The sequence below is a fragment of the Zootoca vivipara genome, chromosome 16 (genome assembly GCF_963506605.1).
Source record: "Zootoca vivipara chromosome 16, rZooViv1.1, whole genome shotgun sequence".
Lineage (NCBI taxonomy): Eukaryota > Metazoa > Chordata > Lepidosauria > Squamata > Lacertidae > Zootoca > Zootoca vivipara.
The window spans coordinates 21,508,654-21,767,302 of record NC_083291.1 but is presented as its reverse complement, the minus strand read 5'-3'; the positions used below and the strand labels follow the sequence as shown (position 1 = coordinate 21,767,302).

At 45.1% G+C, this 258,649-nt stretch overlaps 4 protein-coding genes and 3 long non-coding RNA genes across 12 annotated transcripts; 5 read left to right on the top strand and 2 right to left on the bottom strand.

Moving 5' to 3' along the window:
- The first annotated feature begins 14,492 nt into the window (after positions 1-14,492).
- Positions 14,493-39,103, top strand: CLDN23 (claudin 23). Of its 3 annotated transcripts, none has more exons than XR_009556847.1 (2): positions 14,493-14,770; positions 14,897-16,428. XR_009556847.1 is itself a non-coding variant. In XM_060268806.1 (2 exons), exons 1-2 carry the CDS (start codon positions 14,736-14,738, stop codon positions 38,418-38,420), a joined length of 807 nt encoding a protein of 268 aa, XP_060124789.1. In that variant the 5' UTR covers positions 14,493-14,735; the 3' UTR covers positions 38,421-39,103. The 3 variants fall into 3 exon arrangements, 2 of the variants coding, with proteins under 2 accessions (XP_060124789.1, XP_034996929.2); XM_060268806.1 differs by lacking the exon at positions 14,897-16,428 and adding an exon at positions 37,649-39,103; XM_035141038.2 differs by lacking the exons at positions 14,493-14,770; positions 14,897-16,428 and adding exons at positions 35,586-36,179; positions 37,649-39,103.
- Positions 39,104-41,546: 2,443 nt separating this feature from the next.
- Positions 41,547-135,659, bottom strand: LOC118075273 (low-density lipoprotein receptor-related protein 2-like). The gene is made up of 33 exons (XM_060269097.1): positions 135,360-135,659; positions 92,924-93,065; positions 90,184-90,408; positions 88,809-88,922; positions 88,592-88,711; positions 87,108-87,233; positions 86,483-86,689; positions 84,562-84,730; positions 83,146-83,311; positions 81,605-81,827; positions 78,919-79,044; positions 77,984-78,211; positions 75,101-75,412; positions 73,844-74,053; positions 73,662-73,705; positions 70,985-71,328; positions 69,535-69,731; positions 66,993-67,234; positions 66,434-66,560; positions 65,187-65,362; positions 62,518-62,704; positions 61,107-61,325; positions 60,273-60,453; positions 58,769-58,967; positions 56,411-56,575; positions 55,384-55,584; positions 52,722-53,268; positions 51,562-51,690; positions 48,866-48,973; positions 47,467-47,700; positions 44,632-45,151; positions 42,935-43,049; positions 41,547-41,552 (listed from the first exon to the last, which is right to left on the bottom strand). Exons 1-33 carry the CDS (start codon positions 135,657-135,659, stop codon positions 41,547-41,549), a joined length of 6,609 nt encoding a protein of 2,202 aa, XP_060125080.1.
- Positions 135,371-185,237, top strand: MFHAS1 (multifunctional ROCO family signaling regulator 1). 2 transcript variants are annotated; one of them, XM_060269124.1, is made up of 4 exons: positions 135,371-139,054; positions 174,602-174,661; positions 177,074-177,468; positions 182,211-185,237. In XM_060269124.1, the coding sequence occupies exons 1-3, from the start codon at positions 135,706-135,708 to the stop codon at positions 177,076-177,078; spliced, it is 3,414 nt and encodes a 1,137-aa protein (XP_060125107.1). In that variant the 5' UTR covers positions 135,371-135,705; the 3' UTR covers positions 177,079-177,468; positions 182,211-185,237. The 2 variants fall into 2 exon arrangements, with proteins under 2 accessions (XP_060125107.1, XP_034996422.1); XM_035140531.2 differs by having other exon boundaries at positions 135,391-139,054; positions 174,602-174,884.
- Positions 185,238-189,171: 3,934 nt separating this feature from the next.
- LOC132591252 (uncharacterized) lies at positions 189,172-193,545 on the top strand. The gene is made up of 3 exons (XR_009556867.1): positions 189,172-189,857; positions 190,541-190,595; positions 192,977-193,545. It is a non-coding gene; the product is annotated as an uncharacterized LOC132591252 (long non-coding RNA).
- An 855-nt stretch (positions 193,546-194,400) lies between these two features.
- On the top strand, positions 194,401-210,507 carry ERI1 (exoribonuclease 1). Its single transcript, XM_035140533.2, has 7 exons — positions 194,401-194,913; positions 196,795-196,969; positions 201,759-201,969; positions 203,137-203,220; positions 204,247-204,356; positions 205,311-205,425; positions 206,986-210,507. The coding sequence occupies exons 2-7, from the start codon at positions 196,845-196,847 to the stop codon at positions 207,223-207,225; spliced, it is 885 nt and encodes a 294-aa protein (XP_034996424.1). The 5' UTR covers positions 194,401-194,913; positions 196,795-196,844; the 3' UTR covers positions 207,226-210,507.
- LOC118097561 (uncharacterized) lies at positions 203,215-217,877 on the bottom strand. Of its 2 annotated transcripts, none has more exons than XR_009556826.1 (3): positions 214,924-215,046; positions 211,385-212,038; positions 203,215-204,049 (listed from the first exon to the last, which is right to left on the bottom strand). It is a non-coding gene; the product is annotated as an uncharacterized LOC118097561 (long non-coding RNA). The 2 variants fall into 2 exon arrangements; XR_004694067.2 differs by lacking the exon at positions 203,215-204,049 and adding an exon at positions 217,588-217,877 and having other exon boundaries at positions 211,905-212,038; positions 214,924-215,052.
- Positions 217,878-243,518: 25,641 nt separating this feature from the next.
- LOC118097730 (uncharacterized) lies at positions 243,519-248,326 on the top strand. Of its 2 annotated transcripts, XR_009556854.1 has the most exons (4): positions 243,519-243,817; positions 245,300-245,758; positions 245,978-246,082; positions 247,913-248,326. It is a non-coding gene; the product is annotated as an uncharacterized LOC118097730 (long non-coding RNA). The 2 variants fall into 2 exon arrangements; XR_009556853.1 differs by having other exon boundaries at positions 245,300-246,082.
- Positions 248,327-258,649: the final 10,323 nt, after the last annotated feature.

Here is a 258,649-nt window from a genome sequence, read left to right as displayed (position 1 = left end):
GAGACCAACAGTAGGTGGCGCTAGAGCCCAAAACAGGCAAAGCCAAACAAGGACTGTCTTGCACCTTCCTGATGATTTGTGCTCCTGATGCTATTGGGGAAGTCAATTGGATTCAATACCATTCGCACCTGCAAACATTTTTGGGTGGTCCCACGGATTCACTTCCATGTCCTCCAGAAAAGTGCAGGGAGTCCATGGATTTGGTCCTAAGGTCCTAAGAGAGATAGGATGCTAGGGACATGCAGTTACATAGATTATGCTCCCAATTAGCATGTGGAATTGGGCTTTTGTCATTGAGGTGAAAGCAGCCGCCTCCTGAATTAGCAGAAGAATTTATCCCTTTGCCACCTCTGTAGCTTCTTCTCTAGTTATTCCCTTGGTGCACGAATCAGAGGCAAATTTAGGGCAGCACAACCAGTCGAGGGGGGCACCCCAGAGCACCGCAACTGTGACATAGAGCACATACCAAACAGAAGACAAGAGGTGTGGGAAGCACTGAATTTTGGCCTCGCAGGGGGTGCCGCTGAAATTTCCACCCTGCATGAAATGATGAAGCTGGCAACCAGAAAATTGCAATTGTACGAGCCTGATCCTCTCTCTGACTCCCTCGAGGACATCTTGTGAACCAGACGATGCCATCGTGACTAATTCCTGCCTGAAGTGAAGCATACCTTTTCGAATCCCAGCTGGTGACAGCTATGCTTGCAAAACTGAATACCATCCAGTCAGTAACTAATCGCTTTGTAAATCACTGAGGATAACGATAAAATATTTTTCAAAGCTGGATTTGTCTAGCAAAGGTCTTGTTTTGTTCTAGCCTTATCTAATTCTCCAGGGCAGTCTGCTACAAGTATGTGCTTTGCTCTTTGTTTCATCAAAAGGCACGATTCTTTCAGAATTTGCCTCAGCTGCTATTTTTGTTGATTGCATGTTGCAGCTTGGTGGGACTTTCTTGTAATGCCACTGAGGTAAACCGGCAAGTCCTGACCAGCTTAGTATCAGTGATATTAACATGCCTCAGACGCCACTCTCTCACAATGGGCAAGATCCAGCCGGCATTAAGCAATTATAAGATTGCTGCCCAATGATATTTCAGGACAGCACACCATGGTGTAGTGGTTAAAGTGTTGGACTAGAAGCAACGAGATCTGGGTTCAAATCCCACTCAGCTGTGAAGCCCACTGGGTGATCTTGGTCCAATCTCTCAATATAATTTTCCTCACAGGCTTGTTGTGAGGAAAAATTTCGTGGTGGAAGAATTACGTATGCCACCCTGAGTTATTTGGAGGAAAGGCAGTGTAATTAATAACTAAATAAGTGTACGTAATAATTGGGAATAAGCCCTACTGAATTACGTACAGTATACAAATGAATTGTGCAAAGTAAGATAACACATAAAATGTTCATAATTGGTACAAGCGGCAGAATGTAGCTTTTCTTGTAGCAAAGTGATGGCTCTACGACTACAACTCCCATCCTCCATAACCATTGGCTGTGCTGTCTGGGGTTGATGGGAACTGGAGTCCAACAGCCACTGGAGGCCCACACATTGACCACCCCTGTTGTAGCAGAGTATGGGATACATTGGGGCAGGATTTAGCACACCCAGAACTGCTTTGGAGTTTTAACTTGGCTGGATCATGCCTTGGGTACATTCACATTCATGCCTGTGCATGGAATCTGTGGAAATATTCACATCCATTTCAACTAAGTGTCTGTAAGGAGTGGCAGGCCTCTGTAATGTACTGAGTGATCTTCTTCTTGTATAGTCCCTTCTGCAAAAGTCTGTTGCCCTGTATTCTCTGTGTTATCAAGGAGGCGCTTGATTCTGGCCAAACATATTGCTACAAAAGTTGGGTGCCTCCCCCCACCTCCTGAGCAGTAGCAAGAGTCCATGGGGTTCCAAGCACTCACCCAGGGTCTGTGGTCCTTTGGATTATTGAGACACAGTGGAGACTGTTGTAGCTTTAAGAAGTACGGTTTATTCACCTACTGTATTTACACCTTCAGTCTGTATGGAGGGAGTCTAGCATGGTCATTTCAATAGCGGCTTGTCCCCCATAGCAGTGCAGCCAGCCTTCAGCCAGCCTGCCCAAGATGGATCCTAGTCTTCTTCCACCTTATTCCCAGCAATTCTTGCTCAAGACTCCCTTTTCCTGTCACCTCAAACACACACACACACCACCTTGGCAACATCTGTCTCCCCAGGCCAAAGGATTCCCCATCAACCTCTTTTGTTGTGTTTAACAGATTTTCTCTTTGCTAGGCCAGCCAGACTGGTAGCCAACCCAGGGATTGTACTGCAGGTTGTACTTTCAGCCATATCCCAATTGATCAAAATCCTACCATTTATTAAATTCTAGGGTTTTGGGGGGGCGGTCCCCCCACAAATCTATAATACCATGTAACTGGATTAGAATGTAAAGTTTTTGAAAGGATTTCTTTAAGAACAGCAAGGACTCTGTATGATGGAGACAGGTAACCTTTCTTGTTTGTATGGCCTGCAGGCTAATTCTCTTCCTGGCGACATATCAGTAGAAGGTGGAGCCCAAAATGGGTGTATGAAAGACACTATATATACTAGGCAAGAAGCCAGAATACATAGTCATAGGAGGTAAAGCTGTGCTTTCAGAAAAGAACATCATTAAAAACCTGAGCACAAAGGAATGTATTTGAATAGCCTGACCTACATTTGATGGAGGTGATGTCAGTTGGCACTGTTGCCCTTCTGCGCAGGTCTCTCGCACATTAAGGTAGAGCCTGGTATACACCCTTTGTGCAATAAGCGTGCACCTTCAGAACCACTGCAAAGAAAGCTGGTACATTAGCATAAACAGCTAAATAGTAGGCTACTCTTGCACAATACATCAGCTCCCCCCCCCCAATGGAAAACTACAGGGGAAAGTGCAGGAGAACTACCACTTAGCAACATCATATAACCACACCAATTTTACAAAAACTAGTCAGGGTGACCACTCATTTGAAAGCAATCAATGTCTTTTTTAATTCACTGGATTTTCAGAAATGACTCTATTTCCTGGGCATGAATCCAGGGTCAGCCTTACATCTCGGTAGTTAGAGATGTTACTAACAAAATTGTCATTATGGTGGTTGGGGGCAGAGACAGGGCCAGGATACGGTTAAAACCTTTCATGGGAGCAGTCAAGCTCTGTATATAGACATCACATGTCATACCCTCCAACATTCCTCATATGAAAATAGGGACATTTATCACTCCCCCCAACTGGCCCTCCTCGACACCCCATTTTTGTGGGGCCCTCCGGCTGCAGAGCATTTCCTATCAGAAGAAGAGCAAGTGCCAGCACCATTTCACTAACATAGCTGCAAAGTACCCTGTTTTGCCCGGGAAACCCCCCGTATTTTCTTTCCGTTTTCCGCTGGTCTCCCGAATGGATTCATCTCCCGTAAATCCCCCGGAAAGCAGCTCCTGCCGACGGCCATGTTTCTGGTGCTGCTCTGCCCATTTCCAAAATGGCCACGGTGCCAGAAGTCGCTTCTATGAATGTCTGGAAGTGCGTAGAAGCGACTTCTAGCGCTGTGGTCATTTTGGAAATGGGCAGAGCGGCACCAGAAGTTGCTTCTACCCCTGTCCGGAAGTTGCGTAGAAGCGACTTCCGGCGCCGCGCCGCTGCTGTTCTCAGATTTTTCAATCTGGAACTTGGCAGCTATGTTCACTAACGGGACAAAGCACACATACCCACCACCATCTGAGAAAACCCATTGATCCCGATTTCATTTCATTTTATTATTTGGTAAACTTACAAAAAGAAAAACACACTACAATAAATAACTTTTAGAAAGGAGCAAGATTAGATGCAGACACACAAAGCATTTTCTTTTAAATTAAAAAAAAAACTAGACTCCTCGCGTTCCACTCCACTCCCCTTTCCTTCTCACCCAGAGCGATGGCCCTGCCTGCTCCTCAAAGCTGGTGTATCACATGGGCTGGGCTTTGGCAGAGGCAGCCTCTTTCCTCTTTGCTTTGGCTGCAGCAGCCGCTACAAGCTGCCCCAGGGAGGAGGTAGGCAGAAGCAGCCATGGAGAGGCTACGAGATGCTCTCTCACAACTGCCACCGTTGTCGCTGGGGACAAGTGTCGGCTCATCCTCCTCCCCGAGCTCAGCAGTGGCAGCCCCGGTGGGGGAAATAGGGAAATTCCAGGATCGAGTCAGAAGCTAGGGTGGTTTTCGTAATCCTGAGACTGTCCCTGCAAAACAGGGACACTTGAAAGGTTTGAAGTGTGTGCACGTACATGCTGTACGTCAGGCATCCCCAAACTCGGCCCTCCAGATGTTTTGGACTACATTTCCTATCTTCCCCGACCACTGGTCCTGTTAGCTAGGGATCATGGGAGTTGCAGGCCAAAACATCTGGAGGTCCGCAGTTTGGGGGTGCCTGCTGTACGTCATTCCATCAGAAGCATTCACTTCCACTTTTATTGGAGAGGGAAAATAAAAACACATGAACTCCCTGATCTCAGTTTATTGATGAGGAAGTCTGCGTACCTGAATCCCCATTTCTTTAATCTTAGCCTACTTTGCAACTGGGCTTCAGGTTTCTTGTTTGACTCTGAGTTCAGTAAAGAAAAAAGAAAAAAAGAATCTTACCATGGCTCTTGTGTCCCTGTGAGTTGCTTCTTTCCGGCTACATGCATCACAATGCTTTAGTGTGACAGAGAGATGAAATGTTGAGAACTGGCTATTATCGCGGGGACGTGCAACCACACAATAGCCCCTTTCAGTCTTTGCTTGCACAGAGAGGGAAGGCGAGTAGAGAAGGGCTGTGGGGTTTGTGGTTTGAGCCCCACTGCCATTGCTGCAGCTGCTCAGAGGTAGGGAATAGGCTGTAGCTCAGGGGAAGAGCGTATATTTTGGACGCAGGAGGTTCCGAGCTCAAGCCCCACATCACCCCAAAAACCCTTGGAGAGCTGTACCTGTCAGCACAGACAATGGGCCCTTCCAGACTGGTGGTTTTTTTTGAAGCTGAATTTTGCAACATGCCCTTGGCACAATGTTAGTGGATCCATGGTGGAAGGGTCCTGGGCCCATCCACACGTCCTTTTGCTGCGGAGGAGCACTCTTGCATGACAGCGCAACAAAAGAGGGACCAAAATGACAACAACCCTGGAACGTTTGTGGTGCAAGATTTCAGAAGGAGGCAATGTGACACACACGGATTAGAAATGAAATATCATGCCCACCCTGAAATGTCTGCTGGTGCAAACGGTATTGAAAGTGGGATTGCGTACAGCTGTCCCGATATCATGAATACAAACATCATGGATGCACAATAAAAAGGATGCCTGGAGACAGTGCTTTTTTCTGGGGGTACACATACTCCTAAACATTTTGTGAATCTAATAGATAGGAGAAGAAACTTTTTTTTTTAATTTAACGTGTCTTCTCTAGCACGGTGACTCGGCAGTTCCGTTGCTACCCCCGATGGCAGCCTCATTTCTAGTCACAGTGTTTCCTGAGTCTCAAACGGAAGTGAGTGTTTAATGTGTGAAGTAGGAGTTGGAATCTAGCATGGTGATTGGTCAGTTTCGTTGATACCACCTCCACATTTAATGTGTGAAGCAGTGTGGAATGTGGATGTGTGATAATACAAGGTAATGCATGTTCTTTGTACTTTTGTCCATTTACTGTATTTATTGTTCCCAGTTTGAACTATAAAATGGTGACTTTTCTTGAGTCAAAATGAGAGTACTCCTGTATATATATATATATATATATATATATATATATATATATAGAAAAAAACACTGCTTGGAGGTGCTCAGTATTGAGCTAGATGGACCAGTGGTCTTCCTAATATTAGAATCAGAGAGAATGCTACCAGCATTCTCCTATAAGTGTGGGAGAAAAGGCATTCACAGTATGTCTGCCCGCGAGAGGAAGAGGGCAATGGTCATATCAGGGGATGGAACTGCAGCGACCTTGCGCTGTAGCTGGAAAGGAGCGGGACTTCTCAGCCCCGAAGCACTGCAATTGTGGCTCGTACAATGGGCTGATAAAAGCTCCATAAATCCTACCACTCCATCTCTAACAGGCACATTCATAAGCCTTCTGGTTTTTCTCAAGTCACTATTTCAACTATTTCAAAACCGGTAGGTGTCTGAATCACAGGTCAAAGGGTCATCTGGCCATTCTGGAGAGATACTTTCATTTTGCAACTATACAAAAGGGGATTGGGATAGGTTTCTGTTATGTACTGAGCTGAATCCTAGAACAATAGGATTCAGAATCAGCGGGAGCTACCCAATCCAACTCCAGGTGGAAGTGAATCCGCAACCTGATTGGCCTGCTGGAGCAGCCAATCAGGCGGCTGGCAGAAGTGAATCTGCTACCTGATTGGCCTGTAGGAGCAGCCAATCAGGCTGCAGGCAGAAGTCAATCCACAATATAATTGGCCCACAGGTGTAGCCCTGAAGTAGCCAATCACGCAAGGCCCATTGTGTAAATAATGTATATAAGCAGATGGTTTGGGGAAAAGAGCCATTCGTCTTCTCTTCTCCTCCTTGATGACTATGAGCTGAATAAAGAGCATGAAATTCACTCTTGACTCCGAGTATATTTCACTGGCGACGAAGGTGGGATCCTGCTGAGCTGACCGCCACCACGCACTGCACCGCAGCACCGCCACCTGCTGCACCGCTGCATCGCACCGTGCATCCAGGCTTCAGCTCCAGGACCCAAGGAACCCAGAATGGCAACCGACAGCAGCTTCTCGCCATTCAAACCAGCATCAGGAGACTGGGAAGGGTACGCCGCCCGTTTCAACTTCCTCCTGCAAGCGAAAGAAGTCACCAACGATGCCATGAAGAGGGCAACATTCTTCAGCGTCTGTGGAGAGGAGACGTTTGAAATCGCCCGGGCTCTCCTTGCACCTAGAGATGTCGCTACCGTCTCTTACAAAACAATAATGGAACGGCTGAAGGAGCACTTCTCACCACAGCCCTCGGTGGTAGCTTGCCGAAATGCCTTCTACGCAAAGCGGCAAGCCCCGGGGGAAACCATAACTGGGTTTGTGACCTCCCTCCGCCAAGCCGCCCGGTTATGCAACTTCTCAGAATTGGAGAACATGCTTCGTGACCGCCTCGTCGGTGGCCTGAGGGACGAGATGTTGCAACGACGCCTCTACGCCAAAAAAGACCTCACGTTCCAGATTGCTCTGGAGGAAGCCCTGGCAACCGAAGCCGCCGAGAGGTCAACGCAAGAGGCACGACCGTCCCCGCCATCCCAACCGAGGGTCTACCACGGAGACCTCACCGACGAATCCGAATCTGACAGGGAGGAAGTACACCGAGTACAGCGGCGCACTCAAGCAGCACACACACCACAGCAGCCTCGACGAGAAGGAGGGAACTGTGCAAGCTGCGGGGAGAACCACGAGAGGAGGACCTGTCGTTTCCGCAACGCAGAGTGCAGGCAGTGCAGAAAATTGGGACACATCGCCCGGGTGTGTCGGGCTCGACTCACCCGTCGACAAGCATCAGATGACCGACCCAGGAGCCCCAGGTCACACGGCACCATGCACCAAGGCAATTCGACGGAGATCACGGACTACCAGGTATTCCAGTTGCCCCATCCCAGCACAGAGAAAATTTATATAGAGGTACAGATAGAGGGAGCCCCATGCCGCATGGAGCTGGACACGGGTTCAACTCTATCCATAATCTCGGCCCGAACATTAAGGGAACTGTGCCCTAATGGGGGTCCCAAACTAAGGCCGGCCCCATTCACCCTCCGGGACTTCCAGAAACGTAAGGTCCCTACTATGGGGGTGGGGACCTTCAGGGTGCAATATCGAGGGCGAAAGCAACAATTGGACTTGCTGGTAGTTAAGGGCCCCTACGTTAGCTTACTGGGACTGGCATGGTTTGGACCTCTGGGGCTAGCCGTTACCGGGGTGAACCGCACTAGCTTACAAGTGGACGTGGACGCCATATGCAAAGAGTTTCCAGGGGTTTTCGATGGGGCATTGGGACGATATACAGGACCCCCCATTGCCCTACAGCTAGACCCCGCTGTACGACCCATCAGGCACAAGGCCCGCCGGGTCCCGTTCGCCCTGAAACCCCGCATAGACGAGGAATTGGACCGGCTCGTGGAGCAAGGAGTGCTGGAGCCGGTGCCCAACGCCCCCTGGGAAACTCCAATTGTCACACCCGTCAAGCCTAACGGTTCGGTCCGCATCTGTGCAGACTACAAATGCACCATAAACAAGGCTCTCACGGCCCATGCATACCCAGTGCCAGTGGTCAGCCATGTCCTCGCCACCCTGGCTGGGTCAAAAATCTTCGGCAAACTGGACTTGGCCCAAGCGTATCAACAGTTGCCTGTGGACGAAGCCACAGCAGAGGCTCAGACGATTGTGACGCACAGAGGGGCATTCAGAGTTAAGCGGCTCCAATTTGGCGTTAGCGTGGCACCAGGCATATTCCAGAATCTAATGGACTCTCTCCTTAAAGGGATTCCTGGCGTCACCCCCTTCTTCGATGATGTACTGATCGCCGGGCCCACACCAGAGGAATTGGAGGACCGCCTCCGCTCCGTCCTGCACCGTTTCCAGACGGCGGGCCTCAAGGTGAAGCGGGAAAAGTGTTTACTGGGAGTGCCGCAGGTGGACTTTCTGGGATTTAAGGTGGACGCAGAAGGGGTCCATCCAACCGGTGACAAGGTACGGGCCATTTGTGAGGCCCCAGCGCCCAAGAGCAAGCCCGAACTTCAGTCATTCTTGGGACTATTGAACTTTTACCATGCCTTCCTTCCCCATAAGGCAGCGGTAGCGGAGCCCCTACACAGACTCCTAGATAAAAGGGCCCCTTGGGTGTGGGGCCAGCGACAAAGGGCCGCATTCCAGGCAGTCAAGGACTTGCTCGTCTCGAACTCGGTCTTAGCACACTTCGACGAGAGGCTGCCAGTGGTGCTGGCATGCGACGCCTCTCCCTATGGCATCGGCGCTGTCCTGGGACACCAACTCCCGGATGGAAGAGAGGTGCCGGTGGCATACTTCTCCCAGACGCTTGCTGCAGCCGAACGAAACTACTCACAGATTGACAAGGAGGGTCTGGCAATCGTGAAGGGCGTAAAAAAATTCCATGATTTCTTGTACGGGCGGCCCTTTACCATAGTGACTGACCACAAGCCGTTGCTTGGCCTGTTTGCTCCTGAGAAGCAGACCCCCCAAGTGTTGTCTCCACGTGTCCTCAGGTGGTCAATTTTCCTTGCCGGCTACCAGTATGCACTAATCCACCGCCCTGGGAAGGCGATGGGCCACACAGACGCCCTCAGCAGGCTACCACTACCAGAAACAGGCCCCGACCCAGCGCCTGTGCAAGAGGTTATGACCCTGGAGCTGCTTCCCGACCGACCCATTCAGGCACAAGAAGTTGCGCACCATTCCACAAAAGATAGGGTCATCTCCCGGGTCCTGGACTGGGTGTGGCGAGGATGGCCCAGCAGCAGCCCCGGGCCAGAATTCGCTGGCTACACAAACCGCAAACATGAACTGTCGGCCCACAAGGGGTGCCTGTTATGGGGAAGCAGGGTTGTTGTTCCCCAGCCCCTCCGCAAAAGGGTCCTCACAGCCCTACACGAGACACACCCAGGGGTAGTGAGGATGAAGGCCCTTGCCAGGAGTTATGTGTGGTGGCCGGGGATTGACAGAGAGATAGAGGCCTGGGTCCAACACTGCCAGACCTGCCAAGAATCCCGCCCGGATCCCCCAAGGGCCCCAGTCCAGCCCTGGGAGTCCGCCCGACATCCATGGTCATGCTTGCACGTGGACTTCGCTGGCCCCTTCCAGGGAAAAACATTCTTCATAGTGGTGGATTCCTACACCAAATGGCTGGAGGTCGCACTGGTACCATCCACTTCTACGGCGGCGGCCATCCGGGTACTACGTAAGCTGTTTGCGACCCACGGGCTCCCTGACACCCTCGTCTCGGACAATGGAACCGCATTCACGTCAGAGGAGTTCCAGACCTTCACAGCGCAGAACGCCATCCGCCACATCCGCTCAGCACCATTCCACCCTGCCACCAATGGCCAAGCGGAGCGCATGGTGCGGACCACCAAGGACAGCCTCCGCCGCATGACACAAGGGGACTGGGAATACCGCCTTGCCGCATTTCTTCTAGCACAGCACAGCACCCCAAGCACAACGACGGGCCGGAGCCCAGCTGAATTACTAATGGGCCGGCGCCTTGCAACTAGACTGGACCGACTTCACCCCGACAGAGCTCAGGATGAGGTAGTGGTGGGGAAAGGCAGGAACCCCCGGACATTTGTGGCCCAGGACCCAGTGTATGCAAAGAATTTTGGGGCAGGCCCAGCATGGGTACCCGCCACTGTCACCAAGGTGACCGGTCCCGTGTGGTACGAGGTACTAACGGAAGGGGGGCAATGTTGGCGCCGCCACTGCGACCAGCTACGGCGACGATTCCCAGGAGGAACCCGGGAGGAGAGCGGGACAGAGGGGTCCCAAGGGGACAGCAGGGCAGTGAGGCCTGTAGAGCGAGAGGGGTGGGGAGGGGAAGCAGAAGCAGTAGGCACAGAGGGGCGCCCCGAGGCTGGAAGGACACCGGAACCAGAGCTACAACCTAGTGGTTCAGTGGCGCCAGACCAGACAGCCCTGGCACAGCCAGCAGCCTCGGAACACGAGCCAGAACCAGAACCCCTGACCAAGGAACACCCCAGGCCACAACGCACACGGAGGCGGCCAGCAGACCTTGGGGACTACGAATGCAACTTCCCGGGCAGGACTGGAACTTAGAGGGGAGGGGTGTTATGTACTGAGCTGAATCCTAGAACAATAGGATTCAGAATCAGCGGGAGCTACCCAATCCAACTCCAGGTGGAAGTGAATCCGCAACCTGATTGGCCTGCTGGAGCAGCCAATCAGGCGGCTGGCAGAAGTGAATCTGCTACCTGATTGGCCTGTAGGAGCAGCCAATCAGGCTGCAGGCAGAAGTCAATCCACAATATAATTGGCCCACAGGTGTAGCCCTGAAGTAGCCAATCACGCAAGGCCCATTGTGTAAATAATGTATATAAGCAGATGGTTTGGGGAAAAGAGCCATTCGTCTTCTCTTCTCCTCCTTGATGACTATGAGCTGAATAAAGAGCATGAAATTCACTCTTGACTCCGAGTATATTTCAGTTTCATTTTCTGGTAGGAAGGGATTGACTAAAGGAAAAGTAAAAAATAAAAAAAGACCCCAAAAAACCAATCTGTAGTATCAAGTCCCAGCAGGTGAAAACACCCAAATTATTACATTATTTTTGAAGGGAAGGGTTGTTTTTGGGCACCACACAGGTTGAGGAAGTTTGGGTTAGAAGTTCAGAGACTGTTTCCAGGGTTTACACTCCAATGCCATTCTTGTTTGAAAAGGTAGAGTCTGGTGAAATTATGACCATTTCTGCCAGGCCTCGGTTTAGGCTGGGAGAACGGGCCATGTGTGGGTCTAGTGTAGGGAAAGGGCTCATAGATTTGGCTAATGATTGCAACGTGTCACTCCTCTGCTGATTTGAGCCTTTTAGGTCCTATGCCAGCAATAACATCGGGATTAGGAAATGATCAGAAAAGAGTGCGGGTTTCACAATGACTGCCAAACCAGTTTTTGAAATATCACTTTTCCCGTCTGCGGATTAACGGTGGCTTATTGTGGCAATCCTTTAAAATGCCTATTTGTAAAGACAGTAACACACATCTCTATAGGTCTCTTGCTGCTGGTGCCGGCATGGTTTTTAAGCAGTTTCTTTTGAATGACTGGGGTCACAAGAGTTACAAACAGGGGCATAGCCAGGATCAAAATTAGGGGGGCAAGGGGTGGGGCCAAGGCACGGGGGAGGGGCCACAGTGGGGCAAGGAAAGCCATGGTCGTTCAGGGGCGAGGGGGCACCAGGATCAGCCCAAAATCGGGCTGCTCCAACCCCCTCCTCCCCCTCCTTGACAGGCAGGGGCGAGGGGGCGCCAGGATCAGCCTGAAATCGGTTTGCTCCGACCCCCTCCTCCCCCTCCGCGATCGGCAGGGACGAGGGGGCGCCAGGAGCAGCCAGCCAAACGCTTTGCGTGGCTCTGGGGCCTTCCCTCCACCCGCCCCACAGCCAGCCAGGGAGAAGGCAGACGGCAGCGGGCGGCAGCGGGTAGCGGGGCAAGCTGGCCAACGGCCCTGCTTCTAGGGGGGGGCAACTGCCCCCTCCTGCCCCCTCTGCCTACGCCCATGGTTACAAAGCAGCATAATTGAAAAGTCAAAGTTCTGAAGCACCCGAACATTACGAGCCACTTTTCTCTAAAGCAGTCCCCCCTAAATTGTGATCTGAGGACACACTAGTATACCATGTGAGGAGCTGAAGAGTACCTTGCAATGCTCGATGGCTCAGTTGGTTAGTTGGTCAGCGCATGGTGTTGCTAATGCCAAATTGCAAGTTCAATCCTTGTATGGATATTCCTGCATTGCAGGGGGTTGGACTACTAGATGAACTTCAGGGTCCCTTCCAACTCTACAGTTCTAAGACAGAAGCATACCTAGGCTCCCTTGTGCCCTTGGCAAGGAGCTGTATCCGCAACCCCAAACCCGGAAGAGACCATGGACCATGAAGTGCAGGTGGGTTCCCCACAAGGCAAGACACAGTGATAACAGCAAAAACCTTTATTGAACTAACAGAACTGGGCAACAGGGGCAAAGCAACTGCTTATAGGTGAAACACGGAAAATTAGAGTATTGTCAAAAAGTGCATTTACTGTATTTCAGTAATGCAACTTATTATTTTTTATTTTTACAAATGCTTTCTTTTGGAAATTCCACAGTAATAAAACAAATAGTTACAATAATACAAAACTAAACAAAAATAAACATCGCTATTGCATTTCATTAATTACATTCCATTTATAATTGACCCGCCTAACGACAAATAATGACAATTACAACAAATAAAGGCTTGACATATCTTGCTTTGCATGTCATGCATCTATTTCATATATTGGTTTCACCTTTTAAATTGCGTTACTGAAATATTCTAATTATCTGAGTTTCACCTGTATATACATTTCTGAAGGTCTGGGCCACTCCCACTTCCAACATGATTGGTTGTCTAAACTTCCAAGCCTGCAAATCATAACTCAGAGTTTAAGGGCCAATGGCAGAGGCCCAAATCCTGAAATGTTCTGTGATTGGATATCATGTATCGAATCAGAACACAGGGCTCAGAATCCTTAGTCCAGACTCAAGCTCTGGCAAACACAGACCACTGAATATTTAACAGACCAAAAGCTCAAAAAGATTCGCCTCTTTGCTCTCTGCCAATGCCATTGAGGTTAGGTCAGGTCTGCTCTGCCTCCCCTCTTCCTCCTCCTGCATAGGTCCACCTGCCCACCTGCCTCCTTCCACTTGCTGCTTTCCCTTCTGCCGCCTTCCTCCTTCCCTTCCCTTCCCTTCCTTTTCCCTCCTCCTGCAACCCTCACTTGCTCCCTCCATCTTTCCTCCCTCAGAGACAGAAAGAAGATTCTTTCCCAATCAAGGAGGAGTGGAAGATCAAATTGATGGACTATGCCAAAATGGCAAAAGTTACTGGAACCATAAGAAACAAAGGAGAAATAAACTTTATTAAAGGATGGGGAAAATTTGTGGAATATCTGAAAAGTTTTTGTACACATGTAAGTTAATTAGCAGGATTAACCTAAAGCAAGCAGTCAAATGTAATATTAAAGAAAAATTAGGGAGTAATTAATAATTGGAATAACAGGGAAAATGCAATATTAAGAATTAAAAATAGAAGAAACTGCAAAAGGGGTGGGGTGGGGAGTCTAAATATATGTGTATTGGGAAAGTATTGGATCTGCATGTTTGAAAGTAAAGTAAAACTAAATGGCCTCGGTCCAGTATACCTGAAGGAGCGTCTCCACCCCCATCGTTCTGCCCAGACACTGAGGTCCAGTGCCGAGGGCCTCGTTGCGAGAAGCCAAGTTACAGGGAACCAGGCAGAGGGCCTTCTCGGTAGTGGCGCCCGCCCTGTGGAACGCCCTCCCATCAGATGTGAAAGAGAAAAACAGCTACCAGATTTTTAAAAGACATCTGAAGGCAGCCCTATTTAGGGAGGCTTTTAATCTTTAATCGATTATTGTATTCTTCTGTTGGAAGCTGCCCAGAGTGGCTGGGGAAACCCAGCCAGATGGGCGGGGTATAAATAATAAATTATTATTATTATTATTATTGAACTGAAAAAAATATTTTTTTAAGTCAGGAAACCTTTGGTAGTACATTGTTGTTGTTTAAAAAATTATCAACTTCAGACCCAAAGCTCAATTGCGCTGCTTTGTTTGAATATGATGGGTTAGGGAGCTGTCAATCTTCATGCCGTGACATCATCACCCTGCTCCTTTTGCATCACTTTTGATATCTCTGCCATCTTCACAGCACAGACATCTTGGCACTAGCAAGCCACATGCGGCGGGGAGGTAAGGATAGCAAGAAACAAACCTCCACTCCTCATGCTCTGCCTTTGCTTCGAGAATTGGGCTTCCCCTCTGCGCCTGCAATTAGTTAAGGAAAAGCAAGGTCCATAGCCTCTAGCTGCGCACTAAGCGCACATCTAGTTTCCCCCCCCCCCCCCTCCTATGGAGCAGGCATGTATAAGATTGCACTGAGAGTCGCTTGGCTGCACCGTGGAGCTGCGGACTTGCACAGAAGGATCTTGCCAATGGCCTCATATGCAAAACAAGATGCTTCCCTCCCTCTGTGAAAGGTAACACTCCCACCCCATCGCTCCCTTTTTTCCTCCTCTCTCTTTGTTTCTTGCCCTATATATATATATATATATGTATATATATATATATATATATATATATATTCATTCTTAAACATTTCTCAGACTTAGCTCAGGAATGATCAGATGTCGGAAAGCGATTGAATTACCAGTTCACAGTCACTGCTCGGGCGACTGACCCAGTTGCATTCCTCCCCCTGCCATGGCTACAGCCTCCAGTACGGTAGTAGCATTTCCTCTTTTGTGCTTTTGTCTTTAAATAAGGCAGGGGAGCCGGTTTCTTCGGATACCGAAAGCTTCAGCCCACTGATCAAAGTAGGAGCCAGAACATTCCTTGCATGTTCAGCAAGGGTGTTGTTGTTGGGGATGGCCCAGGAGACCCAAGGCTTCTGCACTGGGCCCTGGGTCTCTCCCCCCCCCCCCGCTTCCAGTTTCTAAACCTTCTTTGTTTTAACTTTGCAGTGCTCCCAGTTGCCCTGTAAGCCAAGTGCAGGGCTGCCGAGCCCACGGCCCATCTTACATTTACAGAGGGCCCAATTTACATTACAGCAGACGAAGCTTGGAAAATTCAGTTGGCATCCCTATACCACAGAGAAAGTCCTGAGAACAAAGGCCAGTGCTTGTTTGTTCCCCCTCCCTCTGAAAGTCCCACATAGAATTATAGAACCGTACAGCTGGAAGGGCCCACAAGAGTCATCTAGTCCAGCCCCCTGCAATGTAGGAATCTGAACTAGAGAGGCGTTTCTGGGGCCAATTAGTACCAGTGTTAAAAGCCCAGAATTAATTTGGATTCAAGTACAGTGGTACCTCGAGTTACAAACGCCTCAGGTTACAAACTCCGCTAACCTGGAAGAGTTACCTCGAGTTGAGAACTTTGCCCCAGGATGAGAACGGAAATTGTGTGCCAGCGGCACAGCGGCAGCAAGAGGCCCCATTAGCGAAAGCGCGCCTCTAGTTAAGAACAGTTTCAGGTTAAGAACGGACCTCCGGAACGAATTAAGTTCGTAACTGACACTGTACTTGTGTCAGAGGGTTGCTTCACTCAGGATCAAACCAATCCCGGCATGTGGTGCCAAATTTAAAAGCTGCTGGACACAATCTCCGCTTGTGGAGGAACAATCCGGGGCACCCCGAAACCCACCTTTGCAGTCACAAAGTACCTGCCCCCCCCACCTATCATCATTTGGTGTCCAGTGTGGGGCAGTTGAGTTCCACCTGAGAAAAAGGGTTTGTGGGCCAAATTAGGGCCCTTAGTGGGCCTGATTAAGGCCCACAGGCTGGAGGTTCCCCACTCCACGGTCCAAACAATCATTGACTCATAGAACTGCAGAGTTGGAAGGGGCCACAAGGGTCATCTAGTACAACCCCCCCCAAGCAATGCAGGAATCCTTTGCCTAATGTAGGGCTCGAACCCACAACCCTGAGAGAGCCCTGTTTGTATCTGCAACAGGAGACCCTGCCTTTCCTGGAACAGGAACAGGTCCTGGAGAACTAATTCTGCATGCGGTTTGTACACCTGTCAAGTTCCAGTCAGACCCCAAAGTGAGCATCCGTAGAGGTTGAGGGAAGAGGAATTTTGGGGCGCTCCCTCTTCTCCACTGTACACATTCAGCCTTCATGCACTGACTCTGGATGGTCCCGCCCCCCCCCCCCCGAGAAACAAAATATTGGATTAAATGACATGGCTTACCCTGTATGTTGCCTCCCCCCGCTGTTGGATGCTTAGATTGGAAATGCTTTGGGGCAGAGATCCTTCCTTGTTGCTTCCGTTTCCCTGTAAGACACCCTGTGCATTGATCGTGCTGTGTAATTAATAGGAGTAAACTCTAGAGATGGTATATAATCTTGAGGGTCTGGCAGGATTAATTGAGCCACAGGGGGTGATTCTCTCTCGCTAAAGGCGCCTGCCAATTATATTACCATTCTAAACGAGCTAGGCCTGCGCATTCCTGCAGACATGCTGTGAACAGTGCGATATTTGCTTAAGATCTGGATCAGGTGTAGCCATGTAATCTGCCCCGTGATTTGATCATGCTGCTTTTCGGGGTCTTAGGTTCATTCTCCTTCATGACTGGGATGCCAGAGTAATGTACTGTTAATAATCCACTGATCCAAATGAAGGCAAATTTTATGAGAGAGCGCTACAAGGAATGGTAGCTAAGGAAAGGGCAGAACAATTGGCACAAGATCTACAAATGTTCTCTGAAGTGCTCCCTGCACCCCAAATATATTATGCTCCTGTCCTTTTGACATTCCTAGGCCATTTCCTCAGGGGCGTACCCAGGATCAAAACTGGGGGGGGGGAGCCATGGGGACCATGCCAGGGGATCGCCGGCTGCGCTCGCTGCTCTCCGGCAACCTCCTCACCTCTCCTCCCAGCGACGGAGAGGAGGAGCGAGAAGAGGCTCTTTGGCTGCCTCTCTGGAGCTCGCTCACTCGAGGGCCGCTGGCTGCGCGCTCGCCCACCCACCCGCTGATTGGGCAAAGGGGCGCTTCTCCCAGAAACTGGCCCCTCTCCACGGGCGGAAGGGGAGCTGGCACCCCACTCCAGGTGCAAGGGGCGCGGGAGGAGCTGGGCCAGCCGAGCGGAGCTGCTTTGCACTCGCAGCGATGACGACGAAGGGCATCGTTGAGGGAAACGCGCCTGCCTTCTCTCCGCAAAACTCTCCGGCAAAACTCACCCCTCCTAATCCATTGCGTGTTTACAAGAGCTCAAGCAGCTCCCTCTGAGAATTCCCTGTGTCGCCGACGGGATGCCTGCCTTCCTTGCTCGGCTGCTGCCTGTTTCATCACTTTATAACCATTTAATTTTTTGCTTCTGGGGGGGCAGGTGCCCCCCCGCCCCATGCTGGGTACACCCATGCATTTCCTCCCAACGGTTTTTCTCTGGCAAAGAGCAAGGCTACTCAAAACAGAGGTAAGATGCTCTAAGCAAGGAGGTGCCATAGCTTGGACCACAGCAAGAGGTCCCCACTTTCAGAATCCGGCATCTCAAAGAGACATTACTGCCACACCTTCCTGGAGCAACAGGGAAAATCTTTTCCAACAGGGAAAATCCCTAAACCCTTGGCCAGTATGCTAGGGTTGCCATATTCCCAAACGTGAAAGTCTGGACAGAGTTGTTGAGCTGCTTGCCATACATCTGTTTTTTCACAGACATTTTGCCGATTCTGCAAAACTCTGTCCAGACGCCATTTTTGGAGCATACGGCAGCCCTACAGTAAAAAGGTAAAAGGTAAAGGACCCCTGGACGGTTAAGTCCACTCAAAGGCGACTATAGGGTTGCAGCGCTCATCTCGCTTTCAGGCCGAGGGAGCTGGCGTTTGTGCACAGACAGCTTTCTGAGTCATGTGGCCAGCAGGACTAAACCGCTACTGGCGCATGGAAGACCGTAGCGAGTGCCAGAGTGCACGGAAACACTGTTTCCCTTCCCGTCACAGGGGTACCTATTTATCTACTTGCACTGGCATGCTTTCGAATTGCTAGGTTGGCAGGAGCTGGGACAGAGCAACGGGAGCTCACTCTCTCACGGGGATTCGAACCGCCGACCTTCTGATTGGCAAGCCCAAAGAGGCTCAGTGGTTTAGACCACAGCGCCACCCGCGTCCCATGCTGTAACTAACTGCACCTGACTGCTCGACTGCACCACAGCTCACACGTGACAAAGCAGAAGACACCAACATTTTCTTTTCACAGCTTTGGTTTCCTTAAGGACCATCCACTCCAGCTTGCGCCAACCTGTTGCCCACCAGTTGCTTGGACTACAACTCCCATCAGCTCCAATCAGCATAGCAGATAGGAGTTGTAGTCCAGAGCCTCTGGAAAGCACCAGGATGGCAAAGGCTAATCTACTCCCATATAGGCCTTCCTAGATTTAAGGCTTAGCTTTGGAGGCCTTGATTTCTCTCATTGTCTTGGGTTATTAGGAACCAGAGGCAGTGCCTTCTCAGTGGTGGTGCCGCCACTGTGGAATACTCTCCAGGTACAGATCTATCACGCCCTCTCATCCTTCCTCCCCTACCCTTATTAATCCAAACCCTCCCAAGTGTCCCTATTTTCCATAGTTAATCCCAGATTTACAAAACTTGTCCCAGTTTCTGATTTGATCCCAGAATGTGCCGCTTTTCCTTAGGGCATCCCTATTTTCATTGTTGGAGGGTATGTTAATACTTTTAAGCGGTTTTAAGCCTTTTTTCTCCTCTGGAAAAATTCATAAAAGTGAACAACAGATAAATGAAAAAACAAGCACCGGGGAGGAAGTGGGGAAGGTTGGGAGAGGACATCAAGCACTCTCTTTGGTTTATTAAATGTGAAAACTTAATTTGTTTTAAGAGGCTTTGAATATCAGGTTTTACTGCCGCCTTAGAACTCAATTACACCCTAAATGGCTGCTTTTAGTTTATAACTGTCCTCTTTAATGTATCTTTTGCTATTGATATGGGATCTCATTTCACCTTTATTTATATGCTGTGGAGTCACTCGGAGTGCTCTGTTGGGATAAAAATAATGGAATTGGTCGAGTGGCTGCTGAATAGCAAGTTTCGCGGGCGAGATACTGGTGCAAAACAGTGAGTGGTGTTGCATGGTGAACAGCAAATCGGAAGCGGCGAGCTTTGACAGAAATCCCCCAGCAAACTTGCTACATGCCCCGCCTCTATGTGCTCGACAAATATGCCAGCTGCATTTTTAGTATCGGTAGAACCTGTTTTATTTTTGGAGCCCAAAAATTCAGCAGTCAGAAATATAACCCGTGGCTTCCTCATTAAATAAAGGCAGTGTGGCTATATAAGGCTCCTATACTGAGTCACACCAGCCCAATATTATCTATTCTGAGTCTGAACTCGGATAGTGAGGCGAAAAAGCAGGCAAGGCTGCTGTGCCTTATAATAGAAGTTTTCCTGACTCCCACTGGAAGAACTTGAACTCGTTTCTGCTCAGATCGGTAAGCAAAGTAGGATTCATTGTTCCACCAAGCGACATGACCCTGGGATCCCATGACAGTGGTACCTCGGAAGTCGAACGGAATCTGTTCCGGAAGTTGTCCGTTCAACTTCAAAAACGTTTGGAAACCAAGGTACGGCTTCTGATTGGCTGCAGGAAGCTCCTGCAGCCAATTGGAAGCCGCGTAAGCTGTGTCAGACGTTCGGGTTCCAAAGAATGTTCACAAACCGGAACACTCACTTCCGGATTTGCGGCGTTTGGGAGCCAAAACGTTCGACTTGCAGGGCATTCGGGGTCCAAGGTATGACTGTATATAAGGCAATGAGGCAGACACAACTTAGCACAGCAAACAGGGCTGTTCCCTAGACTGGGCAAGCAAACAGGCCCTCTTCATGGGAGGCTCAGAGGCTCCTTTATCTTGCCTGTCTTTGCTCCCCCCTCTTCATACCTCTTCAGGTTCTGTGCAGGAAGGGGAGACAGCTCAGCTTCCTCAACAGCCTGATTCCTCTCTGTGGTCACAGGCTTTCCTTTCACATTATTAAGAGTCCTTGCTTCCACATATGGATAATCTCAGTCCTCTCAAGTGCTACTGACAGGGGATGGATCTAAACATGGGGGGACGGGGACGCTATAAATAAGTCAGAAGTTAGATCGTTTTTACAAAAGAAAAAAAATCCCTATGGAAAACCAGATTTTTTAAATTTCCTGCTCTCTTGCGCCATCTAGTGCTGCATGTTTATAGCACATTCAAATCGCTGTTTCTTTAATAATGTAGCTGATTAAGTTTTAAGGCACCCAAAACCTGGTCACATTACCTTGCTCCCATCTTTACTAAGGGAGTTTGACACAGACCCCTCTGTCCTTTCTAGCTGGCCCTGCCTCTTCTCAGGAATCAAGGACAGTAGTACGACATAAAAACTCTTTCAGAGGCTGTTAAGAGACATTTTGCATGCAGCAGGAGAATAAACCGTAAATGTGATTATTTTATTTTATTTTTTAAAAGCACTTGCCTTTTAAATTCCCAGACTGGCTTTTAATTCAACAGCCTCAGGGAGTTGGCTGTATACCAGAGCACAACCTTATTATCTATAGGAAGCCAGCTTGGGGGCGCTTTATCTGTCTGTTCTGTGAGAAGAACCGCCAGGCAAGCAGCTAATAAATAACACTTGTTTGGGGTCTTAATGCGCCCCATTCAAAACCATGTACAAAAGGAACACTATGTAACGGAAGGAAGTTTGTGTGTGAAGGCAACAGACAGGCAAGGCGATATAGTCCAACAATGCAGTTGGTTTCCTGTTTGTATTTTTCAGCAGGCCTGGGTCTTAGAGGAAAGCAAAGCAAGAAGCAATAGAGGACAAGGTGAAAATTAAAATGTGCTTCGTATGCCCCAGCTGTCCCGTCCCAATTCACCAGGGACATTAGCACTGTACCAGTAGCTGACTCTGCCAGTATTTTACCAGCTGGTTCCTCCCGCCATTCCTCCTTGATATCCAAGCATAGTTAAGAGATGGAACCGTCACCAAGTATTTTGGTGTTCTGTGTTGTCTCCTGGGGAAAAAAAGTTGTTCCAGATACCTCTAATTGCATTGCTCACAGCTCAATTACTTATTTCGCGCAAAAGATAGCATTTAGGAAAGGGCATTAGCTAGGCCTGATGGCGTCTGTTTACATGTCATGCCACTGGAAAGCTCAGGTTCGTTTATCATCTTTCCCAACGGCTACAGCAACATGGGAGATTGGATGCTACAGGGTGGATTCATTAGGCTAATGATTACAGCAAACAGCTTCTGAAGTCTCTCCTTCAGCTCCTCCTTGGAAGAAACCTGGGGTTCCAAGTTGTAACAAATAATATGACAGAAGTCAGAGGCACAGCGAAACACACAACAAAACTTGCTTCTGAATAATAACAATAACAATAACAATAACAATAACAATAACAATAATTTATTATTTATACCCCGCCCATCTGGCTGGGTTTCCCCAGCCACTCTGGGCGGCTTCCAACAGAAAAATGAAATAAAATAATCTATTAAACATTAAAAGCCTCCCTAAACAGGGCTGCCTTCAGATGTCTTCTAAAAATCTGGTAGCTGTTTTTCTCTTTGACATCTGATGGGAGGGCGTTCCACAGGGCGGGCGCCACTACCGAGAAGGCCCTCTGCCTGGTTCCCTGCAACTTGGCTTCTCGCAACGAGGGAACCGCCAGAAGGCCCTCGGCACCGGACCTCAGTGTCCGGGCAGAACGATGGGGGTGGAGACGCTCCTTCAGGTATACTGGACCAAGGCCATTTAGGGCTTTAAAGGTCAGCACCAACACTTTGAACTGTGCTCGGAAACGAACTGAATGTGAATGCCATCTCTCCGCATTACCTTGCTTTCATTAGGTTGTGCACTGAAATGCTTATTTAAACATCTCTCTCCATCTACATTCCAGTTGCAGCACAGAAATACTTAAAAACACAACTAGAGATGGATTAGGGCTCCTGCTTTTTTGGGGGGGCAGGCTGTGTCAATGCTCATTGTGCAACCTAATTGGAGCACTGGGACAAAATGTTTAATTAAGCTATTAAGTTTTTCACAGATATATGTTTATCACTTAGATACTGCAATATAGCCTCTATGTTTCTACCTACGGTAACTATGTTAGTCAAAAGTATCAGGTGGTGGTATTTACATGAGAATGAGCTATCACAGGTAGAGTGCCTATGCCCTATGGCAGGCATCCCCAAACTGTGGCCCTCCAGATGTTTTCACCTACAGCTCCCATGATCCCTAACAGGACCAGTGGTCAGGGGTGATGGGAATTGTAGTCCAAAACATCTGGAGGGCCAAAGTTTGGGGATGCCTGCCCTTTGGTATCTGATTTAACTCCAATCTGGGGCTTTTCATTGGGGTCAGTTCAAATATCAGCTGAAAGTCATCATGTAATGAAGATAAAAGTTACAGTGGTACCTTGCAAGACGAATGCCCTGCAAGACTAATTTTTCGCATGACGAATGCGTCTTGCAATCTGATGGTGACTCGCAAGACAAATTCATTTTGCGGAAAAAATCGTCTTGCGAATTGCGGTTTCCCGTAGGAATGCATTGAAATTTAATTAATGCGTTCCTATGGGCAAAAAAAGAAGTTTCAATGCATTCCTATGGGAAACCTCGATTCGCAAGATGAATTTTTCGCAAAATGAATTGACTCGCGGAACGAATTAAATTCGTCTTGTGAGGCACCACTGTATATCTGAGTGGTCTTCGGTGGGAAGGACCCCTCGCAAAGGCTGCCTCTTGCTCTATTGTTTCATATTAATAAAACATTTTTTTTATAAAAAATTGAGCTAGATTTTTAAAACTATATGACCCTTCTGGGTAGCTTCCAACTTTGTTATTATTCTATGAAGCAATGTACCTGTGTGCATCCTCTGCTGTTGTGTAGCTGTCTTAGCTAATTTTGCAAATAGGTAAACTCCTACCAGGAATTACTGGACCTCTTTAAGCTGCTACTAGATTTCATGTGGCAGTGGGGCTGAAGCATCTTGCTCTGCACACTTCCGCTCAGCGTGCTACCAAGCAGTATGTTTTGCAAGAGTGAGCCAAGTATCCATGAGACAGATGGGTTCGTTGCTGAAGCCCATTCTGATTACTGCTATATAAATGGACCAGAAGGTTCGGCCTAGATGGCTAACTCTTGCATCAAGCACCTGCAGTGGGAACAAGACCGGCCTGTGATATTTTGCTGCCTGAGGTGAATTATAAGATGCCACCTTTCCCCCATTCCACAGACAAAGTCTGACTGGGCTGGCTGTTGTGTCCTACATCAACACTGCAAATAGGGTCCATCACACTGCACCTGAAGAGAGCAGGTTATCTTAAGGCAGCCCACACAGCTTAAGGCAGCTCTGCCGTCCAGCACCTTCCCACTGCCCCCCAGCTATCTACCGCCTGAAGCAGTTGCCTCATTCTGTCTAATGGTAGGGCCAGCTCTGAGTTTGACATCACGTGGCAAAGGAACTTCTGCCTGGGAAACTTTTTGTAGACTTAGCATAACTGCCGAGACAAGTGTTTTTATTATGCCTGCGCCATCTGCAACAGGCGCCTGAACAGAAGAATCCGACGGGTGGTGGTATTCATTTCAGAACAGAAGCACAGCCCTGGTTTGAAGTTTACAGGGAGCGCTGCGAGCCATTTAATTAGGATGACATAGTCAGGCATCGCATTACCGCCTGCAGGATATAATTTTAAAATAAGGTATTTCCTTGACACGCCGGAAAATTGACCCCCTGGAAGGAAGCAGCATGTATGTGTCTACTATTAGAAAAACCTGCATTTGATTTCTTTTCATTCAGTTGATATTAGACTATGGCCATTCACTTCAAGTAGCAGGTGAGCTAAGTTTCAGACAGGCTCCATTAATGCGTGGACAGTTCAGAGTTGGACAGTTTTAGTACAGAGTTGGTTGCTGAACTGTCACTGAGATGGTAGTCTCATGTAGCTTTCCCAAAAGTTCTGACAGCGAGAAGAGTGTGCCATTGTCACACAATGCTAGGAATGGGCAAATTGGTCAGTGTTGTTTCCTCTCAGTTTCTCATTTTTCTACTCTTAATTTTTGGACCATGACAGTATAAGGCCAGGCTATAGTTTGAGACACTTTCCAATTCCAGATTCCCCATAACACGTAGGGCCACTGTCTACCCTACCAAATGTGATCCTCTGGCATAACTTGCTGCCCTGTCTGCAAAATGTCTAATGGTGTTCTTTTGTGTGAAAGAGAGCCTTGAAAAGTAGTACCAATTATTTCTTTGTTTTAAAATCAAGCCAAGTAAATATTCTTCTTGACAAAGCGAGAGACTTGACTGTAGGTTGGTGGATTTCAAAACAAAGGTCACGCAAGAACCTGCGGCTCTCAATGGACAACTGATAAGTGACACAATAACATACCTGTCAACATTTATCCAATGAAAAGAGTGACGTCCTATTTAATAATAATAATAATAATAAATTATTATTACTTATACCCCGTTGATCTGATTGGATTGCTACGGTCACTCAGGGCAGCTGGGATTAGGTCTGTGTCTGCCTAAGAACCTAAATCACAGGGCTCTTGAGTTTAAGTGGCCATCTCAGCTTTTGAGCTAGTGATTCTGACTTGGCACTGCAGAGAAGCCATTGAGCTCCTGATCCACAGCAAGTGGCCAGTTTCCAGCTTGTCAGGCAAAATGAATGACACTTGTCTTCCTACTGTTGCTGAAACCCAAGCTTTCACATTCCTAACTGGATGCCAGTGTTTTGTTCCCTCCCACCCTCCCGTCCCAATAACTTCCTTTTTATTTTAGGATTATAAATAGCAGGAATTCCTCTGTGTATTTTAGAGCAGCACAGTTCTCAGCATGCATTTCCATAAATCCATAAAGCACAAATGCTGCAGAAATTCTGTTGTGGGGCATTATTCCCCCCCCCCTACTCTTTATTAGACATACTTTTGAACCTGTATGCTCCATGGCTCTAGTCAGAAAATCTGCATTTAGCATTCCATGTGCAATGATGGAATATTTCTCTTCTTATCAAGGAAACAACTTCCCATATCTTTTGTGGAATGGCGGGAAGAAAAACACAGCTTCCAATGTTTCACAGATGGAAACGGAGACACCTCTGTTCTCACCTCAAGGATTGTTGCCTGTAGTCATCACCCACCCCACCCAAAATAATAATAATAATAATAATAATAATAATAATAATAATAATAATTTACTGCCAGCCCATCTGACTGGACGGCTCTGGGCAGCTTCCAACAAATTATAAAACCACAGCAAAACATCAAACATTAAAAACTCCCCTACGCAGGCCTGCCTTCAGGTGTCTTCTAATGTCAGATACAGTGGTACCTCGGGTTACAAACACTTTGGGTTACAGACTCTGCTAACCTGGAAGTAGTACCTCGGGTTAAGAACTTTGCCCCAGGATGAGAACAGAAATCGCATGGCGGTGACACAGCGACGCGGTGGCAGTGGGAGGCCCCATTAGCTAAAGTGGTACCTCAGGTTAGGAATGGTTTCAGGTTAAGAAAGGACCTCCGGAATGCGTTAAGTTCATAACCAGAGGTACCACTGTAGTTGTTTATTTCCTTGGCATCTGTCAGGAGGGTGTTCCTACTATCAAACATTGCTGAAGATTATCCATAACCACCTCTTGAAAGTTATACAGGTGAAACTCGGAAAATTAGAATATCGTCAAAAAGTGCATTTATTACAGTAACACAACTTAAAAGGTGAAACCAATATATGAGATAGATAGATAGATGCATGACATGCAAAGCAAGATACCGGTATGCCAAGCCTTTATTTGTTGTAATTGTAATTACTGTATATTCTTGCGTATAAGAGTACTTTTTAACCCAGGAAAATCTTCTCAAAAGTTGGGGGTCGTCTTATACGCTGGGTCGTATTTCTTGTATGGCGAGTATATCCCAAACTCTATATTTTAACTGGAAAAGTTGGGGGCCGTCTTATACGCCCAGTCGTCTTATACGCCGGAATATACATTTTGTCGTTAGGCGGGGGTCAATTATAAATGGAATGTAATTAATGAAATGTAATAGCGATGTTTATTTTTGTATTATTGTAACTATTTGTTTTATTAGTGTGGGATTTCCAAAAGAAAGCATTTGTAAAAATTAAAATTAAAATAAAAAAATAATAAGTTGCATTACTGAAATAAATGCACTTTTCGACGATATTCTAATTTTCCGAGTTCCACCTGTATTTGTTTACTCTTCTATTAAGGGCATGACTAGAAGTGGTGGTGGGTGATCAGATCTCCTCTCCTGAGGATTTTCTTCCTCAAAGGGCAAGTGCAGCTACCCTGCAAGGAAGCTCTCATTGGCCCACCATAGGAAACGAGGCAGGGAGGCCATTTCAGATGGGGATACAGCTAATTCAACTGAATCAATTGGTAAAGAAAGAATCCAGTTAGTATGAATTCTCCAAATGTGGCCACCAAGCCACTATCCTATTTTTGCAGTGGGTAGGTATAGAGACCTCCTGGCCCACTGCCTTAGAGAGGCCCTCTCGTAAAAAATATTTGCTGATCACGATCCTAGGCTAAAAGTATGTTTCCGAGCACAGTTCAAAGTGTTGCTGCTGACCTTTCAAGCCCTAAATGGCCTCAGCCCAGTATACCTGAAGGAGAGTCTCCACCCCATCGTCCAGCCCGGACACTGAGGTCCAGCTCCGAGGGCCTTCTGGCGGTTCCCTCACTGCGAAAAGTGAAGTTACAGGGAATCAGACAGAGGGCCTTCTTGGTAGTGGCGCCCGCCCTGTGGAACGCCCTCCCATCAGATGCCAAGGAAATAAACAACTACCTGACTTTTAGAAGACATCCGAAGGCAGCCCTGTTTAGGGAAGCTTTTAATGTTTGATGTTTTATCACTTCAAGCACTAAGATTACCCACAACTTGCTTCAGACCACAACTTGAGGATCCCCCACCACTTGCTTCAGATCAAATGATTTTCGTGCTAATGCCACAAATCTTTTAACTGCCACCACTGCACTGTGACAAAAGGCATTCCCTGCGAATCCCTGCACTTGATGTACGCCTGTTCCCAGGGACAACAACAGATGCATAAACAGGAACTGGAAGGTACAAATTCCTCAACAATCTCCACTGCCACAATACCCAGCCAATCTTTCGAGGCGGGAAAACAGGAAGCCTGTGAAGAGGTTGAAGTATACGGACTTGATATTATGAATTATGAGACGAGACGGAGGTGGGAACCCAGGTCATCTACAGAAGGTTGAGCTTTGTTGGCTCAGATGCATTTAAAGCACACCCAATGCACATTTAAGGCACATGACTTGCCCTAAAGAACCCTGGGAACTGTAGTTCCCCCACCACAAAGCTTTAATTCCCAGTGCCTTTAACAAACTGCTGTTCCCAGGATTCTTTTTAGGGGGACGGCGGGGAGCATGTTCTTTAAATGTGCATTGAGTGTGCTTTAAATTTAATGAATGGTGTGGACCTGCATTGTTAAAAAAGCCCAGCGGTTTTCTTCAGACAGTAGCCAACACAATGCCTCTGGAAAGTCACAAGTGAAGCAGCCTGCTCACATTTACCCCAGAGCATCATAGCTGCTTCTGAAAACAGAGGCTCTACTTGACTGTAGTGGCTATCGGAGACCTATCTTCCATATCTAATCCTCTTTAAAAAGCCACCTGAGCCTGTGCCTGTCATCACATTTAATTCTGTAAATTGATAATCCCCTGTTCAAAGAAATCCCTATTGGCTCAACCTACTGCCCATTCATTTTACTGGGTGTCTCGCCACCTGACCAATTAGCATTATTAAATAGGGAGAATATTTTCCTTTGGTCACATCCGTTTAAAGCACAGTCACAGCTCCCCTCAAGGAATCCTGGAAGCTGTTGCTTGTTGAGGATGATGAGAATTGCAGCTCTGCAATGGGGTTGGCCTAAAAACTCTCAGCACCCTAACAAACTACAGTTCCCAGGATCCTTTGAGGGAAGTAATGTCTGTAAAAGTGGTATAGGACTGCATTAAATGTTTAGTGTGGATGTGACCTCTGTCTACTTCCTTCGCGTGGATCTATCCTGCCCTTGACCTGAAATTGGCCAGGGAAGTCCTATTAGTTGTATCATCAACAAGGGTGATCCAGTTAACTGGAACCTGGAACAGGGCTAGGGTTGCCAGACTCAATAGAGGACAGGACTTCTGTGCCTTTAATTGCCCTGCCCTCTTTTGAGTCTGGAAACCTTAAAGAGAAACCAGCAGACCCTGTGCTTGGAAATTAAACAAAGGGCCTGCTGGTTTTCTCTTTAAGGTTTCCAGACACAAAAGAGAGCAGGGCAATTAAAGGCACAGAAGTCCTGCCCACTATTGAGGTCTGGCAACCCTAAATAGGGCCTTCTCAGTTGTGGCCTCCTCACTTTTGAATCTGCTTCTCCCTCAAACAGGCTGCTGTGCTGAATGGGTTGCAGTGACAGCTGAAAACTTCCTTACTTCATCAGTCCTTTGAGCACCAGTAGCAGATATTTGTGATTTGCATTTAAGTATTTACAAACTGCACTTTCCTAAGAAATACAACAAGGCAGTGTGCAACACAAGGATATGATAACATCAGTAAAAACATCAATAAACTGGTCAGTTAAAAAAATCAAATGACCATGTTAATTTGTATTGTTCTTCAGATAAGGACTACGAGAGAAATGGCTAGGTACTGGTTTTAGTGATTTAATATTGATTTAATTGACTATTTGGCATTTATGGCATGTGATGTTGTCTCACCACCCTGTGACCTTAGGGTGAAGGGCATAGCTGCCAAGTTATCCCTTTTTTTAAAGGGATATTCCCTTATGCTGAATAGGCTTCCTCGTGAGAAAAGGGATAACTTGGCAGCTATGGTGAAGGGTGGGATATAAATTTTAATAATAAACAGCGTTTATCAGATTTCTCCTTATCTGTTCCCCCCCCCCAAACTAGAAAGCCAAGGAGTACAGACCTGCAGATATTTCTGCTTTAAGAACAACACACCACAACACTGCTGTAACCCAAAGTTACCTGCACTCAGAATCACTGGTGAAATCCTACCAATTCATTCAGTGTGGTGCTTTTACCCCTGCTTCTGCTAGCCATGAGGAAGCACAAAGAATTAGGGGAGGACTGCCAGCCTTTGAAGCGCTCGCCCACAGCCAGAGCTATCGAAGCACGTGCGCCATTTCTTAACATTAGTCATGATCCTTGGCTCCCACATATGGCTCTGGTAGATGCAGAAAGGAAAGGGCGGTTATCTTATGTCGATTAATCACATGCTAATTGTCCAAGAGAGTGCTGAATCTGAACTAGAAGAAAACCACAGGAAAGAGGGGAAAAGGTGAAGGGGCCGAGAGAGAAAGGCAGACAGCTTAATCCCAACTAATGTGGTTTCCGTCCTCTTGATTACTTCAAGGACTTCATTTTGGATAACCCCCTTCCAATTTACTTTGATTATTCACCAGTATCATGGAAAGAAACCTTCTGCAGGAAGCAAAATATAAAAATTCCTTCAGTAGCACCTTAAAGACCAACTAAGTTTTTATTTTGGTATGAGCTTTCGTGTGTATGCACACTTCGTCAGATACACTGAAACAGAATCCACCAGACCCTTATGCATAGTCAGAGGGTGGGGGGTGGGGGTGATGGGAATGGGTGATGGGCTGATGGGAGTGGTAAACCTGTAGATGGCTGTTAACGACTGCTGATGACTGCAATTGGTCCTGGGGGGGAAAAGCAAGGGCTGAGGCGCTAAAGAAAGCTTGATCATGCATAATGAGATAAGAATCCAATGTCTTTATTCATCCCAGGTGAGCCAGGTGAGCCAGGCCACTGTGTACTGCGTACTGGTACTGTGGACACTGACTAGCAAAAGCTCTTCAGGAGTTTAGACAGGAAATATATCTCCCAGCCCTACGTGGAAATGCCTGGGGTTGAACATTGCAACCTGCACTATGCTAGACTGAGGAGCAGCTGAGGGAAGGAAGGAGGGAAGGAGAGAAAGAAAGTCGCTCCTTCTCTCTGTTGTCGCTCACACCAGGCCAGGCTCCTCGTCAGCTGCACCAACAGCGACACAACCGCCATTTTGGGCCGTCCAAGCTCAATTACAGGAGAAAAGTCTCCCCGTTTCAAGTCCAAATGGGACGGGGGAAATTTTTGTCCAAAAACAGAGCGATCCCATTTTTCTAGGGATGATGCACATCCCGTGGGAAAAGGGGAGGTGGTTAACTTCTAATCCTGTGCCTTCACCTGGGGATGCTATGTTGAAAGTTTTTGGGTTTTTTTAAAAGTAAAATTGTATGCCTTGCGGGGGCTGTAGGTTGACACAAAGACTGCCAGTTGCTGGCCTCTCCTCCTCTGACTGGTCTACTCCGTTCAGCACCCCAGATTTCCTAAGCCCTCCTTAAGAGAACCAGGCCATCCCAAAGTTCATTCCCTTGCCTGGTATCCATCCACAAATATAATCCCCCGGCCACAAATGTAGTTTATCTTGGCTTGAGCCAAAGCACTGAACTTTCCCGCCTGCTCCCTCTGCTCCTTTTTATTCTGGCAGGGCACCAGAAACAAATTGTTTGATTAGTATCGCTGGTAGTTCACTGAACAATTAATTTAACCAATACCAAAAACAAGCCACAAGGCTTTTGCTGCAGGCCACCAAGAGGTATTCACCGACTGGAAGAAATACGGCACTGTTCCAAAAACAAGATCTCCATCAGATCGTGTTTGGGCAGCCCCGTTGCTCTCCTGGGGTTGCCCTTGATCTATGTGCCTATTAAATTTAATTTCCGTTTTCAATTCACCGTTGCTTTCTTTTCAGGAGCCACGGAGGAATGCTGCTTTTCCAGAACCAGAGGTCTGACAACTCCCCGCCTTCGTGAAAATCAAAAATGCGCAGGAATATACATGAGTCTGAGGACTCATCCGTGCTATACGTTCAAAGTAGTATTATGGCAATTGAAATAGCTATGGCTTCCCCCCTCCCACAAAGAATCCTGGGAACTGTAGTTTGTTAAAGGTGCCGCGAATTGTTAGGAGACGCCAATTCCCTCACACAGGTGCAATTCTCAAAGTAGCTTAACAATCAACCCTCTTCCCAGGGAATTCTGGGAACTGTAGCTCTCCGAGTGGAATTGGGGTCTTCTAACAACTCTCAGCAGCCTTAATAGACTACGGGATCCTTTGTGGGAAGCCATTACTTTAAAAGTGGCATGATACTGCTTTAGAAGTACTGTGCAGACGGGGTCTGAAACACGAATGTGAGGAAATACTTTGGGAAAAGGAACCGAGGAAGATACTCTATACCAGGCATCCCCAAACTGCGGCCCTCCAGATGTTTTGGCCTACAACTCCCATGATCCCTAGCTAACAGGACAGATGGTCAGGGATGATGGGAATTGTGGTCCAAAACATCTGGGGGGGGGCGAAGTTTTAGGATGTCTGCTCTATACTATAGTGATGTTCTTTAGCTTAGGGTGTTGTTTTTTAAAGGGTAGACAAAGTGATGCAGGAAAAAGTCTCTCCGTTTCTATTAGAGCAGGGGTTCCCAACAAATTTTTCTCGAGGACCCCTCATCGAGCCGCTATTGTGACAAGGACCAACATTAATTCCTAATCCTAAAATTAAAAAGTGAGAGCCAAATTAAGAGTCTTTTTATATTTTATATTTATACATTTTTTACAGTTACAACAGAGTAATCCATCAGTATACAGTTAGTTTTAATTTTCAGTTCTTAATGAGATGAACCACTTTTTAAACCAACGGTCCATTTTTAACTACGCGAACTGTAGCTTCCGCGAAAAACAACGCTTTGTTTACAAACACTACTGTTTTGCAAAGAGGCAGCACACGCCAGGGAGGAGGGAGGGGAATGGAGAAGACAGGGTACCTGCGCAGTAGCGCACAAATGAAGCCGACGCGCGCAAAGCATCTTGGGGAGGTGAGCGTTAGTAGAATGCGCGCGCTGCCTCTTTGCAAAACAGTAGTGTTTGTAAAGCACCACCTAACGGCATACAGCAGAACTACTGCCTCTATCTAATTCTAGTTTTGCGCTAGACTCTGCTCATGCAGGAAGCGGCCAAAGCAAAAAATCTGTTATCATACGAAATATATTTTTTATTCTGATAGCATCTTGCGGACCCCTCTGGCATAGCTCGCGGACCCCTGGGGGTCCCCGGACCACCTGTTGGGAACCACTGTATTAGAGATTAAATGGAACTTTCCTACTCAAAAGCAGTCTACCAGGCTGCGTGCATCTCAAAATAGTAAAATAAACATAATAATCTGCAGATCCCATTACAAGAAAAAACTGAAGCTGTGCCCCGAATAAACGACACAAACTAGCTTTGTTTTTACAATATAGCATAATTCATGCAACTTCTGCTGGACACAGGAATGGCAAAGAGTTTCAGAGGGCAGTGAAGGCTCCCATCAGCCATGACTGCTGGCCATGCTGGCCATGCTGGTAGGGCTGAGCTCTGCCTTGGCAGCTCAGTCAGTAGAGCACGAGTCTATTAATCTTAGGGTTGCAGGTGAAAGCCCCCTGTTGGGCAAAAGATTCCTGCATTGCAGGGGGTTGGACTAGATGCCCCCTGTGGTCCCTTTTAACTCTACAAGTCTCCCGATTCTGTGATGGGAGCTGGAGTACAACCATGTTTAGAGGATGACCGCCCCACTCCTTTTAGTGGTGTTTGTGTCCTTGCTCAGAATGCATGCTTCCTTAGCTGTGAGTGATTGCCGAAGATGTTCCTGCATTGCAGGGGGCTAGGCCAGAAGACCCTTAGGGGTCCCGTAAAGGTAAAGGGACCCTGACCGTTAGCTCCAGTCGCGTATGACTCTGGGATTGCGGCGCTTATCTTGCTTTACTGGCCGAGGGAGCCGGCGTACAGCTTCCAGGTCATGTGGCCAGCATGACAAAGCCGCTTCTGGCGAACCAGAGCAGCGCACGGAAATGCCGTTTGTGTTTGAAGGTGAACATACAAAACTTGCACTTTCTGTAACAGTGTGCAAAGTTTGCACGTGTCTCTGTGTGTGTACACACACTTTAAAAAACTTATACCAGGGTAAATTGTGCATAAAAATGAATATATTAGTGGAAAGAACACAAAAAAATTAGGGGAAATTGCCTACAAGAAATGTGAACATTAATAACAATTTAAATGTAAAAGCTGCATATGTAATATGTGGTAGTTAAAACTGCATGTGCAAATTTATCTGAATAAATCTGATGACTTTTCCCGAAGATTTAAACTAAATTAATCACAAACTGCCCCAGAACTAAGAGAACTGAAACAGACAGCTCCTTCCATCCCAGTTTAGAATAAGGTTTGGGGTGGGGGAATTAATTACTGTAATGGTAATGGATGAACTAATTTAATAACTGATTTGGGTGGTCTGTGTTGGAGAGGAAAAACATTTGTTTCGTGTGATAAGGTTGGGAAATTAATCGGCCTGCCCTCTGTGAAATGTAAACTCTAGACGTTACTTCTAGATGCACACAATTTAGTTATGTGCAAATTTTGTGCAAATGTGTGCTTATGGACATGGGAATAGGAGAACCCCTAAGCAGAAGGGAGGAATCTTAACTGTGAGAGCAGTTAAAGAGGGATTGATTTGTTTTTGCCTTGTCTTTGCCTACCCTCTAGTGGGCCCTGATGGGAGTGCAGCCATTACAAGCCCTTAAGCAGGCTCATCCTCAGAGTGTGTGGCATCACCCACTTAGATTGCCCCATAACCCTCCAACATTTCTCCGATGAAAACAGGGACATCCTTAGGGACATTCTGGGCTCAAATCAGAAACCAGGACAGCTTCTGTAAATCCAGGACTGTCCCTGGAAAATAGGGAAACTTGAAGGGTCTGTTACCCCAGTTGGGCAAAATAGGAAGCACCCTTTTTCAGTTGTTGCCATTAAAATCTGGACATCCCTAGCTTTAGGGAAAGGGACCCCTGACCATTTAGGCCCAGTCATGGACGACTCTAGGGTTGCCCGCGCTCATCTCACTTTATTGGCTGAGGGAGCCGGCGTTTGTCCGCAGACAGTTTTTCTGGGTCATGTGGCCAGCATGACTAAGCCGCTTCTGGCGAACCAGAGCAGTGCACGGAAACGCCGTTTACCTTCCCGCTGTAGTGGTACCTATTTATCTACTTGCACTTTGACGTGCTTTCAAACTGCTAGGTTGGCAGGAGCTGGGACTGAGCAACGGGAGCTCACCCCGTCGCGGGGATTCGAACCGCCGACCTTCCGATCGGCAAGCCCTAGATTCTGTGGTTTAACCCACAGCGCCACCCGCGTCCAAAAGGGCTATATCACTCCTCTCCAAAGTTGGGATGCAAGAAATGGGGTCATGAAGAGTCAGACACGACTAAACAACAACAAATATACCCAGAGGACTATTGCACTCTGCAGGTGAAGGCTTCTTGCAGATACCATGTTAGGGGCCTTATCTAAAGGTTTGCAGCCATCTAGAGTTACTCACTCACGGGGGGGGGGGGGGAGAGAGAGAGGGACACTTGGCCTGCTCTTGTGACTGCAATGGCAAGGAATGTGCAGGAAGCAAGTAACACTATTGCTATTGACTTCAGATCCAACTGCTCTTAAAGGCACATCTACATTGGTTAGTTGAAAACCAAATAAAACTTGTGAGAGAAAATGAACTGATGGGATGAAGAAATTAAAGCACCTTAAAGGAATCTTCTTCTTTGGCAATCACTCGTAGGCGAGTAAGATTGTTTTCCATGAACACAGTCTTAACAGTGAGTCCGTAAGTGACTGTGGGGGTCCATTCTGGATCCACACATCCTTCCACAGTGGGGACATTGGTTTCCGGGTGGGAGTTGATCACAGTGAGGGTTTGCCAAGCGTGCCTTCCTCTTAGCACGTTTCTTTTGTCCTCAGTGTCTTCGAAGGGTGTCTTCGAAGTCCCTAACACCTTTGGTAAAGGCTGCTCTCCAACTGGAACGCTTGCAGGCCAGTGTTTCCCAGTTTTCAGTGTTTGTAAAGGTAAAGGGGCCCCTGACCATCAGGTCCAGTCATGTCCGACTCTGGGGTTGCGGCACTCATCTCGCTCTATAGGCCGAGGGAGCCGGCGTTTGTCCGCAAACAGATTCCGGGTCATGTGGCCAGCATGACAAAGCTGCTTCTGGCGAACCAGAGCAGCGCACGGAAACGCCGTTTACCTTCCCGCCGGAGGGGTCCCTATTTATCTACTTGCACTTTTTTATGTGCTTTTGAACTGCTAGGTGGGCAGGAGGTCAGTGTTTATACTACATTTTAATACTACACACACCAAAGCACAAAGAATCTACATGGTATCTACATGGCCACTGAGTTGTTTATGCAGCTCTTTTCAATGTGTTTGTCCTGCCCCAGGGCACTTCACGTTTCCCCCCTCCCTTCCTCTCAAGGGTAATTAATTAAGAGCATCCAGATTGCTCCGTGTACATAGCCTCATCTGTGCCTCTCCGTGTTTTGCCACCCAGTTCCTGGAACCACCTTTCAAAAGAGTGGCCGTGTCAATTTGTATGTGTTTATTGCTTTGGTGTGCTGTTACCTAAGCAATAAGAGTCAACCTTTATTCAGGACAATAAAAGTCACCGCCTTCATCCTTAGGCACGATCATCACACAGGAACAGGTGCGGCTCTGAAGCTGCTCCGAGAGGCAGCCCCACCTTCCTGAAGTCACTGACTTGGCATCACCTGTAACGGCAACCCCTTCCTGATTCCGCAGCTCAACTTCTGTTCCCTCTCCCCTCCCTTTCTTACCCATAAAATACTACCCAGAACAAGCTCAGCCGCAGCGCTAGCCTGGTTTCTCTGTACACACAGAAGTTTCGGTCACACTAGCCAGTTTCTTTTAACTGGGCACACGGCAGGGAGAGAGAACAACAGTTGCAGCAGGCGTTGTCTGCAGCAGGACAGGTAAAGAGCCGATTCTCCCTTGATATCTGTATCCAAGGAAGGGCTAAATACAGAATTTTTGCAGGTGGCGGGTGGGAGGGAGGGAGGGAGGGACAGTTCTCATAAGTCATCAGCTTATAGATCCCATGAACCAGGAATCGTCTCAAACTGCCTGTGACCTTTTCGAGTGCTGTACGCTGCCTGACAACAGTAATAATTGCTTAAGTGATTAATCATTTGCTGGTTGGGTGGAGGGAGGACCAGGTGAAAGCATGGACTTGAGGTCTTCTGGAGGCTGACCTGAGCAGAGGGATAAAAGCCCACTCCCCCTAGCCAAGGCAGGAAAGGTCTTCTTCAAGCTTTGAAGTTATTTTTTAAAAAGGACAGGGTGTTCCTTTAAAGCCCTGGAATCCTGGGTTAGAAAATGGCTCTTGGAAAGAACAGCAGGTCCCTTGGGTCTTCTGCCTCTGCTGATCTGGGCCGCAGCTTCTCCAAGCTGTGCTCTTCATGGGCTTCCTTGCAAGCTTAGTCAGGTCTTCCCCAAATGTAACTACTCTCCCACTGTGAATCTTCCCTTTATTGTGTGTCCTGGGCTGCAGTCTACCAGTTCCACCTGATACGCCAGCCGAGACGGTACTTGCCTGCACATTGTCTCATCAGAGTGGTGCATGCTCTGGTTATCTCCCGCTTGGACTACTGCAATGCGCTCTATGTGGGGCTACCTTTGAAGGTGACCCAGAAACTACAACTAATCCAGAATGCGGCAGCTAGGCTGGTGACTGGGAGTGGGCGTTGGGACCATGTAACACCAGTCCTGAAAGACCTGCATTGGCTCCCAGTACGTTCTGAGCACAATTCAAAGTGTTGGTGCTGACCTTTAAAGCCCTAAATGGCCTCAGCCCAGTATACCTGAAGGAGCGTCTCCACCCCCATCATTCTGCCCGGACACTGAGATCCAGCTCCAAGGGCCTTCTGGCGGTTCCCTCACTGCGGGAAGTGAGGTTACAGGGAACCAGGCAGAGGGCCTTCTCGGTAGTGGTGCCCGCCCTGTGGAACGCCCTCCCATCAGATGTCAAGGAAATAAACAACTACCTGACTTTTAGAATATATCTGAAGGCAGCCCTGTTTAGGGAAGCTTTTAATGTTTGATGTTTTATCACTTCATTATTATTAATATTCTGTTGGGAGCCGCCCAGAGTGGCTGGGGAAACCCAGCCACATGGGTGGGGTATAAATAATAATAATAATAATAATAATAATAATAATACGACTGTAGATGCGTTCTGCAGCAGACTTTGTGTGGTGTAAATGATATGATACCACGCAGCCAAGCAGAACGCAAACTAGTTTTCTTCTCAGGATGGAGGAATCCCAGAGCAGGTATATAAGGACTTGAGCAAGTATACCAAGGTTGTTTCCTGAGAGCAAGTGGTTTTCCAGTCACCTGTCTGTACCCATAACAGCTTCTGTCTATCTGTCGCCTGGCGCAGAATGCGGACGCCGACCGCCATGATTGTGGGCATCGTCCTAGGCCCCTGCGGCCTCATCCTGAACCTGACCAGCACCCTGGCTCCCGACTGGAGGGATGCAAGCCGTATCCCCGACCAACCCTACGACATGATCCAGCACCAAGGCATCTGGGACATCTGCAACGAGTTTCAAAGCACCCAGAAGACCCAGTGCAACATCAAGGACACCCTGGGCTACTTCTCCCACCAGACTGTGCAAGTCGCCAAAGGGCTGATGCCATCCTCTGTGGCCGTCACTGTCCTGGGCTTGGTTGTGGCTTCGCTGGGTGTTCGCTGCTGGCAGGATATGCCCCAGTACCTGCTGGCTGGGCTAGGTGGCCTGCTGCTCTTCGTTTCCGGGCTGCTTAGCCTGATCGCCGTCTCTTGGTACAACCACGACATCCTAAACCTTCCCATCCCGGCCGGCAGTAGCCTAGGGGTGGGTTACTGCTTGGTGCTGGGCTACTTAGGAAGCTGCCTGGAAATAATTGGGGGCTTCTCCCTCTCGCTCAGCTTTGCTCACTGCTGCAAGGAGCGCAAGCTGAAGAAAGCGGCTATGGATTACAGCTACCCACCCAGCAGCCAGAGGCTCCCAGCGACCATGGCTGCCATTTCTCCCTCCATCGGCAACACAGAGCTCCAAATGGACTATTACAGGACTCCGACCCCAAGGTCTTACACCAACCCCCAGGATGTACTGGAAAACGAACACCCCAGTAATTGGAGCAGGTTCCCTTGCGATTCTGATTTATAGCCCTAAGCAGGGACACTCTTGCAAGGAACGAGCTGCAGAAAGATTCCTTCTGGAACTCTGCTCGGACAACAAAGGTACCCATTGCGGAAACTTAGTCTACAAATTTAATTCCGGCAAAGACCTTTTCCTACCTCTTTCGCTCGTGAATCAAGCAGGTGCCATAGCCCTAAACTGCTACAGATTCTGGTTCTACTCTTTTCCTTTTGGTCTCTCAAGTGGATAGGTTAAACATTATACTAAGACAATAATTAAATCACTCTTGCATGAGGAAGCGACAGGGAGCTTGAGCGGTCCTCTTCACTGTGCAATTTTGGGGAGGGGGGCTCGCAGGGCAGCAACCATACTTGTTTCAGTGCTTTTGCACACATTTACTTGAAGAGTGCCCCGGAGCTTTGTTAAGCAAACGGACAAGATGTTTTTTTGCACACTGGATGAAATCTGAAAATCCAGGAGTACCTGGAATATCTTTGAGCGGGGCCAGGGCTACTCTGCAGCAAGAGATATGCTTTCATCCACCTGCGTCACCATCTTCTGTTTACTAAATTGGTAAGAGACCAGTAATCTATCATCCCTCAGGATTTGACTGTACTCTCAAAGAGATAGATGCCTTGTTTTCCTATTTACAGATGGATACATAAAAATGCAATACTTGCAGAATAAAAGTTATCTTTTGTATGGCGGTTTATACGGCATCACTGGATGAATCTTGCCTTCAGAAAACGCACACCTCCTTACCCCCTCAAGTGTTTGCTTCAAAAGGATCCTTGATTCTCAGCACATTTAAAGCATCTCCTCAACCAAATAATGCTGGGAACTAAACTTAAGGGTGCCGATAACTGTAGCTCTGTGAGGGATAAAGTACAATTCCCAGGATTCTTTGAATGGGTGGGGAATGTACTTTAGATTCATAGTGTGTAAATAGCCCAAGTCCTTCCTTCCCACATGCACTCATTTTCTTAAAACGAACACCTATCAGAATAAGCAGCAGGTATTTGGTTGGAGTTTGTGGAATGTTTTCATAGGAGACAGAAAACATGTTAGGAATGCATGTTAGGGAAATGAGTTAATGCATGATGGTTTAGCACATCTGAGCTATGTGTATTAGAGATGCGGGTGGCACTGTGGTCTAAACCGTTGAGCCTCTTGGGCTTGCTGATCAGAAGGTCGGCGGTTCGAATCCCTGAAACGGGGTGAGCTGCTCCCATCGCTGTCCCAGCTCCTGCCAACCTAGCAGTTCGAAAGCCCACCGGTGCAAGTAGATAAATAGGTACCACATGACCCGGAAAGCTGTCTGTGGGCAAACACTGGCTCCCTTGGCCTGAAAGCGAGATGAGCATCGCAACCCCAGAGTTGCCTTTGACTGGACTTAACCATCCAGGGGTACCTTTTAGAGTGCACATGTTAATTGCCATGTTTCTCCCCCCCCCCCCAAATCCAGGAAATCTTCATTAAGCGTGGTATTGAGAATTCTGTTACAGAACCTTTACAAGTGGTACAACAGCTGTTCCTGAACCAGAAGAGCTTGATTACATTAGCTCAGGCATTGGTGCACTCAAGGTTGGATTACTGCAATGCATGCTATGGGGGGCTTCCCTTACACTAGATCGGGAAACCGCAACTGGAACAGAATGAGGGCTAGTCAGTATACAACAGGGGGTCAGCAAACTTTTTCAGCAGGGGGCTGGTACACTGTCCCTCAGACCTTGTTGGGGGGGAGCGGACTATATTTTGAAAAATAATAATAATGAACTAATTATTACGCCCCACAAATAACCTAGAGATGCATTTTAAATAAATGCACACATTCTACTCATGTAAAAACATGCTGATTCCCGGACCGTCTGCAGGCCGGATTTAGAAGGCGATTGGGCTGGATCTGGCCCCTGGGCCTTAGTTTGCCTACCCATGGTATACAACATCTCTACACTGGTGGCCTATTTCCTACCATTCAAGTTCAAGGTGTTACATATGTTATATATTAGTATCTAAGGCAGGCATCCCCAAACCTCAGCCCTCCAGATGTTTTGGACTACAATTCCCATCTTCCCCGACCACTGGTCCTGTTAGCTAGAGATCATAGGAGTTGTAGGCCAAAACACCTGCAGGGCCGCAGTTTGGGCATGCCTGATCTAAGGCTCTTAGTTATATACAGTGGTACCTTGACTTATGAAGGTTTCGACTTACGAAGTCGGCAAACCCGGAAGTATTTTTGCCGCGCGTGTTCTGCGCCTGTGCAGAAGCGGCGTGCGTGGTCTGCGCATGCGCAAAATGGACGCTTCGACATCCGAAGGTTTTGACTTACGAAGAGCGCCGCGGAATGGATCGCCTTCGTAAGTCGAGGTACCACTGTATTAACAGACCTTCCAAGTGTCTCTATTTTCCAGGTAGAGTCCTGAATTTACAGAAGTTTTGTAGGTGCTTCAACAACAGATGGCAACGATTTTAGAAGCAGACCTGCTTGTGCCTTTAGGTCCGGGTTTCCAGGTCTCCAGCTGTTTTTGGACTACAACTCTCATCATGCCTAGCTAGCAGGAATTGTAGGTGCATGTTTGGAGACTTAAGAGCAGGGATCACCTTAGTTTATTCAGAGTTCATTTTCTGCAAGTCAGAAGAATCCCTCTTTGCCCCCTCTTCTCCTTTTTCCTGTGACTGCCGTGCAGTCATGCAATGTGTTAATATTTTACCAGTTTATACACTATTTGCACAGCAGGCATAATATATTCACAAGGAAGCAGACTGTGCCCTGTTCTGTTTTTAAAGCATTTGAAAAAAAATTAACTCACTGTTTGTACTTTAGCAATAATTTCCCTCCAACTAGTAGGAAGAATGCTTCTCAGTGCTTCCCAAAGGCTGCCGATCTGTTTTTAGTTGCTAGTGGAGTGGAAGCTCTGCTTTGACTTCTGGAACTCAAACAATGTCCTAGGCAAATGGGAGTCCCCCTCCCCCTCCCCCAAATTTTCATTGGGGCAATTTTAATTTGGATTGAATATAGGGGGAAATATCTCCGCCTCTTGCTCCACTTCCAAACGTGACCCCCCCCCCCCACAACAATTTATTGGGGAGGGAATGAATGTCTATGAAGGCAGTGCTCATTTGCAAAGGGAAGGATTGCATCAATTGTAGAAGTTAACACTAAGGAGAGAGGAAGCATAGAGAGGGGGATTTCTGGAGCAATAACCAGCCAAAACCCACAGAAGAGCTCTGCGACAGGTCATCTACATCCTGGGGAAACTGTGCAACTGTTCCTCTGTGTCAAAAGCAGTCTGCTTTTTTCCTGAGCTCTGAAAAAAACGGAAAGCTCAATGGGAAAATTTGGGACATGCCAGAGTGAATCATAGAATCATAGAGTTGGAAGAGACCACAAGGGCCATCCAGTCCAACCCCCTGCCAAGCAGGAAACACCATCAAAGCATTCTTGACATATGCCTGTCAAGCCTCTGCTTAAAGACCTCCAAAGAAGGAGACTCCACCACACTCCTTGGTAGCAAATTCCAGTGCCTCCAGATAATCCATTCATCCCAAACCTTGTGCAATTATGAGGTTAGATTATATCTGATCTTCATTGAGCTTTTGGTCAGATTTGTTTGTGCTCAGTTTATGCAACAATGAACATTCATCCCAATTTGTTTTTTTAAAAATCAATTCCAGAATTTTCAATGCACTGTCACTTTCCTAATGTCAGTAAGTAATTTTTAAAAGGATGTGTGTTGGGCTAAGGCAGGGTTTCCCAAACTTAGGTCCCCAGCTGTTAGACTACAACTCCCATGATCCCTAGCTAGCAGGACCCAGTGGTCAGAGATTATGGGAGTTGTAGTTCAAAAACAGCTGGAGACCCAGGTTTGGGAAACCCTGGGCTAAGGTGATAGAGCCCTTCAATTGCACAATGCTGGTGTGTACTTGTCTCCCTCCTGCAAATCTAGGCTCTTGACCATGACATCATGCAAATGCCCAGAATAAAGTGCAAATATCCCACAGAAAATGCCCAGCGTGGAAACAGACATAGCATATGCCAAATTCTCACTATTATCTAGGCAATGCATTTGGGAGAAAAAGAGAGATTGCAATACACTTATCTACTGTAAATCATTTATTTGTTTGCTTTACGAGTCTGCGCCCATGCCCGTCTTCATTGGAGTCGACAATTCCTGCAGAGGATTGTAAAGCCACATTTCAGCATTTTCACCTGGACTATCAAACGCAGTGGTATTACAACCAGTTCAGTTTTTCAGGCAAGGAAGAACTGCAGACAGATTGCTAGAAGCTTTGCCAAGTAGTGGGTGTGCTTATTTCAGCCAATGTCCCTCCCTCTGTCCTGCCAGCATTTTAACCACTCACAAGGGCAGCTTCTCTAGGCAGCGAGGTTTTTCTGATCCTGCTGCTGGCTTTGCCTTTCGCAATAGCCAGGCCAGGTTTAAAATCCCAAAGTAGGAACAACACTTGTTCCAAGAACACAGGACTCATATACCAGTGCTCGGAATTGGAAGCTTAGGACAGGAATCTTAAGAAGCCCTCACCTGCTCGGGATCATAAGCTGCGTTGATACAGGTTTCATCTTCAACGAAATTGTCTTCTTTGTCACTGTCCTTCTGGTAGCTAGTCAGCGGTCCAGTTGATGATATACTTGAAGTCCTGTGTGGGGAGGAGAAAAGACACACGTATAGACTGTGATGCAAATCCTTGGCTGGAAGCCTTGTGCTAAGCTGTTAGAGGCACAGTGATCTTGTAGTACCACATGCACCACTAATTTGGAACCCAAACTACATCCATCAATGCAAATTGCAGTTGCAGAACATGTGTGCCAATAATTCCTCTTTCATGATTCTGCAAACAGGACTGCAACAGGCACAAGCAAGCCATTCAAATTTAGAAACAAAGCAGGATGTCTCTGCACAAGCAAATTACTGCTGCCCATATTTTGGGCTCGGCCAAAGTGAGCATCATTTCAGAACTTCATTTCCTTTTTAAAACAAAAACAAAAACCACAATAAGACAATAAGATAGAGTTGTTCCGCCTGGCATTTTGCCTGTAGTCAACCTGATCCCCTCCCCCATTTCCCCTTTCCTTCCGTATGAGGCTGCATTTTAAATTTTGATTTTAATGTATTTAGTCTTGTTCTTAAGTTGTATTTTAATCAGTTGTTTTATATCTAGTGTTAGCCGCTCTGATCCCGGCCTTGGCTAGGGAGGGCGGGGTATAAATAATAATAATTATTATTATTATTTATTATTGAATTTTCAATTTATACAATTTCAAATCACTGTGGAAGCTTTTGTCTATTTTAATATCCACATTTTTTGGTAAAGCTATCAACAGCACGGGTGTGGGGCAGGGAGGAGAAAGGCTCTCCTGTTAGGGCAGGGAAGCTTTGGTCCTCCAGTTGCTTCTGAACTACAACTCCCATCAACCATGGCCATTGGCCACGCTTGCTGGCGCTGATGGGAGTTATAGTTCAGCAACATCTGGAGGACCAAAGGGTTCCCATCCCTGAGTTAGTGGAAGCTTGCAAAATGCCACCCCACCCTGGTTGCCACATAGCCTAAGCCCCTTGGATGGGAAAGATGGAAAGATAGATAGATAGATAGATAGATAGATAGATAGATAGATACTTTATTGTCATTGTACATAGTCTGACATAGTACAACAAAATTGAATGCCATCTCATTAAAAACAAAACAAAAACACAATTACAGCCACATACATACCAGTGTAACCAAACAATAATGGGAGATAGTGTAGAACAGGGTTTCCCAAACGTGGGTCTCCAGCTGCTTTTGAACTACAACTCCCATCATCCCTGACCACTGGTCCTGCTAGCTAGGAATGATGGGAGTTGCAGTCCAAAAACAGCTGGAGACCCAAGTTTGGAAAAGCCTGGTGCAGAAGGTGAATGGGAGAGCTGTAGGCCGTTCTCAGTAGGTAGCAAACAACGGTACCAGCGTAAAGAGTTATGATATTCCACCGGCTGTACTATACATTAATGGCATTTCATCGCAATATTCTTCCTAGTCTCTTTGAAGGAGAACGCATAGAGAAAAATAGGTTCAGTTTTTAGTCCGTAGTAAGTTGTTATTGCTGACAGCCAAGTACCCCTCTGCCCCACCAAATACCCTCTTTAAAGTCCACCACTCAGAGGTGACATCCACAAAAGCGCCCTTCGCTGCAAGGTGCACAATTATCTAGCAGCGTAGAGAGAACGGCAAATAGCCTTACCTTTGCCGCGTTCTTTGCTTCCTGAAGTAGACAAAGGTCCCAGCTGCCGCCATGGCCATTAGTAGGATGGAAATGATGCCCAGAACGAGACCCGCCTTAGACTTCCCCTCCTCCTCCTCACAGTAGTCTCCACTATAGCCCAATGTGCAGATGCATTTCACTCTATCGCCCTCCATAGTGCAGTCCCCTCTCCTGTTGCAGGTCTCCCTGCTGCAAGGCTGCGACTCCAGGCCACTTCTCACGATTCCCTGCACCAGAGAAGGTTCTTTCCATTTCTTTTTGGGAGGTAATGTGGTCATCTGGCTTCTGCTTGGCTCGAGTGCCCATGCCGCTGTTGCAGTAGTACTCCTTCTCGTGTATTTTTTTACTTCTGGCCGTACATGTGCAGTTCCACCAGTAGGCTTCTTGGTGGTGGTTTTGATGGGTGCCACTGTGTTTATCTTAACAAGAAAGGGTTTTGTTTGCAGCAGTGTGGAAGGTTGGTGTGTGGGCTGGGCTTTCTTCTTGAGAGCGTTGTTGCCTGTCGGCAGAAAAGCCATCAACTCGTTGCTTTTGGGACACATTGAGATCAGCCTAGTACCATATGACATTTCTGGTGGTTTAAGGATAAAAAATGTAACTGCCGGCAAAGCTTACTTGATTAAAGTATACCTGAAGGAGCGTCTCCACCCCCATTGTTCTGCTCGGACACTGAGGTCCAATACCGAGGGCCTTCTGGTGGTTCCCTCGTTGTGAGAAGCCAAGTTGCAGGGAACCAGGCAGAGGGCCTTCTCGGTGGTGGTGTCCGCCCTGTGGAACGCCCTCCCATCAGATGTCAAAGAGAAAAACAGCTACCAGATTTTTAAAAGACATCTGAAGGCAGCCCTGTTTAGGGAGGCTTTTAATGTTTAATTGATTGTTTTATTTCATTTTTCTGTTGGGAAAACCCAGCCAGATGGGCAGGGTATAAATAATAAATTATTATTATTATTATTATTATTATTATTATTATTATTATTAAGGGGGGTCTCACCTTTCCTTTTCCTTTTCTAACAAAGTCATAAAACACAGATTCTCAAAGTTTTATCTTAACTTGTTTGAATTATCTGTTGACCAAACTTGGCTACTTTGGCTAACAGTTTGGTTGTGGGTATATTCCAGTCTCATGAGAAGAGAAGAATCCTTGGAAAAGACCCTGATGTTGGGAAAGATCGAGGGCACTAGGAGAAGGGGACGACAGAGGACGAGATGGTTGGACAGTGTTCTCGAAGCTACGAACATGAGTTTGACCAAACTGCGGGAGGCAATGCAAGACAGGAGTGCCTGGCGTGCTATGGTCCATGGGGTCACGAAGAGTCGGACACGACTAAACAACAACATATTCCAGTCTAGAATCTACCCATTCTACAAAGAACACCATCATTGCTTCCCCGATAGAATACTGAAAATGTATTTTCCGTAAAGCGTTGAGAATGTGAAGCAGTTCCTACCTTCTACTCACAGAACAGTTCCTAAGGGCCCCCATTGGAAGACAGCACGGCAAACTAGTTTTAACTGGACCTAATGGTTAGGGGACCCTTTACCTTATGTTAGCTATAATCGTGCCTTGGACAACCTCATGGCTATGGTGCAATTTTTCTGTAATAGCAAAGCAACTAGAGCTCACCCCGCCGTGCAGATTCAAACTGCAGACCTTCCGATCAGCAAGCCCAAGAAGCTCAGTGGTTTAGACCACAGCTGGGCACATGACCCGGAAAGCTGTTTGTGGACAAACACCGGCTCCCTCAGTCTGAAGCAAGATGAGTGCCACACCCCATAGTCGCCTTTGACTGGACCTAACTGTCCAGGGGTCATTTACCTTTGGGACGCGGGTTAAACCACTGAGCCTAGGGCTTGCCGCTCAGAAGGTCAGCGGTTTGAATCCCTGCGACGGGGTGAGCTCCCATTGCTCAGTCCCAGCTCCTGCCAACCTAGCAATTCGAAAGCATGCCAGTGCAAGTAGATAAATAGGTACCGCTACAGCGGGAAGGTAAACAGCGTTTCCGTGCGCTGCTCTGGTTCGCCAGAAGTGGCTTTGTCATGCTGGCCACATGACCTGGAAGCTGTACGCTGGCTCCCTCGACCAATAATGCGAGATGAGTGCCGCAACCCCAGAGTCGATCACAACTGGACCTAATGGTTAGGGGTCCCTTTACCTTATGTTAGCTAAAATCATGGCTTGGATAACCTCATGGGCTATGGTGCAACTTTTCTGTACTAGCAAAGCATCTAGAGCTCACCCCGTCATGCAGATTCAAACTGCAGACCTTCCGATCAGCAAGCCCAAGAGGCTCAGTGGTTTAGACCAGTGGTCCTCAACCTTGGGCCTCCAGATGTTTTTGGCCTACAACTCCCATGATCCCTAGCTAGCAGGACCAGTGGTCAGGGATGATGGGAATTGTAGTCTCAAAACATCTGGAGGCCCAAGGTTGAGGACCACTGGTTTAGACTACAGCTGGCCACTTGACGCGGAAAGCTGTCTGTGGACAAACGCCGGCTCCCTCAGCCTGAAGCGAGATGAGCGCCGCACCCCATAGTCGCCTTTGATTGGACCTAACTGTCCAGGGGTCATTTACCTTTACCTTACTAGGAAAGAACAGTATTTCATCCCATTTGAAGCTGTAGTTGTTGGGGGTCTATGAAAAGGGAATGATTTTCTGGTAAGGCAGCAGCTAGATCTTAATGTATCTAGCTGTCCAACCATTAGGAGTTCAGACATTTTTAAGGGCCATTTAGCAAAGCAGAATTCCCCAAGGATCCATTTACTCACAACACAACACAACACACCGCATGCAGTTTCTCAGCTGGGTTACTCACAGTCTCTCTCATCTGATCCATCAGAGCAATCACTGCTGCCATCACAAACTTGCTCTTTTGCAATACATTTGCTGTTATCCTTGCAGGCTTGGAGCGGCTCCGAGCATTGTGGTTTGGTGCATCTAGTACCATGCTCTAGAATGTACCCCGTGACGCATCTGCAACTTCTCCCTTGCGGAACTGGCAAGCAAATGTGGCTGCATCCACCATTCTTTTCTGAACAGCCACTGCTACCTAGAAGTAGCAAGAGAAAGATTTTTAACCGCTTTGGCTTACCTGCTACTCTGCAAAATGTGGTGTGTTAAATGGAAGCACCCTCCTGTCAGCTTGGTTGCTGGTGCAATAAACCCGTGGCTGGTTTTGTTTGTTTTGGTTTTTATAAATAAGTATGTTATGCAAAGAAGTATACCAAGTTTTCTCATGTCATATGTATATCACAAACATAGCATAATAAATGTGGAAAAATATCTGCAACATATGTTTCATTATTAGTGGTCAATGTGTGAGTTCTTGGTTTATGAATTGGTTTAAACAATTAGGAAGAAGAAGAAGAAGAAGAAGAAGAAGAAGAAGAAGAAGAAGAAGAAGAAGAAGAAGAAGAAGAAGAAGAAGGAGAAGGAGAAGGAGAAGAAGGAGAAGAAAAGGGGGAAGGGAGGGAGTGGCGGGTGGGGTGGGGGTCAGGTGGTTATGCTATTCTTCTACTTACGGTAGTGTGTGTGAGGGGTTGTGTCAGCATTACTTACTATTCACTTGTATTTCCTTGGTGGTGAGAGGTTGGGTGTGGTTGGTTGTCTTTGGTTGGCTGTAGTGAGAATTGTTTGTGTGTGTGAACGGGCTGTGAGTGTGTATTTTTGAATCACATCAGCCAGATCGATTCGTATGCAGTCGGGGGATTCTGGTTGTTGTCTTCTTGGGCTGTGTATGTGATAAAGGGGAACCAAACCGGGGTGAAGGTGTCTTCTTCTATTTGTCCCCGTGTCGGTTTATTGGTCCGTTTTTCTAAAATAAACCTGTGTTGAACCCTTCTGTTACCTGGTCCCCAGTTTAAGCAATCTAGAGCAGGCATCCTCAAACTGCGGCCCTCCAGATGTTTTGGCCTACAACTCCCATGATCCCTAGCTAACAGGACCAATGGTCGGGGAAGATGGGAGTTGTAGTCCAAAACATCTGGAGGGCCAAAGTTTGGGGATGCCTGATCTAGAGCAAGCTTTAAAGATAGCGGGAGGTCTTCCAGAAGGCAAGCAGCTTGACAGATTCAAGTAAGGAAGAACTGGTGCCCCTATTTTTGTGTTAGGTTAAGAAGCCACCATTTTGAGTTATACCCCAAAGGACCCCGGTTGACCAAGTAACTGCTCAGAAGAGACCCTGATCACCCTTTTAAAACTTTAAAAATGTTTACCTTGTTGGTTGAGTTTGCTGTAGATCTTTATATCCACAAGTTTCTGCTCTTCTTTAAACCACCAGTTTTCCAATTCACCCAGTCTGCTGTGCCACACCTTCGTTGCACCTATTAAGACATAAAATTAGAGAAAAAATTGGAGACACATTCCTTACAGTAACCTAGGGGCATTACTGGTGTGTGTGTGTGTGTGTGAGAGAGAGAGAGAGAGAGAGAGAATATGGCTACACGTAGGTAGCCGTGTTGGTCTGACGTAGTCGAAACAAAAGAAAAAAAATCCTTCCAGTACACCTTAGAGACCAACTAAGTTTGGCATTGGTATGAACTTTCATGTAAATGCACACTTCTTCAGATACACTTAAACAGAAGTCACCAGACCCCCACCATCTCACTATATATAAGGGTCTGGTGACTTCTGTTTCAGTGTATCTGACTATATGGCATTAGAATTTCCCACCCCAATTCCCAACTAGCTAGAATCAGTTTATTTCTCAGCTAATTAGGTAAGTTATCGCCGTGCACTGTGCACTGCATCAAGGCTCCCAAAGAATATCAGCTGAAGGTGTCCCAAAAGCTTAGGAATAATGCTAAACACTCATCTGAACCCCCTAGAATGCCGATAATTTAAGACTTCTAGCTAGGATCAGTTCCTTGGCATCTGCCCCACTTAATTTTGTTGGCAAGGACTTCTCAAGTACAGGCAGGTGATCAAGCATTGCCATGTGCTACCATCTGTCACATCTACCCAGTGGGGGGTACGTGGCTCCGGGCGCACATTTCTGAGGGGGCACAACCAGGCGCCCCCACGACAGGCTCCCTCAGCGAGGCTGGAGCTGTGGGGAGACAAGCTGTGCCCAGGCCTAGCCTTTGGGGCTGGGGCACCGGCAGTACCTCCTCCACCTTGTGGCCAGCGAAATGACCCCCATGTGCCCCACCACTGGGCTGGCCGAGAGGGAGGGAGGAAGAGGAAGGGAGGAAAGCACTGCTGGAGCCACGTGCATTGCCCAGAGTGCCTTGCTGCAGTGATAGGTAGCATGTGGTGACACGGTGGTGCCCTCAGCTTCACCTTTTGTCTGCCTTATCTCTGCTCCCAGGTTGGGACTAGTTTGCAAGGAGAGATTCCATTGATTAGACGCTGGCCAGCGAAGGGACTGACCATTACCCAGTTCACCAGAGGGGCACAACACTTGCCCCACCTCTATGCCAACGATATGGCAGTCCTCTCGTTAACAAAGCTAGGACTTAACAACATGTTGAAAGGCCTTGTGCAATTTTGTGAGGAAAACTCCTTGAAAACCAATTATTCCAAAAACCAAAATCATACCCTTTGGCACGCGTAAACAGAGTCCCATGTGTACTCTCGAGGGCAACACCATAGAACAATGCCCAGTATTTAAATACTTGGGCGTTACTTTCCATCATAGGCTATCGTGGTCAGCTCACCTAAACACAATCATTTTGGCCGGCCGCCGAACCATGGAGGCCCTGGTAAAAAATTTCTATGCCAAAGGAGGCCAGCTGGTGGTGCCAATAAGAAAGGCAAAATATCAGCAAAATCCCTCCAATGTTGCTATACAGGGTGGAAATATGGGGGTGGAAATCGAAAGCACTCCAATGCCTGGAGACCCTGCAAAACCTCCTGGTAAGAAAGATTGCCCCCAATGGGACAATCCCCGCCCAATTAAGAATGGAACTGGGACTGCCATCTATTGTGGCAAGAGCCCACATCAGGATAATCATTTATTATAAATCTCTTGCAGAAGCCCCCAACTCGCTTCTTGCCAAACAAGCCTTTCTAGCCTTTACTGGCAGCCGCATTTGGTCAAAAGGCATGGAGGCCATCTGTGAACGTTATTCCCTCCCAACTTTCTCCGTTCTGATCGCTTGGGACAATGATAAAATCCGTAAATTCTAGATAGGGACGAAGCGCTGGACCTGGCCCTATCCAATGCGGCCAACCTATCCACGTGGTATCCTCGCGTGAAGGCAGTAAGAACTATGGCTCACTATTTGAGCGACCTGACGAACCCTTCACAAAGAAGGGCCTTCACACTTGCCCGCTTCTATTCCATTCCCACAGCATTTTTACAGGGTATATTTTCCAACACTCCCCCCGATCTCCGACTCTGCCCGTGCAACAAGGGAAAGATAGAGGATTTTATCCATTTTTTCTTTCACTGCCCCCATACGACGCATTAAGACCAAGGCTCCTCATACTAATTCCTTTGCTTATCGCCCTGGAAGATGACCGCATGAAATTTCTATTGGTGGACGCTAACCCCAGGGTTACCCGCGGAGTGGCCATTTATATCTTGCAGGCCCTGAAACTCAGAGCTCTTTCAACTGGCTAATTCTCTCTAGACGCAGATTTCATTAAACAGTCTCCAATGGACAAATCACACGATGCATCCTAGTTTTTACCAAATTCTGTTTTATATCGCATGTTTTTATATCCGATGTTTTGTAAGTGCTTTCGATACATGCTCTGTATAATATCGGTAGGTTACCGCTAGGATTTTTCTTTCTTTCTGTTTTATGTGTTATGTGCTATGGCCAACCGGCTAATGCAATAAAAATTTGATTTGATACTTGCCCCACCCCGGAGACCAGCAACCCATGCTACGCCCCTGCATCGACTCACTCTTTATTTAAATATAATGTTTTTTCTGGTTCTGCATTTGTTGGAGCCTGCTTACCATTGCGCGCCGTTGTTGTCCAGACCATTATCCCCTCCCCGGCTGTGAAGAGTGTAAGGCCACGCAGCCCAGAACGAATGACCCTGTACTGAGTCCCATCCATCCGAATGCTTTCCACAGTGCCTTTTGCTGGAAGAAAGAAAGTTAGAGGCTGAGCCGTGTAAGAGGAATATGCATGGGAACTACAGTGGTACCTCGCAAGACGAATGCCCTGCAAGACGAATTTTTCGCAAGACGAATGCATTTTGCGATCTGATAGTGAGCTGATGGTGACTCACAAGACAAATTCGTTTTGTGAAAAATTAGTCTTGCGAATCGCGGTTTCCCATAGGAATGCATTGAAATTTAATTAATGCATTCCTATGGGCAAAAAAAAAAAATTCAATGCATTCCTATGGGTGATTCGCAAGACGAATTTTTCGCAAAACGAATTGACTTGTGGAACGAATTAAATTTGTCTTGTACTCCTGTTGTTTTTGAGGAGCAAAAATATCATTGAGATTCAACCCACATTACATTAAGGACTGGCATCTGCAGAGAAGCATCCCATTCGCTGACTTCCATTCCCTAAACTTTGCATGATATTGAAATATTTCTTGAAGGAATTCCTAGCAGGAAGTCGCCAACACTTGTTACAATGATTAGATCTTGCTGGCCATGCCTATCTTGGATTTTTGATTCTCTGCAAGATACAGATAGAGCTTAAACACTGACACCATATCCTAACTGGATTTGAAAGCCAGCCCATTATAACAAATAAAAGTAAATGCAACAAAGTTAACAAAGGATCCATTTCCAGATCCCAAGATGGGTTATTTAAAAAGTTAGCTAGTGGTTCAGACACTACAGTCCACGAAGCTGGCCAAGCCTTTCAACAAGAAGATTCCACCTAAACATTAGGAAGAACCTTCTGACAGTAAGAGCTGTTCGACAGTGGAATTTGCTGCCAAGAAGTGTGGTGGAGTCTCCTTCTTTGGAGGTCTTTAAGCAGAGGCTTGACAGCCATATGTCAAGAATGCTTTGATGGTGTTTCCTGCTTGGCAGGGGGTTGGACTGGATGGCCCTTGTGGTCTCTTCCAACTCTATGATTCTATGCCCAAAAGGAGGCTAGCTAGCTGTGCCCAAATAATTTTACCATTGTGGATGTTTAGACTACTTACCTTGGTCAGCCCAGTAGACCTGGGTGCCATAATCTACTATTGTTAAACCCACTGGAGTCTGTGATGTCGTCCAGAGAACCTTCCTCTTGCTCCCATCCATGGAAGAACATTCTATTGTGGGACCAAGGGCGCTGTGTTCGTTACCGGAGTCGACAAAGCACATAGCCGCCGTTGGGGGATGCAGAACTACAGAAGTTGGATGGGATAGCCCATCGCTGATCAGCACAAGTGTGTATCTCCCATCTGAAGTTGCTACTTGGATTGATGGGTGCTTGCTGTCAATCCAGTAGATGTTGCCACTCAGCCAGTCAAGAGCTAGTGAGATCACGGTGCCCTTGACCGGCAGGACTTCCTTCAAAGCAACTCTCCCGGCATCCTTCATAGCTAGGACCTTTATGGCGCCACCTTCAGACTCCGAGAAGTAAAGTGCATTGTCACGTACAGAATAGTCTACTGCTGCCAAGCGGTTGACGCTGGTCAAGGGGAGGGTGCTGTGGACAGGGAGGGTCAGCTGCCCCGAAACGGAACGCAGTTTCTTTAGGTAGACCTAGGATTTTAGGACAGCATTAGAAACATTTATATGGTTTTGGGAGGCAACAAGAGGGTCTTCCATTTGCAGCTTCAGAGGAGAAACTATGCCAAGGAAGCCCTTCTCATCTGACCTAAATCTACTGGTCCTTAGGGCCTCTTTGCCACAACTGGCGAAGACGAGTCTTCACACAAGTCTAAAACAACTCTCTGCAACAGTGAAGTGGAAGCTCTCCATTAAAGTGAGTTTGGCAGAAGTGTACAAGGGGTCTGACTGGGGCATCACGGTCTTCCTCACTTGTGAGAGAAAACACAATGGACATTTCACAACGGCGACTGCTGCAGGGAAAGCTTAATCAATGTGCGACCCTGAAGTTTTGGATCCCCTCCAAACTGGTGCCAAAGTTTTGTGCTAGTTTTGTGCCACCTTCCAAACTGAGTAATTGATACTCCAACCAGGAGACAAAGGTATTCCCGCCCCCCACAAGCCAACGTTGTGCGATTCACTCCAAACCGGTGCCAAATTTTGCAAACGTTTCAAACCTTTCTGCACTGCAAACCTTGTTCCCAAAATGAGGAACTGAGACTAAAAATTGGGTTCCTAGTTAATGCCACTGAAGTGAAATGCACTCAAGATCCCACATTGTCTGATTGGCTCCAAGCGGTGCCAAATTCTCACAGTTGTTTTGCACCGTTTCAGAGCACAAACCCCATGTTTTGCATTGCCCCCTAAAAAGCACATTAAATGCATTAAACCTGGGAAATTATCTCTGCCCGGGGGCTGACATAACGGCAGTTTGAGCGTTTCCGCTGCACCAAGCAGCACAAAACTATTGCGCAATGACTGCTCTCCACATCAAACGGAGGGCGCCCTTTTGCGTGCCCGCGCACAGCACCCCCAATCCTACGTGACTCCCAGCAAAGCGCTCCTGGACCACCTCCCCAAGTGCGGACCAGGCAAGGGCAGGGTCCGCTCTTTAAGCATAAAAGGGGGTGGAGCCTACCTGGAAGCTCTCAGTCGGCTCCAGAGCTTCAGGAGAGTGGTCATCGCTGGACTTAATCCTCTGAGAAGGTGAGGCTGGGGCCACAGTCTGCTCTGGGGTGGGGTGGGGTGGGGAGCCATGCCTGGCGGCGATCCCCGGGTTCCCCGTTAAAGGGGTTGTGTTGAGGGGAGTCACTGGTCATATGCAGAAAGGTTGTCAGTACACACCCGTGTTGCAGTGAAATGGCGGGCAGGCTCTCTGCTTAAGCATATGTCTTCCAGAGCCAGCCCAATCCCCAGACAAATTGGTTAACCCTGATGTGCCCCAGATCCCCAGCCTAAGCCAAGGTCTTCCTACAGCTGAAAGTTTAATAAAGTTGTGGCCAATTTTAATCCCATAACACTCTGTCACGAGTCTGTATTCCACCCGGGTGTCGCCTGGGGTCAGGGGGGGGGGTGTCTCTGCCTGGGCACGCGAAGTCTGGCACCGGCTTGGAGTGAATTGGACAATGTTGGGTTTGAGGTTTTTACCTGTGGCCCCTGGTTTAAGTGTCCATTGCTCAGTTTAGGGGGGGGGAGCACAAAACACGGGGTTCGTGGCACAGAACAGCACAAAGCTAGCACAATACAGTGGTGCCTCGCTTAACGAATGCCCTGCTTAACGAAATTTTCGCTTAACGAAAGGTTTTTTCTAGCGGAGGTTGCCTCGCTAGACGAATTCATTTTCGTCTAGCGAATCGCAGTTTCCCATAGGAATGCACTGAAATTCAATTAATGTGTTCCTATGGGCAAAAAAAAATTCAAAAAAAATTCAATACATTCCTATGGGATTCGCTAGACGAATTTTTTCATTATAAGAAAAGACCCGTGGAACGAATTAAATTCGTCTAGCGAGGCACCACTGTACTTTGGCATCAGTTGAGAGGGAATCGAAAATTTCAAGGTCACACTTTAATGCAGCTCACGGAAAGGGAGATACGCAATATTTTTTTGTTGAGCAGCCCTGTAAGAGCTCAATCTAGTCCATGTTTACCCAACAGGGAAACAAATCCTTACCTTTCCAACTTGCCACCAAGGGGGAAAGGACCCCTTGGACTGGAAAACTAAAACAAAATTCCCCGCTATTATGCAAGAGGTCATTTGCAGCAATACCTGAGTAACGGAGGCTTGTGCAACCAGAAACATGAATGCCGTCTCCTTCAGAGGAACGCAGGTCTTGTCATCGTTTGAAAGCACGAGTCCAACTGGGCAGTGGCAGCTTCCTCTTTTGACTGGGTTCAACAGGCACAAGTGGGAACAGCCATTTCCCGCACACGGGTTGGGAGCTCCCGGCTGAAGAACTTCATGCAGGATCTGCAAGCCAATTCCCCCAGATGTTAAAAGCCTTGACCGAGATTGGTGTTTCCAGGGCATCTCTGTGTGTAGCCTGAATCGAGACCATGCACTGCAACGTACAGAGTGCTGGGGAAAATCTGCAGGAAAGCCAGTCTGCATTGTGTGGGTGGGGTTGGGGAAAGGAAAAGCATTTCCCATTTAATCTGAAGTTTGTGGCAGTTGTCATGAAGGGGGGAGGGGATGTACCTTCCGTCCTCCATCTGACAAAGCACGAGGCCCACGAGGCCAGGTGTGTAACAGGTCAGTTTCCCCGACATTCTGGATTTAGACAGATCCAGTGCGGCATTTTGAAGCAGAAGAGCTTGCATTGCTCCCCAGCTACTGAATAACTCTTTATTTTAACAAGCCAGGGTCCTTCGGGCCTGCGTTATTATTTCCAATAGGATTGTAAAGGCTTTGCCAAGCTAAGTGGAAAGCAACCAGCTTCTTAACGCAAGTGATTCACTTCAGCAGGCAAGTTTGATATAGCTTTTACTGATGGTCGGCAGTCTGAACCATACTCAAACATGAGACTTCCCAAAACACTAATTAGTGTGGCAACTATACTCACAAGAATAGCGGCATTTGGCTTATACTGTGTTCCTGACCATGTTTTCCCTTCTCCCAGCCTGCCTTGCAGCAAATATTACTTGCTTAATACAATAGCGTGAGAGTTTTGTTCAGAGGGATGCTAGGCAAAAAAAGTCCCAGCAGAACCCAGTTTCAGTTATTCTTCAATGGCTGGGCAAGGAGATACACTCTTGGCTCAACTGGCTGGTCCGCTACAAAGAGTTAAAGGCATTACCTTAAGTCCATATGGTTGCCCGTGACGCTTGATAAGGACGGATCTATCCTTGCCAGTCCTTTTGTGTAGCCTCTGTACTGTCCTTGTTTTCATCTCAGACCAATAAACGTAATCCTCAAAGACAGTCACTGCAAAGGGACTATGAATTTCATTCAGCTCAAACACCTAGCAGAGGGGAAATGAAGTGTTGATGTCAAGATACTTATCCCAGTTTGACCTAGATCTTATGTTCAACAAAGATTCGGATGTTTTTAAATGGGCATTGTTCCCCCAACATTTGTCTTTGTCACTTCTGGGTCAAATGCAAGATTTCGTATCCATATAGAATTCTATCAAGGTTTACTGAGAGCAAAGATGGATTGTTACACTGCAAGCAGGAGCAAGTTCCCACTTTTAAAGCAAAAAGAAGCTTTAGCTCTTAAATTGGGCCGTGGGAGACAGGAGTGCCTGGCATGCTCTGGTCCATGGGGTCCCGAAGAGTCAGGCACGACTAAACAACAAACCTGAGCTTATTCCACAGCTGGAAGAAGGCATTTATTTGTTATTAATTTAACTTGCACACTGCTTTATATTTTAAGAAATCTGTAAGTGGGTTACATCAACCGTACTACCAATACTTCTAAAGTACCACATTTAAGTAACACAAGGAATATTTCTCTCAAAATGCCTTAAGTAAAATAAAAAAGGTAAATCTTACACAAAATGAAAATACATCAATTTTCAGGCTGGAAGTTGGAAAGCACAGTGGAGTCAGATTAAGGGGTGGTTTTTCTTTACTGATATTGTGAATTAACTTGAGTCAAGAACAAAGAAAGTGAATTTTAAAGCAATATACAGTGAGGGGGGCGGCTGCACCAAGTATCTGATCCACTGCTAAATTTGCCCGTTTGCCCTCTGACGAAGAAATGACCAGTCCATAATTTTAATGGTAGGTTTATTGTAGCTGTGAAAGGCAGGAAAAAAACAGGAAAGCCCCCAGAAACCCAGAAGGCAAAAGTCAGATTGATGTGCACTATAAGGAGTGAAATAAGTATTTGATCCCTTTGCAAAAGATGACTTAGTAAGAATCATAGAGTTGGAAGAGACCACAAGGGCCACCCAGTCCAACCCCCTGCCAAGCAGGAAACACCATCAAAGCATTCCTGACAGATGGCTGTCAAGCCTCCGCTTAAAAACCTCCAAAGGAGGAGACTCCACCACACTCCTTGGCAGCAAATTCCACTGTCAAACAGCTCTTGCTGTCAGGAAGTTCTTCCTAATGTTTAGGTGGAATCTTCTTTCTTGTAGCTTGAATCCATTGCTCCGTGTTCGCTTCTCTGGAGCAGCAGAAAACAACCTTTCACCCTCTTCTATATGACATCCTTTTATATATTTCAACATGGCTATCATATCACCCCTTAACCTTCTCTTCTCCAGGCTAAACATACCCAGCTCCCTAAGCCGTTCCTCATAAGGCATCGTTTCCAGGCTTTTGACCATTTTGGTTGCCCTCCTCTGGACACGTTCCAGCTTGTCAGTATCCTTCTTGAACTGTGGTGCCCAGAACTGGACACAGTATTCCAGGTGAGGTCTGACCAGAGTGGAATACAGTGGTACTATTACTTCCCTTGATCTAGATCAGGCATCCCCAAACTTCGGCCCTCCAGATGTTTTGGACTTCAGTTCCCATCATCCCTGATCACTGGTCCTGTTAGCTAGGGACCATGGGAGTTGTAGGCCAAAACATCTGGAGGGCCGCAGTTTGGGGATGCCTGATCTAGATGCTATACTCCTATTGATGCAGCCCAGAATTGCATTGGCTTTTTTAGCTGCTGCATCACACTGTTGACTCATGTCAAGTTTGTGGTCTACCAAGACTCCTAAATCCTTTTCACATGTACTGCTCTCAGGCCAGGTGTCACCCATCCTGTATTTGTGCCTTTCATTTTTTATTATTTTTTGCCCAAGTGTAGTACTTTACATTTCTCCCTGTTAAAATTCATCTTGTTTGCTTTGGCCCAGTTGTCTAATCTGTTAAGGTCATTTTGAAGTGTGATCCTGTCCTCTGGGGTATTAGCCACCCCTCCCAATTTGGTGTCATCTGCAAACTTGTTATTATTAGTTGTTATTCTGTCTCTCACAGCTATAATAAACCTACCATTAAAATTATGGACTGGTCATTTCTTCGTCAGAGGGCAAACGGGTAAATTTAGCAGGGGATCAAATACTCCCCCCCCCTCACTGTACCTACTTTGGGGTCACCCAGTGTGTGTGTGTGTGTGATCACATGAATATTATAAAAAACCATTCTTGCATGCAATAACACATTTGGCAATCGCTCCATCCACACTCCAGAGAAGCTTATAAGGTCTGTGCTACCTTCATACCGCTGCCATCCAAGTAGGCCGACCCAATGTAGTGAAACTTGTCGTCAGACCAGAAGATTTTCCAGCTCAAGAGGTCAAGGGTTATGCTGGTGGGCCAGCCAAGCCCACCAAGTAGTACTGATCTCCTGCTTCCATCCATACCAGCTTGCTCTATTTTGGAGTCATCCCCTATTGCAGACCAATACATTAACCTAAGGAAGAGAAGGTGAACGTTTAGATAATTCTGCAGGGCAGAAAAACTGAATGACTTCAAGTTTTCACAAACTACTGATACAGTGCTTGTTGGAAAGAAAACGTTCGCAAGCCTAAATTCCATTTTAGCCTGCAGATTTTAATTGTCATTTGTCCCCTTATGAGAATCACACATCTTTTATCGTAGCCAGAGCCTACTTTGAGCCAGGTCATGAATCCCTATGACCAGAGCAGGAGCTCAGATAAAAAATTCTGCAAATGGTAAGTGTGCATTGTCCTTTGCACACGAGTTGACCCCAGCACACCAGGATGAAAAGCTGGTCTTCTGTGCAGTTTAGAGTTCCAGTTCGGACGCTTTCTTTTTAACCTGCATGGCTTATAAGGTCAGCGAAGGAGTTGCCATCAGTCCTATTTTGTGGCAATATTTTTTTAACGTTTTGATTGGTCAAGGTTGCCAAGCCTGCTTGAAAAGTTTTCGTATGGGGTGGGTAGGCACAGCGATACAATGTGCACCTCTGCTCTTTTTTATTTTAAAGCTTAGGCTAGCCTTGAAAAGAAGCCAAGATCAAGAGCCAAGACTGGAATGGCAGGCCAGCAAAGCTTCTCACAGTAATTAGAATGGCATGTGTGGCTTTTGGGCAGCCTGTATCTGGCACATGCAGCAGACTACATGGTACCTTGGTTCCCAAACGCCTTGGTTCCCAAACGCCGAAAACCCAAAAGTAAATGTTCCAGTTTTTGAATGTTTTTTGTGTTTTTGAGGCTTTTTCAGTTAATTTGTTTTTGTGACTGTGTGGAACCCAGTTCAGCTACTGATTGATTGATTGATAGTGTGGCTGCGGAAATGGCTAAAAGCCCCCCCATCCAAACAATGACTATCATGAGTGCAGGTAAGAAAAACTTTTTTTTTTATCATCTACAATACTGTCTTATTTATTTTATTGCACAGTACATTGATTTTTGCTTTCATTTCCCCATTGTTTTGATGGGATAGCATCCAATTTCATTGTAATTACACAATGACAATAAAGAAATCTAATATACTGTAATCTAATTTTGTGGATCGGTGGTCTCGTGAGATAGTAAAATTCATGATAAACTGCTGTTTTTATGAGTGGTTTTTAAAAGTCTGGAACGGGTTAATCCATTTTGCATTACTTTCTACGGGAAAGTGCACCTTGGTCTTGGAACAGACTTCCAGAACAGATTAAGTTTGAGACCCAAGGTACCCCCTGTATTCCAATGAGAAGCCCAACCCTCTTGGAAGCAATGTTCATAAAATACAGAGACTTTGAAAGTCTTACCCATCCAACAGGTGGAGTGCGAGTGACCGAGGCTGATCCAGGTAATCAAGAACCACAGTGTGCTCAGGAATTCCTCTCCATTTACCATTTAGCTGTGTAGCCATGATCTGTCCTGCCATCCCATCTGTCCAGTAAAGATTTCTTCCTACCCAGTCTACTGCTATGCAATCCGATTTGATTCCTGGAGTCATTGGGGGGGGGGATGGGATAAAATGAGTGCACTCCACCGACACTTGGAGGTAAAGAACGTAACTCTCCATGCAAATCAGTCATTGCCTGTATTTACTCAAGCAGGTGCCAACTTGCTGTGTTAAAATCACCTAGGCCAGGGGTGGCCAACACCCAAGAGACTGCGATCTTCTCACCGAGTTAAAAACTGGCAGTGATCTACCCCCTTTTGGGGGGTTTGGATCAAAGTTGTTGAGTTTTTTCAGAGAGGAGGTAAAATGTTGAGCTTTTTTTAGGGGAGCCACAATTGTTCAGCTTCTTTGGGGGGAGCCAATGATCTAAGAGTGATCTACCGCAGACATCCAGTGATCTACCTGATCTAGGCTATTAGAAAAGACAGGTGAAGCTACCTGCAATGACTTTCTGCGGCAGTTCATGGATTGTACAATTTTCAGTTGTGCTTCAAACCACCTTGCAAATACTGGTGGCCTGAACATGCGGTTGTTCTTGAATTAGCCCAGGAAGCTTCTTCTGAAGCCAGATTCAGTTTGTTATTATTTTACATTCAACAAGTAGGAAGTTCCATCAGAGACTTTCAGCGTACAAAGTTCAAAGTAAGTAGTTTGCTCCCAAGTCAGATGCCCGAACCTAAACCAAAACACCCACCTTTAACTAGAGTCCCTCTTTCCTTGTTTCTCATGTTCATCCACTTAATACTTTCGGCATTGAGGTCCATCCAGAAGATTTTCTGCTCCACCAAGTCATAGTCGATCGAAAAGATAATAAGGTCCTTCTCAGTGGTCAATATAACATCTTCTTTCAGGCTCCTTAATCCATATAGGATCAAATTGAACTGAACCGCAACAAGCAACTTCGGCTCAGAGCCTGCAGGAAAGAGAAGTGGTTACACATTGCAGTTTAGACCCCTGCTGCCACCACCTGGAGCACAATACTTGGCAGGGCATTGCACAGACTCCTAGAAGCATAGGCATAGTCAACCCCAGCATTCAGTAAACTGAATCTGCCGAGTTGGTGCTTCGGACAAGTGAAAGCTTGCAAGCGAATCGTCTGCCAGCCAGTTTTCTTTTTTTAAAAAAAAAAAAAAGTTACCACTGTACTTAACATGACTCCCCACATTTTTATTTGGATGAAGAGTAATACTTGGCAAGTTATGCCAGCTTTCTTTTTACAGTGGTACCTCTACTTACGAATGTTTCTACTTACAAATGGAGCTCCGTCCGCCACCTTGGATGCGGTTTAGATAGGATTTTTTCTACTTACGAATTTTTAGATAGGGTTGCTTCGACTTACGAATTTTTTCTCCCAATGCATTCCTATGGGATTCGACTTATAAATTTTTTCGACTTACAAATGTGCGTTTGGAACGCATTAAATTCGTAAGTAGAGGTACCACTGTATTTGTTTGCAGCTTCAGTCTTTGCAAAGCAATGCTACTTTTGGAAGGTGCTAAGTTGGGAGTCCTTTCCCAACTAACAACTATTAGAGCTGATCAGCAAGCTCCCATCACTTTTCCAGCACCGTGCAAGACAAAACAGTGGCTTAGTTTCTAAAGCTTCCTAGCCCCAAGTCTGTAGGTGCATGTAAAGGTAAAGGTAAAGGGACCCCTGACCATTAGGTCCAGTCGTGGCAGACTCTGGGGTTGTGGTGCTCATCTCGCGTTATTGGCCGAGGGAGCCGGCATACAGCTTCCAGGTCATGTGGCCAGCATGACTAAGCTGCTTCTGGCGAACCAGAGCAGCACATGGAAATGCTGTTTACCTTCCTGCTGTAGCAGTACCTATTTATCTCCTTGCACTTTGACGTGCTTTTGAACTGCTAGGTTGGCAGGAGCTGGGACCGAACAACGGGAGCTCACCCCATCACGGGGATTTGAACCGCCGACCTTCTGATCGGCAAGCCCTAGGGTCAGTGGTTTAGACCACAGTGCCACCCACGTCCCGCGGGTGCATGTACCTGAAGCCAAATTCTTTTATTCAGGCAAGCTCAGCTCAAGCCACCGAACCATGCAGACAGATGCCTACCAGAAGAGGCAAGCTACGCATTTACAGGGCCTTACCAACTACTTTGCAGGTGTGGCCATCTGGTTCCAGCAAGTAGCCAGGGTGGCAAGTGCACATATAGCTTCCTTCTGTGTTGACACAAGTCTGGCTGCATTTCTCCTCCGACAGCTCTTTACATTCATTGATATCTTTGCAGGAGCGCCTGTCGCTCCTTAGCCGGAATCCTTCGTAGCAAGCACATTTCTGTAGGGAGAAGGTTACGTTTAAAGAAACTTGGGTCTTCATGTTGCAGGCAAGCAGGTTGCTTCTATCATCTTCGTTCAGAGCTTTTATTGTTGGAACGCACATGTATGAAAAGTTGCTGCTGGAGAAAAGTGAAATGATCGTTGCTGCTCAAGATTGATTGGTTGCTGTGTGTTCCATCAAGCTGAAAGAATCCCAGCAGGACAGAATGGAAGCTTAAGCTACCCATTCAACAGAGCAGGCAGACAAGGGGGCCTGGATTTGAAGGAAGATGTTCCCTTCAACAGAGCTGGGAAATGAAGAGCTAAGCTTTCTAGGCTGGCGGCTGCAGCTTGTGAAGTGTTAGGCAATTTGAAGGGTCCTCTAAGTATGAATGATGGTGCTGGAGGAGACTCTTGAGAGTCCCATGGACTGCAAGAAGATCAAACCTCTCCATTCTTAAGGAAATCAGCCCTGAGTGCTCCCTGGAAGGACAGATTGTTAAGCTGAGGCTCCAATACTTTGGCCACCTCATGAGAAGAGAAGAATCCTTGGAAAAGACCCTGATGTTGGGAAAGATTGAGGGCACTAGGAGAAGGGGACGACAGAGGACAAGATGGTTGGACAGTGTTCTCGAAGCTACGAACATGAGTTTGACCAAACTACGGGAGGCAGTGCAAGACAGGAGTGCCTGGCGTGCTATGGTCCATGGGGTCACGAAGAGTCGGACACGACTAAACGACTAAACAACTAAGTATGAATGATAGGTGATGAGGTAGGGGACAGAAACAAAGGGAAATGTGCTCAATACAGCTCTTTCTTAACGTACAGTTTTAGGAGAAGAGTCTCAGTCTGTTCTGACGACTAATATAGTGGTTGGCCCACAGTTTTAACCAGGACTGCAATGAACATTCTTTCCCTGTGATCACAAATGAAAACTCTCCACTGCTGCAATTAGACTTGCAAAATCCCTACTGGTACAAGTCAGCTTTCCTACCTCCTACCAAGGCTGGGGGTGGAGAACTGGTTTCCTAAAGAAACCCCATCCCCTGCACCTGATATTAACTTTAAAATGAAACCAAACATGGTTGCCAAGCAAGCGGACACATTAAAGTTTGGCTTCAAGCTGGAAGCCTTGCTGGAAAAAGTTGACCAATATGCCATCCGCTGAATGCCTATCTTCCGACTCAGAACTGGAATGGTGGAAATCCATACAGTGAGCAGACATTCAGTTTTAAAGGGCATTTAGGCCAACACAAGGTTAAAACTGAGTAACGAAGCTGACATGCATCTTACAAAACTTGACAATATAGCTATCTGCCACTTTCCTGCACCAAGAGGAATTTGGCTTTCGTGGAAAGAGCCTTGGTAAGCTTTGTCCTGGCAGAAGCAGCAGTCCGTTTAGAAGTCACTCAATGCAGAGCCCTGTGGAATGGGTTCTAATGGGCAGGGAGGATATATGAATTGCAATTCATCCCTCCAGACTCCCAACGTGTGCGAGTTGAACAGGGTTTCAAAACCCCATCCTTGGCAGCAAAATTAAAAGCAGCTCTGAAGTAAGGTGGCTCGCCTTTTCGTACATCGCTTAACGAAGGAGCAGGCGACAGCTTGGGTTCAAAAATATAATTTGCAGTGGTACCTTGACAACTGAACGATTCGACTTCCAAAGTCGACAACCCCGGAAGTCTTCTCGCCGTGCGTGCGTTCTGCGCCTGCGCAAAGCGGTGTGCGTGTTCTGCACATGCGTAGAAGCGCGAAATTGCACTTTGCGCATGCGCAGAAGCGCCGCTTCGACAACCGAAGACTTCGACTTACGAAGACGGCCGCAGAACAGTTCGTCTTCGTAAGTCGAGGTACCACTGTATTTACTTATATCTTTGCATTAAAGGTAAAGGGACCCCTGACCATCAGGTCCAGTCGCGTCCGACTCTGGGGTTGTGGCGCTCATCTTGCTCTATAGGCCGAGGGAGCCGGCGTTTGTCCGCAGACAGCTTCCGGGTCATGTGACCAGCATGACAAAGCTGCTTCTGGCAAACCAGAGCAGCGCACGGAAATGCCGTTTACCTTCCCGCCGGAGCGGTCCCTATTTATCTACTTGCACTTTGATGTGCTTTCGAACTGCATTAGTTCACAGCAATTGCAGCAGTAAAAACTATGCAGGTGAAATGCGTGTGTTTACAATATAACCAGCTTCAGGCAAGTGCCTAAAGCTGGAGCAAGTGGAGGCATAGCTGCATCTAACGCTGGGCAAAGGATGAGAAAGTGAGAGGAACAAGAAGTCCTATATGCTCCTTCCTCTCCAGGATATGAGGGGAAATGACATCACACAGTCTACCCATTGTATTTCTACGGCCTGTGTATTTGCCTAGCAGCAATACAGCTCTGTGGACTCAGCCCCTTCTCATGCTAACTAGCAAGAATATGCATTGGTTAGGTTTGGCTGCTAATCTCCCACAAGCCCAAAGTGGTAGTATCGTCAACATCCGAGAAATAGCAAACTTACAGGCCCGCTAGGAGACTTGTAGCAGATCTGGGAACACGACCGCTGGCATGCAAGGGCACAATACCTGCCTTCATCCATTCCACCTTGACAGTCTGGTCTCCCGTTGCACACCAGAGTGTAATTAATGCAGGTTTCGCCACACTGGAATTCATAGCCCAGGCACTTCCTCGGCTTGCCTGTGTAACAGCAAGGAAAAAAACCTCAAAGACTGTACAAGGATTAAAATGTAGAGCAGAAATACTGTAAGTGGGTTTTCAGAACTCTTAAGGGGCCAAGCTGTTACAGCAGTAAAACCTGCATGCCTTTCTACCAGTGGATTTTAAAGGCAGTGAAGAAGAAGGAGGGCATGCAACTGAGAGTTGAAGAGTTTGGTTTCCCAGTTCCTCGTGAGTCTGGTGATGAAAAGTGATCAAGGGAGGAACTGCAGGGGAGAGGGCGGTGAGGATCCAGCAGCACTCCCCCTTACCTTTTTACACTTTAAAACTGCACCTCCCGCCCTACTGGGGCAGACGCAGATTTATGTTTTTAAAAGGTCTGCTGCTACTGCGTGTACTTTGGCTATCATTTTGCTCATCTGCTAAGGGAATACCACACAGCAGGGTCAAATCCTGCTCATGTTCTTAAGAGTGAAATGGGTGGCAGTGAAGACTATTGCACTTGCATTGCTGATGAAATTACTGCAGGCTCATTAACAAGCTTGCAGGAATGCCTATTAAAGCAGGTTTGGGGAACCAAAATGTTGTACTACGGTATAAATGCCATCGTCCATGGCCATGTTTGTTTTGTGCTGACGGGGGTTGTAGTTCAGCAACAACTGGAGAGCCAGCGGTTCCTCACTCTTGTATTAGAAGTTCTGATCCACTCTACACCTAGTGCTGGGTGTTGCCGTTTCTCCAAAAAGCGGAGCAGCTTTCTATGGAAAGTGCAGGTAGCTCCCTAACACAACTAAGCTGCAAGACTGTCAATCCACTTTGCCTTCTGCTATTCTCTAGACAGGCCTCAGGGTGTTCACTCGAGGATTCCCCCCCCCCCATACTTGTTTTGATTTCTCCTTTACAGAATGTGCGATTACTCTGCTGGTGAACAGCACAAGTAATTCCACCACCTAAGACTTTTAAAGGCAAGGTATTTTTCTCGTGGCTCTTGAATGGGAGTGCCACATTAGTCCAGTGGCAAAAGCTGCTTGGCGGTAAAGGCTTTAAGCAACCCACAAAAGCTCTTGCAAGGGAAACGAGAAGAGTACTTACAGGAAGTCTCATCACTCCTGTCTCTGCAGTCAGCCTGCCCATCACAGTACCATAGGTCTGGGATGCACTCGGAACTTCTGCATTGCCACTGGTGGTCACCGCACTTGTGCTCTGGCAAACTGCAGTCCTGCAAGGAGAAGGCATTCAAGCAAAAGGGATTTCTCCTTTGCAGTTTTCTTGTGCTGCTGGGATAACTATGCCAGCTAGAAATGGCATTTGGAACACTCAACAGTGCTTCATTTTGCAGCTGGCTGCTGGTGGCTATGAATTCGTGCTTGCTTAAAAAGCAACCTCTTTGTTGTCCAAGCCCATCACAAATACTGTGACTTTTGGCCATACTGTAAACTTTGGGACTTGCCAGGTCCTCTAGAAAACAGGAAATTTGCATTGCGTATTCTGCGTGTACTTGTTAGTGCTTTAAAAGAAATGGAATAGCCATCTCCAGCCCTTAATATGTTTGTAACTGATCAGATCTTTATAAATAGCCAATTTGATGGCACTCTGCATTCCTTGCCAGTTATACACACACACACACACACACACACACACACACACACACCTGTTCATCAGATTCATCTTTGCAGTCCTTATCGCCATCACAGAGCCATTCTTTGAGGATGCACTCTCCACTTTTAGGGCAATTGACTTCATCCGAATGGCAGAAATGTAGCTTTGGGGCTACTGGGCAGCCTACTTCATCTGAGCCATCCTTACAGTCACGGTCTCCATCACAGTGCAGGGAGTACGACACGCACTGGCCACTTCTGCATCGGAATTCCTGTTCAGTGCACTTTGCATGAACTGAAGAGACAGACACCAGGGTTTATTGTTTCTAGAAAGCACCCAAGAGATTTCACTCATATAGGATTCATGAATAATTGAATGCATTCTCCCCACAATGATCAATGTAAAATACCGTACTTTTCCATGTATAAGACTACAGTCATACCTTGGTTTAAGTATGCCTCGGTTTGAGTATTTTCAGTTTAAGTACTCCGCGGACCTGTCTGGAACAGATTAATCCACTTTCCATTACTTTCAATGGGAAAGTTCGCTTCAGGTTAAGTACACTTCAGTTTAAGTACTCCGCGGACCTGTCTGGAATGGATTAATCCACTTTCCATTACTTTCAATGGGAAAGTTCGCTTCAGGTTAAGTACGCTTCAGGTTAAGTACGGACTTCCGGAAGCAATTACACTCATACCTCAGGTTAAGTACTCTTCAGGTTGAGTACTCCACGGACCCGTCTGGAACAGATTAATCCACTTTCCATTACTTTCAATGGGAAAGTTCGCTTCAGGTTAAGTACGCTTCAGGTTAAGTACAGACTTCTGGAACCAATTGTGTTTGTAAACCGAGGTACCACTGTACGTTTTTTTACTCTAAAATAATGTTAAAAATATGGGCTCGTCTTACCTACGGGACCGCCTCTCCTGGTATGCCCCGCGGAGGACCTTAAGGTCCACAAATAACAATATTCTGGAGATCCCGAGCCATAAGATGGCTAGATTGGCCTCTACTAGAGCCAGGGCCTTTTCAGTACTGGCCCCAATTTGGTGGAACGCTCTTTCCCAGGAGACCAGGGCCCTGCGGGATTTGTCATCTTTCCGCAGGGCCTGCAAGACAGATCTGTTCTGCCTGGCCTTTGGGTTAGACTCAGCCTGACCCCTGTGTTTTCCTCCCTCATGGCTTGGATTTATGGACTACTTGAAATGAGGCTGCATTTTAAATTTTAATACTGTATTTTAATCTGTATTTTAATTAATTGTTTTTATGTTATATTGTAATTCTGTTGGTGTGAGCCACCCTGAGCCCGGTTCTTGACTGGGGAGGGCGGGGTATAAATAAAAAATTATTATTATTATTATTATTATTATTATTATTATTATTATACAAGGATAGTATCTCCTCCCATTTTCTTAAACCGGAGTCCCCCAAAATAGGGGACGTCTTATACATGGTGCTGTCTTATAGACGGAAAAATGTGGTATATTTAACACAAGCTACACAAAAATGCATCTGGGTCCCCAAACCCTGTAAGAATTGACATATGATTCAGCAGTTTAAATTGTGTGAAGATATAATGACCCACGATCATATGCATTAGTCCTTCAACTGTCATAGCTCCAGGAGATGCAGATATTTACATATCCCTTTAGCAAATAAGCCATGGTGCTACATATGGGTTCAGATTTTATGCCGACTCCATGTTTATGAATGGAACATCCTGCTAATTCACACAACCAGGAACAGGAAAGTGCTGTCCTTGGTTGCAAATTGGCTGCTGCACCAACAGCTGTAACTGTGCAGGCAAATGCAGAATGGACTTTTGGGATGAAGAGATGCTACAGCCTCAGGTCCTTACCTTCCAAGTCCCGGACTGCAGAATCCGGGACCGGCAGCCGTGTGACACCGGAAGTTGCGTCGACGTAACTTCCGGTGTCGCTTTGCCCTTCTATGGGCACAAAAAATTGCCGCCGCCGACACCGGAAGCCGCGTCTATGCACTTCCGGACATGCGTAGATGCGATTTTTGAAGCCGGCGGCGGCCATTTTTGGTGCCCATAGAAGGGCAAATTGGAAAGAAAAAAAAATGGCCACCAGCAGGAGAAGATAACGGAGAAAAACGGGAGACGAAGTGATACGGGGGACCACCGGGAAAAGGTAAGTAAAAACGGGGGTTTCCCGGGGTACTTGGCAGCTATGCTCAGGTCATCTACTGGGTTCAAGACCTAGCCCTCCAGCCCATTCTGAGTTCATCACTCCATTATCCAAAACAGTCGGTAGTGCAAAGCCATTGCTCCTAGTTCAAGAGTTAAGCATCATTTGAATTAAAAAGTTTCTAGCAAGTTCAGACAGTGCCACCAAAGCTTTTGTTGCAAGGGGCAATGCCGCCCTGTCCCTGCAGGTTCAGGAACAAGGTTAAGATACCTTCCCAAAGGCAGCCTGTTAAGACACAGCAGGTGGCAGTGTTAGCTCGGGGAATGTGTCTTATGCCATGCTTTACCCAAGCTATAGTCTGCAAGTTTTGTAGGAAGCCAGCAGTTTGGAAGCCGAATGTACCCATTTGGGCACCGCTATGCCAACTGGGTATTTGCTCACCGCAGCCCTGTTCATCGGCGCTATCGCTGCAGTCAGGGCTCCCATCGCATAACCAACTCTCAGGCACACAGCGCATGTTGTTATCGCAGCGCAAGGCACACTCTGGAGTTGGCACCCAGCAGCGGGCTTCATCCGAGCCATCGGGACAATGTGGAATCCCATCACAAAGGAACCTCTCGCGAATGCATTTGTCTCCACTAAGACATTGGAAGCTTCCTTTTAGAAAAGAAAGAGACAAGAACATGTCAAGTTCCCAGGGGGAAGAATCGGTGGAAGAAGATTGGAAGAAATTTAAAGCTTATTTAGAAAAGAATTGTAAGATTAGCAGTTTTTAGCTAAAGATTTGGAAGTAAAAGGAGGTTGTAGAAGAGTGTTAGTTAAGTTTATTATGTATTAAGATTTAGTTAAGTGTTATTATTGTATTGAATTTTAAGATTTAGCTAAAGTAGAATTGTATTTTGAGAGACGTATAAGAGATTTATAGTACTGATAAGTTATTAAGAGTATTAATAAGTTTAGATAATTATTAAAAAGATTGGAATCAAGATTGGGAAAGTACTAAGGAAGTAATATAAAGAAACATAGTTGGGAGGGAAAGGAGGAAGTCGATAAAGATTTGTGATATAAGATTGAATTGATATTCTTTTTTATTGTAATGTTGGTATTTTGTTATGTTATGTTATGTTATGTATGTGTCCCCTTTTTTCTGTTTTTCTGTTGTGTGTTTATAAAATCAATAAATATATATATAACAAGAACCGGTCAAGTTCAATAGTCAGGCCTTTCTGTAGGACTGGAGAAGACAAGCACACACTTCCTAGATTTTTTAAAAAGTTGACAAAATGATAGAACAGGGTGGTCTATCACGAGGCCTTTTTTTGGCGCTCCTCAGCAACATTTGATGCTCTCCCCCTGCCTTCCCAAAGCCAGGTAAACAACATAGGGCTTTGGAAAGGAGGCCTGAGTGCTCTGACAGCGTCCTAAAGTCCTTCTTCCTTCTTCCCAAAGCCTAGTAAGTGCTTTCCCAGATATGGGATGAAGGCTTTTGGCAGGCAGGGAGAGGGCTGGGGAAGGCCCTCAAATTCTGCCCTTGCTCCCTCCCCCCCCCCCCGCCAGCATTGTCTAACAAGAGCCAAATTTTTAATAATTTAGGCAACTCTGTAGGCCTGCAAAAGTTTGACCTTAGCCCAATTAGTCACATTTGTCATGCTAGGTCCTTTGTCTCGATGGGGTAGGAGACGGTCCCTCCTTTATTAAATTCACCATGTGCAGTATGGAGTATTGAGCTATTCACACACAGCATGGAAGAACTTAGTAGTACCTGGTTCACCACAAATTAGGGAACAGAAGTCTTCATCGGACCCATCCGTGCAGTCCTCGTCTCCATCACAGATATATTCAAAGGACACACACCCCTGCCCATTTAGGCAAGGAAGTTCAGCCCACCCACAGGACACAGTCGTCAAGACAGTGGTATTGGTTACATTTGGTACTGTTGTGGTCTTGGTGGCCTTGGGGGTAGTTGCCTTTGTGGTGGTCTTGGGTGTTGTTGCCTTTCTGGTGGTCTTGGGTGTTGTTGCCTTTGTGGTGGTCTTGGGTGTTGTTGCCTTTGTGGTGGTCTTGGGTGTTGTTGCCCTCATGGTGGTCTTGGGTGTTGTTGCCCTCGTGGTGGTCTTGGGTGTTGTTGCCCTTGTAGTGGTCCTGGGTGTTGTTGTAGTTGTAGTACTCAGCACTGTTGTCCTTGATGCTGTAGTCTGTGCTGTTGGTCTTGCTGCTGCAGTTGAAATAGTACGGCTAGCAGTTGATGCAGCAGTGCTTATGACAGGAACAGAACGCACTGCAATTAGAAACAAAATAAAAAAAATTCTTCAGTAGCACCTTAAAGATCAACTAAGTTTTTAATTTTGGTATAAGCTTTCGTGTGCATGCACACTTCGTCAGATACACTGAAACAGAATCCACCAGACCCTTATGTATATTCAGAGGGTGGGGGGTGGGGGAGATGGGAATGGGTGATGGGCTGATAGGAGTGGTAAACCTGTTGATGACTTCAGTAGCACCTTAAAGACCAACTAAGTTTTTATTTTGGTATGAGCTTTCGTGTGCATGCACACTTCTTCAGATACCTTATCTGAAGAAGTGTGCATGCACACGAAAGCTCATACCAAAATATAAACTTAGTTGGTCTTTAAGGTGCTACTGAAGGAATTTTTTTTATTTTGCTTCGACTCAGACCAACACGGCTACCTACCTGTAACTGTTGATGACTGTTAACGACTGTTAATGACTGCAATTGGTCTTGGGGGGGGGGGAGCAAGGGCTGAGGTGCTAAGGAAAGCTTGATCATGTATAATGAGAACGTTAGCAATCAGTTCCAGTTTCTTCATATTCCTGTTTACAATGCACTGACAGTTTGTGTGTTTGATGGCCAACCCTTAATCTTTATAGGAAAATAGAGCACTTGAGAACAAGCGTTGTGGTCATCTTGAAGCTGCCAGACTGGTGACTGGGAGTGGCCGCTGGGGCCATATAACACCAGTCTTAAAAGGATCTACATTTGCTCCCAGTACATTTCAGAGCACAATTCAAGTGTTGGTGCTGACCTTTAAAGCCCTAAATGGCCTCAGCCCAGTATACCTGAAGGAGCGTCTCCACCCCCATCGTTCTGCCCGGACACTGAGGTCCAGTTCTGAGGGCCTTCTGGCGGTTCCCTTACTGTGAGAAGGAAGGTTGCAGGGAACCAGGCAGAGGGTCTTCTCGGTAGTGGCACCTGCACTGTGGAACACCCTCCCATCAGATGTCAAGGAAATAAACAACTACCTGACTTTTAGAAGACAGCTGAAGGCAGGCTTGTATAGGGAAGTTTTTAATTTTTGATGTCGTGCTGTGTTTTAATTTGTTGGAAGCTGCCCAGAGTGGCTGGGGTAACCCAGTCAGATGGGCATTATATAAGTAATTATAATCAACATCACCACTTTTTTTTTTGCAGGTGTGCCCCATCATCTAAAAGACAGTTGGCGCTCCTGCCTACTTTGTTAGATAGGCAGTCATAGAATCATAGAGTTGGAAGAGACCACAAGGGCCATCCAGTCCAACCCCCTGCCAAGCAGGAAACACCATCAAAGCATTCCTGACAGATGGCCATCAAGCCTCCGCTTAAAGACCTCCAAAGAAGGAGACTCCACCACACTACTTGGCAGCAAATTCCACTGTCGAACAGCTCTTGCTGTCAGGAAGTTCTTCCTAATGTTTAGGTGGAATCTTCTTTCTTATAGCTTGAATCCATTGCTCCATGTCCACTTCTCTGGAGCAGCAGAAAACAACCTTTCTCCCTCCTCTATCTAAGCCAGATCCTTACCTCCCCATCTGTCTAACTATGATAGGTGGTCAGGGATGATGGGAATTGTAGTGCAAAACAGCTAGAGATCCAAGTTCAGGAAACACTGTGTGTGTGTGTGAGAGAGAGAGAGAGAATCACCTTGCAAAAATGGACCAAAGGTTTATCAGATACGAATTTCTCTAGACTAGCAGTGCCTAAGCCCTGTGTTGAATGAAGCTCCCAAGCACAGCATGTAGCAGCAATCCATGTATGCAATCCATACCCCAGACCAAAAATTCATTTCAAGGAAAAACCGACTCAGAGCTGATGGCCATGAATTAAGCAAGTTGAATTCACAGCTGTTTATAAAGCAAGCAGTGGATTTCTACAGTTGTTATAAGACCCCTCCTCCCCTACACAATAGCATGGCCTTAATGATCAACAGCTGCAGGGCAACATGGGAGATAAACAGGCAGCCCTGTTTAGGGAAGCTTTTAATGTTTGATGGATTTTTGTATTTTAGAATTTCTGTTTTTTTGGAAGCCGCCCAGAGTGGCTGGGGGAACCCGGCCAGATGGGTGGGGTATAAATAATAAATTATTATTATTATTATTATTATTATTATTATTATTATTATTATTGGAACTCTCATTCCCACGCAACAATTGCAGAGAACAATGGCATAGCTGCCAAGTTATCCCTTTTTTTACAGGGATTTTCCCTTATGCTGAATAGGCTTCCTCGCGAGAAAAGTGAAAACTTGGCAGCTATGCAATGGTCAAAAACATTCAGCAACTGAACTTCTCGCCGAAGCTTTAGTGGGCACTAACGGTAAGCCAAAGAACTCATGCACTGAAAAGGTGGTGTAAACATGTAGACCAGCAAGCATTTTTCTGCAGCACATATTTCATAGGGACAATTGAACCACACCCCCTGATGGCTGTTTAAGTGTCCAGCCTAGAAATCCACAAGGGTGCCAAGTCAGTTTACCTGTTGTCAAATTCGTGTCAAAGATCACCACTGCTTTCTGTACATTGGCTACTTGCACAGCAGAGGGCACCCCTGATCTTCTGTTCCAGATCACAACGGTTGTTTTGTTGAATGTCACCAGGTAAGGTCCGTATACAGCTGCCACGCCATGGGTCCATCTCTCTTTTATACTGTACGTCTTGTGTGTGATGAGGTTCAGCACCTTCAGCCCTATGAACAAGGAAACGCTTGTTATTCCATCGCAACAAGCAACCAAAGTGTGTCGTATATTTACACAACTGTCACAGCACAACCAGTTTCTAGAAAGTTGAATGGGACAGCCCAGCAACCTTAGCAAAATCCAGTAAGGGATCAAGCCAATATTGTTTTTTAAAGTTGTTGTTTTTTTAAAGAAAACACCCACCCACCCACACCCTCAAAGCAGTTAGTAAGGAAATATTGCCTGTTCTCAGACTAGAGCAGTGATGGCGAACCTATGACACGCGTGTCAGCACTGACACACATAGCCATTTTCGGTGACACGCGGCCGCATGCTGAGACCTCACTTCCGGCCGGCGGTGGAATGGGGGCCTTGTGGACTTCCGGCGAGGCAAGATGGCGGTCGGCACGGAGCTGCGGAGCTCCTGAAAGTGACCAGCGCTGCAGGAGCTGCTGGACGGGCTCCTGAGCCACCGAAACCGCCACCACCCGGACACTGGGGGCCACCAGTGCAGCAACCGGGGAGCTGCCAGACCCTACCCCCACCCCGCAAACCTGATGGACAGTGTTGAGGCACTCCGGAGGCCGGTGGAGGACAAAGGAAGCCCCTGCACAGGCCAAACCTGAGCCCACCTCCCCAGCGGCAGACCCGTTGGAGGAAGGCCTGAGCCCAGAATCCCACTGGGAAAGACCTCTGGGTTTTGCCTTATTTCCCCCCCTTTTAAATATTTAATAATTTAAACTTTAATAATTTTTTCCTCCCCTTTTTCTTTTCTTTTTTTTAAAGGGGAAACAATTATACATTTTTGTTATTTAAACTATAAATATTGCGAAATTGTGGTTTTTTCTCTCTCGAAGTGACACACCACTCGGGTTATGCTCAGTTTTTTGGCGAATTTTGACACACCAGGCTCAAAAGGTTGCCCATCCCTGGACTAGAGGATGGGAACTGCTATCAAAAGTGGGCTTTGCAGTGGCAATGTTTGTTTACGGCTGCACAGCTAGCATGAGAACCATCAACTACACAAGGTATAACGGGGCAAGCAACATGTAATTTACCCAAGTCTTTGGAAGCCCAGAGGAAGGTACCCGAGCTTATGTCCAAGGCGATTGGAAGATCTTCTGTCCAGGCTTCCTTCCCCACTTCTCTGATGCTGCTTCCATCAAGGTTCAGCCTCTGAATTGGTTTCCCACTTTCTAGCCAGTACAAGGATGCTCTCTTCCAGTCTAGGAACAGGTGCCATATAGCAGCCTCCGCGCGATAGAGAACCTTCGTCGTCATGCCAGCAAAACTAGTCACCTTAATTTCAGTTCTGCTACAGGTTAGCCAGTATAGGTCCCCAGAAGTTATATCAACAGTCGCTTCACAGACTAGGGGGAAAAAAAGCAAATGTAAAAAGTTAAGCTTCTCCTTCCAGTCTCGGGGGGGGGGGGGCTTCACCAAGTGAGTCTCTTCAATGGAAGCCCAGCTCATCAAGGATGTCCACTTGCATAACCAACTTTCATTTCCCCTCCCTCTTTCTCCCTGCACATCCTGAAATTGGCTTGGGGGGGGGACCTTGGTTAGAGAAGTCCCCCAAAACAATAAATGGTTTGTGCCAACCCCACACACTGACAGGGGTAGTAATCACACCAATGCTAAAATTCCGTGCATTTCTGGGACACATGATGTTGCAGCTGTTTCCTTTGTTTCTGGAAGGAAAATGGTAAGCGGTACCTGGCTGAAATTTGGGGGCATTGTACAGGTGTCAATGTCCTGCTAAGATTACCTGGAGGTCTTCTGCTGTGTGAACTGCACAATGAAAAGTGCACGGGGCGGGTAAGTTACTTGCTGCACAAAATAGGATGAGGGGTAATCTTTAGGCTTAAGCTACCATATGCAGAGGAGGATCAGTTCCTCCATCAGTTTTGCTTTTATCCTTTGCGTATTGCCACAGCTTAAATCCACTGTCTTTGCTGCATTTGCCAAAGCTGTCATTGCTCTTTCACAGCTCTTGGCTGAAAGGAAAGGGTTGTGCTGCAGCTCTAGAATCACGGGCCTTTCAAGTTACAGGAATATGGAAGTGAGCCCTGTGTTGCTGTGAAACTTTTCCCAGATCTCTTGTACTCCCTCTTCCCATTGCAAGCCACCACAGTTAAAGCAGAGGTGCTGAACAGGCAAGGAAGCTTCCTTACTTCCTCACACATGACTTCAGAAGGCGTATCTTTCTCCCAAAACATTTATGCCCTTATATGCTCCTCTGGAAATACAGTACCACCTTTGGTTGCAAACAGGATCCGTTCCGGAGCCCCGTTTGCAACATGAGCTGTACACAACCCGCATCTGTGCATGCATGGGTCGCGATTCGGCGCTTCTGCGCATGACGTCATTTGATGCTTCTGCGCATGCACAAACTGCCGAACCTGGAAGTAACCCATTCCGATTTAAAATATGATAGACAAAAATGGAGTGAAGAGTTAGGGGTACAGATAACAAATGATATATGGGAGTCAAGTATAAAATCAACAGAAATAGCCTCTATGGATCTAAGACTAAGACTTATTCAACAGAAAATATTATTCAGAGTCCACTGGACTCCAGCAAAACTATACCAGAAGAAAATAACAAGTGCAGACAATTTCTGGAGATGTGGGAGTAAAAATGTGGACTTATGTTGATTAACTGCCCGATGATAAGATCATTTTGGTGCGAGGTGAGGATATTTATAGCAAGAGTAATAAAAAGAAATGGTTATTTAAGGGAACTGAATTTAATTCTAAATTATATTCCGGAAACGTGGGAGATTTCAAGGGGTAAAAAGAAAAAGAAAAAAGGATGTACTGTGCTATAAGCAAAAAAACTTGTTTTGATGATTTGGAAGAGCCGCAAAAAGATTCCATTGAGCACATGGATTGATAATTTGGAAAGATTAGCTACATACGAACGAATTGCATGTTGACGCAAAATAAGAATGGATAAATATGAAGAAATCTGGAACGAATATTTAAGCGATAAGGTGGGTAGTGGTGGGAAGTAGAGGGAGGAGAGAGAGGTGGGGAAATATTGTTTAAAAAGGTGTAGTCATAGGTATATCAGTGTATCCAAATCTGAATTGTCAGATTGTGTTATTATGGTTTTTGTTGTATGTGTCTTTTGCGGTTGATGATTGTATCGAAAAATAGATTAAATAAATTTTGAAAAAAGACAAAAGAGCCTTCTCCAATGGGCGAAGATTCCAAAGCTAGTCGAAGGTAGAAGTATTGCTTTATACCCCCTCCCTTTCCTCTTTGTGCAATGCGCTGCTAAGAAGCAGCAGAATAGTGTGCTTGCTTGTTCTGCTATGGCACTATCTGTCAGATGTATGATGGAAGACTTACTGTACTCCTGTGCAAGGCCTCACTGGCTTCTATGGTCTTTTGCTTCATCTCTTCCCTGTCCAGAGCACAGACTGTAGACTAGAAATCCTAAAGTTATGTTGAGTCAAGAAATTAGGGGTTACGCCACTGTGGCAGCTGGACCACATTATGCCAAACACTGGGCTGGTTACAGGAAATGTATCCATAAGATAACTATACCATTAACTCTAGCTGCAAGGACTGAATCATGAAATGGGGGAACTGCCGTTCCCTTAGCATCCTGCATTGTCTGCAAGTTGATGCTTTAGGAAGTAAATAATAGTCTGGAGCTGATTGGAAACAACCAACCAAGTAAATTCTCTTCCAAACCCATTTCTCGTTTTGCCATCATCATTAGGAGTTTGTTTTAGAAGTCCATGCTTCATTTGTGTAGAAGCTTTATAGCAGGCATAGGCAACCTTGGCTCCCCAGATGTTTTGGAACTACAACTCCCATGATCCCTGACCACTGGCCCTGTTAGCTAGGGATCATGGGAGTTGTAGTTCCAAAACATCTGGAGAGCCAAGGTTGCCTATGCCTGCTCTATAGCAATGCACAGGAGCTCACCTGGCGAACCTGTAGGAATTATTAGTTTTGCTTTCGTCTCTTTAGTGAAGCGCATCAGTTCTCCTTTGTCATCAGTCCAGTAGATGAATCCCCGGCTCCAGTCCATGTCCTGGAGGTAGACGTTTTCCGGCCACTCCTGAATCACTGCATGCTGCTGCAACACTGTCCCCTTGGGGCCAACTTCTAGCCGGTAGATTTGCTTGTTAGTAGAATACAAGACATTCAGCACTGCAGGAAGAGTACAGGAATTGAGGAACAGGTCTTGCACGACTTGCTAGCCATGCCGGCTCAGTGTCACCATATTATTCAACCCAAGTACTGCTCTTGCTATGACGAATAGAACAGGTTATGACTTCAGTAATCACCTGGGCATATTATAGGCTTGATACCTTCAACTTCTGATTTTGGTGCTTCCTTGACTGGAGTAACAAGTTGATGCTCAAGTAGTCATGCTAGTTGCTCAGAGGCAGTTCAAAGCTATAGACGAGATGCTGGGAAAGCATTTATTACCGCAAGCATTCTGGCCAATTGGATTTTGCATTTATATGAAACCCAACTGAAGATAGACCTGCTTTAACTTTCTATGGCAGGAAGGCTGAAGTAGTCACACAGCCTTTCCACAGCTCCACAATGCAATGTTTTGTTTTGTTAAGTGTTTCAAAACATGGTGGCGGACCAAAACAGGAGATGCAAAACAATCCTGTCTAAAACTGAGCTTCTGGGACTGTGACAGGTTTCTATCCAAATCATGGACACATCTCTATTCTAATCAACAGCTAGATTAAATTTAGCACCAGCCGTTTCTCATAAAAACCCCAGAATGCAATGCAGCATAAGCTTTTCTGAACACTGGTGTTTAACCCACCCCACAAAGTGGGGTTCTCAAAGTGGTTTGTGGAAGGATTTTCACCCCAGATTTAAAAGCACAAGCCTACCTGCACATTGGTTTGAAGGCAGGAGGAAAGTGCCATCTGGACAGGCACACCTGTAGCCCTTGGGATGAACAGGTGACAAAAGGCAGATATGGCTACACAATCCAGGTGCACAGGCAGCTGTGTTACCTAGTGACCAAGATGGCAAGTTAGACAAAGAATGGGTCCACCCCTTCCTAGGCTGAATCCAGTAATTAAACTTAAGTTCCCATGTATGCACAGGCCACGTGTATTGCACACAAATGCAGACGTTGATGCCAGTCACAGAATTCAGCAGTATGAGAAGATGGTTCTCATTTTCAAGCTTATCCCATCTACAGAACTTAGAACATGTATAAGACACCAATGCAGCTGTTTAGATAATAAATAATAATAATAATAATAATAATAATAATAATAATTTTTAATTTGTACTCCGCCCATCCGGCTGGGTGTCCCCAGTCACTCTGGGTGGCTTCCAACAAAGATTAAAATACATTAAAATGTCACACATTTAAAACTTCCCTAAACAGGGCTGCCTTCAGATGTTTTCTAAATGTCAGGTAGTTGTTTATCTCTTTGACATCTGATGGGAGGGCATTCCACAGGGCGGGCACCACTACCAAGAAGGCCCTCTGTCTGGTTCCCTGTAGCTTTGCTTCTTGCAGCGAGAGAACCCCCAGAAGGCCCTCAGCGCTGGACCTCAGTGTCCGGGCAGAACGATGGGGGCGGAGACGCTCCTTCAGGTATACTGGGCCAAGGCCATTTTAGGGCAGGCATCCCCAAACTTCGGCCCTCCAGATGTTTTGGGTTACAATTCCCATCTTCCCCAACCACTGGTCCTGTTAGCTAGGGATCATGGGAGTTGTAGGCCAAAACATCTGGAGAGCTGCAGTTTGGGGATGCCTGATTTAGGGCTTTAAAGGTCAGCACCAACACTTTGAATTGTGCTCGGAAACGTACTGGGAGCCAATGTAGGTCTTTCAGGGCAGATAGCAAGAGCAAGCAGTTGTCTAAACCAGAGTCTTCCAAACTTGAGTCTCCAACTGTTTTTGGACTATAATTCCCAGCATCCCTGACCACTAGGCTAGTTGTAGTCCAGAAAACAGCTGCAGATCCAAGTTGGGGAAACCCTGGTCTAAATAATACTTGGAGTCATTTTGAGATCAAGCAGTGTTGCACACTGCCAGAAGGAAGCAGCCTCCTCCAGTAAGACGCTGTGCAAATTAGGATTTCCCTACTCATTTAACATTTAACAGCCAAATCCCCAACCACCTCACATTTACAGTACAGTTCACATATTAGAACTCAAGTGTCAATGCAACAAATGAATGTTTGAAAAGCGCCGGAACTCAAATAGCTAGAGGGCCAAATTATCTATGCGGCAGATGCAAAGAAACCACATCCACCATTTCACCAAGTCAATGCTCTTTGAGTCTGGGACAAGATCAACTGCACTTCAGTTTGTAGTTACATTTCAAGTAAAAATGTGAAGTGTTAGATTTCTAAAGCTTCCAGAGATAAGAGTTAATATTTAAAGGATGAAAAGCTACTGAAGACTATGTTTTGTCTTAAAGGTAAAGGGAACCCTGAGCATTAGGTCCAGTCGTGACCGACTCTGGGGTTGCGGCGCTCATCTCGCGTTTTTGGCCGAGGGAGCCAGCGTACAGCTTCCGGGTCATGTGGCCAGCATGACAAAGCCGCTTCTGGCAAACCAGAGCAGCACACGGAAACGCCGTTTACCTTCCTGCTTGGAGCGGTACCTATTTATCTACTTGCACTTTGACGTGCTTTTGAACTGCTAGGTTGGCAGGAGCAGGGACCAAGCAACGGGAGCTCACCCCATCGCAGGGATTCGAACCGCCGACCTTCTGATCAGCAAGCACTCGGCTCTGTGGTTTAACCCACAGCGCCACCTGTGTCCCAATGTTTTGTCTTAATAAGCACATTTCTTTCCCTTCCAAGTACCCACACTCCTAGGTGCAAGGATTCTTGATCAGAGGACGGACATCTACTTAAGAGAGCAAAGGGGTGGGGGCCTATACTTCAAGGCCCATGGGCCTTCTAGCTCTAAAGAGATCTTAATATTTTGTGAAGCGTTGTTCAAGGCTGCATTGGGGATGCACTCCCTACACAGGGACAGGACTCTTTTGTATTGACACTTCTGCTTTCGTGTTAGGCGCATAGAGGACCTTGTATGTGGAGGCTTAAGGGTGGGCATACTTACCTAGCTCCATGTTCTGCCAAAAAGAGCTCTTGGAATGCTCCCAACTGGGAGATACTTCCAAGTCCAACTGGTGCCCATTACAGTAGTTATGGCTGTCAAGTTTCAGATTCTTGAGGAAGCGAAACTGAAGGTTGTAACAGGACAACTCTATGGTAGAATAGTACCATTGGGGTTTATAGCCTTTGGGTCACCTTAAGCACCCTTGGGCCCAAGACAGGCCACTTGCCTGCTCCCCCTACCAAACAGGCACCCGGCCCTCTACCAAGACAACGGTTGGCTTGTTAATATTAACTCTGCCTGGTCATGGGTATAGGTATTTAAAGGCAACACACATGAAAATGAGGAAACGAAATAGCCATTCCTGCTACCAGACATGTCTTGCTCATAGCTAGCTAGAGAGATTTAAAAATTAATTTTTTTAAAAAAAAAGATGCTTCCAATCCACCCTTCATCAAAAAAATTGATCTCGGGCTTTTTACTTACTTTGAGGCTGCAGTAGCTCATGCAGTACTGTGAATGAAGACACTGAAGAGTTCAGCAACACAGCAACACCTGGGGAGGTGCGGGATGCAGAGAGCAACTGCTCTTTGTCTGCCCAAATGACCGAATTCTCAAACACAGCGAGTCCCAGAGGGGCCCGTGCTTTCGGCAGCTTCTCTGGGAAAGTGTACCTGCCAGTGCCGTCGGCCTTGATCGTCTCTATGGACTGGAGAGCAGAAACGGCAAATCAGAATTCCCAAATCAGACCGAGGGGACTAGCACTCGAGCGCTTCAAGTGACAATTTCTATAGCCTTCGCCAGCTAATGAGCAGTTCACCTGAAGGTTTGAGGAGTACAGTGGTACTTCGCAGGACGAATGCCTAGCGCGACGAAAAACTCGCAAGACGAAAGCGTTTTGCGATGTTTTTGGTGACTCGCAAGATGAAGTTTTCTATGGCCTCGCTTCGCAAGACGAAGTTTTTCGGCGCTTTTTTTTTGTCGCGGCAAACCGCACTTATCGCAAGACGAAGTGACTCGCAATTATCGAAATTATCGCAAGACGAAGTGACTCGCGGAACGAATTACTTTTGTCTTGCGAGGCACCACTGTACTGCTGCCTGCTCACTGGAATACCAAGCCAATTCAGAAGTGCTGCTATGGAACACACAAACCCTCCTATTGTTTACTGCGCTCTTATCTTCCCATCGCTGCCACCCTGGGCTACATTATAGTGCAGGCAGCTCAACTAGAGTCAAGGCAACCAAACATGGTTCATGTCCCAGATGTACACTAAAACCACTGTTTGGTTTACTGAGCAAAGCCTTCCTCCAGAGGTTATGCACAGACACATGCCATACGTAATCGCACCGTTGTGCATTTGCCCCCTCAAACCATCGTTTTGCATTTTTCTTTGTGGACAGTCCTTAAAACTGCACTTCATGAAGAGATTCCTAGAGGGCCAAAGGCTCAAGTGGCTTGTGTCAACTTCAGCTGGTGGCACAGCTGCACCCCTATCTGGACGGGGATCACCTAGATTATGTTGCCGACACTCTGGTAACCTTTAGGTTAGGTTACTGCAATGTGGGACTGCCTTTGAAGATCTCAACCTGGAGAAAACTTGGACAGCTGGATGGCTAACCAATGAAAGATTGTCTGGAACATAAACACCAATTCTGGCATAACTGCACTAGCTTTGAATCCTGCCCGCAACTTCCTTTGGCTATAACACTTCCTCAAATAGTCCAAAAGGGACTACCACCACACATTTTAAGAGGCTTGCTCAACTGTTCAAGGCTGCCTGCTCATTAGAGGCACATTAGACATGACATGCATTGTACAGCATTATTTTAAGTAAGTGGGTGGGGGGTTGGTACTGTGGGTTGTGAGTGCAGGGAAAGAGGACTTCAAACCCTTGTCCTTGCCATGCTGTGACTGGAACAGCGCTTTCCAGGGTGGAAAAAAAGCTTCTATTGGTACCAGATCACAACGATGGCTAGACCTGACACAGGCTTCCTTGTGAATTTCCGGTGCATCAAGTTTCATACCTTTTTATACGCGCTGATCCAGTACAATCTACTAGTTATATGATCAAGAGTCAATCCAACAGGTTCTTCAGCAGTTACGGTTGCAAGTACATGTCTGTCTGAACCATCCATCCCCGCAGCTTCGATTACAGTCCTGCCTTGTTCACGATTCACCCAATACATGTAGCTGCAACAAAGAGAGGTGATCAGAGGACGACACCATGTTGTTGGGCTCCTCGGCACTGCAGGAGCAACATCCAATATGATTGTTTTGGGACCAGCTACTCTTTGGCATGCTTAAGAGCAGAGCATGTGACACATCTCACTATTTCCACCCACAGGGAACATTTTCTTCCAAGTTAAGACCTGAACAGATCCCAAATGCTTGGCTAAACATTCCAAGTTGCAGAATTCCTTTCTGCCACATACGCTGGCTACGGCCAGCTCATATCAAGCTGGACCGTGTTGTGTGTTTTTAGTCTCCAGTGGCCAGTTACGCAAGGCCTGCCTTCATCACAGAAGCTGCAACACAAGGGTTTGGCGAGTGGGGATTACATGCAAGTACTCCTAGGAATTTGACTGGTAATTGTGTTGAGAGGGCAAGGGGGGGGGAGAGATCTTTATGCACACTCAGAGGCATCTTCATATGTGCCAGGGCTAAGCTAAGTGCTAGCTCCAAAATATTCCAGTTGATGAACACCTTCCTTCTCCATACCTTGCATATAAATCCACTCAAGCCCTTAAACCAGCGTTTCCCCAATTTGGGTTTCCAGCTGCTTTTCGACTACCGTTCCCACCACCCCTGACCACTGGTCCTGCCAGCTAGGGATGATGGGAGTTGTAGTTCAAGAACAGCTGGAGACCCAAGTTGGGGAAACACTGTCCTAAAAGCTCTCATCCTATTAAATTATCTAGGGGCAATTCTGCTACACTTCTGGAAGTGTCACTATAAACGCATTACTCAACTTTGCCCATTTAGATTTAAGTATTCAAAATGCCTTGGATACAAGCAAAACCTATTTGGGATCCACATAATCAACAGATGCTTTATTGCATATCCAAATTAAGCACTGAACATGTATAGCTATGGGCAGGGCATTATTTTGCTACCAGATTTTCTAGTTACCTCCACCACCACCTACCTCCATGTTTCTTCTACAGACACTCACTTTCCCACCCACAACATCCATATTATTTGGGAAATCTGCTTCCTGGAGCTCTGTTGCTGACTTGGCTACTGTATGCCTACAGCAGAATAGGAAACTGCAGTATTGTACCTTAAGAGCTGCAGTGGGTCATCTAAAAGGAAGCAGCCTTTCAAATGCCTTTCAGATCTCACCCTTAACATGTGCCCATCCCTAGTCAAGCAACAGAGACTTAAAGCCAGGCTATTCTGGACAGATTCCAAGTCACGGCAGTGAAGCAAGGAATGTTTACCTTTTTTCTGGAAACGTAGCGAGTTGTTCTGGCAACACGTTCTTCTCCAGGATCTTCACATAGCCTCTGCCATCACTCAAGCCAGCAAAGATGGCGCCAGGGGCACTGCTGGTCCAATATAACTGCCCTGTGAACCAGTCTACAGATATACTGTTGACACTGCCGACATCTAGGAGAGAAACATTTATAGAAGCTCAGTAGTTCCATAACCCCTTACACCGAGAGGTCTTGGGACTCAGCTACATTAGTCAAAAAAACAACGCTTTGAATGCATTAAGCATACAACACCAGATGGCGCTGGAGAGCAAAAAAAATTATTTGCAATTCTACATACAGTAGCTTCCCCCCCTTTTGTTATAAGTAAGGATTTAATTTGACTTATTGTGTTTTTCCCCTGTGTGTAGATCCACCATTGGAAAGTAACTTGTGAACTATCCAGCCAGCAGTGGCAGCCAGTGGAGATCCACGTCTACCGTGGTGGCGGCTGCTTTCCTGCTGACTGAGAAAAGCTGCTCCTCCTCAGTGCCAGGGGAAAGTAGCGCCATGGTGCCTTGAAGAGAGGGCAACCAGCTGCCCTGTTCTCCTTTAGCATGAGGGAAGGCAGCTCAGATCAGCCGTGTTATCAGCCAATATCATTGTGCGATATCCACAGTGCCTTGAAATCGGCTTGTCCTCTCCCTCGCACGAGAAGTATTATATTGCTGTGTATTGCCGGGTCAAAATTGTTATTGTGGTGTCATTTCAAAACTGATTTTGGCCAATACAGTCTTGGTTCTCAAACAGAATGCGTTCCGGGAGCCTGTTTGACTCCCAGAACCGTTCTAAAACCAAACAGCTTCCGATTGGCTGCAGGAGCGTCTTGCAGCCAATCAGAAGCCACGCTTGACGTTTGGCTTCCGAAAACACTCACTTCCGGTTTTCAATAATTCAGGAGCCAAAACACACGAGTTTCAAGGCGTTCGGCAACCAAGGTATGACTGTATATTGAAAAATTGCTAAAGACCATAAAATTTGTGGTATTGCCATGCAAAAATGACATGAGTGAGGGGTGAGGCAAGGGATGGGGCCAGGGACCCCCAGAGGTCCCCAGACCCCTAATTGGGAAGCACTGCTCCAGAAACAAACTCCTGTAAGAGGAAGCTTAAAACTCTGCTTGGGAGCATGGACAGGAAACTTAACAAATCCCTGTGCTGCTTTTGTGCTGTATTTTAATTTGCCATGCCACTCCACTTAGGATTCCCATTTAACCCACTAACAGCTGAATATATTGCTTTCAGAGCCAATCTATTTGGATTTACAAAAAATGTTGGGAGCTCAAACAGGCGTATCAAGGATGATGCAAGGGTTTGTCTTGTCCACAAAAGGCAAACCCACCTAGACTGATACTCCAAAAGCAGAATGTAGCATCCAATCAAGGAAGAATGGAGTCTATTGCCACCATGTCTTCAGCTCTGAATACCTAGTATTTTTACTTATGAGAACATATGCAAGGAATATTCTGTCCAGCTGCTAAGAAAATAAGCAGCTCCTTACAGGATTCAGGCCAATTATTAAAATTATGTCCAAGTGCTTTAAGTGCTGTTATTTGTCGCATTTATATTTAAACAGCAATTACTACTTATGCGCCTACGGCATGTGTTGCATGTTGTTCTGTCTTTCCTACTTTAAACCTCAGGCCAAATGAGCAACTGGTCAAAAGCTCACCCTGTTAGCATCATTTTTCCAGTCCAGCACTGCCCAATATATTACACCAGCTCTCAATGTACTTTTAAAGTTCACCTCTGCTGAGAAGCCTTGCTACAGGCTTCCAAGGACACAATGGGGTGCTGTAGTATTTGGCCAATGGCTTAGTAACTACAGGTATATTAAGAGCTTTCTCTAGATAAGGATACAGTTACTGCAAGTATATCAACAGCTTTACCTGGATACAGAAGCATCTCATTTTTTCCTGGCACATAGATATGAAGCTTTCTTCCTTCATCAACCCAATAATAGGCTTTCCTTAACAAGTCGTAGGCAACAGAGCTGGGTGATGTCCTTGTAGACACTAGAGCTTTCCATTCACGAGTTTTTACATCCAGGACAGCAAGTTCACGACCAACAGCCAGCAGTATTTTTGTAGCACCATCTGGAGGAGATTTTTCATTATTAGGCCTTGTCCCAGAATGCAATCCTGCTCATTATTAGCTGTTGAGCTATAGAAAATCTAGACAGTAAGAAGATATTCAAGCTGCATCCAATAGCCTTACTTACTAGAGTTGTCCTTTACGGGAGACATCTGTTAAATATCTCTGCTTAGTAGCACTGCACGTGCCCAAACTAAGGCATGCAATCCTACCCTTTTGTTGCTTTTTGTATTCTAACCTCACAGATTGTCTGTTGAGAACTTGCAGTTAACTTGCCCACAAGAGCTCAATTCCCCTCCATTTGCCAGAAACCTGAGCATTACCTCTACAAAAGAGATTACAAGTGTACCAACTTTTGCCACCTCCCCGCAAATCAGCATTGAGAGCTGGAATTCATGCTTCATGTAACTGAGGGCCTACCTGCAGTCCTACAAGTAGTTCCGTTGGAGAGCCAGTACCCACGGACACAGTCACAGGTAAAAGAACCTACTGTGTTCTTGCACAACTGGCTACAAGGACCGTAAGCCATTGCACACTCATCAACATCTGGAACGAACAAAAAGAGTCAGTGTAATGTACATAAGTTCCTGTAGTCTGGGAAGGGCTGCTATAGCCATGAAGTACTACTAGCTCCTTAGAGCCTTGTATTTATTATTATTATCATCAATTTATTATATTATTACTATATATTTATTTAAACCCTGCCTTTTTCTACTTGCAGGACCCAAGGTGGCCTACGGATATGAACAAGAATTGCTAAGAACAGAAAAGCAGCCATTAAAAACCATTTAACTACACACACACACACATACATAGAATCCGTTTGAAACGTACAAATAATTACAACAGAAACAGCACGGTACCAGTGAATTCATTAAGAGTAGCCAATTCCCAAAAGCCTGTTGGAAAAAGAAAGTCCTCATCTGTAGGCGGAAGGACAACAAGGAGCCAGCGGGTCCAGAGTCTGGGAGCAGCCACTGAGAAGGCCCTGTCCCACATCCCCAACCAAGCGTGCCTGTGAGGATGGCGGGACCAAGAGAAGGGCCTCCCCTGAACATCTCAAAACCTGGGCAGGTTCGAATGTGGGATTTCGGTCTTTCAGATGGCTTGGACCCAAGCCATGTAGGACTTTATGCAGGTGAAACTCGGAAAATTAGAATATCGTCAAAAAGTGCATTTATTTCAGTAATGCAACGTAAAAGGTGAAACCAATATATGAGATAGACGCATGACATGTAAAGCAAGATATGTCAAACCTTTATTTGTTGTAATTGTAATTATTTGTCATTAGGTGGGTCAATTATAAATGGAACGTAATTAATGAAATGTAATAGCGATGTTTATTTTTGTATGATTTTAACTGTTTTATTACTGTGGAATTTCCAAAAGAAAGCATTTGTAAAAATTAAAAGAAAAATAAATAATAATAAGTTGCATTACTGAAATAAATGCACTTTTTGATGATATTCTAATTTTCCAAGTTTCACCTGCAGGTCAGAACTTTGAATCTGTGGCAACATCAAGGTCTATTTTGATTATGATCATCAATCTCCTTACCTGGACCGCTTGGGTGTCTTGGCATCCCAAGACCTCCTTGTGAAAAGCAATATTCAAGCCAACTAAGAAGGCTCTTCTAGGCAATTGGTATTCAAGCTAGTGGGTTAGGACCAACTACTGAGAGTCACAGTCCGCTCTATGGTGCATTTCAAAAGCAGCACTACCACCATACAAAAAATGATTTAAAAGCAGGTCCTCAAATGCATATCTGGGATAAAAATGGGTCTTTGGTCAGAAAAGGTTGAAGATTGTGATATTGTCCCAGGATATATGAATGGTCACAACTTGCGGTTTAGAGAACTCTCTCCAGCTCTAAATAGTGTGTGCCCGTTTTATTTTACCCTTACCTGTACAGTCTTGACCATTGCCATGAAGATTCCAGCCAGGACCACACGAACACCTGGCACCCCAATGAGCCTCAGTGCAGTTTTGCATGCAGCCTCCATTGTTCAGAGTGCAGTTCTTACCTAGATGCATAGGACAAGAGTTAAACAGAGCTGACACCCTCTAACAGCTGACCAAGACTCTTAATTATTTACTGTAAGAGTGTAAACAGTTAATTACCGCAGGTGCTGGGTTCATCGGTGCCATCTAAACAGTCTTTCACTTCGTTGCACATTAGAGATTCCATAATGCATTTCCCTTTATCACAATGGATCATTCCTTCTGGGCAGTAAGCTGTAAGTTAGTTAGAATTATGCACAAGGTTAAATGTGTCAGCAACCAGTTCAAGACATCTAATGTATTGTGTGCCCTATTCCATTTCCTAGAGCAGGCATGTCCAACAGGTAGATTGTGATCTACCGGTAGATCACTGGACATCTGCGGTAGATCATTGGCTCCCCCCAAAGAAGCTGAACAACTGTGGCTCCCCTAAAAAAAGCTCAACATTTTACCTCCTCCCTGAAAAAACTCAACTTCAACCTGAACCCCCCCCAATGGGCCTTCCTCCTTCCTAAAAAAAGGGGATGTAGATCACTGACAGTTTTTAACTTTGAGTAGATCACAGTCTCTTGGGAGTTGGCCACTCCTGTCCTAGAGTATTTACACATTGCCTGAGTGGATCGATCACCATTGTAGTCCAGTTTGTTACGCAGCCAGCGGAAATGCTTTATAAGACAGGTTCAAGATACTGATTAAGCCTTTGAACAGTTTCAGCACTGGATAGGTGAAGAGTGATGATTTAATTTGGTCTTTCCTAAGACAAATCTGTCTGATACCAGCTCCAGGTATTGGCATTGAAGACACAGTGTAATCACCAACTTTCCTAGAGTATTAGGGCTAGCACCCAATTAAATACATCTTCAGTTAGTACCATACAAGTTTAGGCATCTGGAAAAGTCTAGTTTTGAAGAAAACAGCATCCTTAGTTTTCAAACACATGTTCACCGCAACCAAAGTCTTAGGCTCAGTTTGGACAAGATGCAACCGGTTTTTAAAAATGGAAATATACCAGCATGGGTGTAGCCAAGGAGAGTCGGGGGCAACTGCCCCCCATCAAGTAAAACAACAGAAATACTTAATTGAGCAATCACGTTGGTTCTGCCCTCCCCCCCCCACAAAGTCCCCCCCTAACAAAAATCCTGGTTACACACATATATACCAGCCGTGTGCAATGCTGCATCTTATTTAAACTGGTTTCCCTCATCTCCCACATACCCCTAACAACATGGAATCCTGGGTAAGGGGGAAGGGGAAGTTACTTGAAAACCTGCAGGTTCCAAATCTTGGGAAGCAGTTTTAGAAAACCACTGCCCAAATCGTTTTGTACTTTTAAACGGACTTCATCCAAACCATCTGCTGAAAGTTGCAGCCTGATAATCTCTTCCTGGTATGTCTTCAGAGGGCAACTACATTAAGTCTCAAGTGCAACTTTTTAAGATCCATTTTCACAAATGGATGGACACCTATATGCCTCAAAGGAGGCCAAGCTGCTTACCACAACCATCTTCATCCGAGTGGTCGCCGCAGTTGTCTACGCCATTGCACTTCCAGTCCTCCATAATGCAGACTCTGTTCTTGCACTGCCACTGTGCAGCCAGGCAGTTTTTCGGGGGACAGTTTGCTTCATCGGAACCATCTTCACAATCTTTATGCCGGTCACATACTTTCCAGGGATCAATGCATTGCTTGTTTCCTCGGCATGGGACTTTCTCTCCACAAACTGCAATGATATTGGAGCAACAGAATGGATGGCTTGCCCTTCTAATCCTTCATTCATGTGGTCAACACTCTCAGGTGCTCCAAGTTCAATCCGCGAGGAGGCAGACTATTTGAAGGTCTAGGTTGGAACAGTAGTGAACGGTGCCACATGGCTGCCCAGGGCGGCACCCCCTGGGGGACGGGGCGTCGCTCCGCAGCGCGCATGCATCCTGATGCATGCGTCCTGATGTGATGACGCACGCACCAGGACGGACTGCACATGTCCACACATGCGCAGTCCATCCGGGTTGGCGCTGCTGCTCTGCTTCTTCCTGCTTGGGCAGAGGAGGCCAGGGGCCAGGGGTGCTGCCCCCGCCAGACTGGAGCTAGGGGCGGCCCGCCCCCTACGCCCCTCCCTTGCTACGCGTCTGGGTTGGAAACTACCCCATCCTTCAACAGCAGACAAATACTGTCTGGAATACCATGCTTATGTTAAATAAAAAAATTCATTCAGTAGCACCTTAAAGACCAACTAAGTTTTTATTTTGGTATGAGCTTTCGTGTGCATGCACACTTCTTCAGATACTGTGTATATCTGTGTGTATCTGAAGAAGTGTGTGTGCATGCACACGAAAGCTCATACCAAAATAAAAACTTAGTTGGTCTTTAAGGTGCTACTGAAGGAATTTTTTTATTTTGCTTCGACTCAGACCAACACGGCTACCTACCTGTAACTATGCTTATGTTAGAGATTCATTCCCCCTGTTTGCATTCATGGGATTGTTGTCTATCACATGATGGTGTATATGTTTTTCATTCCACAGAGTGGGACGTGACAGAGACAGGATGTTTGTGTTACTGTGTTTCCTGAAGTGGGACTGTTGTCCTTTGTTCTTTCTCTCTTTGCTGTCTGAGAGAGAGAGGGAGCCATGTTGCAGTGCTCCCTGTGTGTTTATATATAAACAAACATAGATTAGCCCAAACGCTGTGCTACTGAATTCTGTTACGCGATTGCGCCAACTCTGCAGATCCGTAGGTGTGCTGATGTCAGTTGGCATCAGTCGCTGTGATGTTCGGGCTGAAGAAAGCTTTTGAAGCTCCCGAACGATTGACCAGGAGGGAGGGAACATGCCAGTCGGGCATGTGTCTCTGCCAGGGACCTACTTGCGAGTAAGAGATCGTAACAGCTTAGTCATATGCATTGTGAGTGCATAAGGACTTGTGTTCGGTTCCCAGAACCTCCAGTTAAAGTCTACAGACTAAGAAAAGATCTCTCCCAAAGATCTTGAGAGCAAAGGGAACTGGGTTAGGTGCAACACATGTTCAAAGTTCAGGTATTAAGAAGAGTTTCTCAGAGACATGTGGCATATAAGACTGCTGAAGTGTTCATAGGAAAGTTTTAGAGACGAGGACTTGTTTTCTTGCGAAGGGACTCCTTGTCCTTCGCATGCAGGCAGATTAACCCACTCTAAGTACCAATGCTGCCCTTTTGTATAAAAAGGATTCTCTATATTTACCTTCACCTTGCCCCAGCATTATAACATGATATACCTCATGTAGTTTCCAAAGGGCTTACCAGCTGCAATGAAGGGACAAAACATTCAACTGCCTTCAGATTCAGAAGCTGGTATTAGTAACTGGGAAGATAAGGCAGTCACCTCTTACTGCATCTGAATCTAAGCTGAACACGAAAGTACAGTGGTACCTTGGTTCTCCAACTTAATCCGTTCTGGAAGTCCATTCCAAAACCAAGTCGCGCTTTCCCATAGAAAGTAATGCAAAATGGATTAATCCATTCCTGACTTTTAAAAACAACCCCTAAAACAGAAATTTAACATGAATTTTACTATCTAACGAGACCATTGATCCATAAAATGAAAGCAATAAACAATGTACAGTACTGCAGTCACATAATCAGTAGCTGAACTGGGTCACACACAGTCACACACATTAAAAAAACGCAAAATAGCAAAAACAGACAGACCTCAGGGTAACACTCAAAATGGAAGTGTGGCACTCAAATCGGAAGCGTGACACTCAAAACGGAAGTGTGGCACTCAAAACGGAAGCGTAACACTCAAAACGGAGCACGTTTGGCTTCCGAAAAATGTTCGCAAACCAGAACACTTATTTCCAGGTTTGCAATGTTTGGGTTCCAAGTTGTTTGAGAAGCAAGGCGTTTGAGAACCAAGGTACCACTGTACTATCAGAAGCCCAGATGATAGTACAGCATTTTGCCTTCCTACTAAGGATGAGGTTATTCCTTCCCTCATCTAAGAAGCAGGGTTCGGCTGAAAGACCAGCTCCATCCGTGTTGAGAGCAAAGATTGCCCAGCCTCTCAGTGCAAAGGAAAAATTTATATTGTACTTTAAGCTGGCCTCTGCTTCAACAGCTTCTGCACTGGGGGTTGCCTACAGCAAACTCTTCATTCAGTCAAGAGATGGAGATAAATGCAAGGGGAATCAGTCACTGCACCCCAGAGAAAGCCGGAGAAGCAAAATACCAGGGAAATATTGAAAAATGGTTTTGAACGTACCACAATTCTCTTCATCTGAGCCATCCGTGCAATCACTAATGCCATCACAAAGCCAAGTAGCAGAAATGCAGCTTCCATCTTTGCACTGCCATGCATTTGGATCACCACGACATCCTTCCTCTAAATGATAAAAGTTATTTAGCTTGATTTAACACTGCACTTAGCTGGAGTGGTTAGGTACTCTCCCTTTTTAAAAGAACGTTGCCTCTATAGGATAGTTGCCAAGGAGGACTTTAGTAGCCTGGGAAGTTGCTTTGAAATCAACATCCACCGCAGAGATGCTACAGTAAGAGTTTAAAGGACTTGGCATGCATAATAAAATTATTTCATGAAATTTATACACCGCTTGATTAATGTTTTCAGAAAACAGTTTACTAAAAAAAAAACCATGGATAAATACCGTAAGTTATATTGGAAAGACATTAGCTTAACCATTGAAGTGAATAAGGAAAACATAGTTTCAGCTATAAAGCTACACAATGGCCTGTCCCAGGAAACAGCATGAGCTATTAAAAGTCCATCTCAAAATGTTTATTAGAAGCATTGGTATCCAACCTTGGCAGGGCCGGATTTAGGTTTGATAAGGCCCTAAGCTGGACCCAGGTGGCGCTGTGGTTAAACCACTGAGCCTAGGGCTTGCTGATCAGAAGGTCGGCGGTTCGAATCCCTGCAATGGGGTGAGCTCCCGTTGCTTGGTCCCAGCTCCTGCCAACCTAGCAGTTCGAAAGCACATCAAAATGCAAGTAGATAAATAGGAACCGCTACAGCGGGAAGGTAAACGGCGTTTCCATGTGCTACTCTGGTTTGCCAGAAGCAGCTTTGTCATGCTGGCCACATGACCTGGAAGCTATACACCGGCTCCCTCGGCCAATAATGCGAGATGAGCGCGCAACCCCAGAGACGGTCACGACTGGACCTAATGGTCAGGTGTCCCTTTACCTTTACATAAGGCCCTAAGCTACTTAAGATAATGGGGCCCTTTATATGTCCAGCTGTCCTTTGTCAACAACAAATTGTCGCTGTTTTTTGTTGTTGAATATATGCTATACAGTATGGTAATTTATGGACCTAATAGGTATCTAAAGCCATTTGCACACAATAGGAGCCTACACAACACACAACACTGTTGCTGTATGTGAGTTTTATTTTGTTTTTTATCTTATATTTTGGAAATGTACATCCAGGGGTTTTTTTTCTTTAATTTTTTTGGGCAGGCCCCCATAAGATAGGGGCCCTAAGCTATAGCTTGTTTAGCTTATACGTAAATCCGGCACTGAATCTTGGTCTCCCAAATGGCCTCTCAGCCATTTGAAGGCTCTGAAAGGCTTACCACAATGCTCATCCGAACCATCAGGGCAGTCTTGCTCTCCATTACAAAGCCAGGTCAAAGGAATGCACTTATCTCCACAGACAGCTTGCTGAGAGATACTGCAAACGTTTCCATCTGTACAAGGCAAATAGCATACAGTATAACTGTCACACTGTCCTCTCCACCCTAACGCTCCCCAAAATCTGCTAGATTGAAGGGGGGAACCTCCAAAATGGGTTCATGGGGGAGGGGGTGGCACACAGGAAGGAAACCCTACTGCACAGGAAGAAGTCCTTGTAATAATAATAATAATAATTTATTGGCCAAGTACCAACATATTTGGAAGTAGCAGCTGAACTCATTTTGACACCACCCATAGTTATTTTATTTACAAGACTATTTAAAAGCCAACTTCTTGTTTGTTTGTTTTAAAAAAAGCATGATAGTGTACAATAAAGTCATTCAAGCATCACAAAACGAAGGATACAAAGCAAAATTCTATTTATGCACATGCTTTACGCATTTCAGTAAGCCTTGCTTCCCCAACGAGTATCCCTTGAACTACCGTGTGGTTTCATTTGTTTATTAGATTTATATTCCACTGGTCCTTCCAGAGAAGCCTAGAGCTGCAAGCTAGAAAGATTAAATACCATGTAAAAAAACCAACCCCCGAAAGCAATGCCAGCTTGAGAGGAGAGAGGCACATCACACACACACACAAAAAACTTGGGAGTCCTTTCTGTTGGGGATAATTCAGACTGAAATTCCACAAGGTGACAAAAAAAGATTATGTATGTTACTACTGCGTCTGTGTTTTGTTAGCCCCAAAATGGAAAACGAGTGAGGTACCAACCAACGAAAAATGGCAAGGTAAGTTGAAAGAATATGCACAACTTGCAGAGATAACATAGAATAAGAGAACAGTAAGAACTTATGTTTAAAGAAGACTGGAAAACGTTTATTGAATACAGGTGAAACTCTGAAAATTAGAATATCGTCGAAAAGTGCATTTATTTCAGTAATGCAACTTTAAAAGGTGAAACCAATATATGAGATAGATGCATGGCATGCAAAGCATATGTCAAGCCTTTATTTGTTGCAATTGTAATTAGTTGTCGTTAGGCGGGTGACGTGTCAATTATAAATGGAATGGAATTAATCAAATGTAATAGCAATGTGGGTTGGGTTTTTTTGTATTATTGTAACTATTTGCTTTATTACTGTGGAATTTCCAAAAGAAATCATTTGTAAAAATTAAAAGAAAAAATAAGTTGCATTACTGAAATAAATGCACTTTTCGACGATATTCTAATTTTCAGAGTTTCACCTGCATATGGGAAATAATTGTGTACAGCTGAAAACGCTGGCAGCATTAAGATAAATGCAACAGTGGAAACAAAGTTTTGATGGATGCAATAACGGAATAGTTTTTGTAAAATATAATGCAGGGATTTTATGGTGCGAAAAATGAACCATGGAAAGGGAAGAAGGGAAGTCATTGGTGTTTTAAGGACAGAAAACGAGTATTTTAAATTGCAAAACAGAAAATATCTATAGCCCACGACCCCACTCCACCTGACCCCACTCACCTTTGTTGGGGAACAGACCCCACCCAGTCGCAGCAGTAAAGAGCAGCAGCAGCGCAGCCTGGAGCATAGCGCGCCCCATAACGCGCGGAAAAGGCGCGCAGGAGCAGCGCGAGAAACAAACGCGAGCACAGAAAGAATAAAGGAGCAGGAAAAAGCAGTAACAGAGGAGAGGCGCGGCGCGGAGAAGCTTTTATCCCCCGCGCAAGAGTCCCATTGGGTGGGGTAGCGGCTGGGCGCGGCTCCGGCATTTAGCAGGGGGGACAGAAGTCCTGTTGCGAGGATCAGGCCCTTACTCCTCAGCCAAGCCGAGGATGGAGTCGTGAGGCAGCCTGAGGCCCTGATCCTGACGCTCCTCCAAACCCCGGCACCACGTAGCTTGTTTGCAGCAGGAAGACCCGTTGAAGCCCCGCGGAGGAGGAGGAAGGTGCGCGACTGCATTCCTTACTAGGGAGTAAACCGCCTTCGCCGCAACAGGGCTTGCTCCCGAGTAAACGCAGATGGAGTGGGTCTTTTTTGTGGTGGCCCCTCGTTTGTGGGAACTAAATAATTATAATTTTTATTTATTATACCCCGCCCATCTGGCTGGGTTTCCCCAGCCACTCTGGGCGGCTTCCAACACAATATTAAAATACAATAATCTATTAAACATTAAAAGCTTCCCTAAACAGGGCTGCCTTCAGATGTCTTCTAAATAATAACAATAATAACTCTCTTCTCAGGAGAGAAGAGACCAGCCTGAGACCAGCTTAGCGGATCTTTAGGCAGCAGGCAAATTTTTCCCCCTCTATCCTTCGGCCTTTAACTATCTGTGGCCATTTTAGAAGTAGGTAGGCAAGATATTTTTCATGCTTTTCCTCTGAATGTATCTGTATTGTCCGTTTGGCTGGTTGTAAGTCAATTTGGGTTTGCCTTGGGCAAGGTAAAGTGACTAACTAGAAAAAGTTGTGCTAAAAGCCCCATTCCAACTCCTTGCTGTTCCAACTCAATCTCTTCTCTCTATCTGTAATGTTGTTGTTGTTTAGTCGTTTAGTCGTGTCTGACTCTTCGTGACCCCATGGACCAGAGCACGCCAGGCACTCCTGTCTTGCACTGCCTCCCGCAGTTTGGTCAAACTCATGTTGGTAGCTTCGAGAACACGGTCCAACCATCTCGTCCTCTGTCGTCCCCTTCTCCTAGTGCCCTCAATCTTTCCCAGCATCAGGGTCTTTTCCAAGGTTTCTTCTCTTCTCATGAGGTGGCCAAAGTATTGGAGCCTCAGCTTCACGATCTGTCCTTCCAGGGAGCACTCAGGGCTTATTTCCTTAAGAATGGATAGGTTTGATCTTCTTGCAGTCCATGGGACTATCTGTAATAAGAATCTGTTATTACTGAAACTGAATTTGCTTTGGTTTTAATCTGGTTTTGCTGAAGCGATTTGTTAATCGATGAAATTGTTAGTTTATTTAGTTTTGAATTGTAATTAAGTACAGTACTGAATTTATTGGCTCAGGGGTTCATACGGAGGTAATTTTACTGAGGAAATGCTTGTAAGGTTACATTCACAGGAGGGGAGGGGAGAGGGATTATAATTGCTGGTAACAGGCAGACATTTTAAACTTGAATGGCATAGAGCTGCAATATTGTGCTAAGCTTCGCCAGCTGAATTCCTGCCTGTTATTGCTGCTAAATGCATACAGACCTCTGTTAGAAAAACAAATCTTTCATGCCCAATCATATTATGAAACTGGTAAGGTGCAAGGGACATATTCCAGCCACTTTGAATAAGGCTTATGCTATGTTTTGGTTGATAAATATATGCTAATATTTCAGGCGCTGAAAATATACCATTTATAGCCTTATGTTCAGAAGATGAAAGACTCCCGCTGAAAAGGCAGTTTCAAATGCCAGTGTACCAAAGATCCACAGCTGATTTAGTGGTATGTTACGTAACTTTTGCTAAAAACAATACTATATTCGTTCTTCTGAAACCACCAGGTGCAGAACAAAAGAGACAAGTCGGTTGCAAGATAACTGTGATGTCAGGAACAAGGTTATCCTTCATACCGGCTGGTGGGAAAGAGCAGTGACAGAATCCTATGCATGTTCAGTCATCAGGAGTGCCGGTAAGTTCTACCAGTTTAAATGAAATTTTACTCTCTAGGCAGTGGAATGCCTTCCTACACCCACCCACCTGTCTGTGATTAACTCAAACAGGGCTTACTTCTAATTTGGCATGTACAGAACTGCACTATTAATCTTTATTTGAGGCAAAAGCTGCCATAGCTGCCAAGTTATCCCTTATTTTAAGGGATTTTCCCTTATGCTGAATAGGCTTCCTCGTGAGAAAAGGGAAAACTTGGCAGCTATGAAAAGCTGCTAGCAGTTATGGATGCAGCTGTAACTATTATGAAACCCACATAACAGGTATGAGCCACTGACTGTGTTCACAATCTTGGACCCTGCTGTTTTAAAAAGCAGGTCAAGCTTTCCCCTGAAGACTTATAAATATTAAGTGGCAAAGTACAATGTTGGGGGGGGGGTTCCCTTCAGCAATATTTAACTGTATTGAAAATGTCAACAGGATTCAGCTGTTGCTCACCAGCAGGATCTTACTGTGATAACGTGCAATGGCTTTATTTTCAAAAGAAATCTGAGGTCATGTGGCATTTAAACTTAAAGACATTGCTTCTGTTTAAAAATGATTTCCATTTGATTTTACATGAACACATTTATATTCCGCGAAGGAAAACTAAAACCATACTATAATAAAAGATTAGTGATATTTTGCTAGGCTGCGTAGAATGGCGTTTGTTGGAGTCTACTCGTATTGCCAGTTTTAGAAGTCTGGTCTTTCTGGCTGACAGCTGGCATGACAGTTCCAAAACAAAGGAGCTTATGGTAAACCATCTCCACCTCTGAATTCTCTTTCCTGGGTCCTGTCCTTTAATAGACAAGAGTGATCTGTGCTAAGAGGTGTCTGGGCTAGAAAGAACTAGATAGAACATCACTGCGGCCCCAAATGCAGGGCCAGCCCAAAGATGGAACCAAAGGATAAAATGGCACCCTCTCCCCATTCTATGAACAGGAGCCTGCTTTGGTTTAAGTACGCTTCGGTTTGAGTACTTTCAGTTTAAGTACTCTGCGGACCCGTCTGGAACGGATTAATCCACTTTCTATTACTTTCAATGGGAAAGTGCGCTTCAGGTTAAGTACGGACTTGCAGAACCAATTACACCCATACTTCGGGTTAAGTACGCTTCAGTTTAAGTACTCCGCGGACCTGTCTGGAATGGATTAATCCACTTTCCGTTACTTTCAATGGGAAAGTTCGCTTCAGGTGAAGTGCGCTTCAGGTTAAGTACAGACTTTCAGAACCAATTGTGTACTTAAAACGAGGTACCACTGTACACTGCTGGTGATGTGATAGCATTCTCTGCTGCAGCAATGGCTTTCGACACATTACACCTTTAAAGCACATTGATTTTTTCAAAGAATTCTGGGTACTGTGGTTTGTTAAGCATTCCTTGGAATTCCTTCCAGCAGCACCTTAAAGACCAACTAAGTTTTTATTTTGGTATGAGCTTTCGTGTGCACGCACACTTCTTCAGATAATTGTTATTCTGCGAGGGGTAAACCACAGTGCCCAGAATTCTTTGAGGGAAAGAATGCACTTCTTATGTGCTTCCCAACGGGTTTGCATGCAGGGTCATCACTTGCGGGCAGCAGCATGGAGTGATTTTGCATGTATGGATAGGTTTTGCATGGATAGGATATAACAGAATTGCCACAATGCTTTCCAGCTGCCAGGCTGCCAATCAAGTGTATGGTGGGGTCTGGGCAGCACCCTGAGCTGCTGCCTTCCCAGCTCCCTCCAAGCACATCCAGCAGACCCTTATTTTCCTGCTTTCATAAAGCACGTTCCCCACTAGGTGGCATCTTGGACTGAAAAAGCCCAACAACAACTGGGGAAGGGATTGGAAGTTCAGTTGAAGCCATCCTAAAGTCAGCTGTATTTAAAATTAGCCGCTTCCAACTCTTGTTAATATTTGTGATGAAAGTAGGGTAAGAGCTTGTCCTTAAGGACCTCTTAAAGGACTTTAAGGGATGTGGTTGCAAGACCTACCTCCTGTGTTTCGGCCTACCTTTCCTGTTACCATTCAGGTTGGTGCCATTTTAGCCATGTGTTTTTTTTTATTGATATTTAGCTTGCAAGTTTCCACCTGTTTCCCCACCCCATCTCCTTAAGAATTATTAAAATACGAGCATCATAGTGCCTTAGTACAAAATTTAAAAGTGATTAAGGGGGGGGGAATCATTATCACTGCCTTCCAGTTTTCTAGTCAGTGCTATTTTGTCACCGCATATTATTTTCCCCCCATCTTAAAACATTTCCTCTTACCTGTTGAAAGTTCAACCATTGTGCTTTAGCACAAATTTTTGAACGGTTTTTAAAATGGTTCAAGTGAATTTTCTCTTTCCTGCCTATGCGACCATGTCACTGAGTCACTCCCACAGTTAGCTTGAATAAGCAGCAGAGAAATTTCATTGGGACCACATTCCCTGCCTAGTCTTTCAAAGGCAGCAGGTAATTTTAAAAAGACAGCAAACACAAAAAGCCTCTGCCTGCTCTTTGAAAGGCAGCAGAGTGTTATCTCCAACCTTAGTGCTGTGGGAATACAGTGCTAAGATGAGAAATTTAGAATTCTGAATTAGCTGATGACGTGCGACATCCACAGTCAGAAGCAATATGCCTCTGAACACCAGTTGCTAGAATCGCAGGTAGGGAGAGTTTTGTCCCGCTTGTCGGCTTTCCATGGGCATCTGGCTGACCATAGAACCATAGAATTGTAGAGTTGGAAGGGACCACGAGGGTCATCTAGTCCAGCCCCTTGCAATGCAGGAATCATTTGGCCCAGTGCGGTGCTCAAACCCGCAACCCTGAGATTAAGAGTCTTCCTGCTCTACTGACTGAGCTATCCCAGGATGCTGGACTAGATGGGCCTTTGGCCTGATCCTGCAGGCTCTTCTTAAGCTTTTAGATGAATGACAGGTGAGTGGCCCTGCTCACCTGTCGAAAATGACTCATGGAAGGTAGGCTACATCTGGATGCAACCCTCGGGCCAAATCCAGTTTCCCACCCATTGTGTGAAGGGAACATAGTTGGGTGAACACACACTTCCCAAAGTCAACTGAAATGACTTAAGTAGCTTACAGTGGAAGAGCAAGAGCAGCACCCCCCTGTTGCTGTGTTTGATTTGTCCCTAAATGCACTTATTGAACAGAGGTGGGACATTGACTAATTTGTGCATTTGCAAGCTACTGGCGTTGCCACACTCCTGGGCTGTCTGCTGTAGATGTAGCCTGAAACGTAGCAGCAGATCAACATAAACACAGATTTGGTAGGCATCCAAAGAACATCAATTAAATCTGAATGCGCGCCAGTTACCAAGAAGTGAAGCCTTAAAGCAAAGTGCTCTCCAAAAACTCCAAAAACACAAGCCAGTATTAATGGAAGGAACAGAGCAAATCCAAACCACCAGATCTGCCAGCTGGAAGGAGTTAGGAGGAGAAAGTTCCTTTGCTTCAGCAGGCAGCTGTGCCCCTACATGAGCATAGCACTCCCCCTCTTGACAGAGTATGTGATTACTGCCTGCTCCCATTCGGCTGTGCCTTCAGGCCCTGGCATGCTGGACAGCTCCCTGCCCTGGCTTGATACCTGGATCTGCCCAGGTGCTTTGGTGAAGCTGGCAACCATGAATGAGCATGAAAGGGATATGTCTGCTTCCCACCCCCTTTGCTCCACTGTTTGTCTGTGGGGCAAGCAGTCTTCCTACCCAGTGGATATTCAAAGCATCTCAGTGGACCCATTGGTCTCCTCTAGGGCTGAGGGGTTGGGAGTCGCATTCCTGAGTGGGCATCTGCGATACCTGGGCTCCTGGACCTTGACACTCTTGTTGGGTTGCGACCTATGAGTGGAAAGGAATGATATGGAAAACAGTCACCCCAGTTCCCAAGAGTGGTGGTGGTATGAAGGGGAAACCTTGGTGCTGGGGGCAGAAGCTGCCACAACCCCTACAGGGCCCTCCCCTTGGCATCTTCCATGCCCAAACTTCGTACCAGCAGATGTGGTGTTGCCTGCTTTCTTCATTCCTGGTGTATCTTTGCTCATTGGCACCTCGCCTCTTACCTTGCATCCCCTCTCCTGGCTGCTCATCTGCTCCTTACCATATCTCTGTAGGTGGGATGGGAGCATCTGCCTGTTGTGGCTATGTAATCGGTTCTGCCATGGCAGTAAAATTTCATTTTCTTCTGTCTGCATTGATCTCTCTGATGTTGTGTGTTAAGTAGGGGCAGGTGCCTACAACCAAGGTAAAATTTAATGATTTCTCTGCATTCGGGGTGCTGCTGCCATGTGTGTTTGTTTATGATGCTGTTTGGGTGCCTGGCAGGAGTGTGTACTGTAGATGGCATGGCTATACATGCTGGGACCTGCACCTGGACTGGCTGCTATGTGTGTCTGTATGTCTTTGCTTGTTTTCTTTTTCCCAGCAACGGCTTCTCCCACCCTTGCCATACAGGGTTTAGATGTGGTGGGATTTGCATAGGCATATTGCCAACGTATTGATCTACTCCCTGGCAGATTTCCCCACTTTGGATTGCTCTCAGGCAGATACTAACTTGAAAATGGGAAACTGAGCAGAAGCTAAATAGAAGGTTCTTGGAACACACACTCCTAGAGTGCCGTTGTGAAAGGGTGTGTCCAAACGCTGACCTCTGTACAGTTTTTCAGTAACTGTTCCAACTTGTTCATGTTATACTGATGAAAAACCCACGCTTCAGTGACTTACACTAAGATGAGGTTGATGTAACAGAATTCCTGCTGAGATTTCTCGAGAAGCACATTGGTGTGATCTGGTTCTGGGAAGCTGCCCTGTTGTCATTCCTCCATCAGGGCCAACTGAGGTCGTGTAACATGAACTTTTGTATAACACAAGCGACAAGGGGGGCTATTTCAGGTTTAAGGGGAAGATGGGGAAGATATTTCAGCATGTTTAATGTTGAAAGGTCTGTGATTTTATTTATTCAACTTAGCAGTCCCCAAGTCTGGGCATTTCTACTCGGGTCACATTGATTTCCATGGGACTTACTCCCAGGTAAATGGGTCAGATTGCAGCCCTAATCTTCATCTGATGGGGGAGAGAAGGCAGCTGCTTATCCTCCACAGTTTTCTCTGTTCTTCCTTACTCTCTTTTCCTGCCACTGCAGGTTAAATTGAAAAGCAGAGAGACACAAACATCCACTCATGTTCTTGCCACGCTTCTTGATTTTGTGATGTCTGCAGTGGACCTAGTGGGAACACAGAGAATGCTCAGTATTTTGCATTCTTAACTCCTCCCGAGACTCAACACCACTTCCTCCTTTCTGTGTTGGGCATCCTGGAGGGTAAAGGAAATGCTAAGGTACCGGTGGTGCAGAGCGCATTGGGCACTTTTTCCTTCCTAGACTGGCTCAGGAAACTCTTTGCATATGCGCTTCCAAGGGGGAATGTTCCTAGCCAGAGATGGAAGCAGTCCTCCCACCAGATGTCAAAGAGAAAAACAACTACCAGACTTTTAGAAGACATCTGAAGGCTTTTAGGGAAGCTTTTAATGTTTAATAGATTATTGTATTTTAATGTTCTGTTGGAAGCTGGCTGGGGAAGCCCAGCCAGATGGGTGGGGTATAAATATTATTATTATTATTATTATTATTATTATTATTTCCTAAAGGGGATTTTTAAGAGAAACATTTTTGCAAGAGAAACATTGGCTGTGCTCAAAAAGCTAACCCCATACAATCTGTGATGTCTGTGGTCAGATAAAAGCAAAAAAGGGTAGGACTCCTACCACTTTAACAATGGCATCAAAGGGGGAGTTTCAGCAGGTGTAGTTTGTCAAGCAAGCTACACCTGCTGAAAAATCCTGTTTTGTTTTTAAAAAAAACAAACAAAAAACTGGCCCCTCTACTAGGAGATGGCCCATGAGTGAGACTTCCACTGAGCTTCAACAGCCTCCAGAAATGTCATCTGTTGCTTGCAATGCCTGCAGGAGAGAGTGAGTTTTTAACTAGGAAACTGCAGCTGTGCTGCTGCTGTTGCAAGAAGAGAACTAAGGCAGTGGGGAAGGAGGAGCTTCCTGAAAGCTGACTATTCTGTGATTCCACACAAGTGCATGTAGTTCTGAATGCAGAATTGTAGCAAGCTGTGAATCTCAGCTTTGTCTCCCCACCCCACCCCACCAAAATAATTAAGGAAAAGTAAGCATTATTTCCTATCCATTGTAGCTATGCAAGTAGACATCTCTGACATATTTTGAAGCCTAGCAAAGCATCAGAAGCAGAAACTGTGTCTTGAGTATCTTCCACATTGCCCTAGGGTGGAGTTTTGGGTGGTTTCACCACCACCACCACCACCACTTATTTGCTCTCCTCCTTGAGTAGGAGTAGAAGAATGCATATGTAAATATACAAGCAAAATTTTAACAATGCAGATCTCTTCCTTTTGCATAATTTATACACATCACTAAGTTTTGGTTTGCATGGGATTTTGTTTCGTCATGGGGCAGAATTTTAATGGGGGGTGGAACCCTCGGGGCTACTCAAGAGCTGAGTTTGCAAGGGAAGTAAATAGAGCAGTAGCAAGACCTCACTCCAGCTACAGGCCTATACACACACTTACCTGGAGGTAAGTTCCATTGACTACAACTACCATCATCAGACTATAAGCCATGTTGATTGGGGCTGATGGGAGTTGGAGTTGATCAACAGGCTGCCCATCTCTGCCCTAAACCATGCATTGTGCCTTGTCAGGTGTTTTGATAACCCTCTTGATTCATTTTGTTTTGTAATCTCAAACAGACTGCAAAAACAGATTTATTGTGTCGCTAATGACCTGCCATATTAGAAGCGTGTTAGTCAGTTAGGTGGGTCACAAATTCTGCAGGGATCTGACCGTCTCTTTCTCTTGTGCATAGGATGACACTAGAAGTCTCAGAATGAAATAGTAACCCAGTTTGTACTCATTCCATTGGCAGAGCAATGACTTTGTTACTGTAATCCCTTGATTAAACTTGGCTCTGCATGGTAATCTTACGCCACAAACTTGGCTGGCTTCAGCTTTCTACATTTCTCCTGCGTTCGGAGCCAGCTTAGTTCCTGGTACAGGCCTGCAATGATCTACAGTAATACTGGAGAGTTATATAATCATCTCAGAAATCTATATTGCATTTCCGTTGTGCCAGGGAAACGTTGGATGCTGATTGGTTGAGTCAGAGAGATGCCGAGGAATGTCCATTAACATTCCAAGTTCCGGATTGATCAAGGAACAAAGCTTGACAGCAAAACAAAATGTTCCCTGCCTGGCTTCTGTGAGAAGGAATATATCAGTCTGGGTTGGATTAAAACTTAACACATAAGCTCTGTATAGGCTCTGTAGATGGAGGATCTGCGGAGGCGTGTAGCTAAGCCCACTTCAGAGCTGAATAGGAGATGACCAGAAGTACGAAACCTGGTGGGCTAAAAGCACAGAGCAGTGGAAGGAGGGGAAGAGCAAGTGGGGTATATAAGAAACCTGAGGGAAGACCCTGAGTTTGAAACCTCATCACTGAGCCTAGAGCTTGCTGATCAGAAGGTTGGTGGTTCGAATCCCTGTGACGGGGTGAGCTCCCGTTGCTTGGTCCCAGCTCCTGCCAACCTAGCAGTTCGAAAGCACGTCAAAATGCAAGTAGATAAATAGGAACCGCTACAGCGGGAAGGTAAACGGCGTTTCCATGTGTTGCTCTGGTTTGCCAGAAGCGGCTTTGTCATGCTGGCCACATGACCTGGAAGCTATACGCCGGCTCCCTCGGCCAATAATGCAAGATGAGCGCGCAACCCCAGAGTCGGTCACGACTGGACCTAATGGTCAGGGGTCCCTTTACCTTTACCTTTAATACCCATTGTATTACTGGTACTTGAGAATTGCTTCTCTTTTGTTTTCTTCACATTCCGAAAATAGGAGTGTAATGCTGAGTTTAGTAAGCTCCTGATTGTGCAGGCACTTGTAACATGTAGCTGCAAGTAATTTCATTCATAGAAATCATTGGCTTAGTTCACGCATGTAAACTGTCCTGTGAGTACCCCCTGCACACACGCAAATATCTGGGCGCTATAGTTTAGCCTTCACAGAGCTACAATTTCTATCACCCTTAACAAATCTCAGTTCCCTGGACTTGGTAGGATGTGTATGTATGCGTGCTTTAAATGTTTGGTGTGTACACCACCATTAAACCAGAGCGTCCTGTAGCTCTCCAACTCAAAAAAAATTATCTTTCCACCTTTCCTGGGGTGTTCACTCAGCTGCTGAACTGAACACAGCTAAGTTTTGCCTAACAATTTCAAACTGCATTATTTTAATTAGAAGGTCATTGTTCCTTGGCCTGACCTCAGTAGTTATGGTCAACATTTCCGCCCTCTCTTATTTCACGCTTCTAATATTTTTCAACTGCGACATGTTCTCTAACCTCAATGTACCGTTCGTTTTACCAAAGGCAAATTATACCCGATTCCTTCATTCTATTCTCCAGCTGGCTTCCCTTCTAGACTTTGCATTGTCCTTTTATCTCTCTCCAAATTCTTTCCAATTTGTCAATGTCTGCCTTGAATTGAGGCATCACTGGAATTATGTTCAATAGTACAATGAAGCATTTATTACATATATTGTTCTGCGTTTGGCTCGCTTCATCACTGTGAATGGGTGGTCAGGGCCTTTCAAAAAAGAAATTTGATGCTTATTTAATGGCTCTAGATGCCCACCCGCCCAGTGGACAATTAACCTGATGGGTGGAGTCTAGGGTTGTGAGCACTGCTGGGCATGTGTGTGAGAAGCAGCAATTTTCCAAATTTAAATGGACAGAGGGGGGAAGGGAAGAGGAGGAGTCAGGAATGCTTTGATGGTGTTTCCTGCTTGGCAGGGGGTTGGACTGGATGGCCCCTGCGGTCTCTTCCAACTCTATGATTCTGCGATTCTAAGGAAAAGAGGTAAGGGGACATAGGATGGAGGAAGAAGGGCTTCTAGCTGATATAGCTGAAACTGCTAGTATTGCATTTCTGAAGAGCTGTCTTTGGACCTTCAGCTCTGGGCAAATGGGGAATCCACAACAAGTCACAACATTAAACACCATTTCCACAAGTTACAACATTAAACACTATTTGGGATTTGGCCTATACATCATCCAAAACCACTTAGAGTTCCCTGCATGGTTTTTGTGTTGGGGTTTCACAAAGGCAAGTTGGTCAGCAGGTTTAGTCTTCGTGGAGCCCTTCGATTTCTCTTTGGTCTCCCGTCTGGTTGTGGACCAGAGGCTCCAAACCCACACTCCAGTGCCAAATCAGTCTCACTGAAGCTGCACAAAGGGCCTCAAGACACAATTCCAGGATCAGATCTGATTTCCCACTGGCACACCACGGATCCCCTTCATTATTTTTTTTACTCTTGCTGTCCCTGGGCCAGCCTCCTTCCTCCCCTGCCTCAAACTGCAAATTCAAGTCCTGCCACAAGTCTTTGTTTGGGGGCACTTTCTTCAGCAACAGCTGGCCCACAATATTCCCTGGGTTCAGTAAATCTGACTCTGCAGGGAGGGTGGTAAGTGTGTCCAACCAAGCGCGCTCAGAATCCCCCTTCAGAGTTTCCTGCCCAATGCAGGAAGGTCATGGCGGAGGAGGCAGGGGTGGTATGTGACCTATGACCTCATAAGCCCTCCACGGATGTGAATTTAAAATGCTTAGGTAAAGGTAAAGGGACCCCTGACCATTAGGTCCAGTCGTGACCGACTCTGGGGTTGCGGCGCTCATCTCGCGTTATTGGCCGAGGGAGCCGGCGTACAGCTTCCAGGTCATGGGGCCAGCATGACTAAGCCGCTTCTGGCGAACCAGAGCAACACACGGAAATGCCGTTTACCTTTCCGCTGTAGCGATACCTATTTATCTACTTAAAGAAGGCTAAAACCTCCCATTGAATTAGAATCATAGAATAGAACCATAGAATTGTAGGGTTGGAAGGGATCCCAAGGGTCATCTAGTCCAACCCCCTAAAATGCAGGAATCTAAACTGAAGCGTCCATGAAAGATGGCCCTCCAACCTCTGCTTTGCAGGCAAGTATTTTTTCCACTCGAGATTCTTATTGTTCTGCCTGAGGTGCAGGCCTCTGAAATGGATAGAGAAGGATGGAAGTGGTGAAGAAGTTTGGGAATGAGGCAGGGTACAGAAAGGAATGCGTCTCGCTCACCTCTCTCTTTCCTTTGCTTCTAGTTGAATAACACCCCACTCCACTCCGCTCTGTGTTGTCACGGGCACCATCTGGAGCTAAAAACCGATCCGGTTCGCAACAGGATTAAATAAATGCTTTAATTTTTATCCCTTTATTAAGCGTGCAGTGTTTTTAGCTTGCACTTATAAATGTTCCATTCTCCCTTTGGGAATGGCAAAATACAAAACAGAGTGGGTCAGCCGTGGAAAGGGATGAATACAGTAATCTCAAAGCTGTTTAATCTCATCTACAGACATCAGTCGAACAGCTGGGCTCCCCTGCCCCTCCAAACCTGGTGCTTTGGTCTTATTAGGCCATGCCGTATTTTATTGCAAAGGATCAACACAACAGCCCTGAGGTCATTTTACTGGTGTATCTGCAATTTCAGTGGCAAAACACATCACCAATTTTAGCGGTCCTTTGAAAGTCCTGGACAAAGTATAGATGGGAATAGCTTGGCTGAGCGCCAAAATAATGAGACACTGCAAGAAATGAGATCATCATTCCCAGTTTAGCAGAGAGTGAGCACACACCACAACTCTATTGTCGCCCTTGGCATGTCGTGGGCTGGAAAAAAAAGAGAGAGGTGGTTTAGTGGGTGGGTTGTTGTTTTTCTGGTTTTTTGAATAGGCCAAATGAGGTGGTTGAATTCAGGCAGCAGCTGCTGGAGGGCAGGGGGTAGAACAGCAGCTGGCACCGGCCCTGCTTGCTTGTTCCTGGCCTGGCTGTCTTGCCTAGTTATGGTCTCCGAGTGCATCGCAGACATTTCATTAGGAAAAGCCCCTCCCCAAACAAGCAGGCAGAGTTGCAGGCAGCCCAGGCCATGAACTCCAGCAGTCACCGCATGGGCACATGCATCGGTCATGTGATTCGCACTGGTGCTGCCCGGCCACTGCTGCATTGCAACGTTTGTTCAAGCAAGCAGCAAGCATGTAGCATTAGGAACTGCCCACATGACTCTGGATTTGTGCACTGAAAAAGGCTGGCTTCTGAAAGCCTGTATATGCTGTGCAAAGTGAGCACATTTCTGTAAATTACTTTGCATAGTTGATTCTGATAGAGGGAGGGGATGTAGCCCCCACCCCACACTGATAATCTTCTGCAGCCTCTCCTTCAGCTGCTGTGGTTTTAGCAGATGTCACAAACACGCATCCTTCCAAGCATGGGTTTGCAACCTTGAGAGCCAGAAACACACTCTTTTAAAAAGGGGAGGAAAACAGCTTTCTAAAGTTGTCAGGTTCTAAAATCTGCTCTTTGTGTGAGAGAGGAAGAGAAGGAAGGGAATAAGCGGGGGAAAGTTTGCACTTAGAATTTTAGTGTGAGACCCAGTTTGTTACTCAAATTGGCTGAAACTGTGTTGCTGGAACTGGTACAGTGCGCGGGGGCTGCATACATTCTTAAATCTCTGCAAATCTGATGCAGGATTAGCAGCTGTGCTGTCCATTCGTAAGAGAGCACACTATCCTCTGATTGTGTATTTGCAAATTAAACAAAGCAAAAGAAACCCTCCATGAATCTCTGCTGGAATCTCTTGCTACTAGGAAAACTAAGGAGTGGGTAACGTTTAATTGGAAGTAACTTCCTCTGCTTTCAGTGAGGCTGACTCCCAGTTAAGCATGCATGGGATTTCAGGTTAGCACAGGCATCCCCAAACTGCAGCCCTCCAGATGTTTTGGCCTACAACTCCCATGACCCCTAGCTAACAGGACCAGTTTCCGGGGAAGATGGGAATTGTAGTCCAAAACATCTGGAGGGCTGAAGTTTGGGGGTGCCTGGGTTAGCACTTTGCCCTTCAGCTTGTCTTTTGCTTGATTCGTCATTCATTGATTTCTGTGCAACTTATTTCCAAGTATGCTTAGGACTGCAGCCTAAGAAGGGTAAGACTGGAATCCTGTGGATGCTAACATGGGTTTAACCCCACTGAACACGGTGAAACTTGCTTCCAAGTAAACATACAGTATATCGACTCGGATTGTTAAGCGAGGGCTTCTTTGTGTGAACATCTTCCATGTTGATGCAGCGTTCGTCCAGGTTAAAGAGAACCACACAATATATATTGGCACACAAAAGGGGTGGGTGGGTGTGTTAGATTTCTAAACCTCAATAGCAGCCCCCTCATGCACACACACATGCATATAGCCATGGGGTACAGGGGGGGCAGCTGCCCCCCAAATCAAATAAATAAATGAAAATACTTAACTAACTGACCAATCGTGTCTCAGATAGCTTGGCTCTGCCCCCCCCCCAAAAAAAGTCCTGCCTGCCCCACATAAATCTTGGCTACGCCCATGCATTCACACATACAATACGCACACTGCTTTGAGAGAACTGATGGGATTTTTCAAGGGCATTTTGTGGTGTGGCATGTGGATCAGCTGATCAAAGGGGAAAGAAAATTTTAAAAAAATCTCTCCGGGCATATCTCATCCAATACACCCTGCATAGCTGAAACAAAACAGCTGGTTTCAAGGTAGGAGAAGCTGCTGACAAACGGTCTTTGTCAATTCGATTGACCGCCCTAGTGTGAAGTGAGCAACATCACTGATTTTTTTATGGATGCTGCCCAGAAATTTGTCCTGCTCTTACCTCATTTCTCTTCAAACATGCAAATGCGATTTTGTGACAAGGTTGCTCACATCAACCATATAGTAATCTATGGCTGCATACGCACTATGCCTTTAAAGCAACTTCAAAAAAACTTTCCCCCACCTCAAAGAATTCTGGGCACTGTAGTTTCTCGGAATTGTCACTCTGCCCAGAATTCTTTGAGGTGAGGGAAGTGCTTTGAAGGGATAGTGTGTGCTTAGCCTAAACCCCATATGTTTATCGTAGTTGGTTAAATGCATTTGTGCAATCTGTGTGGTGAAATGTGCTGTTGAGATGGAATCCTTAATTGGAAGCTCTTAATTAAGCAAGCCGGAAGTAGAGCTGAAACATATCTACATGACAAATCTACATGAAAATGAGACACGACGTGCCCACCCAAAAACTTGCAGGTGGAGACAATATTGAAAATCAGATCTGATCCCTTATAACCACCCTGATACCATCATGAGGACAAATAATCATGAATGTGCAATGAAAAAGACATCTGGAGAGGTCCCCTCTTTCTCCAAAATCTGTCACACTTTAGCACAGGCATCCCCAAACTTCGGCCCTCCAGATGTTTTAGACTGCAATTCCCATGTTCCCTGACCACTGGTCCTGTTAGCTAGGGATCATGGGAGTTGTAGGCCAAAACATCTGGAGGGCCGCAGTTTGGCGATGCCTGCTTTAGCAGGACAAAAAATGCAGCGCCTAGAACTGTACTAAGGTGCAGACAGGGATTTGGTTTCATTCTCAGTGACTCAGGTTGAGTTCTAGGAGATAAGCAAGACCCGGGGAATGACAGTTATTCATTGCTGTCTGAGGGCAAATCCTGATTCTTGCAACTGACGCATGGATAACGCGGGCGGGTGGGGGCAGGAATCATATCTAGCACTTGCACCAGTTGCGCCCCTGAGTTCATTCACACCCTCAGGCCGTAATCACTTTAGAGAAATAGAAGGCAGGGACAGATTTGGAAAAGGGGAATTTGTCTTCACTGGATGCTCTTGCCTGACATAACGTTCTCAGCAGTGGAAGGCAAGGTAGGACGTAGGGCAGCAGAGGCAATGAAAGGAAATGAAGTTTTGCAGAGACTCTGATAGTGTACATACTGTACCTTTTAAAGCACATTTTTCCTCTCAAAGAATTCTGGGTACGGTAGCTTGTTAAGGGTTGCTGAAAATTGTAACACTGAGGGATAAACTACAGTGCCCAGAATTCTTTAAGGGAAAGGTTGTGTTTTGATTGTGTTTCAAAGATACAACATGTACACAGCCTCTCTCCATCCTTTGCACATCCTGTGAAACTTGAGAAATCTTTAGCAAGTGATAAATTCAGGAATGTATGAATTTTAGCAAGTGATAAATTCAGGAATGTATGAATCTAAGCAACATTAGCCTTATTTGATCCTGGTTTTTAATCACCACTGACTTGTTTATATTTGCCAATAAAGCCTCTGACAGTTTAATTTTGTTCTTATTTGAGAAGAATTCTCATTTCAAGATATGGGATCCCATCACTGAAACTTTCCTCAAACCACAGTTTGTAGTTCTCTCTTGAGTGTCCCATTTGCAAAGCATCAGGGCCGGCTCTAGGTATAGTCCCGGTGGCACGGGGCGCCAGGGTGCTGCTCGCTGCGAGGGCAGGGGCGCCGGAGCGATCTCAGCGCCTCAGCGTCACGGCGCCCAACCTGCTCGAGACTGCCCTGCAAAGCACGATGTGTTGTTTTGGTTTTCAGCATTCATTTCAATATTTTTATGGAATCAATTTGATGTGATGCCAAATTCATTCTTGCTATAGGCTCACTAATATCATATTGACCCTGGGAAGAGTCTTGCAGGGTCTTCAGGTGCCAGAGATTGAGATTGCCCTGGAGCAATTTGGCAAAGACCAATAATGAGCACAGGGTAAAACTTGCCATTCATGGCGGTCTTGTGAAATAGCTTGCACCTCACTTGGTTCAGTGCAGTGGATTGAACTGCCTGTGTCTGAATATCCATGTAGAGAACTCTAAAGAGAAAGAATGCAAGAAGTTTGGTAGACATGGGCTGCAGCTGGCCTTTTCACATGAACTCGGGTGCACTTGCTCAAGTCCTCTCTTCCACGCAAATATTTATTAACACAGGAACCTTTCCACCGCTACATCCTGGCCACGATTGTTGTGATGTATTTCTGAAGTTATCTTTACATTTCCATTCATTATAGTATGCTTGGGAAATTGTGTGTTTTAAGGGCACATCACAAAGACTCAGTAGCGGCCAGTGTGGTTGGGCAGATGTGCCCTTTCAGTGCTGGCATCACTGCAGGTCATTTGAACAGGGGGGTGGGGCAGGGCAGGGCAGTGCTGTGCTGTGGTTGGAGCTGCAAGAATGCACCAGCAGAGCCAATCCAGCGCTCCCACCGGTACAGCCACACCGTCCCTGATTTTGCCACTACTCTGCCCTGCCCCACTTCCAGGCTCATCCAGGAAAGCTGTAGTGATGTCCGTGTTTGGAGAGTTGACTCACACCGTCCACTACCGGTTGTACTGGTTTTATGCTCTGTTTAACTGCCATGGGTTCCACCAAAGACCCCTGGGAATTGTAGTGGAGGCTGGTGAGAAGTATATGCAAGAGATCTCTGCCCTTGTTACAGAACTATCCTTCCCAGGGTTAGCACTGACACTCTAGATCAGTGTTTCTCATAAACTAATGGAAACGAGCAGCATAAACAAACAAGTGGCTGTTTAACCATACTGTGCAGGAGGAAGTGCTGTGCTGTATAGATAGAATGGCGCGCAAATCACATGGTAACGCTGAACGTCTGTGCGCCCATGTTGATGTGCAGATCATGCAATTAGTTGCATATGAACTCGCCTTCCAAACATAATACAGTCGTACCTTGGATCCCAAACGCCTTGGTACTTGGATGTTTTGGCTCCCAAATGCCACAAACCCAGAAGTGAGTGTTCCAGTTTGTGAACGTTCTTTGGAACCAGAACATCCATGGCTTCTGATTGGCTGCAGGAAGCTCCTGCAGCCAATCAGAAGACACATTTTGGTTTCCAAACGTTTTGGAGGTCAAAACGACTTTGGAACAGATTGTGTTCGACTTCCAAGGTACGAATGTACTTATTTTTTTTAGATTTTAATGTTGTTGGTTTTTTTATACTCATACCATATATATATTTGGAAACATTCACACACACACCCTCCTTGCTGTGAGATCTTCATATGCCCCCCTGGTGGAGATACACTGCTGGAGGTGCCTGCCTGATCACCTTGTATATGCAAAAAGCACTATGAGGATACTGCCATTACATAGCTCAGTGACACTGGAGGCTTCTGTTGCTGTTCTTTCTTTTTTAAGAGAGGCAATAAAGTTCTTGCTTGTGTCCTGGATGGGCTGTCATCTAAGGCTCCCTTCCATGGCAGGTAACATAACGCTCCAGTGCTCTCTCCTTACTAGGGGAACTGTCCCTATGATTTGCTGCTGCCTGACCATTTTCCTGATTCAGGAAATGGGAGCATAAAACAATATTTAATGGGTCCCCCCCTGTATGTTTAGTCCAAGTGCTCTCCAGAGAGCCGCTTCAGTTTTGTCCAGCAAGGGGTTGGCCAAACTGACTGAGGAAATCATTTATTGCTGCAGATATTTGTAGGCTGCAGTTACAGAACTGCTTTCCGTTTTGCTTTTGCCGTGGCCAAAGTTAATTTCTCTTCCAAGTTTCAAGAGCCAGTCACGGAATCCGGTTTAAACTCACCATCCAAGTGACCGATTACTCATATCTCAGTAGCAAGCGAAGTTGTAACAGAATGCTTTTCAGGCAACACCCAGCTGAACTAGACTAAACAGGAGGAACTGTTTAAATATTAGCCATCAGTGGTGTTGCAAGCGGCAGCATGCCCAGAAATGCGTAGTGACTGCCTCTGGGCCAAACGTATATGATTTATCTATCTAGAACACAGTGGTTCCTCTGTGAGGTCTCAGCTGGCCACCCACTATGCTTCATATGCAGAATGTCACTTTAATGTCAATCTGGAAACTGATCTCAAGAGTGGCTAAAACTGTAGGAGGTGCTATAGCTACAACTGTGGCATCAGTCAGTCTTGGAGAGCATTTGACACCTAAGGCTGACTGCAGTTGTAACAACTTAAGTACAGTATTGAGTCTGAACCAGAGGCACAGGGTGGGGGGGGGGACCCATGGGCAGTTGCTCCTGGTGCAAAATTGTTAGGGGCGCAATATTTCAACACCCGGTGCTGCCTCAACGCAGCTGCACGCTGGGCTCCATTGAAAACGGCTTCTCCATGCAAACCAGGAAGCGACCTCTCCAGACAACGAAACTACTCTTCTTTTCTTATCTCTGCAGCTGTGATCTCCTGGGTGATGCAGTTGAATGTGCATGCGTACTCTGTTTCCCTCACTCCTGCTTCCCCCCCTCTGTGCAGCTCCGGACGCTGGCAACCCATGCTACACAACTGGTCTAAACACACGTTCCAGCGCTCTGGAAAGATACTTCAGAATGTGTGTCCCGCTTCGAGCACACTTAAAATATAATGCCTTCCTTTGCTCTTAGTTTGAAGGGGCAGTCAGGTCACGCAGTGAGCCAAATGTAATGCTTTATGGTGTGTTTGCATTCCGATTCTTTACATAGGACCCCAAATATCTCCGGGCACACAAGTTTTTTTCTCCTTTTGACAGGTGTTTTTTGGGAACTGAGCCCACCTTAACCTGGGCTCTTAGGTCGAGTGCCTCTCTGAGCTGCAATATCAAAGAAGCTCAGTGATATCTCTGCTTGACATGAAGAAACTGAAACTGAGTTCCTTGAAGGAAGAGTTGGATAGAAATGTAATGAATACCTAATGTAATGAATACTGGGGTCAGCAACCTAAGGCCCATGGGCCAGAAACGGCCCGCAGAGGTCGTTTGACTGGCCCACGAGCCGCCCCCTGAACTGAGCCGCCCACTCGCATGCTGCGCTAAATCAGCGTGGTGCGGGGATTTGCTCGTGCGGCGCCAGAAATTGCGTCTGCGCACAGACACTGAAAATCATGGACACCGATCCGGCCCAGGCAAGATAAACCTTGCTGACCCCTGCCTAAGACCATAATCCTGTGCACACTCACTTGGGAAAAAAGTCCCACTGAAATTAATAAACATGCATAGGATTGGCTGTAAGTCAACCTGGCTGTGAGAATCAACTTCTGTCTTTAGTCTCAGGACTGGATTCACATGCAATAATCCTTTTTCAGTTGGTGTGGGATGTTTCTCAGCGTGCCCTGGCCCTGGGCTACATCACTTCCCTGGCTTGGGCTTTATCGGTTATTTCCCAACTCCATGCACAGTTGCAGCACTTAAAATAACTGCCAACTGAAACTCTTGCCTTAACTAACACATTAGTGTGCTTGAGAGAAAAGGCTCACTGCGCTACCACTACACCCCCACTACAAGGAAACAAGGAAATTATGTTAATTGGTTGAATGAAAAAACAAACAGTACTGCTAAATATGCGGAGGGGGCAGGGAAGAAATAGCCGCAAATCTAGACTTACTGTTCTGATTATAGTTGCCTTTCTCATAGTATTTATTTGCAGAGGAGGCCCTATCGTGAGATAACTGCCTCAAGCGGTCTAGTTTGGGCACCATAACAGGCATTGTTTGCAAAGGACAACATATGTTGCGTTGGAAGACACACAGGTGAATGAACCTTTGATGTTGTGTTTTTGTGTGAATGTCTACTGTTCGTTACAATCTCCCTCCCTCGTGTGTGTATTTGTACCTGCAACTCAGGGCAACACTTCACGCAGCTTGTTGTAACAGGAGTCACCAACCATCATTTATCAATGAATTGTATTAAAATTATTATTTAAATAATGAACAAGTTAATAAATCTAGCGGTTGACTCAACGCCTTCCATGTATATGGTGCTTTATTGAGAGATGTAAGGGGTGTGTATGTGTGTGTGTGTCCTGAGGAGCTTCTGAGCTGAATTGCCACAGTGGATGAAAACAGTAGGAAAGGAAATGCGGGGCGGGGAGAGGGGAAAGTGAGAAGGGATGAACGGGGGGGGGGGGATCTGTGAGGGTGAAAAGGATGTTTCTTATGGACTTTGCTCTTGCTGCAGACAGCAAGAGAATAATGTGTTGCTCAGGCATTTCCCCAAAAATCTCTTCCATTCCTGTCTGCACGAAAAGGGGAACGCTTTGTGGTATTTATGTGTTCTGTGCAAGCGCTCACCTACTTTTGCGTTTCAGAGTCACATGAATAATATATACACAACTGTCTCAGTTCAACAGCACTCAGCAGACTCCCAAGGGGAGGGGGAGAAGGGAGGAAATCCTACCGGTGTTCTGCAACAAACTGTTTGCTCATTAGGCAGGGAAAGAGAGGAGGGAGAGAGAGGAGGAGGGAGAGATGCCGACTGTAGTAAAGAGATCCGTTTATATTAGTGTGTGAGCCATTCATCCTAACAAACTCTTGGGTGCATTTGCAAGCTCAGATAACACAGGTGATTATTTGCCTTGGAGTTGTTACTGAGGCAGCCGTTCCCATGTCCCCCTGCCAAATCCATCACCCAGGATCGAGAGAGCTGTGTTAATTAAAACCACTCCCAGCCTAGGGGCCAAGGTCTGTTCGGCGCACCTCCCAATAAAATATTTGAGGGGACCGTCACACCCTCTCAAATTGATGGGCATTGCCAGTCAAACGGTGTGCATGTGCCATGTCATGTGATCAGTTATGTGAGGCGGGGCTTACCTGGGCTCCCCAATATTTTATTCAAGTTGGCACCCCTTCTCCCAGCTGATGCTAGGAATAGGAAAATAATAGGAATTGTTTCTTTGTAGCCAGCCACAGCTTTCTTTCTTTCTTTCTTTCTTTCTTTCTTTCTTTCTTTCTTTCTTTCTTTCTTTCTTTCTTTCTTTCTTTCTCTCCCCCCCCCCCAACTGAAAGCAGATGGACATCATACCAAACCGGGCAGAAGAGTTGCGTATATGCCTCAAATGCATTTGTTTTCATCTTGAAAGTACCGCAACGATCTTTGCTGTTTTCCTTCAACACAACTATGCCTCTGCATTTTGACTTCAAGACTACAGCAAGAAAATGTGTTGCTCCTTAAGGGCTTGCTAAGGGTTGCCCCAGTTGAGCGCCAGCCTTGCAGTGCAAATGAGCTGGCATAAGTGACCAGCCTACCATCTTGGTGATTTAAATATGCCACATAAATGTCATATGAGCAAACCAAATGAATAAACTCGAGTTGTATCCAACTAAAGCCCCACCTGCGCTGCACACTTAAAGCAGTTTCATACCATTATAGTTATGGCTTCCCTCAAAGAGTCCTGGGAACTGTAGTTTGTCAAGGCTTCCAAGAGTTGTTGGCATCCTTCTGTTTCGAGAGACAATGGAGTGCACCTCCAGGGGTGAAGTCACACAGCTGCGCTAGCAGGAGCGAAGTGAGGTCATGGAGATGTCAGGGCAAATAGCTCAGTCAGCAGAGCATGAGACTCTTAATCTCTGAGTTGTGGTTTTGAGCCTCACACTGGGCAAAAGATTCATGACTTGCAGGGGGTTGGACTAGATGACCCTTGGGGTAATTCCAACTCTGCAATCCTAAGATTCTATTATTGATGCCATTGTGGCTACTCCTAGTGCATGTCTTCTGCTGATGGGACTATATTAAGTGATACCTGCCCTGTGCCTTCAAAGCACATTATTTCCCTCAAGGAATTCTGGGCACTGTGGTTTGTTAAGGGTTATAATCATAGAGTTGGAAGGGACCACAAGGGTCATCTATTCCAACCGCTTGCAATGCAGGAATATTTTGCCCAACGTGGGGCTCGAACCTACAGCCTCGAGAATAAGAGTGGTGGAGATTGTTTTTGGAGGAATGTGTTTTGAACATCTTTAAATGTATAGTGTGTACACCGCGAAAACACTCATTTCATTCCAAAATTGAAAGCTCATTGCAGATTGATTTTTTTATTCCCCTGCAGTGTGTCCATTTGAAAACAGTTGTCGGCAGTCCTGGCAATTTGGGTGTGGGTGTGTACATCCACACCTGCCCAATGATGTTGTGAGTGGGTGTATATCAAGATTGCAAGCACCATTTCCTTCTTCGTTAACTTGGACCATGTGCAGGGAGGAAAATACGTGGATATTGTGTATTGAGTCAAAGGATTTTATATCTGTATTATTATTGTCTGTATTTGCATTAGGATAAAGTAACTGCCTTTTGGTTCCAGAGGGTACAGCTACTATTGGTTCATTTAAGCTGCTGTATTTGGATCCTCTGTCTTATTGGTTTCCTCCAAAAGGCAGCACTGTGATTGCTTGATATTGTTCCCTCCAAAATGTATCCCTTCCTAGCTAGTCCCCTGTCCCTATAAATGTAGCTTTCCTCTCCTCAGTCTTCAGTCTTGTTCACTTTAATAAAGAGCTGTTACTAGAGAACTGTCTCCAGCATGTTTTGTCAAGAGAGCTGAAATCACAAACCCCACGTCACAACAACTGGCGACGAGGATGGGATCCGGAATGCTGAGGAGCGGTTAAACACAACCCTGCCTCAGAGTCCGGATTGCAGCTGAGAACAAGACTCACTGGCCAGCTGAGAAGACGACCCTGCCCGCTAGGACAATGGAGAGTCCAAGGGTATTGGAGCCCTTCCAGCCATCAGAGCCCCACACCTGGGAAGACTACGTCGAACGCTTCGAGTTCTTTGCAGTGGCTCAAGGAATCACCGATGCCAGCAAAAGAAGGGCCACATTCCTGAGCTACTGTGGGCCCGAGACCTTCAAGCTGGCCAAGGCATTACTTGCTCCAGCGAAGCTGAGTGAGACATCTCTCAAAGATATTCTTGCCTGCCTAACAAGCCACTTGGCGCCTACTGAGACCAAGATGGCCCGGCGGATGGAGTTCCATAAGAGGCAGCAGCATGCTGGGGAGTCTGTATCCACATTTCTGGCTGAACTCCGGAAGCTCGCTCAGCACTGCGGCTTCCAAAATCTGGAAGAGACTCTCCTGGATCGGTTTATTGGTGGTCTGAGCAGCAAGAAAGCCAGAAGACGCATCGTGGCTAAAGAAGAGGTTACCCTTGCTTCAGCCTTGAAAGAGGCCACCGCCACGGAGAATTATGAAAGAGAGGAGCTTGATGCCAGTCGCAAGGCCACTAAGCCACAGATAGAAGTTGCGCATGCCATGGACGAGCTAGAGGCTACTCCGAGCCAGAGCCCAGTCCGTGGGGTCGAGTCGGTGCGTCAGGCCTGCACAGTGCACAGAGATCGCCGAGGCAGTTGCCCAGGTTGTGGCGGAAACCATGAAAGGAAGAGTTGTCGTTTCAGGGATGCTATCTGCCGGACGTGCGGAAAGACGGGTCACATCGCCAGGGTCTGTAGATCGGCGGCGTCGGGAGCGACAGGAGCACCTAGACTGGAGCATCGCAGACCGCCCACAGCAATTCGTTTTCTAAAGGACTGCCACTACGTAACGGAGATCAACGGGAGGGCCGTGCAGTTTCCAGCGCAAGGCAAGGCACACGTCAAGGTGAAGATTGAGGGTCAGCAGTGCGACATGGAGGTGGACTCCGGATCCGCATTCACCATCGTGTCGGACCAGACCGCGAAGACATTCTTCCCCAGGGGTAAGTTGCCCCCTCTGGAGCCCTTTCCGGCAACCTTGCAGTCGTACTCAGCAGGCCGCATCCATGTTATGGGAATGTGTGCCGTGAGAGTACAGTTCCGGGACAAACAGGCTGTACTCAAACTGGTGATTGCGAAGGGCAGTCGCCCCAGTCTCCTGGGCACTGACTGGTTCCCTGCCCTGGGACTGAGTATCTCAGGGCTTAATTCAATCCAAACCTGCCCTGAGATGAGTGAGGTATTATGCAAGGAATTTGCTGGTCTCTTTAATGGAAAACTGGGTTGTTATAAAGGGCCCCCAGTTGACTTCGAGTTGGACCCCGGGGTGGCTCCAATCCGACTCAAACCAAGGCGAGTGCCATTTGCACTGCAACCCAAGATCGAGGCAGAGCTGGATAAATTGGTCAAGCAGGGAGTTCTCTCACCCGTGGACTCTGCTAAGTGGGAGACTCCAATCGTCACACCCCTTAAAGCAAATGGGGAAGTCAGGATATGTGCAGATTACAAATGTACTATCAATAAGGCACTCAGGGGAAACTCATACCCCATTCCAGTCGTATCACATCTGTTGGCTAAACTGGCTGGGGGCAAGGTGTTCGCCAAAATTGACCTGGCACAAGCTTACCAACAGCTGCCAGTAACCCCACAATCAGCGGAAGCACAGACTATTGTCACACATAAAGGGGCGTTCAGAGTTAACAGATTACAGTTCGGAGTTTGTGTGGCCCCAGGGATTTTTCAAGGGCTCATGGAACGCCTGTTAAGAGGTCTGCCGGGGGTCTTGCCATTTTTTGATGATGTTTTGATTGCTGGAAAAGACCCACAGGAACTGGTTGCGCGTGTCCGTGCAGTGTTGCTCAAGTTCAAGGAGGTGGGGTTGCAACTGAAAAAAGAAAAATGCAGTTTTGGGGTGCCAACTGTGGATTTCTTGGGGTTTAAAATTGATGCATCAGGCATCCACCCCACAGATGCTAAGATTAAGGCCATCATCGAGGCACCACGACCACAGAACAAGACGGAGTTGCAGTCATTCCTGGGACTTATTAACTTTTATCATTCGTTCTTACCCCAGAAAGCTTCGGTAGCTGAACCATTACATAGACTATTGCAGAAAAAGAATGTGTGGCGATGGGGGCGGGAGCAGCAGAAGGCTTTTGACTCCTTGCGAGGAATGCTGAGTAGCAGGAGCGTCCTTGCTCATTATGATGAGTCAAAGCCGCTGGTCCTGGCATGTGATGCCTCTCAATACGGTCTGGGGGCTGTGCTGAGTCATAGGGAACCGGATGGGTCGGAAAAGCCCATCTCTTTCTATTCCCGTACGTTGTCGCCCACAGAGCGCAACTATGCTCAAATTGATAAAGAGGCACTGGCTATTGTGTCCGGAATCAAAAGGTTCTATGATTATTTGTACGGTCGCCAATTCTCCATTGAAACGGACCACAAACCATTGTTAGGGTTGTTCAACCCAAACAAACAAACGCCACAAATTCTCTCCCCCAGAATGTTGCGTTGGTCAATATTCCTGAATGGGTTCCAGTACACCTTGACCCATGTGCCGGGGAAACAGTTGTGCCATGCTGATGCGCTGAGTCGATTGCCCCTTCCTGGCGGGAGCAATGAGGATCCTGCTCCGGCGGAGCACATTATGATGCTAGAAACACTTCCGGGGGCTCCTGTAACAGCTACGGATATAGCTGAGAAAACTAGGAAAGATGCTGTTCTCTCCCGTGTGCTCACTTGGGTGGGGAGGGGGTGGCCAGGTGGTCCGCATGAAGAAAAATTCAGGCCTTATGCGACAAGGCAGCACGAATTGTCCATGCATAAGGGTTGTCTCCTATGGGGAGATAGGGTGATAATCCCAGCACCACTGAGAAACAGGGTTCTTGAGACGCTTCACATGGGACACCCGGGAATGGTCAGGATGAAGTCGCTAGCCCGATGTTATGTGTGGTGGCCTGGAATGGACCAGAACATAGAACAATGGGTACGAACATGCAAGGCATGCCAAGAGGTGCGGCCAGAAGTGGCCAGAGCACCAGTCCACTGGTGGGAGCAGTCCAGGACTCCCTGGAGCCGGCTGCACATAGATTTTGCTGGGCCATTCCAAGGGAAGGTCTTTTTGGTTATCGTTGATGCATATTCCAAATGGTTAGAAGTGGCGATGGTCCCTAGCATGGCATCAGCTGCCGTAATCAAGGTGTTGAGGCAGCTGTTTGCTACCCACGGGTTACCTGAGACCATTGTATCAGATAATGGGGCAGCTTTTGTATCCCAAGAATTCAGGGCATTCTTGGCTGATAACTTTATAAGAGGGGTCACATCCGCGCCCTTTCACCCATCCTCCAATGGGCAGGCTGAGCGCATGGTAAGAACAGCCAAAGAATCCATTGCGCGCTTAATGGAGGGTAACTGGTCGGCTCGCATTGCGCGAATGTTATTTTTGCAGCATGCGACGCCGTGTACTGCGACGGGCAAGTCGCCAGCCGAGCTGCTCTTAGGTAGAAGACTGGTAACGGTGCTGGATTATGTCCACCCAGATAAAATGCCAAACCGTAATTCAAGAGCAACCCCCCAGGCTGAGACTGACACAACAAGGTATCTCGCCCCTGAAGATCTGGTCTGGGTGAGGAACTATTCACGAGGTCCGCGGTGGGTGGCCGGTGTGATCACCCGGGCTAGTGGACCTGTGTCCTATTATGTGACCTTGGGAAATGGGCAAGTTTGGAAGAGACATATAGATCAGCTGAGGCGCCGGGCGCTCAGCAGGGAGGAGTCAGATAATTCATCCCTGGCTAATGACGCACAGCTGCGAGACCAGAGTGAAAATGGCCCAGAGGTGCAGTCACCAGGGGCTTCAGCAAATGAACCAGGGTCTGCTAGTCCTCAGGATGACGAGGTACAGGTAGGGGACCCTGAGATGTCTGGGACTCCATCTGTTCCTGACGAAACCCCTATAGCAGCCCCTCCACCACAGGTAACACCCAATCCAGAACCTGCAACACCTGTTGTCAGGAGATCAGGTAGAAGTTGTAGGACCCCACAGTACCTGAGGGATTACGTCTGCTGTGCTCACTAGGGGGGGAGGGGTGTTGTGTATTGAGTCAAAGGATTTTATATCTGTATTATTATTGTCTGTATTTGCATTAGGATAAAGTAACTGCCTTTTGGTTCCAGAGGGTACAGCTACTATTGGTTCATTTAAGCTGCTGTATTTGGATCCTCTGTCTTATTGGTTTCCTCCAAAAGGCAGCACTGTGATTGCTTGATATTGTTCCCTCCAAAATGTATCCCTTCCTAGCTAGTCCCCTGTCCCTATAAATGTAGCTTTCCTCTCCTCAGTCTTCAGTCTTGTTCACTTTAATAAAGAGCTGTTACTAGAGAACTGTCTCCAGCATGTTTTGTCAAGAGAGCTGAAATCACAAACCCCACGTCACAACAGATATCCTAAAGAAGAGGAGGGTTTTCAAACACATAACAAGTAGGCACATCCAACCTCGTGAACAGCAGGATCTAGAAACACTCTAAATTGAAAGCAGCATGTTGAGGAGGAGCATTAATGATTCCGGATTAGGAACATCTACATCTTTTGTGCTACAAGTGAGTTAGGCTGCATACCCACCAAGTCTGAATGGAAAAGCTGGGCTGTTGAAGGCTGTATGTCAGCAATGCTATACTTTACGTTTTAAACCAATGCGCTAGGATGAAATGCAGAGGACGGTGTTCCTTAATAGTGGAACAAAAGAAGGCATTTTGATTGGTACAGCTTGCCATGTAGGGGAGAGAAAATCTGCGCAACTATTAAAAGGCGCGGGAGTCCAGACAACTTTTTCTTGAGGTAACTCCTACCAAACAAGCAGGAGGCAGCGTCTCGTGGCTTTAAAATGTATTCATTGGTCCAGTTCAAACCTTTTCCTAGTCAGCATAACCTGAACTGCAGTGATCTCTGAAAACAAACAAAATGTCCATACAGGGCTTTGCTTTCACTCATCACTGCTACTTATGTTGAGGCCATCAGTTCCAAGAAGAAGGACTAGCTTAAATTATATCTTCCTTTTCATCACTTCTAAATCTGTTCCTTGAACCACTCAGGCATATTCTCTGAGAATATTGCTTGCTTGACTAAAAGAAGAGTGCTTATGAGGGCAGGCAGGAGAGACTGTTGGTCAACGGCGTCCTCCAAACCCTTCCCATCCACCAACCAGGTACTGTATTATATTTCAACAAAGCAATTTTCAAGGGAAAGACAACCAGTATGTAACAAACAGGATCAATGATGTAAAATTACCCCCCCTTTCTTTTTAAGCCAACTTTTTTTAAAAAACAAGCACCCAGTCTACATTCATTCTATCATAGAATGTTGTGTATACATAGGAGTGAGAAGCAACTGCTGTCCTTTCCAACTGTACCCCATATTACTTTTCCAGCTGTTCATCCCATTTATTTTGCTCCATAAATTTCAATGGGGGCCACTGAGAACTAAGCCAGCCCCCCTTTCCATAGTCTTTCCCTTATTTTCCTGTATAGGTCATGTTCCTGTAGTTTATAATCCATGAGATTTTGGTGGATTTCAAATTCAGTTCCCTGGTATTTCCAGAATGTATTAATTTGGGGGGGGGAGACTCTTGTTTTCCCATCAAAGCCCCATGTCGAAAATAAAGACATTTGCACCCACTGTATTAATGCTGCAAGGGACTATTTTATGTGTTCTTATGACCTACAGGTGGCGGAAGGAGCGAGCTGCATTCCAGTGAGTGAGCCTGTCCCTGGCTATAGTACTGGTTTTAGCCCTCTCACTGGTCAGACCCGAAGGAGTTAAGGGGCAGAGGGATTAGGAGAGGGAGGCTAGGGAAGATGAAACAGGTTTGAAAAGGCAACTGAAACCATCTTAGGTTAGATTGCTTTTCGAAACTATTGGGAATTTTTTAAAGAGTAAATGAAGGGATTTCACTCTGCTGAAATCCATCATTTACCACTTTAAAAGGGACACAGGTAATTTTCACCTGGGATCTCTGCTGTGGTCGATTTCAAATACTGCGCACGTATATCTTAGTCAGGTATCTGTCCCTAAAAATTGTTAGGGGAGGCATTAAATTTTAAATTAAAAGGAAAGTGAAGAAAAATAGAAGATCAAAGAAGACCTAATCCTAATAACACATGGACAGTAAATTGTAGACAGATGGTGGACTTTGAGAAAGTCCCCCCAAAAAGAGTTTAGCCAAGGAAAATTTAAACTGAAAACTAAGAAAAATACCAAGATGGAGAGTTTAAAGAGAACCAAGAAAATTTAAAAATACTTTACTGGAAAAGCCAAGAGAAAATGAAGATAAATGAAGGAATATGAAGGGGAATCAAGTTTTATATAGCTTTCAAACTAGTCTTTGGATGAAAAGAAGGAGCAGATGACTATGAAGTCTGCTTAAAGAAGAGGAAAAATGAGTATGGAAAATAGAAGACATTTCTTTTAAAAGGCAACTAGAGAAGTCATTTCATGAACAGAAAGTTAGGGGTTTTTTGTTGCTGAAGCTAGAAATGTGAATGTGGAGGTGGGAAAAGCAAAGAAGATGAGGAGAAGCCAAAACCGTTCCTTCTGTGGTAGTAATAACTCCAAAATCATGGCCTGTGCTTTCATTGACAAATGTGCTAAGGGGGTGGGTTACGCTGTATCCCTTACGGCTCCATGTGCATCCCTCCCGAAGCTGCGCGCTCGGTGGAAGAGGATGACCATCCCAGATAGAAGGAGTGTATCATTCTTTGGTCAAGGGTATACGATAGGTGTGCTCCCCTGGTGGAACCTCCAAACTTTTTGCTAAGCATTTTCCAAGAACATTATTTAATACATACTTCAGTGCCTTACTTGGATGTGTCTGGAGTCTTGGAAGCTTGACTACCCTACGTTCTCCTACAAATGGACCCTTGAGCTTGTTTGGAGGTCCTAGCAGGGGAGCGCAGCTATTGTATACCCTTGACCGAAGAATGGTACACTCCTTCTATCTGGGATGGTCGTCCTCTTCCACTGAGCATGCAGCTTCGGGAGGGATGCACATGGAGCAGTGAGGGATACAGCATAATCCACCCCCTTAGCGCAAATCAACCCTGACAATCACTGGGGTGACAGATGTCACAGCCAGATGACTCTCACATCCTCTTCAGCTGTCACTTCTTTCTTTGAAGCGACCATCGCAGCTGAAGGAACGTAACTTTCAAGTTCACTTGAATTTTCAGAGGTAATGACAGGCTCAAATGCCTAACAAGTAAACCCTAAACGCTACATCACAATGATAGCAGCAATATAGTTGTATATAATATGCCTGAAGGACATCTAGGTGAGTATATCTTGCTTGGCTGGGAAGAAAATTTATATTGTCTTACTTCTGAAACTCTTTGTGCAAAGACTCTTTCAGGTCACAGGAGAGGGACGATCACACCGCCATAAGCTCACTGGAGAAAAGGTAGGTTATTGATGTAATAATACATAAAATATACAGGTTCCTAAGGAGCTTGCACTTAGCAACATTGGTCATTCAGTCGTTCTTTTCAGATGAGCTGGGAACTGAAGACGCCAGGTGGCTGCCATTCCTGTTTCCAAGGGAACTTCTACTGTCGAGATGTCACTGCAGAGAAGGCCCTTTCCTGTGTCAGTCCACAATGAGGTACACTTGCGGGTGGGACAACACTCTTTCTTTGGTTCCAGATATTCTGTTTGACAGACGTCGCAGAGTTCACTGTGTCTGAGGCAGAGCTGTTCCGTTAACACCTAAGATGCAATGTGAGTAAGAGCTCCTGATACATCAAGTAGAAACCTGCTGTTATTATTGAGAGAAACATGCATTGTGATTTCAAAACTTTAGGAAAATTGCTGGTTTTTCCGCTCTGTTTCTGTAGGAGAGAGAAAGGGTGCTGAAGACCCCAGTCTCTTCCAGGTGCATCTCATTGACACACTCTCTTTACAGTTCTGTCTGAAGAGCCCACAACACTCAGATGAAGCCGGAGCCACCTCTTCCTGCAGAGTCAAAGAAGTCATGGTGGACGTATTTTACAAACAAATAAAAAACTCAGAAAAATACCAAGATGGAGATTTTAAAGAGAATCAAGAAAATTAAAAATACTTAATTGGAAAAGCCAAGAGAAAATGAAGATAAATGAAGGAATATGAAGGGGAATCAAGTTTTATTTAGCTTTCAAACTAGTCTTTGGATGAAAAGAAGGAGCACATGGCTATGAAGTCTGCTTAAAGAAGAGGAAAAATGAGTATGGAAAATAGAAGACATTTCTTTTAAAAGGCAACTAGAGAAGTCATTTCATGAACGGAAAGTTAGGGGTTTTTTGTTGCTGAAGCTAGAAATGTGCACATGGAGGTGGGAAAAGCAAAGAAGATGAGAAGAAGCCAAAACTGTTCCTTCTGCGGTAGTAATAACTCCAAAATCATGGCCTATGCTTTCAATGACAAATGTGCTAAGGGGGTGGGTTACGCTGTATCCCTTACGGCTCCATGTGCATCCCTCCCGAAGCTGCGCGCTTGGTGGAAGAGGATGACCATTCCAGATAGAAGGAGTGTACCATTCTTCAGTCAAGGGTATACGATAGCTTTGCTCCCCTGGTGGAACCTCCAAACTTTTTGCTAAGCATCTTCCAAGAACACTATTTAATACATACTTCAGTGCCTTACTTGGATGTGTCTGGAGTCTTGGAAGCTTGACTACCCCTACGTTCTCCTACAAATGGACCTTGAGCTTGTTTGGAGCTCCTAGCTGTGTGGCGCAGCTATTGTATACCCTTGACCGAAGAACAGTACACTCCTTCTATCTGGGATGGTCGTCCTCTTCCATGGAGCACGCAGCTTTGGGAGAGATGCACATGGAGTGGTGAGGGATACAGCATAATCCACCCCCTTAGCGCAAATCAACCCTGACAATCACTGGGGTGACAGATGTCACAGTCAGATCACCCTCACATCCTCTTCAGCTGTCACTTCTCACTTTGAAGCGACCATCACAGCTGAAGGTAACTTTCAAGTTCTCTTGAATTTTCAGAGGCAAAGACAGGCTCAAACACCTAACAAGTAAACCCTAAACGCTACATCACAATGATAGCAACAATATAGTTGTATATAATATGCCTGAAGGACATCTAGGTGAGTATATCTTGCTTGGCTGGGAAGAAAATTTATATTGTGTTCCTTCTGCAACTCTTTCTGCAAAGACTCTTTCAGGTCACAGGAGAGGGACGATCACACCGCCATGAGCTCACTGGAGAAAAGGTAGGTTATTGATGTAATAATACATAAAATATACAGGTTCTTAAGGAGCTTGCACTTAGCAACATTGGTCATTCAGTCATTCTTTTCAGATGAGCTGGGAACTGAAGACCCCAGGTGGCTGCCATTCCTGTTTCCAAGGGAACTTCTACTGTCGAGATGTCACTGCAGAGAAGGCCCTTTCCTGTGTCAGTCCACAATGAGGTACACTTGCGGGTGGGACAACACTCTTTCTTTGGTTCCAGATCTTCTGTTTCACAGACGTCACAGAGTTCACTGTGTCTGAGGCAGAGCTGTTTTGTTAACACCCAAGATGCAATGTGAGTAAGAGCTCTTTATACATCAAGTAGAAACCTGCAGTTATTATTGAGAGAAACATGCATTTTGATTTCGCAACTTTAGGGAAATTGCTGGATTTTTCCTCTGTAGGAGAGAGAAAGGGTGCTGAAGACCCCAGTCTCTTCCAGGTGCATCTCATCGACACACTCTCTTTACAGTTCTGTCTGAAGAGCCCACAACACTCAGATGAAGCCACCTCTTCCTGCAGAGTCAAAGAAGTCATGGTGGACGTATTTTACAAACAAATAAAAAACTCAGAAAATACCAAGATGGAGATTTTAAAGAGAATCAAGAAAATTAAGAATACTTTACTGGAAAAGCCAAGAGAAAATGACGATAAATGAAGGAAGGGGAGAATCTAATTTTATTTACCTTTCAAACTAGTCTTTGGATGAAAAGAAGGAGCACATGGCTATGAAGTCTGCTTAAAGAAGAGGAAAAATGAGTATGGAAAATAGAAGGCATTTCTTTTAAAAGGCAACTTTTGTTGTTGTTTAGTCGTTTAGTCGTGTCCGACTCTTCGTGACCCCATGGACCAGAGCACGCCAGGCAACTAGAGAAGTCATTTAATGAATGGAAAGTTAGGGGGTTTTTGTTGCTGAAGCTAGAAATGTGCATGTGGAGGGGGGGAAGCAAAGAAGACAAGGAGAGGCCAAAACTGTTCCTTCTAATTTCATGTTGGCTCAGGTTGCCTTGTAAGGAGAGAAAGACAGGAAAGTTTGAAACTTGCTGAAAAGGCAAATAAAGCATTTTAAGAATAAACTTGCTGATGGTGACTGGAGAGTGACTGCTCAGGGACATGGCAAGTCCAGGATCCTGTGGGAAAGTGCTTTCTCCAAAGGAAGTTCCTGAGAGTGGCTAGAGTGCTGGATTAGGACCTGGGAGACTCGAGTTCAAAACCTCACTCTGCCATGGCTCTATCTCTCAGCCTAACCTACCTCACAGGGTTGTTGTGAGGATCAAATGAGGAAGCAGACTAGAACATCAACTCCACTAAACCTTTCCAGCAGAACCTGCAAGATTACAAAAAGAAATGGGAAATGGAGCTCAAAAGGTAACTATGGAACAACAGGCCAGGCAAAATAGTCCCTAATGTGTAACGTGGCTCTCTGGCGGTAATTACCAAGGTTTTTGGATTTTATTTTTTGCTAAGCGTCTTCTAGGAACAGCTATTTAGCATATAGCTCAGACAACACAAAGCGTTTAATTTATAAAACCAAAATTTGGATCCTCTATCACTGAAGGTGATACCAGTTTACCAAAAGAACAATTTTAAAACCAGGTCCAGCAGTCAGCTTCCATTGCCAGTAACTTCCCACCTGGAAACGAGTGCTGCAGTTGAAGGAAGGTAAGTATAAAGTACTTTGGACTTTTCAGAGGTGGCAACAGGTGCAAATGTATTCTGATTGAAGGGCTTCTAGGTGAGTATCTCGTGCTTGGCTGGAGAGAAAATCTGTTTCCCACCTGCAATTCTTGTGCTGAGACACCTTAAGGTCACAGTGAGAGGGATCATCACAGCGGCTTGAACTCATTGGAGGAAACGTACATTATAAATGGAATAACACATATAAACCAAGGCTCCCAATGAGCTTTTATGGAGCGATTTTGGCCATTTAATCTTTTTTTTTTTCAGAAGACCTATGCAAGTCCAATGTAGTTGGCACCTGAGCTTCCAGCAGGAAGAACCTTCTGCAGTCAGGACACAGTACAGATCCTTTCCTGTGTCACTTCCCAATGAGGTCTATCTGCTGGTGGGAAAACCCTTACTTATTCTTTTGCTCCAGCTCTTCCTTTTTACACCCCTCCGAGAGCTCCGTGTATCTAAAGCAGTTGATGCAATGTGAGCTCAGTTCTTGATACATCAAGGAGAACCGTGAAGTAGATGTTTGAGGGGCACCTGCATTTTGACCGTCCTGCATTAGGTAACCTGCTGTTTTTTCCCACTACTCAGTGACCTTTTTCAGTGCAATGCTTTTGTATTGGTCTCTCCTTTTTAATCTCTTCACTCGCTTCATGAAAAAATGACAAGTCAAAATGGCACTCTGTGACGGAACCACATCTAGGTGAGTATCTCTTGCTTGACTAGGGAGGAAATATCTAGTTAAAATGGTACTCTGTGATTCCTCATTCGTTTTAAAGTTGCAGCAAGACAAGTTTGCGACCTAAAGGATTCTTCTGTATCTTCCCATCTTAAAATGGAGCCTTCAACTCTGGAATATGTCTCCAATGTGTCTTGCGAGTGGAGGTAGAACAAATGTTTGTAGGTTATAGAGTGGTACTGAAAGGACTGTCCTTTCCCGCAGCAACGACAAGATGACATAATAAATGGGAAACAAACGTCAAAAGGTAACTATGCAACAGGGCAGGCAAAACTATCACCGATACATGATGTGGCTGTGGTAGTAATAATTCTAGGATGCCAACTCTTCTTTTTCCAATTTTCTTTTCTGCTTTTCTCTCCACAGGTCTCTCCAAACAGCTCTTCTTAACATCTTAAGGTTTTCTTTTCCCTGAAAGAACATTCGCAGAATGTTCTCTCAGGTTTTGCTTTTCCCCTTGTTGCATTGCTCAAAAAAAAAGCAAAAGACACTGGTGGTCGGCGCTCCTGGTTCCCAGGAACGGGGTTCAAATCCCTGCGGTGTCCATGCTTACTTCCAATGCAACTGCTATCTCTCTCTATCCCTCTCTCTGTCTCTCCCTCCCTCTCTCTCTCCCTCCCTCTCTCTCTATCCCTCTCTATCTCTCTATCCCTCTCTATCTCTATGTCTCTCTATCCTTCTCTATCTCTCTCTATGTCTCTCTATCCTTCTCTATCTCTCTCTATCCCTCTCTATCTCTCTCTATCCCTCTCTCTATCCCTTTCTATCCTTCTTTATCTCTATCCCTCTCTCCCTCTCTATGTCTCTCTATCCCTCTATGTCTCTCTATCCCACACTGCCCAAATAACGATTGGCTCCCTTTTTCTTAAGCCAAAGCTTTAGCATGGGAGGGTGGTGACTTCAGTGACTGAGCTTGATTCTTAACTTCACCATTGCACTAAAGGACCATTTCAAGCACTACCTTCAAGGTTACCAAGACGGGGTTCAAGTCCCTGCGGTGTCCTTGCTAATTTCCAATGCTAACTTCGAATGCAACCATCTATTTTCCCTTATATCCCTCACTTCCCCAAGTATTAGCATGAGAGGGTTTTTGGGTGGGGATTTCAGTGAATAAGCTTGGTTCTGAGAACCAATTCAAGCAACCTTTGCACTGTGCTGTATGCTCTAATGATGCTCCCCTGATGCATCACCAGCGTGTGTCTCGATAGGTTGGATCATGTGGGTGCTTCCTATCCTAGCATTCCCAGGTACTAAGGAGTACTACTCCCCTAGTACTTTTTAAGGAGAATCTTTGTTTGTTTAGGAAACCACATACTCACTCACTCAAACATGCAACCTATTTAAATTATACGGAAAATGGACAAGGTCTCAATGACAGAGAAACTGGTACCACATGCACACATGAGCAGAAGAAGCAGGGCAAAGACAGGGTGGTCAGTGTCCTCCTTTGGAGAAGACTTTTGTCCATTTGAAGGGCTATCAGAAGGTTAGGATAAGGACAGGTGGCAGGATAAGGTTAGGATAGTGGCAGCATAAGGACAGGTGGCAGTTCTCTGTATGATGACCTCTATTTGAATGGCTGTCCATTCCAAAACTGGTTTAAAAGTAAAGGAAAGCAGGGGCCCTGGAACTGCCCATCAGAAGCCAAACTGAGCACATGCACACAGGCCATGGTCTTCCCCACTACAATGAGATGTATTGTATTCCTCTATAAAAATTATAGGGAGATATCTAACATTAGTCATTTCTTAAAATCATGCATCCAGCTAATTCATACTTAGATTCACCGAAAGCAATGGGTCTACTTTGTATTACTCAGTAGGGTAGTAATCATTTTTTAATGTGCATCTATATACAGCATTTGCAAATTAGTCTCCTCTTTCTTTTCAAGACATGTGTCAAAGAGGCCAATTTCTGCAATTCAGAGAATCTAGCTGGAGGCTGAAGGGGCAACAAAGTTTAGTGAGCAGGAAGAACCTGTGGAAGGAAGCAGTTCAGACTCCAAGGCTGAAGCAGAGGAAGGGCGTCAAGAGACAGCTGAGGAATCCAGGGAGTCTCCCTCTCCTGCTGTGACAAGCTCCCCTCCAGCCTTGTCTCCAAGAACGCACAGAATAATGAGGAGAGTGGAACAGAGGACAAAGATGCTCAGATGCTGATTGAGACTGCTTGGGAGAGGAGGAGCCTTAGAAGGCAAGACCTACTGGGAAGTGTCACTGAGTTGTATGTTCATTTCCTTGAATAAAAAGTTGACTGAGCACTGACAACTAGCCTTGCTTTTCTTTTTCGTGCTGACCTGCATCCCTGACAGCCAGGCTCTTTGCCCGCCCCGCCCCCCCAATCCTGGGAAGTACAGTTTGACCCTAACTTTACTTAGGCTGGAGAGATTATTGGTCAAAGCCCAGGGTGTCCTGGTTGTTGCCCACCATAAAGGAAGGCTGTAGCTCCATAGCTGCCAAGTTATCCCTTTTTTTAAGGGAAATTCCCTTATGCTGAATAGGCTTCCTCGTGAGAAAAGGGAAAACTTGGCAGCTATGTGTAGCTCAGTGGGCAGATCTCATGCTTAGCATTTAGAAGGACCCGGGTTCAATTTCTGGCATCTCCAGGTACGGGTGAGTCCAACTCACAATATCCTTTGATGTGACCACCTGTTGAAAATCTTGGCATATTGCAGAGATGGCAAAATGGATGGCACGAAGATACAAATTTAGAATATTTTAAGGAAGACTGGAAACCCTTTCTAGTCTAAATAAAAGGTTATTATTTCCCCTGTGCAAGGATCACAGCGGATCTTCAGTGGATGATCATAGACATATCTCACCCTGAATTAACCTCACAAGGCTGCTGGCGTGAGGTAGAATGTGAGCTCCTTGGAGGAAGGGCATGATAAAAGCGAAAAGTAAATAAAGAGACACCTGTGTGGACCTTGGTCTCTAATAGTTAACTGCCATCTTTTCTTCCTCCACAAGGAAGTGGGAATAGAACCGAGAGAACTCAAGAAGCTTGGGTTGGGCAGCGTAGAGAGGGACAAGGAGGCGAGACCATTGTCTACCGTAACTGCAGTACCGGTAGTGATCCCATGTTGCTCTCATTTATTTCAGTAGTGCTGGAGTCGGTAACCTTTGGGCTGCCAGATATTGCCACATAGCTGCCAAGTTTTTGCTTTTCTCGCGAGAAAGCCTATTCAGCATAAGGGAAAATCCCTGTAAAAAAGGGATAACTTGGCAGCTATGGATATTGCTGAACTTCAGTCCCCATCACCACTGGTCACTGCACATACTGAGGCTGATGGGAGCTGTACTTCAGCAACACCTAGCAGGCCAAAGGTTCCCCCACACTGGCAGCTAAGTATTGTTCCTGAGAATTTCCCCCATGGATTGAAGCAGTTCACAAACACACACAGAGAGAGGTATGGAGTGCTCTCCAAAATGAATTTAAAAGTTCTCAACTTCTACTAAATGGTTGGCTCTGACTTGGATGTGTGAATGGGTAGCCATATATATAATTACACAAATGTAATTAATATTGCTCACTGGAAGGACAGGTCCTGAAGCTGAGGCTCCAAGACTGGCCACCTCATGAGAAGAGAAGACTCCCTGGAAAAGACCCTGATGTTGGGAAAGATGGAGGGCACAAGGGGAAGGGGACGACAGAGGATGAGATGGTTGGACAGTGTTCTCAAAGCCACCAACATGAGTCTGACCAAACTGCGGGAGGCAGTGCAAGACAGGAGTGTCTGGTGTGCTCTGGATCATGGGGTCACAAAGAGTCGGACACGACTAAACAACAACAACAATTAATATTATTTACCCTTTTTTACACAGACTGAACTTTCACATTGTAGCACACCAGTCCCCAGGCTGAAATACCCTGGCTTCCTGTAGGTCTGAACCTTAGGTGACCTCAGGAATGCCAACTTGAATAAAATGGGGGGGGGCAGGTAAGCCCCACCCCACCTAATCAATCACAGGACACCCATGGGCATAGGCAGGGGGGCAGCTGTCCCCCTAAATCAATAAAAATACTTAACTGAGGTTCTGCCCCCAACATAAAGCCTGGCTCCGGCAGACACAAACCATTTGAATGGCAATGACCATCAAGCGGGGTGGCGGCTGGCCCCCTTCAAATATTTTATGGGGGGTGGCGAAGGGACCCTTGGCCCCTCGGAGTTGCCTCCTTTGGGTGAGGACGGCGAACCTAGTTCATAGATGTGAGCCGGCAGCAAAGGGAAGCGAGGAAAAACCTCCGCTCCAGGCTGGCGCGCCCTTTCTTCCTCCAAGGGCGGCTCCGACCAGGCGTGCACTGACGTGCCGAGGGGCGGCGCTGCTGCTGCTGCTGCTGCTGTTGCCGCCGCCTCCGCCTCCACGGGCACCTCCTCCTGTTTCCTCCCCTCAGTCCCGGTTAGGGAATCTGCCGGCGCCGCCTTGCTGGGAGCGGCCGCCCAGGAGAAAGGATGCTCCTCCGGGCGCGGCGGCGGAGGAAGAGGCGCGGCGGACGGGACATCCCTGCGGCCGTCCGCTTCGCCAGCCTTGTTTAGCGCAAGACGCACGCAGCCTCCTCCATGGCGAAGCCCCGCGCTACGCTGCAGCGGCGAGGCCCGGCTTGCAGTGGGGAGCCCGGCGGCGGCGGCGCTGGTGCCCGGGCCCATCTTTCCTCTCGCCTCGGTGCGCCCTAAGGACTGCGGCGGCGGCGCTATGGCCGAGACGGAGCGGCCGGAGGAAGCGGCCCGGCTGTGGCGAGACGCCGCCCTGCGCACCGGCAAGCTGCGGAGCGACCTCGGGCAGCTGGAGCTGGGCTCCCGGGAGGAGAGCGGCCCGCAGGCAGAGCCGGAGCCCAAGTCCTCCTTGCTTCTGCAGCAGCACCAGCAGGAGCCGGAGCAGCCGCCGTCTCCGCTCGCGCCGTCGCCGCTGGAGACGCTGAACCTGAGCGGGCGCGGCCTGGAGGAGCTGCCCGAGGGCTTGTGCGCCGCCGTGGGCAGCAGCCTGAGCGTGCTCTCGATGCGCAGGAACCGGCTCGCGAGGCTGCCTTCGGCCGCCGCCCTGGGGCACCTGGGCCGCTTGGCCGAGCTCGACCTGAGCCACAACCGCCTGCGCTGCCTGCGCGACGACGGCCCGGCGCTGGCGCTCCTGCGCGGGCTGCGCAAGCTCAACCTCAGCCACAACCAGCTCGGCGCCGGCGGCGACGGAGCGCTGCCCGACGCCTTGGGCGAGCTGCGGCAGCTGGAGGAGCTGGACTTGAGCTTCAACCGCCTCAGCCGCCTGCCCAACGAGGCCCTGGCCCGCCTGCAGCAGCTGCGCGCCCTCGACGTGGACCACAACCAGCTTCCCGCCTTCCCTCAGGCGCTGCTGGCGCTGGGCTCCCTGGAGGAGCTGGACTGCTCCGGCAACCGGCACCTGCGGGCCCTTCCGGAGGGCATAGCTTCCCTGCGGCGCCTGAAGATCTTGTGGCTCAGCGGCACGGGCTTGGCTGCCCTGCCCGAAGGCTTGTGCCAGCTGGGGGCCCTCGAGAGCCTCATGGTGGACGGGAACCGCTTGAGAGGCCTGCCGGCCGGGTTTGGCGGCCTGCAGCGCCTCAAGATGCTGAACCTCTCCTCCAACCTGCTGGCCGACTTCCCCGCTGCTGTGCTGGCCTTGCCTGGCTTGGAAGAGCTGTACCTGAGCCGCAACCAGCTCACCCTGCTGCCCGCTGGGCTGTGCCAGCTGTGCCAGCTGCGGACCCTGTGGCTGGACAACAACCGCATCCGCTTCCTGCCTGACTCCATCGTCCAGCTGCGTCACTTGGAGGAGCTGGTCCTGCAGGGCAACCAGATTGCCATCCTCCCCGAGGGCTTTGGCCAACTCAACCGCATCAGCCTCTGGAAGATCAAAGACAACCCTCTGATTCAGCCACCCTACGAGGTCTGCATGAAGGGCATCCCTTACATCGCGGCCTATCAGCAGGAGCTGGCCCACTCCCAGCCTGCCCTCAAGCCCCGTCTCAAGCTGGTCCTGATGGGCCTGAAAAACGCAGGCAAGACGCTGCTAAGGAAGTGCCTCGTGGAGGAAGAGGGCGAGGGACAAGGGCATGGAGGGCTGTCCTTCGCTGCAGCCTGCAAGGACGCTGGGAGAGCTCGAACCAAGGGGTGCTTCATGCAGACCCTAAGAGACCTGCCCCCCCAACCTCTTTCCCCCAAAGCACAGCCACACCACCGCCCCATTGTGGAGCAGCCAGAGGCCTCCACTTTGCCAGCTTCGACCTTGAAATGTTCCCATTTGGGATGTATCTCCAGTGAGCAGTGGGACATGCTCTTTTACCCTTCCCCAAAAGCTGCTGGGCAGACCCAGGTGGGACGTTTTGCTGCTGAGCGGCAGGACGATGCTCCGCGGGCCCCGTCACCAAAAATAAATGGGGAGGCGCACTTAGGATATTACCCTCCCCTACGACCCATTATGCCCCCAGCTCCCTATGCAGCAGGGTTGCCAGGCGGCAGCAAAGGCATAGAGGTGACAGACTGGACTGCAGATGTGGAAAGGGGCCTGACTTTCATTGTGTATGAGCTGGCGGGAGACCCAAGTTACGACGTGATCCAGCCCTTCTTCCTCTCTCCGGGAGCCCTCTATGTGCTGGTGGTGAACCTGAGCACTTATGTGCCACAGTGTTTTTATCCCTCCGTGGGGCACTTCCTTCACTGGCTAGGGGCAAAGGTGCCACATGCCGTGGTGTGCATGGTTGGCACCCACGCTGACCTGTGCGCTGAACGGGAGGTGGAAGAGAAGTGCTTAGACATACACCGCCAGATTTCCCGGCAGGAGAAGTGCGACTACGAGGGCCTCCAGACTCTGGCCCAGCAGGTAGACGAAGCCCTGGGGCAGGATTTCGACCTGCGCTGCTCCAGCCCCCACGTCGCCTTCTACGGGGTGTCGGACAAGAACCTGCGGCGCAAGAAAGCTCAGTTCCAGTATTTGCTCAACCACCGGCCGCAAATCCTTTCCCCGGTGCTGCCTATCAGCTGCTGGGATTGCTGCCAGGTACGCCGCTTGCGAGAGAAGCTCCTTTCGGTAGCCGAGCATAGAGACATCTTTCCCAATTTGCACCGGGTGCTGCCAAGGTCCTGGCAAGTGCTGGAGGAGCTGCACTTCCAACCGCAGGCTCAGCAGCTGTGGCTCAGCTGGTGGGACTCAGCTCGGCTCGGCTTGCAGGCAGGACTGACAGAGGACCGTCTCCAGAGTGCTCTTTCCTACTTGCACGAGAGCGGCAAGCTGCTCTACTTCGAGGAGCACCTCACCCTGCGGGAATACGTTTTCCACAACTTGCCCAGGCTCATTGACATCCTCAACGTCTTCTGCCAACGGGATGCCACGGTCTTGCTCCAGAAACTGCTTGGCAATGCCCACGTGGACGAGCTGAAGGCCACGCAGCTCCACCACTATGTGGAAGGCTTTTTGCTCCACGGGCTTCTCCCCGCCCATGTCATTCGCCTGCTCCTCAAACCCCACATCCAGAGCAGAGAGGACCTGCAGCTTATCCTGGAGCTGTTGGAGAAGATGGGTCTCTGCTACTGCGTCAACAAGCCCAAGTCCAAGCCCTTGAATGGGGCGACGGCATGGTATAAGTTCCCTTGCTATGTGAAGAACGAGATGCCCCATGCAGAGGCGTGGATCAATGGCTCCAACCTGGGCGGGCAGTCCTTTGTCGCTGAGCAGCTGCAGATTGAGTACAGCTTCCCCTTCATCTTCCCACCGGGGCTCTTCGCCCGCTATAGCGTCCAGATCAACAGCCACGTGGTTCAGCGGTCTGATGGGAAATACCAGATTTATGCCTACAGGGGGAAGGTACCTGTCGTAGTAAGTTATAGACCTGCCAAAGGCACCCAGCAGCCAGATACTTTGTCTATTGCTAGTCATGCATCCTTACCAAATATATGGACAGCCTGGCAAGCCATAACCCCGCTAGTGGAAGAACTGAATGTCTTGCTTCAAGAATGGCCAGGCCTGTACTATACTGTGCATGTCCTTTGTTCCAAGTGCCTTAAAAGAGGGTCGCCCCACCCGCATACTTTCCCAGGTAAGAATATTTTAATGCTCAGATGTTGTGTGTGTGTGTGTGTGTGTGTGTGTGTATTTGTGCGCACACACTCCACTGGGTTAATATCGAGTGTGCACATGTAATTGCCTCATAAGCGGGTAGATAGATAGATAGATAGATAGATAGATAGATAGATAGATGCAGGCTGTCTTTCTGCAGCTGCTTGCCGCTTTGCAAGATGTTGCAGGTAATCTCGCCTAGAAACCTGACTACTGCCAGGTGAGAGAGGTTACCCCAGGATAAGTTTGCTTACCTGTATGTGCTCCGTGTTCCACCCTGCCAAGCAGTGAGGAATCATTGCACTTCTCTGTTCCCTCCAGATTTCTGGTCAGGGTTGAAAATGTCAAATTCTCCCTCGGCGCTTGGCAGAACAATACAGGATTCACCTGCGCTTTGATGTAGGCGGTGAAATTATTACTGTGGTGATGCAAATAAGTACATACAGAGGATCAGAATACACCCCCACCCCCCAGCAAACTCTGTTGCCGTGAAGCATATTAGTCATCCGGATTTTCTAGTCAAGTGATAAGTTGGTGTTTTGTGAACATCAGGCATAAATATGTATCTGGGTGTGTGGTTAAAATGGCTGTCTGCATCTTGCCTGAATAACAGTGATACCTGGCATATTTTTATAGCCTCACTTTGTCAGCAGCTTGCACCCTTGTCACAATTATGTCACTTGGTCAAAGGATAATCTTTTCCCACTCACTGCTGTGTTTAGCAGGCAGCATTGCGAAATAATCCCCCTTTGTGCAGCTTTTACATATGCTGATGTACAAAACAGCCAAAGGGACTGATTTACTTCTGCTGGCTCCTGTACATGTTTTCATAGAGAGTTCATGTTTATTTCTTCCTTAGATTCCGTATTCTGTTCTTCCTTCAGTCAGTTTGGCAATTTCCTATGTGTACAGCATGTGTGCGCGCACATATGTCGTTGCTTTGAATCTTAACAAGACTCCAAAAGCAACCATATATTGCGGCCAGCCAAGTGTTTGGTATTCTCTCTGTCCGCCCACTCCCGCCCCTGCCTGCGCTTAAATGCTGAGTATTGAAAAAGCGGGGGTGGGGGTGGGGGCTTGGGAAAGCCACAATAGATGGTTGGTGGGCCTGTGTGTTGTGCAGACCTGATGAATAGTATGTGAATGTATTCTTAACACTTTGGAATACTTGCAAAGCAAATTGATTTAGGGGATGTGTTTCAATCGCTGGCTTTTAAGATAAAAAAAACCCCAGATAATCTCTGATGTTAGAATTTTCGTCAAAATTGCCTGTAAAAGGGGCGCGGGGAAATGTTAGGTGGAGGTGATTGCTTTTTTGGTTTCTTAATGTTGACAGTGGCCAACAAGGAGGATTACTGCATATGGCATGTATATTCATCCCCCTTTTCCCTCAAGTCTGGTAGGTTTCTGTATTGTTTCAATACAAATGTTGACCAGAGGCGATAGTGGGGGTGGGTGGGGATGCCCTCTCTATGGGAAGCTGTGCCTCTCTCTCCAACCGCATCAGTTATCTTAAAGATAATGGGCCGGGTCCAGCTATGTAGGTGTGGTCGTGGGAGCCAGGGCAACACATTCTGCCAGTGCAGGGTGGTCCAACTTTTCATACCAAGTGGGGCACAAGAGCATGGAACCAACGGGATACACGTTGCCATGTCATGCGGGTGGGGGACGGACGGAAGGGACAAGGCCAAAATTTGGCATCTTCCCAAAGTCCAGCATATCGCTTACCCATAGCTGCCAAGTTATCCCTTTTTTCCAGGGATTTTCCATTATGCTGAATAGGCTTCCTCGCGAGAAAAGGGAAAACTTGGCAGCTATGCTTACCCGGCTTTGGAAAGATGGTACAAAGGGCATCAAATGTTGCCAAGAGGCCTTGAAGGTTTGTGTTGGATCACGTTGCCCTTGTGAAATAGGGCTTCCATTGCCCACTGGGTGCCCTCCCACATTGGCTCTGGGGTGTCTAGAGAACTCCTAGAACAGCAAGGAGGACAGAGAGGGGAGATGGTTCTGTTGGGCAAGCTGAAAGCTTTGCACTGGTGGAGCTATTAGAGGAGTACAACAACATGGAATTCCTCCCAAGCTATTGTGCAGTCGTACACCTGCAATCCTGAAAGCTGTTCAGATTTGATCTCCTTTTAACTGTGTCCTAGCTTGCTCCCCCCCCCCCCGTAGAATTCAAAGGGAGCCACTGAAAAGTCATTCAGGCCCTCTTTGGATAAACTTGTTTGGGGTTCTTTTCCCCGCTATGATACTAGCCAGTGATGTGGAGCAGAAAATGACATCTGTGGGGAAATTTCTATTTCATAAGTCAATTAGCAGCAGTGAATGGATGTCAACTGATAATAGAAAATTTGAAAATGCAATACTGTATGTGAAACTTGACGGTTTCAAAGCTTTAAGTTTTGTTTACTAAAACCAGGAAAAATAAACAATAAGAAAAATAAAAAAAAGTCAAATGAAAGTCAAATGAAAATACAATATTTGAAAATACAGCATTTGAAACGTGATAGTTTCTTAGTTTTCAGTTTTGTTTCCTAAATGCAGGAAAAATAAACATGCTGAATTTGAACACTCGATATCTAGGGGCATCTAATTTTTTTTGGGGGGGGGGTGAAAACTGAAAGTTTTATAGTGCAAGTTGCCCTAGGAAAAGTCTCCTGGTTCCAGTTTTTTCTGGAAAGTTTGCGTCATTGCAAATGACCTTTATGCAGAAAGGCAATTAAGAGGAAAAAAAGATGCACTGGTTTGCTGGAATGATTTCTTCCTTAATTATGAAAGCTACTTCCACTATTGTGGTCCCCTCTGAGCCCCAGCAAAGAGTGACTCTCTGAGTCACTCACTGCAAGAGAGGGTTGCAAAATGACTGCCTCGCTCTCCTCCCCCTAGTCTAGGTTTCAATTGTGGGAGCAGGCGAGAGGACAGCCAACACAAAGAGATTGTGGTTGCAGTGGTGACTCACAACTTCTCTTCAGTGTGATAGCTGGAGACTTTCTGATGACGGTTTGTTTTGAATTCATTACTTGTGTGCAACCAGTTGATACTTTCCTGCTTTAGTAATGCAGACTTGAGTCAGAACGCCGGAAGAGTATTTTTGGCAAGCGGAGCGTATGTTGGCATAAAATCAAGTCAAACTTCTGACCTTAATAAGCAATGTGTTTATGGGACTTTTCTTTCAACAAAGTACTTGGGAATGTACTTCATAAAGATTGGGGGGGTTGAGTTAATTTTACTCTTATTCAAATGTGTGTTTTGGCTCGTTTGGATTTTTCTTAGACTGTGGTTAGTTTTTGACCTGCCTTGCTGCTGCTGCTGCTTCTACACGCCTGGAAGTAAGCATCAGTAGAAGTCATTTCAGAGGGCTCAAGTCTTCAGATTCATGGCATCTGTTAATGCAGCAGGCCCCTGTTGATTTGATCTTAGGTAGAGTTTCTGCTGTCAACATAACAGGGTCAGTCAGGGTTGCCCACAGCAAGTTCTTTTATATTGTCTCCAGAAGGTGGGACTTCACAGTTTCCTCCATAGCAGTCTTGTGATTCTGCGAGAGAGAGCAGCCAATGTCTGGTAGATTTTGTGTGCTTCTCAGTGCTTTTTCTTGGCGGTACGCGCTGATACGCAATACCAGCACCGTTTTCCAACAGCTTAAAGTAAGAGAGCAATGACTGGCAGCTGCAAAATCACCTGCGCCTTGGAAGCCCTTCCAGGATCCCCTTTCCCTCCTTCCCACCTCCTCCAATTTCTTAGCATTGCTGGTGATGAGCACCACACTCCACCCAGCTGTTGCTCAACCAATCCCATTGCCAGAAATTAACCCCAGCCCCGGCCTCAGCTGCCTCCTCAGACAACTCAAATTTGGCCAATGAGAGAGACTGTTACAGGTGACTGACTGGTTTCTTGGTGGGTGGGTGAACAGGTGAGGAGCGGTGACTGGCAACTCTGCAAGCCTATGGAGGCATGATTTGCAAAGACGGAAGGCGCCGGCAGCCAATGAGCTTTGAGAACAGAGGGGAGGGGGTTGAGGGAAATAAGCTACCGTGAGAAAGGCACTTCCTGTGCCTCGTCCCACCACAACAGGCACAGTTTCCCTCCCCTCTTCCAATCTCCTTTTGCAGCCATGTCACCAATGGAGACTGTGGTTGCTGCATGCGCAGGACCTTGCCTCAGCCGGATAGTGGGAGTGCTTCTTTTGGGAGTGAGGTGGGTGTGCCTTTGAGTGGTACAGTAAGTACCGGCCCCTTTTTTCTGGAAAAAAAGCACTGGTGCTTGTGTTCTTGCCTGTCGTTACTTAACATAGGGCAATCAATCTACTGGGTGCTTTAGAGAGCAATAATGACAGTTCTTTGCCACCAGGGTGGTCATAATCCGAGTATTGACTGTTACAGAGACATAACAAGGGGCAATAACTGAGGAAACACAGTTAAGAATCCCTTCAGTCCAATGCTATGTTCCTGCCATTCTTAAATTTATAGTATCTTGTTAACCAAGCCAATCATCCCATAAGGAAAATTAGCATCTGTTTGTGAGCAAAGTTCATTATCCCTCTCTAAAATGCTTGTTGGAAACCGGGTGGCCCCTCCAATTTGGCTTTCTGTTGATATAAAAATTGCATTCAGGTACTAATAATTCTGCAGATAACTGCTAAACAAGATTTTAGTTTTAAGTATATGCGAACTTCTGAAAATGTGAACCACACACTGAAATCATTCAAGGACAAGACGATCCCGATGAGCCCAGAGGATACTGATTAAAGGCTCTGCTATTTTCAGGTCACCTTCATCATTGGATTAAAAACATACAGATGAAGCCATCTTATGCCAAGTCAAAGCATTGGACATCTAGCTCAGCATTGTCGACATAGACTGGCAACAACTTTCCTGGGTTTCAGGCAGGAAAAATTTCCTACCTTACCCTAACTGGGGATTGAATCCTGGGGCTCTGCCAGTGAGCTAAAGCCCTTCCTCAAGGGTTACAGATTGCGGGGTCAGAGGAACTCCTTCCTGGGAAGAGATTGGTGAAGTTCATATATGTTTGGTCAGGCCTAAATAGATCAGCTGGTGAAAGACCCTTTGTTTCATTCTGAATTTCTCACCTTGCTTGGAAATGTGTTCCTCTTTCCTCTTCAAAAGAAGGAAGAACAAATACGTTTCAGAGCATGACTACATATTACTTGCAGCTGGTTGTAGTGAAGCCCAGCAGTTAGTGCAAACCGTGGTTTACAAATCCACTTAAAGTCATGGTTTCTGTTTCAGGTCTATGGTAGAACCATAGTTTATATTAAGGGTTGTGCTTGGATTGGTGACTTGGTAACCTAGGTTTAAAGTCTGACAAGGGAAAGAGGCAAGGGAAATCACTTGGAGAGGAGCCTGCATTCTCAAAGCTGGTGCTGCATTTAAAAACGTTTCTGGGGAGCCATTATTACGTGGCATTGGAGTGTTGTAACATAGAAAACCCTAGAGCAGGGAGTGGCTAACAGAGCTAGAAAGTCAGATATAAAAGTTAGGCAGTAAACCAGGGTTATAGTCACCAAAACAAAATGCCTAGTTGCCATTTTTGAGCCAGACAGCTCAAAAGTCACATTTTTCAAAATGACTTATTGGTTCCTGAAATTCACTCTGATTGTGCAGATAAAATATAATTCTACAGGATGTGTTGCTAGTATGTGAAAGCAGTCAAGATCCATGGATCCACAAGCATACACCTCCAGATGGTGATGTCATGTTCCATCCTGGTGACCGGGCATCTTCGCTTGGTCACAAGCGGCCAATAGCCAGCTGCAAAATGAATTTTGAACGCCGGTGGCCCTCTAGTGTTGTTGAACTCTAATTCCCACTATCCTTGATGTGTTAGCCATACTGGCTGGAGTTTATGGGAGTCTTAACAGCCATAGGAGAGCTACAGGTTAGTTAGCATTGCCCTATAGGAGCAGTGTTACACGATAGGGTCACTGTGGGGAAAGCATATTCGCCAACTGGAATATTCGCCAATGGGACCAGGGGCAGGGTGTGTGTGTAGACTTTAGAAAAATTATTTTGAGCACCCTGATTAAGAATGATCTTCTATGTTAAAAAGACGACCTAACTTTCCGTATATTTAAGGCCTGAGCTTTTTATGTTCAACTTGGGGTTCTGGTTTTAGGTATGCCTTGTGAATTTAAGAACACCAGGCAGCTTGATGTGACAAACGATAAAGGAGCATGCAGAAGACTACCGATGAGATAAGCACATTTCAGAGACTCTCTTGCATACCCCAATTGAGGATTTGCATTGCTGTCTTTTTACAATTGTCTCATTGTGCGTCTGAATATATTCTAGCTAGACTAAAGAATCTAATGCATGCTGTCTGAGTCACTAAATGATGCAAAGAGTGCTGCTCCCGGGATCTCCCCAGACACTCGGATTATGGGAAGAGGAGTGGGTTAAGGAGTTAACTGATTGGTTAAGTGGTTTTGAGAAAGTTCTGTAAAGTGTGGAATGGTTATTATAGTCCTAATCCCATTTAGAGACTAAAAGGGTAGGATTTGGGGTTTATGTTTCTTCCAGATTAGTTAATTTATGCTAGAAGTCATGAAATCTTGTGAACACCTCTCTTGAAATATGCAGGCCATTTTCTATTTCATGTAACAACAAATAACTGTATGCTTATGTTGTTTGGCTCTGTTGAGACTCCAGTAAAATTTTCTGTAAACAATTCCCTGAACTTGTGTTGCTGTCCTATGCATGCTTATTTGGTGGTAAATCCTTCTGAAATCAGTGAAGTTATTTCGTGAGTAAGCATGAATGAGATCTGATTGTTAGAAAACTAGCTCGTAAGGGAGAAAGGTTCTAGCCTAGCCTTCAACCTGAATTGCCAGCCAGATGGGCGGGGTATAATATTATATTATATTATTATTATTATTATTATTATTATTATTATTACATGCAAAAAAGGTTCCTGTGCAGGTATCAAAACAACATGCAAAGGTATCAAACATGCAAGTTTGACATGCAAAGTTGCGGGATTGTCGAGAGATAGAGACATTACTGTCAACAGTTGTGATCGTTTCTGAATTAGAGCATTGTGCTCACAGTTTGTTCAGATACAACAGCAATGGAGGGGAGAGACAGCATTAGCCTTTATGAAGCTGCTTTGTTTGTTAAATTTATGAGGAACTGCATCTTTATTAGAAGCTACGTCTGTTTTCTCCCAAATGAAAGCAATCAATGAAGTTGTTCATACTACCGTATATAGCTCAACTCAATCTTCAGAACTCAATAATCCAGCCATTGCATCAGAGAGCTGACTATGAAATTCAAGAAACGTATTCTTTGAGAGTGTTTTGCTGCCTCTCATGGAAAAGGCATGGTAGGACAGAAGAACTAAACCTTTCCAAAGAGCCTCCATAATACGCAAATACCACTATGAGTGAAAGGAGAAGAGGTCCAGTGGTACTGTACGAAGTGCCATGCAGATGGATTCTGAGGACCAAAAATATCTAGGAGAATGCTGATCCTGTAATGTTAAAGATGCTGCTTAGAGGGCTAAAGCTGACATTTATCTATACTGATAAGAAAATACCTTAGTTTTCAAGAGTCTAATCTACATTCCAAATATCACATGGTACAGGCCTCCTAGAAACAGGTATGTCAAAATAATTGATCCTACACAAACTACAGTGTCACAAAGAAGACTAGAAGGTATTATAGCTTTTTAAAATGTTAAATTCAGTAGGGTTAAAAATATTTTGAAAAAGTGTTTATTTACATTTGTAAGGTTGCACATCACTCACTACCTGCTCTGCAAGTACTCTTGTAAGATTAATTTTTTGCAACTCAAAATCCCTGGCGCCCTTACTAGTAATGTTTGAGCCCCTGAAAGACGTCCCCAGGAGCAATTCCAGACCCTTGTGTTCCCCCTCCTCTTCGGACTTTCTCAAGCGTTTTGTTTGTAGCATGGTATCAGTTAGAAGGAAATCATACTCCACTCTCCAGCCTTGCACTTTAAAACAAAAGACCCTAAAGAAATTTGCAAATGCCGTCACATATTTGCAATACTTAATGAGCTCACGTTGACTTTTGTGCTCCCAAACATGTCTAGAGGGGAGAGTGTAACCAGCCTTGTGTGACAGAATAGCGTCTGATCACGGTTGCTGGGTCAAGCAGCTGTATTGTTGATCATTTGTAAGTTTTAGCAGGAAGCTGGGAGACAGCAGGTTCCCTGTTAATCCCTTCCCACCCAAAACTGCACTGGCTAGCTGTTACAGCTTAACTCTAGTGCACCTACCCCATCTTCACTTGTTAAAAACATCTCTCATTTTCCAATAACGTGAATGAGATGTCAGGCGTGTCTGCTTCTCTTCATTTGCATGCCACTGGAAGAGATCAGAAAGACATGCTTTTGATTTTAAACTAACAATAGTTTCCCATGACATCCACACTCAGAGATACCTGGTTTGACTGTAGTTAGTGAAAATAAGCCAGGAGCAAGCATGTTTTTATGTCCTGTTTTTTGTTGTTCTCAAATCAACTTACTTAGAGTAGGGGACCAGGGTAATGCCATGCTGTGTGGCAATGGTTGCCAACAATGCACATATACGCCCATAGAGGCCTTTTCGACTAAGTGTAGGAAGAACTTTCTGAAAGTAAGAGCTGTTAGGCAGTGGAACAGACTCTCTTGAAGGGTGGTGGACTCTACTTCCTTGGAGGTTTTGAAGCAGAGGTTGGATGGCCAGCTGTCATGGATGTTTTGAGATTCCTGCATCGCAGGTGGTTGGACTAGATCAGGCATCCCCAAACTTCGGCCCCCCAGATGTTTTGGACAACAATTCCCATCTTCCCCGACCACTGGTCCTGTTAGCTAGGGATCATGGGAGTTGTAGGCCAAAACATCTGGAGGGCCGCAGTTTGGGGATGCCTGGACTAGATGACCCTTGGGTTCCCTTCCAACTCTGCAATTCTATCATTCTATGAATGATGCCATTGTGGTTACTCCTAGACTGCAAGCCTAAAGCTACCAACTTGGGTATACTTCCTTGGGAGGAAGCCCCACCAAATTCATCCAAGGAATTGAGCTTCATGGCTGCAACCCTAAGCATAGGAACAAAGGAAGCTGCCTTATAACTGAATTACCCCAGTGCTCCCATCTGGCTTTGTATCAATGACTGACAGTGTCTCTAAGGATTTCCTCCAGCAGCCTTATCTAGAAATGCCAGGGACCTAATCTGTGACCTCCTCTATACAACACACACACCCCACCAGTGTGTTATAGTTGTGCCCCCAAAGCACACTGGCCAGATCACTGGGACTTCCTTCTAAGCAGAGTTAGGGTCAACCTGCACTTCCCATGATCAGGGGGAAAACAAAGGGCCAGGCTGCCAGGGCTGGAGTCAGATGCAGGTCAGCATGAAGAAGCAAGGCCAGTTGTCAGTGCTCAGTCAACTTTTTATTCAAGGAAATGAACATACAACTCAGCAACACTTCCCATTAGGTCTTGCCCCTGTCAGGACTGACGGTCCCTGCCTTCTAAGGCTCCTCTCCCATGCAGTCTCAAACAGCATCTGAGCATCTTTGTCCTCTGTTCCACTCTCCTCATTATTCTGTGCGTTCTTGGAGACAAGGCTGGAGGGGAGCTTGTCACAGCAGGAGAGGGAGACTCCCTGGATTCCTCAGCTGTCTCTTGACGCCCTTCCTCTGCTTCAGCCTTGGAGTCTGAACTGCTTCCTTCCACAGGTTCTTCTTGCTCACTAAACTTTGTTGCCCCTTCAGCCTCCAGCTAGATTATCTGAATTGCAGAAATTGGCCTCTTTGCTTATAGTGGCCACTGACACATGCCTTGAAAAGAAATAAAGAGGAGACTAATTTGCAAATGCACATTTGGATGCACATTTAAAAGTGATTACTACCCTACTGAGTTATACAAAGCAGACCCATTGGTTTTGGGGAATCTGAGTATGAATTAGCTGGATGCATGATTTTAATGCATGACTAATGTTAGATATCACCCTATAATTTTTATAGAGAAATACATTGCATCTCACTATAGTGGGGAAGACCATGGCCTGTGTGCATGTGCTCAGTTTTCTGCCAAGGTGCTCACTTCTGATGGGCAGTTCCAGGGCCCCTGCTTTCCTTTACTTTTAAACCAGTTTTGGAATGGACAGCCATTCAAATAGAGGTCATCATACAGAGAACTGCCACCTGTCCTTATGCTGCCACTATCCTAACCTTATCCTGCCACCTGTCCTTATCCTAACCTTCTGATAGCCCTTCAAATGGACGAAAGTTTTCTCCAAAGGAGGACACTGACCACCCTGTTTTTGCCCTGCTTCTTCTGCTAATGTGTGCATGTGGTACCAGTTTCTCTGTCATTGAGACCTTGTCCATTTTCCACATAATTTAAATAGGTTGCATGTTTGTGTGTGAGTGAGTGTGTGGTTTCCTAAACAAAGAAAGATGTGAAATTAGACTCTTTAAAAAAGTACTAGGGGAGTAGTATGCCTTAGTACCTTGGATGCTAGGATAGGAAGCATCCACATGATCCAGCCTATCTAGACACATGCTGGTGATGCATTGGGAAGCATCATTAAAGCATAAGGCACAGTGCAAAGGTTGCTTGAATTGGTCCTTAGATGCCATGGCGGAGTTCAGAACAAAGCTTATTCCCTGAAATCCCCACCCAAAAACCCTCCCATGCTAATACTTGGGGAAGTGAGGGATATAGGGGGAAATAGATGGTTACATTCGAAGTTAGCATTGGAAATTAGCAAGGACACCGCAGGGACTTGAACCCTGTCCTGGAAACCTTGAAGGTGGTGCTTGAAATGGTCCTTTGGTGCAATGGTGGAGTTAAGAATCAAGCTCAGTCACTGAAGTCACCACCCTCCCATGCTAATACTTTAGGTTTTTTTAAAAAGGGAGACAATTGTTATTTGGGCAGTGTGGGATAGAGAGGGATAGAGAGATAGAGAAATAGAGACGGATAGAGAGACATAGATAGAGAGGGATAGAGAGACAGAGCTATAGAGAGGGATAGAGAGAGATAGCAGTTGCATTGGAAGTAAGCATGGACACCGCAGGGATTTGAACCCCGTTCCTGGGAACCAGGAGCGCCGACCACCAGTGTCTTTTGCCTTTTTTTTTGAGCAATGCAACAAGGGGAAAAGCAAAACCCGAGAGAACATTCTGTGAATGTTCTCTCAGGGAAAAGAAAACCTTAAGATGTTTAGAAGAGCTGTTTGGAGAGAAGTGAGAAGTGACAGGCGAAGAGGATGTGAGGGCGATCTGGCTGTGACATCTGTCACCCAATTGATCACCAGGGTTGATTTGCGCTAAGGGGGTGGATTATGCTGTATCCCTCACTGCTCCATGTGCATCCCTCCCAAAGCTGCGTGCTCAGTGGAAGAGGACGACCATCCCAGATAGAAGGAGTGTACCATTCTTCAGTCAAGGGTATACAATAGCTGCGCCACACAGCTAGGACCTCCAAACAAGCTCAAGGTCCATTTGTAGGAGAACGTAGGGTAGTCAAGCTTCCAAGACTCCAGACACATCCAAGTAAGGCACTGAAGTATGTATTAAATGGTGTTCTCGGAAGATGCTTAGCAAAAAGTTTGGAGGTTCCACCAGGGGAGCACAGCTATCGTATACCCTTGACCGAAGAATGGTACATCCCTTCTATCTGGGATGGTCGTCCTCTTCCACCGAGCATGCAGCTTCGGGAGGGATGCACATGGAGCAGTAAGGGATACAGCATAATCCACCCCCTTAGCGCATTTGTTAATGAAATCATAGGCCATGATTTTAGAATTATTACTACCACAGCCACATCATGTATCGGTGATAGTTTTGCCTGCCCTGTTGCATAGTTACCTTTTGTCGTCCGTTTCCCATTATTATGTCGTCGTTGCTGTTGGAAAGGCCAGTCCTTTCAGTACCGCTCTATAACCTACAAGCATTCGTTCTACCTCCACTGGAATCCTTCACTTGCAAGACACATTGGAGACATCCTTCTTCTTTGGCGATCACTCATGTCCGAGTAAGATTGTCTTCCATAAACAAGGTTTTAACAATGGGTCTGTGACTGTGGAGGCCAATTCTGGATCCACGCGTCCTTCCACAGTGGGGACATTGGTTTCTGGGCGGGAGTTGATCACGGTGTGGATTTGCCAAGCACACCTTCCTCTTAGCACGTTTCTCCCTTGCGTCCTGAGATTGAATGTGTCTTCAAAACCCATGACACCCTTTGGTAAAGGCTGTTCTCCAACTAGAGTGCTCGCAGGCCAGTGTTTCCTCCAATGAGTCCAAGCTGCTGTGATGATCCCTCTCACTGTGACCTTAAAGTGTCTCAGCACAAGGATTGCAGGTGGAAAACAGATTTTCTCTCCAGCCAAGCACGAGATACTCACCTAGAAGCCCTTCAATCAGAATACATTTGCACCTGTTGCCACCTCTGAAAAGTCCACAGTATTTTATACTTACCTTCCTTCAACTGCAGCACTAGTTTCCAGGTGGGAAGTTACTGGCAAAGGAAGCTGACTGCTAGACCTGGTTTTAAAATTGTTCTTTTGGTAAACTGGTATCACCTTCAGTGATGGAGGATCCAAATTTTTGTTTGTATAAAGTCAACGCTTTGTGTTGTCTGAGCCATGTGCCAAATAGCTGTTCCTAGAAGATGCTTAGCAAAAATAAAATCCAAAAACCTTAGTTATTACCACCAGAGAGCCACATTACGCATCAGGGACTATTTGGCCTGGCCTGTTGTTCCATAGTTACCTTTTGAGCTCCATTTCCTATTTCTTTTTGTAATCTTGCAGATTCTGCTGGAAAGGCTTAGTGGAGTTGATGTTCTAGTCTGCTTCCTCATTTGATCCTCACAACAACCCTGTGAGGTAGGTTAGGCTGAGAGATAGATCCATGGCAGAGTGAGGATTTGAACTCGAGTCTCCCAGGTCCTAATTCAGCACTCTAGCCACTCTCAGGAACTTTCTTCGGAGAAAGCACTTTTCCACAGGATCTTGGACTTGCCATGTCCCTGAGCAGTCACTCTCCAGTCACCATCAGCAGGTTCATCCTCCATATGCTTTATTTGCCTATTCAGCAAGTTTCAAACTTTCCTGTCTTTCTCTCCTTACAAGGCAACCTGAGCCAACATGAAATTAGAAGGAACTGTTTTGGCCTCTCCTTGTCTTCTTTGCTTTTCCCCCTCCACATGCACATTTCTACCTTCAGGAACAAAAAACCCAAACTTTCCATTCATGAAATGACTTCTATAGTTGCCTTTAAAAAAAAAAAAAAGCCTTCTATTTTGCCTACTCATTTTTCCTCTTCTTTAAGCAGACTTCATAGCCATGTGCTCCTTCTTTTCATCCAAAGACTAATTAAATTGAAAGCTAACTAAAACTTGATTTCTCGCCCCCTTCACATTCCTTCATTTATCTTCATTTTCTCTTGGCTTTTCCAATTAAATATTTTTAATTTTCTTGATTCTTTTTAAAATATCCATATTGATATTTTTTTTGAGTTTTTTGTTTGTCCATTTGAAGTGTGACTTTGTGTGCCTGGCAGTTCCTCCTGTTGGTCTGTGAAAAGCAATCCACAGTTACTAGTTTCTCCCCAGCCCCATCCCACCAATCCCATGGAAAAAGTTGTTTGTTAGTAAAATACGTCCACTATGACTCTCCAGGAAGAGGTGGCTTCATCTGAGTGTTCAGGGCTCTTAAGACAGAGCTGTAAAGAGAGTGTGTCAATGAGATGCACCTGGAAGAGACTGGGGTCTTCAGCGCCCTTTCTCTCTCCTACAGAAACAGAGGAACAAAAACAGCAGGTTACCTAAAGCCACACAATCAAAATGCATTGCTGCAGATTTTTCCTTGATGTATCAAAAGCTCTTACTCACGTTGCATCTTGGGAGTTAACAAAACAGCTCTGCCTCAGACACAGTGAACTCTGCAATGTCTGTGAAACAGAATATCTGGAACCAAAGAAAGAGTGTTGTCCCACCCGCAAGTGTACCTCATTGTGGACTGACACAGGAAAGGGCCTTCTCTGCAGTGACATCTCGACAGTAGAAGTTCCCTTGGAAACAGGAAAGACAGCCACCTGGCGTCTTCAGTTCCCAGCTCATCTGAAAAGAACGACTGAATGACCAACGTTGCTAAGTGCAAGCTCCTTAGGAACCTGTATATTTTATGTATTATTACATCAATAACCTACCTTTTCTCCAGTGAGGTCATGGCGGTGTGATCATCCCTCTCCTGTGACCTGAAAGAGTCTTTGCACAAAGATTTTCAGAAGTAAGACAATATAAATTTTCTTCCCAGCCAAGCAAGATATACTCACCTAGATGTCCTTCAGGCATATTATATACAACTATATTGCTGCTATCATTGTGATGTAGCGTTTAGGGTTTACTTGTTAGGTATTTGAGCCTGTCATTACCTCTGAAAATTCAAGAGAACTTGAAAGTTGCCTTCCTTCAGCTGCGATGGTCACTTCAAAGTGAGGAGTGACAGGCGAAGAGGATGTGAGAGTGATCTGGCTGTGACATCTGTCGCTCAATTGATTGCCAGGGTTGATTTGCGCTAAGGGGGTGGATTATGCTGTATCCCTCACTGCTCCATGTGCATCCCTCCCTAAGCTGCATGCTCAGTGGAAGAGGACGACCATCCCAGATAGAAGGAGTGTACCATTCTTCGGTCAAGGGTATATGATAGCTGCGCCCCACAAGTAGGACCCCCAAACAAGCGCAAGGGTCCATTTGTAGGAGAACGTAGGGTAGGCAAGCTTCCAAGACTCCAGACACATCCAAGTAAGGCACTGAAGTATGTATTAAATGGTGTTCTTGGAAGATGCTTAGCAAAAAGTTTAGGGGTTCCACCAGGGAAGCGCAGCTATCGTATACCCTTGACCAAAGAATGATACACCCCTTCTATCTGGGATGGTCATCCTCTTCCACTGAGTGTGCAGCTTTGGGAGGGATGCACATGGAGCGGTAAGGGATACAGCGTAACCCACCCCTTAAGCACATTTGTCAATGAAAACATAGGCCATGATTTTGGAGTTATTACTACCACAGAAGGAACGGTTTTGTCCTCTTCTTGTCTTCTTTGCTTTTTTCCCCTCCATGTGCACATTTCTAGCTTCAGCAACAAAAAAACCAAACTTTCCCTTCACGAAATGACTTCTCTAGTTGCCTTTTAAAAGAAAAGTCTTCTATTTTCCCTACTCATTTTCCCTCTTCTTTAAGCAGACTTCATATCCATGTACCCTTTCATGAGTTTCCTCTTTTCATCCAAAGACTAATTACTGTTTGAAAGCTAAATAAAACTTGATTCCCCTTCACATTCCTTCATTTATCTTCATTTTCTCTTGGCTTTTCCAGTTCAGTATTTTTAATTTTCTTGATTCTCTTTAAAATCTCCATCTTGGTATTTTTCTGAGTTTTCAGTTTAAATTTTGCTTGGCTAGACTCTTTTGGGGGGAGATTTTCTCAAGGTTCATCATTTGTCTACAATTTGCTGTCACTGTGTTATTAGGATTAAGTCTTCTTTGATCTTCTATTTTCCTTCAGTTTCCTTTTAATGTCTCTCCTAACACTTTTTAGGGACCGTACCTTCTTAAGATATATGTGCATAGTATTTGAAAATAAGCCACCACAGAGATCACATGTGAAAATTACCTGTGTCCCTTTTTAAAGCTGTAAATGATGAATTTCAGCAGAGTGAAATCCCTTCATTTACTCTATAAAAAATTCCCACTAGTTTTGAAAAGCAATCTAACCTAAGATGGTTTCAGTTGCCTTTTCAAACCTGTTTCATCTTCCCCAGCCTCCCTCTCCTAATCCCTCTGCCCCTTAACTCCTTCCGCTCTGACCAGTGAGAGGGCTAAAACCAGTACTATAGCCAGGGACAAGCTCACTCACTGGAATGCGGCTCGCTCCTTCCGCCACCTGTAGGTCATAAGAACACATAAAATAGTCCCTTGCAGCATTAATACAGTGGGTGCAAATGTCTTTATTTTCGACATGGGGCTTTGATGGGAAAACAAGTGTTTTTTCCCCAAATTAATACATTCTGGAAATACCAGGGAACTGAATTTGAAATCCACCAAAATCTCATGGATTACAAACTACAGGAACATGACCTGAACAGGAGAATAAAGGAAAGACTATGGAAAGAGGGGCTGGCTTGGATCTCAGTGGCCCCCATTGAATTCTGTGGATCAAAGTAAACGGGCTGCAATCTTGGGTACAGTTGGAAAGGACAGCAGTTGCTTCTCACTCCTATGTATGCACAACATTCTATGATAGAATGAATGTCGACTGGGTGCTTGTTTTTAAAAAAAGTTGGCTTAAAAAGACAGAAAGTGGGGGTTAATTTTAAATCATTGCTCCTGTTTGTAGCATACTGGCTGTCTTTCATTTGAAAATTGCTTTGTTGAAATATAATACCTGGTTGGTGGAGGGGGAAGGGTTTGGAGTGACTGAAATAGACGCACAGCTCCACTAATTACAGAAGAAATTCCGTTTCACTTTGAGGATTAAAAAACTCAGTGTTTGATGCTTAAGAATGCCTTGTGTGGTTTAAAGTTAAGTGCTCTTTTCTCTGTTCTATCTCTGTCTTAACTTTAACCGCCATGGCATGATTGCATAATTATTGTAACTTGCAAAACCGGGTGAATCTTAGCACAATGTTTAAAGCCACTTTCCAGATAATCATCTCTGAAAGCAGTTAGAGGTGAAAGACCGTGTGAAATTGCTTTGGATATGGTTTTTATCCTGCTGTAACCACAGTTGTGTAATGCATGACATCATTAATCCGTTTGCCATTGATAAAGTCTCCTAATCAAATGCATTCATTTTAAAGGAATTTGCCTTGCTTGGTGCACTTCTTTATTGCATTGGGCAAGGAAAGCATCGCCACTGAGAGAGAGCAGAAGGCTGATCTATAAGGTGGTAAACTGGTATTTTCCTTTAACATTTTAGCAGCCACTGGCCCATTTGAAAACGGTGAAACTACAGATGATTTCTCACTGGGAGAAATGTTTCATTAGGTGTCCATCTAGTTCAGTGTTTATATTAGTGCACTCTGAGATACTAAGATTCGGAGTAAGGTGTGATTTTGCTCCGTTGTATGTGTCTTTATTTTTTTTGCATGTACAACAAATGTGTATCTTTCAAGGCCATGAACAAACATGCCTGAATCCAGATCCTTGTGGTCAGTTCCTGAAGCCTGAAGTGCAGAAGGCAGGAAGGTTCTGCTCAGTTGATCAGGCAAAGGTTGAGATGTGAAAGCCTGGAGGTTTTTTAAAAAAACAGAACAAAGGTGCAGCTGCTTATTTCTCATCTTTTCTGATCCCCCCCCCAGGCCTTCACATCTCTAAGCAAAGGGTAAGAGGCAGAATCACTTAATATTCTAAGGCTAGACTACCGCAATGTGCTGTATGCAGTACCGCCCTTGAAGTCCATATTGATCATGTAGGTGCTACTTTAGTCCAGGCATGGGAGCCTCAGGCCAAGGGGTTAAATGTGGCCCTCCAGAATCTCTTTTCTGGCCCCCAGGACTCTTTTCAGGTGACACCCTGCCCTCATGCACAGTTCTTCCCAGGCCACACTCCTCACTAGACTTACTTTTCATCCTCTTTCAATGGCTTTGCCTAACTGGGGTATGTCCTTGAATCACTACGGCATCATCATTGCCTTCGATTGTATAGGCTACTCAGTGCATAAAGCCATCGAAACAGTAAAACAGGATAAAACAAGCTCTAAGAACCGTAAAATTGATCCGGGAACAATAAAACCATCCATCCAAACTCTAGAAAAAACACCCACTGATATTATAAACTGGCCAGTAACTTGGACAGGAAGTCCTGGGTGAGCTTTCTTAGGAGTAGAAGTGCCACCACCATTTTCAAAACAGTGGGAACTACCTCATCCTGTAATGGTGCATTCACCACATCCTGAACCCACCCAAACATGCCCTGCTGGGTAGATTTTATTAACCACGAAGGACAGGGGTCAAGGGAGCAACATGGTTGGATGCATCGCTGCAAGTGCTTTCTTATAATGCCACTTGCTGGCCTGGATGGAATATAAGAGAGGGGCATGTGAGTCTGTGTAGAAAGGAGACAGTTGCACAAATGTAAAATTTTCAATTGGTGCTCTGCTAACCTTTGCCTCTTGCCTTACCCCATGATGACATTTCACAGATGAGAGGACGGCCCTCAGTCTGAAAGAGGGTATCCTGCCGCTGCTTCAGTAGATTATAGGGTCTGTTCTGGCTATGATTTAAGACTGCAGGTTTTGACCTTGCAAAGACTTGAAGGAAGGAACTTGAATCTTTATAGCAAAGAAACCTCTCCTCTCCTTTTGTAGGCAGTATAAGGGCACTTTTTATACACAACAAACAAGAATCATGAGGCATATAAATGTCCCTAGTGGCTGTTGCTCAGCTCTCAGTTCATTGTCTCTGGAAGTTAGCCAGTATCTGATCTTGGTATTTTCTGGAAATGATGCAAGGTGTGTTAATTATAGCATTGTAATATAAAAACAGGGGGAAACAGTTTTTAGTTTCTTTTCTGTATTTCTTATAGGTTAGGGACGCGGGTGGCGCTGTGGGTTAAACCACAGAGCCTAGGACTTGCCGATCAGAAGGTCGGCGGTTCGAATCCCCGCAACATTGCGAATCCCCATTGCTCAGTCCCAGCTCCTGCCAACCTACCGTAGCAGTTCGAAAGCACATCAAAGTGCAAGTAGATAAATAGGTACCGCTCCAGCGGGAAGGTAAACAGCATTTCCGTGCACTGCTCTGGTTCGCCAGAAGCGGCTTTGTCATGCTGGCCACATGACCTGGAAGCTGTACGCCGGCTCCCTCAGCCAATAACGCGAGATGAGCACCACAACCCCAGAGTTGGTCATGACTGGACCTAATGGTCAGGGGTCCCTTTACCTTTACACACAGAGACATATATATGAATGAAAAGATTGAAGACACTGGGTTGTATAAATAATAGAATATGTGTTTTGAATGTCATGATTATCGTATTCCAAAATGCTTGTTGCTGACACTGTCTCAGAGAGAGGAGAGAGAGACAAGGTAATAAATCTGAATAAATAGATCAAAATAAGTTAAAATAGTAGTCAGCAGTCATAATACTTTTAAAGCTTGGCATTTATATTGCTTTTTTTTTTGCAGCTCAAAGCATTTCATATTGTACGGTATCTCAGTAATTCCTACAAAACCTTGAAGCAGCCCCTAACTGGGCTATGGCTGAGACCGAGAGGCAATGGTTTGTTTAAGACTTAACTTGTGAGTTAATACCAATGAAAGATTTGCATTCACACACTTGACCACTAGGCTGTCTCAGATCTCGGCGTTTGTAGTACTAAAGTACATTAGCCCATCGTCAGCTCACCTTTCATCCTTGGTCCAGCATGAGTCCTGGCACTCTAGTCCTGTGCATAGAGGTCTCCAGGGTGAGTGAGCACATATACAGAGAACATGAATCACAGTGGCAGGCATTCACCCCCAATCTACAACTGTATATGCATAGGAATGGGGCTCTGTGTGTGATCTAGAAACCTGATTTCCCACCTGCAGAAAGAAAGGCCTATACTGTACAGTGGGGTGCACTTAGTCGACTTTGTGCCAGTATGCAACCAACTGCACATTCTTCTCCTCCATTCACCCTCAGCATGTCATGAGAATAGGGCTCTGGCTTTACATGGTGTTGCTACGTATGCTATGGGAAACAGCTGGCCTCCCTCCACTCCTCAATAAACATAAATGAAGCTTCACTCATAATGTTGGGTTCTGCTTTAGAATCAGCTAGTTTCTCAAGCCTCCAGTTTTCAGCAATTTCAGTGTTGTTGTCTTTCATATAGATTTACATTTTTACAGGGCTTCGTTGGGCAGACTCTTAAATGCTTAGTCAAATATAAAGGACGAGGTTACCCTTACCAATAATACTGTACCACAGTGATGAGAGGGCAGTAGTCATTTAAAAAAAAAACACCTTGCATTACTATGCTCAGTTTTGTTCTCTCTAATGCTACTTTCTGAAATGCCTCCTATTACTTGCCACTTTTTCATGGTAAACTTCTAAATTGCTTTTAAATCTCAATGCCCCTTTTAGATCTCCCCCAGTGCCTGTTGGTTTTATTTTGAGGGAGACGAGTGCATTGACTGAAACTAAATGTCCAGGCCAGTGGCATCCAACTTCATGTTTGTTGTGCTATGTTACCTCTAAATTTTGCAGTCTCATCTAAACCTGCATTCTGCTTATCCCTACTAGATTACGCACACACTCCTCCCTATTTTAAGATTCATTAATTTCTCGCTTGCTAGCATTTCTCTAAAAGCCCATCTGTGAAAGCCAAAGCAACACACACTACATTTTCCTTCAACAGATGGAGGTGGAAATAATACATTGACAAAAGCAATGTTGATCTCATTCCAATAAGTATCACTTTGGAAGACTTCCTACACAGTTATTTTGGTTCTGTATACTTAGATCTGCCTTTATTTATGCCACTTCTCACACCCTGCTCATGTTTGAGCAGCTCAGAAAGTGCCTTGCAATGCATGCAGTACCCCAGGTGGTCTCCCATCCGGGCAGCATATGGGACAAGTCCTGGTTAGCTTCAGCAGTAGATTTTAATCATGTGCCTTCCAAGCATTCTCTGGGAAGAAACACTCCCTTGATGCTTTCAGGGGGGGGGGGGGAATCAAAGCTCTTCCCCAACAATCAACATTTATTAGGAAGTCACAATGTTTTTTTTTCAAAAAACAAAACATCTATTGCAGGCATATGGCATTATCTACCACAATGTTTTGCACGGTGCACGGGAGGAACCTCCATTCATCAAAGGAGAGTTGCATTCAGATATAAGATCCTGTGAACAGGAGCTCCTTAAACACATGGAGGAAAACACTGGGTACCACCCATGGAATCTGTACTCTTTGCAGTTGCATTAATTAATGTTAAGCTGCTCTTTATGATGAAACTGAGATGCCATAGGTATGGATGACAAGCGCTACCTCTTTGCCTGCTCCGTCCCCATAATACATTCCTTTACAAAAACCATTCAAACAGACGTAATGAGAAGCAGATTTCTTCTGTTGGGACTGCTATTAGCACTGTTGCTGTTTCAGAGAACTAGGGCAGTTTGGGGCTGAGAGACTGAGTTGGGAGCCAGGAAATACCTGGTTCAGATTTCATCGAGTTGACCCTAGACAAGTTTCTCTCTCTCAGTCACAGGCCCCTTTCTGTGGTCTAGAGGTCAGGCTTACCCCGTTGTAATGTTTACTAAAATACGTGAAGGAGAACTTGGAGCCGTGCAATAGCACTGTTATAAATGTTTTGATTTGGTTTGTTGTATTTCTGAGCCACTTTCGTTCAAATGAATCCTGAAGCGGCTTACCAACAACAAATAACAGTAACGTGATAAAACATAATAGAACAATGCCAAGCATCATTAATTAAGATTGGCCCCCATCTGTGAGCTGAGCTGATCTTGATTCCATATGAGAACAATGAAGAGGTTTAGAATGCAGCGTGAATGTCACAGTTTGTAAATAAGACGGTTTGAGTTTTGTGTCTCTCATTACTTGTGAGGCACGTGTGTGGCTCACATGTGGTGGGTTGAATACCTACAATAAGCGGCTGGTGTTTCTCTTTTGTAATAATTATTCAAGACCGCATTCCATAGTTGGAGATTAGGCTGTTGGAATTAGTGCTCCCAGCATATTGAATACATTAAGAGCAAGAATCTGAAAATTGTGATCTGAAAAGTTGTCCAAGCATATTTTTAGATTCTTACCTTCTTCTTCCTCACAGTATTATGTCGTCAAAATAGACAATCAGATCTGTCACTTGTTTCCACTATGAACGTCTCACCTTATGTTTATTACGAGAGACAGTTGATTGGTTTTTTTTTAAGAAAGTTCAAAGTAATTTGAGAGAAGCATTGTTTCTCGTGGTGTCTATCAGAGGCAGCATGAAACGTTCGTACCGAAACAGTTCAAAAACTTGCCAAACCTGATTACCAGAGGCAAAAGCGAGAGGAATATACATGCCATAAGCAGGACTCTTTTCCTTGAAACTGGAGGAAAATGATGTTTGTCTCCAAAGCTGAGGAATAATAACCAAATTTGGATAAAATGAGCAGGTTTTGGTGATTCTTTCTCAAAGGGGGTTAGTCCAAGCCCTTCATGCAAACTGGGAAATCTCCCATAAACTATAGCTTCCTGTTCCCCCCCCCCCAAAAAAACAAGTTAATACTGAAGGGACTGCTTGTATGGCAAAAGCACTCGTACATATCTTGGTTTATTAAGATGAGATATGTTCATCTGAATGTAAAGGTAAAGGGGCCCCTGACCATCAGGTCCAGTTGTGTCCGACTCTGGGGTTGCGGCGCTCATCTCGCTCTATAGGCCAAGGGAGCCGGTGTTTGTCCACAGACAGCTTCCGGGTCATGTGGCCAGCATGACAAAGCTGCTTCTGGCGAACCAGAGCAGCACACGGAAACGCCGTTTACCTTCCCGCCAGAGCGGTCCCTATTTATCTACTTGCACTTTGACATGCTTTCGAACTGCTAGGTTGGCAGGAGCTGGGACCGAGCAACGGAAGCTCACCCCGTTGCAGGGATTTGAACCGCCGACCTTCAGAGCCCTAGACTCTGTGGTTTAACCCACAGCGCCACCTGGGTCCCTGAATGTAACCAGTGTTTAATGCAGACCTTTTTTGAGGCAAGCACAATGCCAAAACCTGCCTCCCATCCCTGGAAAGGCGGGGACCGGGCTCATCCCTGTATTTGTAAGGTGCCGTGCCTTGATTTATTTATTTGTGATATTTATGTAGGTTGCCCGGTAGCATGGTTCTCTGGGCACTTTGTGAACTTCAAATAATAAAATACAACCTTAAAAACTCCAGTCGTAAAACAGTAATTGTAGCATGAAAAACTACCAGCACATCCTGAGTTATGCCTACATCCTTCCCTTCTGTGCTCTTGTATTCCCTCCCATTTACAGGAAATATTACAGAGTTCTTATTATCCATTAGCTTCCTGAAGAAAGTGAAATGTAACCGCTGAGGCAGGTGTATGTTACCTGTGCTTAAGCAACTGTTCTATTAAAGTTTAAAGATCTGTGTGTGAACTTTCAAGGCCTCTTAGAGTATCACTTGCTACCTCACAGGTGACTGAAGGGCAAGCTTTTTTTCTGTACTCCTCTCCCTTTCCTTTCCTCAATAAAGAGAGGTGGAAACAGCTGTGTACTTCACCCATAATTAATGAATGGTGCACAATGTTTTTCATTATTGGGTATGTAGAGCGTTGCTGGTAATTGGAAGATTCAGAGCTCAGTTATTTTATTTGCTTCTCATTTTGCTTCAGGTGGCTAGAGATGGCAAGGAAGGGATTCAGATGTAGCCACTCTCAAACAGGGTACCAGACATTAATTCCTAGTTTCCAGTTGGGAGTGGGGTGTAGAATCATTCTGAATGAGACTCCATACAAAACAATTTTAGCTTTCTGTGGAGGGGTTTGCTTGTGGGGGGGGGGGGAGCAGGTCTCTGCAAGTGGTACAGAACAGATACAGTCATACCTTGGCTCCCAAACGCCTTGGGAGTCAAACGTTCCGGCTCTCGAATGATCGAAAACCAGAAGTGGGTGTTCTGGTTTTCGAACATTTTTTTGGAAGCCGAACATCCAGCGCAGCTTCCCCTATTGTCTCTGGTGCACCTGTGCAATCGGAAACCAATTGGAAGCTGCTCTTTGGTTTCTGAACATTTCAAAAGTCAAACGGACTTCCAGAACAGATTCCGTTTGACTACCAAGGTACGACTGTATTGGTTTTACCTCCTCAGTGGGAACTATGCCGACTTTCAGAGTACGATAGACCTGTGGCTCTTCAAACTCTGTTCTAGGGAATCAACGGGTCCTTGGAGAGTTACCAAAGAGTTACCACTTTCAATGATAATTCCACCATCCAACTTGTAGTCTTTGAATTCAGTGCAGAGTACAAAACGACACAGAGATAGTATGGAAAGATAATACAGAGCTGCTCCATTAACTTGACTGTACAGAGAAAAGGGGGAGAGAGCACTTAACTCAATGAGAAATGTGAAAAGCCTTTAAGTGGCAATATTATTGCATGCATTTAGCCAGTCCTCTAACACTAATGCAGAAGCATAGTGGTGCTTGTTTCTCCAGCACATTGATTGCATTATGTATAGAGCAATCTTCCTTGTCGTAGTGCCTTCCATTTGTTTTGGATTACAAATCCCATCATCACTGACCATTCTGGCTAGGGCCGATGAGAGTTGTAGTCCAAAATATCTGATGGGCACCAGGTTGGGGTAGGCTGTTACAGAAAGTGCATGTGAGATGGTAAATAATTTGAAAAACACTCCTGCCTACCATAATGTCTCTTTTCCCGGCCTCCCTAAGAATGCATCACCCATGTACATTGCAAAATACTGCAACTGTCATGGCCATGGCAGTCTTGAAATTTCATTTATCTGTATAGAAAATGATTTATGAGCTGCTCTTTGTTCTAAGATCACAGGCTGGAATTGGGGTTTGGGGGGGTTGGGCAATGACTTGCTAGTTTTCCAAGGGGGCTTTCAGATCCAGCATCCCCAATCTGCAGTCTGAAGAAGTTGTTCTTGTTGTTGTTTAGTCGTTTAATCGTGTCTGACTCTTCGTGACCCCATGGACCAGAGCATGCCAGGCACTCCTGACTTCTACTGCCTCCCACAATTTGGTCAAACCCATGTTAGTAGCTTCGAGAACACTGCCCAACCATCTCGTCCTCTGTCATCCCCTTCTCCTTGTGCCCTCCATCTTTCCCAACATCAGGGTCTTTTCCTTGGAGTCTTCTCTTCTCATGAGGTGGCCAAAGTATTGGAGCCTCAACTTCATGATCTGCCCTTTCAGTGAGCACTCAGGGCTGATTTCCTTCAGAATGGATAGGTTTGATCTTCTTGCAGTCCATGGGAGTGTCGAAGAACACTTTGAGAACACAGAGGACACCCATCTCATCTTCCGTCATCTGAAGCAGTACAGTCTCATAACAGTTATGTGGCATGGTTGTGCTGCAGGTTAGATTGTGTCTCAGGTTATGAAAGGGTAGTTGGAGGAGAAAGTTGACCTGCCATTTATATTCAGGGCTGCTGCTTCTGTTACCTTTAAAGAAATGGGTGTGTTCATGCCAGTACTCCCTTATGTCTGGAGAACTCATGAAAATGTCATCGGGGGCCTGCAATGCCAGTGTCAATCTCCAAGATAATGAGCTTTAGAACAATTTCTGGAGTCTTGGTGCGCACAGATCTTGTCTCTTGGTAACTGTGTGGTGTAGTCATGGATCCACTGCTAATCATTACCTTGGTGATGCTTTTCACCTTGGATAACAGAGGTTGAAAGATTAGGAAGCAGAACTCAATCCCTACTGTAGTTGTGTCCTCCCTGATTGAACGGTGGTGTCGTCCAAGAGAAGAGAGGGGGACTTTGGAATGAATTCCTGGTTTAGTTTGTGGATAAGAGCCCCAGGTATGATGAATCTGTCTCCCCCTTCTCCCCCACCCCACCCCTTTCCCAGCACTGAACATCCCCTCTGTCCAATGCCCCAAACATCCCCTGCCACACCCCTGTTCTCAGGTCGCCTATAGTAATGACTAAGATGCAGAAATCCTTTAAAGGCTGGAAGTTCTTAGTACTACTTCAAGGAAAGCAAAATTAGCTCTTATAAAAGGGGGGCATAAAATGGCCTCTTTCCCCAACGCCATTAAATGATAAAACAATTTTTAAATAGCTTCAAAATGGACTCTTCTGTTTACACTGCCTTTTTATGTGCGTGCTCATTAGATAGATGTTTTACAGGCTGCATACGCACAAGCAGCAGTGGTGTGTTTGACTATGAGCACCCCATTTCTCTCAGAACCTATTTTCTCCCTGTGAGGTCCGGTGGGTCCTTCCACTTGTATTTTGCTTGGTCTCAGAATCCCCCCCCCTTTCTCTCCCTCTCTCCTATTGCACCTTTCCAGTTCATCTTCAGTGATAAACATTACAGCTGGTGATGCAGTATGAAAGCGACTTTGGTCATAAATGATGAATGTCTGAGGATAACTTGCCATGACTTGCTGAAACTGGAAGGGGCAGCTGTGCCCCTGGACATAAACAGGTTCCCTGACACATTGATTTAGTTCCAAGATGTTACTTGTTTCAGTGGTGCTGCAGCTAGATGCAGCAAAGACAATCTGAGATTTGGCGGGGAGGAAGAGCTGCCTCTTTTCCTACAGTTCCTTTCAATATTTTGCTCTACGCTGTACCAATTACATCTTTAGGCACAGTGAGGAGCGGCCTGCTGCAGACAGATATTTTGGGGTATCCTTTAAATGCCAACAAAACATTTATTTAGATTTTATTTTTTACCAGTGTGGCAAAATGGTGGTTTGGAATTTCTGCCCTGGGTGCCAGAATGTCTTCTTGTTGCTACGTCCAGTGCAGCAAAGATTCCTTCTGGCCAGTACATGCTCTGTAATTTACATATATGTGTGTTAATTAGGGCAAGGCAGAAAGATGACTTCTGAATAAATTACACCAAGTATGCATGCTTTTAGCATAACTTATGCAAAATGCTAAAAGTTGTAGAATAATTCTGCTTCTGCTAGACATGAGGATGAGTAAGTAGTTTTGCAGGAGCACTGAAGCCCCCGTCCCCCAAACTCACTTGAAATTTTCGTCAGCTGTAGTCTGGTTTCACCTGGAGGCATACCTGTGCAGCCATAAAGGATAACTTTCAAAACAAATGAAAACTGAGATGCTCAGGGAGATGAGTTCTACTGCACCCAAGACTATGTTCTTGAATGGGCCCGTACACATTCCTGAAATGATCATTGCTTTAACCACATGCTCTTCATCTGTAGCTTTGGGAACTTAAATTTGTGGGGGGAAAAGACGCATCTGAGGATTGAAAAGGGTGAGGCCAAAACTACAGAGGTCCCAAGGCAGGAAGAGGAGACCTAAACCTGGGATTGAAGATAGACTAGGAGGAGAGAAGAAACTGGAGCAGTTTCTTTAAATCTGCATTTCAGTAACGCTGGGCAGCCTTTTGAGTCGATGGCAGCCCAATCTGTTCCAGACGTCACTGATTTGGACAGTGGAACCGGCCCTGATCGCCTCGGTTCAACCCACCTGGAGAAATCCAGGGTTGTCATGAGGCGAGGTGTCTGACACTGATCAGAAATTGATCATGCACTGAGGTAACATTCATGATGTAAAACAGTATACCCCACCCCACCCCGGCTTTCATCTGTCAGCGCAGTTCCTTCAATCTGCATGGGGAGGTCATCACCATCTTAAAGTAATAAAAAGAAAGATAATTTATTATTTGTACCCTGCCCATCTGATTGGGTTGCTTGCCCCAGATACTCTGGGCAGCTTCCAGCGTATCTAAAACCATATATTTAAGTAGGTACACAATTGTTTCTAGCTTATGATCTTAGTAAAATTATTAACTGTGATTATGGTCGTTAATGAACACCTTTTGCTTTGGGCACATGTGGAGCAGGGTTTTTTAAAATTTTGGTTCACTTTTTTGGCCGGGGGGGAGGGTGCAGGAGGTGGAGGAGAAAAACCAGTCTCTTGTGGAGTTCCTGTTGTATAAGTGGGTGGATAATATAATTGCATCTCTATCCTCTTTGCATTAATTTTATATTCCCCATAATTCATTTCTACCTTGTTTTCCACTCTCTGTACGGACATTCTTGCAGGACAGAAGCAGCTCAGCTGAAGAGTCTGGTGACCTTGCTCAGTCATCAGCAATAAGTGCTTTCTAAATCAGTTACATAATACATTATCAACATTGGCAAAATTGCGTGGCCTGGCAATTACCTTAAGTCCAACCTAGAGCTTTTCAAACAGCATTTTCCCTTGGGATGAGAGGCATTTTCACATGCTGGTACAAGCAGTACAGTTTGAGGCAGCGTGATTGCCCTGCCTGTTTACTAGTTGTAAAATGTAATAATTTTGCAGTGCAATGTGTGTGTAGTGGAGAGGAGGGTCATAGTGGAGTGTGTGCTTATGTGTGTAAGTTATAATTCCTGTACAGACACTCTTCTGCTGTATTATAACCAGCAACAGGCCCTTTTTATTCCATATGCTGAATCTCCACAAGTTACTCGAAACAGCCATCAGTATTGGCTCCATCCATGCAGTTCAGACACTCATTTTCTCAATTTTCCATATAATGTGGTTGGCCTAAGTGCAGATATTCTGACCCACACCCAGAAAAGTTGATAGGGACTGGAATGTCTCTTAATATCATTGAGAGTCCTGTTTGTGGCGATGGATTTGCGATGAGCTCATTCATGCTGGTAAGACAGGTACTGAATATGGATGTATGGACTGGCTCCCAAGAGGTCAGTCACTGAAGTGGCTCGCCCATTTTGTTTGTTTATAACTGGGTTTCCCAAGCTTTTGAGTTCATGGACCCCTTGATGAGTTGATAAAGTCATCCTTTATCCAGAATCTTAGGAATGTAAATGGAATAAAGTCAAGGAATATCAGCATATAATCAACACTTACAGTACTAATCTTCAGTCGACATCACTAGGAATCAAAAAATGTTTAAAAAGTGAAATACGGTCATAAAAAGTAAAAGTGTATCTGTGTACACAATTTTTTAGCAGCAAAGCAGAATGGTCTGATGCGGTTGTTTTGTGGAATCATCTTATTAAATGCAGAAGTTCCTCATTGAGAAGGAACTCTGTACATGCCCTTTATTTCTGAGGCTCATAATCCCTAATTAATTTTTTTCAGTATGCCTCGTAAACTTCTTTCCCACCCCTCAGCCCCTGTCAGCCCCAGATCTTTAATCATCCCCAGCACAGTCCCATCAACACCAGGGGATCAGTACTGACCGCTTTAGGAAACCCTGGCATACTATAATATTGCTTTCTGTCCCCCCTTTCTTACGAGAGGCACAGCAGTTTAAAAAGTCAATACAATTCCACATGCAAAAATGAAAGCAGTAAAACAATTTGGTATCTCAGTGTTGAAAGAGCAAAAAAACATTTCAGTCTGTACCTCTGGGTTCTTGGGGTGTTTTGTGGGTGGGTGGGTGGGTTAGAGGGAGACTATTTCTTGGCAATAGAAGAGCTCCTTCACTTTCTGTATTATCTCTCATTTTTATGAAAGGGCTTGCAGTCAGGGGCTGGGGTTTCCAATTGTGTGTGACATGCCTCAGAAAGAATGTACTATCCAAACACAGACGGGTTGCAAAAGGTCTAGTCGGTGAAAAAAGATGGAGGGGTGTGTGTGTGTGCGTGTGCGTGTGTGCCACCGTCTCTCTTTCCTGCCCTTGTCCCCCTGCTTTCCCTTAATGCATTGAGAGGAAAAGGAGCCAAGAGTTCCTTCTGGCAATGTGACCTTTCTTGACTTTGATCTGCAGAACATTTCTAATTCCTCTTGGACTCCACTGGGGCTTAATTCAGCAGAACAGGAAAATTGTTATTCCCCCCCCCTTTAAAGGATGAGTTTATATAATGCTTGGCACTGATTACTCGGGCATGTGGTAGGCTTGGTAATGTGATTGGGGAAATGGTCCACAGAGAAACAAATAAGGGTGCAGCATGCTACTCAGAAATGTAATCATTGTGGTCGTCATCCCAGACGCCACTGTTATTAAACTCGTCTTAAATTGTATGTGGCGTCCGCCACCAGAACATATCGTCATGCTCAGCATATAGGTCACTGGCATGTCCAGATTCCCAGTGGGGAGGAGGAGCAGTATGAAAATCAAATAAGCAAACAAATTCTGGCCAAGGTGCCAACTGCACTTTTCAGAATTGCAAGGGAAATACAGAAGAAAAAATGCAAAAACATGGCAGCAGGAGAAGAATCTGCACCCGCTCCCTCTGCATACAATAGATTAGATCAGGCATGTCCAACAGGTAGATCGTGATCTACTGGTAGATCACTGGACGTCTGTGGTAGATCACTGGCTCCCCCCAAAGAAGCTCAGCAACTTTGGCTCCCCTTAAAAAAAGCTCTACATCTTTGCCCTGAAGCCCCGAAAACAGGGCTTTACTTCCTAAAAAACAGCTCAACAACCTCGACCTGAACCCCCCCCCAAAGGGGGTAGATCACTGCCAGTTTTTAACTCTGTGAGTAGATCGCAGTCTCTTGGAAGTTGGCCACCCCTGCAATAGATTATATGTAACACTAATGACTCAATGTTGTTTAGTCGTTTAGTCGTGTCCGACTCTTCGTGACCCCATGGACCATAGCACGCCAGGCACTCCTGTCTTGCACTGCCTCCCGCAGTTTGGTCAAACTCATGTTCATAGCTTCGAGAATATTATGCCTAATAAGGTAGGCAGGGTTATGAGTACTCTGTGCTGCAAATATAAAAATCCTGCAAATTAAAAGTGGATTTCTGTGGTCCGTGCGAATTGGGAGTGGGAAAGCTATACCCCTCCAGATGTTGGGCTGCAACTCCCATCAGCCTCAGCCAGCATGATGCAACATCTGGAGTGCCACAGGTTCCTCACCCCCCCCAGTATAAATTATGCAGATTGAGCAGATTGGCACTATTGATTCTGCTTAATTTATTATGCATTTTAAAACTTGTTTGTGGGAATGAATCAATATACAGTGGTGCCTCACTTAACGAATGCCCTGCTACAGAAATTTCCGCTTAACGAAAGGATTTTTCGAGCGGAGGTTACCTCGCTAGACGAATGCGTTTTACGAAAAATTCGTCCAGCGAATCGCGGTTTCCCATAGGAATGCATTTAAATTCAATTAATGTGTTCCTATGGGCAAAAAAAAATCAAAAAAATTCAATGCATTCCTATGGGATTCGCTAGACGAATTTTTCGCTATAAGAAAAGACCCGTGGAACGAATTAATTTCGTCTAGCGAGGCACCACTGTATTATTCTGCTTCTGCAAGTAGGGATGAGGGTGAGTCTACTACATTAACTACGGAAAATCTTGCTCAGAGAAACCGAGGATAATCACACATACACAACAACAACAACAACCCTTTCATAGGACCATTTGTTATTCTCCAAGCTGTTAGAGGGGGAGAATATCAGAGAGTTGGGAGGGTGGGCTGGTAAAATAAATTTCACTTTTGGGAGGGGAGACATACCTTTTGACAAAGTGGCCAGGGGGTGGGGCAGCCATCTCCCCCCCCCCCCAAATTGCAATTTTCCCCATTGTTCCACATTTTCACAAGAAAGGCAGCCAAGCACAGTCAATCAGCTGCTTGAAGTTGCAGTTTAGTTATCTTTTAATTAAGAGGGAGAGAGAGCTCAGAGGACCCTTGATCATCTTGTCAAAACACAAGCCTCACCCCACCCAAAGTGATGTGACCTTCCCAAACCTGAGATTAATATGACCTTTGGAAAGGTTGTGTGTGTGTGCATGCTGTTGGAAAGGACCACTTTCAAGCATATCTTTACATCTGCAAGGACTAGGAATTTGGGGTGTTGCTTTTTTTAATGAAAGCTGAGTGTCACAAGAAGCCAAGTTGTGCACCCAACACTGTTTTTTTGTGCTTCCCTCCCTTTGCTTTCCTGTGGGATCTTAACATCTCTCTCTCACACACACACACAGCCTGAACTCAGGCAACGTAGAGACCTCCGTGATTTTTGAAATGTCTGTCGGCTTGTAGCTTCTCTGGGCTTATTTGCAAGGCCAGCTTATGTCATTAATATGAGCAAGAACAAAAGAGAGGATGGAAATGCAGAAGAGGGAGAGCAAGCCAGAGCTCTCCGGTTGGAAAGACAGCTGATAAGTTCCAATGGTGACTGTTGCATGTGGGGAAAGTTGGGGCCACATACCATGTTAATATCTATGACTTGCCACAACTGTCTCCACCCGCTTCAAGTTTTCTTTTGAGCCTTAAGTGTGACAGGCTCCTTTAGGATTGCATGTGCTTTCCATTTTTATGACTAATGCTCCTTATTGAACTCTTTACCCTCACCTATTCATGGGGACTCCAGAGTGCAGGCTGTGTCTGCAACCTGTTAACGTTCATATTGCCTTGGGTAAGCATTGGGGGGGGGGGTTATTCAGAAGTGGCAAAATGCATTAACAAACCCTACATAAAGCTAATTATTGCTTCATGAAATAAAATGTCACAGTAGTAGTCTGTACAAATTAGTAATTAACTACTGGAGGGAAAATTAGGTGGAAGGGTTTTCCATCCTTTGAAATCTTTAAATTGCTGTTTGCTTTCTTGTGGGGGGGAAAAAGTTTCCACAGCCTGGAAGTTGTGGGGCTGGGTGCAGGAATTGCTGGGGGTGTTGTTCTGGCCTGTTTAGCACAGAACATCAGATGAAACTGTGTGAACAGCAACTTCCATCCTTTAAACTCATGAATCTTCAAACTCTGAATATTGCTGTCTTTATTGTTTTCTTTCCTTAGGGAATAAGGGAGGGGGATCCCCCCCTTCTTGTAACAGTGCTATTTAATGCTATTTTGTCCCACCCTTCCTCTAACAAACGCAACACAGTGTACTGTACATGGCATGTTCTCTCCCCCTGCATCCCACTCCTCACTTACACCCATGACAATCTGTGATGTAAGTTAGGCAGAGAGACATTGACTGGCCCAAAAGACATCAAGTGAGATTCATGGTCAAAGCTGAGATTTGAGCTTGAGTCTCCCCCACTTGATGTCTGACACATAAATTTATTCCCTTCTCCATTCATTGTATTCACCAATATGGCACTTCAGGTTGTAAGCTCATTAGGTCATAAAATCATAGAACTGTAGAGTTGGAAGGGACCAGAAAGATCATCTTGTCCCAACCCCTTGCAATGCAGGAAACTTTTGCCCAACATGGGGCTCGAACCCATGACTCTGAGCTATTAGGTCATAATCCCTCTTTTTCTTTGCTGTTATCTATATATATATAAATGTAAAAATCGTGAAACTGCGTTTTCCACTTTTCTCCGTAACCGCTTGACCGATCGTCCTGAAATTTTGACACAATGATCCAGGCCACTCTCCGAGTGTTGCTGGGGACAAAAATCCCTCAAATCACACACCTGGGCAGGTATAGACCTGGTTTTCCACCAAGTCAAACAGCGCCCTCAAGTGGCGTAATACTCTCCTCCACCCCCTCCCTTCCTGTGAAATCTAAGCCACACCCACAAACCAAATGACATCATCAACCAAGCAACTGAAACCACCAAGGCGGCCATAATCAGACCCTTAGGCCCCCACCAAATAACCAACATTGCCAAGTGGAGGTAGGGGCCTGCCTGGAGGGGATGCGGGGGGGGGAGCCAAATAGGGAGCAGGGATACGTAATGGGTCAGAACAGGGTGGGGGGAGACACAGGGATGAAACCTGCCCTCTCCACAGTATCTCGTCTCGACTCAGGGGGACTCTGAGGCTCAGGGGGATCTGAAGGGGGGCTATTACCCTCCATTTCACTGACTAACGCACAGCAACGCGTGCAGGGCCAGCTAGTTATTCTATAAAGTGTCATGTACACCTGGAAGCATTGTACACATATTCTGTTATTATTAGCTGATCTAAATAGTGACTCATTACCAGCTAATAAGAATGATTGGCTACTGTATTTCTTATATAACATTGTTTGAAATACATTTGAAAGAGTTGAAGAATTGTGTGTTGGTTCTCTCCTCTTCCTGTGCCCTCTGGAGCAGATTTTGAGGGTGTACAAGTAACAACAGTGTTGGATGCAACCCAAAGAAACTAAAGAGAACTGATACAACAAAAGATTTGGAATGCATTCATGAGAGCCTACAGTTATTGGGGATATTTAGATCAAGACCTTGAATTATTATTAAATATCTATAGGAGGGAGATGTCAGCATCTGGATACCAGGCCTACCTGGGGAAACCTCCTCATCAAAAATCACCTCTTCTGTCTGCATTTACTCACCTATCCCATAGTCTCTCTCATTTATTTCCCCCTCTTGTTATCTTCCCACACGGTTGAAAGGTGTTCAACAGCTCCTTAGAAACAGGCAACTGCCTTTTTTTTATTTACTCCGTGATTTCACTGAAGAAACAGTAATTTGAGGAGGGAAAATGGTCGCAAGCCATTAGCACAGAAAGGTCTGGGCTGAAAATAGATAATTTCCTAGGGGAACTTACAAATGTCGGATCCCTACCCTAGTAGAATTTAAGAAAAGTGCTTGCATTCAAAGGCATGTGCAATTGCAGAGGGTCTCTGGAGGGCCTCTCTCACGTTCCATGGCTCTCTTCCGAGGCCGTTGAGATGGAAGACTGAATTCAGTGCACCCCTGCACTAGAACATACCTAGGCAGGGGTTTAAAGTGTGACACTGTGTGTCTGGCTCTTACCAATTCTGCTCATGGCAGGTATAGTTTAATTCATTTATTAAAGCCTTCATTGAGTCAGAGCCCATCTACTCCTAAATCCTAATGGCAAGCTCTCTTTCTCTCTGTAGCCTTTCTTTCATTAGACTCTGGGAGTGCACACATTAAATGTTCAGATTCTAGATAAAGATCTCTAGAGTTCATCTGTCTGGTGGTGCAGGTGATTGGAGAGGGGAAGCGATGACAGCTGCTTGCTTTTGTCTTGCATCTAATCCTTTAGACGTTCAGTTTGTCAATACGATAAGGGACCCAGGTGGCACTGTGGGTTAAACCACAGAGCCTAGGGCTTGCTTATCAGAAGGTCGGCGGTTCGAATCCCTGCAACGGGGTGAGCTCCCGTTGCTCGGTCCCAGCTCCTGCCCACCTAGCAGTTCGAAAGCACATCAAAGTGCAAGTAGATAAATAGGGACCGCTCCGGCGGGAAGGTAAACGGCGTTTCCGTGCGCTGCTCTGGTTTGCCAGAAGCAGCTTTGTCATGCTGGCCACATGACCCGGAAGCTGTCTGCGGACAAACGCCGGCTCCCTTGGCCTATAGAGCGAGATGAGCGCCGCAACCCCAGAGTCGGACATGACTGGACCTGATGGTCAGGGGCCCTTTACCTTTACCTTTGTCAATACGATAATTGTGTCGGGTGACATTTTTGCATTATGTTATGTCTCTTCAAGCAGTTAATGATCTGATCGCTTGAGTTGTGTTTTCCTTATACATGCTTGGGAACTTACCCTTCTTGTGACTCAAGACCTGAAGCAAGGTGTGTCATGGTTGTCTTAACGCCCTCTACCTTGTTTCCTCGGCCTCGGTCCGGTATACCTGAAGGAGCGTCTCCACCCCCATCGTTCTGCCCGGACACTGAGGTCCAGCTCCGAGGGCCTTCTGGCGGTTCCCTCATTACGAGAAGCCAAGTTACAGGGAACCAGGCAGAGGGCCTTCTCGGTAGTGGCACCCACCCTGTGGAATGCCCTCCCACTAGAGGTCAAAGAGAACAATTACCAGACCTTTAGAAGGCATCTCAAGGCAGCCCTGTTTAGGGAAGCTTTTAATGTTTGATGGATTTCTGTATTTTAGAATTTCTGTTTTTTTGGAAGCCGCCCAGAGTGGCTGGGGGAACCCGGCCAGATGGGCGGGGTATAAATAATAAATTATTATTATTATTATTATTATTCCCGCAGGAGAATTGCTGAGTCAACCCAGGCCAGAGGGAGTGACTGAGATCATCTGTCCGAAGAACGGTAATGAGCGAGTGAATGTAGCTCTGGTTTACCCCCCTACACCGACAGTGATCAGCCCTTGTTCCAAGTAACCTCTGGAAGACACCTGCCTTTGCCCCTATATAAGGACACACTAAACACCCCTTAATCGAACAAGCCCTTGCTAAGCATTTTTGGAAATGTACAGCCCGGAGATGTTTCTGATTACTGGTGGGACCTGGACAACACAGCTTGGGAAATAAAGGTACAGCTATGTTGTTTTCCTTTTGCGAATGGGAAGGTATTTGCAGTGTTGGGGTTTTTTGTTTTTTAGTCTAGATCGCTGCAGCAAAGCTGAATTTTGGTGGAGGGTGAGTTTTTCACGAGGGTTCCTTGTTTTGTTTACTTATTTATGTTGCAGAATTTCCGCCTTTAAAGCCTCCATTTATCTGTGCTTTTGAAATCCGTTTGCAACTCCTGTTCTGGGCAAACATCAACCACGGCAGAAAAAGAGTCTCACTAAGGAGCATCTCGCAGTTAGTGGCACATGGTTTATTTTTGCATGAGAACCAGCGCCCACACTGCTCTGATGACATGTGCATGAAAGAACTATGTCAGTAATACACAGAGTGGACAAGTAGTGTCCAGTTTAGATTTGGGATTAAGAAAGTTGCGGTTCTGCAAACCGTTTCGAAATATCCTGCAAAGCAAACGTAGGTTTGTTTGCTTCAGCTGCTCATTCATTTAAAAAATGTTTGTTCATTCCAATAACATACCAGGATTTATTAAGTCATTAAAGCCATTATTAAATAAATTATGAAGCCATTGTTAAGTAAATAATAAATTTGGTAATTGCCTAGCACAGAGCTGTCTCTAGGTGACTTACATTCAGTTTTAACTGTCAATAAGTCCGAAGATCCTAATACTGTACAGTAGTGTCCTGTGTTTTCAGTGCACCAAACCATAAAAACCTCCTAATAAAATTATCTATGAATTTTAAAAAATAATATTGCAACTTGATGGTTGGTCATTATTCAAATTGCAACATTATGGAATGGCTTTGTGCATATTTAGATTTTAATAAGCTTAAGTAAGGTTGGGTTTTAATAAAATGAGCCAATACATTGTCCTGTTATTCTTCAGACAACCTCTGCTGAGATTCACAGTAGATTTGCCTGTCAAATACATTTTGACACTACTAGCAACCTCGTACCTGGAATTGCTCAGGAATTTTAAGAAAGCAAAAAATCAGTGCAGTTTTGAAAGGTCCACTCCACAATCTTTATTCAAAATTGTGTCCAATTATGTCCAAACAGGCAAAACCGTGCTCCTTGAGCTCAGGAACCATGATGAAAAATTCGGTTGGCAGTACCTTAAGGCATGTCCAATTGCATAGCAAACAAACAGCTTTCCTAAATACTTTCCTAAAAACCTTTTTGTATAACCAGGCCTTAGTCCTTTAACTATCTGTGGCCTTCTAGAAGTGGGCGGGATGTTTTTAATGTATTTCTCTTTCCTCTTGGTTTTTTAATGAATCTATGTAGGGTCTGTTATCTGTCTATTTGGTTGTAAGTCGCTTTGGGTTGCCCCGGGCTAGATGAAGCAACTAACTAATAAACAAACAAAGTAGTAGATGAAGATGATAGACATGTACAGATACAGCTTCCCAATGGGAAGCTGCACAAGCCTCCTCCGTGCCAGAAATAGCATTTTTGCACGTGCGCACTCTGGCCCACCATGGCATCTGCGGGACCGTGAACCGGCCCAAGCCACAAAAACTTTGCTGACCCCTGGTTTAAACTTTGGAATTCACATCCACAAGAGACAGCGATGGCTACAAACTTGGAAGGCTTTAAAGAGGATCAGACAAACGGGATAAGCCACAATGGCTGTGTTTTACTATGCTTCTGATTCCCAGTTACTGAAAACTGCAGGAACGAAGAGTGCTCTTGTGCTCAGGACCTGTTTGCAGGTTTCCTAGAACCATATGCTTGGCCACTATGAGAACAGGATGCTGGGCTAGATAGGCCCCTGGTCTGATCCTGCAGGCTGTTCTTATGGTTGTCAGTAATCATCATGCCCTGCGTGTGAACTTCCCAGAGATAAAGTGGCTGGTCACTGTTGGAAACTAAATGCTGTATTGAAGAGGCAGTCTGCTTCAGACAGGCACTTTCTCATGCCAAGTAAACATGCATATTTTGCCTAAGAAAAGCCTGGCTGGATCAGACCAAAGGCATATCTAGCCCAGCATCTTGTTTTCATTGGCCAACCAGATGCCTATGAGAAGACGGCCAGTAAGACGTGAGCACAACGGCACTCTCCCTGCGAATTGCCTAACTGTCCTGATTTTCTTGATAATGGTTTTACTATTCAGGAGGCCAGTGAATATATGTTTGGGGATCCTTAGCGCCGTGAACCGTGAGACTTTCTGTTTTGTCTTCTTCCAACACGCAGATTAATGGGAGCAGGTGTGCTGAAAGGCTGTGCGCTGGGGTGGAGCACAAATCTGTAGCCTGCCTGAATTGATCCTTACCATCGGCTGGGGTTGGAGTGGTGTGTTTCCAAGAACTTTGTCCGGAGGCTTATTGAAGCAAGAAACACAGCAAAGCACCCTCACCCTGTGCTGCTCTTGGAACTTTTATACACGACAGTCTGAAAACTCTGGGTGGTTTTAATGGCTTCGTAAGCATTGTTGACTGACGGCGATGCGCTGGGATTGAGTACTCTGTGGACCTGTATTGTGCACTTGTTTGGACCCATTGGTGAATGTAAGATTGTTCTCGGCGTGGTCGCTATTCAGATGTAGCTGAAAAGATATATCTGCTGAAAAGGAACTGTTGGCAACTCGGGTAAGTTTTGACTTTGTCACTGTGTTCCTCAGGGCTTACTCTGGGTTTGCAAGGGCAAGGCACCTGCAGTTGGCCTTTTCTGCAGGGAAGAGACCTGCCACTCTTGCAGTGAGAATATCCTTAGTTTCTCTGCTAATCTCTTGATTGCCATTAAAGCAATAGGAAATATGGCTTAAGCCAGGGGTCCCCAGACTTACCGGGCTTCGGGCCGGTGCCCGCCGCACCGACCGCGCGGCAGGCCGGAGAGCAGGGGAGTGCGCGCGCAGCGGGCCGGAGGGCGGGGGAGTGCGCGCCCGTGCGCATGCGCTCACGCACACGGTCGGGGAAAAATCGCCGAAAATCGCTTGTGTGCATGCGTATGGGCCTCCCCCGACCCGGAAGTGCATCGGAAATGACCTCTTCTGGGTCGGGAGAGGCCCATACGCATGCGCACAAAGGATTTTCGGCAATTTTTTGCCGATTTTGAAGATTGCCGTCGCGCCGCGCGCCGTAAGAGCGGGCGGCGGGGGTCATCGCGGGCCGGATTGGGAGGCTAATTGGGCCGCATCCGGCCCGGGGGCCGTAGTCTGGGGACCCCTGGCTTAAGCAGTGGCATAGCGTGGGTTGCCAGTGCCTGGGGCCACACCCCGGGTGGGGGAGGGAGGGAAATGCATGCACATTAAACTGCCTAACAGCGCCACCCAGGAGATTACAGCCACAGAAAAGAAGAGTCATTCTGTTGGCTAGAGAGGTCACTTCCTGGTTCACATGGAGAAGCTGTTTTCAACAGAGCCCAGCAATGGAAGCGCATGGCTGTATGGAGGCAGCACTGGGTGGTGAAATTTTGCACCCCTAATAATTTTGCACACTGTGTGTCACGCACACAATGCCACTGGGCTTAAGGGTTGCCTTTTGTTTCCAGGGCAAGTTTACATACAACATAGAAAGATCACTTGTTTATTTGCATGTGTGAGCTCTTGGAGATAATATTTGCAGGTAGAAATTGTCATGTTACAGTTGTCAATTCTAAACAGTACTTTTCAGTGGAAACACTTACTGAAGAGCCATGAAAGAGACCAGGTGATAATATATGGATGTGTGAACAAGCCTGAGATAAAATATTCTTGGTCAGATAATGATTGGGGTCCAAAATAGCCACAATTTAATTGGCTCTGGCTTTTCAGTTAAATTTTTCTCTAGTAATGTTAGTGATTGCTTTTTTTGTTTTGTTTTGCTCACAAGCTCTTGGTATTTCCTCTTTAAGTAGCAGCAGAACAAAAAAATCTGTTCCCAAATTAATCTTCCTTAGCAAAATTCCTTCTATAGTCTTTTGTTTTGATACTGTCATGGCTTACTGCTTATTACAAATATATTACTGGTTGAGGAAAAAGGGAGAAATGCATAGGCATTTCATTCCATAAAACAGCTCAATTTGGGGCGCAGTTTGATTCGATTTTTCTCCTTTTTATTTCAAAATAGACAGAAAACCAAAATATTGTTGAATGCCACAACCTCCACCTCACAGATTCCAGCATTTTAGTTGTTTAATTGTCTGCCTTCTAATGACCAACTGCTTAGGTCATCAATTTAATAATAATACTATGTACAAAGGTAGCGTACAAAAATTTAAAATGAAAGGCAAGCCCTGCCCACAAACTTGCAATCTAGTACATTTAACTAATTTTGTATGCGAAACTTCACTAAGTGTTTTTTGATATAATGAAGTAAACAAAAAAGTAGAATTAAAAAGCAAAAGCTATTCAGTGTTGAAAAGAAAGAGCATCCGTATGACAGCAATGTCAAAAGCAAAATGACCTCTACACAATGCATGGTGTGTTCCTAGTAGGCAGCCCCATCCGTTTAGTTTAAAATTGTCACCTACTAATTAAAGCATTTGTTGATTAAGTGAGATGGATACAACTTTACAACCTTACATATAATAATTCCTAATTATTATCTGAGAGTTTAGACGCTTGCTTTATAACCAGTACAATTGAGGGCGGGGAAATGAATGCGGTGGAGAAAAATTCATTACTGTGTAATGAAATTGCTCACATGAAAGGAAAGCAAAATTGTCAGCTAAGTCTACTCAGCCTTTTTGTTCTGCGCTTGTGTGCAGATACTTATCTGGCTAGTTTAGCTGCAAGCTTAGTTTGTCTTGTTAGCCTGGTATAGGTCTGGGTTCTGCTCAGGCTTTGGGATCAGAAACCTTGCTGTCTGCAGACAGAAGTGGATCTCTTTTGTCCTCGATAATAATTTAAATGTTTCATATATCCTGGCTTAGTTTGTGGGGAGGGCGATGGAGCTGGCAGGTGAGTCGGGGAGAAAATTCTCACTAATAAATGCTTGACATCAATTCACCAGAACGCAGCAAATGCAGATTTCCCTGCTTAATTTTGCTTGCTGAAGAATAACCGTGCCCTTTATCTAAGCATATACTGGTGAATCTTGTGGTTCTCATCCATAACAATGGTATAAAATTGCACCCTGCCTTAAAAAGGTTCTAAGGTAGATTAAAGTGCATATAAAATCACACAAACATAATCGGCTAAATCCAATCAAATCTAAAACCAACACACTAATACCACATAGCAGCAAGAAGAAGAAAGCAATATTTGTATATAAATTGCATCCCTCCCTCCTTCAGAAATTCTTTGGGACAGAAATACTTAGATTGATTTCCTGAAGCAGAAGGAAATGGGTGACAGGAGAGTAGAGCTGGGGGGTCTTTGGCCCACCAGATATTTGCTGAGCTACAACTCCCGTTAGTTCCAGCAAGCATGGCAAATGGACGGGGAAGATGGGAGTTGTAGTTCAGCAACATTTGGAGCACCACAGGCTGCCCATTATCTGCTGATACATGACGGTTGGATGGTCATCTGTCATGTGTGATCTAGTTGAGATTCCTTAATAATAATAATAATAATAATAATAATAATAATAATAATAATATATTATTTATACCCTGCCCATCTGGCCGGGTTCCCCCAGCCACTCTGGGCGGCTTCCAACAGAACACCAAAATACAGAAATCCATCAAACATTAAAAGCTTCCCTAAACAGGGCTGCCTTGAGATGCTTTCTAAAGGTCTGGTAATTGTTCTTCTCTTTGACCTCTGGTGGGAGGGCATTCCAGAGGGTTGGACTAGATGACCCTCGGGGTCCCTTCTAACTCTATGATCTGGTGAACAGGAGTGGGGACAAATCTGTATCCCAGTTTGTGAGCTTCAGCTTGCCACAAACTACATGCTTCTTATTCAAGTATCTTCAACTGTATGAACATTCTTTCCCCATTAGAAAACATGCTCCTGTCTTCAGTTTAATCTTAAGGGAACAATCTCTTCCTGCACCAATTATGTTTCCTTTTGGTTTGCTTTGGAGGCGAATTTGAAGGCTGGCTTCCATCTGCTTGCTGTCTTCAATGTGTTGGAGGCAGCAGGGAGGGAGGGAGTTGAGTAAATCTCAGCAAGGCAGAGTTATAACACCACAAAATCTGGATAAGAAGGTCTGGATCAGGGATCAGCTGGATATTGATTATAAGCTCCTGAAAGCCCCTTGAGCTTCTTTGGGGAAAGGGAAATACTTGCTATGGAATGTAGGCTAGTTGCTCTGTAGACAAGAAGCATTCTTCCTTCCTCCTATTTGTTGGGTTATGTTTGGCCATCCTAGAGGCCTGGGGAGCGAATGATGACTTCCTCTCTTTTTGCTGCTTCGCTGAGAATCGTCTTTTGGCTCCTTGGGCCCTCTGTCAGTTAAGTTAGGAACTTCCTCGAGTCAGCAGCTCAGCACTAACAAGGCTGCTGAGCTATGTGGAAATCCAGGAAACACTGGTTACCAAGATAGCAGAAACTAGATATGCCAGTGGTTTACTAAAGGACTTGGTCATCCCAGGCCTGGCAGAGAATGCATCGCTATCTACTAGCAGCAAGTGAGTTCCACTCCACCTACTGATAACCAGCCACAAAGAGGGGGAAGAGTATTACAGGGCTTATTTTAAAACTCGAGATGGTCAACCCCACACACCCTTAGCTTGAGACTGCAACTGGGATCTCCAACTGTGAGCATTATCTGAGGATGCTAAAAACAAAAAAGTGGTTTTGGAGAGGGGTGTGTGTGTGTGTGTGTTTTGAATTGGCTTTACATGTCCTTAACACTGTTAAGGGACCCAGGTGGCGCTGTGGGTTAAACCACAGAGTCTAGTGCTTGCTGATCAGAAGGTCAGCGGTTTGAATCCCTGAGACGGGGTGAGCTCCCATTGCTCGGTCCCAGCTCCTGCCCACCTAGCAGTTTGAAAGCACATCAAAGTGCAAGTAGATAAATAGGGACCGCTCCGGCGGGAAGGTAAACGGCGTTTCCGTGCACTGCTCTGGTTCGCCAGAAGCAGCTTTGTCATGCTGGCCACATGACCCAGAAGCTGTCTGCGGGCAAATGCCGGCTCCCTCGGCCTATAGAGCGAGATGAGCGCCGCAAACCCAGAGTCGGACACAACTGGACCTGATGGTCAGGGGCCCCTTTACCTTTAACACTGTTTTATAGGAACTGTAGCAGGGGTGTTTGCCTAAGTCTTCCTGGTAACTTCCCAAGTTTTTACAAATTAGGACATTCGCCTTGTCTGATGGATAGACCCCTCTAATTTCTTTGAGAAGTATAATGTGAGAAGTTTTGCTCTTAAAAGGCAATGCTCTGCTTATGACAATTATGAATATGTGGAATGTTTATGATTTGCTTCTTGTATATAAACTTCCTCTTGTTCTTTCTTTTAGTTTCCCCATAGGAAGAAATTAATAATTCTGTGGCTGTAATGTGCTGTGGAAAAGGACATAAAATCAAAACTGGAAAATACCTCTTCAGATGGATGCTTTCCCAGGGACTGAGCATATAACTTAACCCCAGAAGTGAAATGGTTTTTAAAGTAATATATTAAGTTGCAGATGAATGGTGGACTAAAGGATTCATCACTCGACCCTCAGCCTCAGGATCATTCTCTAGTGAAGAGCTGCTTGCCAACAGAGTAGGTTGAAAAACTTCTCAGGGATTATGTTCAATGTGCAGTTTAAAAGCCGCAGCTGCCATTGATGACAGCAGTACCGGGGGCACTCTGTTTCCAAGTCTGTCAAATGTGAAAGAGGATCACTGCTGAAGTTCACTGCTGTTCAGCAATTTGTTTGTTTGTATGTTTTTTTAAGTGTTAATCTTTATTTTTCTAAGTTTTTAATTATCTATGCAGCTTAGAATTAATTTGACACTGGGTACAAAGTTCGGCATGGAGATTGTGCTAAATCAGCTGCTGGGTTCTGGATGTGATGTCAAAATAATGCATGTATGTATCTATTGTTTAAACACCTGCTTTGTGCACATGCACATCACACACACACACATCACACACACACAAACACACAGTCTTCCATTTCACTGCAGTTTCATTGTAAAATCCACCTAAATAAACACTAGCACAGATTCTTCTGGGAATGCCTCTGCCCTCCACACAACAGTTGAAGCAGTACCTGAAAGAAGCAAATGTGGTTTTGAGTTTTCTCCCTCTTGTGAGTGGAACAGGTCAACGTGGTGGAGAGGGGGAAGACAACTTTAGTTAAACTTTATTTGTGGAGTATCCAGTTGAGTGGACAGCTGTGAAGTAAGCCAGGAATCATTCATCCCTAAACAATGCTAAGAATAATTGACCAGGAAAAAAATTGAATAATTGAATTGAGGCCAGAAATAATTGACAAGGAGCAAAGAGCAGCATGGAGATGGACATACCTCAGTCCTCCCAGCCACTTGGGAGCCTAGAGAAAGCAATTCAACTATTGGTGACAATGTGCCCCAAAGATTGGGCTTCATTGCTAGACCCTGTTTACCTTCAGTGTATTGAAATTAAGCACACCGGAATACTAGCAGCTAAAATGCAGCTCATGTTGCAACGAAGTTGACCTTCTCAGTTCCAGAACTATGGATCGCACTGGCTTTATTCATAATGTCCATCATGCTGGGGTGGGGATCGCTGCAGTGTCCTACAAAACGTGGTTTGTTTTCAAAAGAACTGGGGCCCACTTTAAACATCGCCTGAGTTATGTATAGTTATGGCACAACACTTTTAAGCCATTCTGATAATGGTAGCACCTTCTGCCCATATGGTTAGAGCACCATTTGTACCACATTTGCTAGATTAGTCTACGTTCAGCGCATCAGTGGAAGCTGTCGGTGTTACTGGAATGGTTCAGGAAAGCCACAGAGCAGAGGCAACCAGACTACTTGGCCCTCGAGATTATTCCCTTGTTTGAAAAACGCAGGCCAACAATCTGTAATATCCACTCTTATGAGTAAACATCACATTTTTTAAAAAATGTAGGGGCATTTTAACATGTAACTTTGAGGTGGATTTCCGTGGGGAAGTCATAAAACAGCTGTTGAATTATAAGTTTAGCTGAGGAAGAGATAAACCTCATTTGAAAAGTGGTTGAAAAGGAGACTTTAATCAACAAATGTGTCTGGTGTTATGAGTGAGCTTTTGAATCCCAGGGGCTAATTTTTGTAGGTGTGTGTTGAAAGATGGTGTAGCCCCCCCGCTTCAAAGTGACTCCATTTGACAACTGTTGTGTACAAGAAGGTTAATTGGGGGATGAGCTGAAGTTTTCTGTTGTATTTTGGGTCTTGTGGGCAATTTCAGGTCTAGTGTGAATTTCAGCGGAACATTCCCAGATCTTAATTTTACCTTAGCGCATCAGGAGCATGTGCTAAGAAGACGTTCACAAGCAGATTTCGGTGCAACATCACCTAGTAAAATAGTTTGGGCTTCAGAAATGTATTGTTTAGGTTTGCCTTAAGTAGGCTTGAGCAAAACTTGGTCATTCTGTGGGAAAGTGCCAAAACAGCATTGCTTAACCTGGCTTCAGTGCCACTGAATTTATGGCAAATACTAGTTGAGATGAGTTTTCTAAATGTACCTTCATTCTTCAGCGCAACTTTCTAGGTAGCTCTGACTTGTGACAGGAGGAGCACAACTTGACATGAGTTTTCCCTCTCAAGGCCAAAATGAAGGTTTTTTGTTTTGTTTTGCACCTGCTAAAGTAGATCTTTGCCAGCAATGGGAGATTGACTCTTTCCTGATGTCAGCCTAAACATGGGTGGCATTTAGTCCTCCTTGTTTTTCAGGCTATTAACTAAAAATGCACTGAGGCGAAACACTTGCTGCAGTTGTCTGAGAACTTTTTAGAGCAAATATAATTTTTAAAAAATCATTATTATTTTTTGCTATGCAGGACATTTCAATACAGACACTGCAGCCAGACAAAGATATTTTGGCTGGCAGAGTGTCTCAACAAGATCCTGTTGTGGTAGACCTCTGCCAGCTTTTCTGGGAAGAGGGTGAGGTTTTGCTCTGTGAGGCACAAAAAATCAATCAAGTTATTCCTCTTAAAACTTCTGGGGAATTGCCCTTGGAATCAGTCACGTTTTCTATTCCTAGGTTCCATGACAGGAAAAGCTGTTTCCTGGATACGCACGGCAGTGCTGCCAAAGAAAACGTGTGCTGTTTTTAATTCCTCAAAAGATTCTCTTCTCTTTGACCCATCTTTGATTCACTTCTGGAAGGCCAAAAAAAGGGGTGTTTGGTGTGTAACATGGGTGGTGATTGTTCAGCAAGGGGCATGGGGGGCTATACTTATAGCTTATCTATTAATTCTCCATATTACAGCACAGACTTCTTTTTTTACAAGAAAAAGAAAAGAAAAGAAGAAGAAATATTCTCACCAAGACAAAAATTTGAGAATAAAAGTAAAATTACAACTTGAGTTTCCTCTGACTATTTATTGACACAACTGTAATACTGTATGTATTTTTGCCTGTGCAGGCCACAAATACTGTAAATAAGTTGAAGCAGGCTTCTTTCCCACACTTTACAAATTTGCATTGTGAAATGTGAACAACAGTACTTTTCATTTATTAAGGAAGGTTTAGGTAAAGGTAAAGGGACCCCTGACCATTAGGTCCAGTCGTGACCGACTCTGGGGTTGCAGCGCTCATCTCGCTTTATTGGCCGAGGGAGCCGGCGTACAGCTTCCAGGTCATGTGGCCAGCATGACAAAGCCGCTTCTGGCAAACCAGAGCAGTGCACGGAAATGCCGTTTACCTTCCTGCTGGAGCGGTACCTATTTATCTACTTGCCCTCTGACATGCTTTCGAAGTGCTAGGTTGGCAGGAGCTGGGACCGAGCAATGGGAGCTCACCCTGTCGGGGGGATTCAAACCGCCGACCTTCTGATCAGCAAGCCCTAGGCTCTGTGGTTTAACCCACAGAGTTTACAGATGGCTTAATTGTAAAACGTTTAGGGAGTGTGCACAATAAAATTAGAATAAAATGAGCAGTACCATAATACCTTTAGTGGGGGATTAATTTAAAAGCCATAGTAGTAAGCAAGCTTTTGACTTCAACCTGAACTCTTGTTTTGGCTGCACGTTAACCAAAAGAAATGATGGGCATGATGCAAAGTTTGCTGTTGGAATGCATGAGGTGTTGTGGAGACTTGCACTAGTTTAGGTTGTACTCTGTGCAGAAAGATCACAGATTGCAGCACAAGTCCTGCCAGGGCAAAGAAGCAATGGCTGAAATTCCCTTTGAAAATACAAAAAGCCAGCAGTGATTCAGATGTCCCTCTAGGAATACACATATGGAAAATGTAATTTTGTAGCAAGCAGTCGCTGCTGAACTTTAGAGTGGATAGCTACCCTTTAATTGCATTCTAGAGATCAAAGTTTTCATTGTTGCCTACAGGAAGAGATGGGACAAATCCAGGACAGAAAAATTAATTTTGTGGAGGCAAACACCCACATTACAAAACGTGCTTTTCAAGAGACTTCCACCAGTATATCTGAGGAGAATGACTCCTGAATAATGAGAGACAGGTTATATTTTCCTAATGTTGGAGAAATGCCCAGCTACTACTGTTTTTGGCTTGCATAAATGTGGATCCAAATCACAATGCTGTTGCATGCATCCCTTCCACGAGATTCCCACATACCATCATATGCCCTCCAGATTTTTTGTGATCAGAGCCTTGGTTTGGAATTAAATTCCCTACATTGCAAATCAAATCTTCTACAAACTGATGAAAAACATGACCCCAAGCAATACTAACGTACATTTTTTAAAGAAGCATCTAGTGGGAAAGCTATTATATTTACGGGTTATAAATTGACGGTGAGATAAAAAACAAACAAGCAGGGTTCTTCTGCATTATACAGCAAAGTGTATATAGTTGCTACACTCTTAATGTTACCCCAAGTTTCTAAAATGCAAGCTCTTTGTGTTTTATGAACTGATTATACCTTTGCACCTCAAGGGGAAATATCTGATTCTACACCAGCTGATAACTGCTAAAATCTCTTCCGCTATTTGAGGTCATTTTAGCAAATGACATTGGCAATCATGGTTGCCTTGGCAAAGTAAAAACCTGTTGCTAGAGAAACCAGACATGTCATTGTTCACCTGGTTTTATTTCTTCGTAATCTAGACTCCTGTCCGTCAACAGCATTTTTATCACTGTTTATATTTCTCTCTCTCACTGCTTAAGAGGTTACCAGCTAGAATTGATGTTTCAAGAGAACAGACAAATTCATGGATGGGAAGGCTAACAATGGTTACCAGCCCATAATGGCTATGTTCTGCCTCCACTGTTAAATGCTGTTGCACTCAGGTCCTGGCTTGCCAGAGGTATTGGTTGACTCCTATAAGAACAGAGTGCTCTACAAGATAGGCCCATTACCGTGACCCAACTGCAAGGCTCTCTCCATGTTCTTAAAAGAGTTCTGTGGCCCAATCAACAAATTTCTTGCTGAGCCGCAATTTCCCCTCCCCACAGCAAACCCACCCAGAAAAATTGCTTGGTCCCAATGGTCTGGCATTTTCCAGGAGGCCTGGAGGAACAGATAAGACTGAGAGATGCTGCAGGCAGAAAATGACTGAGCCTGAGCCACAAACCATGAATCAGAAAAGTCCCCATTTCTTCCAGGACCTTCCTACCGTGTTTCCCTGAAAATAAGACACTGTCTTATATTTATTTTTCCTCAAGAAGACACACTATGGCTTATTTTCAAAGGATGTCTTATTTTCCGGCCTTGCCTCTTCCTTGGCGCCCTCCAGAACTGCACCTATCACTATGTCTTATTTTCGGGGTACGGCTTATATTGCACAAATGCTTAGAAACCCAGCTACAGCTTATTTTATGGGTATGTCTTATTTTTGGGAAAACAGGGGAGGTGACTTCAGGCAAGCCATTCCCCCTCAGCCCAACCCCACTTGCAAAAGCACACAGTCCCTCGGCTTTTTGCTCAGATACTGGAAGGGAGTCAAGTTATGAGGTAAAGGTAAAGGGACCCTTGACCATTAGGTCCAGTCATGACCGACTCTCGGGATGCGGCGCTCATCTCTTCCCACTGGAGCGATACCTATTTATCTACTTGCATTTTGACGTGCTTTCGAACTGCTAGGTTGGCAGGAGCTGGGACCGAGCAACGGGAGCTCACCCCGTCACAGGGATTCAAACCACCGACCTTCTGATCAGCAAGCCCTAGGCTCTGTGGTTTAACCCACAGCGCCAACCATGTCCCAAGTTATGAGGTAGGTGGTGCTTTTCTCAAAAGGAAAATACAGTGGTACCTCGACTTACAAAGACGATCCGTTCCGTGACGCTCTTCGTAAGTAGAGGTTTTCGGATGTTGAAGCGCCCATTTCAGATGTTGAAAGGGGGGCGCGGCGAAAAGACTTCCGGGGTTGTCGACTTCATAAGTCGAAACCTTCGGAAGTCGAAGCATTCGTATGTCGAGGTACCACTGTAATTGGATTGCTCCAGTAAGTCTGCACATTGAGCACTGAAATAATTCTGCTCCCAAGGGAAAGGAGCACTGGGCAGTGGATGTAAATACCCTGCTGGGAATGTTTTGAGGGGGTTCTTAATATGTTCTACAAGGAAAAGAAAACACGGGAAGACATGCAGTCACAGCATTTTTATAGTTACAGGTAGGTAGCCGTGTTGGTCTGACGCAGTCAAAAAGTGTGCATGCACACGAAAGCTCATACCTATGACAAACTTAGTTGGTCTCTAAGGTGCTACTGGAAGCATTTGTCTAACATTTCTGTCAGCCTGTCCAAAACAGTCCTTGCCTTACTTTTTGCAACAGGTATGCATATTCCAAGTTTGGCCGGACACTGGCAACTAGACAGTGGCGGTAGTGGTGAAACAAATGGTTATTTCCCCTTGTCTTTTCAGGACAACTGACAGTTGTAGCAGAGTTATTCCTAGAAGGGTGGGGAAAGCTGGTTCCCAGCAGCTGTGGGTCTTCCAAAGCCAGGATACATTCACATTGCATAAAGGTTACCTAAAGCCTTCCATTCACCTACTGCTGTAATAGTGGATGGTGTAAACATTTTCCAGTGGAAGCTTAATATCTTATCAGGTGATGGATGATTAGCATTCTCCCTTTCCCACTGGCAAGTTTGTGAAGGGGGTTTATTCAAACACACCATTCCCCTCGTGGGCACATCTGCCGCCAACATGCTACACAGAACAGTCTTTGATTCTGCCTGCGTAAACTGGCTCTAATAACTACTTGTGAAGGGAGATACGATCTTCTACCTAGTAGTACACAATACCTGCAAGGGATCAAAGTGTTTAAAGAAATAAAATAAGGACCGCTGGGTGGGGTGGGGATGGGAGATGAGTTTGCCTTTACTTGTTGCTATGGGCACCATTATCACTGGATTCCATTCCTTGTGTAATGTCAAGAATGTGCTTTATTTCTTACTCCCGCTCCGCAATTACAAGCAGATGCAGAGACAGATTAGCCAATCAAATAAGTGCTATTATCTTCCTGATTTGCCACTGCCATGCACTGTTTTACTCTCAGGAACATGAGCAAATGTAATGAGGATTCCTGTAGGACATTATCTTTTGAGAATGGAAAATAAAACCCTTCTGTGCAGCGAAGTTTAGAAGAGTTAAAATAACAGATTTAGCTTCCTTGGTAGCTGAAGCTTTGGGGATTGAAAAATGCTTGCTGTGTGTGTGTGTTGCTTGCAAGCGAGTCACTGTTTCCTTGGCTACCACAACAAACGAGGCCACAGGCAGGCACTGGAGCCAGAAGAAAGATAAGCTCTGAACTCTACTTGGCAATTCCAAAGTGTGCGGAAAGAGCAACAGGGACAAAAAGTGGAAAACGGCAAGGTATTTTGTATGGGCAGATCTAGCGGAGACATTTCTGTTTCTTTACCATCTCCAATGAGGAAACCATGCCTATTTCTTCAGGGGCCCAGGGACAGGTTGGATTTGGAGTCGACACATCCATTCAATGGCATCCCAAAGGAGATCAAAAACTCTCTAGGCCACTATATTTCAAGGTCGACTCCTATCGCCAGAGGTAAGCGGTCTGCTTGTTGTGCCTAGGAAATATTTCGCCCCAGACAAAAATGGCACTTGGTTAAAAATTGCTTTGAAATGAGTGTCTTGATGAATAAGTTGCTGTCATTATGAAGTACCTAAATATTTATAGGTGCTGTACGGAAATTAAAGGACAGGACAGTCCTTGCCTGCAGGTACTCAATCTAAAAGTCAAGGAGAGACTAGAGGAGACAATAAGAGGGAAGTAAACGAGTCCAGGCACTAATTATTGAAGTTGCATCATCTCAGCAGTGTCATCTGTCCTGGACATGTGGGCCTCCCTCTCTTTTAACCACACACATCAGTCCTTGCTAGTTTCCTGACTGGTGGCTTCTCCTCAGTTCTGCAATCCCAGAGCAACTGGCAGCTGGAACCCAGTGTACTTTCTGGCAAGGAAGGGAGAAGGGCGTTCCTTGCATTTGCTCTTTATCTAGCCTACGGATGGGGCCATGTTGGTCTCCATATTGCCACAATGTTCTCCTTTGAGAGCCAGGGTGCCGTCTCTTGGTCCTCAGGTTGGTGGCAGAGCCCATGATGCCCTTCCCTTCCGTTCAGAGAGTGGTGCCACACCAAGTTACCACTGCTGTAGAATGTACAGAGCAAAACTAGGACAACAAGGCATTAAATTACAAAATCTATGCTCCGTGTTCACGTTTTCTGCAGATACTTACGCTGCCACCCTGAAGCCAAAATCAGATGTTTCACCCAGCACTCGGAAGTAAGTGGCGCTCTTTGAGAAGAAAAATGATTGGTTCACATTTGCTTTGAAAACCCTTTATTATAAATGTTAAGAAGTACAGTGATGCATGAGCGATTCTCCATACCCAGAATGTGCTGCATTGCTTGCCCTCTGGTGGCAAGAAGGGGGGAAATATTAAGCGCAGGAAGTGGCCTGAATATGCTCGTTTTAAAATGTACAGCACATAAATTGTTTCAGACTCTCTTTGCATTCCACAGCCATTTCACCTATGTTTATACTTCCTCTCTCTTTCTCTGTTTAATATTTCATACACACAGTGGCGTAGTAATGGGGGGGTGGGGGGCACCGCCCCGGGCAGCCGGCTGGGCAGGGGGCAGCAGGCTGGACGGGGCTGACCACCTCCAATGGCCGCTGCTGCTGCGCAATGAGGCCTCCGCCATCGAGGAGAAGCCCCGATGCAAGCGAGACTGCCTCACTCCGCGGCTTGCTCGCGGGGTTTGCCGCAGCACATGCCTCCTGTGCACACATGCGTTGCGACACATGTGTGCAACGGGCTTGCCACCCCGGGCAGCCAGGCGGCTAGCTACGCCACTGCATACATACATCTTCCAACTGAGGATAACACTTAATCAATCTGATGAAGCAAAGTGAACACACAGACACACAACACAGGCCAGTTTCTAATTTAAGATTACTGCTCTCCCCACCCATTGCTAGATTGTTGTTATCTAGTTAATGCACTAAAGTGGGGGTCCTCAGGCCCAGGAGCCAAACATGACCCTAAATATTATCCTCGGGCCATGCCCCATTTCCCCATATCTTAATACCTTTTCTCCCCATAAGGCCCAACCACCCATTTCTGTACTTGTTGACCTGATTCCATGTCCTCCTTGGGTGCTTTTACCTGGCTGGAATGCGTCTTATATGTGACGTAACGCCTCTTGTTAGCCTGGAGGATTTTTGTGAGTATGTGTGTTCATGCAAAGGTAAAGGTAAAGGGACCCCTGACCATTAGATCCAGTCGTGACCGACTCTGGGATTGCGCGCTCATCTCGCATTATTGGCCGAGGGAGCCGGCGTATAGCTTCCAGGTCATGTGGCCGGCATGACAAAGCCACTTCTGCCGAACCAGAGCAGCACACGGAAACGCCGTTTACCTTCCCGCTGTAGCGGTTCCTATTTATCTACTTGCATTTTGACATGCTTTCGAACTGCTAGGTTGGCAGGAGCTGGGACCGAGCAACGGGAGCTCACCCCGTCACAGGGATTCGAACCGCCGACCTTCTGATCAGCAAGCCCTAAGCTCAGTGGTTTAACCACAGCGCCACCTGGGTCCCCATGCACATGTGTGTTCATGCACATATGCATAAAAACCTCTGGCTTTTGCATGGCTAGAATTAGATCCTACTTCTCAGTTCTGTTGCCTCTGACCCCAGCCACCACTGGCAGAAGGTAACCCACAAGGGAATGTAACCCCCTGAGCTGAGAAACACTCCCTATCGTGTTTTAGCTCTGCCTTACAATTCCTATTCTTTGACCACTTTATCTTTTATTTACTCTTATTACGTTGTACATTACTTTGGGAGGACCAATTGGCCCATGGTGACCTCACTGAAGGCTGAATCTCAAAGTTGATGTGGCAAAAACTTTCTTTTTATAGGACACATTTTGGTGAGACAAGGTGGTGACACAAAAACCTTTTGTAATAGCAAGGCACCTGCAGGAGCAGCCAGTAATGCATATTTACATACGGTAAATCTGAAAATGGAAGGATGTGTGGAACCTTGACTAGTCAGAGAAAGCACCTCTTGAAATCACAGCAAGAAACCTGCATATTATTTTTAAAATTAAAACATTTTGGAGGGGCCCTTGGGGAATCACAAAAAAACTGTCATCATGGTGTCACAACAGGGGACCTATAGAAGCAGTCAATATCTTAAACAAACAAACAAACAAACCTGAAAGATCCTTTTAAATTAGGAGAAAGGACTTGGAGGCCAGAAAACACCCCAAGGGAGTCAGATACGGTTCACATGCTGTGGCTTAGCCACTACATTTTAACACACTGGTTTTCCTTAAGGATTTTTCCAATGCAGGCACAAAGCCACAGCCTGCCTGCAGGAAACCACTTTCTCCAAAGGAACTATCAAAAGGAGGTGAGCATCATTGATATATTAAGAAAAATACCTACATTCACCCACTTATTCAAAGCAGCCTTCCAATTGCTAGAGGTTGTTAATGTCCAGCAATGCAAAAATTCTTGGTTGATAAATACCAACATGGTAACATGCACATTTACCGGTACAGTATTTAAATTTTATGGATCTGTTAGAGCAGATCAATGGACACTTTTATTAGTTTTCAAGGAAGTCATAACAAATTATGTAATTTATTAACAGGTGAAAAGACAGTGGGGGAAAAATCATCCAGAATGCGCAGCACCCCAGAGTGGAAACGGTTTAACCATTCCAGCTACCAAAAGTACATTGCTTACCAGTGGAAAAACCGAAGACACAAGCTGCAGAAGGAAAGATGGCATTTCCAGATTCTCTCTTTGTACCCTACTATAATCTTATGAGAATATCATGAAATAGAAACTATATTTGATATTACATTTATTTAAAATGGAGATAAAAAAGAAGTCATACTTCGAAAGCTCTCCTAGATAGCTATATGTTTTCTGAAGTTTGTACGCTAGGGTTACCAGATGTCCCTATTTCCCAGGGACAGTCCCTGGATTTGCAAATCTGTCCCCAGACAAATTCCGTCCCGAAATGTCCTCAGATTTGCAAATCTGTCTCCAGAAAATGTGCCAGTGGCAGGCTCAGCAGCCCGGAGCCAGCCTGGTAGTGCAGTTGGCTCTGGCTGGCCATTTTTCTTCTCCGGAAGTCCCCATATTATGTGTCTTGTGCGCAACACATCATATGGGGACTTCTGGAGAGGAAAAATGACAGGCACCGCGGCAGCGAGCAGCTCCTGAAGCCAGCCAGAGCCAACTGCGCTACCAGGCTGGCTCCAGGCTGCTGACTGCCGCTGCCGCCACCACTGTCAAAGGGGAACCGAGGACGTCCGGTGGTACAGATCTCCTTCCCCCTTCTCCCTTTGTTTTGACTGATGGAGGAGGCTCAGGAGTCATAGGCGGGTGGCCGTTGCCCAGCTTTAAAAACAAACAAACCTGTGCATTTGTTTCGCACCTTGCCTGGCAGAGAAACCCTGCCTTGTACCCCTCCTGGGCAACGGCTGCCCGACTGCAACTCCTGAGCCTCCCCTGATCTGTCAAAACAAAGGGGGAAGGGGTCAGGAGATCATGGAAGGCCTGGGAGTCACGGGTGGGCAGCTGTGCCATTGCCCAGTTTTTTAAAAATAAAAAAACCTGTGCATTTATATTTCACAGGGTGCAGAAGGGCTTTGCACCTTTATACAATATGCATGTGTGCTTGGACCCAGGGTCTTTTGCCTCACCATCCCCACTACTGACTCCCTGTTGCTACTCAGCTTCAAAAAAACAAGACCCTATTTTGTGTAACGATATTGTACACAAAAGATCATCAATTTGCGTGGACAGCATGACAGTACTAGAGGAGTATTGACATCACATAAGAAATGTAAACGAACAGTTCTGCTTGGTCTTCATACTTGCTGTAATTAAGGATTTTGGACACCAAGTTTTGGAAAGGAATAAATAAAGGTATATTCGAGATATATATATATATTAATGGATATTTTCGTATTATTGATATTGTCATTGATATGTTATTATTTTGCACCCTGTGAAGGAGAACTGCCTGCATCACCCTAAACCCGAACCCGGGCAGAGGGCGGAGCAAAGCAGGAGTCTGAGCGAGGAAGGGCCACGCCCCCTGAGGTTGAGGCGTATTGCCTAAAAACACTGAGAGCGGGAGTTCTCCACGTGACACTTGACGGGCCGCGGATTGGAGGAGGAGCCGCCAAACAGACGCGTTCTGTTCTGAAATGGGCGGGAGGAAAAGAGGCGGGGCGCCGGACAAAGACGCGCGGCGGCGGCGCACTTCCTCCTCCAGGCCCTCTCAGTCTAGAGCGGAGGGGCGTTCCTCTCCTAGGTCCCGCCTACGCGTCAATCTTCAGGTTCGGGTGGGTGGAGCCGTGCGGACAGAGGCTATCCGGCTAGCTTGCGTCACTTATCCCGCCCCCTTGTGCTGTTGTGTGTCTATGGGAGGCTGCTGCTGCTTTTGATATTCTGTGGACTGCCGCGCAACAGCGGAAGAGAAGGGAGCGGCGGAACGGGAACGAGCAGACGTCGCAGCAGCAGGCGCTAGCGCTAGAAGAGAACGGAGGAGTGACAGACGCCGGCTTGCGGGTGAGCCTTGCCGCGGAGAAGCTTCAGAATGGGAATCGTCCGTCCGCCCTCCCTCCCAGCGTGGCGTCATTGGTCCAGCTCGCGCGTGGCGCCCGGCGAAAGTCACGTGAGGCGGCATTAGCCGTTTGAAGGAGGAATGGCGCTGGCGCGCGAGGGGGGAGGGGAGGAGAACAGTCCTGTGTAACGGTCTCAAATCACCACCGCCCTGGGCCAAACTGTTATTATTATTATTATTATTATTATTATTATTATTATTATTATTATTACTATTACTATTACTACTGTAATCATTATTATTATCTTTTAAGCTTCTAGAGCGGTTCACAACATAAAAATACAATAGGAAAAAACCAAACCAATAATTCCCCCCCCTCCCCGCTCCCACAACACATTTGAAAGGGTTGTGCTTCCATAATACTCCTGAGAGCAGCGCCGTTATGAAGTCAGCCAAAATGCCACAGCATATCACGCAAGGTTTCGGGTTCTCCAGAGCTCCTCGTCAGGCTGGAGAGTAAACAAATATGCAGTGAAGTGGGTGGAGCAGCGTGCATGTTTATTGTAGTTTTTTTTTTTTTGTAGCATCCACACACAGAGAGACACCCATTTAATCCGTATTTGCTGTTTCCAAGTTTTTGTTTTTTTAATGAATGGATTTTCCATGAAACGAATCCTGATTAAATGGGGAAATAATGTGGGATTTTGGTGACTTTGATCTTGCAAGAGTCGTAAAATATGTGTCACAGAGCAATAGATAGTCAAATGTCAAATTTGAAATTGACATTTGACTATGTTGCTTTGTGCCACACACAAACCTAGGTTTCACATTGCATCAAAGCCTTTTATTTATTACTATTTATTTATTTCATAAAATCTACACAAAACTTGATAATAAAAACCAACAACTCAAAGCTCTTTACAGAATGGGTTGTCTCAAGATGTTGGTGTACCTCTAAGCATTTTTAACAATATGGGGTACAGCCTTGCACCCTTGGACAAAGATCAGAGTAGAAATGTGGGGGGGGGGTCTAAATAAGATTATGACACAGGTACAAAGTAAAGGAATACAGCAATATTATTCATATAGGAAATGGATATTTCATCATGAACCTAAAGCACTTAATGCTTTATCTGTCTCAACAGTAACACTAATTCTGTGTAGAATGAAATAGATTTGAGACCAGAAGACGAATATAAAGGGTATTTGACTTGTTTATCATATACATAGACTGCCCTTCAGCCAAAGTTCCCAGGACTGCATTCAGTTCATACTAAAATACATAATAAAATATTAATATAATCTAAAAATTATGATAATATAGAAATAGCCAGCAGCAGGACAACATAACTTACAGTATTGCATTTAAATCGCTTCAGGATGCCTCATGGGAAGCTATTCATAAGTAAAATAATGGCGATTTATCCCTCAAAAGCCAGCTGGAGCAGGTTCAGTCAGTGGTGAAAATATATTGATGGGATAATAGGTAAGAAAGAAATTCAACAGTTCGGATACTGTGACCAAGAAGGTTCTGCTATGATATTGTGGCACCAGCCACAGTGGAACTATCAGCAAGAACTCCCCAGCAGATCTCAGACCATTGACTGGCAGACTAAATCAGACCCTTAAAGCAATATTGACCATGATTTCATTCATTAAAAAAAAAGATTTCAAAAGTTATATATGTATGAGGGGGAGAGAGGTTCCAGACTATTACAACTCTGGGGTTTTCTTTATAAAATGCCCCGGATCAGGTGTAAAGTGTTATTGGTTTATATATAGATCAGCAAATCAGCAGGTATGTGTTGAATAAAATACTTATTTTAAGCTTTGGAAGTTGAGGTCGATTGATATAAACCTGATTGTCTTGTATCATTATCACATAGCCTTCCAGAGTAAGCAGCATCATATATTTTATTGTCAAGAAAAGAAAACCATGTCTGGTTCAAGTGACTTCAGTGACCCAGTTTACAAAGAGATTTCTCTGACGAATGGCCATATCAACAGAATGAGCAGAGATGAACTTAGAGCTAAACTTGCTGAATTCAAGCTTGACACCAGGTAAGCATTTGTGAGGTGTTTGTCTGCTTTGAGGATACATATGCATTTCTTATTTCATATGTAAATAATAATTATTATTATCATCATTTTATTATTCATATGACTTTCATCTGACTGGGTTGCCCTAGGCCTAGCCAATATGGGTGGCTTCTAACAAAATACAGTCGGACCTCGGCTCCCAAACACCTTGGGAGTTGAATGTTCTGGCTCCCAAACAATTGAAAACTGGAAGTGAGTGTTCTGGGTTTCAAACGTTCTTTTGGAAGCTGAACATCTGATGGGGCTTCCGCAGCTTCTGATTGACTGCAGGAGCTTCCTGCAACCAATCAGAAGCCGCGCTTTGGTTTCCGAACATTTCGGAAGTTGACTGGACTTCCGGAACAGATTCCATTTGACTTCCAAGGTACGACTGTATTTAAAAACAAAATAAAACATCAACCATTAAAAAACTTCCCTGAGCAGGGCTGGAATGAGACCAGTATGGTCACCTATTATGGGTCCCTATTCTTACAAGCTTTTTACAGCCTGAAGAATAAGTGAAATTAGAGGGAAAGTTTGTCATTTGTTAGTTATTTAGAGTACTTTATAAATGGAATGGAACTGAAGACTTGGTGGAGAAACTGAGGATTTGAGATACTTAGTTTGATAGTTACATCTGCTACTGGTGATGTAATTTCTGAACACATGACTTGTTGCATAATTTGTAATTCCAAAGTTTGCAATATAAGTTGTAAGTCTGTATATTCTTCAGTTATACAGCAAAAGGAACATGTAAGAGAAGTTCCATATAGCCTTATTGAAAGGTTAACCTGGTAAGAAAAGGGAATTGAAGGGAGAATGACAGCTAGGAAGAAACTCAATAGGATGGTTTGGATGTAATGAAAAACAGTTTGCCGTTGTGTGCACAAGTCTCAGAATTAAACGCTCCTCCGCTATACCACCCATGCTAGCTGGAGCTGATGGGAGTTGTAGTCCAAAGGATCTGGAGGGTACTAGGACGGGATTGGTGGTTTAGCATTATAGGCAAACCCTAAATTGGTTAACGAGCTATGATTAGCTGAAATAAACTTCTTAGCTGTGTACATAATTGGTACTATTTCTGTTTTGCAATTAATTCCTGTCCTATCATCTATCACTGCAGCTTGCCTGGATATGATTAAGCTTATATGAATCATGAATCAAATGATTATTATTTTTTAAGTGTTTCCATTTCACTGCTGACTTCCTATGTAAATAACTGGGGTAACTCTGAATAAGGTGGTCTTTCCATTTTCTTTTCTTTTTTTAATAAATCTTTATTAATGTCACAAAAAACAAATCAAATACACTCAACTCAAATTCTGGTACAAATCAATAAAACCAATGAACAAAAAATTATGTCACATTGGAGTGTCGTCTTTATTTTACCCCCTCCCTCCCTCCCACTCCTCCCCGTTCCCCGCCCCCCCCGCACTTTCCATCCTGTTTTGGGCTTAATCTTTGTGTTCCATATATTATTTACATACCTTAATTCATTTAACTATTAAAGAAAAGAAAAAAAAGACAAAGAAAAATACATATAATTGCATATTCTCTAAATCAAATATTCTTGACAAAATCGTTAAACATCTGAGATTACATTTGGGTTTTCCAATTTGCTCTTAATGTAATTGATAAATGGTTTCCAAATTTTTATGGTCTCCTCTGAATTCATTCCTCTGATTTCTTCGTAGTTTTTCGCTAAATTATAATAATTAAATAATTTTACCTGCCATTCATCTTTGCTTGGGTTTACCGAGGTTTTCCAGTTTTTTGCGACTAGTAACCTAGCAGCTGCTACCGCATAACTGACTACACACCTGTCCTTAGGTTGGATGTCCTCAGGTATCATTCCTAGAAGGAACATTTCCGGATTTTTCTTGAAAGAGTATTTTAGTATTTTCTTTAATTCATTATATAGCATTTCCCAAAATTCTCTAATTATGCTACAATTCCACCATATGTGGATAAAAGAACCAACCTCCTTTTTGCACCTCCAGCATAAATTGCTGGTTCCTGGATAGATTTTAGACATTTTGAGTGGGGTCAGGTACCATCTATTCTGCATCTTCAGGATGTTTTCCTTTAAATCATAGTTGGGTGTAAATTCTAGATCTTTTTTCCATAAATTTTCCCACTTCTCCACTGGGATAGGTTTCCCCAGGTCCTGACCCCACTTAACCATGAATTCCTTCGTCAACTCTTCTTCTGTCCTCCATTTTAGAATTATCTGGTATAGATTTTTTATATATTTGCTCTTATTTACTAATAAAACCTCCTCCAATTTTGACATTTCCCTATCGAAACCTAATTTTTTATCAATTTGCAATCTCTGATTTATTTCAAAATACTGCAACCAGGTGGTCATAAGGTGTTTTATTTCGGCGTATTCTTTTAGTTTTAATGTTCCCTCTTTTTCTTCCAGTAAAGTTCTATATGTGGGCCAATTACCCCCCATATTGGTTCTTTTGACCGCAACTAATTCTAAAGGTGAGACCCACCATGGAGTCTTTGGCTCGAAAAACCTCTTATATTTCTGCCAAATTAAATACAGGGATTTTCTAATTATATTGAACATAAAAATGTTCTTTTTTTCAATTTTTTCTTTCATTAAGTAACGGTGCCAGCCGAAAGCTAGTCCTTGGCCCTCCAAGTCTAAAAGATCTGTATTTTTGAGTTCCATCCACTCTTTGATCCAAGCGATTGCAGCTGCGTCGTGGTATATCTCGAGGTCTGGAAGCCCAAAACCTCCCCTATTTCTATGGTCTATCATAATTGTATATTTAACCCAAGGTCTCTTCCCTTCCCAAATAAATTTCATAATATCTTTTTTCCATTCACCAAAAATTTTATCTTTCCCCAAAATCGGTAAATTTTGAAATAAATAATTCATTTTCGAGACAACACACATCTTGATTAATGAAATTCGGCCCATTAATGATAATTTCAATTTACTCCATTCCTCCATGTTTGCCTTTATCTTTTTCCAAGTTTCTCTGTAATTTTCCTGCACCAAATCTATCCCTTTTATTGTTGTTTTTATACCCAGATACTTCAATTTTTTATCGATTTTTAAACCTGTTTTTTCCTGAAGTTCCTGTTTTTCTTTAATTTCTAAATTTTTTACCAGCATTTTGGTTTTTTCGTAATTTATTTTCAGACCTGCCAATTTACCGTATTCATTTAACTTTGCGATCGCTGAGGGAATACTTTGTATTGGGTCTTCAGTAGTTATAATTATATCGTCCGCGTAAGCCTTTACTTTATATTTTTTACTGCCAATTACTATGCCCTTAATACTGTCCTCCTCTCTTAAATTTTTTAGAAGAATTTCCAGTGTTAATATAAAGAGAATGGGCGACAGGGGGCAGCCTTGCCTAGTGCTTCTTCCGATGTTTATACTATCCGTTAATCTTCCATTTATTAATATCCTGGCTTTTTGAGTTTTATATATAGCTTTTATTGCTTTCTCCATTTGTTCGCCCAGATTCAATTTTTCTACTGTCTTTATCATGAATGCCCAGGAGACTCTGTCGAAAGCCTTCTCCGCGTCAATGGCTAGGAGGGCTGCCTGTTTGTCCCTTCTATTTTCAAGGCATTCCAGAATATTTACAATATTTCTAATATTGTCTTTTGCGGACCTTCCCTTTACAAAGCCAACTTGGTCTTTGTGTATTAATTCTTCCAAGATTTTGTTTAATCTATCTGCCAGGATTTTTGTAAAGATTTTATAATCAGAATTTAGAAGGGAGATTGGTCTATAATTGGATGGTGAATCTGTATCTGTTTGAGCTTTAGGTATTAATGTAATTTGTGCCTCTGTCCATGATTTAGGAACCATACCCTTCATTAATATTTTATTCATTAAATCTTTAAGTGGACTAGATATTATTTCTTGAAATTCCTTGTAAAACTCTATGGGGAGCCCATCAGGACCCGGGGTCTTCACTTTTTTCATAGAATTTATCGCTTCTATTATTTCCTCTGAAGTAATTCCTTTATTTAAAAATGTCATTTTTTCGGATGGTATTTGGGGGAGCTGATATTTTTTAAAGAATTCATCGATCTCTTGATCACTTACCACCTCTTTTTGATATAGGGATTCATAAAATTTTTGAAATATTTTCATGATTTCCTCAGTCCTATCAAAAATTTCCCCCCCCCGGATCTAATTCTTGTTATTATTTTCTCATTTTTCCTCTTCTTGATCTGCCACATCAGTAATTTGCTCGGTTTATTTGCCCATTCAAAATATTTATATTTCCAGAATTTTAATTTCCGTTCCATTTCTTGGTCAATCGTCCTTTCGAATTCTGCTCTTAATAATCTTAGTTCTTGTTCAACACTCTTATCATAGTTTTTATAAAGAGATCTTTCTTTTCTTTTTATTTCTTGTAATAATTTTTCTTTTTTTGATTCTTCAGCTTTCCTAATTCTGGCTGATTGTTCTATGAAGACCCCACTTTCCATTTTCTAAGACATGCGATTTTTCTGATTCTTCTAGAGAGATTTTTGGACTTGCTTTAAGGTGGTTATTCCTTTCTCAAGAGAAGACTGCACTGTAGGAGCAACTGCTTTGTGTGGCCTGTGGATCAGAACAGCTCATTATAATCCCTTTTAGGCACTGGCATTTACAAGAGGCAGAGCTAAAGTTTGCTGAGGGAGCCAACCAACAAATAGGCCAGGAGATTCTGCATTTCTGCACTCAGCACTGTGCTGAATAAACCTTAGGTGATGGTCAAGCACTGATAATATTTTTTTCCTTTGACAGAGGAGTGAAAGATGTTTTGAAAAAGAGACTGAAAAACTACTATAAGAAAGAAAAGTTAATGCAAAACCAGACTATGAATGCAGATAATTACTATGATTACATCTGTGTTATTGACTTTGAAGCAACTTGTGAAGAAGGAAATCCTCCTGAATCTACACATGAAATCATTGAATTTCCTATTGTCTTGTTAAACACTCGGACATTAGAAATTGTAAGTGACCCCGTTTCTTCTTACTTGTTTATGGGTAGCAAATATTAGATACAGTGTGTTTTGTAAAAGAGAATTTGGGCAATACAGTGGTACCTCTGGTTACAGACAGGATCCATTCCGGAGGCCTGGCCATATCCCGAAAAGTCCGTAACTGGAGGCGCCCTTCTGGGCATGCGCGCGGCGCGATTGAGCACTTATGCGCACGCATGCAACGTGCAGATTGCTTCTGCATGCAGATCACTTCTGCGCATTTGCGTACGGCGAAAACTGGAAGTATACACTTCCAGGTTTGCCGCATTCGCAACCCGAAGATTACGTAACCAGAGGGATACATAACCCGAGGTACCACTGTATATCCTTTTCTTACGGATATCGTTTAACCTCTTACAAAGAACTTTTAGTTTGTGTTCAGCTTTCAGTTTAAAAGCATTTTTACAGGAATTTAAAAGTAATCATAGGTTTGTTCTTGCAACAAAGGTAACTAGAACCTTCAGAAGGAAAAGCAGTTTGGATAGGGGAAGAATGTTTTTTTAGTGGAAAAGCAGCCAGCAAGAAAAATGTTATCACACTGCCACTCCTATATTAAAAACTGCAGCATCCCGAGACTGCTTTTCATTTTTCAAAGATATGTTGAGCTTCATTACACATATATGTAACATAAGTTTGTCCTCGATAGTGCAAGAAATCACATCTGTACAAGTGTTCAGTGGCACTGATGGTGTGTCCATAGTTCTTTAGCAGCTACTGCAGGCATCCTCAAACTGCGGTCTTCCAGATGTTTTGGCCTACAACTCCCATGATCCCTAGCTAACAGGACCAGTGGTCAGGGATTATGGGAATTGTAGTCCAAAACACCTGGAGGGCCGAAGTTTGGGGGTGCCTGAGCTACTGTATGTTAAAAAGGTCTCAGCACTACGTATCTGCTGGCAAAGATACCCAAAGTGGAAGCTGTGAGAATGTCCCTGTCCATAAGAATATGAGTGTCGGATTTTCTCTTTCATAAAATGTTGCCATTTCACTGCTTGTGTTCAAATATAAAAAAGCTTGGATGTTGACTGCTTGCATGCTAGTTAATACCTTAATTATTACTCTTTTCTTCTAAAACATTATACATTTTCTGTGATTCTTCTGCATTGTTGCCAAGTGAACTATGTTTTAATATTATAGGAGGACACATTTCAACAGTATGTGAAACCAGAGATTAATCCTCACCTTTCAGAATTCTGCATTAATTTGACAGGAATCTCTCAGGTAACATTCTCTGCAGCTGACCACAGTTATGAGTGTAAATGAAGCAAGTGCTTGTTAAAGAATAATAGTTTTGGCTCCTAGTTCCAAGTATATTTACTGTATTGGGTATGTTGATGATTAAGTGTGCTTAGGACAGCAATGTCCCCCTTCCTTTCCTCTTTCCAGATTAACATTTCTAAAATCAATATTTCAAGTTCATTAGTTATGTTCTGTGTCTGTGATTTTCAGCCTGTGTTCTTAGGATTCCTGAAGCTCCTTCAGGGGTTTTCTCAATAAGATCATTGATGGAAGATAGGATTCCCTAAAAGGTAGCTTGAATGATATTGTATCGTTCTGAATTTTCCCACAAAATGTGGTGGAAACTGTCCCTGGATGGTGTTCAGAATATTCTAGACTGTGCTCCCAGTTTGAGTGGAGCAATTTTAACCATAGAGTGCAGCCTAGAATGTGCCTCAAATAAGAGTTAATCAGCAGGTGTATAATGGTTTCTAGGCAGACAAACAGAGGTTTAAAAGAAAGTTAAAGAGCATTGTTCTGGGAGATAAAAAGGAAAATGTATTGCTCCAGCTATAAGCAGATGTATTCAGATTGTGCTACTATTGTGCTACTATTTTAAATTCTAATTCTAAATTCTTATGTTGATGGATTGATTTAAAGTTTGTTTTTCCAGTATAAGTGTTAGGAATGCAGATCCATCTAATGTCAGTCTGTTGTGCAGGGAGTGGTTGAAAGTATTAGTTGTTGTTTAGTCGTGTCCGACTCTTCATTACCCCATGGACCAGAGCACGCCAGGCACTCCTGTCTTCCACTGCCTCCCGCAGTTTGGTCACTGAATGTAAAAGAAAACAATAACATTTTTAGTTACGTTTTGTTTTTTGGAAATCTGTTGTAGACTTTCTAGTCAGCTTTTAAAGATTTGTCTTATCTGAGTCCCAATTTGTGTTAATCTTGCTTTTCACAGTTTCTTGCACAATATATTGTACAATATTTTTATTTTTGCTCATCGCTGGTGTTACATATTTTCAGGACCTTGTAGATAAAGCAGATGAATTTCCAAAGGTTCTGCAACATGCTGTGGACTGGATGAAACAGAAAGAACTGGGAAGCAAATATAGCTATTCCATATTAACAGATGGGTATGTATTGAGTTGCTTAAAAATAATATTTTTAGCATTGCAAAACCAGTAATTTCCAATCAAGAAACATATATTGTAAAAATTAAGCCAAATTGATAATCTTAACTTTGTACTATTTTTTATGTTGCATCTTTGGAATTTTTCAGGTAACTGAAGCTATTTTTGCATTTTTATCTGAATAGCATGCCATGATGGATAGTTCTATAAAAGGACTCCCATACAAAGTTGAATTCGGTGGGGATAATATGTGTAACTATTTCAAGCTTGTTAGTATTCATATGTAAGTATGAATCCACGTGGTTCTTACAGCTAGTGTGCTGGTTGCAACCATGTTCCATTATGTTCCTATCCATATCCATATCCAGAATTATGTTCCTACCCATAAATAGGATAGCAAAAAACCAAAAAACTTCTGCATAAAAGTTGCAATTTTGCTATTTGAGTACCACCTCTTTAATTCTAACAAGGCTGATTCTATATAAAATAATGTAAAACACCATTGCACAGTTACAGAAACAAAGTTAATTAATACACTGACAGAAATTTTAAAAATCCAGCCGAGTCACATAAAACATCAGCACATGAATGCAAATTTTTATCTCACTGTTAAATTAAAAGATCAGGCAAATAGAACTCTGTTTACCTGACCTCAAAACTCATTGGTTAAAATGAGTTTTGCCAGTGCAAGGATTTATCCTTGTGCAGTGGAATCCTCTCCCTCTCCTCCCCCTGCATACCCACTAAATCTGTTCTAGGGGTTTCCCCAACCTTCTATAAAAGGAAAGGGGAGAAGACCGGTTGCCACCTGTCCAGCCTCCGAAGGTGGGGGTGCCCAGAAAATGACCTCCATGTAATCAGAGACACAAGGGAGATCCTCATGTGTTAGTCCTATTAGCATAAAAGGGACACCTAACTCACTCTTAAGATACTATGCATATTTTTTCTTTTTTTAAGATCTTGGGATATGAGTAAATTTTTGAATATTCAGTGTCGCATTAGCCGTCTGAAATATCCTTCTTTTGCTAAGAAGTGGATCAATATTCGCAAATCCTATGGGAACTTCTACAAGGTTTGTGTCTCTCACATTGCCTGAAACTCAGTGCTAGGTATTTAAAATTTAAGTATACTGTAGACTTATATTATCAATATGATCTGTTAAAGCTAGAGACATACATCATTTCTTGTTTAGAGAATCGAAGTTTGTTTAAAAGAGGGAGCATTCCTTGCAGGTTTTTTGTTTCTTTGTTTTATCTCTTTCTAGATAATGCTGCCTGTAGGGATAACACTTGTTTCCTGTAATGATGATGCTTTGTGTTTTCAATACTTATTTTTTCCTCTCTGCAAAAACAAAAATATGCCTTTTTCAGTATTATTGCTAGGAAGCATTTTATGTTCTTACGCTCTAAACGTAAGTTTATTACTTTCTCAGAAAATAAAACCCAAATTTTTATCTCCATCGCTTCAAAATTTGTGGGAATGTATACATCAAGTCCTAGCTGGCTAGAACTTAGTTTAGTCAAAGCTCTGTTCCAGAGTTCCAGATGAGGCATACCTCTGGTCAAACCATTAGCAAACGGCAACCCAGCCTGTAACTGTTGCCTACTGTGTTTAGCTCTTCTAAATTGGTTGAGAAGGGTATAATCTTCATTATTTTGGGTTGTATCGATGTTAGTCATACCCAGAGTAGACCCATTGAAATGAATGCAAATGTCTGATCTAGGCCTATTATCTTCAGTTGGTCTACTATCAATAGAATTTAGTTGCATATAACCCTTTGTTTGCTGTGCCTCTGTGACTGGGCTAAACATGGGTTGCTTAAGAGCAGTGTTTGACAGGAGCATTCCTAGGTTGCAGCAGAGATGAGGCATGAGGTGTTCCAACTTGGCTGCAGACGGTGTAGGGTAGACGATGAAGAGGCTGCCAAGAACTGACTGATTCCAGGGGTGGGGTAGGGGTAGCCGTCCTTTAATGCCCATCAGCCCCAGCCAGCATGACCCTGTTGTCTTAACAACTGGGGGGTACAGGTTCCCCATCCCTGTGCTAGTGCTTTCATCCCTTCTTGAAGTTTCATCGGTGTGGCTCAGGCACATGAAGAGAGAAGTCTCTGGCTGGAAGTGTGAGGAATGAAGAGGCCTCTGAAACAGATTGTAACAATACGCATCACCTATGATCCAGCCTGGTGAAGGGACAGGCTAGAAATGAGAAACACTGTATTGCTCAGCTTGCTATTTAAGACTGTGAAATCTTACTTGTGCACCATCTGGTGTTATCTTCTGTCCAGTGAGGAGACTGATGCCCTTATTCTTGTTGCATGTGGCTAAGGTACTTTTAAAATGGGACTGCTCAGTAGTAGCATGAAGATTTCCCTTTTCTCCCATAAATTTTTAGTTAAAAGCTTTTGACATCTTTTTATTACTTGCTCCCTGTAAATTGATGCTCACCTTGTGTGTTCATTTACTGGCTTTTTCTACTACATTGTTTTGGATTGTTTTAACATTGTATGTCACATGTAGGTGGCAACTGAACAATTTAAAAACAGCAACAATAATAATAATAATGCAGGTGGCTGTATATATTGGTTCCCTTTCCTACCTCCTCCTACTTTAGTATCTTTTATTTCCTTTATCAGGTTCCCAGAAGCCAAATTAGACTTTCAACCATGCTTGAAAAGCTGGGAATGGACTATGATGGACGGCCTCACAGTGGGCTTGATGACTCTAAGAACATTGCGCGCATAGCAATTCGTATGCTTCAAGATGGTTGTGAGCTTCGGGTGAATGAAAGATTGCATGGCGGGCTGTTACTGACTGTCTCCTCCACTGTCCCAATAGAGGGAGCTCCTGTACCACTAATGCCAAGTTTACGATAAAAACTAAACATTGAATTACATTGCATTGAGGACCATACCCAAGAACGCTAGGACTTCAGAAGACTTCCAAGGAGCTTAAAAACTGGTATCTGTTTCCCAGTTTAACAACTCACTGGAATTTACAGTTTGTCACAAAACCACTAGTGTTAATGTTGGGTTGTGTTTATGGCCGCCTCGGGTTGGTTGTGCTAGGTTTGGTAGTTAAGATAGCTTTCTGTAAAATGTAAAGTCAAAACTAGAAACATAGAATTGAGTCCACAGGTGTTACACCGTTCTTTGCTCCTTCAGTATGAAATAGATAATTGCAACACTGTTGAACAACACCTTTGAATGTGCTGTATCTCTTTTGTAGCATACAAGGATCTCCTTGACTTTGTGAAACAGTGGCCAAATCGACTTTACCTTCTGCTCATATTTCATAACTTACCTGTTACTTTTTGCAAATCTTGCTCCAGGAGAGGGAAATTCAGTTTTTAAGTTTGCCCGGCTTTAGCCCAACTAATAGCAATTTCATACAGTAATAACAAACATTTTTCTTTTTTGTATTCAGAAATGTTTAGGCCTTTAATTGGCCAAAATTAAGCGCCTTAAATTGTTGACTTTGGCATGTGCATAATGCTCTCCCATTTAAATAAGTGGAACTCGAAAGGGCTTGATTTTGGCTGGAATATGTTTCTGTTTATTTTTCTTCCTTCCATTATGAATGAAATAGTTTGGTTTGATTACTCGACCATTCTACCTCTGTTGTAAAAGGATTAGTGGAGAAGCTTATTTCCATAATATTTTACAGTAATAAGATTTGGATTTCATGTGATTATTGTATAAGTTTATTTCTATGACCAAAGACAAACTCTTACATATATAACTATGCCAAACAGCCTGCAAAGTGTATAAAGCTTTGTTTTGAAGTTGACATAAATACAAGTCCAGTTTCTATTGGTACATAAAATATTACAGAAAGGTGCACATCTTTTTTATCTTGTGTTGATGAGTGGATGCTTGTCTTTTGAACTATCCTCCCCTTCTCAAGTAACTCTGCTTTGCTTATATGCACGTTAATCTATTTTATCTTCAAAACAACCCAGAAAGAGTGTTTGAGTAGCTCAGATTTCATAAGGCTCTTCAGGGCTGAGCATGAATTCAAATCCAGATCTTCAGTTTCCAACACTTATCCATTCCCCTGCACTGGGTTTTTGGTTCTATGTGTAGATAAACTCACAATAATGTTTAACACTCTATGGTATTTGTTTAATAAGACCATCCAAAGCAAAAAAAATACAGTAAGCCCGCAGCTTACATGGGGGTCACATTCCAGGGATAATGTCTAAAGCAAAGATTGTGTGTATTAAAAAAAAAATGGGTTCAATGGCAGATGGGATTGCCAAAGTCTTTTCCTAGATGCCCGCTCCTTTCTGCCTGCTAGCTAGCTAGCTAGCTAGCGATTGATTGATTGATTGATCGTTCGATCACCAAACACATAAAGCTAAATGTGCCTAAGTTAAACGTACATAAGTTGCAGGATCACTGTACACCAAAACAAAAGATAATGCATATCCTGTACAAAATATTACTGGGCTATAACTATCTCATTGTGCAAAATACATAACAGTCCTTAAATGAACTCTAAGCTAATCACAGTCAAAGTAATACCATAAATACCGTATTTTTCCGTGTATAAGACACCCCATATCTTGGGGGACTAAATTTAAAGAAAATGAGGGGAGCTGGCCCAAAGTTGTTGAGCTTTTTTAGGGGTAATTGCATGCGTGCCATCACTCCAGCAGAGCCGTTGCTGAGGGCTGGCAAAATGGGCAGCCATTCCCCCTATGCCACTGTGGGCAGGAAACGGAGTACGAGCCACCAGCCAGCTGGCTGGCTGGCTGCCTGCAGATTCCCCTTCACACTGCTGCAGGAACCACTCCCTAGAGCCTGTGCCTCCTGCAGCGGCATGGGCCGGAGTTGCGTGCCCACCAACCTGCTGGCTGGCAGCGTGCAGCTCCCCCCCCCCACTGTCCGTGTATAGGACGACCCCAGTTTTTTGACATGATTTTTGAGTCAAAAAACCTCATCTAATACACAGAAAAATATGGTACTCATCTTCTGCTATGAATTCATAGACAACAGAGTCTTGCGGCACCTTAAAGACTAACCCATTTTATTATGGCATAAGCTGTCCTGGTTTGCAGTCCACTTCATGAGAGGCGTATGTTACCTTGAGTTGCAGTTCAAATATAATAGGTAACACTGACATTGGTAAGCCAATAAAATAAAAACCATCTCAAGCCGTAAAATAACTAAAGATGCACCACACTACCAGCTATTGACTTTTGATAAATTGATTCAAAGAAGCTTGTCTCCTATTGCTGCAGCAAATATTTCTTCTCACATTACATTTCATGCCACAAAATGTGGTGAAGCCCTCTAGGTTAAATGGCTTTTAACGTGAGAGATAGACAAATTGGCTATGAGGCATGAGAAGGGGGACCAGCAACAAAATATAGTGTAGTGTTGTTTAGTGCTTTCTGATTCCCCCCCCCCATCCCATCATTAGCATCCCATTCCCACTAAGCATGCACAGTCCTCATTAGGCTGTTTCTGGGGTTTTCCCCACCAGGGTTTCTCCACCTTTTTAAAAAATACTTAACACCTCCCTCCTGTGCATGAATGGCATTGTTTTAGCTAGGATCAAACTCAGATAATGAATTCATTAATATAGAGGATAGCTACCGGTATTACATTTATGCCCTGTTTGTGGTCTTGGAAGCATCTAGTTGGCCACTGGAATGCTAGACTAGACTTTTGATCTGCTCTAGCAAGACCCTTCTTATGTCCTTATGTTCTTATGTTTACAGCATAGAGCCCCTGATGTTCCCTTGAACATTTCATTATTGCATGAAGGGGACTTAATTTTTTTCAAGTGAAGCATGGCAGCACACAGTGTTAAGGCAGGAGGAACAAGAGAACGGGACTGCCAACTGGCAATTATCAGACATTCCTAAGAAATCATGATGTTCAGGGTAAGCACAAAGTTCTCAAACTTCGGTAGACAAGGTAATAGACTGCCAATGTGGACACCTGCCTGCTGAATGTTTTATTAAGGTCCACAAATAATAACATACTGGAGATCCCGAGTCACAAGGTGGTTAGACTGGCCTCGACCAGGACCAGGGCCTTCTCAGTACTAGCCCCGACCTGGTGGAACGCTCTCTCTCAGGAGACTAGGGCCCAGCGGGAGCTGTCATCTTTTCGTAGGGCTTGCAAGACGGAGCTGTTCGGCTTGGCCTTTGGACTGACTCAGTCTGACCCCGGTGTTACCCTCCCCTAAGGCTTTATCCTACAGATATTTAAATGAGGTTGCACTTGTAGATTCCTAATTTTAAAATTGAATTTTAACATTGTATTTAACCTGTATTTTAATTGAATTGTTTCTTTTATGCTTGCTTTGATATTCTTGTTGTTAGCTGCCCTGAGCCCGGTCTTGACTGGGAAGGGCGGGGTATAAATAATAATAATATTATTATTATTATGGGATAAAGGCTAAAAAAAAGAATTCTTGCCCCAGGGTAGCCTTTATGTAATCTGTTGCAAAATTCTTATCTTTTGGGTTCTGATCCAGCCAAAGTTAAGCTTTTAAGTCCCACTGGCTTCAGTGAATTAGGGAATCTAGAAGGATACTAAAAATGCCTGGCTTTGTTGGGACTGTGTTCTAAATTTTCAATAGCCTAAAAACATGAGTCAATGGTCTCATTCACACCTCACTTAAAACTATAGTTTCAATTTAACTGTGATTTCAAGGTGAATGCCCATTGTGATGGTGTATGCTGCTGAAATTGCAGTCACTTTGTCCCCCCTCCACTCCTGCTGCTGCAGCACAAGGAGCTAAGTCATGGTTTGGTTTGGTTTGGTTTGGTTTAGTATTATGTCTGAGCCCAGGCTCATGGTTTGTCAAGAACAAACCATGGTTACTGGTTGTGGTTTTATTACAAGCCCCATTTGTAATACCTCACACTAGTGCGGTAGCACCAGGAGTGGCCACAATTTTCTCCCTGTTCAGCAGCACATTACACAGTCACAATTACCGTGTTTCCCCTTTTTTAATACGTGGCCATAAAGTAAGCCATGGCAAGGTTTTTCTAGAAGTAAGAGAAGTAAGACGTACCCTGAAAGCAAGCCGCCATTGTTCCCGTCACCACCTCAGCTGCCAATGGTGCCGCCATTGTTCCCGCCGCCTCCTCAGCCCTTCATGCGTGCTCAGGGAGCCAGCGAACCAGTGAGAGGTGCGCGGGGGGGGGGGACGTGCCTCTCGCTGAGTTCTGCACTGCCTGCTCAGTGCGCAGGGAGAGGGGTGGGAAAAAACCCCGCCTCTTCCTGCCCCTCCTGTTGCTGGCACGCTGGGAGCCAGAGAACAAGAGGTGAGGGGGGGAAGAGATGATTGCAAGAGACGGCGACTGAGCAGAGACTGAGGGAGCAAGAAGCAAGGAGATACCAGTAAATAACCCCTTTATTACTGTATGCTCCAGAAGAAGATGACTTAATTTTAATTGAAGAAATGTAGATTGCTGTACCATACCATACTGACGCAATAAAAATAAGACATCCCACCGAAAATAAGCCACCCTGTGGTTTTTTTGAGGGGAAAAAGTTATAAGACGGTGTCTTAAAAAGGGGGGAAAGTAAGTCATAGTTGAGCTTAACTGGTTTTAAGTGATGAGCAAACCAGGCCATTGAGTCGCATCTCTAGGTCCAAGCACCAATCAGCTGAATGCACATCCCCATTGAAATGGCAGTTGCCATGTCCGCTGATCTGATGCACCTGTGGATGCAAATGAAGATGTGTAACTGGCACCATTACCAGTGGCCCATGACCCTAGCTTGAGCACCGCTTCTATTTCACTCTATTTTCTTTACGTGGGACTGTTTAAAACCCACTCCCTTTAAAGCTCTTCAGAAGTGTGGTTGCTTTTATGCTTATTTTGTCTCTTACCTGATTTATTTACTTTACCATTGCAGAAGCAAAGTCCTAGCCAAGTTACTCAATAGCCAGTGCACGCAAACAATCCCACTGAATACCATGTTCTGACCTCTATTACAAAATTAATAAAGTATGATTCACCACTGCTAATTTTAACTGCTGCTTCTTTGTTTTAAAGCATTCTAAACCATTTAATATTTTTAAAAAAACCTCGAAGCAGTATACAAAAATACAACATAAAAACAGTATAATAAAAACAGAGATACATCATAATAAACAGTACAATGGCGTTAGGGGGAAAAAACCAGATAAAAGTAAAGAATTCAATAATAATATGGTCCAATCTGATAGGTTGGGGGAGAATATGTCATTGCAAGATGTCTGACACAATGCGTTGCAGATAGAAGGGCATTCCACAGTGCAGAGGCAATGAAACTGCCTGTTTTGGGTCACTGATATTCTGTAAGGCACAGTGCGACAAATAAAAAAATGTACGCTATCCAGCTCTAAATTGGCTTTAACCAATCCAGGGAAGAGAACCTTAAGTTATAGGAGCAAAACTGAAACCATTTCAGTGTTAGAAATTATTAGGAAAAGGGCTGAATATAAAACAGAAAGTATAATAAAGTCACTATATTAGTTATGGTGCATATTCATGGAAGGGCTAATTAATCAGAAGCAATCTGTCTGCACAGGAAATCCTCCCAGGAAATCAGCATCTTAAAATCTACACTGCAGCCACATGCACTGCACGTATATTTTTCTCACCATGTCTGAGGAAGAATACTGTGTAACTCATAAACTTGCCTAATATTCCATAAATCACTTGCTTACATGAAACAGTAGTTGCGGTGTTAATGCCCATTTGCCCTACTGAGAGACGTAACAAATTAAAACGATGGCTGCAGCAATACTGTGGCATTAATAACATTGGAAAGCAATAAACACATTGATATCTGCATCAACTTGGCAATTAAATGGTCATGCCACTTTGTCTAGGAAGTTTTCCTCCATGTCAGTTTGAAAGACTTTTTGTCCAGTGTCGAAAGCTAATATCCTAGTCCTGGAAGGGGGCTGCCATTTAACTGAGTACTGGTAACCTGCTTGGGGCTGTATGCCATGGAACAGCCAAATGTCACCTTATCCCAACCTTCCACTGTTTAGCAAACAGACACGGCTACCATGAGATTGTAGACTAATAGTAATGAGGAGAAAGGAGGGAGGCGGGCAGTTGCCCAATGAATCCATAACTTAAATCTGGATTTGATTGCAGTTTGCTACCAGCCTTTTCCCATCCTTCCCTCAGCTAAAGATCATACACATGCATGCAAATAGGCTGACGAGCTGAAATCTGAGCTTGCTCTTGCCCTGCCAACTTGGTGATCTGAAAGATGGCATGATTGGAAAGGGAAGAGTCAGGGTGCCCCTGTCTTTCCCCCCATTTTTAATGGGCTCCACTGAGAGGCTAGAGCTCACACGCCATGTCCGTGGAAACCTTGGCTTGGCATCGCCAATATCCTCTGGTCGAGTTGCGGCTGTAAGTGAAATTTAATGAAGAAACAGACTCCCCTGAGAGAAATGAATGACTAGAGAAATAATATTGGCAAAGATGTATGATTTGTTGTTGGAGTGGTATACAAAAGATGAGTTGACAAAAGAAGTGATGATTAAATGGGCAAAAGATTTGGGGCATAATATTGAATATGATGCGTGGTTGAAATTATGGAATCAAACTTTAAGATTTACAGCATGTACTGCCTTGAAAGAAAATGTATATAAGATGATGTACAGATGGTATTTAACTCCAGTTAAATTAGCTAAAATGTATAGAATGAGTGATAAAAGTTGCTGGAAATGTAAAGAGAAAGATGGTGAATTTTATCATATGTGGTGGACATGCGAAAAAGTTAAAAGATTTTGGGAAAGTTTATATAACGAATTGAAAAAGATGTTTAGATATACCTTTCCAAAAAAACCAGAAGCATTTTTGTTAGGAATAATAGGAGGAGAGATTAGAAAAGAAGATCAAACACTGTTTATGTATGCAACAACCGCGGCTAGGACTTTGTTAGCCCAAAAATGGAAATTACAGGAATTACCTACAATTGTGGAGTGGCAGATAAAAATGATGGACTATGCTGAACTTGCTAGATTGACATGCAAGATTCGTGACCAGGGGGAGACAAGGTTTCAAAAGGACTGGAGTAAATATGTGGACTATATGGAGAAAAACTGTAGATCATTAAAAACTCTCGCAGGATTAAAATAAACCTTACGAATTGACCAATATGTTAAAAAAGGAACTGCAAAAAAGGGAATTAACAAGAAACCCGCGTGAAGGGAGGGGGGGAAGTCATAGCTTGGCGGAGCAAGGTAAAAGATGTGAATATAAGATTTTGTATAAAAGATTGGTTTTGTTAATTTGTTGAATTTGGAAAATTGGAATAAAATGTATTTAAAAAAAAAAGACAATAAAGTGATGGATATCAGACCACCACTACATGCATCTGCAGAGTGGCCACACTTTAAAACAAAATACTTGCCAGTAGCACGTGTGAAAAGGATCTAGGGGTCTTGGTGGACCACAAGCTTAACATGAGTCCACCGTGTGATGCAGCAGCAAAAGAAGCTAATGCTATTCTGGGCTGCATCAACAGAAGTATAGTTTCCAGGTAAAGAGAAGTAATACTGTAGTACCGCTCTATTCTACTTCAGTCAGACCATACCTGAAATACTGTTCTGGGCAGCACAATTTAAGAAGGATATGGACAAGCTGGAGGAGGGCGACCAAGTTGATCAAGGGTCTGGAAACCAAGCCTTGTGAGGAACGGCTGAGAGGGCTGGATATGTTTAGCCTGGAAAAGAGGAGATACGATATCCACCTTCAGATATCTAAAGAGCTGTCACATTGAAGATGGAGCAAGCTCGTTTTCTCCTGCTCTGGACAACCTTACTGCGGGGGCTAAGCTCCCATTGACCCCTGCTGTAGAGAGGCACAGCTCCCACTAGCCAGAGATCCTGCTGAGGATCTGATGTATTTCTCCATCCCACCAGGCAGGCCTCTGTGTGATATAAAGACCCTCCTTCCACATGCCTCTTTCCTATCATTTTGATGGACTACTTAATAAATAATCCCTTATTTTTTGTAGCTATGAGTTGCTTCCATCCGAAGTACAACAGGTGACCCGAGCAATAACCCTGCTTTCTTGAGAACTCTGCTGTATTCATATCTCTCTCTCCACGTGAGTTGTTGTTGTTGTTGTTGTTGTTGTTGTTGTTGTTGTTGTTGTTGTTGTTATACCCCACCCATCTGGCTAGGTTTCCTCAGCCACGCTCAGTGGCCTACAACACATATAAAAACATAGTAAAATGTCAGTCATTAAAAACTTCCTGATACAGGGCTGCCTTCAGATGTCTTCTAAAAGTTAAGTAGTTCTTTATCTTAAAGGCAGCGGAACGCAAGTCAGTTTTGAAGAAGCCTCTGATTTGTGCACTTGGGTGACCTGCTTGCCTTGCCGAAATGAATGCTGTTGATTAACTTATTATTTGCCACCCTGGTCATGTTCTTGGTACTTTGCAACCTTCCAACACAAACATGCCGTTGTTGTACTTGGTGCCTGTTCCCAGACGGACAGCTGTTCCCTTAGCAGGTGCCACCATCAGCATTGGCCTCATTACCACTGCCTTTTTATTTACTGTCCCCCAGTGATGCCAAATTGCGGAAGACAGGAGTGCCTGGCGTGCTCTGGTCCATGGGGTCACGAAGAGTCGGACACAACTAAACAAAGTGATGCCAAAGAGGTGTGCCGTGGCTGTAATAGGCTGACTGGGAAGCCATGGTGGCAAGCTTCCAGCAGGAATCTGACAAATGCCTTAAGAAATTTTTCAGATACCAGGCTGTCAATCTGTCATACTTCAGCATCTCAGTCCACACACAATTTTATCTACAGAATGGCGTTATCAAGGAACGTACTGTCTTAAAGAGGCCTAGTTTTCACAGAGGTGTCAATAATAATAATATAATAATAATAAGAATTTATTATTTATACCCTGCCCATCTGGCTGGGTTTCCCCAGCCACTCTGGGCGGCTTCCAACAGAAAAATAAAACACAGTGATCTATTAAACATTTAAAGCCTACAGTACAGTCAAGTCTGTAACTGGGCTGCTCTTCCTCAGATCGGAGATGGGAGGCTTCACAATTTAAATCTTGTGCATATATAAATAAATGAAATGAAATAAATCCCCTGCGAACATGAAACTGGCATATCAGGGAGAAAGCTAGGCTCAAACCTTCCTCCTTTACCCTTGCTTCCTGTGTGAATGTTTTTTATTTTATTTTATGTATGGAGCTATGGTTAAACCACTGAGCCTAGCGCTTGCTGATCAGAAGGTCGGCAGTTCGAATCCCTGTGACGGGGTGAGCTCCCGTTGCTTGGTCCCAGCTCCTGCCAACCTAGCACTTCGAAAGCATGTCAAAATGCAAGTAGATAAATAGGAACCGCTACAGCGGGAAGGTAAACAGTGTTTCCATGTGCTGCTCTGGTTTGCCAGAAGCGGCTTTGTCATGCTGGCCACATGACCTGCAAGCTATACGCCGGCTCCCTCGGCCAATAATGCGAGATGAGCGTGCAACCCCAGAGTCGGTCACGACTGGACCTAATGGTCAGGGGTCCCTTTACCTTTATGTATGGAGAAGTATTCAACTATTTATTTTTATTTATTAATGCATTTAAAACCCCAGCTTTCTTCCGGAGAGTACAAGGTGACATACCTGGTTCTCCCCCTCTCCATATTTTCCTCACAACAACTCTGTGAGGTTGGTTAGGCTGAGTGTTGGTAACTGGGCCAAATGTCAGTCAAGTCATGGATTTGCCACCTCGGAGAATGGTATGTTTGGGCAAAAGAAGACCATAACTGGGCAACACAGGATGCAAAACAAAACCACACCATGTCTGCTTAGCTTACAAGAGAATAATAAATTATGCTATTCATGTAACGTTGCTGAAAAAGAGCAGGTCAAATGCATCTAAGCAAATGTGTATTTCGATTATTTTTTTGCACAAAGATATTGGTCTGTAAACTCGTATATGATCCAACAGGAATTCCATACCACCTATTGCATCAGTATTAACTAGTCATTTGCAAGTTTTTATACTGTATTATTATTCCATAAACGTATATACTGCTTAATACCAAGGCAGGCTCTATCAAATACTATCTATATCCACATATTCAAGCCACAAAGCTGCAAAACTACAGCAGCAAATCAAATCCCCCCAAAGCTATACATAGCACATTTTAAAACCATCTTATCCTGTCTGAGATAGTTTCCCACCAGGTATGCAGATCTAGGAGGGACACACAAGGAAGGAGAGTACCCCCACCTACCTAGCCAGCCAGAGCAGCCAAATCAACCCTGGCGATCAATAGGTTGACCAATGTCATGGTCCAATCGCCCATGGCATAGACATTATCATGCTTTGTCACGCTTCCTTCTTCGAAAAGTGTGGCGTCTAGACTTCATTCTAGACATCATTGTGACGTGAGTTTATTTAGGCCTCTCTCTGGATGAGAGGCTACAAAAGTGCAGATGAAAACTTTGCCAAATGAAAAGAGTTCCAGAGCTGCTGTTTGCTGTGCAGCAACAAGCCAGACAGGTTGCACAGTCCGTCTGCCTACAGTTTAGTTCTCTTCTGTTTGTTTTACAAAGCAGTGCCCGAGAATAGCTTTTGCTTCCAGGCCCTCCTTTGGTGTGCACGCTTCTTAATGTTTGCTTTTTGCCCTTGCAAAGATTAACTAAAATTTGGTTTTTGGTTCTCATTGACAGAAGTGGCTCAACTTGGAGACTTAACAGTGCATATACATGCATGTCTGCTTAGAGGTCAGCCCCCCAAAATGGAGCTTACATCCAGGTAAATGGATATATATACCAGTAGGTTAGCGGTCACAGTGCAGCAATAGATTTGGGGCATCGTTAGGTGGAGATATGATCTACAAACTCAGTTTAAATGAGACCTGTTGCCTCCCTTGTTATCAGCTGTTTTAATTACAGCAATGGCTTTATAAAACAGTAACAGAAATCCTTCAAGAGAGCAGGCTAATTCTGAGGAATTAATTGGCAATTCCAAATTTTATAAGATGCTACTAGCTGGCCCGGCCACGCGTTGCTGTGGCTCAGTCTGTTAAATGGACCTTCAGAGTCCCCCTTCATTTTGTTGAAATGTTTTACGTGTGTTCTGTTTACACAGGGTCATCCCTGTGACGCCCCCCCACCCTGTCCCGACCCATGAGCTATCCCACCCCCCAGCTCATCCCTGTGGTTGTCCCCACTCTGTCCCGACCCATGAGGTATGCCGCCCCCTCCTCCCCCACCCCGGCTTATCCCTGTGGATGGGCATACCCTGTCCCGACCCATTACCTATCCTGTCCCCTCCTCCCCCCATCCACCATCCAGGCGAGCCTCCACCTCCACTCGGCCCAGTCTGGAAAGCCGAGCCAAGATGCTATGTAGAGGGAAGCTTTCCTAGGTGCAGTACCAGTGTAGCCGTCGCTAGAAGGCGCTGTTTTACAACATCTCCTGTGCTCCCAGCATGCACTTGAGAGTGATGTGTGAGTTCTGGAACACGGGGTTTGGGGACTTTTACGTGGCCCAGGTGTGACATCTGTCTACGCAACCTGTATATGGTCACTCATATTCGCTTTGGATGTTGTGTCAGAATTTGAACGTAATTGGTCAAGCGGTTTCGGAGAAAAGTGGACACCCACCCCCATGCCCAGTTTACATTTTATGTATATAGATATAAAATAAATAAACTGCGCAAAGAAGGCTTCCTTGTGTAATAGATGGGGGGAAAGGCTTGGGGAGAAATTATCTCAGAAAATATATGACAATATTCATAAACACAGGGAATTAAATTATTAACCTGAAAATTATAAACTATTAGTTTGCTTGCATTTTGTACCACAGAAGCTTCAGAACATTCAGTCTAATGTAGATGCATCTTAATGCCTATGAAGTCATGCAAGGAAAGACATAATAACACAGCCTTTCCCAACCTGGAGCCCCCAGATGTTTTGAATCACAACTCCCATGATCCCCAGCCACTGACCTTGCTGGTTGGAGCTGATGGGAGATGTATTCCAAGCATAGCTGCCAAGTTATCCCTTTTTTAAAGGGATTTTCCCTTATGCTGAATAGGCTTCCTCGCGAGAAAAGGGAAAACTTGGCAGCTATGATTCCAAGACATCTGAAGGATATCAAGCTGGAAAAAGTGATGATAGCACATATGATGGCAGTGTCCAAAAATACTAAGAATGTGTTTCAGAAACATATTATTGGTAAAATAAATGAAGTAAGCAGAATTACAGTCCCATTAAAGAAGTAATTCTGGCATAATTAAAAGAATCCAGCAGGAGAATGAAACAATATTTCACATTATCAAAGCAGCAAGTTGTCAAAAGCTCAATGCAACTTTAAAAAGTCAATTTAAAAATAGGGAAGCAATGTTGGGTTATCAGTTGCTTTAAAGTGACGTATGAAATTAGATGAGGTCGGTTCAAGGATATTAAAAACTTGAATGTGCACAGCACATTCCAGTTTTTCCAATATTGTAGCAAAAATAGTAGCGGTACATTTTGTTGAACTGCAATGACGTATTGGAGCAGTCATGATTTTATATGGCAATACTGACTTGTTGAAATGATTACTTCATGGTAAATTCTTATATTGCATATAATTGATTTTCTGCAAGGACATGGTTGGGGCCATATTTTCAAATGAGCAAGAGCTCAAGAGCATGCAACAACCCCACAAAAAATGTACTGTCTGTTCTGGCCAAACAGAACTGACATGAACATTAAATTGTAGGGCTTAACCACAGCTACTTAGGTTTTTTTTCAGGGAAGTTTTTCTGCAATTTGGGGAGGAAAATATTCTCTCATTGCAGTGCTAATGCACCACTCGTGTTTGTTTGTTTGTTTGTTTATATCCCCCTTTCTCTCATTTGACTTCATTTGCCCTCAGTGATGCAATCATGTTGCCAAATCTTACTGGCTACATAATGCAAACCACTCTTCTTGCTAACTGCATGTTCCCTAATCACCTTAGGGCAGGAGTAGTCAATATGGTTCTTTCCAGATGTTGCTGGGAGTCCCTCACCCTCAGCCAAATGTAGCCAATGGACAGGGTAGGTGGAAGTTGTTGACCAGGGGTCAGCAACCTTTTTCAGCCACGAGCTGGTCCACCATTCCTCAGACCATGTGGTGGTTCTTGTTGTTGTTGTTTAGTCGTTTAGTCGTGTCCGACTCTTCGTGACCCCATGGACCAGAGCATGCCAGGCACTCCTGTCTTCCACTGCCTCCCGCAGTTTGGTCAAACTCATGTTCGTAGCTTCGAGAACACTGTCTCAACCATCTCGTCCCATTTTTTTTGAAGAAAAAAATGAATGAATTCCTATGCCCCACAAATACCCAGAGATGCATTTTAAATAAAAGGACACATTCTACTCATGTAAAAACACACTGATTCCCAGACTGTCTGTGGACCGGATTTAGAAGGCGATTGGGCCACATCTGGCCCATGGGCCTCAGGTTGCCTACCCCTGTTGTAGACCAACAATACTTGGAGGGCATCTGCTACGGTAACCTGTGTGACTTACTGAAGGAGAGAAAGAAGCTGCAACCAAGGATAAAAAGTCCACCAAAGCAATTTAAAAAGATGTTCAAAGTGATTATACTAAAAGCAAAACAAAACACCTCTGAAGCTCTTCTCTTAGGGAATATAGTGACAGAAGTTGGTTTTTTAGAAAAAATAGATAATAATAATGATTGAGCTGTTAACCGTATGTACGGTATGTAACGACAGCAGCTAGGATTCTCTATGCACAAAAATGGAAGGAAGAAGAAGTTCCCACAAAAGAATGGATATGTAAAGTAATGGACTATGTGGAAGTGGCACAACTAACAGCAAAAATTAGAGAACCTAATGAGGACTCTTTGTGGAAGAATGGAAACCTTTTTCGGAATATTAAAAATAATAATTTTAGTATGATGAATTTGTGAGCAGGATTTGAACTATGAGCAACAGGAGGTATGCTGGTTATGACAGAAGAGAGAATATAAGGTGCAGCAAGGGGGAGAAATTAAAAACATCATGGAAAATGGGAGGGGAAGTAAAAAAAAAATTATTATGTTTTGCAGTTTATATGTGGAATTAAATATAATAAATGAAGGGGGGTGTCACAGTGGCCGGAGTGGGCTACTTCAGAGTAACGACTCTACACAGCTCTGCATTTTATCTTTTTATTGGTGCTGCGTATTTACAGTGCTAAAGGCAGTGCTATTTACAGAGACACATCTTATCTGCTTGAATCAGAACCTCCGAATGGCGTTTGGCGCGTTTTTCTCCAACATAACAACTTGGAGAGACCCATCCTCTTCCCCCTATGTTTTCTGCGTAATTCCGGAGTTGGGGGGACAGGTCTGCCCCCCTTGCTTCCCCCTTCCTGTCCCACCTGGGATGCTGGCTCCGCTACCCTGTCTGAGCCTCGGACCCCACTTCCTGCTTCCCCACTTGAGACGGAACTCTCCCTGCTTTCCCCTGCGCTCGGGGATGGGCTGGAACTCAGGAGGGGAGGGACTTCGCGATATCCCCTGTCCCTCACAGGGGGGAATATGTACCAAAGCAGCAGCTGCCAGGGAAAATCTTACCCACTTTTTGAACGTCCTTCTTCAGCTTTATAATGGAGCATATTCAGGGCAGGTCTTGTTAAATTCTTAACCATTCATTTCATTTACCCGCCCCCCAATGTTTTATACTTCCCAGGATTTCAGCGGGGCCGGCGTATTATGATGACTAAGTTGCTGGGTTGTGGCCACTGAGGTCAATGACACTGTCATGCTGGCTTATTATTAGAAGACAGGTTCAGTAACTCTGCGGCCCCCGAGAACTGCAGAGGCATGCTGACTTACCCTTTTAGAGATCCTGGATTCTTGAGGCAAAGCTTACCAGCCTTCTGGAGGAAAGCAATGCCTGTTTAATTATCCAAGCTCCAGAGTCATTAAACAGCGGTATAATAAGCGAGTCTGAGCTCTGCTTCTTTCGCAGTTTGTGAAGGCCCATTGTTGTTGCTGCCAAGTAAATACTTCTCTGGGGCATCCCCACAGGGTGACATTCAGTGGCGAGCCAGGTTCCACGGGCTCTTGCATGTATTCTTCCTCTTCATATTGGGAAGTGTGCAAGCACCAGGAGACTCAGAAGAGTGCCAGATCTTCCAAACTCATGGGAACCTGCCACTGTCCCTTTTGTCATTTGGGGCTCAGCATTCATGGAATCATAGAATTTCCGTTCATTAATGCAGGCGCTGAAGATTTTTAAGCCAAAGAGGGGTGGCGTGAGCATGTGCCTAATCCTTTCAGGCCACCAAGCCAAATCTGTCCTCCTGAGAAGTACTCAACCCACAGAAAAGTGGGGCATACAGGTGAGACTCTGAAAATTTGAATATAGTCGAAAAGTGCATTTATTTCAGTAATGCAACTTATTATTTTTAATTTTTCTTTTAATTTTTGCAAATGCTTTCTTTTTCCACAGTAATAAAACAAATAGTTACAAAAATACAAAAATAAACATCGCTGTTGCTGTTGTTGTTTAGTCGTTTACTCGTGTCCGACTCTTCGTGACCCCATGGACCATAGCACACCAGGCACTCTTGTCTTCCATTGCCTCCCACAGTTTGGTCAAACTCATGTTTGTAGCTTCAAGAACACTGTCCAGCCATCTCGTCCTCTGTTGTCCCCTTCTCCTTGTGCCCTCCATCTTTCCCAACATCAGGGTCTTTTCCAGGGAGTGGAGGTGGCCAAAGTATTGTAGCCTCAGCTTCAGGATCTGTCCTTCCAGTGAGCACTTGGGGCTGATTTCCTTCAGAATGGATAGGTTTGGTCTTCTTGCAGTCCATGGGACTCTCAAGAGTCTCCTCCAGCACCAAAATTCAAAAGCATCAATTCTTCGGCAATCAGCCTTCTTTATGGTCCAGCTCTCACTTCCATACATCACTACTGGGAAAACCATAGCTTTAACTATACGGACCTTTGTTGGCATCGCTATTACATTTCATTAATTACATTCCATTTATAATTGACCCGCCTAATGACAAATAATTACAATTACAACAAATAAAGGCTTGACATATCTTGCTTTGCATGTCATGCATCTATCTCACATTTTGGTTTCACCTTTTAAGTTGCTTTACCGAAATAAATGCACTTTTCGACGATATTCTAATTTTCCGAGTTTCACCTGTATGATGAGTGTGATGGTTATGGCAACAGGACGGGCTAGTATTTTATTTTGGAGGATGGGTAGTATGGTCAACAACTTCCCATTCTCCCCTGAAAGGAGCCTTTCCTATTAAACCACTTGCTGGCCAGGGATATGATACTCTGGTTGGAAAATAATTTTATGAGTTCTGAGCTCAGCCTTTTTTCTATAAGATGGTAGGGAATCTTTTTCAAATTAGGGCCACATTACCGTCCGCAACCACATGCTGATAGTGGGCCGGGCCAGAGGGAAAAGTAGGCAGGGCCGGCCACAAAAGTAAATTTTACCTCTGTCCAGTTTCTACACACACTGACACATGCCTCTCTAATCTTCAGACAAGCAAGAGTCATGATCAAGGACACATTTTGGCCCAGTAGAAGTACTCAAGGAGGGGGCAAAGCAGAGTAGGTGCATGGTGTAGCAGAAGAGGGGGTGTATCCTGGGCAAAGTCCAACAAGGCCAGATAGAGAGCTATCTGGGAGCTGAGGTTTCCCATCCTGACTAAACAACTAAGACTACACTCCTGCCTACCCAGTGAGGAGTAACTCCCAGCGCCTGGAAGTAAGTCCCACTGAACTCAACAGGCCAATTGGTTTGCACCGTAAAGCTGCATTCTGATGTTCACGTGGGATTCTATTAAAGTCAGTGGGACTAACTTCTGCGTAAAAACACAAGGGATTGACCTGCAGCTGCCAGCATGGTTGTTGCAGTGAAGATGCTAGAAATAAGACATTCACATGCAATGCTGAGCCAAACAATGGCTTAGCACAAATGAGCCAAATGTGTGGATTCCCAGAGAGAAAATTGTGGCTGCTATAAATGCTCCTTTCCCAGTACTACTCTTGCTGCACTTCTCCATGATTTGGCATAGTGTGACATCCACACAACGTTTTGTGCTTTGTCTCACTCCAGAGAAACCTCAAGTTGCAACCAAGGTTTTTTCTTGGTTTATGGCTTGTGGGAATTTGGGGGAGACAAACCATGAGCCCAGATTTTGATGGCTTGGAGTCATAATGTTTCTGTTTGTACTTTTTAAAACAAAGTACAGTGGTACCTCTACATACGAATTTAGTGCGTTCCGAACACACATTCGTAAGTCGAAAAATCTGTAAGTCGAATCCCATAGGAATGCATTGGGAGAAAAAAACGCAAGTCGAAGCAGCCCTATCTAGAAATTCGTAAGTAGAAAAAATCCTATTTAAACCGCAACCAAGATGGCGGGCGGAGCTCTGTTCGTAAGTAGAAAAGTAGAAACATTCGTAAGTAGAGTTATTCGTAAGTAGAGGTACCACTGTACATACAAAATTAGAACACAAATAGCCTGTTTAGAAGCTTTGTAGCAATCCTACACTGAGGTCCAGCACCGAGGGCCTTCTGGCGGTTCCCTCATTGCGAGAAGCCAAGTTGCAGGGAACCAGGCAGAGGGCCTTCTCGGTGGTGGCGCCTACCCTGTGGAACGCCCTCCCAACAGATGTCAAAAAGGAAAACAACTACAAGACTTTTAGAAGACATCTGAAGGCAGCCCTGTTCAGGGAGGCTTTTAATGTTTAATAGATTATTGTGTTTTATTCTTCTGTTGGAAGCCGCCCAGAGTGGCTGGGGAAACCCAGCCAGATGGGCGGGGTATAAATAATAAATTATTATTATTATTATTATTATTATTATTCTCTTCTGCCATTTTGTTGTTTGTAATCTTCATTCTCTGCCTATTAGCTACAGAGGCATTTCCTCATGCACACCCTTTTTTCTTTTTATTTACTCCTTTTAAGACTTAATAATGCATAAGAGCATTTACTGTCTTTAAATCTTCATAATTCACGGGATCTGTCACATTCACTTTTGTTTGTGCTGGATAGAGAAGTGAAGAGGGAGCCGATGAAGGGTATTAAGAAAGAGGATTACGTGTATGGATAATGGGAGAAGTGACAAAGTTTGATAACAAGAAGTCCTGTGCAGAGGTGAGAGGAACGAGATGTGCCAAAAGACAGCCAGAGACAATATATAGATACATTAAAACTTATCACCTTTCTCCTTGCTGTGGGTACTGATTAATGGTGTGTTTCAAATTACAGCCAAGAGCACAAGCAACTGTCACTCGGGGTACTTTAATCCATAGGTCACCTGCTAAAATGAAAGGGCTGCTGAGTGGCGCCAAGCACTGCCCTTTGTGAAGGGACTTGGTTTCCTCGGCAGCTGAGCTATGTTGAGAAATAACCAGTGGCTGCTAATTTTCAATAGACCAAGTCTAAAATTGGTTTGTGACTTATTTGACGGCCGCTTGGCTGCACGAGGTGAAGCCCTCCTCTGATATGCTACAAACCTGCTGCAGCAGCAGTAGCAATAGAGTAAGGTGGTCTATGAGTGCCAAACATCACATTTGGGGTCCACGTGCTCACGGGATCAAGTGACCACATCGGAGTTAGACACGGCGGCCTCAGCTGCCTTCAGTGAGCTGGACCTTCCAAACATGACAGGTCAAATTCTTGTTGTTGCTGTCCTATGAAGTGATTTAGAACTGTGTGTGTCGCCTGAGGTAATAATAAAATAATGCTGAGTAATATAAAGATCATGTGCTGTGTTTTATTTCTGCTCATAGCAATGGAGAGAAAGAGAAAGAGAATAAAATATAAATTATTCCCATGGGGCTACAGTGGTACCTCGGTTTAAGTACACAATTGGTTCCAAAAGTCTGTACTTAACCTGAAGAGAACTTTCCCATTGAAAGTAATGGAAAGTTGATTAATCTGTTCCAGACGGGTCCGCGGAGACTTAAACTGAAGCATACTTAACCTGAAGCGAACTTTCCCATTGAAAGTACTGTAATGGAAAGTGGATTAATCCGTTCCAGACGGGTCTGCGGAGTACTCAACCTGGAGCGTACTTAACCCGAAGTATGAGTGTAATTGGTTCTGGAAGTCCGTACTTAACCTGAAGCGTACTTAACCTGAAGCGAATTTTCCCATTGAAAGTAATGGAAAGTGGATTAATCCGTTCCAGAGGGGTCCGCGGAGTACTTAAACTGAAAGTACTCAAACCAAAGCGTACTTAAACCGAAGTATGACTGTATTTAGCTACAACAAAGAGATTGCATTAGCAGAAACAGAATAGGCTTCCAGATATGGCCTGGTTTTTCTGTTCCCTGCTGGAACAGATAAAGTCAGCTGCTTTTTCTTACCAAAGTGGGTTGCACAGGGTGACTGGATGTCAGAGGACCAGTGCCAAATATTGTTTTTCTGGCCCAGTACAAATTTATAACACTCTCCCAACCCCTATGTCACCCAAAAAGCTTTGCCCGTTTTGAAAAATTGGAGGATTGATTTTTTTCCCTAATGTTTCCAGCTGCCTGGTTTGTATTTATTACCAGACATAGCAATAGGACATGTACACATATTAAAAATGCACAAGGGGCAGATGCCCTGCAACTGCTGTTTTTTCTCCCTGGGATTTTGTGTTAGGGTTTTGTTTTTTTATGCATTCTGGAGCCCAGAGGTCTAACTAATTTGGTATTCACTTATATGCCAGCAGGGCCTGTAAATTCTGTTAGAAACATTTGTTCCCACTGTCTGTGGGATTTGTTGTTGTTGTCGATGATGATGATGATGATGATGATGATGATGATGATGTTTTCCCTCTACTCAGTGTCACATCCTGTTGGCTTCTTCTGCCTAGGAATAGAAAATGCTGTTACGCTGGATGCTGGACTAATGGCCTACCTAGCAGTCTCGTTTGCTCTTAATTCGGTCTCAGTGTTTTCCTCGTGGTTATGGGCTTCTAGCCCAGAGCAGGCCAGGCCAGGCCCACCCTGGAATTCAGGGCTAGAGTAACATATCCCCTCCCATGTTTTGGCCTGACAGAGGTGGAGTTGTTGCTTCCCCTACCCACCCTGCCGCATTTTGTTCACTATAAAAGTTTCTGAGTCAGTTGCAAGTTAATATCTTATGACGCCAGCTGGAAAGCCTATACGCTGGCCAGCAAGAGACAATGGGAGGAGTATAAAAACAGCTGAGAGGACAAAGTTGTGACTCACAAAAATTATAGTGAGGAACAACATTTAACTTATTGTGTACCTATATTTGCGCTTGCATTACTGCAATAAAAGCCGACCACAGCAGTACTGTGCAACACTGACGGGGGAGATTTTGAAAAGGCTCTCTATATGAGGAACCTAATTCTATTCGTCCCTTAAGAACGTTCAGTCCCAGATGTTTTGAATCACAACTCCCATGATTCCCCAGCCACTGACCTTGCTGGCTGGAGCTGATGGGAGTTGTATTCCAAGACATCTGAAGGATATCAAGCTGGAAAAACTGGTGATAGCACATTTGGTGGCAATGTCCACAAATACTAAGGATGTGTTTCAGAGACATATTATTGGTAAAATAAATGAAAGAAGCAGAATTACAGTCCCATTAAAGAAGTAATAGATAAAGCAACAACAACATTATCAAAGCAGCAAGCTGTCAAAAGCTCAACACTACTTTAAAAAGTAGTACTGTTTGTAATTAATAACAACTGCACCCATTTTATTCTTCCTTGTAGTTTTGTAAAGTGTATTATTATGGCTAAGTAGTGTGGACATAAATGCAGTTTCTTTGTTGCTGGCATCTGTCTTGGGAAACAATGGAAGAGTGCACCTTCAGGGGTGAAGTCAAACTATTGGAGAGTTATGGAGTTTGTTGCCACTGTAGAAACCGATACAGGAGAGACATGTTTTATTGCAGGTGGGGAGAGGAAGGCAAACTGTTGTGCTGCTATGGTACAGGTGCACCATGGCATTTCACCTCTCTGCGCTCCTGCCAGCGGTCATTCCTTGTCTGGTCACTGCTGTGGATACATGACCTAACTATCTGTCTGTTTCTTTGCACAGCTGCATAATGTGACAACTAATATTGCAGATGGTGGGTGTTATTGCAGCTAATATTGAAGAGGGCAAATTGTTGCCAGGCCCTGTCCTTCCATTTCCTGAGCTTTCTAGCCATCAACACTCCACCAAGTTCAGTACTTGAACTAACCTAATGTTAACCTTTAGCATTAGGAAATCTGCACTGGGCAGAGTGAGCTAAAACAAACAAAGGGCAATATATTTTTAGAGGAGATGGAGGGTCATTCTGGGCTGAAGGCGGAGTGACCCTGTTTTCTGCTCTTTTGTTATAGGTTCACAAATCCTCCATTATTCTACAGCTCCCCCAACATATTGTTCTGAACAGGGATTTTAATTTCTGACAAATATAAAAGATCAGAAAAGAGAAAGGCATCTTTTTGTGGATGAGGAGATGAGAGTTTATTTGTGCTGCTCTGGTTTGCCAGAAGTGGCTTTGTCATGCTAGCCACATGACCTGGAAGCTATACGCCGGCTCCCTTGGCCAATAATGCGAGATGAGCGCACAACCCCAGAGTCGGTCACGACTGGACCTAATGGTCAGGGGTCCCTTTACCTTTACCTTTTTACAGCTAATATAAATGAGATTACCCAGCAAAAGCAAGTTCACCCCTCTCATTGAGTTTGTATACATACTTAAGGTTCATTTATAATTCTATTTTGGGAATGATTCATGTTCTTATGTAGCTGGATTGTTTTATACTCGCTGGATGTCCCATGATCATATTATAAAGTAGTTGTGTTCTAGGTTATAAATCAAGCATTGCTAGGAGTTGTTTCTGTTGATTTTAAGATGTATTTTAATCGATTGTTTGATTTATGTTTTAAATGTATCATACTTTGATGTTAGCCGCCCTGAGCCCGTTCCTGGCCGGGGAGCACGAGGTATAAATTATTATTATTATTATTATTATTATTATTATTATTACCACCAATGCATTTCTCATCACTATAAAGTTCAGTGTGCCATGAGCATTTGAAAACCCTTGCCTAACACTGAATATTCCATCTGAGAATTGTCCTCAACTTGCACCTGAACATTAAAGACATATTCAGTGGGGAGGGAAGGCACTCTGCACGTGCAGAAATATACTTTTCTTCCCATATTCCATGAGTTAGTATTGGCATGGAAACCAGACTGTTGGTCTGGCCCCAATGAGGTGTTGGCCCAAATTAGATTAGGAAAGAGGGAAGAACAGGAAGAACAGAGGGAAAAGAATTGTGGAGGAAAGGAAGCTGGTTTGTAAAAGTTAATATGAACTACAATATGTTCAATAATGTAGGTACCGGTATATATGTTTCAAATAATATGATCTTTTCAAAAAGGTGAGGAAAGTCATTGGTGATTTTGGTGGCAAATAAAGAATTATTGAAGATGGTCTGGGTTTAGTAATGTCACCCAATGAGGACAGATAAAATACTAAATACAGTATGCTAAATTAATCTTAAAATCAGTAATTAAATATTTGATGAAAACTCCAAATACTGTTATCAACCAGATTCCTGTTTTAAATGTCAGAGTGGTAAAAAAAAAAAAGTAGTTTTCAAACCTATTCACACACGCTTCTGAAAAAGCAGCTTGACCCCCAAGGATATTATCATGGGAATCAGGTTTAAGAAAAGCCTGGCAGATATCCAGTCTTGCTTTCTGGTCCAGCAGTTAAAACCAGCCTCCACCGCCACCCCTGTTCTGGAGTCACCATAGGGGCAGCGCGGCAGTCATTTGGCTGCTGTATCAACAATGAATCTTTTCATCGGGAGTCCCAGAGCGGTGAGCCACCTCCGCATTCAAGTTAATGAGAGCCTTTCAAGCCACATTTGGAATTACAATAAATAATGTCCCAAATTATGCTGACTAAGAGATACCATCACCAAGAATGTGCTCTCAACAGAGTGCAACAGCAAAAGAAGGTCATCTCCCCTGGAAGGCGTCCATACCTCCAATTATAAATCTGGTCGACAATGAATATCGCCCTTATGTATTGACTATGTTAATGAACCCAGAGAGCCACGGACTGTATAGCTGTCATTTGCATTAGGCACCTATATATATATATATATATATATATATATATATAAGCGGTGCACTTGGCATATGAAGCTAGGAAGAGGCAACATCAAATTGGTGAAGATAGAAAAGAATGAAGGCATGAAAAGAAAAGAAAAGAAATCTACTGAGTTAAGAGAATGAGAGAAGAATCTTAGCTTTGGAAGCCACTAGGATAAATAATCCATTCTGAGGGGAAGCATGAAGGAGGAATTGTATGACAAATGATCTGTGTGTAGCTGGTAATGTAATAACTGTAGCCCTCACCAGAATGGGTGCATCAAGGTCACCCAAAACTGCAGCAGGAACTGTTGCTTAACGCAATCTGTACTGCAAGAAGAAACCAGTTAATGCAGTATTAGCTTGTCTCTCGGGACTGACACCTGCCAACAACAGCTTGTGGCGGCACACCACTCAGTAGCATTGCCATGGTTGAGTCCGTGCGTATCGCAGAAGTGATCTTCGTTGGATTACTGTGGTGAGCGAGGCCACAATCAATGCTTGGAGAAGTGCCACAGGTTCCTTTGTACCTACTTAAGCATGTCAGACTGATCCCTATGAGGGGGCAGGTGTGGAAAAAACTGGGTCGCAGCAGCATTCCTGTCCCTGGGAACTTTGATGGGGGGATGAGGTGAGAGCATGACTCTCTGTTTACACCACTCTGTGCTCAGCTCTCTGATGGCTCCTATTATTTATAACCTAGCTAGGCATAAACACTTTCGGAAAACTTAAAAAAGATGATTTCTGTTAATAACGAACATTTATATTATTCAGGTTTGAGGTGTGTGTGTGTGTCCCCCGCTCCCATGCATGCTGCTGAGGCAAGCAAAACGGTTCAAACTGCTTTCGTTTTCTCAGGCAGCCTTACCACAACCCTGTAAAAAGGCCGGTACTCTTATTAGTACAGTATGTTGCCAGAGTGGGGACATTTCTGAGGCATAGAAACGGCAAGCGTAGCTATAGCCCGCTAGAGAATTCATGGCTGAGGTAAAATTCAAAGCAAGGCCTTCCCAGCCCATATCTTAATCTTCACTTATACACCAGTGTGAGAAAGACTAAAACAGGACGTGCCTCAAACTCAGTGGAAAATTCCAGGGTGCCCTGTCAGCTGAGTTAGAGGGTGCCATAGAGATAAGGAAGCATAGCCCCTGCTTCCTGATAAGGTTAAACTTTAGAATAGGGAGTGTAGATCGGTTAATGTATAGAAATGTGTTTGACTCTGATAGTTAGATTGTAAGCCAAGCCTCTGAAGGGAGGGGCGGCAGCAGTAGGGAGAGATATAAGCTTATGCCTGTACATTGCTCTTGGCTCTTCGCCACTCAGGTCGTGGAGCCCGCCTTTGCAAACGCGTTACAATAAAGAGAAAGTGGTTAGACTTACTTCGGTGTCTCCTTGTCTGTTTGCAAGTCCACGTAAGTGACTTCTCACAATTTTGGCGCCCAACGTGGGGCCCTCGACGGTCTGCGCGGCGGGAATCTCGGAAGAAGGGTCGGCCGGCACTCCGTTCTTTTCGGAGAGACCCACTGTCCGGACCCCGTGGTGACAGATCCCGAGGGCTGAACGACGGAGAACCGATTTAAGTGTGTCCAAGGGAAGCAAGAGAAAGGAAGCGGTCAGGGACCGTTGCAGTCAGGGACTGCCTTGCCCTGCAGGGACGCCTGCCAGTTCACCAGTCACCGAGAAGGAGGCACTGGACTGAAAGGGGTGAGTATTGTGTGATTTCCTGAGAAGGGAAAGACTTGGGAGAAGGAGGGTTGTGTATGTGTGAAGTCTCTGTGTGAAAGAGAGGTTCCAAACAGACGCGTGAGTGTGGACCGGGGCCCGGCGAGAGGATTAGCTTGCGGTTCCGTCTTCCCGTGAGGGGAACGGCCAGGCGATTCCGTGCGTTTGTGTGAGTGATTGAGAGACATTTTGCTATGGGGAAGGCACAGAGTACGTGTAGAAGAACGTCAGGGACAAGGGACAAGGATCCCATTGACCCCAATAGCCCGTTGGGACAAGTACTGTTACAGTGGGATGAAAAGGAAATCAAGCCATACAGCCAGGGACTATCTAAGGCAACTATGATAAATTTCTGCCGGATAATATGGCCAGAATATCCTATAGGGCCAGGAGGGGAATTTAATTGGAACCCCAATGGAGAAACAGATCCATATTGGATAAAACAGCTGAAATATTATTTAATTAAGTTCAAGAAGAATAAGGAAAAACCATACATAGAACTCTGGTCCCATATAACTTTCTTCGGACCAGATCCGCCACCCTTGAGACAATTTCCTTTAAAAGAAAAGGAACAGGAGTCAGATGAAGGGGAGATATCTCTGCCACCTCCAGCGGCGTTTCCCGGGCCGCCAGGTCCGGTGCCACAGCCGCCGCCTGCGCCTCCTCTGCCTGGGGGACAGCCCCCGGATTACAATCAACTAGATATTCCTGCCTCGCCTCCCCCAGGTGCAGGGGCCACGGCGCCGCCCTATGAGAATGATATTGACAATCTCTTAAGTCCTTTAGTGGAACAAGTAGATAAAATAACAAGGAAATTAAAGAATCCAAGATTGCAACGGGAATTGCAACGGTGTAAGCAGGACGTGGTAGATTTTCCACTTCCTGGTGGGACCCCTAGAAGCAATAGGAGACGGAGTAATTCTGAACCATCAGAGATTCATAACTACCCCTTGCGAGAGGCCCCAGGAGGACTGACTGCGGCAGGGAATCCAGTGATGGTATATGTAGTGAGTCCCATCAAACCCTCGGAATTGAGGGAACTTAAACAAACTCTACCAAAATTACATGAGAATAGTCAAGAAGTAGCAAGCTTGCTACAGATGTGGATGGGACCTCACCTATATACCTACACTGAATTAATGTACATTCTGGGGCACCTCTTCACCCCAGAGGAAAGGGCTATGATTAGAAGGGCAGCAATGGCATACTGGGAAACCCGGCAACAGGCGCTGCAGCCCGCCCACCCAGTAGCACCTGATGTGAAATATCCAATGGCGGATCCCAATTGGAACCCTAACAATAATGATCACAGGACACACATGAGCGATTTAAAAGAAATGATTATAGAAGGAATTAAGACTGCGGTGCCACAAAGCAGGAATCTCACTAAAGCGTTTGAGGTAAATCAGACCAAAGAAGAGTCACCTGGAGATTTTGTACAAAGGATCAGGGAACATTTGACCAAATATTCTGGAGTAGGACCAGATTCGCCAGCCTTTGATAACTTACTGAAAATGCAGTTTGTTACCAAAGCTTGGCCGGATATTCAGAAGAAGCTGCAAAAGATGGATTGGCAAGATGCCACAATTAGTGAACTAGTGAGAACTGCGCAGCAGGTTTTTGTAAACAGGGATGTTGTGAAACAAAAGCAGAAGTGTCAGATGATGGTAGCAGCCATACAAAAGGCGGGGGAAGGGGAGAAGAAGTCAGAGGAACGGACAGAAAATAAGGAACAGAGGATGACAGGAGGATATCGGGGCAGAGGAGGATATAGAGGGAGAAGCTCCTATGGCCCAACTAGGGGAGCGGGATCCAGGCCTGGGGGAATAATGTGCTACCGGTGCCAAAGGATAGGTCATTTTGCTAGGGATTGTAGGACACCACGGGAGCAAATACCTGATGTGCCTAGACAGAAACAGGAACAGCCACAGACCACCAGGACAATGGGGGAAGTGGGGGCTGAATTGTACAGTTTGTATGATGAATAGGGACTCTCCGGCTCAGGCCCCGGGACCCGGAATGAGCCATTGGTGAATCTATTTGTGGGTCCCTCCCAGAAACCTATTGTGTTTCTGGTGGATTCTGGGGCAGCCCGGTCTTCAGTCTGTGTAAATATACCGGGAGTAAGTAAAACATCCAAAACGATTAAGGTTGTGGGAGTAAGTGGGAAACCAACTGAAGTACAGCAGTTAGAACCAAGCAGAATCACCCGAGGAAAATGGGGGGTTGAAAGTTCCCTTTTGTTTATACCAGAATCAGGAGTAAATTTACTGGGAAGGGATCTAATGGTTCCCCTGGGGTTTAGATTAATGGATGAAGAACAAGGGACACCAATGTATGTGCTCCAAACAGAGACTGAAGAACAGATTAACCCCAAAGTGTGGGTGGATGGGAAAACTATGGGAAGAATAGATATGGAACCTATAAAAATTATGGTCAAGCCCGGAATTACTCATCTCTGGACCCCACAATATCCTATGAAGAGGGCAGGAAGGATAGGTCTGCAACCAGTAGTAAACGCCCTTTTGAGTCAGGGGCTCCTAGAGCCCACAATGTCACCTTTTAACTCCCCGATCCTGGCAGTTCAAAAGAAAGACGGCAAATTTAGGATGGTGGAAGATTTGAGGAATATCAACAGGATAGTCGTACCCCGATTTCCCACAGTGCCAGATCCTTACACCCTGTTAAGTAGGATACCTCCTTCCACTCGATGGTACACAGTTATTGATTTAAAAGACGCCTTCTGGGCATGCCCACTGGATGAAGGGAGTCGAGATCTGTTTGCTTTCGAGTGGGAGGACGTGGAGACTGGTCAAAAGAGACAATATAGATGGACAGTCTTGCCCCAGGGATACACTGAGAGTCCTCTGTTGTTTGGACAGGCATTGGGGGAAAGGCTGAAGGAATTCAGGCCCACCAAACCCAATAAAATCTTGTCATATGTTGATGATTTATTATTGGTTGGGGAAAAGGAAAAGGAGGTTAAATTGGATTCCATTCGATTGTTGAATTGGCTGGGCGATCTGGGAGTCAAGGTATCCAGGGAAAAGTTGCAGTTCACTGAAAGGAGAGTCAAATATTTAGGGCACATATTGGATGGGGGAACCAGACAACTGGATCCAGATAGGGTAAGAGGTATTATGGAATTGAGACCCCCGAGAACTAGGACTGATGTGCGAAGAATGTTGGGATTGCTGGGATATTGCAGATTATGGATAGACCAATATTCAAAATTAACCCAATTCTTGAATAAGAAGCTGACTGGGAAGGAAGAGGAAGTATTGTGGGATGAAGGAGACAGGGAAAGATGGGAAGAAATTAAGAGGACCCTAATCGCCAGTCCGGCATTGGCCCTGCCCAACTTACAACAACCCTTCCATCTATATGTGACAGTGGCATCTCAAACGGCAGTGGGGGTGCTAGCTCAGAAAAGGGGAGGAAGATACCAGCCGGTGGCTTATTTGAGTACAACATTAGAACCAGTGGTTAGAGGGTGGCCAGCGTGCATACAAGCAGTAGCAGCAGCAGCCGAACTAGTCCTAGAGAGCAGAAAACTGACTTTTGGGGGAGCCTTGATTGTACACAGCCCTCACCAGATCGGGGCGGTCATGACAGGAGCCGCCCCGACCTGGATGACGGATAGACGTCTGGTACAATATGAGGGAATTTTGAGAACAGGCTCAGATATCACTATTGGAACAGACAGGAATTTAAATCCCGCGGAATTTCTCAGGGGAGAAAGGAAAGAATGGGACCCAGATGAGCATGACTGTCTGAGAAATATAGAATTGATGGCAAAAGTAAGGGAAGATCTAAGTGAAGTGCCGTTGAAGGAAGGAGAAAGGTGGTTTGTGGATGGGTCCAGCTACGTCAGGGAAGGCAGAAGGAGGTCAGGATATGCAGTGGTAAAGGAAGATGGGGAGGCTATAGAAAGCGGGGCGCTCCCCAACACTTGGTCAGCTCAAAAATGTGAAGTGATGGCATTGACTCGTGCCCTAGAATTAGCAAAAGGATTGGATATAACCATATGGACAGATTCAAGATACGCGTGGGGAGTGGTTCATACTTTTGGCAGGACACGGAGGGAGAGAGGTTTTATTAAGGCAGATGGGAAACAGATTGAGCATGTAGCCTTGTTGGAACGGTTGCTAGAATCACTAACGGGACCACGGAAAGTAGGGATTGTGCATATTTCAGCTCATACCAAAGGGCATAGTCCAGAGGAGCAGGGAAATGCATGGGCTGACCTCCTAGCGCGAGAAGCAGCTGAGGGAGAGCCCAGAGACGAAGTAATTAGGCAATGTGTCCTACAGGTTCCGGTGATAGATCCGCAGGACTTGAAAAATTTAGCATTTACTCAAAAGGAAAAGGAATATATGGAAAAGGAGGGGTGGGAAAAGAAAGGAGATGATTGGGAAACCCCAGAGAGACAGATGGTCCTTCCTAAATCGGTGATGCTAAATATTTTAGAGAAAATACATGAGGGGAGCCATCTGGGCACTGAGGGAATGGTTAATCTGGTGAAACCCCTGTATTGGAGCAGGGACATGTGGCCCATGGCGCACGCTATTGCATGGAAATGTTTAATATGTCAGAAGGTTAATAAGGCCCGAGCCAGAAAGACAGAAAGGGGCGGGCGACCGTTAGCGGTGTGGCCATTCCAAAGGATACAAGTAGATTTTACTGAGTTGCCAGAAAGAGGGGGGCAAAAGTATTTGTTGGTGTTTAAGGATCATCTCACAGGATGGGTTGAGGCCTTTCCCAGCCGCAGAGCCACGGCCCAAGTGGTTGGAAAAGCCATCCTGGAGCACATTCTTCCTCGCTATGGGATAACGGAAGCAATAGACTCAGATAGGGGGACCCATTTCACCCAATTGGCAATGCAAGAGGTGATGAGGGCGGTGGGAATCACATGGAACTTTCACACCCCCTGGCATCCTGAGAGTAGTGGGAAAGTGGAACGGGCAAATGGAGAAATCAAGAAACACTTGACCAAGCTGTATCTAGAGAATGGGTTGCCCTGGACAAAGAATCTCCCCCTGGCCTTATTAAGGATGAGGGTGGCTCCCCGGAAGGACACTGGACTGTCCCCATTTGAAATGATGATGGGCCACCCCTATCTAGCTCCCCTAGGAAACCCTCAGATTGAATTTAGGGATCAGTTCACCCGGAAATATCTGCAGTCACTGTCCCAGTCTTTGTTATCCTTTCACAGGCAAGGCGTACTAGCACAGAGACCCCCACTCTTGGAGCAACAGCACAGCTTCCAACCTGGAGACCTGGTCCTGATAAAAGCGTGGCGGTCGGAGAAACTCACCCCGAGTTGGGAGGGCCCATACCAAGTCCTACTCACCACTGAGTCAGCAGTACGGACCAGAGAGCATGGATGGACCCACTACCACCGGGTGAAGAAAGCCCCGCCGGAGAGTTGGACGGCAACGGCCAGTCCAGATAACCCGCTAAGAGTGACTCTTACAAAATCAGGAACCAGAATCCAGCAGAGCACTCCTAGACCGTAAATGTGTCTGTTCTGCACGTGTGAGTGTTTCTTTGAATGCTGTTGCTGTGCGCATTGTGAGGGGTGTGTGCTGTGTGTGCATTGTACTGAAGAGTGTAATATAGTTTTCATAGAGGAGGTTATAATCCAGCATTGTAGGATCAAAAGCAGGGGGGAAATTCAGTGTGAATTATTAGAAAGCCCAACAGTGATACAAGCATTGGAATCATTGTCCTCTGGGAGGGCCTATTCCTTTATACCTCACAGAGAGAAATGACGGAGATGTGGGAAGAACCCTGGAACCATTGGCGGTGGTGGGTAGGGGTGGTGTGCGCTGCATTAATAATATATATGGTCACTTACTTTTGTTGGCATGAAAAAGACAGAATATGTGGAAGACGAAGGGGTGCCCGGATACCGCCGGGGGTGCTAGCACTGATCTGTCTATCTATTCCACACATCCCCACCCAAGCAACCCTGCCCGGTCAGGTAGAATCCCAATGCATGGAATGTATCCAATCCACTAGGACAGGCCACAGGATTACCCAGACTCTCATGTACTATAACGTAGCCCCAGACTGTATTCAACAGTTGGACCCTTGTGTGCACAATAAGACACAGTATTATAGATGCATAGTTGAAGGAAATAAGACAGAGTGTTATGAGCCCCTTGCAGTAGGTCCTGTAACGTCCAGTATATACGTATATGGATACAAGGGAGGAACGGCTAATAGAGCCGGGGAAAGAACAAACATGTTCCAGATAGCCCAAAACAGGCAGGGATACATAGCACATAACACCACAAGGGGAGCCGGGAAGGTTATGGTCTGCTTTGATGCCTGTTTAGCAATAAACAAAGGCCAAGGACCAAATGGGAACGCCGGAATTGGGTGTGGAAATCACGGATGGGAACGATCCTATTTACAAGACAGAAAATATCTTTTCAAACATATTAAAGGAGGAAACGTGGGCGCTGGGAGTGGAACTTACAATTATTGGTACACGGAAGGGGTTAAAATGCAGCTTAGTTATAAAGGACCAGAAGGAATCAATTTAACACAAGGAGCAGCTTCCACCGACTGCTCGGCCGGACATTGCAACCCGGTTTGTTTATGGGCAAAAGAAATGCCCTCCACTAAACCAAAAATCATTCATGTGGGCTTAGGGATAGATGGGACAGGTAAGGACCCTTATGGATATTTAGTTATCCAAATACATACAACCAAGGTCACTAAGAAGCCTATTACAGATTTTGAGGAAGAAATTCAGCATCTAAATGCCCTCCCCTTACCCCCTAAGGCACACAATATGTTTTTGAGTCTGGCAGAGACCATCGCCAAGGAATTAACAGCGAAAAATTGCTTTGTATGTGGGGGGACTAATATGGGAGACCAATGGCCTTGGGTTGCGCATGAGGTGAATTATACAGAGATATATCTTTCCCAAAATAATTATACTTATAATCACCCTGGGAAAGAAATTTGGCAAATATCGAACAATGTGGTAGGGATGGAGTGTTTCGTTAGGAACGTGACTTTAAGATCAAATGGGACGCAGGTAGGGAATCTCCCCTGTATGGGACAATGGGAAGGAAAGAACTGGTGGGGCCATAATAATAAAACCTGGCCCACTCCCCTTGGAAAAATAAGACAGATGGGGTTTCTGTTGGACCCAGAAAATAGGACTCTAGAATGGACCACCCCGTTAGGATTCTACTGGGCATGCGGGGAATATGCATATAATCGGCTGCCCCCGGATTGGGTAGGCTCGTGTGTCCTGGCAACGCTGAGGCCCAGTTTCTTTCTACTTCCTTTGCATACCAAAGCAAGATTAGGGGTGCCAGTCTACGATGAGATAGGACCTCGAAGGAGACGGGCAATTCAGATAGGAAATTGGTTAGACACGGAGTGGCCCCCGGAAAGGATAATTCAATATTATGGACCAGCTACTTGGGCAAATGATGGCACTGCAGGCTCCTTTGGGAGGGACCCCATAGATCTACTTAATCGCATAATCCGCCTGCAAGCAGTAGTAGAGATAATTACTAATGACACTGCAGCCGCCCTAACAAAGTTAGCAAAAGAGAGTGCTAAGAGCCGCACCTATATTATGCAGAATAGATTAGCCCTGGATTATTTATTGGCAAAAGAGGGCGGGGTCTGTGGAAAATTCAATCTGACCAATTGTTGTATAGAAATAGATGATAGTGGAAAAGTGGTAAAGGATATAGCTGATAGAATGGTTAAATTAGCTCATGTGCCGGTCCAAACGTGGGATGGATTCAATTTTAAGGACATGTTCAGTACCTGGTTTCCAAAATTACCCGGACTACAGGCAATTGTAGCCCTCATTGGACTAATAGCAGCAGGGTGCGTCCTGATCCCGTGCATATTGCCCATCTTTGTCCGAGCTATTAATAATTCACTGGCTCTATTAGCAGAGAGAAAAGTACATACACATTTGATGACAATGAGGTATACGGCAGTTCCCACCAGGGAGGATGAGGATAATCAAAGCGGATTGGGACATGAGTTATTATGTGAGTTTGAGACAAGATACAAAAAGAGGGGGGATTGTGAGAAAGACTAAAACAGGACGTGCCTCAAACTCAGTGGAAAATTCCAGGGTGCCCTGTCAGCTGAGTTAGAGGGTGCCATAGAGATAAGGAAGCATAGCCCCTGCTTCCTGATAAGGTTAAACTTTAGAATAGGGAGTGTAGATCGGTTAATGTATAGAAATGTGTTTGACTCTGATAGTTAGATTGTAAGCCAAGCCTCTGAAGGGAGGGGCGGCAGCAGTAGGGAGAGATATAAGCTTATGCCTGTACATTGCTCTTGGCTCTTCGCCACTCAGGTCGTGGAGCCCGCCTTTGCAAACGCATTACAATAAAGAGAAAGTGGTTAGACTTACTTCGGTGTCTCCTTGTCTGTTTGCAAGTCCACGTAAGTGACTTCTCACACCAGTGTTTGCAGGCCCATGTGCTAACCCTGTCCTTGGGGCCCCTCTCCCCCCCCCCACAAAGGAAGAGACCAGACAACGAGGTATGGGATCGAATTGGCCACAACTTTATTGCATTCAGATTTCACATGTAGGCAACCTGGCCTTGGCCTTGGAAGGTATCCTTCTCAACACCACAGAGGGCTGAGGATGTGCAGGGAGACAGGTGCAGTGTGAGGGGACTGTAGAGCGTGATCTTACACAGCGTGGCCACGCACAGCACCGGATTGGGAGTTTTTGCCTACTTGCCGCCGCTCTAGGGCCAGGGACTCCCACAAACACCCTTTAAGGGGCCCTGCAAAAACGCCCCCACATGGGGGTGCATGAGATGCCACCACCTTCACTCGAAGATAGACTAAAGGATACCTAACAAGGCCCAAAACCGCCACCAGAGGCCCAGGGGCCTCACCGCCAAGGAGCCTACAACTGAATCCTCCACAGCACAAGCCCCTGAAAATAAACTCCCTTTGGCCTGATCCTAAAAGAGAAGAAAGACTAGTGAGTCTTGCCCAGGGATCAGCCCCTAAAGGTATTCCCAGGCCACACCCCCACCGGCAGCCCATTGGCCCGCCCATGCAGGGGTAGGCCAAGCCTGCAGTTACCTGGTGGGTGCCACCCGGCCAGGTGGCTCTGCCCGGGGCCGCAAACTCCGCCCACCTGTTGGGAAGGGGTGAGCGGGCATTGTTTTTTTGCAGGGTATTGACACCTGAGGCATCCAAAGTTTCCTGAATTAAAATTAGAGGCACACTTCACCAATGGGATTTACTTTTAGAGAGGCTCAATGGTCAAGAATATGAACAGGATCATACCACCTGGGTCACAGATTCCAGAGCTAGCAGCCACCCATTCTAGAACCAGGTCTAATTTTAGAACCAGATCGAAAAACAAGCAACCAACACTTAACCAGCAATCTAGTCATACAAAAGATGGTGTCATTTATTCACTTGCATAACACCACAACGTCCCCATTGCAGTGGTTTTTATTTTATGGTTGAAAAGATGCTTAAGATAGCTCGAGCTTTGTTGCCTCAAAGACAAAATCCATCTCATTAAATTTAAGACACAGTTGAGTCTTGGTTAGGGATGAACACTTGCCTCCATATTCCAAGTTGTTCATTTCCTTGGCCTTTGGTGTTTTGTAGCTTTCAATACACCTCAAGGAAATGAGAGCAATAAAGGAACGTCATAAACCTTCCAACAAGCTGCTAAGAATCAGGTGCTGGTGGGCTTCCTCCCCTCCCCTGAGATGACCTTTTGGTGGCCAGAGCACAGATGCCTCCCAGGAAGCACATCTTTTCCACCCACCCCCTTCCAAGCCCAGCATGTTCCAACCACCATCAACAAACCATTGCATATGGCAATTTGCTTCTGCTGGGCAGTGTGGATGAATGGGCACCTGTACAAAGATGGAAATCATATGCTCATTCACACATCAGCTGATGCTTTGATTTCCCTACCTGGGGACAAACAGCTACATAGCTCGTAGGTTATGGAACTGACCCTGAAACTGACCCCAGAAACCCTTAACAAGCTGCCGTGTCCAGAATCGATTGAGGGAAATAATATGTTTCGAATGTCCTGTAAAGGTATAGGGTGGGAGTCACCTAATGAGTCCTTTCAGCAAAAACCCTGCATATGGAGATTTGCTTGTGAAATGGAGTGTCCTCCCTTCTCTTCCCCGCTGCCCCCTGCCTGTGTGTCCCCCCAAAATGGCTCTGGGAGGGTCAGGAGAACCCCCGGAAAAGCATGCTGGGATGGAGTCTTAGAGAGGAGGGACTGTTCCATCTGGCAAGTTGAACCACTTGCACTGACAGAACATTCAATAATAACACAACAGTGAATTGCTCCCGTAGGGTGTACACAATCTCAAGAAGCACTTTTCAGACAAAAAATGTGCAATAGCTCTAGAACGTGTGGATTACAGGCAACTGCCTGTTCACATTCCACCACTCAGTTATCTTTTTTCAAGACAATGGTTTTTGTATTGGTCTCTCCTTTTTCCCGTTTTCTTTTCTGCTGGTCTCTTCACAGGTCTCTCCAAATATCCTGCAACTCGCAAATGAAGCCAGCTCTTCCATCAGAGTCACAGAAGTCATGGTGGTAAGAAAAGCTGGTCCATTTTTTTTATTAAAAAAAACCCTCATTTTCTGTAATATTGGTGAAGATGACTGGGGACAAACTAGTGATTCTACATCTCTCTGTTCTGCCCCTCTAGATTAATGGCTCACCCAGCATCAAATAAAATGGCGGTCAAAATTGTTTTCCATGACTGAAGGACATTTAGGTGAGTTTCCCTTTGTTGGCTAGGGAGGAAATCTCTATTGTGTTCCGTCTGCAACTCATTGTGCTAAGACTCTTTCAGGTTGCAGTGACAGAGTTGTCAGAAGAGGCCCTATTCGGTTTAACCACAGTGAGGCTCACCTACAGGTAGGAGAACCCTTATTCTTTTCTTCCGGCTCTTCCCTCCTTCAGGATCCGCAGAGTTCACAGTACCTGAAGTGAGAGTCACCTGCATTTGGACTGTGCTGCTTTAGGTAAGTTCACATTCCACCACTCAGTCATCTGTTTTTCAAAACAATGGTTTTTGTATTGGTCTCTCCTTTTTCCCATTTTATTTTCTGCTGGTCTCTCCATAGGTCTCTCTAAAGAGCTCTTCTTAGCATCTTAAGGTTTTCTTTTCCCTGGGAGAACATTTGCAGAATGCTCTCTCAGGTTTTGCTTTTCCCCTTGTTGCATTGCTCAAAAAAAGAAAGAAGAAAAGAAAAAGACACTGGTGGTCGGCGTTCCTGGTTCCCAGGAACGGGGTTCAAATCCCTGCGGTGTCCATGCTTACTTCCAATGCAACTGCTATCTCTCTCTATCCCTCTCTATCTCTCTCTGTCTCTCTGTCCCTCTCTAACCCACACTGCCCAAATAACAATTGGCTCCCTTTTTCTTAAGCCAAAGCTTTAGCATGGGAGGGTGGTGACTTCAGTGACTGAGCTTGATTCTTAACTCCACCATTGCACCAAAGGACCATTTCAAGCACCACCTTCCTGGCAATGTGCTGTTGCTGGGAAGATGCTCACTTGATGTATCACTGGTTTTGTGTCTAGGTCGGCTGGATCAGGTGGCTGCTTCCCAGTCACTGGTGTGAGAAGTCTCTCTATGGATCTGGTCTGTGTCTGTCTGCATTCCAGACTCTTTTTTTTTTTTTTTATAAATACTTTTTTATTAAATTTTCCAATTAAAAAAAAACAATTCAATTATTTCAATTATATCCAATTATACATATACATATCAATTAAGCCAAATATTATGCCAAATCCTTAAAACAATTTTTTTCGACTCCCCATGCTCCAAAGTCCTGGGATTTTAAGCAGCTGTTAACATTGCCATCCTAATCCTATTGTCAAAATCTTGCTGTTATCCATCATAGTCCCAATCTTTTCAATAATCCTTCTAGATGTTTTCCTCTCTCTTTTATCTTTCGTCGCAGCTTCTGAGATAAGCATCAAACAAGATTTAACACTGTCCATTTTTCCTGTGTGGATTTTTTATCCAGTCCAACCTCCCCATAAATCTCTCTTAGTCCAGTATGCCTTTCTTGCCACGTCAACAGTCCGACACAAACCAGCGCCATTTTAGGAATCTCGGATTCTATGCACTCTTCTTCCAAACTTCTTATAGATTTTGCACGAGTCCAGCTTTTGGCGTGGAACAGCTGTTTCACATTATGTATAACCTCTTATGATTGACTTACAGCCTTCCTCGTCCTTCAGCTGGTCCCCGCACTCCGAGACTCCCGTTTGGCTGCTACTATCCATCAATTTTCACATACGCCACAACTCAGCGCCATCTTGAGTGCCTCGGGATATACCTTCTTCTTCCAAACTGATTATGAACTTAGCGAGAGAACAGCTTTTTAGCGAGGGGCCGTAATTGATTTATAGCTTTCCTCACCTTTCTGCTGAACCCTGCAGTCCGAGACTCCGATTAAACCACAATTAGCTCTCAGATTCCAAAGACGCCACAGCTCGTAAATCCCACTCGTCAGCGGCATTCAGGCAATACTGATAAACGTTCCGGGGAGGGAGGGTTTCCAGTTAAAAAAAACATTTTCTAAAATCATACCAGATGATAATCCTCTATTTAAATAAGATCCAATTCCACACAGTTCATTTCCATTTCTCATTTGTCTGAAATAGTCAGGCAGTCCGTCCAGGAAAGTTATATGTACGTCTTAAAATATAAAAGTAGAAAGTTCACTTCCCTTTTCGTTCCGCCCCAGTCATTCTTTTCTCTTGATAAAATACTCTCTCGGCTCTTCTCACTCAGAAGCTGATAAAGTCCTGGCAGTATCTTCCTCCCTTTCCTTTGAAGCATGTCCATGGTTTTAAATCTAATTATTCTTCTTACTCATGGCGTTCGTGCTCGCATGGGCGGCCTCCAGGAGTGCCGGCTCCCATGAGTGCTTAGCCCAGTCCCCCCCACCCCTTCAGGAGTCGGGGTGGGTTAAGGGGCACCCGCGGGCCAGCGGCCCCCCCCGTCACCCCCGGGGGGGTCAGGGGACTGCCTTACTCCCCTGGCAGCCGCCAAAATTCCTCATGGGAGTCGGGAGCGATGGTACGGGTCAGCCATAACTCCCACGAGCACGAGCGGAAGTCCTGTCTGCATTCCAGACTCTACTGGAGGAGCAATTCTCCCTGCAAAGGTAACAGACAAGGTGACCTTATGGGGAAAACATGCTGTGGAGCTTGCTATGTAGGGTGGTATTTTTGTTTTTTAACAATTCATGATCAATAGCTTACCAATCTTCTGTCAGTAAATGGTAGATCATGAAGCAAGGAGACTTGGGAGGAGACCTGGGCAAGGTGTGAGGCAGGTGCAGATGCAACTTTGATTACAGGTGTTCTGGCAACTTAGAAAGTTCAGTGTCTATGTTTGCTTGCTTTCCGATTGGCAGATGCAACAAAACCATTGTCCGAGGCTGCCTCTGTTCCAAGGCCAGAATTGATTTGCATTCCCATAGCTGTTACTCACTTTCTATTTTTGCAGATCATGGTGCAAGACTGTAGGTTTCCCCCCTTGCAAAGTTAAGCAACAGTGACACAATTATTCAAGGTAGGCAAATCTGATAGATAAAAATGGAGCAGCCAGAAATACTTTTGAAATCTGAAGGCTTGTTTGTTCTGTTGTTAAAAATAGTTACTAACTGTTTCTTGCTCAGGAAATCAGGGTTGTTGTTTTTTGGGGGGGAGGGGGAGGGCAGATTGCTATTGTGCAGAGCATGATGTGACATAAAACCAGTGCATTTTCGGTGTTTTGCTTCTCTTCCGAAAGCTCAACAACTTCACAACCTTTTCTAGAAGAAAAGCACTGCATAAAACCATTGTGGAGATGTGGGAGTAGGCCTCCTGTGATCGTTGCTTATCTCCTTCAAATACAGTAAGTGTCTAAGCAGGTATTGAAACATGCACAGTCGATGGAAATAGGAATGGATGGGAAAGTATTAGAAATCAATAAAAAGTCTTTTACTGTGAGCAGCAAAGGACAGAGGGAAAATACTGTAAGCATCTTCAAAGACGGGTGTAAACTTTTAATTTTGTGTTAAATTTGAATTAATTTGTTGTTAATTTGTGTTAAATTTGGAAAATTAATAAAAACTAATTAGCGAAAAAGGAGGTAGTCATGGTTCCCAACCTAGATTGTTTTAAAAAGAGTAGACAAATTCGTGGAGGAGAGGGAATTGGATAGCTACTGGCCATGATGCCTCCGCTCTGCCTTCACAGTTGGAGGTAGCAATGCCCTCTCGTTGTTGGCAGATACTGTACAAAACTATCAAAGTGGCACGGAGGTTTACAAAATGATAACATATTTAAAAAGAAAGTCTCCTGGTTTCCCACTGTTGTTTGTAACAGAGCATACAAGCAAGCGACTCTTATTTAAATTACGTGGAAAGTGAAAAAGCCGTGCATGCAAAAGGGCAAAGAGCATGTACTGTTTACAAAAGGAAACAGAACAAGGAAGCTTCCTAGCTGTCATTTCGCAGTGTATATAGACTCCTCTCCTGCCTTCTCTTAGTTTACATAATCTGCAAGGAAGGAGCCTTGCACTGCTGCCAGGAAGTCCATGGAAAAAGTTACACTGGTTACTCCCAGAGCAGAACGGGGTCCTGGTATTTCTGACCCGCCTCTACAGCCGCAAGACACATGGCAGTGTTTGCAAATGTTTGTCCTCATCTGACGCAGAAACCAAAACACAAGTGCATGGACAGGGAATTGCCCCCTAGAGAGTAGGAAGGGGGTAGTTCTCTGTCGCATCCAGGGACTCTGGAATGTTGCTGCTGCTTTTAACATACAGACATGCAACTAAAGTTGGAGTGAATGTTCAGAAATAGGACCTCTGTATGTCTCCCTGGGAGAATTTCAACTCCCCCTCCCCCCCCAAAAAAATTCATGTTTCTGAAACGTGAGGAGGAAAGTTGGCATGGGTGGGGTGGGAATAACCAAAGGCACTAGTTATGCGTATAGATTCATAAGGTACGTATAGGCAACTCCCAATTTACGTTCCAAAGCACCGTGTGTTTAAGCGAAGTAATTAATATTTGAAACACAGTTGGAAAAGCCTGCAAGCAACCCACCCCTTTCCTTGACATTTTCGTTACACTTCTTGGTTCGGCGCAATGCCTGTGTGCGTGGTTGCACACATATCAGTTGTGCCTAAAACGGATGCTGCCTCCATCTTGGAGGCGATCCAGACCAAACCCAGTTTAATTCAGGGTGTACTGTTACACAAGATGCGACACCAGCATCCCTAACAGGTGGTCATCCAGCCTCTGTTTAAATGCATCCAGCAAAAGAAAGCATATCACCTCCTGAGAATATAAGACAGGCATCCCCAAACTGCGGCCCTCCAGATGTTTTGGCCTACAACTCCCATGATCCCTAGCTAACAGGACCAGTGGTCAGGAATGATGGGAATTGTAGTCCAAAACATCTGGAGGGCCGGAGTTTGGGGATGCCTGACATAAGATTTTGCAGAGGTGTCAGATGCTGACAGGGTTCCACTCGGCCACCACACTGCAGCATTCGGCAACTTCTGGATCATGCCCAAGGGATGCCCCACTGCTGTGATCCCAATTTTGAAGTCACCAGTGCCAGAACTACTGGATAGAAATTGCAAAAAAAAAAGTAAAATGCTAATATAGCCATCTAATTTGTGTCACTATCTTGCTGGGCATGTGCAGCATGCAAATTACATTGTCTCATTTTGAAGGCTTGGAACTGTCCATCCTATTGAGAAGCCCCAGGTGGAGACCACAGCCCCATTGGCTGCATCCATACTATATTACATTGGACCCTTCCGTCTGAAGCATGAGTGCTATGTCCTGCTACACATTTGAGACACTGACCCTGTGCACTTGGTGGCGTCAAAGTTTCCAGGGCAGCTGTGAGGTAAGGACATGCAAATCCATTTCCCCTCTTTCTATAGAATGCCATAAACATGCTCCTTCACAAGTTCCTTTACATGCAAAAATGGAAATGTGTGGACTACTGGGAAAGCTCAGGTGAGGGCAGATTTAACCTGAGTGTGTGATGCTAAGATACTGCACTGCAGTTCTTCTGGAGGTTGCATAATGGAAATGTCAAGATTCATATCTGGCATACCTGCCAAGTTCCTGCCTGAAAATTAAGGGATCAGACTGGAAGTAGCAGACCGGAAGTAGCGCTGCCGCCATTTTGGAACTGGGCGGAGCATGCTCAGAAGCGACTTTTGATGCTGCCCTGCCCAGTTCAAAAATGGCCACCACACCAGAAGTCACACTGCAGCCATTTTGGAACTGGGCAGAGCAGCATCAAAAGTCGCTTCTGAGCATGCTCCGCCCAGTTCCAAAATGGCCGCCGCACCAGAATAAACTGGGGAAAAACAAAAAATCCTTTTTTTCGGCTGGGAACAGCTGGAAAAACAGCAGTTTCCCGGGAAATACGGGAGACTTGGCAGCTATGAATCTGGTAGCTGATGACTTGGCGGCAGCAGTCTATTTGGATTTTGTGCCATTGTGCCTTTAATATGCAGGGATGAAAGCGCTTTTAGAAAATGAGGTGCTGGGACACAAGATCCCCTGACCCTTCTCCTAATCTTTGGTGTATAATGGTGCAGGGATCTCCTGGTCTGAAGCTGCCTCATACTTAGTTAGACCATTAACCCCTCTAGCCCTGGGCCAGCCTCCAGGGTTACCGGTAGTAGTCACTGGGTAGCTGCTGAGGCCCCATTGCCAATCCCTGGAATCTTCTGGCCTTAGACTCCTCGTAGCAAAAAAATTGGAAAACCCAAAAAATACCAAACAAAGAAGATTTGCAGCTAAAAATGATTTCATATTATAATTTGGTGAATAAACATGATGAAATTAAAGGAATAGGAAAGGAAGGGAAGGGGAAAAAACGGGAAATTATTTGTGAATTACATTAAACAATACGTAGAAAAAGCCGATCTTCTGGCAAATATCTAAAGGCTCAAATAATTAAATAAATGAGAAAAAAGAGAAACAAACCATGAAAGGAGGTATGCAGTTAAACATGGTAACCCACAATTGTTACATACCGGTAGCAGTGGCTGAGAAGTAAAAGGAGAGGGGAGGGGAGGGGAAGGGATAAGTGGGAGGGATAAGGGGGGGGAAAACATATTGGGGATTTAAGTGTATTGAAATAAGCACAAATGTCGTTTTATTTACATCTATGTTTTATTTCTGTAATCTGTAAAAAATCAATAGAGCTTTGTTCTTTTTTGTTTTTAAAGAATCTTCTGGCCTTGTTGCCATTGCCATGCCCTCCAACCTTTATCTGATGAAAATAGGGACGTCCTATTAAACAACAACAACAACAACAATTTTTATTATTTATACCCCGCCCATCTGACTGGGTTGCCCCAGCTACTCTGTGCAGCTTCCAACATATCTAAAAAGATAATAAAACATTACACATTAAAAAAAACCTCAAGGACAAGGTAGAGAAAGCAACTTTGATCTCAATCTCATTACTGTAAATTACTTTTAGTCCTGGCTTCCTGCCACCATCACATGAAGCTCAGCTATGATCCTCCATGCACAGCAATTAATATCAATGAGATATTAATGGTTCCCAAAAGATGGGTGGGGAAGTACAACATCCTTTGCCAGATTTGGATTGTCAGTGAAGTGATAAAAGACGCCATCAAACATGTCAAGACATTTCCCACCTCACCCCGGAGCAGGAATTACGGGCTTGTTCTGTGAGTATAACCCACTGCAGGTTAGGTTTCTGTGCCGTGGACTGGAGGGGCAGCTCCTCCTTCTTTGCGGCCAGGGAGCAGGCTCCGTGGCCTTTGCTGCACGCACACTTCTGTGATGCTGGGCTTTTAATTTCTAACCACAATTGTAATCTACCTGTAGCCTTGAGCTCAGACAGCATATGGGGCTTTTTTTGTCTCCCCTGGAGGTAAAAATCCTCCAGTGTCCCTATTTTCCAGGGACGTCCCTGATTTAGAGAAGCCGTCCTGGTTTCTGATTTGATCTTGGAATGTCCCACTTTTCCTTAGGACGTCCCTATTTTCATTGGAGAAATGCTGGAGGGTGTGGAGTTATCCAACCTCCGAGCTGTCTGAAGGCAATCCTGTATAGGGAATTTATTTTTTAAAATGTTTAATGTTTTATTACGTCTTTATGTACAGGTGAAACTCAGAAAATTAGAATATTGTCAAAAAGTGCATTTATTTCAGTAATGCAACTTATTATTTTTAATTTTTCTTTTAATTTTTTTACAAATGCTTTCTTTTTGGAAATTCCACAGTATTATAAACAAATAGCTACAATAATTCAAAAATAAACAAAAATAGACATTGCTATTTCATTTCATTAATTACATTTCATTCATAATTGACCCGCCTAACGACAAATAATTACAATTACAACAAATAAAGGCTTGACATATCTTGCTTTGCATGTCATGCATCTATCTCATATATTGGTTTCACCTCTTAAGTTGCATTACTGAAATAAATGCACTTTTCGATGATATTCTAATTTTCCGAGTTTCACCTGTATGTTGGAAGCTGCCCAGAGTGGCTGCGGCAACCCAGTAAAATGTGTGGGGTATAAATAGTAAAATTATCATCATGGAATGAGACATCTCTATTTGCATCGGAGAAATGTTGGAGGGTATGGAAGTAGCTTTCACTGAAAGTCAATCACCGGAGCAAGGATCACCAAGTAAACGTCATGTCTGCACTGGTATTTCACCCTGTGTTTTCTTTGTATAAATATTAACACTTCCAGCATTTTATCATTCTTATCGGATTATGTTTTAGATGTTTTAAGACACTCACCATCTGCACTCACTTAATCTCTCTTTTTTTCTTTGCACTTTGATGTAGTTCAGCCTGTCCCTTCGGGCAACAAACATTTCTTTACCACAGACCATTTACTCCTATTATATAAATTGTTAGTGGAAACAAAGTACTTGTGAGACAGGTGGCTCCTGCAGCCAGGGTGGGGGTACAGACCAAACACAAGTGTGGGTTGAAAAAAGCCACAACTTTGTTGCCTACGGTGAAGTAAGCAGGCTTGGCATAACATTGGGGCCAGCTGGATCTGTTTGCCCCAAAAGACTTTGATACACATTCCAGCACACCTAGGTTTTCGGTTCTGTAGAGGGGCCAATCCTCTCCATACATTTAAAACACACCCAAAACCATATTTAAGGCACATGACCCTACCCCCCCCCCCCGGAATTCTGAGAACTGTAATTTGTTGTGGGTACTGAGAATCATAGGACTGTGAGAGAGAAACCTCATTTTGCAGGATTATTTGGGGGGAAGTTGTGTGATTTAAATGTAGATTACTGTATTTTATTTTTCTGTTGGAAGCCGCCCAGAGTGGCGGGGGAAACCCAGCCAGATGGGCGGGGTATAAATAAAATATTATTATTATTATTATTATTATTATTATTATTATTATTATTATTTGAATGCACTTTAAATGTATGCTGCCTCTCTTCATATTTGTGACTGGTGGGATGCGAAGGGTCTTTATTGCTTTTGGATTTATACCTGAAGGAGCGTCTCCACCCCCATCGTTCTGCCCAGACACTGAGGTCCAGTACCGAGGGCCTTCTGGCGGTTCCCTCGTTGCGAGAAGCTAAGTTGCAGGGAACCAGGCAGAGGGCCTTCTCGGTGGTGGCGCCCGCCCTGTGGAACGCCCTCCCATCAGATGTCAAAGAGAAAAACAGCTACCAGATTTTTAGAAGACATCTGAAGGCAGCCCTGTTTTAGGGAGGCTTTTAATATTTGATATATTAATTTATTTCATTTTTCTGTTGGAAGCCACCCAGAGTGGCTGGGGAAACCCAGCCAGATGGGTGGCGTATAAATAATAATAATAATAATAATAATAATAATAATAATATATTATTATTATTATTATTATTTATTATCATCCAGAGGTTTACAAAAATCCCAGTAGCTGTGTTTTTCCTTCCTTCCTTTCAAACATTGCAGCCCCACAGAATACCAAAAGGACAGCTAAGGCTGCAATCTTAACCCCACCTGCTTGGAAGTAAGTCCCATTGAATTTAATATGCTTCTTTCTGAGTAGACTTTATTAGAATTGCACTGCAATTCCTGTATGACCACTCTCCCTGATCTGGGAGGAAATACTGATACTGGCTGCATTTGCAAGTATGACACCATTTAGTGCATAAGGTACTTGATCACAGAGAATGATGGTTGCCAGGCATTTTTATAGCTGTGCCACAGATCTGCTATATTCATTTATGTTTCTATCTGACCTTTCTTACGAGGAGATATGGTGGCATGCCTTATCCTCTCCTGTTTTATCCTTGCAACAGCCCTGGCCCAAAGTCACCCAGTAAGCTTCAGGGCTGAGTTACAATCTGAACCAGGATCTACTGTGAAGCTTAGCAATCCCCTCCTTTTTGCCAGCCATGACAATATCAACCTAGCCAATTCTGTTCCTTCAGAGCAAATCTGTTGTGCCGGGATTTCTTTTCTCAAAAATTATATAATAATAATAATAATAATAATAATAATAATAATAATAATAATGTTGTTTAGTCGTTTAGTCGTGTCCGACTCTTCGTGACCCCATGGACCATAGCACGCCAGGCACTCCTGTCTTCCACTGCCTCCCGCAGTTTGGTCAAACTCATGTTCGTAGCTTCGAGAACACTGTCCAACCATCTTGTCCTCTGACGTCCCCTTCTCCTATTGCCCTCAATCTTTCCCAACATCAGGGTCTTTTCCAAGGATTCTTCTCTTCTCATGAGGTGGCCAAAGTAATAATAATAATAATAATAATAATAATAATAATAATAATAATAATAATAATATATTTATACCCCGCCCATCTGTCCGGGTTCCCCCAGCCACTCTGGGCGGCTTCCAACAAAATATTAAAATACAGAAATCCATCAAACATTAAAAGCTTCCCTAAACAGGGCTGCCTTGAGATGCCTTCTAAAGGTCTTTGTGATGTACAAAAATCACAAAGCATAGCTTTTTAATACAAAATTTCACCAGGGAGCTGGTACAGTCTGTGAATTCAGGACACATATATGCTACATTTCAAAGGTTTAATGTATACTGCCTTTTTCCATACACATGGAAGGAAGTTTGTAACATTTAAGGAGAATCTCCTCCCAGTGCAAATACAGTATCAGTGTTTTAAGCTGCTATATGTAGCCTATGCAATATGTTGGCAGCAGACATGGTTTCCAGTTGGCACATGGAAAGCCAGAGACCAGGGCCTTAGTGAGGTCTCAGCTTGGCATTGGTTCTATGCCTCACAGAGTGAAAAAAACACATTTAGCTTCCACATTCCATTGGGGGAGGGGGAAAACCAGAGGCCTGTGACTCATATCGCTGTGGGCTGGGGCGTGTGAGGATGTCCACAATCATTTTTGAGCAGATCTGTCACGATCACTTGCTTCCCTTCAGGGGCAGGAGGATGGACTTGGAGATCCCCTCCCTCTTAGTCCCTTTCAGCTGGGGGTGGGAGGGAGGGTGTATTGTGGTCAAAGAGCCAGTGTGGTGTAGTGGTTAAGAGCGGGAGACTCATAATTTAGGGTAGTGATAAAGCAGGATATCAAATCCAAACTCTTCTTCTTTTTCAAAGGAAGAGTGCCTTCAGGCAAGTGTTCTTAGAATCTCAACTCTCACCCATGGGAGAATTTAAACTGTAAGGGAAAAGTGTCCCTTCACGGTTTAAATATGTGTTTGTGTGAAGTGTGTGTGAATTGGCCAGGGAGGACACCCTTCCTCTGAAGTCATGTTTCACCCTTCCCGCTTCATCATAGCTGCCAAGTCTCCCGTTTTTCGTGGGAAACCCCCGTATTTTAAACCGTTTCCCGCTGGCAGCCCGGATTGGAAAAAAATCCCATAAATCCCCCGGATTTCCTACCAGCCAGGGAGGCTCCATTTTGGGTGCTGGCGCCGCCCGATTTTTTGTGCCCAGTCATGGGTGGAGCAGCACCGGAAGTCGCTTCTACGCATGTCCGGACATGCGTAGAAGCAACTTCCGGTACCGCTCCACCCATGACTGGGCACAAAAAATCGGGTAGAGCGGCACCAGAAGTTGCTTCTACGCATGTCCGGACATGCGTAGAAGCAACTTCCGGTACCGCTCCACCCATGACTGGGCACAAAAAATCGGGTAGAGCGGCACCAGAAGTTGCTTCTACGCATGTCCGGACATGCGTAGAAGCAACTTCCGGTACCGCTCCACCCATGACTGGGCACAAAAAATCGGGTAGAGCGGCACCAGAAGTTGCTTCTACGCATGTCTGGACATGCGTAGAAACAACTTCCGGTGCTGTGCTACCCATGTATGGGCACCGGAAATCGGGCAGCATCGGCACCAGAAGTTGCTTCTACGCATGTCCAGACATGCGTAGAAGCGACTTCTGGTGCCACACCGCTGCTGATCCCGCATTTTTCAGTGGGAGACTTGGCAGCTATGCGCTTCATCTATTTTTTAAAAAACATATCTTTACATGTAGCATGTAAATTCTGATACCATTTTTAAAAGTTGTGTGATCCATGTTTGGTGGAGAGGGTTTCTTTCTGTGGAAAAGGAAGCCTGTATTGGGCATAAAAATGACTGGTTATAATTCTTAACATTCCAAACTATCTATCTTGACAGATTTATGCTGCTTTGTTCCGCAAAGAATCCATGGATGTCCAGTTTTGGGTGTGTACTCAGAGCGCTCTGTTATGGAGTCCTCACTGAACTGTATGTTCCCATTTAATAGACACTCCTTTTGTCTCCTAATGATTGGCTGTCCTTCAGAGCCTCTCATAGAATAGTTTAGAGGACACACCGACCAGGAAGTCGAACAAGTACTATGTGCAGGAAGCCTCATGAAATTTCACATTCCAGGGAAATGAACTGCTAACTAGAATTTTTGCACACTAAAATTTCGAAAGAAAAACTGTTCCATGCTATGTTGACCGATGAGCTAGAATCCAGTACTGTATGTTGTTACGCCATGCTCCCATTTCACATTTGGGCAAAGCAACTTACTAAGTATTGGTGGTTGATTACTCACCTACTTTAAAGGATGTTATACTTAGAAAAAGGAACTTCACTGGGGGAAGAAGAGAAAGTGGGTGGGTGAATGCTGGAGAAGGATGACATGTCTCTTGAAGAAATGACGACACCGTGGAGGCTGGTTCATTAGGGCATATAGGTCACTTCCCACTAAACACTGCCTGACCTCTTGCTTAAAACCTCCCTGGCTTAAAACCAGGGCTCTGACTGCACTTACTGTTGGCCTCCCTGCCTTCTTCTCTACTCATCCCAGTGGGTGCAAGGCACCATTGGCCACCTTAGGCCGCATCCCAACTATGCATTTTACCAGTATCATATTACTTTAAACAGTCGCTCCCCCAAAGGATCCTGGGAAATGTAGCTGGTTAAGGGTTCTGTGTGTTGTCAGCAGACCGCTCTTCTGAGAGTGGTTTAACACAGTGTTTCTCAACCTTTTTTGGACCACGGCACACTTGTTCCGTGAAAAAAATCACGAGGCACACCACCATTAAAAAAGTTTTAAAAAAATAACTCTGTGTCGCCCTATATTATAATTATGACTGTAAGAAACACTTGCCAAATATTGCTTTCCGGCGGGTCAGCGCTGCCGAGTTCTTAAAAGATCCGGGTTTCTGATCCACCCCACCCGACCCCGCCGTCCCGTATCTTACCCTGTGCATGTTCTCGGACTTGTGAGAGGACGATTTGGTCTTCATGCCTCCGTGAATTAGCAACAAACTACCTTTTGAATGATGGAGATTGAATATTTTAAAAGTAGCTACTTGAAGTCCGCTCGATTTTCCAAAAAAGAGACACACGTGCAGCACTATTAGCTGGGGGCTGCCATCTTGGCTAAAGGATTCTGGGATGATCCTGTCACGCGAGGCATGGGGAAAATGGAAATAATGAAAGCTGATTGGTCTGTGGAAACTAGAAGGGGCGAAGAAATAGGACACCCAGGGAGGTGGAGTTTGCAGCTGCAAAATCGCCCTTCTCGTCGCCGCACGTCGCGGCACACCAGCCAGCGTCTTGTGGCACACTAGTGTGCCGCGGAACAGTGGTTGAGAAACGCTGGTTTAACAATCAATCCTCTTCCCAGGAAGCTCTGGGGATTATAGCTGGTGTGCATGTGTGGGTCTCCTAACAACTCTCAGCACCCTTTTTATAGTCTTTATGCATTTTCAGTTGTAAATACAGATAAACTGTCTATTTCAAAAGAACCCCCTATTCCCCCCTCCGCCCTTCCTCCATTCATCCCATGTATAGATATCATTCACACAGAGTTAAGTTGTTTAACAAATCATGCGTCAATACTGAGAACAATAGTAGGTATTAGGTAATACCTAGCTCATTATTTCAGCAGATTACTCAAGAAATTGCTAGGGGGTCAGTGGTGGTGTCTTTGCCCCCACCATGTTTCCTCAAAATCATATTTGGTGTATTTTTAGAGCCTTAAGCTGCTTAGATCGTTCTTCCATGAGCACTATGTTCCAGATCTTCTCACACCATTCCTCCAGTGTCAAATTAGCAGCTGCCTTCCAGTTTTGATCTGCAACTTGTCTGGTGGCTATCATAAAAACCTTAAATAAAAAGTGTTTCAAAAAAGGTTTATTAATACTAGCCTTTGAGCACAGAGAACCATTTGACCTGTAATAAGAGTTACTTTATGTATTTTTAAGCTCTAAAAACCTTGAACTTTCTTGCAGTTCCACCACATATGGTAATAAGATCCTAGTCAGGGCTAGCCCACCTGTGAGGTAACAATTCACCTGAATAAAGATGCTAGCTTTATTAATAATAATTATTAATATTAATAATAATAATAATAATTATCCAAAGTCAGGAGAGCAAGAGTAGGATGAGGAATTAGTGTCTGTTCTGGAATAGCTGTAACTATGGTGAATATATTAAACCAAAAATACTATTAGCAACAGACATTCCCACCACATGTGCAGGAACATACCTATTAAAGAACAGTCCCTCCAGTGAGAGTGTATGGTTAACCCTAGAAAGATGAAGAGAAGTCCAATGCCAGATACAAATGACTTTCAGTGAGGTTTCTGGCAGCCTAGCCCAAATTGTCCTTAAGCGGGGGGTTTAGAACAGATTTTGTCCCAGTCAGACTCTTCAGCCTGGTGACCTAGATTCCTCTTCCCATACCAAAGAGATCAAGGGAGTTACCCATAAGATCAGGGGTCAGCAAACTTTTTCAGCAGGGGGCAGGTCCACTGTCCCTCAGACCTCGTGGGGGGACAGACTATATTTTGAAAAAAAATAAAATGAACGAATTCCTATGCCCCCAAAATAACCCAGAGATGCATTTTAAATAAAAGGACACATTCTACTCATGTAAAAACACGCTGATTCCCGGACCATCCGCGGGCTGGATTTAGAAGGCGATTGGGCCGGATCCGGCCCCCGGGCCTTAGTTTGCCTACCCATGCATAAGATCAGGCATCCCCAAACTGCGGCCCTCCATATGTTTTGGCCTACAACTCCCATGATCCCTAGCTGACAGGACCAGTGGTCAGGGATGATGGGAATTGTAGTCCAAAACATCTGGAGGGCCGAAGTTTGGGGATGCCTGCATAAGATCATCTATTAGTATTTTATCTAGGGTTGAGGCTACCCCCTTAGATTCCATATTTGGATGTGTACAGAGTGTCTCAGATGCAGTCAAGGATCTCATTCCTTCACCATTACAAACTAGCATCGTAGCAGACGAGTGTAATTGAAGCCATTGAATTCAATTAGTTCGGATATTAATTGTTTTACCAGATTATACATAGCAATCGGTTGTCCTCCTGGGAAAATGTCTTTCAGTTTTATTATATCAGCCTTTGCCCATTGTGGGAATTATTTATACTTGTCAGTAAAGTAAAACTGTGGGCGGTCTAGAATAGGAATGAGTGGCAAAAATGGAGGCCAATTATGGATGGTTGTGTTTGCTTACCATTCATCCTTTGTTATGTGCTCCTTTCTTCTCCTTTCCTTTTTCGCCCTCCTCAATGGGAACATTTAGATTGTAAATACCCTGGTCCAATACTTTGTGGCTTTTTTCTTGCTTATAATATTCTGTAAAGTGCCATGTAAATTGATAGGATGTGCAAGCAGTACAACTAGACATGTTGAGAAGGGGTGGGGCAGTGAAGACTTACTCGTTCTAGCTCTGAAATTCTAATCCTTTATCCTGGAGCAGGATCAAGCAGTTATGCCTGAACACATTTATTAAAAAAAGGTCCTTTTCAGTTCAATTGTTTGCAGACAATCGCTTTGAACAACTCCCTTTTAATCTTCCATACATGGAAAACTTAGTTTTGTTTCATAGCATTACCCTTTATCAGTTGAAGGCTGAATGTTACATACTTGCTTACAAAATATGGTTTATTTCATTCATATTATCACTAAAGCATGTGAAAAAGGAGAACGCCTTG

What these genes read in the sequence shown, in the direction of transcription:
- CLDN23 (XM_060268806.1), top strand. Translation starts at nt 14,736, where the DNA reads ATGCAAAACAAGATGCTTCCCTCCCTCTGTGAAAG. An exon ending in CTTCCCTCCCTCTGTGAAAG is followed by an intron (nt 14,771 to 37,648) that starts GTAACACTCCCA and finishes CGCCTGGCGCAG; the next exon opens with AATGCGGACGCCGACCGCCA.
- LOC118075273 (XM_060269097.1), bottom strand. Translation starts at nt 135,659, where the DNA reads ATGGGCCCGGGCACCAGCGCCGCCGCCGCCGGGCTCCCCACTGCAAGC. An exon ending in TGTCTTGACGACTGTGTCCT is followed by an intron (nt 69,732 to 70,984) that starts GTGGGTGGGCTG and finishes CCAATGTCTTAG; the next exon opens with TGGAGACAAATGCATTCGCG. An exon ending in CCACACCTGCAAAGTAGTTG is followed by an intron (nt 61,326 to 62,517) that starts GTAAGGCCCTGT and finishes TCTTTCCTGCAG; the next exon opens with GCTCTGAGCCGAAGTTGCTT.
- MFHAS1 (XM_035140531.2), top strand. Translation starts at nt 135,706, where the DNA reads ATGGCCGAGACGGAGCGGCCGGAGGAAGCGGCCCGGCTGTGGCGAGAC. An exon ending in CCACCCGCATACTTTCCCAG is followed by an intron (nt 139,055 to 174,601) that starts GTAAGAATATTT and finishes TTATTCCCGCAG; the next exon opens with GAGAATTGCTGAGTCAACCC.
- ERI1 (XM_035140533.2), top strand. Translation starts at nt 196,845, where the DNA reads ATGTCTGGTTCAAGTGACTTCAGTGACCCAGTTTACAAAGAGATTTCT. An exon ending in ATTTGACAGGAATCTCTCAG is followed by an intron (nt 203,221 to 204,246) that starts GTAACATTCTCT and finishes ACATATTTTCAG; the next exon opens with GACCTTGTAGATAAAGCAGA. An exon ending in TATTCCATATTAACAGATGG is followed by an intron (nt 204,357 to 205,310) that starts GTATGTATTGAG and finishes TCTTTTTTTAAG; the next exon opens with ATCTTGGGATATGAGTAAAT.